Source organism: Seriola aureovittata, chromosome 13, assembly GCF_021018895.1.
Source record: "Seriola aureovittata isolate HTS-2021-v1 ecotype China chromosome 13, ASM2101889v1, whole genome shotgun sequence".
In the NCBI taxonomy this organism is placed as follows: domain Eukaryota; kingdom Metazoa; phylum Chordata; class Actinopteri; order Carangiformes; family Carangidae; genus Seriola; species Seriola aureovittata.
In genome coordinates this window covers 12,507,710-12,796,067 of record NC_079376.1, presented here as the reverse complement: position 1 = coordinate 12,796,067, position 288,358 = coordinate 12,507,710, and the positions used below count along the sequence as shown (strand labels likewise).

Sequence of the window (288,358 nt, the reverse complement as noted above, 5' to 3'; positions counted from 1 at the left end):
CGCATGCATGTGCATGTTTTACTGTCAGCGTGTTTTCTTTCTGATGGATTCATTCGACTGATATTTGATCTTCTGATCAGCGCAGACGCAGGCAGAAGAGGTTATTTCAAATGAACTGATAGCATGGTATCGCACATAGGCACAATTTGCAAGCACATATTGACTGCATATCTGTGTGGAATTCTAGGAAACCGTCCCCGTGTGCAGCGCATGAAAGTCTTGATATTCCACGGAGGTAGAAATGAGCTAAATGATTGTGTATTATTCCGTCCTGATTTGCCTAAAAGCTACCTATATTCCTTCACAAAAACATTTTAAAAAACACATTGATCACTCAGTGTTACCTGCAGTGTAGCCGCTCGACCTTTTCTTTTTTTTTTTTTTTTTTTTTTTTGCGTTATGTCCCCCATGTCTGCTCATATCTCATCCCAGCCCGCTCCAGCCAGCCTTATCTCTTTATATGATGGTTTCATGCTGGACATGAATCACAAGACTGCTTAATGATGAGCATGCAGGGTGGCTGTCCTGCTCATTAGCATGGCTCATTATTGGCTGTGAATGAGGTGCTGGTGTCAGCCCATACAGCCTATGAGTCATCTTAGGGAGGGTCTCATCGCCATGCCTGCCTCACACAGATGCACCAGTAATACCCCCACACCACCCTCCTCCTCCCACCCCACCCTGGCTGCCTCATTCAGTGACTGGTGATCAGAGTGAAGAGGAAAGAGAGAGAGAGAGAGGAGAGAGAGAAGGATGTTGTGTTTTCATTTCATTTTCACTCGAGAGATTACATATGATTAAACAGTGAAAATCCAGAGAGCTGCATTATCACTGTGTGATTCCTAATACCATACGCTTTCCAATACCCTAAAGGCAGATGTTTTAATGCTTATTTGCTGCTTTTTTTTTTTCATGTCAAGGGAGAGGACATTTTATTCCAGAGCGATGGAGTGTTGAATTAAGTGATGGTTTTCATGTACAAACATTGAAAGAGGGTTTCAGGAGAAACAATTCCCTTTGCATTGCTTATCTAAAAGCCCCCCAAAGCAGCTGCTGCTCTCACAAAGGGCCAGTGAAGCGTTAGATCAATACTAACCCTGGCTAGAGGCTATCTGATGCTCAAAATGCATGGATCCATCTCCTCTGCATAGCCCTAAGACAGGTGTGGACTTCTGGAAGTCGCTATCTGATGGCTTCACAATGGGTAAAGAAGAGAGAGAGAGGAAGGTGGGGGTGGGGGGTGGGGGGCTAAAAGCGGGTGATGAGGAAAGGGGGGAGGATGGGGGGTTGTTTTGGTAGCACATAAAAACGCAAATTAACTTTTCACTTCACAGACACATTCTTGAGTATCCTGTGTACTCAGGTTACAATGTTTATTGCCAGTGAAGTGGTGTTTTTCTAGCCCATATAGTGGAGTCACTTAATGGTAATCTGGTGCTATGCATAGAATTTATGTAACAAGTTCCACCAGTGGTATAAGGTAAATCCACCCCTGTCTGTTTCCCTACAGACCTAAAGTCCTTTCTATCCGGGGCTGTGGCTGGAGGTGAAACCTAATATCAGCTCATATATCTGAAGATTTATGGGCTGTGCGTTTGTTGCCAGTTACTGCGGCCCATTTTTGTTGTCTTAACTTGTGAGATGATACTAAAACGAGCTATGTCAGCTGCACCGGGATTCGTTTCACCGGCAGCCTGTCGCTACGGTCTCATTCCTCCAAGATCATGTCTGTCTTCCTCTCCTCCCTCGCTCTCAAGATAAGAGGAGCTTCGACAATGAGGAGGATCTCGCGGCGGGGTTTTGGAGGTGGTTGTTTTACCACAAGTGTTTGGTGCCTCCGAGGCCACTTTATATACGCCTTGTTGTTGCTTTACATTCTCGACTCAATGCAAATGTATCTCCAGGGTGTCGGGTTCTTTGTTGACCTCCTTGATGTGGTCTCTGTCTCTAAAGGTCTGATGCTTAGCGGATACTTAAGAGTGGAGTATCTTGTCGCGAATGTAAACAGCTGATGCTTGAGCACTGTGCTGGAATGTTTGTCACAGGGACGCGCAAACACAATCTGAGGCCAACCGCTGCTGGCACTTGGTGTGTGCTTCTACTTGGAACCACCTTCAACTATTTTAAAAAAAGGAGCAAACATTAGTCGGAAATTCTGTCCATACATCTGGTGCGCTGGATTTTGTAGCTTCGTATTGTTGCACAGGAAGAGAGGAAAATCTTACTCGGGAAAGTTTACTCATGTACTGTATTGAAGTAGAGTTGAGGTACCTGTGCTTTACCTGAGCATATCCTGTTTATGCTACTTCATACTTCTTTTCCACTGCGTTACAGAGGCAAATACACTTTATAATCCACCATATTTACAGTACATTTCAGCTATAGTTACAATCATTTTGCAGACAGTAAGCTAAGTAGCTGAAGTGGCCAAACTTGACCAGCTACATAATTAAAGAGCGGCTTACATGTTGATGCATCAGCAGTAATAATCCGGTAATATAACAATATAACACTCAGCATTCAGCAGAGTCAGTACTTTAATTACATTTTTGATGATAATACTCCTTTATCTTATGTAAAGGATCTGCTTACTGTCTCCACCGCTGATGATATAACCCAAACTCTCCAGCATGCATTAAAGCCCAGAGGGAGACTATAAACTTTCTAGCGTGGCCAGTGTGAGCGACGAGGGTCAGCGTGGGTGTAGGACACGAGTAAATTTTGTAACTGAATACTCAGTTGCAACTATAAGGCAATTATTGCTCTCAGGAATGTGAGATGCGTGAATTCGAATTTCATGAGCTGGCTACATTTAAGTCCATACAGGTGACAAATGTTTGAATTCTGGACAAAAAGCGTGAAGGGGGTTTCCTGTCTCACTTCCTGTCTTTTCCTCCCTCTCTCTCTCTCTCTCTGTCTCCCTTCCAGTCTCTTCTACAGACGCTAACCCCACTAACCGACGGGAATCCACTGTAGCCTGAAGGAGATGACATCATCCTGGAGGAGCTCGGGCTTACACAGCACAGTATGCTCCGCAGTAATCATATTGCCATGTCATTCCCCCATAAGCTCCGGCCATCTAAATCCTTTAATCATATACCAGCGGCATTGAAGCGGTGTTTACTGTAAGGGTCCAGCGTGCCTAGTTTTGTGTTGTACATTGTGCCTTGTGTTAATAAACTTGCGTGGAGGAAGAGCCCTCCAGGCGCTCACAGCCACTGTAATGAGAGTGTGTTTAGTCTGGAGACTGTGTAGGACTAATGCTGATGGATTGTATGGCTGCAGGTCAGGTCTTGCTCTCTCTCACACTGGCGGAGACTATAGACGGAGCAAGGGAAAGTTTGTGTGATTGTGAAACATAACGATGACAATCCAACATAAAGTTATTATTGCCGTGTTAATACAAGCCGGATGAAAACTACACATCATTACCACAAAGAAAACACAAAATGAGGTGTTTACACTCAACTGTTTAGTAGCGGAATAGTTCATCAATATAGTTTAGTCGCCGCAGTGAAACATTAAAGCCAAAACACCATCAGTCTTGGGAGGAATAGATCTGTTGATCACCTAAGCAGTTGGCTTCTAAGAAGTGTGGGACTTTTCCCACTGAAGCCATGCCGCTCTGCTTCCCTGCCGGCCAGCCCAGACTTGCCCCCTCTCGAGATAAGATAGTGTTGACTACAAGCCAGTCTGTGTAGGGACTGGTGAGGGGGCCTCTGGTGTGCTTAGTCACCCTCAGTCGCATCCTGTGCTCTGAAGTTTTACTGGTTTATGATCTTTGCAACACCAGTCGAATAGTGACAGTTCAAAGCAGCATGACAAATTGAGAATCCATGCCCCGTGGACAAATCTCAGGCAGCTTTGTGTTGGGTCCTTAAGGTTTTATAATTAGTAGTTAGGACAGCCGAGAATTAAAGTCAGGGACTATTAGTTTTATTTTTCTCGTTATGGTTATTCCTCACATTCCTTTCTTTGATATTTAAGGATAATTGATGACTGAAAACTGTCTTACAGTAAAGTAATGATTTCACAATGACAGACCAATCAGAACGTCTTATAGCAGTCACACACTCAGCTCTGTGTATGCTCATATTTCCTTTATTGCTGTCCTTTATTTACTGCAGTTTTTAAGTTCCTGAACAACCACAGAAACGCATTTCCAAAGGCAATTTCCTTTAAGAGCGTATATTATATAAACTAATGCAGGAATACTGTCTATCAACCCCTTGCGTATTACCTTTTCAACAAATGAATGAAAGGGATTTAGTCACAAGCTTCAACATGGCTGGACAAAAAAAACAAAAAAAAAACACCATTGTGAAAATCAGCCGCATCAATCAGGCTTTAACCTTGAAAATAAAAACAAGATGAAATGGACCCACGGAGAGACAAACACCTGAAGCAAATCTGAGCATTCACTCTTGTTTGAACAGTGAGCAGATAAGATAGCTCAAAGTTATCAGCGCAAGATGAATTCCCAGAGGAACCCCCAGCAGGGGTTTCATCAATGTAGTGAGAGGGAGAAACTCAATCCCTCAAACCACATATTGTGACAAATAACCACCTACAACTGAGGCGAAATTAGCGGTGCCCTCAGCAGCTATAAATTCAGTCAAAAGAAACCAGCACGTCCAAAAAAAAAAGAAAGATGTAAAAGGGCTGTCATTCCTGCTTGACAATAAAACTCCAAGTAAACACTGTGCAACTTTGTAAACACAATCACAATCATGTGGGCCAGAATGAAAACATACAGTTTTTCTACCGTAGAGTCAGCTGTGGTGATGCTGCACGTCGTTCTGAAATCAGATAGCTGTGTTTTCCACCCTCATTCATCACATTCATTTTGACATAGAGAATGACAAATGGCATTAAAGAATGTATTGTTTTATATGCAGAATTTAACTCATTTAAGTACCAACTAAAGTCTATAGGGAAGGTCATTTCAATATCAACCTTTATACTCCGGCTGGATCAAGAGTAAAGTTTTCTTCAAATACATTTATGTACTGAGTGTATGTCTGGAGAGACCAATGGTGCCAGAGAAAAGGAAGAAAACTTCAATAGAGTGCTGTGACTTCCTTTTTACTTTGCATTACGTATGCACATATAGACTGGTATTTTCCCCTGCATTCCGTCCATATCAGAGCCTCAGTATGTCCTCTCCATATACTGACTCGCTGCCCTTTCCTTCATGTCTCTTAAGGATTTCTTAGACAGGCTTCAAGAAAGATTTTCATAAATGTCCTCTTTTGCAAATCCTCCACATCCCCCTGTATGCGCTGAGAGCTATCACTATCTTAACAGTAAAGGTCATTGGAGGAGACTTAGGGATATGGAAAGGCTAAGCTGTGTGCATGGGAGAGTGTTTTACAACTATCTAGAAATCAATAATAGAAGGTTTGGTAATGAGTGTGTCACATCACAGTCGCCAGCTCAGGTGTGGCAAAGCTTGGCGCCTTCTTCTTTATTGGGTGAACGAGTCAAAGATCTGGCTCGTGGAAGTTCTTGATTATTGTAAAAATATTCAGCCCTTCAAGCCAAGTTTTGCGCGTGTGTGTGTGTGTCTATAGTCACAACCTCTCACCCTTGATTGCATATAGCACCATGATTAGACTCTGATTAGGTTAATATGTGTGTATGATTTTCTATACCGATTATGTTAATGCGTGGAAGTAATTTAGCTCTTTCAAAGAATGAACTGGTCGTTATACCTGAATATGAAATATTAATATAAATCTGATATCGTCAACACAAAATCTCCCCCTTTATTATTCCAGTCTCATGGGGTCTTTTTAAACCCAGTTCTTGTGTCAGTGGAGGAGCTCAGGATTACAAGATGAGAGCTGTAAGACAATTCAGATAATGAACAGGAAAGCAAAGTTTCAAGAAACCATGGAAAGAATGAATTTAGTCATAAAAGTGTGAGCGGATTAGCTCTTCTCTTATTTCCAACATTTCCTCTCTGATACGTCTCTACACTAATCTCATTATAAGTGTCTGTCAAGCATACATGACAATTCATTTTAACAAGGTAGAGTTTCCTGCTCCCTTTAAATTTGCTGCCTTCTTCACAAATGAAAACACATGAGAGGTTCCTCTGGAACAGGCACGGGCTAACAAGGAAAAGAGAATAAGGCTTAGCACTTTTGATCATTTCAAACCAAGACTAACAGACATAGCTTAAATGTGAATGCGTTTTCCTTGGAAATGTGTTTACTGTGACCATTGCAGTGTTTAGTAGTATAATGACCTAAGAGGCTCACAGCTGGTGCCCCGCAAAAGTAGCAATACAAATCTACATTCAATAAATATTCATGCTTCATGTTTATTCCTTTATATGGTTCACTGTAGGACTCTTTATAGTGTATCAGCGCTCTGAATTCTGCTCGGTGACTTGCAGTCGGAAACTAGTTTCTCATTTTCCACTTTAGGGGTTTTCTCATTCCCCTTAAGATCAGTGTAACTAGTGTGATTGTGTTTTCATATCAATATCGAGTAATATTGCAGTTTTACTATGAAAATATTTGGAAAAAAAGGAAAGGACAGCTCATAAAACACTGAGATCTCGATAAACCTGTAGAGGAAGCAACACATAATTAGTGTCTTGTTAATTGGGGAGAACCATTATAGCGTACTTAGTGTGATGCTAGACTAAATTGTTTGCCAACAGAACATAATGATTTTACACTCTGTAATTGTGTTTTGTGTAAGAGCTGCCTCCTTTTTTCTTTTAACAAGAATTGTGAAATATCCTGAGGCGTTATTTTTGAACTACTTTTATATAACAAGCTGATTGCATAAATAAATCATCGGCTTTTTGTCTGCGGCATATACTGTACCATCTCATATCACGTCTGGTGATTTATATAACTTTCAAAGCCACACTATCGAAAGTGGCTATAATAGGCTTCAAACTAACTGTCTAGATATATCTCGACCCCTGTGATCTCTATCTGTCCATCACTGGAGTAATCTGACCATTGCGGATAAATACTGTGAAAGGTCTTAAAGCACTAGGAAGACCAGTACTTTAATCATGGCTAATCCCTGGTAGCTAGACATGTCTTGGGGGGACACGGGACGGACACGTCACCCCAATTAGCAGTAGCTATAGCTTTAAGACCCCTGTCATTAGGAGCCCATAACCTTCCTGTCACTCACCGTAGCTGCCGAAGCTACTACTTAGTGCACTGTTACAATTTGTCACATTTATGTACAAGAGTGTTGTGGATCTGAGCACACGGCAGCGCGCACACGTGCTTACTCGCACCCGCCACTCGCAACTGTACATACACTGATTTCACATTTCGGAAAGCAAATGGCGATACAGGAAGTCGATGCATATATGCAATTTTCTGTGAGGCAAATTGGGCATACGCCATTCTGCTTGCAGGTGTGTAACCTTAATAGGCTGATTTATGTATGACATTCCTCTGAGCATTAATATGAATAGACAGGGAATGTTGCCCAAGCCACAGAGTGCCCACAATGTAATGCCATGTTCAATATACTCCGCAGTTGACATATTAGAATTATACCTGGGAAAGAAACACGCATTTCAGATACCTCTCTTTTGGTTAATGAATGATAGGGGAGCATGTACATGCATTTTGAATGTCCATATAACTATCAGCTCAGTATGCAGATAAGGTCCCTGGTGTTTTAGTGTGAGACAGTCTTTGCAGGCATTTGCTGGTAGACAGTGGTGCATTAACTGTTATCTTGGCGAAAGCACCACCCTTAAGCCTGCAACAATAAGACCAGGGTCAAGGATGAAGTTGAATGACAGCTCAGGATGAATATAATTGCAGAGGAAGCGATAAAGAGGGGTCTTGTACTCACACTAAAAAGCGGAATAATAATTTTTTCACCAGGTTGTCTGCTCCTACATATTTCCATTCTTTTGCTCCATTCTCAAGTGAAGAGGTCAGATATAAAGGAGGACAATGACCAAGCTAGTGAGATTGATGGTGCGGATGAACAGGCCAGCGGAATCTCGGCTAAATCAAAGCCATTCACCGTTAATGAAAATAAGAGAGAGACCGCACTGTAAATCATCTTATGGTCTAATGTATTAGTGATAATGAATTCACGCTGCCACATTTAACCTTAGTTTTGCAATTCATTATATTTGAGATTAACAAGGGAGGGAACTTAAGTGAACTGTCTGCAGGGAATTACAGCTGGGGCCTCATTGTCAATCAAGGATTGTGTTTCGATGTCTTTCATTAGGGCTGGAGGAATTAAATAAGACTTTCTTTTAATGGCGGATGGCTCTCCCATTTAACGCTCTTCTTGCTCTCCCAAGATGGTTAACTCTTCATTACCCAAATTAAAGGCATCCATCTCTGTTGGCTCCTGCCACATTGCCATGACCTCTACCTGTCAAAACTTTCATGTAAGCTCTTGAGTGATGGATGATACCCCCGAACCCCATTGTCAAAATTATCCAGCGACTGTCCAACCCTCTCTGATCCATTCAATCCATCTCCCCAGGCTACGTGCCACCAGCCATGATTTAACAATGAAGCTGAGGCGCTAATTTACTCTCATAGAAATTAGAAACTACCTTTTAATTATATGCCCGGGAGTGTTCTAAGAGTTCACGTGGATCACCCCCAAAGCTTTTAACTTGACTTTGTGGGGGCTGATCATTTATATTCTTCAAACGTGTTATTTCAGGGGTTGTTCAACATACCTAGGACCAGAGGGAATTTGACAAACCATCAGGAATCGGGGAAGAAGGAGTGTTGAAATCAATGTTCACATCTGAAGGTCACAGATGTAGTTGAAGGATATGAAAAGACGGGAAAATTCTTAAATGACCCAGTGAAACAAAAATGTGAAAATATTCCTGAAAATCTGTTTATCAAGTCTGACTGAGTAAGAAATCAGTTAGTTGACTGAATACTCACTAAGAGACTCGATCACTGATTTTGAAAGCCTTAATATATGCAGGTGGAACTCTGATCAATAGATGATATGCACTGTGGGTGTTACTGGTACAGCTCTGGAATTGCATCATGCTCAAGTGTTTACAGAGAGTCTTAGTTGACAAAGGAAGCACAGTTCTCTAAACTTCCTTCCTCTTTTTTCCTCTCTATTTGCATCACCTTCAGACACATGTAAATATTCAAACACATGCCACACGTCATACATAAAACATGATATAAGTGGTCCCATTCTTGTCTGACCTCTTGTCCTCCTGCTTCTCTCCCAGACAGATGTAGATAACGCTGCAGACACACCTCACTTCCTGAGAGGAGAGTTATGGCTTCCTGGGAGAGGCACCGCCGTCCCCTGGAGCCCTGAGGAGTTCGACAGCTACCTATGGAGAGGGCACATCTATGACTTGTAGACCTGCTCTGAGGCTTCTCCTCTCACTTTGAGATCCTCCGTGTACCTGTCAAAGGGTCAAAAGGGTACGCTCGCTGCAGACAACAGGACTGTGTTTGTGTGTCTGGCTGTGCTTGTGTTTGCGCGTGTGTGTGTGTGACCCGCTCCTGTGACAGATGCCAGGCTGTTTATGTGTGAGGTGTGGGAGTGCTGGGCGGGCAGGTGGGCAGACATGCAAGTGTTTGCGGGGTGCATGTGTGAAGAGAAGTGAGTGTGTGCGCGTGGGTGGCTGTGGGTGGTTGCGGTGCGGTAGTATAATACGAGAAACTGCACTTGTCAGAATGTGCAGACATGCGTGTGAACGTATTTGCATACACCGGCATATGTGTGCGCACGTGTCTCTACCTGCACACACTCCATCTAACTGTACCCGGAGTCAAGTGAGAACCTGTTTACCAGGCTTCATAAACACCCCAAAACCCAAAACTGCTGTCACGGAACCAGAGCAGAACAGATGGGGGGGCTGCTGCTCTGGCAGCCGAGCAAACGATGAGCTAATCGTGGCGAAGGAGGTGACCATAGTTGGTTACAGCTTATTCAGGATTATGACTCAATCACTGCGGCTTATGGCACTTAGGTAATTATTTAATCAAAGAGTGGACGTGTCAATAGAAGTCGACAAGAGATTAATTATAAGTCCGGGATGGCTTCAACTCATTGTTTTTACTGGCCCGCTGTCTTGACAGTGGCAGGAGGGAGAGTTGATGGGATCATTGGGAGGGTGAGTGACAGCTCTAGTGGAGCAGGAATAATCAGAGCAGTATAGTTAACACTAACCCCCCCCACCCCCCCTCCGTTTACCACAGATTGAGATCAATACAAGGCTATCCTTGATTAAAATGTTTAATTAGCTGTATTAAGGTGCAACACAAAGCTATGGAGAGGAGAGAATGCATCCTTTCTCCTCTGTGTATGGACCAGTGGGGATATTTAACATCAGCGGGTGTCATGAGCTGACTGTTGCTCCGGATCTAGTGCAGTCCCTCACTTGTAGCTCAGACAATATAAGACAATCTGAAGCTGTACATGCATTTCTGAATGTGGGAAAAGTGTGTGTGAGTTTTTGTGTGTGTGTGTGTGTGTGTGTGTGTGTGTGTGTGTGTGTGCGTGTGCTAAGCCCCTCAGTGACAGCTATAGGAGAAGAAGCAGGCCAGTGCCAGCAAGGAGAAGGTGTACGAGTCTCTCAGCCTATCCTTAGTAACCTGCCATTATTTATAGCAGATTGTAGGAGGATGAAAGGCACTGGAGAATTCTCACTTAGTTATCTGCCAACAGCTTTCTACTAATAACTGTCATTCGTCCTAAACGTGCAGGGTCTTTCATGTCGGCAGGAGTGACCTGATGTGCAGTATCTTCACATCTTAGGAGATTACAGTGGTGATGTATGAAATAGACTGCTCCCAACCCACTACTCAACTTCAGAGACATGACCGGAGGAAATGGCTAATTTAAGCAAAAGAAAAAAGAAAAAAAGTGGTGCCAAAATAAGTCCTACAATTTCTCTCTGTTTGACTTTCTTTGTTGAAATGTCTGAGTTTAAGTCATTAAACGACTGCTAAACAACCTCTACTCTCTGTATTTCTCACTCCTCTTCAGAAAGAGGAATGAGGATCTGCGAGGCTTCGTGCACGCTGATTCTAGGGATTCCCCCTCTGTCTGCTCCATCCAGTCCTGCTGTTTTATTTGGCTGATGGGGAGCAGGATGTGAGATTTACACCACCGCAGAAAAACGAGGGCAAGTCGAGACACAAAGATGGACATGGTGGTTAACTCCCCGATCATGTCACCAGAGAAGAGATAAATGGTGAAAGGAAAACAAGCAAGGGGAAGCTGACTATTTTTCTAAAAGCTGCACGGAAGTTTCTAATTATATCCACTCAGAGACCTGTAACCTCCACTGAGACACTCAGCCGCACACTGACACACATTCACCAGCATCTGCACACACACTCACACACACACACAAACACACACACATACACACACACACACACCATTGCAGAGACCTAACCTTTGCTGGCCTTGCTGTCCCCTCCGAGCAAGAACCAAATTAGACGACGAGAGGAAAATAATGTCCTCCCTCTTTGCTGCTGTTAAAGGCCAGTAATCTCTCATTTACGCTGACATTAAGAAGAAGCAAGTTTCACACTAACATACTCCTGTCATTAGAATTGTAAGAGAGGAGAGAAGAGAAGAGAGGAGAGGAGAGGAGAGGAGAGGAGAGGAAAGGAAAGGAGAAGAGAAGAAGAAGAAGAAGAAGAAGAAGAAGAGGAAAAAGAGAAGGGAAGAGAAGAGAAGAAGAAGAAAAAGAGAAGGGAAGAGAAGAGAAGAAGAAGAAAAAGAGAAGAGAAGAGAAGGTGTGTATTAGAGGTTGATTGAGGGCAGGGCTGTCATGCCTGGTAATATGGAAGCTAAACCACAGAGTCCCCAGCCCCAGGCGGGCAGATGGTAGGGTGGGCAGTGAGGGGCGAGGATCCCCTATCTCTAATTCTCAGCTGCACTTGTAAGATATGCGCTATGTATGAAATGTGTTGGCAAGGATCCATGTCCTTCAACTCCCTATGTAACCCTGACGGCTCCACCCAAGCCAGCTGTGTCTGTGTGAGCTCACTGGGCTCTGACAGCAGGGATCAAAACAACATGTGAACCAGCCGTGACACCGACCACCATCAAAACAAGTGAGCAGCCACGACAAGGCTCCCATGGCTACATCACAAGGGGTGAGGTGTGTTATGAGCGGCGCCGGGCATTCTGTGTATGTGAGTGTGTGTGTGTGTCTGTCTCTATCAAACACAACGATGGCTAATGCATTAGTCAGTCGTTGTGTCACACTGTGATGTTGCAGCACACAATTAGCTCTTTGAGCTACAGTGGAAACCAAACGTGAACCAACATGAACCTCGCAGCTTTGTATCCAGATCAAGGGAAAGCTCAATTCTCCAGCAAACTTTGCAACCTTTTCTTTTCTTTTTTTTTTTGGAAAGTGAGCGCACAGTCTTACAGAAACATACCTCACAAAGACACAGAGAGAATGAGAGAGACAGACAGGGTGAGTAAGCAGGAGACAGTGAGGGGAAGATGAGAGAAAAAAGAGAAAAAAGTTTCAGCAGTGTGTGCATGTATATTGGTTACCTTCCAGTCCATGTGGGCCAAAGACAGGAAATGTGTGCCTTCCTGTTTGATTATATTGGAACAGAAGAAGCTCAAAGATAGACATGGTATGGTAGAAGTATTAGATAGGCCTGCTTATTTTAACTGCTGCACAGGTGTTCTCAATGAAGAAGCCCATTCATGGACCCATTAAATGCTGAGGGTATTAAAAAAAAAAAAAAAAAAAAGGATGAAAGAATAATACAGAAAAAAAATGAGGAAAACATCAAAGCTCCAACAGATGAAGTCTCAGTCAATTCATAAATGCCTCTGGACTCAAGTTGTTCACAGTTGCAAAAAAAAGATCTCCATCCTTTGAAATTCTAAATCAGTCTAATGGAAACGTTAAGGGGGTAGGGGGGTAAATTATTACGACCTGTACGATCAGCGTTAATATATTTACCATATCAAAATCTATTCTTAAGAAACCTCACTCTGCTTTACAGTAGAGTGAGACGACATGTTCTGAAGATACCTGGGATAACAGCTCATCTGTCAAGTGCATAAACACATACACACACACACACACACACACACACACACACACGTTACCTCCGTCACACTTGGACCACTTTCTCTTGGTAGAGAGATATTATCAGCAGTATTTGTGGGTGACTGGAACACATAATCAGTTGTTAAGCTATCTTCTTCTTCCCACAGGAAAGAGCTGTGACAGCTTTAGGCCATCACTGGGGTCACATATGAGAGGCCTGCCGCAGTACCTTTGTGCCTACACACACACACACACACACACACACACACACACACACACACACACACACACACACACACACACACACACACACACACACACACACACTGGTGCTCTGTGCTGCTGCACACAGCAGATGGAGGCCTGAGTGACACATCCTGGCAGAGGAAGGTTACATCATGTAAATAATGTGATACCCTGCCAGACTTTAATGACATCAGATTTTAATTCCACCTCTGTGTTTTATGCCACACACACACATACACACACACACACACACACACACACACACACACACACACACACACACACACACACACTGATCCAACTGTTTACTACTCTGGTTTGCATCTGTAAGCCTCAGCTGGCATTGAAATTATATTTATGGTAATTATGAACTTGATTATGACATTTTAACTTAATGTATTCTTAAGTTCAGAATACTTACTCGCACACCAAGGTATTTTGCAGATATTTTCCACTTGACAGTGCCGCGCTGCTAACCATATGCCGTTGAAAACTGATTATTAGATTTGATTAATGTGTATCATACACAATTACTGAAATATAATTGAACACAGTGGTCGTTTTTGGCACTGCTCCCTGACAGTGGACTTGTGCCGACACGACTGGGGGAGTTAAGAAGGCCAAGCAGCTGCAGAGGCAGACGTGCCTTCTGCTTGAGCCAAAAAGATGTTGTATGTTGAAAGTATATTTCACTGTATTGTTTACTTAGAAGCCCCCAGATGTTGTGAACATGTGGATGTTTTATATGGTAGTTAACAGCAGGTCACGCTTGGACTGCCACTCCCTCAGAAACAATTAATAAACCATAAACAGCCTAATATCCTCTCCGCTGAGCATTAAGTTCATACCGCTTCCACGCAGAGAAGAAAGGCAGTGAAAATCCGCTTTTGGTTCCGTGGGGTGGGTGTGTGTGAGTGGGTGAGTGAGAGTGTGTGTGTGTGTGTGTGTGTGTGTGTGTGTGTGTGTGTGTGTGTGGGGGGGGGGGGTTCCTCTTAACTTTTTACAGCTCCTCTGCCGCAGAGCTGTAGCCGTATAAATAAAAGTGGTTCATTTGACCAGCAGCAGTGGAGACGGCACTGTGACAGTAAACTTATCGTGGCGCTGAACTTCCCTGACCCGGGCTGTTGTTGTTGTTTGCTGCCGTACACCGACACCTAATCCAAAATGTAAGAGTAGTTTGTTTCAAGTGGGGCTTGTTCGAACATGATGCGAGTAAATATAGCTTTTGTCTGCTGGTATCTGGTCTGATTAGTGTGCAATGAAAGGCTCCATTGAGCACAGGAATCTGGTTTATGCAACATGTCCAATTATAAATGTATAAATGGATGACTACGTCTCAGCTTTGAAGGCAGATGGTAAATTCATTACACCAAACAAGCCTAAATGGGAAACATGGAAACGTCTATCTTCTGTTTGTGCTTTCCTGATCTTCTCCAGTGCTTAAGGTTAAACGTATTAAACATTGAACTGGCACAAAAACAACTACTGGACAATTTATGAAGCAAACAAAAAAAGATTATTTGTATCAATACGGTTTCAAACATACAGGCCCGATTGTGGAGGTTGGGTTAAGTCATCACAGCCCCCAGGAGCTAGCATTTCGGAGTTTCATCATCACACATGGCTTATCCCTTACCCAGGATCCTCTAGCAGGGGTGAGGGGTCACCCAGCCATCAGAGGAAGCCATCACTGAGTAGCTGACCCCTCCTCTGGCCCCCACCTTTCATCTGTCTCTCTGATTAGTTCGCCCATGTGAGAGATAGCAACTTAAAATGAAACGCCCCATAGACACCCTCCCGGGAGAATCTCTCAAGCAAGATATATATACACATTCTCGCTGCTCGGCTAGTGAGTGCACTTTCAATTACAAGAGGAGAGGTGGGCCTTTAGATGTTCACTACTCATGGCTCAGAGCTCTGCGAGGTCTGCTGGCTTCCAGAGAGTAAATCCATTCACTTGCCTTCAGCGGCATATCAGGTGTCCTCTGGCTTGTCTCTCATGTGTGATTGGTGTGTACCCACCCAGCAGCCGCAGATGGGGCTCCGCTTGATGTGGTGGCATCCAATATCCATTCAATCTAGACATTATGTAATGGACAGCTAACAGAGGTTCAAACTAAACCCCCCGCAGCTGCTGTGTTTTACCAGCCAGCGCGCGGCCGCTGCGCTTATAGAGGGGGACATTCCTGTGTTGTGTTTGCGTATGATAATTATTTCTACCGCTTAATTTTTTCTCCTGTAATTTATACACGTTCCTGTTCAGGCACCGACTGTCCCTGGTAGTCGGTTTGAAGATGCATATTCTACTTGAAAGATGCCACCACTTGAACATTATGCCCCCCCCCCCCCCCCCCCCCCCCCGCGATCTTGAACTATTGTGGAGAAGTGACAAGGGAATGAAGTGCATCATGAGTGTAAAGGTGCTCTTTAAACAACAGGTGCCTTTGTAAGAGTTGATTTCGAGATCTCCCTCCGCCTGCCACTTAGAGAGGCGTAGGCTGCGTGTTGATGCAGTCATCAGGGGGTGATTTGGCTGATATACGAGGAGACCTATTGCTCATCAGAAAGCCATCCGCCACGCTGATTGAGTCATATGTAGAGCCGCTGGGATAATTTGTCACAGGCCTGCCAGGTCAATGGTCTTTGATTGGAACACGGTATGAACTCGAGGATTTCTACCGCGTTGAGTACTCTCACACCCTCACTCTGTCTCAAGATCTTTCCTCCTGCGCCGCCACACTCTCACTCTCTGTTTAAGCTTTCTGCGTTACACTCCTCCCTTCTTCCTTTTAACAGACTTGAACAAAATCTGTCCATCTCTGCTTTGGTCTCTGCGTTTCTCTTTCTCTCTGCCTCCCTATATTTCCCCGGCCTCTCCCTGGCCTCAGCCTGGGGGCCCACTCTGCTTGTTGAAAGGTAACAGAATCTTCCGGAATGACCCACTGAAATCGCTGGGTTGATTCACTGATGTTTCTGTCAGGGAGAGGCACAAAGTACAGGACTGTATTTCCCCCCACAAAACTGGAGGTGTCCATTACAGTGGAGATCTGTGTAAAAAGGGAGAAAAAAGGGCCTTGAGCCTGACTGGCCTGTTTTAATGTGACAGAGAGAAGAGGAGGTCAGGACATGCACACACACATACACACGCGCACGCACGCACACACACACACACACACACACACACACTCACACACACACACACACACACACACACACACACACACACACACACACACACACACACACACACACACACACACACACACACACACACAAAGCATATACACAAACATATTTTTCCAAGAAGAAGAGGAACCTTGTCTGAGACACCTGTTCATTTTGCTGTTAAGTTTGAAACTTTGAAACATGTGGCTTAGCTGGGGAGCTGTAACTCTGCCAAATGCTTGAATATACAAGTTCAGCTGTGCACTGTAACTTTTAACACTTCACAGTGAAAATCACAGGCTTGGCACTTCTAAGCCGAGTAACTCGGTTCCCCTTCATTACCTTTCTCCAGAAAAAAAAAGAGGAAGGGAAAAAAAAACAGAGGGAATGACAGTGAGGTTTGAAAAGAGGGAGAAAGAAAGGACGTGAACTTGAATAACTTCCTGAAGGAGCATGGCAAAATACCTGCAGTGAGTTTCAAAAACCACAAAATCTTTCATCCGACTGTTTTGGCATCGCCGGGTGGGAGCCTCGGCACTGACCATAACATAGGTATGCCTAATCCTCTTTCATCTACAATATTACACAAAGGGAGTATCTGTCCAAGTGAAGAGGGAGATTCTGCAGACATAAAAGGCTGACGGGGGAGTGTTGCATGTCTGTACCAACATTGTCCTGGTCCTTATTATTCTTTGCACATAGCTGTAAGTCTAAACAAGGCCCGCTTCCTGAGGAGGACTGCTGTGCACTCACTGCACTCACGCTGGCCCTGGTGTTGTTCTGCTCCAGCATGTGTGGTGTGTGTGTCTGTGTGTGTGTGTGTGTGTGTGCGTGCGAGTGTGCGAGGCCGCTGCGCTGTTGAGATGACCCTGCTTTCTTTCTATAGGGGCTTTCACTCTGCAAGAGCTCAGCCCCTGTAAAGAGGGAGCCTGTGCTGGTACCTCTCTTGGCCTCTCTTTCTTGTGCAGGCGTCTCTCCTCTTTCATTCTCTCTCTCTCTCTCTCTCTCTCTCTCTCTCTCTCTCTGCAGCAGCAGCAGCTTGAGTACTTCCAGCTGCCGACACTGAATACTGCCTCCCACACAGGCACACACTCACAACTGACATACACACAGGTACAAACTGGTCCAGTATAGAACACATGTACACACACACACACACACACACACACACACACACGCACACACACACACACACGCACATATACACATACCTCCCTCATTTACTGAAATGCCTGCAGTAGTTTCTCATTGCCTGTGCATTTGTTCCTCTCCCGCCTTTATATGTGCTGCATTTATGGTGTGGGTCTACATGTCTGCACGCACACCAGTCCCTTCTCCCTCATCTACCCTCCTGTGTCCGTGCCCCCAGACATGGGTGGATATGGGTGATGATTTATTGTCCATATCCATAATCGACCCTCCAGTCCCTTCACTGAGGCTGTGTCACAGGCACTCGCAGTGCAGAAGGTAACCGGCCAAGAAACTCTCCTCACTGCTCTTCCCTCACGCCAAAGAACAACTCCGGCAAAGCAAAACAAAACAAACAAGAAAGGAAAAAACACAATGCGAGAGGATGCAGATTCAAATCACTGTCGAACACGACTGCGCCACTGTCTGTACGCGGCCTGGTGGAGACGGAGACACAAGTACAGATCTGCATGCTCACACACACAGGAGAAAGACTACAGTCCATCAGTAGCAGCAGTGTGTCTGTCAGTTCTTTCATCGTGTTATGAAATAAGAGCAGAGCACCAGAGGAACCTGTTGCTGGGCTATAAGACTGAAGTAGCCCAGGGAAAAAATGGTAATGCAAGCAAGAGCGGCGGCAGGGGTCTGCCGGGGTGTAACCATAGCTGCTAAACTTGCATTCAGGCCTTTTCCAGAGCTGGGTTCGGGGTATGCAGACGACCTAGGGGCTGGAGACTTAGGGAGGACTTTAAGCCTCTTTGTCAAGCTCCTCGGAGCTCAGTCGACCGCTGTGAAGAGGCCGAGGCATGCAGCTGTCTAGCAACAAGAACCCCTCATACCACAGATACTGGCCTGTGGTTAAGGAGTGTGTGTGTGTGTGTGTGTGTGTATTTCACATTGTGTGCCTGAACATGTGGGTTTGCATTTGTGAAAGTGGGCCGTTGATGAATATCACACCAGGTGAGACACCCTAGGTACGTGGAGGGCTGAAGAACTATTTCCTGAATAAAACAAAGTCAAAATAAATGTTTTATACTATTTTTATTTAACATTAAAAAAATCCAATAATAATAATCTATTAATGTAAAGTAAGATAACAATTCATGATGAATATTTATTTGCAAAAAAAAAAATCTAATCAATGTTTGAGATCTACAGTGTTTCTAATAGACATCTGATTTACATGAAGTACAATCTATTGCCCCTTTCACACTGGACAAAATAACCCACAAACACCCACTAACATCTGGCTTTTGCCTCCAGTGTGGAAGGCTACAATCGGCATTCATTTCCAGGTCAAATGACTCAGCAGTAGTCAAGGGTATTTATCGTCTCCAGCTTCGATCGGCAGTGATGGAGACATGACACCTAGGTGGACACGCTAATTTTCGCCCCTCTTCCGGCGCAATGCTATGACGCTCGTCGCCCCCGCTGGTAACTTTTGCTACTCTTTGCCACCTCAGCCACAAATTCCAATTCTGTCTCCATTGAAGCAGCGCTCCAACATCATTCAGTCGGCGTTGAGTTTGAAGAGACTGAAGTAAAAGATATTAAAAAGTAACTGCGACACAGTCACTCGCCGCCATGGTGCTTTCTACTGTTTACTAATCCTGTTTTCCGGCACGTTTGTGATGTCAAATGTGACACACCGAAAAAGAAAGAAAAAAAACCATAAAAGAAAACTCGTTTACTGGCAAAAGGAAAGGAGTCAATCACCTTTTTTTTTTCTAGCAGGTTTACCCACATGGAAAAAAACAAAAAAAACAAACCTTCATATACGTGCTAATGAGGCTGGTGACATGTGCCACAGACAGAGCCGCAGACATTGGACAACACGGTAGACCATAAGTGCTGTCTTTCCATGAAAGTATTATCAGTGAAACTAACACCTTCTTTGGAATGCCACAGACCTGCCTGGAGACATGGAGGAGCTAGTTTTATGAAGCCCGTCCCTGCACTGCTCCAAATGAGCCATGGTGAATTCTTCACCGCCAGTCAGTCCCTGGGGAGGCAGTCAAGAAAACCCTATTATATTTGGGGGCAGGCACCGCTCAAACTGACAGCAACTGCTGCGACAGCAAAGCTCGCAGAAAGAGAGAGAGAGAGAGAGAGAGAGAGAGAGAGAGAGAGAGAGAGAGAGAGAGAAAGAGAGGTATGTTCGCTATCTCTACGTGACAACAGAGTAAATTGCACACAAGTTGGTCTCGTTTGCTTTGGATGGTGGAGCTGCACACAGAACAATGCACAGTGGAGTTAAGATTGCACAGAGCGTCTGAATTATGCTAACAGCACAAATTCAGAATTACTAAGTCCTCACTCCTGTCTTGTAAATGCTGCTCTGTTGGTTTCACACAAAACCAAGGTACAACAGTTCTTCGAGGTTCTTAAAAACAGTGACGAGTATAAATTTGAATAGTATATTGTTAAGTGATAAAATGCCTTTATAAAGCTAGATACTTTTTCCTCATGGCTCCTCATTGCATAAGTCTAAAATTTAAGACCATTTATTAATTTCATGGTCCACTTAAAATGGACACACCTGTAATTATAATCCTCAATTGCTAAAATTGTGCACATGGACACATGAAATACCGCTAACCCGCCATGGAATGCTACTGGAGCACGCCAATTACTTTAGAGCGTGTGGTCAGAAAGTCCCTTCTCGGTGAAATATGTATGAAACATTAAAGCGACAGCAAAAAAAAAAAAGTCACATTAACAGAGCGGAAGCATGGGAGGAGGCGAGTGCATGAGTGTTGGTTTCAATCTGAGGGATAACATGGAAAAGGTCAAGTCTGAGTCGGCAGATCACACATAATCACCTCCCACACAATGCTGCTGCCCTATTCGGCGGTAGCCTCCTGATGAGAGGAGGAGATAGATAGACAGAGGGAGAGACAGACAGATAGAAAGCAGAGAGGGAGTGATGGGGGGGGAGAAAGACTGAAATAAGAGGAGGAGGAGGCATTATCATTCCAAGCATCAACCCCATAGCAGATGCGTTGCTTGTCTTGTGCAGTGAACGAGTGGCGTGTGACCCTGTTCACCTCGGGCCTAATGAAAGATTGACTGACTGACTCACCTCAGTATGCCAGCGTGTATGTATGCTCCACCAAATATTATTGGATGCAGGGCCTGGAAATGATCTAGGAGCTTAGAGAGGAAGGGGGGGGGAAAAGGACATAACAGAACATTGTCTGAATGCAGGGCCATACAGTGAACTAATCACAAAGTGAACTGCGGGTCTGTGCTACAGGCGGCGAAATGAAAAGAGATTTGTTTGTGTCTTGTTATGCCAATGCTTTGACATGGAACTGGACACAAGGATTGTGGGAAATCTTTGATCTTATTTCAGATCACAGTCTGTGATTTTGGAAGACTAGCATTTGACACACACACACACACACACACACACACACACACACACACACAGACATATAGAGAGGTACTTCTATGTATTTATAAGAGGACATGGCAAGCAAAAGCACTGTAATCGTTTCTGCAGGCATCGCAGAATCACCGGATACAGAATCTGTAATACACTGTCTCAACCGAAGCTACGGCAGAACATGCATATAAATCTACACATATATGCACCTACAAGTATACGTGCAGCCTCACTCTGCGAATACACAAACGCCCGTCAATATCCAAAGTTCTAGGTCAGTAATTCTCCCCGTGGCAGCGTGGCATCACTTCAAGACCTTACACAGTAAATCAGCCTTTATCCCACCCACTGCCAATGGTCCATTTGTGTACATGCAGCAAGAAATTACACACAGAACGCACACTGGGCAACCTTGGTTTGAGAGTGTAAATCATTTGCACATGCTACACCATGTTCTGAAGAGCCCGTATCTGATCGGCGCTCCTAAAAGTATCACACAATTAATGTTTACGCTGGAGGTCACAGAGCAAGGATAAGCGACTAATCTTGGCTGAATGCAAATCGGCTACATATATAAGCAGCAAGCTGCTGGCATAAAAGCGCCTATTCAGGTGCTTCTGAAAAGAAGATTATAGGGAGAGAGACAAGAAACATAAGAAGAAACACAATTATTAGGTCTAATCACTAGAAGTACCACTTTGTATTATTACTCACACACTGTGTCTGCTATAGCTCTTATTTGCAATAAACATTAAATATTGTGGAATAACTTGAACAGTAATGGAGAATATATTGATCCCTGACATATAAAGATCATATATATTTATCAAATCAATATAAAAGTACAATTGACAGAAAGGCAATATTAGTCTATGGCTGGGGAATTGATCCGCAAACATGCAGCCTCCTTTTTCACCCCCCCATTTTACAGCAAGTACTGAGGAGAAATTAAGCATCTTTGGAGGTGTCAGTCAGCAGAATTACTTCAGAAATTCATGTTTGAAATAATGTTTGCCGACTGAATTAAGTTCTCCAAATCAGACGTGTGAACCTTGAATCATCTTATGTCAAAATTAATAATGAAGTTCTACAGACATCAAGATGGGTGACTCTTTCTGCCACATCCAATTAGTTCTTCAGTGCCGTCTGGGTGCCTTTACAGTGTCAATCAGCAGGCAGTAAACATTGTCTTTCAGCAGCAGTCTACCTCAGGGGGACTGTCTTTAAACAACAAAGTCAGCTCTTTGATACCTCCCCTTCTCACCTTTCAGCACAGCCATCCCCAGACGTAAAAGCGCACCTTCTCATAAAACACAGCCACAAAACACTAATACACCCTCTTTTTAGACTTTATGGCCTCTCCTCACACAATTACCCATGATCACACAATCAGCGTTTGATTTTACGACGCAGACCTGAGCTGTGGGTATGTATATGTGTGAGCGTGTGCATGTTGGGGAGGGCGAGAGGAAAGGGGAGGGAGGGAGGGAGCGAGGGGAGGGTCTGGACAGGGGTCACGCCACAGACATGTGCGAGCAAAAAAAAAAAAAACAGCACATTTATATACAGACAGGCGGGCAGGCTCACGTAGACACAAACACCACCGTGCACAGACGGGGAGCTGAGCAGACGCGGCGTGCGCGCCAACACACACAAACGCGGATCCTCCCCTCCACCCGCTGTCTCTCTGTGGCCTTTCTCTCCTTGCCCTTAGCTGTTTCCCAGATTCCAGATGACGTCCTGACAGGAGGGCTGAGTGACTGGAGGTGAGGCTGTGTGATGACAGACCAGGGCCTTTATCAGTGACCAGCACACTGCCAGCTTGCTGTTTGAAGATTAACTGGCAGATTGAAACCCAAAACTGCTGCCGTTCCTGCTTGACTCCCTGCCTCTTTACATATTTTCTTTCTTTTTTTTTTCCCATTTAACCCCTAGATCGCTGGCTGCAGGAGCTCTCCGGGTTTAATGTAATTGGCCTATTTCCTGCATATGAAGTTCCCGGTTTGTTGTAATTGACTAGGTCTTTTATTGGCTGTGAGACAGGTTAAATGGGAACCAAATGGAGAGGCAACACAGGAAGCTTAGGTCCAGGCTATCTGATACTCATCAAATCAGCCAACCTGGACGCAGAGCAGCAAAGTGCTGAGAATGTGGCCGCAGTGATTAGCAGCTGCATGAGGATTAGTATGTTAGTATGGTTTTGGCGTATGCAAGTCAATGTTGGCTGTGAACGATTTTTAGTCAGTTCCATCATGTGGCATCTGTTTAGTGCACAGAGGAGGATATTTCAAGCTAAAGGCAAAAGTGAATCCTTATCAGCCGGGGATGTCAAGATCAACTTCCTTTTTATTTATTTGATTATGTTGTTTTGTAACTTCCAGCCCTTATAATTTCTCTGCAGCTTTCCTCTCAGCGGAGAGGAGGCATGGAGATAACATTCAGCGTGTTCCATCAAAATATCTCGTGCCACAGTAAATGGCATTCAACAAAGCTGATATTCTGCTCTTTGATGTTTGCCAGAGTAAATGGACTATCGATGCAAAGTATAAACACTCCTCTATGCTAATGTTCCTCTGGGGGTCTTTGATGGCAGCAGTAGTATCTGTGAAGTGTGTTTTGAAAAATTGCATTGGTAAGCCATCCAAACAGCAAGAATTACTCACTCACTGTGCCTTTTCAGCCAGTGAAAAAAAAAAAAAAGAAGAAAAAAAAAAAAGAGAAAAACCAGATTTGGAAAATGGTACTTTGTAGCCGAGGAAATTGGAGCATAAACACGGTGCAGAGTAGGAGACTTGTTACAGACAGCGCAGGCCAGCCAAACCAACACTGTGGCAGGGGTCCAGTTGACTGCCAGGTGACATCATTTGGCATTGTTTCACCACTCCATTTATTTTATTGTGCTCATTGTCCTCCCACATTCACTCAATCAAGTGGGTCTTTTTGTGCTGGTTGTTTAGGTAGTCCAGGTGCACCATGCTCGTGGAGGCTTCCTGTCTCCCCAGAAGTCTTTTCAATGCCTCTCCTGCCGCGGGTATTGTCATATCCCACAGTGCATCTGAAAAGAAGCAGCAGCCCTGCGTAAATGTCAGAGAGGTGACTTGTTTTTAACTCTTAGCAGGCACCGAATGCCTAGTGTGTGTGTGTGTGTGTGTGTGTGTGTGTGTGTGAGTGTGTGTGAATAAACCAGCTGCCTCCTGTGAGCACGTCCTCACTTTACTGTGCTGTGCAGTATTTTAAGTCTGGATTTACAGTGTGGCGCCCCCTGTTGAAATGCTGTTTCCCTTTTACCATTCTGTTGACATTGTGATTTATTTACCTTAAATAATGCACTTTCTTTTCATACAAGATGGGGCAGCTTCATTTTGTGTGTGTGTGTGTGTGTGTGTGTGTGTGTGTGTGTGTGTGTATTCTAAGGCTGTAAAACTGTTTCTTTATGTAACCTACACTCCGGAGAAAGAACAAGTTTGTGTTTTCATTTTCTGATTGGCAAGGAAAAGTTGCAAAAACTAAATCTCCCCGCCCCAGGAACTCCAAATACGATGACAGCCAAATGAATTCTTCATTGTGGCATTAAATTGGCTTAGTTAATTCCACCAGTATTTGCGGAGATTTCACACTTTTTCCAGCCGAGTTTCACACTCTTCCAGTAAAAAGACAATTTATTTTCGATCATAGAGGTGCTACTGTATCACTCACAATGAAGGCTTTATTAAGCGGATGCGTGTTTTAGCAGCACAGCAGGACAATGAGACGAACAAGGCTAATGACTATAGCATGAGCGAGAAGACAAATAGAGGCCGAGCCAAAGAGGAAGCCGCAGAAGTAAAGTCATGTCAGGTTCAATTAGACCATCTGAAGAGCTTAGCAGGCAGAGCTGACAAAGTCCAATTTGTCCAACATATTTCAGCCCACCTTTCCCACATGTGCTCGCCGCTCACAGCTTTCAGCACCATGTTTGGACAAATATTCACACTTTCCCACATAACCCTCTGAGGAAAAGATGTCCTGGACTTTCACTTGGGGGTTCAGTTTATCTCAGAAAGCCATCAGCCAAGTTTTCTCTGCATGTAAGTTAATTCACCCCCCCCCTTCCCCTTCTCTCTCACTCTCTCTCCCCCCACCACCAATTGACAAGGTATTAGTCTGCAGAAAAGGGTGGAGGGGGGGCACTTTTCTGCCTGTTTTCCTGCTGTCTCTCTTATTCGTTCACCCACAGTCTGTCTTTCTGTTGTACACACACATAGGCACACACGGAGCTGTACCCTGTGGTGAATGTCTCACATATGCCATCCAGTTAGCGGGGTATTTTTGTCTGTGTGAGTGGGCAGCAGTGTCACTCAGCAAGCTTTGAGCTCAGTGGAGGGAGAGCTGTGAAAGCCAGTCACTAACAAGCAGAGAGATTCCCTCCCTGCATCCCACAGCCAGATGGCTAATCTCGGCAGAATAAGAAACATACTTTATAATCAGATTTAGAGAAGTGACAAAAAAAGGACACCAACACCATAACAATTCAAATGCCTTGTGGACACAGGAATGAGGTGACAACGACATGAAACGAAGTCGCCTCTTGTCAGGATGGTCTCAATAATTAGACACAATGGAATGGCCTCGGTTAGCTTGCAGTACTCTAGACCGGCCCGGCAAATTGGAATAATTTGTGTTTTCAGGGCTGGTGTGAGGTGAAGTGGATGATGGCTTGGGAAAAAAAAAAAAAAAATCCGGATTTATTTATTTATTATTTATTTTTTCATCCTTCCGGGAATGGGACAGCATCCACGGCGTCATTCCTCCTCCCAAAATAAAAAAAGGAAGATAAAAAAACTAAACACTCTCCTTATGCCTGTCTCTGCCTGTGGCCTGAATGATGACAGGCTTGATTCCTGCTGGCGCTGTGCCAGTGCATTGCCCGAGGATGCCCGCGGGTGTCTGTGGCAGTGTACCCATTAGCTACCTGTGTTGACTGTTCCTCGGAGATACACAGACACTGATGTATGCTTTCCTTCCTTCCCGGAGATCCCTGAGCCACGCACGCACACACACACACACACACACAAACACACACGAACACAGATACACACCTGAAGCCTACCATCTGGCCAAGGCTTGAGGACCATGCTGCCGCGGCCTCCAATGGTCTGACCACTCAGCCCTCTTCCTGTCACTCAGCCTCGTCAACCGAAGCCGTCAGCACAGGTGGCATTCTCTTATTCCCTCTCCACTGGAGAAAGAGCAGCCCGACAGAAATGGATATTATCAAGCTTTGAGCTGTGTGACCAGAAAAACAGAAACCCCTGTGCAATGTAATGCAATATAACATATTACAACATCCCTGCAATAACTAGTCTGCTGAGACTGTTGACTTAACAGTATGGTAATATTTTTAGGTTGTACTTTGGGATGTTTCTGTATTGGAATAAATTACATAAGAAAGCAAACTCACCCCACAGTCCATTATCTCTACAGTTTCCTTAGTTGTCATGGAAATGGAAATGCTCAAAATTTAATTTTCTGACCACTTTCAAGATATAACAGGATGTTTTCCTCAGATAAGTTGGACAAATTTTATTCAACATTATTTATTTGGTAATTTTCACTATAGTACAGTAGGAGTTTTTCACTATAGTGCCATATAGAGTGCTTCCCTTGTTTTCTGTTGCACAAGTGAAATGGTTCTTTTTTTTTCTTTTTTTTTTTGCAGTACGATACAAAAATAAATTTGTTGGTTACTTCATCCTTGTAATTTGTTACAAATGAATAAGGTTATGTGCTGAAAGCAAGCCTTGATTTACCACTTCAACAAACATGCGACGCATTCAGCCAGTTCTGATTTGTGCAACCCATGCAAAGCCTAATTAATGTTATTTACACCCAGTGTAGAATCAGACGCCTGATTTTATGAACACCAGGAATCAAGAACAGCTGTTTGATAGAGAAAAACTAATGATGTCATGCCCAGAATCATCAGCGGGGAGCCCAACACCGTGGGGGCTGTCACTCAACAACAGAATGTCAGCGGCAGCAGGGCCTCTGTTTGGGGAAGGCACCTGTCAATCATCTCTCAGGCAGTGGGGGAGCAGGTGTGCTGACCAATCAGAGAGGGTCCCAGCACAGCAGGCCCAGGACCAGGAAGTGAAGTGCCATCTGGAGTGAAGACGAGCTGCGAGTGGGCAACTGAAACAAAGTGATGACATGCTGGAGGAAAGCTGGTGCAGTGTGCTGCTGGTTATAACAAGGGCATTTGGATTCATGCTGCCTATCACACCAACTCTGTTGTTGATTCTACTAGTCAGATGGTGCTTATTAAAGATGTGCAAAGGCAGCCATTCCTCTCATATGGGAGTGGAAGACGACTGTGCGTGTGTGTGTGTGTGTGTGTGTGCGTGTGTGTGTGTGTGTGTGTGTGTGATAGTAGTATGATTGGTAAAAATACTGTTACCAGCATTAATACAGTGCACAGGACATGGTATCACAATACTCGCAATGATTAGTGTAACAGCCCTTCCATCACACACGCATAGCATATTTATCAGTCAGATATTATTCTTATCCGAGGACCGGTCTATTTCCAGCTGAAGGGTGTCACTTTAACTTTGACAGTTGACAATTTGCCAGCTCATAAGATAAAAAAAAAAGGAAAAAATACGGTGGCGGTGAAAACGGGAAAATTGAAAATTATGACACTGAGTTTGATTTGGTGAAAAGGATGGGGAAAAAAATCCATTAAAACAGGTTCTGCATGGAAAGAGCGCTCTCTTTCTCTCTTTCTTCTTTTATGTAACAATGAACTTTTATTCCTTTGATAAGAGACAGATCTGCTGAGAGATAGGTCAGAGGAAATGGAATTGAATGGAAATCTTTGCGCTACATTTACTGAATCATCAATGTGATTAATAGCAGTTAACACCTCGTAAAAATAGAGCCGCAATTACAGTGGAAAATTAGGGGCCAGCATTACCATCATGCTAATAAGTACTAAATATAATTACATTTATCGCAGTATTGTCACAGAGATTGATAAATTCACGCTCAAGCTTGTTAATCTCTCAATAACATCCAGCACAGAATTTAACAATTATCTTTTTTGTCATCCTGAATAAAAAAAAGGGGGCAAAAGAGAAAGAGGAGGAGAAAGAGGTGAACGATTGTGAGAGTAGATGGAGGGAAAGAGAGGCAGTGTGCAAGAAAGAGAGAGAGAGAGAGCAGATATGCTCCTGTCCATCTCAAGTATTTTTCATCCTATTCCCAGCAGAGAGTATATAACAGATAATTACCAACTCTAAAAACTGTGTCTTTGTGCGCTGCTCTGAAAGGAGAAACTCTCCAGCACTGAAGAGATAAAGCTCAAAACAAAAGCAGCCTGAATTGGACCAGGATTAGCTTTAATGGTGGTAATTACCAGAGGGGATAACAGCCCCGGTCCTCTCTGCCCATCACTGAGGCCCAGAGCAGAGGACAGCAGGAGGGGGCGGGAGAGAAAGACCTGAATCAGGTCCCATCCCTGCCTGTGTGGCTGCATGGTGGCAGCGGTTTAGCACATTCAATTGTAAAACACTTGGACGACCCATCTATGTCTGGCCTCTCCTGTGCTAAAAGCCACTACTGTATCTCACCACCCCAGTAATGGCTGTGCATAAAAAAGGACCGAGCCCTCCACACTGTTGCTTCTTGAATTACAATCTGAGCTGATGGCATGGATAAGAGTGCCCTAAATTATAGCAGCGGGGGCACTGAGGCCTCTCTTTCTCTCTTTCTCTGTCTCTACCTCATCTTAATGGCTGAGTAGCATCAGCAAGCTGCACCGTGTGCACCAATAAAACGTTATTATTTGGGCCATTGACAGTGATGGGGTCTGCTGCCTAAAAACAAGAGAAATTAAAACGCAACACGGGCGCCACCTTACACCCACTGGGGAACACGGGCCCCCAGACATCGGTTGGAACAAAAGAAGGAAACGAGAGGAGCAATGTGCAGGACATTCAGCTGCTCAGTAGGCTATAATTTATATAGTTTTAAATCTCTACTTCCAAACCCTAATTTGAATGTCAGCCCTTCAAGCCCCGGAGCATCACGCACTGAATCTAAATCAAATATACTGTGCCCATGTGCTGTTGCTTTTTCACTCACTGCCACCTCTACTACCTGTGTACAACATTTCCAGCGTCCACATTCTCAAGGTGTGCGTGGCTGTCTGACCTGTGGTGTGTTTGTTTCCTGAAACTCGGATCAATAAAGAACAACCCACCAGACAATCAATCCACAGGGAGGCTGGATCTATAAATATCTCATATGTCCAGCTGAGCCAAACTGTCCTCGCCGTGGACTGCATTAACTGACCTCACAGATCCAGGATGCGTAGAATAAAATGCTCTCCCCATGTTACTCATCTTCCCATTGATCATATAAATGCGTGAATTGTTTCTATATCCGTATGGAATGGATGTGTTTATTGTTTCTTTATCAGTGTCAGAAAGATGAGGAAGAGCAGCCATGAGTCTCCAAGGTTGAAGTAGCGATCTGTTACTAGCACATGCTTAACCTGTAAAAATTCAGGTTAGGTCCTATATGTGACTATAATGAGAAACACCCCGCAGCCAGGTCCATAGTCCCTTTTAATTAGCTCTTTTGAGCTCTAACAGAAAAGCCTTCACATGAGAGAATGAACCTGCCATTCAAAACTCCACCTGTGACAGCCAAGCGCCATTGGAGGCATTTCTTTGGGTTCTATAGCTCTTATCTAGAGGATGAATCAAGAGGCATCATCACATTTCTTGGTCTCTTAAAGCTCCTGGTTGACCCCCCTCTGTTGCCACTCTGTAGGATTTATCTTTTTAATCTATCCACAATGAACCAAGAAAAGTGTCTTCGTGTTCACCTCCAATGTAATATGGCTTATTTGCAGGCACATCTCTGGATTGTAATGAAAGTGGACATTGAAAACATCTACATGAGCAGATTAGTCCCGATGTTTTACTGAATTCCAACAATGTTGCTTATGATTTGATGATACCAAGAGGGGGAACACAAGATAACTCAGCAAAGCTGAGTTACATCAATGCAGTCAGCATCTGAACCATTTGTGCAAACAAATTCTTTGAGGCTGACATCAAACGTCCGACCACATGTCTGCCTGCCCTTGTGAGGAAGTCAGAATGGAAATCCCCCTCCTCCCTCCATCCCTCCTAAGTAAGGTTGTGGTTAGCATCTTTTTTCTCTCCTTATTCTAATCCAAGAGAAACTCTGCAGATGAAAGAGGAGCAATGTTGCTAATGTGTGCAATAGTCACAGCCACATAAACCCACCACAATAAATTAGAGACCACAGGCGTTCATCTTGGCCTCATGTGACCAAACCCCCCAGATACAAACAGACATACGGTCACACAGCCACACATTGTCCTCCAACGCCCTCCAAACCAGAAGCAGCCAGCAGGCAGGCGCCCACGTTCCCCACTCCAGACCTATCTGGCTGTGGAGATAAAACCATACTGTAAACACAACAACATTTGACTCATCGCAGAGACATGACTGGGAAGCTGAATGATGAGGGTAACCTAATAGCTCCGCTGCACAGGAGGAAATTCTCTGAGCGATCTGTAGCTTATGTAATAAAGCCTCAGTTACTTTAGTATTTGAATGAGGTGCGGCCACATCTCTCTGGAGCTTGCGCCGGTGCGGAGTGACTCTGCTCTTCATATGTGGTCTCGCTTTAATGTGATTATGACATGTGTGACATGAAGACATATGATTTGAATAAGTCCAAACTCTTCACACTTTATAATATGTACATCCACCATGTTGACTTTAAACGCATGCATTTCCTGCACACACACACACACACATACACTGACAGACAATTTATGTGCTCTCATTCCCTCTCTCTTTCACACACACACAAACACACATATACATACACATATATACACACAAACGGCACACAATAAAATTCAGATGTCTCCACACTCCATCCTTTGTGAGACCTTATTGTCCTGGTTATTACCCTGGGTATTGTTACAGAGAATTGGTATGCTTATCAAGGCCTGTAGTCTAAAGTTGATACGACACTGGCCTGGCAGCTTCATTAAGATTGATATCCTGCAGCAGCACACCCAGATGAGCTGATCTAGGACATGGGAGGGAGCAGCCGGGCAGAGTTAGAGAGAGAGTTAGAGAAAGACAGAAAGAATGAGAGAGTGGGAAAGAGAAAGAGACTGCAGGTCCACCTCCCAAGTAGCTCAATTGCCATCTATTGAGCCACTTGAGCTCAGGAGAGGGGCCAAGCATGCATACCTCTCTTTTAAGGGGACGCTCCCCCTGTAACCTCACCCTGCCAGTCATAAATTACCTTCCCTGGCTCAGTCCTTTCACAGTAGATGCACAGAAGGCCCCTATAGCCTCTCTATGAGCAATTAAGGCCTCAATAGGATGGTATCAAACCAACCTGACCCCATCCAACCTCTCCTGTCATTGTCACCTCCTAAAAGGTCCTCTCACTTTGTCCCCAGAGTGCCACTGCTCTCAGTGTGCACAGTGCAGGCAAAGTGCATTTTACTGGCCACTGGCCATCCTGAGTTTTATCCTGAGCAATATAAACAAGGTCAAAGGTCAACCAGACTGGAAGTTTTTCTTTTGTGTATTTCTGAGCAATGTTTACAGCTGGTTAAATACAGGCCGGTTCACTCTAAATGTGCTGAACTCTGACTGTGTCGTTTCATTAGCTGTATGACAACACTGCCGTCTCATTTAACGGATTATTTTCATTCCAGTGGATGGCCTCTCTAGCTATCCTATCATCTGGGCCACATTCACTCTGTGTAGCCAACCGGAATGAAACTTCTGCTTTATGAGAAATCCCAAGTGCTAAATTCAGCCTGTATAGGTCAGGGATGATTGCAGTGTGTACATTAACCGAGCACACTGGCGTGTCTAATTTGCTGCGGTGGACAAAACAAAGGCTTTCATTGATATCTCCATATCGAGTCAACCCCAGATTCGGTGGATAGCCCTGGTTTCCACTGGCCAGACCTAATGATTTATTGCACCACTGACTAGCCTGCACACTATCTGATTGGCAAAGCCGGGGTCCATTTAGAGGCATATATTTTTAATCACTGTTTACCATGTCAATAGCAATGCTAATCACTTCAAAAGGTGTGTTAATATTCCTGCGCGGGGTGAGGAGACCTGATAAACAAGAACGAGTCCTAATGTGTTTTTCTCCTTTTTTCTTTTTTAATCTCAATAAAAAACGACATTGAATCAAGGATTACTACAGCTTTCATTTCACCTTTATGAACCATCATTAAAGAGAGGACTCCCAAATGTGAGCCACTGAGTAAACATCTGTTATTGAAAGGCATAATGTCAAACCAAATGTGCACCATTCTCCTCGTCATCACGCTGTATGTCAGATTTAAATAGGTGGAGTGCCTTTCAGGAAGTGATAAGACCAATAAAGTGGGGTTGAAATGAAATTCTTTTCATTAAGATAATCGTCTGTGGACACTCTTTAATGCCAGCAATGACATTGTAATGGTGGGATCCTTTACTGTCAGTGGTATCAGTGCAACATTACGGCCAAAACACTAATTTTATCCCAGTTTTTATCCCAGTGCTTCATTACCCTTGTGTACTTCAGACGCTTGGCGTTTTATGACGTTACATTTCTCCTAGCATCTTGTGGAAAATGGGGTGACGTGACAGCGAGTTTAATGTTCGTGTGGTGAAATGTCAAGCTCTATCAAGCCCACTGGCCAGCGTAGTGCACACAGAGTAGTATTATGGAAGTGGGGCAGTTGCAGCAGGCCCCTCTGATGGCCTATAGAGTGCTCCCTATATGCACACAGAGTCATTGGGCAGATGTGACCTCGCCAGCACACAGAGGCTCTTTGTGTCCGAGGGATTTAGAGTCCCCTGGGCCTCCTGACTCTAAACATTAACAGACCTACTGCAGAAGGAGAGAAAGAGAGACCCTCACTCTACTGACATGCAACATTAACTGGGACCAACTCGCTCTCCATACTTACAATATCAGGAAGGGCCCTATATGTACGAATACACGCAAAGACGCATGTAGTGGGTTGATGCAAATGCAAGGCCACAGCTCAGCTGCACACTAATGAGGTGAAGCAGTGTACTTAGTGAAAATATATCAGTTATTGGACTGAGGACATATATTTATATGGCTCTTCACACTTGTTTACATGCAATAAAGACAAGGTCTCAAAGCACTCAGGACTCCACTACAGGCGCCATCCATTTCATCCATTTTCATTCTGCAGTCTGAGCAGAGGTCAGCGACGCTCGCACACTTCCTCTCATCCTCCATGATGTGACTGTTGTCTTTTCAATGTGTTTGGAAGACACATCCCTTGCAACGCCATTCTAAAAAGAAGCGTTTTAAATAAAAGACCTAATTATCTGTTAAGGATTGATGTTATGAGCCTGACATACATGAACTTATCTGGATTCTTCGTGCTTTCTTTCCTCTCTGTAATAGTGTGATTATTCACCACTGTACTTAAAGCCGCCTTGTGATTCACTGATATTCTCGTCAGTTTTGTTAATAATAATGATACAACATTTGCATAAAGGAAATGAAACAGGTTACATTTGCATATATTAAACATTTATATGTATGCATATAATATGTTTGCTCATTTCAGGAAACTAGGCAAGATAATAGTAAGACTAAGACAGGAAATAGAAGGAGCACAAATCCACAGTAAATATTGGCCTTCGTTATCTGCCATCCCCTCAGACAGGAGGCTGTATCATTTTTCAGCAAAGAGCCCCCTGTTCTTGAGGACTAGGCCAGGCCTTGCTTTATTAAATTATCTCCCTTGCTTCGCAAATACAATTTCCTGCATAAATCACTCAAATGATCCTTCAGACTGTCAGGTCCAAGAGAGTGTTTTTATATCCTATCTGCCTCCGACCAGGTTATGCAAATCCCCACCACTGTGTGTTCGATATCTATTGAGATGCTTCAATTGTCTGCGTTTGGCCTTAAATCCTCAGCTTGTCCCTATATTATTCTCCTGCCCTTGATAAAAGTGACACTAAGCATCAAGCCATCACCAAGTCAGTAATCCATTACCAAAAAAAGAGCATGCCAATTTAACTAAGCCAGAAACACTGACCCTGCAACCTTGACCTTGTAAACATTACAATGGGGGAGGCCACAGTTTGTGCATTGGAGATCTGCTCGGTGGAGCATTGGAAAGGGCTTATTATGGCCCCTAAGCTGGGACTGAATTCAATCACATTGGAAAGGGGCTGAACAGAGAAATCTTTACTCGGGGTCAGCTTGGTTTAAGACCCCAATACAGAAATACATAACCGCACCAGGTCGGCCAGATAGTAGTCTGCATTATCATCCTCCCTACAGCTAGCCAGCCAGCAGTCTAATTCTGAAGGATAAACATCTGTAATGCATTCGCTCAAATGGGAGCCAGCTTAGAGTGACTTCAGCTTGATCCCAGACAGCTGTTTGGGGAGCAGCTATGGCCTGACTGCACAGGGGGTCTCGGTGGATGTCCTGAAAAGGGACCTCCAAAAATCTAAAGGGACAAAGGAATCTCCTGAACAATGTTCTTGCTGATACAATGGTGGCGCACAGGGAGGAAGGGGCAAAGGAGCACTGCCTATTCTGGGGCGTGAATGACCAGCGCATTCCTCTCCAGTCGCCGAGCAGTGAGCGCAGTGACCAAGAGTGACAAGTCTTTACACCGCTTTGTTGACACTCTGTGTGCTTGACCAATACATTCCTTCTGTTCCCTCGCTCGCCCTCCCCTCACTCCCCTTTTCGCTCTTTCTGCTTCCTTCCTCCCTCGCTTCTAATTCTACAACTACACTTCTATTGGTTTATTTTGTTTCTGCATGGGTAACCTTGAGTCCTCTAAGCAGTGTCAATCTAGTTACATATTGCTTATATTCAGAATAAAACATGGCGCAGCGCACGCACATAAATACACGTTGGGGTCAGGTCACTGCGTAGCATTACTGACACACATTTGGAACACATGTTTGTTCTCCATACAAGCCACACATCAGCCCCTTGACTAGTGAAATGGGTGAATATAACATATGGGACAGTATCAAGGGTTCATGTGGAGGACAGGGAATTACAGGCTTCCTTCCTCTCTCACACACCCTCTCTCTCTCTCGCTCGCGCACACACACACACACACACACACACACACACACACACACACACACAGTGGAGGGATCCCTCGACTGCTAAAAAAAAAAAAAAACCCAAATCCCAAAGACAAACAACTTAATGTAAAAGATTAAATTTAAAGTTATGATAAAGTTGCAAATGCACTCGTAAGGAATTCATTTAGGCATCATCGGGGAGATGTGAAGCAGGGGCCATTGAACAGCTGGAAATCCAAGTGAATTCCGCTGTTCCAGTTCATGGCAGCGACAAGTAAAGAAATTAAAGTCATATCCATCTGATGCGTTTGGGTGAGAGGCCTCGGTGTCGTCATCCGCAAACCACTGATTTCAAGACAGAAGAGAGTGACAGTGGGAAAACAAAGCAACACACAGCGCGTGGCTATATGGTGTTTGTTTTGTGTGAATACCTTATACTCCTTAATTGACTGGGTAAGGCCTGTGTTAAGCCCCACAGAGCTTCGGCATCAGCAGATTCACACCTGTGACAGCAGTTGCGAGAATGACGGGGCTCATTAAAAACTTGATTCAGATCTTCAGCAGGAACCCTGTTGAGTCGCTTTAAAGCAGCGCGCTCATCGGAATGATAGGTGGCAAATACAGTAGCAGGGGAAAATTGGACTTGAAAAGGAAAGTCTGTCTCTCCATTTTTTAGAGCCTTCCTCTTAATAACCTGTTTTCCTTTGTAGTCTGAAACAAAATGGCGTCTATAGTTGTACACAGGGGCCTTTGAAGGTGAGCCATGACTGGCATACACGGATGTCTTCTTGTAGGGCCTTAATTTGATGCTTGAGCACTGCTGAAACTCCTTTATATGTTTGTTGCCTCCTTTTAAAAAGAGTAGACTTTCACTTGAGTTAAAGTAAACTGCATCAATTTTTCATGTACCTGTCCTAAAGATAGGCACTGCGCCTTGCTGCTCCAAAACGATGATCCTCGCTGTATTCTGTGAACTGCTTCCTGCAACTGATGTTTGACCTTGTAACTCTGCCTGTCACCGAGGGTAGTGGGCTCCGGAATAGGGTCGAGGTGGCGCTTGGTGGTATGGTGTACAAGCAGTGGAAATGAATTCAGTGCAGCGTATGACTCTCGTGATGAGAAATGTTCTAGTAAATTATGACACAAAGCATAATTCATGTGATAAAAAGAGGGAAATATTGCATAGATAGAGCAGATTATTGGTTTGAAGGCGCATACCTCCAGGCTATGAATATCTGAACTACCTAGTGTAAGAGATAATAAGCACCATCTTAATGGTTTATGAATCTCATTTGATTTATGGTTATTAACCATAGGAGAATTACAGTGGTGCTGTATTGATGGACGGGCGATATTTCAGGTTAGAGCTCGTGTGATTGAAATAGTACAACCTGCCAGCTTACAGACAGACATGGTAGACAGCCATCGTTAGTACACACTGAATTCTACAATAACCTGACCTACAAAACTTCATGCTTTTAGTTCTATTCCTGACAATCTTTCCACTGGTTTAAAAAAAAAAAAAAAAAAAAAAACTTTCCCCAACTAACAAGTAGCTTCAAGCTAATCATCAGTTCTTCGATTTTTTCTTGTTAGTGATGCCATAAGTAGAAGTAAAAGGGGAGGAGGGAGAGGAAAAAAGAGAAGGTTTTATCCAGGGGACCGACACCATTCCCGTCCCGCACACGCCTCCAAGCGAGCACATCCCCTTGTCGATCCCCCTCCCAAAAAAAAAAGAAAAAAAAAAAAAAGCATCAATAAAAGAACTGTGGTGCAGATTGGAGAAGGCATGAGCAGATTTTCAATGGGATTTCAGGAGAAGGCACAAGGGGCAGAAATCTTTTGCTTTTGTCTGCCGTTCAAATGGGTCTGATGAGCCTCAAGCTGGAGGCTCTGCTTGTCAAAGAGGTCCTGATCTCTTGTGAGAATTGATTTCCATCATTTGGGGGGAGCTGTACAGACTGGGGGTATATTCCTGCCTGGGAGAGCAAGATAAGGGCCAAATGAACTGAGACCAACTTACTGTACAAAAAAAAAAAAAAGAAAAGCCTGAAAAAGCCTAAGAGGAGGTTCTAAAGAGTGAAGGGGGGGGGAGACAGAAAGAAAACAAAAATAAAAATATATTAAGCTGTTTTACAGTCCATTCTCAAATGTTAGATTAGTTTTCAAAGAGTAGGAAGCGCTGTCCTGTTGTGACGTTTTCTCTCTGCCAAGCATTTCATCTGATTATGAGTACTTTGCAATCTACGACAGCATGATTGATGCTCCACTTTCATGAGGGGAATTTTAACAGCACCTCTTCAGCGCTCAATGCGCACCCAATTATGCGTCTGAGCTGGTAACCTTGAATTTATGTCACCATGGCAACAAAACCCCCGGTCATGCATTATGGATTATCATTGAAATTCTACACCCCTACCTAACATAATGAGAGCCCAGGACTTAATCAAATCAGCCCATTCTGTGTGACACAAAGTGAAGAAGGAGCTCTCATTGTATTGGGGTTGAGGCTGGGAGAAGCCAGCCAGCCAGCCAGGCAAGCAGGCAGGCAGGCAGGCAGGCGGGTGGCAGACTGGGCTGTGACGGCCCCAGCAGCTGCAGGGCTAGCAGCCTGATAGATGGCTCCCATATACATCAGTGAACATATAGACAGATGGCCCTCAATGCCTGGAATTTCCAACCCAGGAAGCAGCTGTTCAGCCTAACCTCTGCTGTCCGTCTCACCTTGTTGTCATGGAACATTGAGCAGAGAAGGAGAATGTGGATGGTGACATGGTGCGGAGTGTGGTAGCGCACCACGAACCTTCAGCACTGCGACATGGGAAGGGGGCTTGGGTAAAGGCTGAAGCAGGGCTTGCTGAATTTACATTAGGTGGCACTTTCTCAGTCTATCTTCCTCTCACTAGAACTAGACCCCTCCTCCTCATTTTTTTTCTCCAATTTTTGTTTTTGGGGAGGGGTGGGGGCGAGCCTGAGGATCTGGGTGGCGAGTCTTGCTTTCTTACTCATGACCACATAAACAGATGTGAAAGCCTAAATTTTTTTGTTCTCTCTCCCTCTGTCTGTCTATCAGATGGATGACATAATTGTTGTAAATCACTGCACTGGATTAATGCAATCTATTTTTCATCTCCTCCCTGGCTTCTCCCCCCTCACTACTGCAGGCCCAGCCTGAGCTATTACATAAAATATTGACTGCTCTTGTGTATTTCTCTCATTGTATGTAAGCATTTTTATTAGCTAACAGGCGAGCAGGGGGAAACCAGTATTGCTCCCCTCCCCTCCCCCCTCACTCTCTATAAGAACTTTTAATAGCTCAGCAGATTTCTGTTCCTCTCCTCTGTTTCCCTGCATCATCCCTGCAGACTACTGGGAAGCCCTGAAGATTTCAGCATGGGAATACTGGGGCTGGAATACAGGAAATACAAAAATAGGCTCTTCCCAAGCAAATGTTGTAGATTGTAGATGCACAGGTCTATGGGATTTTAAAAGAGTGAGTTTGTTTGTGGAAAATATGGATTTAGTAAAGTCACCAGCTAAATAATAAACAATAAAATTCTAGACATTCAGTTGAGCAAACAACAATTTTTTTTAAACTAAAAACTAAAAATGATACAAATGTATTGTATAATGTAGTAGATGCTTTACTAAGCAAATTTTGCCCAATGCCATTCTTTGAAGGTGTAACTGATCACCAATACTTTTATTGGCGTCCTGAAAAAGCCCTGAAAAAACTTTTAAATGAAGTCCGCCAGCAATTAAAGAAAGAAAACTACCAAGCATAAAAAAAAAAAATCATAAACATATGATTCACATTGACTTTGCAAGGATTTAGTGTTTTGGCCGCAACCTTATGTCTCTGGGAGGAGCATTCTGCTAAATGGCTAATTTGCATAACTTTTCATAGGCTCTCTTCCAAAGCAATCATGACAGTTTTTGGGATGCTCTCTCAATGGAATGTGAGGCTTGGATGTTTATTGAGTCTATAACAACCGCTTTTTGGAAGCAAAACAAAGTCTACTGGAGGCACTCAGGCATATCAAATTTATTCTGAGCACAGCAGTGAAAAGGGACAGTCTATCAGCATCAGAATACTAATATCCCATATTCTGTGGAGAAAAAAAAAAAAGAAACAAAGAAAAAGTATTTTAAAGTAAAAGTTTATGTAAAACAAATGGGAATTCAGTAATTCATCTACACCCCGGGCCCTCTGCAGCTGTCTAATATATCTGCATATTTCCAATAAACATAACAGGGTAATAAATGTTATTTTCTCTGAAGTAAGCGCATCACAAGTGGAGGTGTCATCTAAAATGTATTTGTGATGTGCTTGATGAAGCCTGCTCATCCCTCTGTAATGACACCCCAGCCTCTCTCATGTGTTATGCATCACATCTTGTTACCATCTTCCTCTGAGCATGGCTGTCATCATGTGTCTTCTTAGGCCCCTCCGGAAGCGACGCATCAGCTAAGGGATACATGGCGAAGGGAAAGGGAGGGGAGCGGCATTATTAGAAGCCTCTTCAACTTCTCCAACTCCAGAAGGTGTCATTCTCATCTATATTTGCTGAGGAAGCCCCTCACCCTCTCCACGCCACCCCCCCCCCCCCCGCCCGCCACCCCCCCCCCCCCCCCCCCCCCCTCCCCTTGCCAGACTGATTCATTACAGAGCAGAAAGGAGACAGTGGAATCAGTGGTGGAGTAGGTGTGAGAGCACTTTGCGTGAGTCCATTCTCACAATACATTATTGATGCTGTATTTTTTGTTATTAGAACATCTCTCCTGCATTATACATATCAAGTTCATGGAGAGTATCATTGTTATATTGTTTTACTAAGTATGAGAACATTTTGGCCTCAATCTGAACCTGATGTGGAACATATAGGACGTACTTACTTACTTACTTATTTCAGTTTCTTCTTGAAAGTATGTCAGTGGCATTTCAGTCCACTGCGAATGTGTGCAGAGCCTCCTCCTTCATGATTGTGGCTACACAAAAATGAGACAGAATAGATAGCAATACTAATGTCCACTATAGCGCGTCGTGATTAAAATCACAGTCTAATGCAAAACAGGTCGACCCAGGATGTTCACTCTGGATCACGCAAGGAAAAATAAATAATCACTTATAAATTATGCTTCTTTACTAGTGTGGTGCATGCATAATTGAAAAAAAAAGAAACATTACCATGGACTGAGGGATAAACCCTGTGTTCCTTCATAATGTATAATATGCATTTATGGCAGAAATGCCAAACGACAGCATCCTATTGTTAATTCTCCACAGGCACCTTGTTATGTGTATCAATGCGTGTGCACCATTGTGACATAGAGAAGCATACAACAGAGCATACTGACAAAAGTTACTTTTGCACATCTTATTCATTAATCATCAAGAGGAGGACTGAATCTATATGGAAGGACTGTTACAAACTAATGACTTTGCCTCTCTTTGTAACCTTCCTCTGACAGCTATACTATTGGGTTACAAGGAGAGTCACGCTAGTGCAGTCCCCACTGCCTCATTTGCATAGAATTAATGATGCATGCATATGCAAATGAGCATTTTAAACAATGTTGATTACTGCCTATGTATTCATAGGCCAACAGTCACACATGTCTGACATGCCACTTCTGCATGTAATTTGCACCACAGTAAAGGGCAACTGCTACCGTCTCTCACATAGGCTCATGATGGCTGCAGGCAGCGATGATAACTGCTTAATCTGTGTCTTGACTGATGTTTATTTATTGGTCTGAATCTCTTCTCTGTGATGTGACCATATTTGTGATAATGTCAACAGAGCAGAATTACCAGTGTCGTGCGGGAAAATACGAGATTTGCATTCAAATTCAAGGCTACATGAAGATCGGCGACAGTTGACGTGAAATTCCACATGCGTGCGACATGTGCTCGCCAAGTATAATGTTAGTCCTTTACCAGTGTCATCTGTGTGTAGTCCACTGCACAAACACAACAGAAATGGTCTGACACACACAGACAGACAGACAGACAGACAGACAGACACACACACACACACACACACACGCACGCACGCACGCACGCACGCACGCACGCACGCACGCACGCACGCACACACACACACACACACACACGCACACACACACAATACCCTTTTAAATCGGCAACAGTTTTTTCTCCTTTAAGACAAGATGAGTCAGGATTGTTTTCAGACCCCAGATGTTCACAACCCCCAGAGCGTGTGGATACATCATAGCATGCTCTCATCCAGCTCCTGGCCTGCTGAGGCCCACAGAGGGCTGTGGAAGCCGTGCAGACCAGCCCTCTCATTTGAGTAAGGGCTCTTCAGTTGTAGGGCAACAGCACTGAGCCTCTGCATGTCAGTCCCCACCACCCCCGGGTCTTGCATTTCTAATATCTACATGTCATGCTATGGCTGCTCTATAGCAACAGTCAGGAGAAGAGAGTATCTTTAAAGGGGGTGAGAGATTTGAGATAGTAAGCTTTAACATAAAGTAAATAGTTGAAGAACTGGACAGTTATGACTGAAAATGGGTGATTATTCTGAAACGTAAAGGAGATCCGCAGTAACATTTATTATGAGCAGGAATCTGCTCTTTTGTAGTCTTATTTTCCTTTTACAATCAGGGTCACGACCCCTGCTTTTACAAGGCTCCATTTCAACACGTATTACACTTTACTGTGTCAATATTTACGATCCGGTTGTAACCTATACATTCACATTATATCTTCGCTTTGTCACAATTTGCATTCATAGACTTATACTAAATGGCCTATTTCACTTCTAAATCTTCTTGTGAGGGTGTAACTCTAAAGCCATGAGTATCTTTTATAATGCAGGGGATCACAAGGTGTTGCATGCAACCCATTTGTTATGTGCTGATAAAAAACAGTATTAGAATCAATATACTAATGTATTTTTTCTTCTATTTTTTATTTCATTCCAGTAGCCTGACACAAAATTGTAATGAATGCTCAGGGGATGTTTACCCCATTTAGATTTCATAGAACTTGGTGTCTGCATTGATTAATGTGCGCCTAACCTATGTTTTCATTATGAGAGGAGGAGGTGTGTTAGCCTGTGTGTGTGTATGTGTGTCTGCTTAGAGGCTGGATGGGGGTTATATTTTGGGGTGGTATGATTGAAACCTCCCCCCCCATGCCTCCATGTGGAGGTAATGAACCTGAAGACAAGCAGCGGCTAGCCTGAAATTTCATGCATTGAGAGAGTGTCAGGGCATACATAAGGCTGACTTGGTCATTTGTTATCGTTAATCTTTACATTTATGGCTGCAAATATGTTATTAGGAGGTGTGTCCTGAGTATTTCACTTTGATTGGGCTGCGCTCTATGACATATTGATCAGTCGAGTTGGGGAAGGGGACAGGCAGGAGGCCAAAGTGACCGAGACCTTGACTTTGGACATCTGCAAGACATGACCACGAATGCCTGGCTCATATGCAGGATCCCTGGTAATTTCCTTTTGTAAGGGGAATCAAGGGCACGTAAAGCCCATCACATTTAGGTCGACCACTAGCTGGCTGAGTGAGTAAGTGACAGCATGCGCGGAAACCAAGATGGGGTCCGGCAATGACCAGCAGCCTCCTTTGGATTACATTCCAGGAAATCCTATCCATCTTCATTCAAGCATTTCACTGCTCAGTGAAATGGTATGGTAGGGTGGACCAGATTCAGATTGGTTCCATGCGTTGTGTGTGCCTGTGTGTGTGTGTGTGTGTTTGTGTGTGTGTGTGTGTGCGTGTGTGTGCACGCATATGTCATATACAAGCCAGACTTCCCCACCTATTCTGGGCTGTCCTATTTTGGGTTGCTCTTAACATGCAAGCTCACACCCCTCCACTGGCTGCTGAATTGAGCCCTAATAAGCTGACATGATTCCTGTATTAATCATCCATGGAAATTTTTATAGGTGAGCCGCAATTTACCAGGGCCTCGGGTCAAAGCCAGCAGCCCTCGCTTTATCCTGCATACAGCTCATGTCTGCTGCCATCCACCAACGACAGGCCCTGGGTCTCAATCAATTACAGAGCAGTCTGAAGCTATAACAGCGCTTGCTATTTGCTAGTTCAAGCAGCAAATCCCATGATAAAACCAACAGCAACCCATCACATGCAAAAAAGAAAAATGCGAGAGTTAGTTTATTAATGAATCACGTCTGGCTCACCTATTTATGCGGTGGCATTGCTCACACCGTATCCGTCTTTGTAAGTCAGAAAACAATACGTCATTAGTCATACGAAAATTCAGCGATGGAAAATTTCCAATTCATGAAAAAGGTTTCATATATATACATGCACATATACATTTTGGGGCAATGTTGTGGAACTCAATGATCAGTGTCTGATGAAGGTAACATTTCTCTCTGTCTGCAGTTAGACTAATGTGAGGGGGAAAGCCATTTGGCACACTGCACTGGGTGACATTTGTGGAGATTTACTGATTTGTGTTGAAAGACAATTGCAATAGAATGTGTTTGAATCAGCATTACTCTACAAGGTGATGTCATGCCTGTAGTCACTAAGCTGCGTTCCAGGCTCACATGCAGAATGTGCTTGGTAATTGTGGAATGTGTTTAATCCAAGTCATGAAACGCTTTGTAATGTAGCTACGTCACGGGCATGCGATTTTTTCCCCCACCTCGACAGGAGTTTCTCTAAATTTAGGACTTTATCCCTGTGGTCATCTTGATGATTCATGATTGCTCACACAGTCTGTCCTGCGCTATTTATACCCACTTGCAAGGATTATGATACATTTGGATGAGACGAATGAAAAAAAAAAGAAGATATATAGATATATATATATACAAAAATAGTCACATAATAAACCATAGCACAGTAGAAAGAAATAGGACTGATTCCTGTTCAGATCAGGCAGAAATACAGGCTACAGTGCATGTGATGAGCAGAGTGCTTTCGGGCCACAGTGTTTGCAAGTTGACAGCACACTTAGCCGATTTAAAATGAGGATTAAACTAGGTGTTGACCCAGCCACCAAGGGAATGTAATCCCAGTCACAACTACAAGCCATATTTTATGATAATAACAGTTCATTTTATTAATTTGCTATTAAAATGTGTATACATATATATAAATAAATTATCATGCTAAAATGTCATCAAGATTAATGGTAAAACCAACAGACATTGCATTTATGGAAATTACAATATTACTCTTTGTAAACCGCGGTCCCTGATAATGGATTTTATGCACCTTCATGGCAGAAAGCCATGGCACCTAGAGAATAGAGATCAGGTGGAAATGTTTAGGTCATTATGCATCTGGACTCCCAACCTTCCTCTCTCCTTAGCCCAGCGCCCAGCTCCAGGCTGTAAATTAAAAGGACAAGTTGTGTGCGACGATCACTGTTTATTGCTCTGTTTAAATTCACCCTCCATTCGCAGCAACACATTACAGGGTGTAGCTTTAAAAAAAAAAAAAAAAAAAAAAAAAAAAAGAAGGCATTTAATATAAATGATCTGGCGTTGATTGTGATGGATATACTATGCAGAGACACCTTGCCTTCAAGGGCATCGAGGGATAAGCTATCATTTTCTTCCTCTTACGCATGAAGGGAAGAATGACGGAGGGTCCAATGTCATCACAGTGTCTACAATAACACACCACAACTCACAGAACCACCATACGACCTGATATGGAACAACAGATTGTTTTCACAGCTTACGTGTATTCTTCTGGGTAGTTTGCATGGTTTTAAATGTACAATGAAAGCGCGAGCGATTAGCATTTAAACATGGAGTGAAGCATGTACTGAAATTAAAAATGCCATCTTAAAATGCTCTCCCTGGCTGCTCTCTGAAAAAACAAAAAACAAAAACAAAACAGCCCCACATGTGCAACAGCAAACAACAGGCTCCTCACTCTGTTAGTGAGCGGGTGACCTTCTGTCACACATTTTGCTGAAGCCACCGCAAGTTTTAGTCTCAATAGTGTCTTACCTCCTCTCACCTTTGCTGATTTTTCAATAAAGAGAGCCAAAGTGACCCAGCTTTATAAACCTGTGCTCAGCATAATAAGCTTATGTTACGATTAATGAGATACCCAGGGCATTATTTGTTATCTTATATATCTTATTGATTGCATTGTCTTTCATCTTTGCAGGAGCGTACTCTCTCTCTCTATCTCCCTCTCTGTCTCTGACTCTCTCCACCAACTCTCTTTCCACCCTCTGGCTGTCTGTTTTGCTCGCTCTCTCTCTCTCTCTCTCCCTCAGCCTCGCTCACTCGTTCTCTCCCCTGAGCCCACTGTTCTCAGTTATATAGGAGTTGTTGAAGGTTGAATAGTCATGGCATGCAAAGTGCAAGCTTGTATAACTACGCTTCCATTACCTGCAGCGTGTGTGTGCTAATAAGTCATCTTAAGTCAATGGCCCATATATATCAAGCTTCTTAAGAGTAGCGATCCAGGATCACTGCCCATGCAGGTCCCCTTAACCATCTTATTTATAACAGACTTCAAAGGTTCAACTGATTCTCGATCAGGCCTCCCACTTTGAGATGTCTGGTAAAAACCTGCTGGCTGAATGGGTCACACACACTCACACACATGCGCACCCACACTCGCGCACATGCACACCCTCCGCACACACAGTGCCCTAAGAGTTGACTGACCTCGTCTCTGATCCAGAACATGAGAGTGATGCCTGCAGGAAGCTGGACAGCCACATTTTGTTTGATCACATCCAGCGGTGCGGTTACTGGCAAATTCCAAGCGCTGCTCATTTATTGAAGGAAAGCTACGCTGTTTAATGGAGGCAGAAAGGATTGGAAGTGACACAGCATAAACAGGAACTGTCAAACAATTAAACAGTGTAAACAGCACAGATGAGCCACTGATGAATCTGGCTGTCAGAAGCCATTTAGTGAAGCTAAGCCAAGTCGCCTGAAAGGTAGTTCTATCTCTCTCTCTGTCCTTCTATTTGTGACAGTTGCTCAGACCGACTTAGACAAATGCTTTTAAGTCTTTGTGTGAATGCAATAGCTTGAAATGTTAAGGACTGTGAGTACGACTGAAGCTTAAATGGGTGGGAGAGCCTGGGAATTTGGGAATATGCAAGGTAAGCACTATTACTAAGGCTTTTAACCTTGGCACCATTACACAAAGTGGAGAAGAATGACACTAAATAGAAAAAAAAAAAAAGACTACCCCTAATAGAAAAATTACAGGGAAAAGCCGTGAGCAAGTAAGAGTTCTTGAAGTGAAACTGAGAGAAATAAGAAGCAAGAGAAAACTATTGTTGATAACAGAACAATCCCAATGAAGCAATGAATATTAATGCAGAGATGCGCGGTTTCTTTGTGAGTGCCTGAATCACTGTTGTATGTTTATGATAAATGAGCTCTCCCTCTCTCTGTGTCAGGGTCCCTTGACCGACAAATAGCAGGCTAATGACAATAGCTAAAACATATGGTAATGGCCTTTCACAATGCTCTGCTATCAATGACACCTGGAACCTGCAGGGTTACTATTCATGTGAACTATACAGTCATCTTCATATTTAGTGTCTGCTGTTTATCGTTTAGGGTGATTGAGTATCTGATTAGCATTATGTTTGCTGCTGGATTATTCACCCATTGTGTCTCACTGCAGGAGGACAAGCACTCAAGATTTCAATGCACAAAATCCGGTGTAACGCAATTCAGAAAGTACATTTTGCTTTACAGCACTTACGAAGTTATTAGATAGCATGTCGTAATGACCATGGACTCTATTATATAGAGTTTACAAAACCAACATTTTCATATTGTGTGAAGATGTTATTTAATCACCAAAAAGCCACATGTGCACCTGGGTTTCATCTCTCCTCGTGAGTTATGATCATGTTGTCCATGCAGCATACATCGCAAACCACGGCATTAACTTTCTAATCTTCATTTTAATTCTACTTCAAACATCCAAAGATAGATCCACATTCACACACACACACACACACACACACACACACACACACACACACACACACACACAAACGCATGCAACGTCTCACAAAACTCTCATCTACACCCCATGTCCCAGTAGGCAGTGACCAGAATCCTGAATCCCCTCTTAGCTGTGTGTGAAATGTAGAATAGCTCTCCTCTCCCCTGTGATAATCCAGGCCCGTCCATCCCCACAGCACTGGCCTGTGACAGATACAAAGTATGGGGAGCGGTGCTAATCTCAGAGCCCCTGTAGCCTGGGGGTCAGTGGGGAGCTCCTCTGCCTAAGCAGGGCCATCCTGGGAGGCCAAGGCGGGAGATAGCTAGGCCTCAGCCCTTAGCGCAAAAGCCCTGCCTGTCGGATTAATGCACCTAGAGGGACATGGTGTTTCTGATGGGCCGCAGGCTCACAGGATCACAGGATCACAGGCTCACAACATGCAGGACTCTGTAGTTATTACAGGGGAGAGCTGGAGATGTGTGCTATCATGCTGCTAGCATCCAATCCACCAGCATATTTTGCAGAGAGATAAAGACAAATGAGAAGAGAGAAAACAACACAGCCAGACAGCGAGTCTGAGACATAAAGATAAAATGAGTATGTTATGTTTACATGTTGAACTTGTAAGTGTGAATTAAGCTCCAGGGCAATATGCAGAATAGTAAAGGAGAACTCAAATTGTACATTAGCAGAGAAAAACATGTTCCTGTCCCTTCCCTGAAGGATGCAGCAGTGCACTTACATGATGATGGAGAACTAATTCAATAATTAATGGTGATAACCATCATCAGCAGCCCAAATCGATTCTTATCTTTGCCTGTGTTGAGCAATGCTACATTTTTAATGTTCTTGTCATTTTGATTAAGATCATGTCATTGCCTTTGTCCTCACTTATAATGTGAGTCAGAGAGCTCTAAGAGCTAGTATTTTTTTCATGTGTTTAATTAGGCTTATCCAACATGTAGCATCCTTTACTCAAAGCTAACATACGGACTCTTGCCTTACAGAATGTGTTTTGTGAAATTTGAAAAGAAACGCATATAAATACATTAAATATGTGTGTGAAACTGTAGGGCTGTTGTGGTGAGGGACATAAACCCTACCTCACCTCAGCTGCTTTGGCCTGTGTTTTAAAAATCTGCGCATGACGTTAGCATTAACATCTGTTTACTTACCAGTCTTGCCAAGACAAGAAAAGAGGTTATAATACTGCATCTGCGCAATGCTACTTCTTCAGTGCAGACTGGACACTACAATGACTCAGTATCGGAAAATGACGGGACGGTCTGGCCGGATTTGGGCTAGCCGGATAGCATGCTAACTTAAGTAGAAGGAAATAAGTTATAGAAAAAGAAGCAATACAAAAGGGTTGCTTTATCAGCTCTTGCTTAGTAAAGGATTGAACGTGCAACGTTTCTTCTAGACTGGTAAGTAAACTTCTGTTAATGCTAACGTTGGTTATGTAGCGATAGCAAAAACAAATAGCTCCTTTACAGCAGCAGAACATGATAAAAACTAGCTACTGACTTTGTGCACTTTTAAATGGCAAATTAATATACACATCTAGAACCTCATATGTAACTCTTTTTAAACAGATACATGCGTTTGCTCTATGATAGAGGCTCCAGCCAGTGTATCTGTCTGCTAGCTTCAGTGTCAGAGGTTTATTTAGTCCACACAGCACTGATGGGAAGTGGGTTTCTTGTTGCTCAGACCATTCAAATCACTGATGATTCTAAAAATCAATTAACCATAAGAAGCATTAATCCCATTTTGTTGACCGTTAAGATTAAGTTGCAGGTGAGCATCCTGAAGGTTAGTATGGTATTTACTCAGTTAATTCGTGCTTCAAATCATGCAATCACATTTTGCACCGGTACACATGCACACATTTGCACACTAACACACCTGCACCTGAGCAGGCAACAGAGCAGCATCAGTATCCCGTGGTAGATACACACCAAATGACTGGAACCCTGAGGGCTCAGGCAGCCATGATGAGCAGGGATTAGGAGTGGTGGGTTGTCAGCAGGATGCATTTTTGAGTGTCTGTGTGTATGTCCGTGAGTGTGTAAGTGTGATAGAGAGAGAGAAATCTTGCTGTTTCGGTAACACATGCCTGCTGAATCTTGCAGGTAGCTTTTAAAGGCCTAAAGATGTCCTTGCTCTTGAAATCCTGGAATCTGCTCTGGAATTGATGAGGTATTAGAAAGAGATGCACAGGTAAATCGGATCCAAGTCTCAAATAGTTTGGTAAATGTCAAAGAATGAAGCAATTTCATGTCGCAATCTTGGCAAAAAGTGGAAACCGATATTTCCATTCGCATATGCAGCTTCTAGGATACTCATAGCATTACAACGCTGCTTTCATATCACATCCATATTCAAATATCAATTTCTCTACAACCAACCGAGTTAAATGATAGAATGTCAGCTACACAGAATGCTATTCTGTGTGACAATTGTAACCCTGTTTCATATTCATAAACTCTCCACATGACATTTTCCCACTCTTGTGTGATATCCTGCGTCCACACAGCACTCCTGTTTAGAGTGCCTTCTCATCCAAGCTCTAATTCAAAGCCTAAAATTATGGCTGAGTTAAATGTTCTGTTCCTAATGCACGGAAATAATGCTAAATTACAGATGGCTGGTTTTATTTGTGTGAATAAATTTGTGAGCTTAATGGTTTGTAAAACATGTTTTCTATGCGCAGTTTACAAACAGGGAAGGATGCTAGAATCTGTGTTATTCCATGAAATACAATTATCATTAATTTAAGCAACATACAACAATTTAGTGAAGAACAAAAAAAAAAAACCTCAAGTTTCCCACTGTGAATTGGGGAAATAATTCCATAACAGTTATGACTTGATTTCTGTGCTGATCAAAAACCACTGAAGCATTCTTGTGTGTGTGTGTGTGTTTTTTTGTTTTGTTTTGTTTTGCTAACAATACACACTGTGGCTCACACAAATGAGCTGTAGTGGTGCATATTGTACCAAACCTATAAACAATGACATAGCACCAAATAATGCTATAAATAAATACATGTTGTCCATTTAGGATAATGATAGCAAATGTGTACCATATCTGATCACTCTGTCTGAAAATTATATCTAATCCTAACAGATGGTAAAGCACTGCCCACAATTAGGCAGCACATGGCCAAGATCTGTCCATTTCTGGAAAGTAAAGCTGACATATTTTCCAGTTATCTGCCAGTATCTGACATTAATCTGGCAATAGAAAAAAGCATTTGGCACGGCCTCCGCTGCCCGTTGTGGTGTGTGTTTCCTGCCTGCGTCTTCGGACGATACTCTATCTGGGACCATATCTTTTTAGCTTATGTTGGATTGAAAGTTGATTTTTGATGCGGATGTGAAGACAACCTGTTGTCATAATATTTTCCATCCTCATCTGAAGAACAGCTGCTCACTGACAGAAGAAAAAGTGCTACACTTGCAGGCGTGGAAGTTGTTCTACTTTTTTGTTTGTACTGAGCACATTCATAAGCCCCATATTGGAATTGTCAATTATTTACATAAAGAATGATATGAGAATCATCTGTCAATTCATCAGCATTACAATTTCTGACATGCTAAATGTGCAGTGTTGCTGACCGTGACAGTTCAGAACATGGGGAGGGGAGGGGGGAGGCTGGTGAGCAGACTTGATCAAGATTGAGCATAGCAATAATCAAACACCGTTCGACACAACACCTGCTAACACTGCAGAGATCTCAATTGTTCCCACCACGTGAGAAAGATGGGCACTATCTAATCAACAGTGCAGGGGTAGTGTGGTGTTGCCAAGGGTGTTAGGTTATAGCCCCCCCAACACACTTGTTCTTGACACACCACACAAAACAATCATCTCACGCCACGGAACACGGGAAAATGGGGAGTTTTAGGCAAGGAGCTTTTTATTTTTAGTTAATGATTGAACAAACAATCCTAGCCTCAGAGCTGTGCCCTCTGGTGGGTGGGGCCGCCCTTAGGCCGTGGAGCTGCTCTCTAATAAGCAGCACCTCACCCCACCCAGCCCCCACCCCACAAAAAAGCCCAATATTTGCTCAGCAACTGGAGGAGGAGGCGGAAGAGCCGTTAGGGAGCAGGATATTGGTTGGCTATGACAGCGCACATGAAGACTGAGCAGGATGAGGTGGAGGGGTGGGGGAGAAGTTGGGGGCACACCAAGGGATGGATGGAGTGACAGAGGGGGGGGGGGGCAGAAAGGGGATGGTGTATTGAAGGAGGAGGAGGAAAGGGATGAAGTAGTGGTGAGTGCTGATGGTTGGTAGGGGGCCTTTTCTGCCACATATAGCACTACGAGGAACAGATGGGGCCTGATAAATCCTGAAAGGGAGGCATTACCTGCCCAAGTCACCAAGCAGCCACAATTATCACAGGGCTCTGGGTTCATTGTCAATTAGAGTGGCAGTTAAAGCCAGGCAGCAGCTGTGGCAGATGGCTGGGATCCAGAGAGGCTGGGGGAGCCGGGACAGAGGCCAGCCCCCAGGCTCTCTCCATCTCTCCTCCTACTTTTCTCTCCATCTCTCTGTCTCTCTGTCTCTCTCTCTCTCTCTCTCTCTCTCTCTGTCTCTCTCTCTCTCTCTCTCTATAACACAGCTCGGTCTGCTTTAGAGCAGGATCCACTCTTATTCTGTGTGTGACAGAGAGAGAAAGCGAGGCAGGGTGAGGAGGAAGTGTGCAGTGAGGAACAGAGACACCACTCATTAGAGAGATTGTAAGAAAACAGTGTTGTTTGACATGGGATGTTTTTTTTTTCTTGTGTGCCTGAAGAAAAAAAAGAAATCTCATATCTACAGAACGGCATCTTTTGTGATATAGTCAGCAAATAGCACATTCATTATTTCAGTGGGCAATTAGTATTTTTCCATTTTTGTGGCTATAGCAAATGTCTGGGCTGACATTCCCGGCCACGCTCAGTAATTTATGGAGGTGACATCATGATCAATAGTGAAGAAGCACTGTCCCGCTAGATACAACATTTGAAGGCTATACATGCCGTGTCAACTGGAGGACTAATTCACTACATACAGTCATATGGTAACAGTTGCTATTTTTTGCAAGTGCTGTGGCTTTTCACTGCCAGGATTCCTCACTCACACAGTGTTGGAGAATGCACAAAACCAAAATGTTCCTTAGTGGATTTGATTATGATTTAGAATCCCTTCATGATGGAAAGCGAGAGACTCTCTTTGGGCATGAGTTTAGGCTCTCGCTTCTTTTTTTTTTTTCCTGTCACCCTGTGGTTGTTTCTGTGGTTGTGTGCCAACAGTGGGGGCTGCCATCTTGGTGAAGTATATGGGCGACTGAAGGGCAGTCTTTTGCTGAGTTTGTCCCCGTGATCTTCCAAGCAGTCTCCCCCTGCCTCCCAGCCTGAGCCAAGGCTCACCAGCAGGCTTCACTTTCTGCAAGTACCACCATTCATCACCAGGCAGGGGTGCTGGAGGGAGGGGGGTGGGTGGGTTAGAGGGGGTACGGCAGGGGGCCAGTTACGGGGCAGTGTGTGCCCCTCACCCCTCCTCTTTTCTTCTCCACAGGCTGCTGAGAATATAGGCCTCTGCCACAGACAGCAGCCACACTCCTCTCTTACACCCATTACAATGGAGCTCCAAATTTATTCAGGGGAGGAGAGACCTGCTCCCTTCTATTGCTCCCTTGCTCCTTCACCCTTGTCTCTTGCCCCCTCCTATTCTGCTTTTTTTCTCTCTCTGTCGCCCTCTTCCCTTGACTCTCCTCCCTCATCCCTTTCTCCTCTCCCTCCTCTCCGCCTTTCTGGTCCCTCTCGCCCTTTTCTCCCCACTGGGGCATCATTCCTCCTACTTTGTTCCGCCAGTCCTGGGCCCAGCGTCTGGGCTGTCCTGATAGCAGAGAAGAAGTAGCAGCCTATCCATCTGCCTGCCCCGGGCCTGCCAATGAAGAAAGAGGAGCAGAGGTCCTCATTCATAACAATAGCCATTAACAATGCTAACAGCACTGCTGTTGCTGCTGTGGAGGCTGGGGAGCGAGAGGTTGCAGGGACTGGGACAGGGGGCTGCAAGGGCTGGGACTACAGGGGCCAGACAGTGAAGTGAGAACAGGGGCCTGGGAGGGCCTGTCGCCGGGCAGAGTTGCAGATTGCAGAGATCCGATAGGTTTACGGGACAGACAGCGCTCTAAAGCCTGTTGTTAGGGCGTTAAGCAAGCCCTCAGAGTCTCCCAGGCCTGTAAAGAAATATTGATTTCTCTTTTTTTTTTTTGCCTGTGGTCAGACAGCATGTGAAGTCCTGTCCATGAGAAGCTAGCTGCTCTCTCATATTGCCTTGTGGCTTCACACCCTGTTATTTAGGAGTCTACAGTTGAGCAGCGGTTAGTCCAGATGTTGTGGAGTTTTTTCGGTTGTAAAAATGATGCCTAAATATGTAAAAAAAAAAAAATAATAATAATAATCTTTAAACTACAAGGACACTCCACCAAGGCCATTATCAAACAACATACACCAGACTTCAGAGAAAAAAATTCTAATTCATAGTCAACAATCTGGATCTGCCCCAAAATGTGATGGGTTCCTTCCTGGCTCATGCCCCATCCCTCCACCAGCTTTGGTGCAAATCGGTTGAGTAGTTTTTGCGTACTGCATGTACGGGTGAAAACAACCTCCTTGGCAGAGATAACCAGTCCAAGCACAAGTGAGTTTTTACTTGCTTTTCAGAAAATATTAGACAAGTGGAAACTGCATAGCAACACCATAAAAAAGAGAAGTAAAGCAATTTACTAAGCAGGCACTACATCAGCAAAAATACAGTACAATGTGGGTGAACTTACTGACTCACTGTCAAACAATAGCTGTAACGATGCCCAAGTAGGCCAAATTTACCTCTGGTACTTCCCTGGCTCCCCTCCTGAGTTTTGACACATTTTCACATTTATCAGGAATGCCTATCTGTCTCCAGTAACAACAAAAGGCGCCCCATCTAAAGAACAACACTGCATGGAGCCTCCTGTGAAATGGTTACAGTAGGCCCTCCCTCACCATGCCTCTCATCCCTCCAATCAAACTGTCAAAAAAGCACAGTCCTTTGTATTGAGTGTTTTAATTAGATTTGGATGGATTTCAAATCTGCTCTTGTTTCCTGGAATGATTCTGAGGGAAAGAAGAAACCCTACAACAAGATTAACCACTAATCTATCCTTTAGTTACAGCTACTAAAATCTGTCCCATCTGCCCATCCATTCAAACACACAGGAGCTTTTGTAGATATTAAAATTTGCATATTTTTTGTTTCTTTTTGTATAGACACAGAATTTAATTCCTCGTCTTGAAAATCGATATATATGACTTGGGAGGAACCTACGGTAGATTTATAGCATATTTATGTGTTTTCCCTCAATAACATGTTAGTTTTTCTGAGCCACCACTTGTGTGCAACCGGTGCAGACTGCTGTGGGTGTAACTTAACTTGATTAATTGGCTGTATAACATTCTCCTGGTCCTCCTACATGCAGTATGGTATAGGTATGCACTTGATCCTCTCAATGTGCTTTCATCAATAGAATTGAATTTGTCCACAAGGCAGTGAAACATACTGTACACCATCAATGATTCTGATCAATATGATCCCGTTATGGCAACTTATTCTAGGTGGCACAATCAATACCGTCAACACTGCCGTCTTCCAGACTAATAGTCTTCAGTATCCAGTATGGACTTCAGCAATCTCTTTCCAAGACTCTTAGCAGACAGTGTCTTCAGAGAGTATTCAGACCCCGTCCCTTTTTGCACACTTTAATGTGTTGTAGATTTGATTTTAAATTGATAAAATTGCCTTTTTTTTCCTGCCCATCAATCTACACGGAATAACTCATAATGGCAAAGTGAAAACATGGTTTTATTAATTTATGCAAATTTATAAAAAATCAAAAACTGAAATCTCTTATTTACTACAGTATTCAGACCCCTAATTCAGTACTTTGTAGAAGCCCCTTCGGCAGAAATGACAGCTTTGAGTCTTCTTGGGGAAGTCTCTACAAGCTTTGCACACCTGGATTTGGAAAGTTTATCCCATTTTACCAGGCAGATCGTCTGCGAACTGCCATCTTCAGGTCTCACCACAGATGTTTTAGGGGCTTAAGTCTGGACTTTGGCTGGGTCACTCAAGAACAGTCAGAGACTTGTCTGGAAGCCACTCCAGCTTTGTCTTGGCTGTACGCTTCGGCTCATTGTCTGATCTGATCTTGGTCCCCTCCCTGAGCAAGCTCGGTTACTCATGTGGGCCGGACAGCCAAATACAGGAGCAGTCCTGGTGTTTCCAAACTTTTTTCATTTCAGAATTATTGAAATCTCTGTGCTCCAGGGAACAATCAAAGCTTCGGAAATTGTTACCTATACCTTGATTGGTGCCTCATCACACTTTTATTACAGAAGGTGTACAAAGATTTCAGTTTTTGACTTTTAATAAATTTGCTAAAGAAATCTAAAAACCTGTTTTCACTTTGTCATTATTGGGTATTCAGTGTGGAAATGTTGGTTTCATCCATTTAAAGTTAAATCTACAACGTAATAAACTGTGCAAAAAGTGAAGTGGTCTAACTACTTTCTGAAGTCACTGTATAATACAGGTTTAATATATGAGTGCAAAGGTATGAGCAGCTCCCAGTAAAAGCATGAAGGTTTTTTTTTTTTTTTCCTCACAGTGCCTTTTAACAGTTTTTAGCAGCGAACACAGTAGGTAAACAACTTGATGGTTCATAAGGAAATTGCCTGGAAACCTGACGCACAGTTTGCTGACAAAATTGTCAATGAGTTAATGATCATGGAGAATTGGCAGAGCATTGCAGCTTTTCAATCCATGTCTAATGCTTTCATTTCTACTGGCAGGCGCTGAGCTCTCTCCCCTTGGTGACAACAAAGACCTTGTACCAACACAGAACTGTCTGCGGATCACAGGATGCACCGAGAGTGAAATGAAATCATTTTACTTGCTGTGAGGCACTTGTTTGAATCTGCCTCTAACAACATTTTGGTGGAAGTTTAAGTTTGGGGCTTTGCAAGTGATTCCAGTATGTGATCTCAGTAATATAGAGTATTTATTTTGCTCTGTGACCCCTGTGGTTCTTTTTCTTCATCTTTAATGTGTCTGATAACTGAGGAAACTCTTGATTTTATCTTTTATAGTATAAAGAAGTCATAAATAAAAAAAAATGTCACTGTGGCAAGGTTTGTAATACTTTTGTAATTTTTTTTTTTTGCTGGACAACCCCGTGCTGTTTTCCCAGAGCCCCCTGCGTCGGCACCACTGCTGCCTTTCACATGAATTATAGTATTGGACTTGTTTGCCACGAAGCAAATTAGCTTGTCTTATTAAATCATTATAATAATTACAATTGAGGATATAGAGAGAATAATGCATCCATATCTCTCTGCCAGATTATATGTTCTATGGAGGCTGAGCTAGTTGTTTGTGCTGGTTATCAGAACCGGTCCTGCGGGCTAACTGAGAGAAAAATGTGCTTCCCCTGAGGAGCCGTCTGTGCTGTCTGATTGATTGGCTGATGCTGCGCGGATACCGTCTGTTCTGTTTACTGTCCCTGTTTCATAAAAAGTTGAGGAAAGAAACACTGTCCCAGTATTACTGGACTCTAGACTCTGTGCTGTTTTAAATACGAATCCTGTCGGGCTGGATCTGAAGCATAGAGTGTGACTGTGATGTCTGTGGTTTAATTCTAGTGTGGGGTCTTTCACTCCTCTCTCTCTCTCTCCCTCCCTCCCTCCCTCTCCCTCAACTCATGCATTTTGTTAATCTCTACTGTCAACTCTCTGAAATACTCTCTGGCTGAACCCGTAATGGCGAGAGGGAGATTTTGGAAAAACCAAAAAAAAAAACTTAATTTTAACTCTCTTCCAAAGAACAAAGAACTCCCCTCTCTTCTCCTATAATTTTATCTGTATCTCTCCCCTGACACTCACTTTACACACTGTGTCATTAATACGGATCATCTTGTAAATGTGTATACTATAAATAGATTTTAAGCTTCTTTTTTTTCTACCAATACTCACATGGCCACAAAGGAATCTTGAAATAAATATCAAAGTTTCATTCTGTCTGCACTGAGGCAATATTCATTTGTTTTGTATGGTGTGTAATAGTCTGGTGGCTGGTTTGTTCACGCACTTGACTGCTTATTCAGAGCCCAACCTCCTCAAAGGTAACTTGTGAGATTCATTATTCAAATGCTTAGAAGCAAATTGTTTTCTTATTTGCAGTAGCTAAAGGTGTTTTTTTTCCCCCTAGCTGGACCTGCCAATAGAATCGAATTCAGAGCCCTGAGGTGTACAAGAGCTTGGATTTTCTATCAGAAGCGGAAAAATGTTTTAGAATGGGCTTCAGCCTGAACAACCCCCCACCCCCCCACCCCACGCCAACTAGCTCCTATCAGTGCAGACCCAGGATAATCTACACAGACATTCTGGCTCCAAAAAAAAAAAAAAAAAAAAAGAAAATTTAAAAAAAAAAGAAAGTTGGCAGGAGAAATGTTATTGCTTTTAGATTATTATGGCAGCTGATATTTCTGTAACATCAGAGTCTTTAAGGAAAAATCAATATCTCTCTAAGTCATTCTCGCTTGCCTGCTTCCTTACACACACACACACACACACCCCCCACCCCAATCATGACCCCTTCCTCTTGTGTCAAACCCTTTTCATATAGACAAACTTACAAATGCTAATGAAAGCCACCAACATGTACTCACAAGTACTATACCTATGGATTTTCTTATGGTTACTTAAGGTTCTATAGATGCAGTAATTCAATTGTGTAATGTAGCAAATGATACAAAGCAACCAAAAAGAACAACACACTTCATTTGAATAAACAGGAACAACTTATTTGCATCAATGCACCACATTACATGGATATGTACCAATTTATGCAAGTTGTTTCTGTAAATCCCAATGAACTGGCTTGAAGCCAGCTTTTTAGGTCAGAGGGTGACTTTTTGTTGGTGTCAAAACAGCAAGGCTGACCCTTTCACTCAGCACATGGATCCAGAGGACGTGTGCACAGACATGGTCCAAATTGGTCTTGAATCTCTGCCTGTTTGTCCTTCCACTCTTTGCCCTCTTCTAATGTGTTCATCTTCTCAGCATGCATAATTTAATTTATTGTCACATTTAAAATGAGGAAGACAAAAAAAAGAGAAAACCGGTGACCCTGCTCAAAAAAAAGTGCGATATTCTTCACTGTACAAATGTTGAGACGCAGGAGTTCTGCTTTGTTTTTGTCATTTTTGGCCCTGACCCCCTCAAAAAATGTCTTTGCACATTCCTAGAAACAAGCAAGAAACCTGCCTCAAGTAAAAAAAAAAAAATGTTTACATTATGTGAAAATGAGAATTTGTCTTCTTTTTTTTTTTTTTCCTTGAATCAGCCCCTGTATTGGATTGTGTGCAGCGGCTGACACTACTCAATAACTGTAAGCTCTTGATACATATCATAAAGCATGAACTCTGTCTGCTGATAATGAAGCAGGTGACTGCTGTATGGCTTCAGAATGGTCTCAAATGCACAGTTTAATGACTGTGTGCGTGTGCGTGCATGTGCATGTGTGTGTGTGTGTGTGTGTGTGTGTGTGTGTGTGCCATCCTTGTGTGGCTCTTTCACAAGGCTCCTGTCAGGTCCGTAATTGACAGTCTAAGTGGGGCAGCCGAGAGGCCAGGCCCTGTTAATTTATTTTCTCAGACTCTCCATCCATATTTATGAGCCCCTGCTGTTTTGTCTATCACCACTGATCAAACTTACTGTGTAATTGTACTCGCTAAAGCAAGAGAGCCACGTGTGAGTGGTCACTCGGCCCGCAACATTCACATTAGTCTTATTATTTCATTAATTCATATCCCTAGACCAGGAGGGAGAGATGAAGAGAAGTAGAGAGAGAAAGGGACAGAGGAAGATGCCAGTGGCAACCATGATTAGAGATCAGGAATAAAATAAGCTGCCAGGATCACGTCATTATGCCAGCACCCTCTGATCTGGCTGAAACTAATTGCTGTGGCTCCTGTGGGTGTGGGTCCCATCTCCTTTTAGCCTTAATAGCCATGTCTATCATGGTGTGGCACAAACTCATTCATCATAAACCATCATAAACCATCATTAACACAATGATATACACAATAAACTCCAAGCTGAGGGAAAACAAATTCTAATTTGAACCAATAATAATCAGCGCTATGCATCATCCAGCCATAATGTCAGATCACCTGCTTCGCTTTAAGTCCGGTGACGTGTTGAATTGCACTATATTTACCTCGGCGGGGATAATTCATTGCCTATGAAAACTACGAGCAACACACAAGGCATGTTGGTCGTCCCCCTTTAATGAATTTAATTTGTTTACAAACTAACCTCAAGGAAATATTTGCTGGAGAGACCTTGATGTCTGTGGTGGTAGATGGGGGCATACCTGTATCGTCAGGGGTAATAGTGTAATTATGTGCTATTTTGAACCCACAAACATACATTCATTTCCATTCATAATGACTTGTTATGTTTTCATCAAAGCAACACTGCAGCCTGATGTAAGCATGCATAATGGGGATTACTGTAGGTGGCCTGGTGCCTATACCGGCTCTAGTTTCTCTCACTTTCACAAACGTCGGTTCAGGCGTGGTTCATGCAGACTTGTGCTCACTTCAAGTAAAGTTTAGGATCATAAGATTAAGTAACATTTTTGTTATTGTTTTTGCATTAATTACACTGCTCCGCGGTTGTTCTGAAAGAAATATTTAATAAGTATTATGAATTGGGTTTTTGTATCCAGAGACTCAACAATGCATACTTAAAAGGCAGCACTTAATGCGCACTGGATAAATCATTTAAGTTGCTCATTTACTTGAGCTCAAAAGCTTTAATTTGCATGTTGTTTTCACATTTTCATTCTCACTTTTCAAAATCTCTGATTGAGTGCAGTTGTTAATGGCTGCATTGTGAGTTATAAACTACAAATGAATTCTCTTCAGTCCAAATGAAACTTACTCTGATATGGGCTCCCAGCATGCATTGATGATTATAGAAACCCTCCCCGTGAAATTGTCTTTGTAATTGTCTCACTGCTCATGGTAAGCTAGATACTTCCCTAATAAACCAAACTGAGGAGACATCGAAGGCATTTAGATAACCTTGCAGAGTAAAATTGCTCCCCCAAATGTTTTCACTTCTAAATTTGATCAACTATCCCTATTTCATTTGGTTGTGTTTGCCGGTGTTTGGAGCGTATCAGTTTTATTTTCACTTGATCATTATACTCTGCGTACTCAGAAGGCACACAGAGAGTGTTGTGAAGTAAAATGAAAAGAGGGGGAATGTAAAATGTCTATTTTTCAAAATAACAATAGAATGTTTGGATTCCTTAAATTATAAAGCAATATGGCAAATACTCTTGTATGTAACAACAAACGCAAAGCAGTTTTGTGGTTAGCATCGGACAGTAAAAGTCAACCAGCTCTGTAATTTCCACATCTATAGCAAAACATATTGTGTTTACAGTCTGTTTACCACATGCTCTGCTCCGCTGTGCTCTTCAGGGCATCAGTTCCAGACTCCATTGAAACATCATCTGTCCTATAGTCCTGGGGCCAGTCTCCAATCTCTTTTCTTGTGTCCTCTCCTGGTCACACTCTTTGCACCGTGCCTCCCAGATAACAAGCAAAAACACGCTACGCTACCGTTCGTCTGCTTACATGATTTACTTTTTAATGTTTTTTTTCTTTTTCTTTTTTTTTTTTAAACATAATCAGTTACTTCGAGGAAAAAGACGAGAGAGGGAGATGAAGGGGAGATGTGCGGAAATTAATTACGGAGAGGAAGCAACTTCAGACTGCTGGAATGTGCCCCAGGTGAAAACGTGTCATTGAATTGACTTCTCTGAGGACAGAGGTTGAACCTGCATGCCTTGATTAATCAATGTGCCGTGTTTTCTCCCCTACTTGAACCCAAGGCCAAGCCATATTTCACAGGAACAAATTGAGCGGGGGACTGACACAGGTCTGACCATAAAACCAAAGGTAATTAGGAACCACTGGAAGACGTTCCATAAAAGACAGTGGGTCAGACACATTCAATAAACTCTCTGCAAGCTGCACGGAGACAAACAGAACCACCGGCTGTCTGCACACTAAGCAGGGAGACCACAGGAATATAGCGGTTGAAAGAAAAGACGAGGCAGTTTTCACCAGATCTATTATGAATTCACTGTGTTGCAAGTGTGCAAATTTTGATAAATAATACCCTCAGATCACAGCGGTAATTTGATTTCCTATGAGGTAATCTAAACTAATTGACACGAGAACTGAGCGAGCGGTATACTGACGCTGAAGCTTCCTGGCACAACATTCACAGCGAGATGTTTTCGGCGCGTCAGGATGGAGTGAACGCATCACCTCTTGTCCGGTGTGACGCCTTGTCGGTTTAGTTGAGGCAGCGTTCGTCTTTCATTCAATAACATGCCAGTGCTATGAAGACCTCTCATGTCTCACAGTATGTCTGTCCTTTCTCTCGCTTATTTGGAAACATGAGCGTTTCATCACTGCGGCTGTGCAGATGAGCAACAAGAGAGGGAATAGTGTAGAGTTGCCAGGAAATGAAGCTTTAGTCGAGGCGGAGTAGCAGAGAGAAGCTGAGAGAAAGGAGGCCTATCAGTTAGTCATTTTGCCTAAATGCCTTCGCCGCAGTACACCACTGGTTAGAGGTCCCTTTTTTTTATTATACCACTGTTATGAAATCTGCCAAGGAGCATCTCCGCTGGCTCTGTGCTTAATGTAGCTCGAAAAGGAAATGGTCAGACATTCATTCTTCTGCGCTCTGCTCATTACGGAGAGAGACAGAGGCAGAGAGAGCGAGAGAGAGAGCTACAGTACTTCTTTTCCCTTTTCAGACAAGTATCTTGATGTTGATATGCACAGGGAAAGAGGGAGAGATGGAGAAAGAGAAAGAGAGAGAGAGAGAGAGATAGAGAGAGAGAGAACTGCAGATTGCACTGTAAGCATTCCAGGCCCCTGATGAAAAAACAGGCACTGTTATTAAACCTATATTTAGATGTATAGGAGTACAGGGGCACAGACCCAGTTGCATGGAACTCACTTGCCATATTAATGCCTGTAATTTAATCATTTCCAGATCGTGGAAATTGGGAAGTGTCAACATGAAAGAATAAATAATAATAATAAAAAGGGAGAGAGAGAGAGAGAGAGAGATCACGACAGTATCAGAATATTAAAAATTAGACAGCCTTGGATAAGCATGTCTTCAGCTTCATCAAAACCACAATTGTGACTCAAGTCACTGTACATGCTGTTGTTCATTTCCCTTGCAGTCAGTTCAAAGAGGTTGTAACTCTTCCCTCCAGACATTATACACATTATATACATAATATCCACTGTAGTGGATATTAAAAAAGGATGCCCCTTTTCTACAAAAATGTGTCTGCTGTCATAACAGTAGCAGTTTGCCACGAAAATCAGTCACATTGGAGTTCATGTGGAGGTATGCATGTTAACAAAAAAAAATAAAAAAAATAAAATAAAAAAAATAAAATGGCAATTTCCTAAGCCATGTATTTGGTCAGACTGAGCCAGTTATATCACCAGTCCAGGGTGGCATGGGAAGTCACTGTGGCAGTCAAGCAGACTTTCCAGATGGCAATCACAGCATATGTGGCATGACCTTCTGCAGCATGGGAACACAGGGGCACCGAGTCACTGTGCAAACAGCAGGCAGGGTCCTCAGATGTGTGTGGCCCCCCCCTGGGACACGGCAGCAGAATGAGATGCCCATCACTCTGTGGCTCTGCAGATGCTCCTCACAACTGCCAGGCTTTCAGCTTCATTAGGCCTGGATCAGATACATACAGAGGAGTGCAGCCTGAGGCTATCACTGCAGCCTCCCCGCGATGCAGGCGCACACATGCGCACACACACACACATATATATACATACATACACAGACACAGTCACAGTCACATTTGGAATCATTTCTAAAAGAAGCCAATTTCATCAGTGGAAAGATGTGATGGTGAGGGATTTCTTTTTTTTCAGCTTTGTGTTTTGAATATGTGCAGGGAAGAGGAGATAAAGCCCTTGCGACATGAAGGAGTCGGTGAATGTGTATGAATACAGAAATCTTTTTAATGAACACAGAGAGGAAATTTGTTTCAAGTTGGACCAAATTATGATGGAAACCAGTGATATGGGAATGTCATGCTGGTGTATCTTAGGATAAGCTCCTCAACACCAAGTCTTAGGGAGGCAGGGTTTTTTTTTTTTTTTTTTTCAACAAAATGAGAAACAAGAAGCTTCTGGAAACATTGACAAATAAAGAGATATGACTGGAATCAAGAGGTCTTACTCCGATTCATTATTTTTACTTACTTTTACTTTTACTGTGATGCCAACTTGACTGATAAAGAGCAGCCTTCCCTCTCGGTGAAACAGGAACACTTCCCCGTGAGCAGTTGGACTTTTAGGCATATTCATCACCAGCGGAGACATTCCCCACCATGCAATATGTAATTAGTGTGTAATCCCCTGCCTTTTTAAAATGAGACCAAAAAAATGATGATGCGGAACCGTAATGAGATATTAATTCAGAAACACTGCAGATAGGCATTTATTTCCTTTTTCTCTTCCCCACCTCAATAAAGCGATGCTGTATAAGTTATTACAAAGCTTTAATGTAAATATGGTTATTACAGCAATTTGTACGGGGTACCAGTGTTTCATTTCCCCTTCTGTCTGTCTTTTTCTCATTAAAACCTCAATCCCTGTCCGTCAGCTGCCTGTTTGTTAACTTATTGGTATAAGAGGCATAAAGGACGATAGTACATGAGGGAGCACACAGATACAAATATTGTGCACATTTCTTGCCAAAATTGCACATTCTTATTCGGCCTAGCTCCCTGAATGTTGTCATGTGTATCCAATCTCAAGCATTTGGCTCAATCATGTAAAATATGTCCCAGGTGACAGAAGCAGGTGGTCCACAATTTAATCCCCCCCACCCCACCCCAATCAACCAACGCTGTTCCCCCCTTCTGAGGTTGCGAATGTACGTATGCGTGTGTCCGCTTCAGTGTGTGTGTGTGTGTGTGTGTGTGTGTGTGTGTGTGTGTGTGTGCGCGCGCATCTATCTGGTGCATTTCAGATTGAATATTTGAATTAGGCAGAAATTACCCCAATGAGTTCCCACTTTAGACTGAAGGAGTTTGAGCGGTGACAAATGAAGAATTAGTGCAGAGAATAGAAGAGCATTGTCCAAATGTGATTAATATGAAGAATTGTATTTGAATAATTATATTTGAATATTTGGTCAATCTATCAAAAAAAGCCAGAGACAATTTATCTCAGCTCGAGTTCTTCTCAGGAATTTGTCCTGATAGTCATCACTTTTAATGCGAAACACAATATTTAACCAAATGGCCTCAAGTGCCACATGCATGCTATTACATTATTACATAAACTACACTGTTTCTGACTGGAAAATCCCCCATTATTTTCATCATTCATCAAAATGCCACAAAGTTGCTGCAACAAATATTTAATCAAAATAAGGAGACTGAGCATATTTGAGTATTTCAGTCCCACTACTTCAGCAGACTGCTGATTTCTTTTTTTTTTCCTAGTGAGATTTTCCTTTAAACACACGTCCAAAGTAAAAGGGGGGTTTATGCAAGAAATTTCAAGTTTAGTAATCTTAGACATTCAATAAAAAGTCGCCTTGCCTTCCAGCATTGATTTGGTGTTTGCACGTGCTGAAACATATTTGTCACCAGCACCGTTTCATATCTCACATTAAGAGGGAGTAAGGTGCTCTCCGATTGCATTTTTGGCACTGTGTCAAGATCGTAATTGAGCATGTGTGTTTGTGTGTGTTTGTGTGTGTGCGTGTGTGTGTGTGTGTGTGTTGTGTGTGTGTGTGTGTGTGTGTGTGTGTGTGTGGGTGTGTTTGGGGGTGTGGGGTGGGGTTGAAGGGGCTTAAGAGAGTTGGGTCATCCTGTTGCCTGGTAACAAGCCTCAGATTGACAAAGGAAGAGCAATTTAGGACTACTTTCCCCAGAAATCAATACAACAGGCCTGATGTGATGATGTGAGATTATCCAAGGGAGAAAAGCCAACATATTTAGCAGGGGGTTAGTTCATAACCACAAGAAGAGGGTGTGGAGGAGATTGCATCTGAAACATTGAATATAAAAGGTATAAGGTCCGGGTACCTGGCTTCTGAAATCGTGCTAAAATGAGACTTCTCAAGCCCTTGTCTCCCTCAGGTAATGAGAACTTTAGCAAAGTGAACACTCACGGGAAGGGAAGAATTTGATTTTAGCTTTCTTGTTTAATGCCGTCTGTCAGACTGTCGCTAATGTTGCCCTGGGCGAGGGGATTCAGTGCAAGGCTGTAATATTGGAAAAGATTGGAGAAAAAAAAAAGAAAAAAGAAAGAAATGGAAGTTGAATCAAACTTTAGGACAGCTGCAGACATGTCGACTCTCTCTATGCATAAAACATGTTCACTGCCTCCTGCTGAACCTAGGAGGTTCAAAATCACTGAATTTAGAAAAATGGTACGCTAAAATTACAACTCTAGCTCACTGGATATAATTACACTTTGATACATAGATACAATTTAAGACATATAGATACAATGTTCTCCTCACAACATCTTGGTAAAACATGACAAGCTGCTGTGAGTAAAAATTTCCTCTACATATATTTCACGCATTTTTTTTTTTTAACCCAAATTAGTGAACGACAACGAGGGAGAGTTCATGTGTTTGTCGAGTTGGGGGCGGCAGAACATGCTAACCCTAAACACAACATTGACATATTATCAGCTTACAAAGATGTCGTGGCAAAGTGTCAGCTCTATTTTTGCTTTTTACTAACTACTGAGAGAAGTGTCTCGCCCTTTAGCTGCTAAATGTTGCATTATTTTCACCAGCTAGTCGCTAACGTTGTCTTTAGACATTTTAGCTTATAGCAGCTACATGTAAGGTCGATGAGAGCGGAAAGACGCAAACGAAACTGTAAAGTTGCTAACCATGCTACACTCCATAGAGGAGAGGGGGAATTCGCCTGGCTGGATGATAATTCTCTCTGGGTTCATCACCATAAATGACGCCTTTAAAAATCAAACCCAGGTTTTCTTTATTTGTAAGTAAATTAAATTCATAGGCAGCGGAGGAAACAGGGGGATTTACATGCTGGGGGTTTAGTGGCTGCATCCATCTATAGAGCCAGCAAAGCAGGAAGCCAATCAACACCCTGTTTGATACAGAGGATTTATCAGACAGGGAGTAGAGTGACTCAGAGAAGCTCCTCTCTTTTTGTTGACCACCCTGAAGTTAGCTTCACGCAGGGTTTCACAGACATACAGTGGACGCTGTGCAAACAGCTTGTCCAAAGCCATCCAGGTTAGGTGAACTGGAAACTCTAAATTGCCCGTAGGTGTGAATATGAGTGTGAATTTGTTTGTCTGAGCCCTGTGAGAGACTGGCAACTAGTACATCTCCTCCAGTGCATTCTGGGATAGGCTCGTTGAAGCAGCTGTGACCCTGAACAGAAAAATTCAGTTATTGCTGGATGGATGACTTTCTGCACAGTTTTACTTCAACAGTCATGCACAGCTTTCATGATTTTTCTGCATACATTTAAAACCCTGCGTGGTTAGAAAATCTGCCGATGAAACCAGTGAGTACTACAAACCAATGCTGTAATACATGCAGGAGGTCAGCAGGGGCGAATTTTAGTAAAAAGCAAAGAGCAAGGGCCATACACCACCACAAACATTAAAATGCTATTGTGTGAAAAAGTTATAAAATAATGTGTCAAATTACCTTTATCGATTTACCCTCAAAAGACAAGTATTATTGCTATTTGGCCACTGGCAGGTGGTAGTTTTGAACCGTGACCACACACTGCAGTACATATGTGGAGGACATAGCCTGGAGACTGAGAAGACAGGAATGAAACAGAGACAGCGAGACACACACATACACACTGGCCAGAAAAGGAGAACAGATATGCAGGTAGAAAAAGAGAGAGACACACACACAATGACTAATCTGGAAGACTGGAAGAAGAGATGAAGGATTAAAAAGAGAAACATTCACACAGGCTTCTCTCCCACTATAGTCCAGTGTAACCAGACCCCTGTAAGGCTGGACGCTGGGAGCTCTTGATGGGCAGGAATGTGGATCCTGAGAGCACAGAGAGCAGATTGGTGGGGACCGAGAACGGAGGGGGGGGAAATGTATCGACTCCCGGGCCCAGTGGGAACAGAACGGCAGGACAGGATCACCGTGACCCGTGCTGACACCTCTGTCATCACACGTCCTCCGTCTCAGGCCAGGGAAAAGAGGGGGTAATTGGGAGAAGGAGGGACTGGAGTGAGGAGAAGGAGGGAGGAGAGGGAGAGAGGGGTGGGGGTGAAGGGGGGGAGTTGGTCTCTTCAGTGCTGACAGCAGGCGGCAGAATGTGTCCAGACACCAGAGGAAAAGCATGGTTTGTATGCAGTCTACCTTGCGGGGAAATCTAGGCTGAACCTGAGGAAGAGGGACAGAAGCCTTCGCAGCCAACAAAACACACGCCAACGAAACGCGTTTAGCTACAGTGCGCAGTAATGCAAAATCTAATTTCTTTCAAATTAAAAACCTGACCAGATGTGTTAAAAGCTGACCTTCAAAGACCTTTCTCTACAACATTTTGTCTCTGCAGCGCAAACAAAATGTGAATAATGGGCAAGGTGAGACATCACTTCAAAAGACTGTCACATCAGCTAGTCAGCAGCCGTATTCGGTATCTGCCAGATTCGCAATCAGCTCTCATATCAAGTCCATAATCAATTCATTGATCAGTGCCTGGGATGAAGTCAGGCAGAAAAAAAAGTCACCCTGGAGAAATGAACTCCACGGTCTTTCTGCTTGTCTTCCCTGTACAATGATGAGGCAATCAGCCCTAATAAGCTCTCGCTCTCCCTCTCTCTCCCCCTGTCTGTCTCTCTCCCTCTCTAACATTGCCCGTCATTTACCAATGTCTGCATCATTAGTCTGCCTGGTCCAGCCCTTCTGGACTGATGTCTCTGTGTCAGGACCTGCTGCATTAGACCGCCGCTCAGGTGCCATAATTCACCTCAGTATGGGCAGGGGGTCAATAGAGAGATGAGGCCTGCTGGCCATTAGCTACTCAGAGGAAGACAGTGAGGTTGAGTCAGGGTCAGCGAGGGTCAGCGTTGTTAAGCAGAGTACTGCAGGAGGAAAGGAAGGCGGGAAGCGGTGTTGGTATTAAAAATGAAAGGTATGGAACAAGGAATAAAAGTGTGAATAGCTTCATTATGAGGCTTGAACTGGTCGTCTGGAAGGATGAGAGGGGGTTGAGCTCAGCTGATTTTGATGCAATGAGCTGTGGAGATAGTGAAGTATTGTTACAGGCATTACCAAGCCAGGCTTCAATGTGGCATGGCTTGTTTTAAATTGTAGCACTTTTAATATCTGGATGATCTGTTCAGTATCAATTCTGATGCCATGCAGCCCTGGGTAGACATTAACAAAACTAAGAGTTCACAGTCACAGTAGCAGCTCTGTGAGGCCGCGGTTAGTCATAGCAGAGCTTTGAGCTAAATGCTAAAATGCATTTAGCAAGTATCATGTTTACTGTCATTTGTCAATTAGCAATGAACACAAAATTAATTGGAATGCCAGTACGTTTTGCACTGATGATGACACTAGATATAAATTCAAGGGCGTTTGTTGCTGTTATTTCAGGCTATCAACACCAGGTCCCTATCTAAATGAATGGGGAGAGAGCTATAACTTCACTTTCAATAGTCACCTGGACATCTGATAAAAGCCACTAAAAAAGTTTGGTGACTTTGCCCCAAAATAAGGTTTAAAACGCATGTGCAAAGTTTCACGACACCAACCGTCCTAAACCTCAATTCTGCAAGGGCGGCGGGTCATATGTCATACAACCACCATCTTTGGCATTATGGACTATTCCTTTATAACATCTCTGATATGAACGTCAGTACTAAATTCCAAAATAATCCATCCAAATTCAAAAATGTCAACCTGCTGGCGGCAGTAAAGGATTCATTAACAGTTTCAGACATGACTGAAAACAAACAATAGGAATATATCAAACACTCCTCACAGTCCATAGCTGCAAAGAACACTAGTATGTTCCCTTGAAAACCTTTCAGATAATGTCATCATAACCCTGCTGCGGAGGTTTTCACAAGATAATTTTTTTGCTGCTGATCTCAAGGTGGCGGTTTCACCTAAATAGTTCTGCTAGGTAAAGAGCGGCAATGCGAGGAACGGATTTAGGCGATAACTTTATTTCCGTCAAACAAAACCAGCTGTTTGTAGACCTGCGGTTTGTCGGACTTTGTACGGTATTTCATATGCTGTGTCTCAAATCAGATACTTCTGTGAGTACACTCACATGTAGTAGGCTACACTGTATGTTTAGCGGTGCATTGCGTGAACTTCTGACAGGTGTCCCGGATCAAACACTGCTGTTGTGCACTCACCGGAAATGACGACCGCAACATGTGAGTAGCCCGCCTGCCGGCTGCCATGCTCACTCTGCTTGAAAATGAATGTTTTACTTTCCTGTCTGGGAATTAGTCTGCCATGAGCATCGTAGATGCATGCTCCTTCCTCGGTCGCCGTTTTCACAAGTTTGAAAATATGTTGGTGGTCCCCTCCCCTTCTGTTACGTAGCCATGACGGCGTCATCATTTTACACTCAATGTTTGAACAGTTTTGAGTGCACCATCCAGGTACTTATCATGCACCGCATGTTGCCATACATGCACTCAAAATAGCAAGTATGAGTATGGAAGTACACGAATTGAGACACAATTCACTTGCTGAAACTGGCCAAACTGGCCATATAAGACTCCTCATACACATGTGCCTCATTCATTCAGATAAATACAGTATGCATGCTATTTTAATGCTGCAGTGCTCTGCCTGCTCTGTTTTTTCTACATATGCCTTTTTTTTTAATACAGATGACATCATTCATTAGTTGCTGACTGGAAACTTTATCTATCTTTCTATCTTCATACACAGGATCTTGCAAGTAAAAAAAAAAAAAAGTCCATTGAGGAATCGAGTGACTCAGTCTTGGCTGGCAATTGCTGCGACTCAAATATCTGTTAACAGACTGCTTCCTGGCAGAGTTGCATCAGCTCTGGCACCAGGCAGGCACACAGAGAGAGACATTAGTCAGCACTATTCTCTCTCCGGCTACAGCGCGCTGCATCCGGCGGGGGGTTCACAGATCAGCTGATAACTCATAGTTAGTGTCATTTATTGTAATCTGGGTCACTTATAAAATCATATTGGAGGCAAAGGCAGCCATATTATCTATTGCTGAGTTTGGATCTAGAATCTATGAGCATCTGTTCCCCAGTCTAGAAAGTGGTTTAATAGTGGGGCTGTGTGGGGATGTATGTTCGGTGTGACACCCTTTGTTTTATCGTCTCCAGGGCATGCATGCATGTGCTTGTGTACATTTGTGTTTACAAACTCCGCACACTGAGTGCCAATTCTTGTAACATGACGGCTGCACAGACGCCCCAGCCTTCTGCAGACAGGGCCTCTTCCTTGATAGAGCCCATTGTTGTATGGCAAATTGCTTAATGCCGGCATTGAAGGCGAGGTGACAAGGAGAATGCAAGGAATGAATCCTCTGCTTGTAATCTGAGGCGGGATGTGTCACGCTCTGGAGTGTTATCACCGACACAGCATGGGATGAATTCCGCCATTTTCTCTCCACAGGGCCATGACAGAGCTCTCCTTTCTAGCAGGCCCCAAGGGGGGAGGAAGAAGGAAAGGGAACCCGGGGAAGAGAGCACAAAGAAGGAGCAAATGGATTGACTAGGAGCTGTTGATAAACTTTCAGAATACTTCTCTGTTGGAAATGGCTCAGTGGCCCCATCGTGAAAGAAAGACGAAGAGAAAGAAAGAAGAAAAAAAGAGTGGACTGAAGGAGAGGAATTGAAGGGTTTCCTTTGCTTAATCAGAAGCAGCTGAGTGAAGGGCGACAGTTCGGGAACAAGTGCCGTTTCACTCCTTTGGGCAGTGTTTCAAATTATTTCTTAAATCTATACGGCCACAGCAAAAGCCGGTGCAGAACGCCTGGGCTCAAAGCTTGTGGCTGGCATAAACATGTCTGCGAATTCCTGCACGCACCAGCATTATGTATTTTGCCCACAGTTACACAGGCAGTCATTTTCGCAAGGTTCATTCAAACATTCAGAAACCTGTCAGGACTGTATTTCCTAGAATGAGTCATCAAAAATAGTGCCTTCAATCAAACACAATTTGGTGTTCTGATCCTTTACTAGAACCTGACAGGCCCTAATAACTCAACTTCACAAAGTAATGCTTAAATAATTACTTATCCTAATTATGATGGCTGAGGAGTGTTATGCATCCTTTTTCGATAGCAATTCTCTAATTAGCATATTTTCATTATCTTGGCAAATGAATAATTTAGAGGGTCTGTAATAGACATGAATTATTAGACTATAGTACAGTGATGGATTTAAAGGGGCACTACACTCAATTTGTGTCTCAATCCCTCCCATGGTGACATGAATAATTAGCAGGAAAGCAGCCCTCCTATGAGTCTTCGAGTGTTCGGAAGTTAATATTGCTGTACTGAATGACCAACATCTTGATAAATACAAGCCCCTTCACATTAAACTCATGTGTATGTGTCTTTTTATTCAGCGAAAGATCAAAAGCATGTAGGAAACCTACATACTGTGGATCATAGAGACTGAAAAAAAAAAAACGAGGCCATAGGTCAACTGTGCAGCAGCTTATTATAACCCATCGTTGTGTTTTATTGTTACGTGACATTTAGCAGCCGTAGTACTTAAGACAGGGGCAAAAGGAAGCAATGAGGTGACGTAGTATGAAGAGCCGCAAAGTCCAGGATGAGGTTGGAGTGAATGAATGGGTCAAGAACACTTTCACACAGTCGACAGCGTGGTCGATTCCCATGTGAAACAAGCAGTTTATGTTGTTATTATATGGTGTTATTATTGTAACCATGACAACAAAGATCGTCTAATGTTAAGCAAGTATTTATTTCAACCCAAACTTTTTTTTTTTTTTTTTTTGTGTGTGTCTAAACCTAACCAAACCATGACCGTTCCCATAAGGTTAGTTGCATGTTTATTATTGTAACCATGTCAACCAAGGTCCTGTACACCTACGCCACTACTTCAGGAGGCACTCCTATAGGTCGGATCAGAGGGTGGGAACAAATGACCTATATGGTTGTTCAGGTTGGAGGACTTGTTGGAATCATAATAAGAATTGAATAAATACATATGTGCCTCATACTCCATTTGTTTGCTGTGTATCCTTTAATAAATCTGTTGAAATCTTGTTTATCCTTGTTTTGTCACTTGCAGGTTGAACTGAATAATTCTTAAATGACCTGATCATACTTTTTTTGGAGGCTGTAGAAGACAAACGGGGAGAAATGTTGTAATCTTCCCTTTCTCTCTGTCCCTCCAAGTGTCATTTTAGATCTCTTTCTCGTTTTCTGATTGTCACTTTCACTTTCCAACTCCCACTTTCTCGGCCGTTCCTCCCTGGTCCAGTTCTAAACAGACTCTGTCAGTGTAAGATGAAAATAAAATGATTTATGTTGTCCCCCTCCCCACTTGTTCAAAGTAATGAGATTCCATATTTCAACTCGCTCGACAGATGGATTGGAAATTAAAAGCCTTAGATAAGTAATGCCTTTTTGATGTTGGACTGTGAATAACTCATACAGGCTGATTGATTTCAAAACTCTTGTGACAAAGTGCACATGCTGTACAGGGGACAACATGCCCGTACCACTATATGTCACACATTAGTTAATGTGGAGGGTCCGTATCAGAGAATGCACTTTCCAGGAAGCCTGATTCTCATTCATTGCGGGACATTAGAATAGTCTGGGGTCGATATTTACAGGAGCAATTGTTGCCAAACCAAATGGAGAGGCAATGCATTTATGTAGGAGTAGGCGTTTCATCTTGAAAATGACGGTAGTGCAGCATTCGTTTGAATTCCGCGGTAGGTACTTTATTTCCCATCTTTGAGCCGCATACAGTCGGATGTCAGAGCTGTTGCTGCTGCGGCAGCTTTATACAGCACAAATAAAGCATTAAACACCAGGAACATCTTCCTGATGTCAATATCTGTGAAATATTTGGGAAAATCAACAACTCAATTTTCCCAAAACAGAAACATTCCTCTTTAAGTGCCTTTCTCTCTTTACATCTCCTCTACTGTGATTGGTACAGACTCAGTAAGGGAAATCAATAAGGGATGATGGCTTTAACTCACTTACGGTACTTTAAATTTACCTCAATGGTGTTCATCATGAGAGGAGTAAAAGCCCCTTATCATTTTATGCATTTAGTGTGCAGTATTCATCCGAGCTATGTGAATTATATAATTTAAATTGCATATGACCTTTGCTTCAGAGTAATTCTGCTCTTGTTCTCTGCAGAAGCAAGCGCTCCTACACTTTCATTACATCAGCACCTGCAGTCAATTTGTGAGAACAGACAGCTGTCTATTGCTTTGGAGGAGACAGAGTGAAAATATCGAACCGGCTCATTCCACCAAGAGACAACACCACCAACATAACAGTGATTCATCAAAAAAAGTGCTTGACGAGCAGAGTCCTCACTCCGCTTTCTATTTTTCATCAAACATTCCCGCCGCAAAAAGTAATGCCCAGTATGAAGCGACGCTGCGCAGGTATCTGAATGAGTGGTATTAATGGTAATCCAGCAGCGCGCTGTCACCTGCTGCTGAAAGACAGAATTTTAAAACATATGACCGAGTGATTGATTATGCCAATGTGTTTTCTAGAGGTCATATTGATTGGGGTTGTAAGAGGTAAACTCCTGTTTTTACTATCTGACCAAAGTGACACCCTCCTGACATGGCCCCACACATACCTATGGAATGAAAACTGATAAGAGTATACAAGGAAAAGGGAGTTATAATGGAGTACAATATAAGACACAATATGAGACAATTTATATATTCCTCTCACATGTGAGGTTACAGGTTGGAGGATCACTTCATAGTTATGTATTAAAATTCAGCCACTGATTACTTTATCTTTTCCTCCTTCATTTTCCGATTCAAACGAAATGGGATGCTGAAAACCCAGTTAATGGACATGACTGATGTTAGAGCAGCCAGTCTCATTAGGACCACAGGTGTGTAATGCCAGCACCCTCCCCTGTTGTTCCCCCCCTGATGTTTCCTGGCTTATTTTCTGTTGTGAGGGGAGCATATTAACTGTTAAGAGAGAGAGCTACACATCCTCCGCTGGCAATTAAAAACAATGCCAACCCAAATACACCAACTCTCCCCAAAAAAGAAAAAAAGAAAAGAAAAAATTGGATTGACCAAGTCAACGCGACTGTAAAAGTTCTGTGTGTTTTCCCCCCCAAAATGAGACAGTTGCACAAATAATCCATCTCACAAACAAATACGTACAAATGAATAAATAAAGACGGATTCCAGGAGCTGCCTGCCATGCTTATCTCTTCCTTGTGTCTCTGAGAAACAGTGGGCGCTCTCATTAGGCACAGGGACGACATCTAGTGATTCATTACCCGCTCCATGCAAAACCCTGCTATTAAAACTCTAAAAGCCATTAGAGAAATCCATAATGAACCCCACCAGCAGCAGGTGCACATGGGGGGCTGGCTCTTGGAAATGACACAAACAACACTGCTACATGACAGTTTGGGACTCTGTTGCCCATTAGCATTGCCGCCACTGCCACCAATACCATTTTCGGTGTAGTTTAATACCGGGCGGTTATTCAGTAGGTGTTTGCCGGTTTTCAGACTCCCATCGTTTGACATGTCAGTGAGGCACTGGTCGTTGGCTTGGCATGGAGGTGTTAGTCAAACGTGGTGTGACAGTATTGACTGCGGCCTGTTTACTGAAAGGAGTTTAGAACAGGATCAGCTAAACATACATTATGGTAGATCGATACTGGCTGAAGAACTGAGCAACGAGCTTGATATTAGTCTGGCTTCACTACCAGCCGGAGCTTGGCCACTTAAGATTTCGCTTCCTGCAGCTTTTTCCCATCTCCGCCACAAAGACCAATAACAGCTGGAGGGGAGTTATTCTTCTGCGCTACCACAGATTGATCTGGTGTGAATCTGGTCTGAGGCTAAATAAGCAAACATCTCAAGACCAGCCAGAAAAAAAATGAAAAAAAAAAATGCAGCAAATGCAAAACAGAGAGCAGGAGGCAGAGAGAGAGAGAGAAATGTGTATTTGGTCTCCTGGGTCTTGGCTCCCCATCATTATAACCTTAGTCATACTTCATACTTCCTTCCCTTTTATCTTTGACACACTCCATCTGCTTCTCATCATGTGAAACCCCAATATAAATACAGTACCAGACCTGTGTAGTGCACAGGGCACTTTGTGTTTCAGATACAGCCCCAGTACATGAGGAGATTACATTGCAAATCAAGGGAAACAAGAAAGCCAGTGGTGTTATGGAATCACAACAGATGTGCAGTTGGTTCGAACAATATATGGTATACCCTGAACTGCACATACAAACTGAATGACAGACGTTGAACCACAGGTAACTCCCCAGACTGCAACCCCTTCCATGTCAGAACACAATGGGCGTATTGACCTCCTGGGGGAGCAGGGTTCAAGACCAACTGACCCCTAAATTCCCCATCAAACACAAAAACAAAACAAGTGTGTTCATGCAGGGGTCACAGTTTACGTCGAGCACTGCCCTGCCTTTAGCCCGCTCAACCTGCAAAGGTGTGTGGGTGGATGGAGGACCGATCCATGGGGAGATGGGGGGGAGGCGGGCCTAGAAATGAAGTATGTCCTGGGCGGCTGTGATTGCCCCACCGCAGTGTACCTCATCCCTTCTTCCAGGGTATGCAACCATGAAGTCAATCAGCACGACACCAGGACATCAATCACTTAAACTCCCTTTGGGGTGACCTGCTTGCTCCTGGAAAACATACAGAGTAAAAAAAAGCAAAAAAAAAAAAAAAAAAAAGCAGCATATATTCCAGAAAAGGGCAGCTGGCATGGGCAGGTGTGTTCCGACCAATTTCTATCATAGGCTGTACAATGCAAGTTCTCAAAGCATTGGCTTTATCAGTTTAGTGTACTTTTTTAATGTCATGAGTCCTCACATTGTATTTTTTTCATTAAAATGATTTGGGTGAAAGAGTGACAACGATACATTCTGTCCAGATCCTCATATCTTCCAATTTCAGATTGTGTGAAAGGAGAGAAAACCACTTTTTTTTTTTCCCTACTCGATTATCTTGCATACAGTTTTGCATCCTCCTCCAAACAAATCTCCTGCTCCAAAGGGCCCTGGCCCCATTAATAATTCCTTCTCTAATCTCCCCCTTCCATCTGATCAGGTCTTTTCTTCACAGCCCCTCTCCATTTCTCACCTACCCAGAAACTCCATCAACACCTCCTCCTCTCCCTCTGTGCAGGGTTCGCCGCTTTTGATGTCCTGTTGTTAGCTTAAAATGAGCTTTAACAACTGTATAATCTGAAATAACATTGCCTTAGCCAATTCCTGGAAGGACAGGAAGAAGAGAGGAGAAGACGAAGAAGAAGAAAGAACATGTTCCGAGCTAATGGATGTCCCCTGGATGTGTAATGTAATAATTTTGGTGAAAAGGAGCAGGAGAGTATAGGAGGAAGAGAAGGAGCAAAAAGAAAAAAGAAAAAAAGATGAAATGGAAGAACGAGTAGGGGAATAGATGAATTGAGGGCAGGGTGAGAGGCCGCTATTGAAGGAGTGAGAAAGGAAAGAGGGGAAAGCAGATGGAGCCAGAAAGAGGTTGGGCTGATTTAATCTATTCGCAGGGCCTGTGGTTGCTCCTCTCAGACCACTCTGACAGGCAGAAAGGATTTGGCAGACTGATCAAAATTATAATCTCATACCCTTCTCACATCACATTGGCAGATGGCACGCATGTGTTCGCTCTCCTGAGTTCCTCCTGCCAATGATGCCACTGAATATGTGATAATACTTTATAATCTACTGAAGGAAAGTGCTTGATTTAGCCCGACTTTGAGGCGACGATGCAACTTTATTCCCACTCTCTCACCCCGAATTTCTTACTCGTGCAGCCTTTACCATATGAAAGGGCCAACTTTAAAATATTCTATATCTGAATTGTTGATGTACCCGCGGTTTAAATGTATCTCTGTGAGCTTGCACGCTTAGCTGGAAGTTCCTCTGATGTTTAATTCATAATCATTATGCAACTCAGCACTGGACCAGCCTTTGCTCGACCTCAGTAATCTTTGAGGATTTCATTGTTAGAGATAGCAATCTCCGATACTGCGGAGGAAAAAGGACCGCACTCTAATTCACTCTACCATGACTCATCATTACACTCTAGAGCCTCAGCAAGTAGCTGCACTACCTCCTCACTGTCCTCATCAGGACTAATTCCCATTTCCTTCTTCCCCCTTTACCTAGCATTAAGTAGCCGGCCCTCCTCCCTCTGCCCGTTCAAACCCTTGGTGTTGGATGTCACTAACAGCACTTACTGGTCCTGCAATACAGCGAAGAAGCCTGCAGCTGCCTGGCCGCCAATCCCTGGTGTGGTCAGAGTAGGAGGCCTATTGTGGCCAAGCCATTGATCGAGAAGAGTAATGGATCTGGCTTAGGCTGATAATGCATGATGTAATTGTCAGAGGAGTTTAATTATATGCTTATTACATGAGGCACTGAGTATTCACGCTCCCTCCCCATTTACTGCACACTCTCCGTGAAGGCCATAAGGAAAAAAAAAAGGGGGAAAAAAAAAATCATGCGCGTCATTTAAGAGGAAGATTTAAGGTCTTAAGTGCTGGGTGTGCTGTACACTTTCCATTTAAACCACTGGATGGAGATCTAATTATTACTATTATAATCATGATGATAATAAAACTGGTGAAAACACAGTCTATTTCTGGGTTTGAGATATATACATGTATTCCAGCTCCTCCACTGACATTGAGAGAAGTGTGGAGGGTCCCAGTTAATCTAAAATTTCTATCATGGCACGCAGCCCTTCTATCCCTCCATCCTCTCATCCCTTCAGGCCATGCTGAACCATAATGGTGGCCTCATCGCATGTCTGAGTGCATACGCTACACTGAGCAATGCTTTTCAATTACCTGCGCTGGAGCCGACGAAAATACATAGCACATATTTCTGAGGCAAAATGCTTAGGTCAGACGCACAGAGAAATAAAATATACCTTATGTCATTTAATTTGACAGTTGTCCTTTCCCAGCTATTGGATAGAGGTCGTCACACATACAGCTGTGGTAGCGTAGCTGTGTACAGTGTGTGTGGTATCAATGCAGATGTGCTATTTATGCTGGAGTTTTGAGCTTTGAAGCTGTATGAATCCATACGCAATATCACAGCTGCAGTTTTCATCTCAGCAGATGTAAAAAAGAAAAAAAAAGAACGAATTAAAAAAAAAAACAAAAAAAAAAAAACACACAACATTGCCCTTAACCCCGTCATCAAACCACAGGGTTTAGGTTTGTGTGTCCTCCACATGTAACACATGAAGATTGTAACCTGATCATTAGCAGCAAAAGCCTGAATGTTTACAACTTCCTCACCCTGTCAGTGCATATGGTGGATGACATAGAACACACAGAGGAATTGAATGCAATTAGTTGTTAATAGGTGACACGACTTTTGAGGCTAGTGAGACACTCATGAGGTGCTAACTAGCATGCCAGGCAGTAACAAATTAAAAGTTCAAAAAAAGGACGGATTTTCAGTAGGAAGAGAGAGAGCAGAGAACATTTAGAGACGAACAAAATGAATAAGACATAAACTAACTAACTACAATGTTAATTTTCCACATAGACTCTGAGAAACTGTGCAGCACACTGCATCAACTGGCAAATCCCCACAGGCCATATTTAGAAAAATCCCTCATTGAACAACAGCTTACTCAACTGTTTACGGTCTCATCTGAAATTAACGCTACTGATTCATAATGTGAGACAGAAATGTGTCAGTGCTGCACAAAGTCATGCCCAGCAACGTTCAGGCCAGTTTTTCCTGGGGTTCAGGCCGCTAAATAAATCCCATTAATCATGTTTTTTTTTTTTTTTTTTTTTTTTTTTATGAGGGGAGGGGGGAGGAAGAGGAGGGGAGGTGTTGGAAATCTCCTGGTGTCCGCCCATGTCGGAGGGTGCATTAATGAGCTTCAAGTAGGGAACAGAGGCTGAGGCCGGGTCTGTAATGGTGTCCGCCTGGAATAGATGTCGTTGTGTTTGTGTGAATGCATGTTTGTGTGTTAGTGAGACAGAGAGAGAGAGAAGAAAAGAGAAAGAGTTGGAATACATGGGGTTGTTTGTAAGGTGTGAAACAGGACACTTCTGATCTCTCACATCAGAAATCATAGAGAAGATCACTGGCTCTGACTGCTACAGTCTGCTCTACGCATCCGCCTTCCTACACAACATCCAGCTGGGCTGGCATTGCTGTTTATGAAGTTGGCAGATACCCAGCTATGCTGCTATGCATTTTGTGTTTTTGATATGGAATCACCGGGGCTTTGACAAAAACACACATTTGCCTGATTGCGCACACGAACTTTGGAAAACACAGCTAGAAAACAGTGAGGCATTTGAACCGAAACACAACATCCAGCCGCCTTGTGAACATTATTTTGGAGGTTACACTCTAGCCCTATTTGCAGCATTTAGCAATGAGGTGGAAATGCTCAGATCAAATATGGAACAACAAACACTAGCAGTTATCTTTTTATAATCTCATGTATGGAAATGAGTGTTTGATTTTCTCCTCATGCAAATGAGATTTTCAATTAATTAAAAAAAAAAATCTGGGGCTTGGCAGAGCGTTGCGCGCCTGTCTATTGTGTCCTCCCCACACAGAAATAAATTATGAATACCTAAATAGCATTTCACATTTGAGATAATTATGGTGCTGGGAGAGAGAGAGGGAGAGAAAGAGAGCATCTTTTAACATGCAAATAAAATACACCACTTTGTTTTCTCTTGCAAAGATCAATCATAATTGGGCAGGTACACACAATCACAGGGGTAATTTGATGACCCATTTTATTTTTGGATCACGCACCCCAAATCTCTCTGCTCCTCTCCCATGTGTGCTGCTCTGTGTGTACTCTGCATTCACTGACTTCAGTAAAAGAATAAAAAGTCTGATTATCAAAGGCTCTCCATGCTGACGGCACAGCACACAGACGCATTTCACTGTATTTTCCTGTTCACTACCTCAATAAGACATCCCCAACTTCTTCTTCTTCTTCTTCTTCTTCTTTTGAAAAGAACAAGCATGCCGATTCACAATTCAGGTTCTCCGGCTTCATTTGGAAGTCTATCTATCTGCTTTTCAAATGGCAGAGAAGTAATTGAATGGAGTTGCACTCTGATCTCTAGTCATTCTGAACTCCTTATCACAGTGTCTGAGTTCAAAAGATAAAGGGTTACGCTGTGGAGCAGCTCCTTATGCACCGCTAATGAATGTTCCGACAACGGATTGCTGAATAAGACACCAGACAAGTCATTAACAATGAATAGTGTACACATAGAGAGAACAAATGTACAGTGCATTATATATGTGTATGTATATATCTATATATATAAATATATAGATAGATAAATATATATACGCACATATGCATGAAGATCCACCCACCAATCCACTGACACACACTCACACAAACACACACCATGATTGCCAGGCCAATTAGGCTACAAGGGTTGACATAAACATTACAGAGTCTTGGCTTTTTCCTCCCTCAGGGCTGCTGGGTTATGAGTTTGGCCCGGCCTTATGCAAGTTGCCTCCCTTGCCTTCTTCTTCACACTCCCTGTGGGCTTTGTGAACAGTACAGAGTCTCTGGGGAAAAAAGGCCAAAGCTCTCAAAAAAAAGGAGAAAGGCAGAAGAGGACAGCAGGAGGTCATTCAAAGTCATGTCTGGGAGGGGATTTGAGAGACTAGCACAGCCAAAAGATCACAAAGAGGTGAATGGTTGGAACATACTGTATGTCACCTTGGAGTACAGTCTGTGCCTGTCAACACATGTTTGCACATGCTCGCGCACACGTCTTGTACGTGCATCTCTGTGATTTTAAAAGTGCTAAAAGCAAAAAAAAAATGGTCAGGTGAAAAGATGATGGAACGAGCGCCGAAGTCAGACTCAGCGATGTTTGGATTTACTGTACAGCAGCACAGTCGTTCGCTGACCACTTCAGTGAGTCAAACACTTAAAAGATATGAGCGCACGTGTGTGTATATACAGTGTGCACTGCAAAATGAGAGCGCCGAGATTGATGTGAACACCTTTGAGAGCTGCTGGGTGTGTTTACCAGTGGATTTCCACTGTACCAGGGGCTAATTCTGCGGGCTTCTACACACTCACAAGTATCAATCTTCCCCTGACCCGGCCTAGAGCCGTGTCTTCCCAGAGGAAGTTAGTCTCTCCTTCTTCCTCCCTCTCTTTCCATCTCACTCCCTCTCCTGCCCTCATCCCTTTCTCTCGCAGCCTCCCTTTATTTCCCTTCCTCCTCGGTTTTTTCTCATTTCCTTTTACTCACTCTCCTTTCTCGATCCGCCTCCCGCGTCTCACCCTCCCTCTTCCTCCTCTACCCCCTTCCCTCCATCTCTCTTCCTCTATCTGACCTCATCCCTCCACTAAATCTCTCCCCTGTCAAGTGAAGCACCGGGAACGCGGAAGTTGTGAACTTGTGAGGAGTGAGATCAATAAAGCAAGGACAGGCTGAACGATCTACCCAGAGACAATGCGTTTTGTGCCGAGGATGGGCACCGCGGGCCATAAATCCTGCCATGCCGACCGTCTGCTGGGCAAAGAGCGTTGGTCGTCATCATCATCATCATCATCATCATCATCATCGTCCTCGTCCTCGTCATCCAGAGGGAGCACAGCAGTCGTTGTAAACAGTTACGTCAGCCATCCCATCACCGCCAGTGGAACAGATAAATCCATATTAGCAGGAGTGATGAAAAAGACTTTGATGCATGTTCAGAACTGAGTCGCATCAATGAAATATGAGCGGGCTGTGTCATATATGTCATGACAACATAGTGTAGATGGGTTTTCATATGAGGGAGTTACATACACTGGCTGGGATGAGCTTACCATAAGCTGTTGATGATAAGTGTGATTGGCAACTGAGCAGAGGCGTAATCTGCAACCTCTGAGAACTTGAACGCATCTTTGACCTTTTATATGACTCTCTGTAATGATCCATGTTATTGTAGGTACTGATCTAGTGACAGATGACAGATATGTAAATCAAAACCACAATATACAGACACACGCACACACACACAGGCACATAAACACACAGAGTGCCTTAAGTGTTAGTTAAAAAGAATTCAATGACACTAACAGGAGCAACTTTTTTTTTTTTCTTTCTTTTTGGAGGGGAGTGGGAGTGTGTTTGGGTCTATGTGTGGGTTAAGAGAACCCACACAAAATATTTTATTTATATTCCATACATAAATAGTAGGCTGTTTGGTCCCATCCCAGCGGTCTTCATATTTCCCGGTGACATTATCAGCTGTCTCCATCATGTGCAGAGCGGGAAATAAATTGCATTTTTGCCGGTGGTTCTGTGGCTGCAGACGGCAGGAGGAGCATTATAATATAAAACATGAATAAACAAAATCACTCATGAGCAAATGTGCAGGAGCATGGGGAGGTAATCTCCTTTAGGCATGGTCCTTGAAATTAACTCAAAGAATCTGCACATGAAACGTGTTAAGAAGATTAATCAAATATTTCTCCTCCCCTGCACCCCCCCCCTCCCCCTTTCCCAACTCCTGCTTCCATTCAAAGTTTTTCTTTTTTTTTTCTTTTCCTTCTTCTCTTTTTTTATTCAAACATTATGGTAATAATGTTGTTTACTTATTATTGTGCTTACTTGAGGAAGATTGCTTGGCTACAGGTGAATCGGAGTGAGGCAAAGGATAACGCTATATGTGTGAAATTGTCATATCATCTATTTTCTAATGTGGCTTAGGCTGGGCATGAGTGTGCCAAATGTGAGAGATGTGCATGGCAGAGGAGGCGCTGTATAGTGTGCACAGGGGCAGTGGGCTTGAATAAGCCAGAGAGCAAGTGAACTAGGCAGATAATACTTTTAAACTTTGAAAACTGTAATTGGAAAACTTGGGGAAAAAAAAAAAGAAACGCACAGAAGAGAGGGCAAGCAGTGGGTCAGAGAATATTGGTTGACTTTCACCGGAAACATTCAGGACTACAGTATTAGAAGGTGCCTGTTGATACACAGCAGAGGGAATAAACCTTTTTCCTCTCTGTTTTTCCCGCTTCCAATGCACAGAAAAATACTATATACAGCGGCATCCACACAAGTTTCAAGAGGTAGGATGTAAATGAGATACATATGTGCATATATAATTCTGTAAACCCAAGTGGAAAAATAGTTGGGGCGAAAGTGTTTTGAATCACATTTAAAGCTTTGGAACGACTGCATTGCGCATCCCATCACGTTTTTGCGTCCCGGCGGTGAAATTTGCAACATAAACATCATTTCCTGTATCTTGCACCTCCTCACGGTCGCGCGGCAATTACAGGATACGACGCGAGTTTCGTTCAGGAGGCAACAGCTAAAGAATAAAAAGGATCAGATGCCACTCATACGTCCTTCATCTAAAATGGCTGTCAGACATAAGCGCAGGTAAATCACTCATCTGTCCGTGTAATCATGCAAATTCGTATTATCCCTCATGTCCTGCACACCTCTTGTCACTCATTTATGCATGTTTTCTTCGTACCTCATCGCACACATCATGTTGAACAAACGCTGCTTAAAACATACAATATGTGTGTTTTTTTTTTTGCCACAGCATCTGGGGAATAACAGTCTGTTGGGTCTAAGATCTCGACAACTGGATGGATTGCCATGAAATTTGAAGAAGACGTTCATGAATTCTATTGACTTTGGTGATTCGCCTGACTTTTAATTTAACGCCACCAGCAGGTCAAAATCATTTGTCCAATACTGCAGTTTATGGTACCACTTAAATTTATATCAGATTTTCCATTAGGGTCGGCTGTACTTGCTAAATGCTGTCAATTATGTTTCTGTGGTGTGTAATGAACACTACAGCCTAAGGGGGCCTTTACTTTCAGTCTTATTCCTAAATAAGTGCATATTCTACTATTTTAATATTCTTTGGGGAAACATCCTTGAGGCCTTGCCAGTGTGATTTTATAACTAGATTTTTAATCATTTTAAAAACAAATAAGTGTGCACACATACATAAATGGATCCAACTCCGTTAAAAAATAAAAATATAAAACAGAAAGTAGTATGAAAGTATGAAACACCATCTGTTGAATATTTTCATGAAATTCATACCTGACTGTATAATCGAAGGCTTGACTATATGACAAGCAGAGAAGTACTCAATAACGACTAACTAAACACATTAAAGCTATAAATAAAAGTATGAAAATCCACCTTGAAAGCGCAGACAGTGTGACAAAACAAGCCCCCGTGGCCTTCAGTTTCACACACAATCGAGGCGGAGTGACAGAATTTTGAGAGGCAAAGTCACACTCAGACCTTGGAATACGTTATGCTATGGTTTCAGCAGAGAGTATGGATATTGGTATGGATATAGGGGAGATGGAAGGAGGGGCTGAGTGTGTGAATGTCCCCAGTGAACGGAGCGTGTGCATGGCTGATCAGTCTGTGGCCTGGTCTGGTCCACGATGACTGATGAGATGGCAGTGGACCTTGGAGGTTTGGGTGATAGCCTTTCAGTGTGTGATTCACGGGGAGCGCCCTGTGCACTGACATCCCCTCGCGCTGTGATTGAGTTCACAATCCCGCGCCATTCCTCCCAAGTATATATGGCTTCCAAATAAATAAATGGCAGAATCATGAGATCCCAACTGCAATACAGTATCTGTAACAGTCCGGGATGTATCCACCTACACTGCAGATAAGATTATGTGTAATGGTATTTTTTTTTTTTATTTTACTTTGTCTGCTCGTACTTCTGCATACTTAGAAATGTAGTTGGGCTAGTGAGATGTTTATCAACAATGAAGTAGATCCAGCAGCTAATCGGTAGCTAGATACAAGCTTAGCATTAAGACTGAAAACAGGGGGAAACAGCTAGCCTGGCTCTGTCCAAACCAAACCAAAAAAAATCTGCCAACATCTCTGAAGCTCACTAACTAATATATTATACAAAATCTAATTTGTAATTTTCTAAAATGTAAAAGTAAGTTGTTGCTTTTATTGACCAGAGCTAGGTTAGCTGTTTCCCTCTGATTTCGGCTTTTATGCTAAGCTAAACTCTCCACGCTGTAGCTTCATATTTAATGGGAAGATATGCAACTCGTTTTCTCGTATAATACAAATAAGCATCTTCCCCAAAGATGTGAAACTATACTATTCATCTGTTGCACAAACTCATCTGTTGCACTGGAAATAAAAATGTGGACAATGTTATTGAAAATCGAACTCTTGAAATCACTCAGGTTTTTCGAAAAGCCTATAGACGGACTGATTTCCTCCTCCTTGCCTCACGCGCGCGCACACACACACACTCACACACACCTCTGGCAGAGCATTTGATATCATGTAAAAAGAGGATTTGCACAAATAACTCTATAATCTCCAACAGCCAGTAACAGGGTGACGTAATTGTTGCTGTTAGTGAATAACGAGGCAATATGGAGGTGAGTCATTCCTCGGTGAGAAAGGGGTCTTAGCCAAAGACTTTAAGCAGATAAGCCTGTTTGGGCTAATGAATGGGCAGATTCAGAGATGTCATCTGAGATTTCTCCTCCTCATGTACATGTCAACAGGACGTACTGAGGAAAGACACACAAGTGTCCCCGCATAAAACCATTAGAGTCGATAAAAGGAATTAGAGAATATAGAGTTTTATTATTCATATTATGTTCAATCTTGTTAAGATCCACTGGCAACTTTATTATACTCATATGAGGCACATAAAAAAAAGACAACTGTCTTTGATGTAGACAATAAAGACTTCTGGCTTGTATGACTATCCAGTCGCTGTTGTACTAATATCAAAGCGTCACTATCAGCACAGCAACATTTGTTTTTCACCACTGCACCCTTATTAAGGGTGAAATTAGCTGTGCTCGAAATGAGTGAGAGCTGCATACTGAACTCCTCATAATGCTGGAGCTGCGGACAGAGATAGGGATCAGGGAGAGAGCAGGACGCACCGTCTGTCCAGACCTCAGATGTTTAATGTGAGAGCCGCTCGTCTTATCAGTCCCCTGAAATGGCCCTCTAATTGGGGACATGTTTCTATGAAATGTGTATAAATTGACGGTAATTGCTTTTGTATGCATGGAAATGCTAATTTTCCTCTATAATGGCTATCAAGAGAAACATACAAACTAGTTCAGTGGGTTCCTGTATCATGGATGAGAGAACAATAAATAAATGCAGGCCATGTGCACAGTCCTAATGTAAAGCAAATGCAAATTTAAAACAGAACTAGTATATCTCATCCTTTCGAGTGCTCCTATGGTAATTACTGACTAAAACCTACACAACTGTGGCCTCCCCATCTCATGTTTTGTCTCCAGAGAATAGACTGTGGACATGAAATGCAGCATCAGAACACTTTTCTGAGGCAATGCACCCACTTGAGATGCTGACTGCTTGTGATAACTCCTGGGTTCAACGTCCCATAGGCAGAGCTTTGGAATAATCCATTCTCCATACAGATTTCTCCCACGGAAGCTGCTTTATCCCATTATCACAGGCATTATACAAATGTATACTGCTGTAATCCACACACTTAGAGCCCGATGCTTTTGGAAAAAGCCATGTTGTCAGTGACAAACAGCTTCTGATACAGTACAGCACAAACAGAGTGAGTCTGGTACAAGTCAATACATGTACTGGAGGTAGGCTGTGTTCATAACAATGTTCAAAGTTTGTTTGTTTGGATGTGTGAATGTGCGTGTGCGTGTGCGTGTGTGTGTGTATAAATGAGTGCTCTGAGCAAACTATTTTCTGAGGGAGATGTTGCGTGTAGAAAACTTGGTCTCGGCCGTATGGGGGTGTTTAACATATCCAAGGTCTCCAGCAGAGACATACAGAGACACAAGCGGGTCATGGGGGATGCTGATAGCTCTGTGAACTCAGCAGGTGGTTGAGCGCAAGATGTGATAACTAGATGTTCTCGATGACAACAGTGGTGGAGCTGGTCTGTCCCTAATGTACTGTATTTGCCTAATAACACAGCAAGCAGCAGAGGTCTGGGTGTGATGAGGAAGAACCCCCCCATCACAAGCACAGAGGAAGACATACAGACATTCCCCATATAGCCTCCAGGCCATGTGACCCATGAAGGAGAAAGGATAAAAAAAAATAAAAAAAATCTAAGTGTGAGTGTGTCTGTACATCAAAGAAAGAAAGAAAGAAAGAAAGAAAAAGAAGGATAATCAAACAAATTCTATTTTCCTCAGCTGCTCTTAATTGTTAAAATTGGTGCACAGCTACCAGATAGGCTGTTTGGTCTGCCAGCGTCTCTCACACATTATTGTTGAGGTGAAGCTTGCTAACTGATGGTTGAGATTTATGCTTCATTGGCTTGCGTAGTGCTGGGGGAGACATCATCCACTGGCAGATGTGCACAGCTCACCACTCTCTGCCACCTCTATAATTGACATCTGCATGTAAGAGAATGGCAGCGGCACCAGTCTGGGCCATGTTTCTGGGAAATAAGGCAGAGAATAAGCAGAGCACATCCTGAGAGGTTTGCATCAACTGTCTCTCTAATGCCTGTGAGTGCTCCGGCATTAATGGGACATATTATGCCTCAAATTATGGAATCATATACAGCAGCTGTTGATCCAATTTGGATGTGGTGCTACAGCTAAAACAAGTCCCTCCAGGGGAGAGTGTCTAGTTTTGGGTTTTATGGCAAGATTCGGATCTCTTCAGCTGGCATCTGTGGCGCATTTCATGACTTGATGCCAAAATGGTCCATTATTTCAGAAAGGATAAAGACATGCCTCTGAGGATGGAAGTGCCGAACTAACAACAATACAGTGATCAATAGAACAATGCAATCAGCAGAGGCATCTGAACAAGTCACTACATCCCAGTGATTAAATCCATACAAGTGTATCCTGTTCCTGGTTCAAATCTTGGGCTACTGGATTCATTCAGTCGTAACAAACTGTCACAGAGTTGGCTGATGACATAATATTTCTTTTTCATTTTTGCCATTGCCCTTATTTCTTTAGCAGTAAATGATATTTTCCCATCTTTTTAGCCCTCTGTTTTCATATATATAAAGATGCCAAAGTCCTCACAGAAACACATAATCATAAAACTGGTCATTCCTCCTTTAAAAGCAACAGCAAAAAAAAATAATGCTTTTTTTTCATATCTTGAAATATTACATATACACTGGACAATATTAACTTCTACCTTCAACTGGGATTAAGTACAGCCACCGTAACTAATCAGATTTCTACGACGGCGAGAATTCATCGAGATTTACTGTGGGCTCCCCTCCATTTGGGGTTAATGAGTGTCTTCCACAGCCTCCTCATAGCTATTTCATACCTCGGGGATTTGAATAATTCCCATTGATAGTTTGAAAATCTCAAATGAGACAGGATTAATCAAAAGCAGAGAAAGTAAAGCCGATGAGGGTGAAGCGGCGCATGAGGATGAGGATATCCAAATCAGGAGGAAGGTGACTAGTTATACACAGTGGGCAACATATTCTCATTATTTTAATAGCTGGTGGGGGTCTGTGACTAAAACAGTGTAAGTAGATTCACACAAGAGTATAATGATATTTAGATCTGGGAATGTGCTTCCCCACTTTAATCAAAGGACGTTTCTACATACTATAGCTGTCATTTTTAATAAAAAGTGAAGATAGCCCATGGTATCGCACCTTTTCTTCCCCTTATGGTCTAGTAAGGTTCAAATATGGGCTAGTCATTATCGCGGTACTTAATTGGTTCTGTGTTTCTAATTTTTAGAGCCAGAGGAAAAAGGGAGAATCAGTATGTTGAAGAGCTTCCGGCCTGATCGACAACTTGTAAAGACGAGCGGCAGCAAACAAAAACATGTCAGAGGCAATGGAATAATATATTTAAAAATGTGTGAGTGAAATAACAAGAAGTGGAATCTGCAAGCGTTTTGATTGCACGTCGTGCTTAGAGAGGTTTATGGCTTTCAGACTGTGCAGAATTACCATTGTCTATCTCCCCACATCCATTCATTCATCTTAAGACAAGTCAATTTCATTATTCACAGCAGGTTTATTGAAAAGCATGTGGAACTCGAGCACTCGCAGGGTGCTAGCTCTGTGTGGTATGGGCATTGGTATTTGAGTTCCCTGGGATAAATCATTTATGTCAATTCAGTTACTGATGAGGCATGAATACATATGGCGAATTCTGTTCAGATGTGATTTATTTTAATTGTCACACTGGGACCTGCTATTACACTGCTGCAGAATGGGTCACTGCATTAGAAAATTAAAGCAGAGGCTCTCATTTGAAATCTATTTGTAAATTCTGGCCTGTGGGATAAAGATGTGCTGAGCGCATATAAATGCCCTCCCAGAGTGGCTTGAACTTCTGGCGCAGAGTCACCTGGGTGCGTCATTCCCTCCCTCCCAGGTGCACCCGCCTCTGTGCTCAGTCTTAGGGAACTCAAATTAAGCTGCAGCAGAGGCACATGTCTTACATGAATGAGCATACATGTGTGTGCGTGTGTGTGTGTGTGTGTGTGTGTGTATGTGGGGTCTGGGGTGCGGTGTGGGGTGTGAGGTCAGCAAGTGTGTGGCATGCCGAAGGCGACTTATGTTCTGGATTTCATGGGCTCCATTTCCATGGATCATTTAATACTTCCCCTTATCCACTTTTGGGGATATATCAGTGGAAGTTGCGGCTAGCAGTTGCAGTTGGATGTGGGCCTTATACAACTTGGGGAGTTATGCAATTAAAGTAACAAAACTACTGTTTAATTATATTATTCATGATGGTTACTTTGTGATGTGACAGCGCTGTTACAGCTAATGTCAAGAACAGTTACCATCTAAACTGCTCCCTGTTTGTTAGTGTTAGCTGACAGGTACTCAGTGTAGAGTAAAAATTGATGTCCAACCCTCCAACTGTGTATTTTGAGACTGTTCCCGAAAGGCGTGCTCCCTGGTGATGTCATATCTGCTGGCAGACAGGCCGGGACCCCCCGAAACGCAGCATGACAGGTTAAAGAGCATGGTATAGTTTATAAAGCTGCTCTTTCACATGGCCTTTTGTCTTTTGTTGTCATCAGTGTCTTTCTTTGCTTTGATGTTTCATACAGTTTTGGGACCGCAGTGTTCCAGACCAAAGATGTGCTCACTGTGCTTGCTTTAAGGGAGAAACAGAGGTCATGGTTTTGTTCAGGCTGTCTGAAAAATATGACCTGTCTCCTTACAGCCAACTTTTTTTTCCCCCCTCGACTTTTCTCGCATCTTTTGGCAGCATCACTGCAGGAAATCATGACGTAAGAGTTAAATCAAATCTGAATTCAACCCAGATGGGCAATAATGTCCTGAGAGTCCTTTCAAGTTGTCTAAGAGTGATTTATTTAGTGATATTGCATTACGATCACAGATCAAGCCACGTTTGCTTATGACAAAGTGAAAAGACTCCATTTAGCAGAGATATTTGACATTCAAACATATAAGATATACATATACAGATACTAAGCAGTTGGTCAGTGTGACACAAATGAAGTTGTAAATTTTCAGTTTTTTAAACTGCACGCTGCTGTGAGCAAAGTGCTTGAACAGATTATAAAAACATTGTTTCCTCATTTCAGTAAAATCAAGCATTTCACTGTACTGAAAAAGAAAGGTATTGATTCATAAGAATCCTTCTTTCCACAATCCCATCACACATCCCGTCCTGTAAGCAAAGTATCAATCCTTCAGATGCAGCACAGTTAGTTAAACACTAAACTGACCACTGTTTTTTTCTCCATCATAATTTCTCAATATCTTCAGGCCCAAACACACTGACACACCTACAGCTCGTACTGCAGTAACGTTTTTAACATTCATGAAAACAATAACCGGCTTTATTCTGAAGAGTGTTTTATGTGCATAGCGAAAGATTGATCATTTCCATCGCAGCACCTGCACAGAGGAAAAGTATAGTTTCCTTTTTACCGCGAGTCTTTGAATATCATTTTTAATAGACCTATGTATTCTTTCTCCTCTAAAGCAGAAATCACTTGCTTCCAAATAGGCTTTTTTTTTTTTTTTCCGATAATGATCAATCACGAGTGGAGTGGGTAGTGGGTCTGAAATAATGAGTTCCCATTTCCCTTTCATTCTACCTTTGCCTTCCACTAGTAAAGTCAAGTTTAAGTAGAGAGAGAGAGGATGATAGATTAGTTGAGAGGGTTTCTGACAAGAGAAGGAGCAGGAGAGAAAGAGAAAAAGAAACCAAGGAACAGCAGCTGTTCCATCAAACTTGGATAAAAGTGCTGCGTAATGTGCCCCCCTTTTGAAATGTTGTCGTACCTCTAGATCCCCCATCGACATCTCTGCAAGGAAAGGAGGAAGTACAAATGAGATCATGACAATTGGAAAAATTCCCTGGAATGTCATTCAAATCTAAAAATAAAAAAGCGAGGCAAATCAATTATCCAGTTTGTGGCCTACAAAACAAGACTGTATGAAGGCACATGGAGCCCAAGAAATGCGGCGCTGGAGTGAGCGGTTCAGGGCTTCTGAGGGAGAGCAGGAATGATGGGCGTGTGAATATGTGTAAATCTTTCAATTGACATTTCATCATGTGTGCTTTGTCCCCACATAAACTCATAAATCAGTCAAGAGAATGTCATAATTTACATATACAAACATATGTTCTGATGCTTGGGTTGCTTGATGTCAAACACTGTATCTTCCAATCAAACCTCTCCAATCAGTGCGGAGTGGGGGGGGGGGGGGGCAGTCTGTGGAGAGGACCTTTCTAAATTACGCAAGAGTCATTTTCTTCAGTTCATATTTTGTAGAACTGAGTATGTTGTGTTCAGAATAACTGAGCTGAAAAGGGAAAAAGAGGTCTCCCTTTTTTTTATTTACCGACTGTTGACATTTTGGGAAATATGATTTTTAGCTTTCAGGAGGAGAGTTACGTCTCTCCACTCAGTTTAAAGGCTACATCCAGCACCAAACTGTCGCTGTTACACCTCAGTTGTGTTGCAGATTAATCAAATGAGATACAGTGAGTTAATTAGTGAGATTTAGAGGTGTTGGTAAGTGGATTTTGTTACTGTTGTACAGAGTAAGTCTAGCCATTTGCCCGTTTCCAGTCCTTGTGCTACAAGCTATGCTAACCGGCAGCTGGCTTTAGTTTCATGTTTAACGTACAGACATGAGTGTATTTCCCAAAATGTCCAACTATTGCTTTAAAAGTGAGGGGAAGGGGCTTACGGACTTTGGCGCAATGGGTGAGATGTAACAATGCTGTAAATGTGTGCATAACTTATGAGCTTTCACACGGCTGACAATCTTACTGATTTTTTTTTTTTTTTTTGGGGGGGGGGGGCTACAATGCAAAATTTATGATTCTTCAAAAAATAATGTCCTGAAGCAAAACCCACATTTCTAATAGTGACATCTGCTTTGACACCACTGACGCCTATCACCACTGTCCAACAGCTTTGGACAGTTGATGGCATCGACAATACTGCACAGTTGGCTTTTTCTCTCATGCTGTTGTTCTCATACTTTTTCTTGCAAACTTTCAGAAGCCGAAAAAAGCACACAATTTTTTATTAATCATTAACACAATGGCAGGAGAAGTAACTAGTCTTTGTTTGAGAACCAACTGCTCTAGTGTCACAGTCAGCGGCTGCGTATGTGAATCTGTGACAGTTTTCTTTGAGAGTTACAATCACAGCCCTAGAAGCTCTTATTCCATAATATTTGTTCATGGTGAATTTACAGCCTCACATTTTGTTTTGAACATCGTCTCCAAATGGAAAAAAAAAAAAGAAACCCCATCACCATGCTTCTTATGAAACCAGCACTGGAAATTCATACCTCTGCCTTCTTTTTAGTGGAATGAAAAACATTACTCCAATACCCATGTCTTGGCCTGAAAATAAGGTTTGAATCATGTGAATGAATGGGTTTGGATTTTCTATGCTACAGTAGCTCCCGCTTCTTTTCCACATTTCAAATTCTGTGATTGGTTCTCAGACAGTGCATAACACAGATGTGATATCTAGGTCACGGATGTCCCAGTATGGACGCCATGTTGCCTGCATGATAATCAGTAATCCACTTTGCTCTGGCTCTGGCCTGGCCACTGACCCCTGCTGACCTCTTTGGAATTGATTTTGCGCTTGAACCCAACTGCAGGCCCAAATTAAGCCAGGATATCAGCGGAAAGTGATGGACAGGGAGAAAGAGAGGAGCAGGGGAGAAAACAAAAGAGACGAGAGCGAACAGAGGAGCATTTTGGGTCTGCTGAAAGAAGGTATTTAACCATGGGAAAGATAGATGGTTACAATGACTTACTTTGATAGAACATCTGTAGGAAAGCAGGACAAAATGACGAGGGCCTTGTGAAAAGCTGTAATTTAATAGCCTAATTTCCTGCCCAGCCCGGCAGAAATATCTGTCTGACACTGACAGCTGATGAAAATGCACCAGGATTTGATTTTCTCCCAAGTGGAGGACAAGTTCAGACCTATCTCTCTCTCTGTAAACTCCTGCAGGCAATCATCTTATGTGTGCATGTGTGTAAGAGTACGACCGAAATTCTGGCTGTGGCTGCTTCCTCCTCAGGGCTAATGACAAATTTAGTGATAATCGTCATGTTTTAATTGATGTTTCCGCACCACTGACTCAAACCACCGGTGGATTACATCAGGGGGATCAGAGATATGAGTAGTTTTGTATCTGCATGGGCCACAGTTTCCCTTTATTGCACTCGTCCGCATCTGATGTGTCCAACGCTCAAGGCTTTAATGCACGGCGCAGGCAGCCCGCCTCTGGGACGGCACAACCTGCTCACAGTCGCTGCATGAGGTAGATGGTACATGCTGTCCCATCTCCACGTCGCCGCTGTTGGACTATAGCAGTGCTATACGTAGAGCAAGCTGCTTGATTGCCCGGCGGCCCCCCAGCGCGCTGCGCTATGGAGAGGACTAATGTATTTATAACCCCTCTCATATGTGCACTGGGAACAAATTAGAGACAAATGAGGCAGGATTCCTCCTCTCACCCTGGAAAGCCGTGAAATTAGGGCAGCATCATTTACAACTAGCACCAGATCACAGCAGCAAACTAATGTAACTTTAAATATGCTTCTGGAAGTCTCTATACAGTACATTGCGTAGTACTTTACCGTCCAAGTGTTGCTCTATTACAGTCTGAATGCTTTGTACATGTTTTCTCAAGTGGGAGCTTAACTTGAGAGGCATTCTTTGTTTCCTTGTTTTTCTTTCTGTTATGCAGGCACTGCTTTGATGATCAAGTCATCGACTACACATGAATATTACAGTTGCACAAGGCAAGAGTTTCATGTTTAATGCGAGCATCTTGCCAGCCTTATCAACAAACTGGGGCTGTGATAGAAAAAAGAAAGGGGGCTTAAGTGACCATGAGACCATGTCTGAATTGTTTTACCCTAAACATCCAGTGGTGCACCGTCGGGAGAAGCAAACCAGGTGAATGTTTGGCATATTGGCACATTTTGCAATGGCAACTATAAACCCCCTTAAACCTCTTAAACCACTGCAGCTGCCCCAAAACCCTCCAAAGTTGGGCCTCTGATGATGTGTGCTTTGGCTAGCGTCTACAATGGCCTGTATGTGAGGCATTCACGGAACATCGGTAAATTGTGCAGTCTAAAATAGCCTGCATGTGAGGCATTCGTGGAACATTGATGGATTGTACATTCTTACATAGCCTGCATGTGAGCTGTAAATTGTGCAGTCTAACATAGTCAGCATGTGAGGCGTTTAGGGGACATCTAGTCTGCATGTAGGGGTGGGGTCATTGATGGGCTTCTTTGCCTTGGGCCCCCCCAGAATCTAGGATCAGAAGTGCCAGAAACTGTACTCCATTAATGTACCAAGGAAGAGGTTAGAGTTCCTACGTTTTATGAATTTAATGCTGTTACCAGCAGCCTCTGCTAGCTAACTAATTTGGCTGTACACAGACAAAAAAAAAAAAAAAAAAAAAAGAACTCCAGCATTCAAATCTGTACAAATAAAGCTTGGTGATTTTTCCACTCACCTCTTCCTGTCTTGTTTGTGTCCAATATTTCTGCCTCCTAACACTGGCTTGCATCAGCTCCACTTTCTCATAGAGACTTTCATCAGTCTTTCTGAAACACTGAAACACTGTTCAATCAATGTTGTTGTTGTTGTTAGCATTCAGCGACAACATAACACGTTTCAATTGTTGTTGGTGTTAAAAGAGTTCAAAGCTGTAGTTGTATTCTCCTTTGAAAGCGATGTTATGCCCTTACTTAAATGACAATGTTGGTTTGGTATAACAGATATGTATCCATGTTATTTAGACCAAAGCTGCCAGATCGAGATACTCAGGCTACTCCGCAGGTACATTTTTCACTAATATAGTGGCTTTTGTGATAAATCTTTTGTCAGCGGCTGTATTAAAGAAGCCTCTTCAAAGTGACAGAGAATGTCACATTTTCAATAGTTCACTTCCAGACACACAGTGTCTGCTCAGCAACAAACAACAAACTCTCTATATATGTAAATCAGATCAATAGGATATCCATACAGACGGCCTGCAGCTGTGTGTTGCCATCAAGCAGCTCACCTAATGTAATAAGGAACATCAATAGTTGATTTTCAAACCTAGTGGTGCAGAGAAAGAAAACGAGGATGATGAGATTAGCGCAGCTTGGCTCCAACGTCGAGCCCCATTTTATAAACAGTCACAATTAACACACACTGTCATTATACAGGGGACAATGAGATGAGTTGGGGAGAACAGATTAATAACTTCACTGCGTGAGTCAAATTCTGCTGCACTACAAAGACATACTCATATTTGTTTCTCAGAGTCAACACTGACATTTGGACGTTTGGATATGATAATTAATCATGATAAGCTGAAAGGCTCACATGCACAGACAGAAGGTGGTGTGCAGCATCTTACACATCTATTGTATGTTGCTCTTCAGACAGGTGTAATAATGCAGTTTGACAATCACCCGCACTATGTGACAACACAAAATTAGCAGGTGCGCTCTCCGGCAAAAAACGCCTCCATTAATGGTGCATCCTGGGCTGTGTTCCCTGAGGTGGATTAAGTCGGGTCTTAACTAATTATGTTTTTACTGGGAGGAGACAGATTTTTTCATCGAACACAAGTTTCAGTAGTGAAAAAAAATGACACAATAAGCTGTATTCGGAATAATGTATTATTGCATCCTTTATGGGTTTTTTTTGTTTGTTTTTATGTTATATATTATTTGTAATTGTTCTCGGTTGTTATTTCTTTTTCAACAAGCCATTATGTTGTTTCAACCCCTAATCCAAATCTAACCAGCTACATGAAACTACCAAGGCACCAAGTTCTTTTCTCTTACTTTTAATAAACTAACATAAAGTGAAATAACTACTTTGTGTAAAAAGTTTAGTTTTCTAAAACTCTGAAGTTCATCCTGAGAAGTGGCTTTGTCTAAACACTGTATTCTCCCTATTCACTATGTGAGCTACAGTATCTTATTTTTAGTGGCTATACGTGAACCTGTCTATGTGTCAAATAATAACAAAAGGCTCCCACATTTAACACGTGTAATTACGCTACCGCTTACTTTCATAATCATGTTTCACTTCCACTCCTTGCCTCTGCTCTCCCACACTTTCAGACAAGGCAGGAAGAGTAGGAGAGTGTATACTCATAATCCTCACTTCCTGCACAGCCAGAGGCGCTGTTTGGAGCTTTTTACTAGAGAAGGGTGTCTGAAAGAGATGAAGCTCTCAGGCAGTCGCTCGCTCTCTCTGGGCTGCGTTGGATTAGTCAGTGTATGGTGAATCAGCCGTTTGTCACTGACACAGTAACAGCCTACCAGTGGCTTTTATAGGCACCAGGTGAACCAATAAAAAAAAAAAAAATTCAGCTCTGGTATCCTCAGGCCAACAGAATGGCAATTCATCTACAAACAGCAAGTGCATGAAAAAAGCTCTGTTAAACATCCCACCAGAGGGGTATTTCAGGTTTTTTGTGGGCTTATTTATTTCATAAATCCTCCATTTCCCAACACTCCCACTCCAGCCAATTATATACATTAAAAGTCGCACATAAGAGGAAAACATCCATTTTTTCATGATAGAGGGGACAGAGAATAAACTTCATTCAAAAGTAAGCGTGTTTACAGGGCTGAGAGTCAGTGGCCTTGCAGGTTATAGACACATTGTCTGCTCTAATTGTGTTTGGTAATGTGTTTTTGAAGCGCTGTTATTGCTATTCATGGTATTCAAGCAGGAGCAAATGGCTCTTCCTGCCCATGGACACATAATTGAGGAGCCTGAGGAAGATTACCGCGGTGAAGAAATAAAACGGCGCTGGAAAGAAAAAGACAGTTTTGGTAAGAGGATGAAGCAACAGCCAGAAAAATCAGGGAGGAGAAAGCGGGGAAGCGAGAGACAAAATATGTTTGGAGAGTGTTCAACCACATGTCTCCAATTCATAATTAACTTTTTAGAACCTTCACAAAGCTACGGGTGTGGGGCTCATGCCAGCAGAGCTATTCCTTTTCACTGGCAGATGTGACTCTGCGGTGTTTTATTATGTTTATTTACATGTTTTCTCGGTGCCAACCGTGAATACATGAGGTAGTGTGAGGAAACACGTGTTGCCAGAGGGCCAAAAAAGCACACACTTTGTCTGCAGGAGAAATGCAGCAGACATTAGACATGAGATCTCTGTATGACTGGATGGATGGTAAATGGGTTGCAGCTCTCTTGGACAGGAAAATCAAGTGGTTTATTTTTTCCAATATCTGTATTTTTCTTGATTATTTTTTTTTTCCTCTCGCGCTAAAAAAGCATAACGTTATTAAGCTATTTTCATTTTTAATCGCTACTGCCTTCAGCTAAGTTAGGTACGTGGCTAATAAAACACTAATTGTGCAAATTAGATGTTGCGGATCTCTCACTGAGTCAGGCAATCATCACCCACTACTGTATATGGTTAGTAACTCGTTGTCAGGGACTGCTGGGTAATGATGTTGACTCATTGCGGGTGTGTGCTTGCTTCTCTTTGAGGAGAAAGTGGAGAGTCGCACACACCAACAGAAGCAAACGGTGGCTCTGAGACACTCTCAGCTTTGGTATCAACGTTATATCTTATTTTTCGCCACAAAAGAAGAAAAGGGAGAAATTAAATCTTTCAAAGCCAGCCATGTCTCTCCTGTCCTAAAGGCCTTCTGTTCTAATAATCATTGACCAGTGGATGTCGAGGCGGGCACATGGCCCTCGTTAATCCTTTCCCTTTCTTTGCAATAAATTATGCATCAGAAAAAGCTTTTTCCACCTCAATGGATGTGTCCCTTAATCCCTGGCTCCTAAAACCTGTTTAATCTGAACTAAGTCATTAAAACAGTAAAGGGATATCACAAAGGACTTTCAAGCCAATTGGCTTAACGGTAACGTGATTAGATCATTGATCTCTCAGCAAAGCCTTGGGCTTCCAGGTGCGAAATGACTATTTAATGAAATCAGAGAAATCTCGTTACTAGAAAATTACTGATCAAAGTTAAGACCAGGTGACTGGGGTGGCATTGGTATCCATGTATCTGGGCAAAGGTATTTATTCTCCAGATCCCCTCTTGACATTAGCCAGAATGTATGGTGCTGGAATGAGAGATCGTGTTCTTAATCCCTAACCAGCCACTATCCATACCTCTATGCATCTTCAGCAGGGTTTGCTGCTTTAAGCTTTGATAGTGATCACAGCAGAACAACACTTTTTTTCCCCCCCAGATGCACAAAAAGGAAGTGGTCTAATATCATTACAGCCTGATTAATGCAAGCGCCATGTTAAAGACCCCTTTCAATTGCGTTTATCGTCCTGTAGTCTACTGATTCAGGATCACACCTCTGACTTTATCAGCTTGATGGTGGTTAATGCCCAAAAATACTCCTCACTGGCCTTGTAGGTATCAGTCACGAATGAGCTCTGAAAATCTGTTTAACATGCGAGATGACGAGGTACTACAGGATACCATCCCAAATATATCCGTACCATTGAAATAACACCTGACATCCCTGAGAGGATTATGATTGTCCTCTTCTGTTGCTAGAAATAAATAATTATATCGCAGAAGACCTCTTTTCTAATTAATGAGAAGAGATGAAATATCACTTAATTTCAAATTTAATTACAAGCCATAATATTTCCTTCATTGGACCGCCTGCTAACGCTGCGCAGTTTCCTGCTACTGATGAATGCGCTGTGTATTAAAAACATGAACATTTACAGTTCCCTGGACCGCACATGAAATTTCCCATGATAGGGACATTCTGTAGAAGGTGAGATATACCGGGAGACACACACACACACACACACACACACACACACACACACACACACACACACATATATATATATGTATATACGAACCGCAGTCAAGATATACAAAGAACGGACAACCATCAGGGCTACACAAGATAAAAAGGTTAATAAACACTTGGTAATGAAAATTAATGAAACAAATCATACACAGGCCCTGACACACTTTTCCCTCTTTAATTGCAATGGCTGAGACGCAGTCATTTTAATTACCTCTATTGCAGCATTGATGTCCTTCAGTGTCAAGCTCCAAAGTTCTCCCTGTGCACATCAGTACAGATGAGCATTTAAGGCCATTATCATAACCATGAAAAAGGTATTGACTTCTACCCTCAGATGAGTTTTGCTTATGCAATAGGAATTGCCATTAATTGGGGTAATGAGGCTTGCATACTGACTTTCACCACCACTTTTGGTCTCAATCATATAGTGATGATTTTGCATAAAGGGGATTGGCTAAAGTCCCGGCTGAGGTCATTAGTAATGTATGTTTGTCATTTGGTTTCCACTTTAAATGAAGAACACTTTAAACAGCTTCCCAGGTTCTTTAGAAGAAACCTTTTGAAAAAAAAGTTTATACGACACATCAGCAAATATTTATGAGGCTTGATGATCGTCACTTCTCAAAAATGCTCTTTTACCAACATGTAAATGCTTTACTTTATTAAACTGCAGAAACTGGCTTATGCACCTTATTCAGCAAGGTTACAAAACGCCAGTCGGTGATCAATATAACTGACAAATGTGCTTTAAAATGAATTAGCGGCCGCACACACACACACACACACATCGAAAACAGATTAATTTGGTCCAAGTTGGAATTCCACAAAGGCTGAAACTAAATTGTTTACCAACGACTGTCTGCAGTCATCTCTAGGGAGTGAGTGAAAATGCACAAATTGCAATTTGCTGATTTAGCGCTTTGCTGCAAAAATAATAATAAAAAATAAATAAATAAATAAATAAAAACAGGAGGCCCGCTGCTGGCTACATTTTGATGATGGATTTGAATAATGCAAATATGATAAATTAGCCAACACGTAGCATTTCACTAATTAATTATAATTAATCATGTTGAAGTTTTCAGAGGTGTAGTCAGTGTTAATGTTGTCTGTTTGATGTATTGCCCATATGAAGCCCAGTGTGTGGATCAACCCTTGTCTCTGGGCAGAAGCTTAGACTGTTCTCCAGAACTGTGTGTGTGTGTATGCAAATGTGTGTGTGTGTGTGTGTGTGTGTGTGTGTGTTTCATTGAATGTGTCCTCCTCATTCTACTCCACAGATGGGTTTTCATTTTAATTGACAGTTACTCGGATCCATTCATCAAGATGACAAGCTTGGGGAGGGGGACCGTTGAGGTGCACCCAGAATGTAGTCAGTGAGGTATAGAGGTGGAAGTGTTTCATTTGTGTGTTGTGTTTGTCCGTACGTCTTTCTCAACTTTTTTTTCTGATGGGCTCCTGATAGGTCAATCTTTGCATCAAACTCCAGTATTGTGTGTTTGTTGGAGTGTGTGTGTGTCTGTGTGTGTTTGTTGTTTGTGAGCGCAGGGTGCATAGCCTGCCGATCCATTGATCTCAAGCTTTCTCTGTGAAGTCTGGCCTTTGTCTGCCAGATCTACCTCTCCTGCCGTCTTTCTTTTCGCTGTCATTCCCTGACACATGGCTCTGACACATCCTGAGCGTTGCACCGGTGGGAAAATAACACATATCTCTGACCTCTTGAACTCTTTCTTCTCCGAAAGCCCTAGAGAAAGAATGCTTTAGCTGCCCACGCCTCTTTAAATGTCTACCAAGGGACACTGCTATTGAGACAAGGGGGGTAGAGAGACATTTCAAGACAGGTATAGATCTTCAGCTGGTGTCAGGTATGGGTATCGAGCAAAACAGCCAAGGAATTATAGCACGCTCACTTCATGTATTGTGCATGGGCTGCAGAGAGCCTAGAGTAATAGACAGTGTTGTCAGCAGTTCTCTGCATGGCTTTTCCTATGAGCTCTGTTCAGTGTTAAATCACAGACTGTATACAAAGCTGGTCAATTCTTTTCCGGCCCGCTGCATTCTGTGTTTACTGTATCATGCGTAAGATCCCAAAACAAATTATGACATGCGGAAACACCTTTATTATGTGTGACCAAGAGATTGAGTTAAATGGAAATGCTTAGTTAACATAAATACCCACAGATGATGGGCTGTCACATGTCATATCAGACCCTCATGAGGCCCGCTCAGTATTCTGCTCACACAGCACGCGACAAATAGCCATAAACACCCCGCATCGGGCGATCTGTAAGCTGAAAGGGGGTTTGTGTGTGTGTGTGTGTGTGTGTGTGTGTGTGTGGGGGGGGGGGGGGGGGGGGGGCGGTTTCTGAATGGTCACATAATGTTGTCTTTGGATCGGGCCAAGGAAGCGATGTCACAGATCATTCATGGAGCCGGTGTTGTATACATTAAAGGAGGGAGGGGAGGGGATTGGTGGAGGCCTCTCCACAGCAACAGAGGACAGCCTATGGAAAATGCCCCAGCCACCTAGCCAAGACGGTGATGTCATCAGAGTGGAACACGCATTTCCACACGCTGTCTGTTGTTGCTGCATGTGTGTGTGTTTCTGGTGGGAGTAAAATGAACACACACACACACCTCCTACATGCTGCATCACCTTCAGGCCGTCCTCAGCTGTACCACAGGGATGTTACCTCTTGAATGATTCTCTCATGTTTATTGAATGAACTGCACAACAAGCTCATGTTCATGGGTGATTTATCTTGCGCAGGTGTGATAATGTCAATATATTGATTAATCAAGCCGTGATTGAGGACCATATGCTCTCCTGATGATTAATATTGATAATATGTGCCACCCTGCACTTGACAATACAGATTTAATCACACACATCCATGTTACAAAATGCAAGGTTGAGTGTGTGTGTTTAAGAATGTCTTGCCATGTGTAACTGGTGACCTGAGGGATTACATCTCCCCCCTAAAGCTCCCGCTCACATTGTGTACTGGCAATAGTGTATTGTATCACTGTGGGCAGCATCTTAAAGAACTTTGAAAATGTATGCAGCTCGCTCTTATTCCTTGCTTTCTAATCCTTTTTGGGCTCACAATGGCGCTTTACTCAACAATAGTAAAAGCAGTGAAAGGGGACAACTGCAAGCGTGGCCGCAGCATCTGAGCACCAAGAGAGAGTGAGAGTGTGTGTGTGTGTGTGTGTGTGTGTATGTGTGTGTGTGTGTACACATGTGCACATGTGTTGTGTGTGTCCATATGTGTGTGCATACACAGCATTAAGCACAGTGTGGACATGCCAGTCACAGTTTGCATGAGGTCATTATGCTGCCCCCTTTGCACGTAACAGAAAAGTATGTAAGTTGTACTCGTCAGAGTACTGGCAACGTGTTAATCTAGTTAGAGGGAGTGTTTGAATGGCAGCATGCGTGACGGGTTTGTGTTTAACAATGTATCTCTTTAAGTCTCTGGTCCCTGTGTTGTTACAGCTGCTGAAACTTGGCATGGGACGGGGGAACAAAAGGGAAAAGTAGGCATCAGTGCATGGGCAACTAGGGTGTGAAAGAAGAAGAAAGAAAGAAAAAAAAAAAAACCTTTGGTTATCCACAAGCTGTCAGTCTGCATTTTTAAATTTAGCCACTTAACAGAGCATCTGAAGGTCTAAAGCACCAGCTTATCAGGATAGAAAGGCCAAAATGTTGAACAAAACAAATTTATTCACATTACGTTTGACTTAATAAGGTATTATTGTGGCACTTTCAAGTGGAAAACTTGCTCAGGCTGTAAATCTGACACCAATTTAATGCAGGATCAGTCCCTCATTAGTAAGAGCAAGTCATATTAAGGTATGTGAGCAGATTCTTTTACAGCTTCCAGCAGCCGTGACAGTTTTTTTTTTTTTTTGTTTTTTTTTCTTTGTTGTTGTTTTTGTTTTTTTTTCCCCGTCAGCACTTGGCCCCGGACAGAGACTGGTGGCAGAGCTGATTTGTTGCGCTGCATTACACTGACAGATCGATTGATTGTTGACAAACAGCTCAACTCAATGCCAGCGCTGCCGTGGTCATCTCCCCAATCCGCTCGCCGGGCTGTTCGCTGTTGTGTGGTGATTTGCTGGAAGCTTTCCTGGATGACAAACCATGCTTCATCCCTCACTTTCATTGCGCCATAAAAGGGTCCTCTGTGGTGCTGGATGCTGCTGTTTACTGGTTCGTCTTTGTCATCATTACGGTGTCAGAGACAGGATAACCAGAACGGGAGAAGGGGTGTGAGGAGGACAGTCAGAGGGTGGAGACCATGTAACGGGAGCTGGGGCAGGAGTCACCTATAGGTCCACTAGAATCAGATCATGTGTCCATTCATCTTCATATGTCTGAATCCCAAATGGCAACTGAGCACTTGGTGACCCAGAGGGGAAGGACACAGGCCAGTGCACAGACTAACATACATCTGATAAGGCTAAATCTTCATTGAGAAGCAGCCAGGAGGATAGAATCTGTTTTCGTTACACTACAAAGTGAATCTATCCAATAAATTAAACTGTTGTGTCTGGATTTGTGTTTGCAGTTAAACTGGGAGTAATTCAGAAAGATATAAAATTTTTTTTTTTAAATGAATAACCTCTGTAACTTACAAAGAGTCTTTGATCTAGAAAATGATTTATATGCTCTGTGATCACACGGCAAACACCATGGGGTGTTTTTGCTTCTGTTTCCAAGTGTCTGTGTACATGTATGCCTATCTGTTTGTTTGTGTACGTGTGTGTGTGCATGTATTTAAAGACTTTTTCTCTGCTCCGCACCTGAAATAGAGGCTTCACCTTCGGATGAACCTGAGCCTGCTCCGTTTTTTTTTTTTTTGGGTTGTGTTTGGGCTGCGTCTGTCACACATTTTCCCTGACTGTGGGAGAGGATCCTTTAGGTCCTGCAGCAGTCTGCTCTGCTACTGGGATAACAAGGGGGCTCTGATCTCATCATGCCACGGCTCACTTTGCCGGGAAGGAGCAGGATGATGTAATGCTGTTCGCGCTGCACCAGCACGCACTTATCAGATGTGCTGTGGGAGAGAGAGGCTGAGGAGCCAACACAATAACAACACCTCCATCATGATTTTATGAGGCATCATCATGTTTAGCATAAACACGACTACGGTAACACTCATCATCATCCTCTGTGTATATAATAAATACATACACAGTATTCCTCTCTCTAGAAGTTCACAAGTTTTTGTAGTATCCCTTCACTTCTTTTCTATTTGCTTGACAAATCAGAGAGATGTGCTACAGCCATGTGGTACAACTACAAAAGCAGAGACATCCATTGCATGCGTAGCCATCTAAAGTTAAGAATGATGTGCTGGACAGTTAAATGGCAAATCACATATTCCATCCAGTTCACCCTCTACTGAAATATGTGAGTGACCAAATTAATTGATTGCTTTTTTTTTTTTTTTCTTTTACAGCGACTTACAAAAAGGAGCCCATCCATTTACATTACCTTCATCTTTCTCCTTCCCACAGTACAAGACAGTCACCTCCAGAGAATCATACGACTCCAGTCTTGTATAATGCTGGGGTGAGAATATTATACTGTGGATTTTATGCTAGGTAATTAAAGAGATCACTGTTTTATGTCCTAGGCAGGGATGGACCTTCCCTGATTCACAACCCTACACACTAAAGTGGAATAGCCTTGTTCCTACTCTTGACTCCTCTGGTTTAATTGCCCTTTGTGTCCGGCTTATTTCTTTTCTAACTGCCCTAATATATGATACATGGAGCGCAGGATTCTTCTTTGAGATATTAAAGGGCTATTGACGCACTGAGGAAAAACACTGCACCTGTCAAAGTGCGATGATGAGTGGGGCTGCATCACCTGCCTCTGCCCTCTTACCTCACCTCCTTTTTAACATGGTCTTTGGCATAGCATAGCAGCATGACTGAACTTAAGAGCCCCCAGCCACGGCCCAGCCCTCCTCCTGTCCAGCCCTCCTTTCCTGTACAAGCGCCTCTGAGGTGAAGCATGTGTCAGGGGCCTGAGATGAAGCCAGAGAGCGGGAGATGAGTCAGATGAACACTTGTCAGGTGATGTCATCTCCAGTGAGCGCTGATGACCGGCCCCAGCTGTTTGGGTGCACTGAGGCACTACTCTGCAGCACCTGTCTGAAGGCGTTTCAGCTCACACAACTGCGGAACAGAACAGGCCCGCTACTCACAGGGCTTTCATAACTCCCTGGTGATGAGGCCAACAGAGGTCAAACAGGACAGACGGCAGATCTCCAACAAAGCGTGGTTCCACAGCTACTGCCAGAGTGGCTGAGAACAACTTCTGAGGTGGAAAATATCATTGTTTCTTCTTCTTCAGTGTTGATTGTTTGTTTGTTAGTATGACACAGGGATGATCGAATGTGTCGCAGGCTCTTAGTAATACAGCCGTGAGTATTTCTGATGACATCATTTCTGACACACACACACACACACACACACACACACACACTTATTGGTCATCCGCATTATGCAAAGATGCAGTCACACAGTGTAACATCCACCTCATGTGGTCCCTCAAGAAAAAAAAAAGAAAAAAAGACTTGTGCTGACAAATCAAAGTCGTCAAAGTTGAATCTTATGCATAGTTATTTTGTAATAAAGCTCCGGGAGGGGAATGGAAATGCAGAGACATGCTGTGGGAAAAAAAAAAAAAAAATTATTTCCAAACACTGTCTAAAGATGGAATCAGCTGGATTCAACCACACACTTGCATACACAAGCAACCGACCACACACACACACACACACACACACACACACACACACACACACACACACACACACACACACACACACACACACACACACACACACACTTCAGCACAATACACTACAATAATGCAGCAGATCCTCTCTCATAGTAAATCAAGAACTGTTTCACTGTAATAGCTGTACTTTGTAATAGCCATCGCAGTGGAATAACTCTGATTTAATCTAGCCAGCAATCAATATCTTTTGACTGCTATGATTGATGAGTATTAAGTAGGACTATTAACCGAGAGAGAGAAAAAAAAGTGTCCAAGTCTGAATTCCACTGCCTGTCGCTCAGTCAAAACCTTAATGTGAAAGGGAATAATTTGTCAGCTAATTCACAAATAGGTTTAGAGAACTGTGGACGTATTTTCTTAATGAATATGTGAATTACTTGTGCATTGATTTCTATTGTGTGGGAAAATGGGAAATGTATAAAGAAGTGTCTGCACAGGCGCCTGCAGACAAACTTCATTGACGTTTCACTTGGAGATGACGAGAAATATTGCATATGCTGAAACCAGCAGATTGTGTATTTAAAGCCTCTGGTGAATCAAGGTCATGGCAGTGACCCTTTTAGTAGTAGCCTGTCATACATTTAGCAGAGCAGGGGATCATTTCAAACTGTCCTCCATCACATTATGACAGATCTTAATTGACTACCGATACAGCTTTGCTGAGTTGACGGAAAAAAATCTGATTTTAATCTAATCACTGCAATATACCTGATTGGCTCCTAGCAACACTCTGGCATATTAAAACATTTGCATTGCAGAGATGGGTCAGAGAGCTTGGGGAAAACTAAATCCTACACACTGTATATCAGGTTCCCAAATGGATTCATGATGGCTTTTATATCACATTATAGACACTGAGTAAAATGTGTCTTCATGTTCACATTTAATGTATGCTAATCTAAAGGATTTCCTTATTCAACAGTATTCCTATAGTTAGCCTATACCACTTTAGGGTTTGTTGAAAGTATGCCCCTGCTGCTGGAAAACCATCTTTCAAACACTTTATAATGCAAACATTTAGAGAATGAGACAAGTCTGAAAGTTTAAAGCACTGAACTTCAGTTACCCTCTCTCTCTCTGTGTGCTTTCCTACAGCACTCTCTACAATGTGCCTCTTTTTCCTTTTTCTTTTTCAACAATTTTCAGTCAGTCAGTCTTCCCAGGTTTATCACTGAACCACATCATTAAGAAGTGCCCCATGGATCCCTGTCTAAACTGCACGTCGACTAGCTGCCGCCAGCTCCCAGGATAAAAAGCCCAAGGCTGAGCGGGCTGACATTCCCCTGCACAAAGGTAAATGATGGCACAGAGGATGGTGGTCCAGAGTCCCCTCAGTGGTCTTGAGGGTGGAGGGGGTGGAGGGGGGAAGACAGAGAAGGAGAATGATGATAGATTGCCTGGAGAGTGGGCTGAGCGGATGGATCAGGCCTCTCGTACCCAAAGAGCACCATCTGCTGTCAGTTCGGGTGACTCATTCAACTGCGCTGACATGTGCATGTAAAGGAGCACGCTGAGAACACATCAGACTGCCGTCAGGTGCACCGATGATGGGCTGAATATGAAAGAGAGAAACAGAGAGTGGGGGCGGGGGGTGTGGAGGGAAAGCACTGTGGAAAGAGACAGGTGGGGTCCTGAATGCATCTCTTTTGTCTTCACAGGAAAATTTTTGCATTAATCCAAACAAACAACTCAGATTTTTATATAAATATATATATATATATATATATATATATATAATATACATATTTATTTAATTTATTGAATCATTATCTGATCATGTTTTTGCTGCATGCTACTTAAAGTTAATTTGTTTTACCAGAGCAATTTCAAAGACAAATGCAAATGATAGCGCTGTGAAAAAATATAGTTGACAGAGCTGACATTCTAGTAAATGAAAGCAAAATAAAGCTGTTATAATACGCTGTAACATTAATATCCACCATGAGTTTTCAGTCTGAGCTTTTAACATTATCCCTAGTGTAAAAGAATACTCTGTACACATCCTTCCCTAGCAGTGTGCTCTTGCCTTATACTAGCAATATTTCATCTGTAGAACCCCATGTGTACTACTAGAGTGAAATATCAGGATAGCTAAGGGGCGAGAAGCCAGTCTAGTGCCGGTATCAAATGACCATGTCTGGCCCTCTTAAAACAATGAGCTGTTTATGGTCAATTTTAACAAGCTAAAGTACTTCTGACTGCTGCCTTCTCCTGAAAACCCATACTGCCTGAAGCTTTGCAGAGGGAAGAATACCACAAGATGGCCTAGCGTCATTGGAAAGGCCCACCGGCACATAAAGTGCATAATGCTGCCTGTTGGACGTCTCTTTTTAAATATATGGGAATGTGTATCGAGTGACACTAAAGCACCAATCTTCAGATTTTTTCATATCCCTCCCTTAGTCCACACAAGCAGTGCCTTCATAAAAAAGTGAATTCCCCTGAAGGGGCCACAATTACATATTTCTGGGATGAGGTGGAGGGTCAGGATCAAAGTCAGGGTCTTGTCATCTCCAATTTCATTTCAGAGGTCCAGAGGAACCTAATTGTCAATAAGGAGCAGCTGTATTGACACCTGTGACACTGCGCTGGTTTGCCTCGGACTCTCAGCCTCTCACTCTGCCCGCTGGAGAGAGTCACGAGCTCGACTGTCTCCGGGAGTGACGGGGTATGCCAATACTAAAAAGGTCGCAATTTATGAAAGGCCATGACATCAAAGCGCTGATCAATGGCTTCTATAGGCCTCAAATACGGCGGTGAGATTGATTCTATAGGTGATATTGTTACTGGAGATCTGCAGACGTGCTGCAAGTGTCAAGAGGGGACACATGCTCAAGTTCAAAACAGGCTATTCTATAGGATTTACGTCAGTCAGACTAGGTGGTTGGACAATGATGGGAGACCCCACTGACCCCACAGGGTGATGCACGCTTGTCAGTGTGAGACAGGTTTAAAGTGCAGACTACAGGGGGAATATTATATTATGGTGAATAGCCGCCGTGCCGGACAGCAGCAATCAAACAGCCTCTCTCGGCTAAGACCATTTTATTATGGACAATGACGACGGTGTAAGGCTGCATGAGATGGGATGGATGGGTGTATGGGATTCTGATGAGATGATCCAGACAGGTCTACCCAAGGGGAGGTGGAGTACATTAGTGTACATCAATGCAAGAGGAGGAGACCCTCACACACTGTGTTGTGCACATAGAGAAGCTCTTCTGAGCTTGAGGGTGACTAAGAAGCCTGGAATCGCTTCCAGCCACAAAAAAAAACAAATATCACTTTCATAATATATTGAGAATATAAATAGTATCAAAAAATAAGTAGGTGTTTGTCTTATGCATTATGGATATTTTCAGAGCTTGACCTGGATTAGAAATGCAAAAAATAAAAATCACTCACAGATTTATTGCCTTTTTTTTTTCTTCTTTGAATTATACGGATTCTTGTCATGGCCAAAACAAAAGACCACACACACTGATGCAGGCAGACATTGCTGCACATGTCAGTGTATGATGCACAAGTGTGTGCGCACGCACAGATACACACATGCAGGTGCAAACACACATGCCACGCACTGCACACAACCACTACTACCTCCCCCTTTTTTTGATCTGGAGATGTAGTTAGACCAATGTCACTGCCTTTACAGAAACAAGTGAGAGAAACAGTGACAGAAACACTAAAATAATGTCTGGAATGGACAGGAAGACTCCAGGGCATCATGAATAAGTAATAATACTCCAAAAGCAAGCGTTCCTTTGTATAGTGTTGTATTTGTCGATGCTGGCAGAAGCACAAGGGTGTGGGTGCGGGGCCGGCTAGTGAGCAAATAAATAAATAAATAAATAAGTAGCATGTTGAAAAAGTGCAAGCTGTCGTTAAGTCTATGTGACATACAAGCAGTGTCCGGTGAGTTGCATTACCAACAGCACTGCACATTTTGGGTCTGTTATTCTTGGTTTCAGGACTCACTTTTTTTCCCCGACTGTTTCCTCAGATTTGCTTTATTGTTTGACAGCATTAGGTGCATAAATTAAAAGAGTGGAGCCTTGTTACATTTAAAAGAAAAAAAAATGAAACAATACATTTGATTACTTTGACAGCTACTGCTCTCGGCCATCAGCAAGATAGGAAATCTTTCATTTTTGATAAATTACAGTGTGGTTATAAATAAATAAACAAGACTGATGATGTGGAATAAATCCAATTTACCATGCAGAAGATAATCAATACATTAACCTGGAATCCCATGCTAAAGCACCTTTAGTCGACTGTACAGTATGTGCTTGTTGACTTTAATTGCAACAGTGTTGGATGCAGAAGCCGTGGGCAGACAATTGATAGTAGCCATTAGCAAATGATTAGGTGGACAGAGATGAACTCTCCCACATTGATTTGTCTGGCTTACATTTCCGACTTTTGCAAGAGAATAAATAAATTCACCTGCAAATCTATAATGCATGACTATATTCATAATTTCCACTGGAGAGTCTACTTGGCTCCCTGCTTTCCACCGTGTACACAGAGAAGCTGGCAGCTGGTTGAAGTCAGGAGTCCACTGTGTCTGTTTTGTGCCAAATCGTAACTGTTTATTCAGCCAAACACCGCATTATAAAATGTATTGCTGTGACTGTGAAGGTTTATAATGAGACTGAGATTGTGAAGTGAAACCGCAGGCTTCCCTTCATACTGCCTTCTAGACATGGTGAAGCCACCAACATATCAAAGGCGTTCTTTATCATTTCCAATTATTGAGAAATATTGTCATTTGAGCCATCTGAACCACCAAGTCTAATTTGTTTACTTCAAGTGCCTTGGAAGCCTGTTTAATATTTGAAATGAGATCCATTCCCTGTGGGTTGTCTATTGCCCTGAAAACAAATGACAGATTGCACAGGAGAAGTCCTAACTTTTCAACAATAACAGACACATAGTGCTCTTTTCTTCCCATTGAGATGCAGCGTGCTGCCAAGTACTTTACCTCACCATCTCAACATGGCCGCTTTCCCTCAAACCCAGCATTTGTTTTAACCACATGAGGTCTCAATCAAAACAGAACTGGTCTGCTGAAAAGTTCAACGTTGGATGTTGAAGGTGACTGAATAACGCTTGTGTGTTCCCCTTCAAATTCCCAACATTATACTCACCAGTGATCTGTGCTCAGGTTGTTTGTCCATGTTCTAGGGCACATGGGTAGGCAGTAATCAAATAGAGGGGAACTGAGCGTATGGTGTCCTCAAACCTAATTTGGCTGCTCGCAGCTCTGACCCCCCTGACCTTTGACATTCCAGCCTGACTGGCGAGGGGACCGAATCATTTATTTACTTTGTCAAGACATAAACCAGACAAGGGGATTTTAGCCTCACGGCAAGAATCTTTGGAACTCAAAACACAAATAAAAGCCAGATTAAAATGTAAACAGCTAAGGCCATCCAATAGATGACCCTGCAATAACAGCCCAGTCCCTCCGAGTAATAATCAGCATTGATTCCCAAGAAACAGCTTCACCTATTAAACCAGTCATTTTGTTGATTTCCATTGAGTTTGATCAATTAGATCAATTATTTAGACAATAAGTTGCGGTGGCAGCAAATGTTCATCAATAAGAATTGTTCAACTGCAGAGGAGGCCGAGCCAGTGGAGGCTAATATACATATCAATACATGAGCCATTTCTCTCGCATGTTCACAAAGAGTCTGTTGTGTTCAACAAATGGCATTAATCGAGGATTATTCTGGGGTCAAAGGTGAGAAGGAGAGGACAGAACCTGAGAGAGCACTTATGACAAAACCTAATGACAAAAAAGCAGCAGGCAACTCTCTCTCTCTCTCTCTCCCCCTCTCTCTCTCCCCCTCTCTCTCTCTCCCTCCCTCCCTCCTCGTGTCTCCCTCTTTATAGCTTCTTTGCCTTTCCTAGTTTTTAACCATGTCTCTAGAGGATTATGCAACGGTGGCTTGCCACATATCTTTTTCCAAGCCTATACTTGCGTAGCTCCACTTACCCTTTACACAAACTCTCAAGGCACACCCAACATTAAAAACTAGTTTTTGGAGTTAACAGTGCCACTGTACAAGCAATTCATCTCCAGCCTTCTTGTTCTCCTGCTGAGCTCTCACTGCTTCTTCAACAGTCGTCGAGCAACATACCCACATGTGCTGCTCAACTGCTGCTCGGCTGGATTTCCCCTCCTCTCCCTCCAGCCCTCTCCTAAAATAGACCCATCGCTGGGCCTCCAAACGCTTGGCTGTTTCCTTCCTCCCATCTTGTCCACGCCTGTTAGAGGGTTACAGCTGCTCTCTTGCTGACCACAGTTTCCATTGCTCATCACTGTTTAACTCCCAGACCCCTTCTGGAGTCCATTACCAAGGCTAACTTCCCCAGATTTATCACCGCTATGACCTGCAACAGCCAAAACAACAGCAGTGTGAACGCACTGAACGCTGAATGGCCTGTTTGACTCAGTATAGGCTCAATGAAAGCCCACTGCTGCACAGAAATTAGGCCTTTGTTTATTAAAAGGATATTTCAAGGATACCGTCTGTGCAATCTGTCAGTGTCTAGACGGCGTCGTCTGTGTACCATGCAGACTTTTTGAGAAAGAATAAGTGCAACATTGAGGAGCTGCAGCGAAGATGTCTTTGATTCAGACTGTGCTCCAAGTGAGTGGATGATGGGATCACTGCCATTTATTTCTTTTAACTTCATCCATGGTTATTTCCATCTACATTTAAGAGCCACGCTGTTTGAAACTGACACCAATCACAAATGGAAAGGAAATGTGTTCCCAGCGTAACCCCAAACACACCCCATTTCAGTTTGAAGAGAGCTCTGCGTTTGGCAGTCACATCTCTGTAAGGCTATTGAAATGATAGGAATTCAAACCATATTGCCACATCGCAAAGGGCTCATCAGCACTTTTTAGTGTCTTGTGTTGGATCCAGCTTTAGTATTCACAGCACAAAAACAAATCTATCCTCTATAAGTAATGCATACTGGATGAGGTGCTGCTGATGGTCAATAGATTTGCCACCCCGACCTACGCCACTGTCTCTGTTTGTTTCCATTACAAAGCAATTCTTATCATGCATAATGCATTTCTAAATTCACTCTGTCATTAATTCATCAAAAAGTGAAAGAGAGAGGGATGGTGAGAGGAAGGCAAAAGGGAGAGAGGGAGAGAGAGACAGAGAGAGAGAAGCAGGAACAAATTCATGCTGCTAGATTATGCATCCCTGAAAAAGCTTATGGGAGAGACAATGAGTCTTGAGATGTAGCGCTACAGTATTTTTGTTTCACATGATAGGCTTATTAATCACAGTAATGAATCATGAGACAGTTTGCAGAACAGTGGAATCGGCGGTAAACAAATGCAGATGATAAGCTGCGGATAAGGCCCGCTCAGACTACATGCAAGGAGGGGAGACAGAGAGGAGAAGAAGGAAGAAAACAATGCTGGAGGAACTGAGGTGACTTCATGTCACACAGTGAAAATCCAGCCTTTCAATTTATGTCTTTGTTTGCTCCGTCTTCACCGCTTTGTTTGCTTGTTTGTTGTTGCTTCTTTTTTTTTTTTGTTCACTTATTTATTTGATGACTTGCTTTATAATATGGTAAAAAGCTAGTTGTGCATCTAAGTAATTACACTGTAATTGATGAGCTAATAGACATGTAAATTATGCAGCAGTGTGTCGGCAGCAGAGTAGAAAGAGTGGAGTCTGTTGTATAATTACAAACTCCAGCTGCCATGCTCCTGTACAGGAGTCATAAATTAAGCACACAAAATTTGAATAGCTGCGATTGGAGCAATTTTGCACTGTACCTTATGGTGATGATATTCCACGTGGTTCCTACACACTGCTCACCTTTACAAGGTGCAGGGCCATGTGAGCCAGCGTCGTTTGGTTGATAAAGCATGAGGTTGTCACAGGTTAGGAGTTCAATTCCCAGTGGGGTAACAAAAAAAAAGAAAAGCACTCACATTGCTGTAACTTCCTCTGGGTAAAGCCATCTGCAAACAGCATGTAGGCCTATTTTACTGCTCTACCCACTGCACAAGCACAGTGTTTACGTCTCTTCTTTAAACAGTACTTGAGCACAAATGATGCCTGTACCTGAGCTGCATCTCTGTGGTGTTTTAAACACCACTGGCTTTTAATGATCTGCTTGTCATATCTTACCCTTAGATCTTTCTCATTCACCTTTGCAACATAATCCAGGACCAGCCTGAGACATGTTTTAAGAGGCCACAAAATTATTGAAGCAGTTCGTCTTGTTTCTGTACACAACCCAGCCCCCAACCCTACTTGTTTTTTTCCCCTTTTTACATTGAGATGTACATTTACAACCTCGCTCCCTGAAGAAGGACCGGGCGGCACCGTTTGTATTTACAATTTTAAAAGCCTAGACCTCTTGATGGCACTGACAGGAGAGTCATGATTATAACCCTGGCATCAGAGGAGTCATCGGTACAGGGTGACGGCTTGTAGAGCTCTCACGCTATCTGTTACTCGCACTGTCCCAGTCCTCCTCTGTGCTCCTGTACGTAATTACAGTGGTTAATCTTCTGCTTCTCCCCTGTCTCCTGCCCACTCTCTGCCTTCCTTATTAGCCCTCCCTTGCCCACCTGAGATTTTTGTCTTCTTCCTCTCCAATTTTTCCTCTCGTAGTAGCAGAGTAGTCCAATCAGAGTTGCCATTGTTTATTGTGATAAGTTGGGATAATGAACAAATGACCTGCCACCTGGAGCACTTAGAGCCTGGTGTTAAACTCGGGTTATAAAAACCTCTTCCAGCTCTATTGATTTACTGGCAACATTTGATTGTACCCACGGGGCAGGGGGCCTGCAAGGCTGCACAGAGCTCTTACTGTTTTACAGTCCTTATTACACCAAACAAATAAATCTCCTGACCATTAATTCACTGCCTGTGCCCTCACTCTCCAGACTGATAGGCCAAAAATCAGAGCAGATTCATGCTGCTTGGCCGGCCCAGGCAGATAACTTGGTAGTTAGAGGAAATGTTTCTTTTGCATGTGTCCCGTTCTATATTGGATTAGCAGACCGCAGACAACTTTTAGAGTTCTCGGAAGATTTTATGATCGCTCAGGACAAATACATGAGGAAGTGATTTGAGTTGGGCTATCCTGTTTTTTTGCTTACAGCGGCCATTATTTCAATATCCTGTGAGGCTCTTTTACGATGCCCCCATGGTGCTTTTTTGGCTGCTTCTCCCCTGCATAGGCTAGAGAACAGGGACATGGCACCTCACAGTTAACCAAGAGTCAACCGCAGGGAGAGTCAGACTAGTCTGACTTTTACAACGGAAGGCAATTGTAAACACTCAGGGGGCCCGACAAATGGAACTGAGAAGAGCGTTGCGCTGGTCCCAGACCAAAGGCTAAATCAGCGATACACTCAGCCCAGATGGTAATTTGAGAATGAGGCAATCCGCTTGTAAAACATTAATAAAAAGGCCTGTCCAATGAAATCCGCACCACCAATTAATGATTTTAACCTCAGTGTTTGTTGGAATAAGCTGGTTGATGAGGATCTTGCCTCATCCGCTATGAAAATGAAAAAAGATGTCGACTGTAATGCTGCTGTAAAACGGGTGATGTTAATTATTTATGGGGATAGACACGTTTGTGCACCTTCAAACTTTTTCGCCCTCTCTCCCTCACGCCTACACACACGGGTTATATACCCCAACACAACCCCTCTAGACCTCAACATTACAGTGTACAGTACTGTGCCAGAATGATGAATAAATTGCCTGCAACACTAGAAGATGAAAGACTCACTGATTAGTTTTTGCCAACATGTTTACCATAGTTTGAATCACTACCATACCCGCTGATTGTAGACTTATGTAACGTAGGTTCAAATGCACTTTCCATCCTGCCCACTGGTTTCCGTGTGGAAACTGACGTATAATTGTCAGCATATGTGAAACATACGCACGTTCTGTAGCTTCACTCACATAACACACACACACACACACACACACACACACACACACACACACACACACACACACTCGTGGAGAATCCTCAGAGTGATGTCACCTTCAAACGAAACGGCAAAAAGCTGCCAAAACCGCGCTAAACTCAGTGATTGGCTCAGATTAAACAGCCTGGTTAGCACACACAAGCACAATTGAATAAACATACTCACACACACACAAATACACATGCATGCATCTACCCCAACATGTACACAGTGTGAATTTCTAGGAGGCAGTCCTATGCTCAGAAGTCGTCTCTCGGTTCTGATGTCTTCATCATCCAACAGGGACTGTGCTGCAGGAGAAAGATGCCTGCTTATCATGCAGGACTCACCAGCCACAGCATGAAGGTGGCTTTGAACACTTAAGCTCTACAGGATATACATAGGCTTCAGTACCTGGAAGGTATAGGAGATGTTGGCTCACAGATACCTCTGACTCCAACGGAAGGATAAATCCTTTTCCCTTGTGGCCAAACATGGCATGTAAATATTCATGCACATACGCGAGTGTAGTTATGATCAGTCAGCTTTCAATGCAAACATTTAGAGACAGCATAATCCATCCAAACCTCTCAGAAACTCAGACCAGATCAAAAGTAGGTCTCCTCCTGCACTACACACCACCTGGGATTGCTGCCATTATGATGTGCTTAGTCAGGGCACTCTAGTCATTGGATAAAAGACAAGACCACCAGACAGCTAACCAGCTAATCTGCCGAATACTCTGTTAATCTGACAGGCCACGTTGAATAATGAATATGTACATTATCACAGAGGGAGGTATCACAGGGGACGCAACGGATCACTTTCCATGTGGTAGGTGGACATGACATGTCTGTTATCAGTGTGATTTCTAATGAGTTAATTCGCAGGTGAGGGTACATTTAGCGGGCCTCATGTGTGTAATTATGACGAAGGTGAAGCTATCTTGATCAAGAATTTACAGTACTTTTGAAATTAACCAGCAATAAGGCTTGCAATTACAGTAGGCCGGCAAGTATGGGCCTCATACATTTCATTTATAAAAAAAATACAAATATAAAAAAGCTAACCTCTAATCAACGTCTATGCTTGTGTATGTGCATATGTTTTGACCATTAATGCAGCTCTGAATCTGCCAATGGTCTAATCACCAGTCTAGAATATTATGACCCATGAATGATGAATGAAAGCACGCAGGCTGCCATGACAAAAGACCTCGTCTTGTCAGCTGTAACAGCAGTAAAGGACTTTCCACTCAAATGGATGGTTGTCTCAGTGATTGACATCAGCTCTTTCGAAGGCAGTGATTTGAATCAAATACACCCTATTGTTTATTTATTGATCACTGGGGATGTTTTCCCAAGCTCGGTTTGAAAACGTCCCATATACAATGTGACATTTTACAGTCGCATTTTCGACTGACAGCCTTTTGTAAAGTTCACACTGAACACCGAACAACAAGGTGTCTACATCCAGGGCCTATTTTCATACATTTCTTTTTATCCCGTGCCCCTTCCCCCCTTATTGGCCCCCCATTTCATTCCATTTCCTTCTGGGAGTAGGGCCCGGCTTTACCTTTCAACTACGACACGCTACCTGTCACAGCACAGAACACACACACACGCACACATCCCTGAGCGTGGTGCAAGAGGCATGTGACATCTGTTCTCTCTCCGGTGGGCTCCTCATGTCCTCGACCTCATCCACATCGTTTCTGAGCACCTGGGAGGGAGATGGGGGGGGGGGGGGGGGGGGGGGGGGCTGTATGACAAGGGTACATAGTAGAGAAAAAGGGGATGAAAGGGGGATTGCATGTGTGTTTATGTGTGTGTGTGTGTGTTTTTGCTAGGTGGAGGTAGGTGGGGTTATAAAGAGGGAGCAGTCAACCACAACATCAGTCAGGACTGCCACCACCCTTCCTCCACCATCACTAACTTTCCCCTCCATGACCTTGACCTGAGTTTGGTGCTTTTTGACAGCATAGGTCCTTGTTGACAGCAGCTGTGCCTACACACTGTGCCAGATGCACAGAATGTAGGCTACAGTGAGGTTGAACAAAAAATCAAAAGGACGGAGTGACATAATGTGCTATACTGCACATGCACCCTGAAGAATACGAGTGCAATTCAGTGACCTCAATGCTTGAGATGGCCTGATACTGTATGTAGTAAAATGGATAGCTTTGCAGACCTGTGCAAGCTAGCGGTTTGAGAATTAGGGGCATGAAAAGTCAAGCTAGAAACATCAGAGCAGGGAGAGTAAATGCACACTCCCAAATAACTACTATGGTAGTGCCCTTGAGCAACATAGCTGCTTGAGTCATACTGCTCAGCAGCAACAGTAACCATTACGGCTCGCCACTGAAGCCAGTGCAGAATTGCTTTAAGATGCAGTTCCAGTAATGGCTGGTAGATGCTGGCAACTTCGAGAAAACTCTAGAAATATAAAGTAAAGTACATTAGGATTTAAAAGTTAGAGTCTCAAAAACTATTTTATGTTGCTCCAATGTGAGTTGAGGACATTTGTGGAAGTTACTGCTCCAAACCCGTGGAGCACCAAGACAATTGTGGGTGTTATTCACTCACTCAACATTTTTTTTTTTTTAGGCACAATGGATCAGCTTCTGACTATAATATACAAGTTTGTATGTCAAATAAATCAGTACAAAGTAAATCAGGGTCTGCAGCCACGCAGTTGTTCGGTGCAACAGAGCTAAATGCTAATGTCAACAACAATGCCATAAGTTGAGGGATGAAAAACCAAAACAATGAGCTGACAGATGCTATAAAACTGAGCAGAGCTGAGAGGAACTGCAGAGCTGGTGATAATTCCCTGCGAGTCTGTCACTGAGGCCCCCCCCCTTCACTACACATAGTCATTTGATCTATTGTTATTATAGAAATATTGATTATAGCTGCTTTAACAAAATGAAGCTATATTTAATTCTTGCACAAGCCAGTGTATTTTAATCTAGTCTAATGTATTCTCCTCTATTCCACAGTCATATGTCATACTTCCATGGTGTGAGAAGTGTAGCTGCCTGAAGCCGAGCCTGTGTCTGTTTAACACATTGACTCAGCAGGGTCATGGGTTCGTTGGCTCAGGCTCAGCTCCCTAACAGCCTTTTCAAATCATTAAGTAATGAAGTGGGTGCCATTCAAATATAAATGCATCCACAAGCCAGGATCCTTTCATGTTTCAAACCATAAATACTCTTGGATTTTCCTCAGAGCTAATATACCTATCAAAGCCATTTCCAACATCTGTTATCCCCCCTAAAAAACTGTGCAAAACACTGGGCCAATAGCTGTAGCCGTGCATCAAAGTGTTTTATAATGCATGGGATACAAGGCAGTTATGCTTACTTTTTCTTAATTTGTTAATTGATTATTGCCTAATCTGTCAACGATCCTGGCTCAGAACCCTTGGGACTGAACGCACTGTTGTTGTGTTTGAAGTAACTAAAACCACACAAACACAAGCACACATGCACATGGAGACACACAAACACACAACGCGATAAGCAAACCCGCAGATGTAAGTCTCTTGATACTTCCTGATTATTGTGTGTGCAGCCACCACTGACCTTGGCACACATATCCATAGCAAGCTCCTTCCCTCTCCATCCATCTCTCTCTCTCTCAGGAGTGGCCCCTGGCCTGCAGCTTATTGGGGGGCCTGGGGCCAGCTTCGCATCTCAGACAGGCCCTAATCTGGGAGGCAAATGATAAGGCTGAGGTTTACAGGAGGGGCTTTGCACACTCACGAAAATTTGCATTTAAAGGCCCTCAAGTAATCTTTAGGCTTATTTAAATCTCAGCAAGACACTAGCAGGAGAGATGGAGGGGGGAAATTCTGCACATCCACCTCAGTGCTTCTTTCCCATGGTAGACCAAATCCCCACCATAAATGAGCGAAGATGTGGATTGCTTTGCCGTTCTCACAGGCGCCTGTGTCTGTATTATCAATGGCATTTAATTGACTGAGAATTATTTTTCTTGATGCATCCAAATAAAACCACCACATGAGACAGAAAGCTTCAACCAAAGGCCATATTTGCCAGAAAAATACAGAGCTATTGACATACAGTTGGCTGTGCAATAATGGTTTGCAGAGGTTTTTGCTTATTTGTTTGTCTGGTTGTTTTACATTAGTGGGTTTCACTGTACTTCTTCATGCTCTCTGTGTTCATATGACTATAATAAATATGAAAGAAAAACATTTGCATGTGTTTTAAGCCCACAAAGTATTGCTGCCGTATGACCACCTAAGCAAGACATTATTGTCATGCAGGTTCTCTCAGTTTTTCTTATTATTTTAAAGGCTCCCTCAAACTTAGTATTGCTCCTCTGTTGTGTTTATTCTCTATATTTTCTATCACCAGTCAGAATTATTCATTCGATGAAAAGCCAGAAATGGAAAGCACAATAATGAAAACACCAAACAGTCGCTGGCGCACCGCTAGAATATATTCTGTCCCAGTTTTTGTTTAAGTGTGTGCATATTTACCAGCTGCTGCAGCTATAGAGGGTACTGTATTGCTGTCAGCATATTCACTAGTTTACCGGCATCACGTCCTGCAGTATGTATACCATAACAGCACAATGCTTCTGCTCAGCCAATTCGCGTCAGCGTCAGGGGGCTTATTTTCAGTGTGGGACTGACTGTATGGAGCATCCTACACATCCAGAAGGGATTTGAAAGATTAATCCTCACCTTTCCAACTGAATGTATGTAATTTGGTTTGACAAACACCAGCCCTACAGGGACGTTTTCTTCATTAATACTTGACAATGTGCCTTGCGTCTCAGGCCTTAGGAGATGTAGTGGTGTGACGGACGAGAGCATTAAAGTGACCCAGATTCAATCTTTTTTTCTTTACTTGCAAGCTTTTAACACTGAGTATAGCACCTGTGATACAAAATTCAGTCAAGAGAGCAACAAAGAAGGGTGTTAACAGCCTTTACAACAGGCCACACATGTGAGAGGAGATCTGATGAGCCTCTCAGACTAAATATGCACTAAAATATTTAAGAGGGCTGAGAAGTGTTCAGAAGTTGCTTCTGAAGACCTTAAAACTCTGTGGGACAACCTCCTGCACAATAGTTGATGTATGTCACAATGTTTTAGGCACATATTTACAGCACATCATGAACACCTGGACACTAGCACTCCTGGCCTGAAGCGTGCCGTGTACAGTTAACTTGACCAGCCATAATGTAGCAATATAATATAAAGTAGCAAGCAGCAGTGAGAATCCACAAATCAGCCACAACTGAGGGAGCTAAGCCCTCCTCAAACCCACCTGGTCGCTGGTGACACAGCATAGCAACACAGCATAGCAACACAGCATAGCAACAAAGCTAGCAACACAGCTCATTAACATATTGCTCAAACGGCTTGACCGTTGTCACCGTTGACACGCGTCACGCTGTGAGCTCGGATTGATTCTCCACAACTCCACAACTTTTCAGTTCATTTTTGAGTAACCATGAGTACAAGCCTATAATTAATTCGGATTTATCAGCATCCTCAACCAGCAAGATGACATCCCTACCTTTGGAGCGTCTTGAAGTCCGTAGTCTGTCTACTCCTCGATTATTTATATTCCTTTAGTCCATAAAGATCCACAGATCAAAAGCTTTAAAAGGTTTTGCATAAAAGTATTCCAAGTTGTGAATATTTTCATGTGAAGTCCAAGGTAAATTGTCGGCAGGCCAACTTCTTCTTCTTCTTCTGATGTTTATTTAAGGGTTGGCAAACAGCTTTTTGGTGCATTACCGCCACCTTGTGTCTCGTATATTTAAGCAATATCACTGCACTGAATATCAGTCTGGCTGTGATTCGGTCATAGCACAGCATAGCCTAAATATATACAGTATATAAGCAGTATATATTTATATACATATATATATATATAAGATATATAATGAAATTATATACAAACACACATACATACATACATATATATATATATATATAGCATATTTCCTAAAATGTCAAGCTATTGTTTGAGTTTGTCATTAAAAGATAGCTAATCAAATCGTAGTCTGTAAAGTAACTTCTTCTTAGTTTTAGGTGTGTTTCCTCCATCGCAGGGAAACATAAATAGAGGCACATGAAAACTGTAAAAACACACACAATATGTATTTCAAACCAATAATGAGACTGACAATATTAAAGCACATGGAAGGGCTAAACCTGATATCATATTTAATATTCTGCCTGATTTTCTCTTTTGCATAACCCTCTTCACAGCCTGAAGACAGGTCAAATCAAGCTCATGCATATAAAAGCCATTGCCCTGGGCAAAGATTTAACCAGCCCGGATGAGTCTCAAGGCTCAGTGTACAAAAAACACACTTGCTGCCATTCCAGCTCTGGGAAATACGATGAGATGTGAGAAAAGAGATCTGGACAGAAGCCCCCCTCCTCCTCCTCCAACTCCGAAACTAACCGTTAGCTTGGCTTCCCAGTCACACTATGGAGACCCTGCTCACTCTTCCATGCCACAGCCACTTCCTGCTGGCTCTAAACAATGCAGACTCCATTTGGGCCGCCGTAATGGCTGACTGCTTGACATAACCCTTGTCAGTGAGAACTGAGATAGGTGACACTTGACAGATGTGTAATTGCTGGAAGAGCTCACTGACAGGTGGATGAGCTTAAAGACACCTGATATGCTCCTGAGGCTGTTGACGCAGGGGATTACACCTTTAAGCAGCACCGGGTTCCCTGGGTGTTTTTTCTTCTTTTTTTTTTCTCTGTGTATTTCCAGAAAGAAAATAAAAACTGTTTTGGTAATCTATTCAAAGTGAAATTGGTTTGATTTGTTTGAGCCAAGATATGAGCCAAGCGTGACAGCGAGAAAGGTTAAGTCTCCTGCAATAACCCTCATTTAATACATCCAGATGTATACTCTCTGTGAGGTAATGTATGGTTTTGAAATCATCTTAGGGGGCTTGTAAAGTCTGCACTGAGGCATGATAGCTTTCCCTCTCAGGTCAGCCCAGGTGAGGTGGTTTCGGAGAGCCAGAGATAACACTCCACCCCTATAAAAGACAGGAAGTGAGATAAACATTCACTCCTTGATTAGGAGCTGGGGTGTGGGCTGCCATGTGGGAGGCGGTGCAGTCATAGGGGTGAAACAGTAAGATGTGGATGGGGGCGTGTGTATGTGTGTGTATGTGTGTGTGTGTGTGTGTGTGTGTGTGTGTGTGTGTGTGTGTGTGGGGAGGGCTGTGTTTTATGTGTGGGACTGTAATGCAAATCAATGATCTCCTTCAGTGCAGAGCAGAACAGCACAATGCCTGCACACCTGTCCATCATTCAACATCTCCTGTTCCACCTCTTGAAGATGGGTGGAAAAAAAAAATCGCTTTAGCTCACAGTCAAGGGGTTGAAAGCAGGGGAGGGGAGCGAAGGAGGTGTGCTTATAGGCCCAGACATTCACTTTTCTTTTTCCTTTCCGACAAGACCATGTTATTAGAACTGCAGTTACTAAATTGGGAGGAGGGAGACCGATGCTTTTGGTTGTGACCTCAATTGCACTGGCACACTATCTCAACCAAAGTCTCATTTCACCGAGAAAGACAGTGGAAGAGAAAAGAGAAATTGACAATATCTTTTGTACCATCATGCATAGACAGCGTATAGAGATTTAGTGATGATATGGGGGGCGGGGGGGGGGGGCTCTAGCTGCATCCCAGAAGCTCAGCTCAGTTCACTGGGGGTATTTTCACTTATAATTGGGGTAGCTTTCATCTTGCCTGCCAAAAGGCGTAGCAGTGAAGAAGAGCACCAAGAGGGAGCTATCACTTCCCCTATTTCCTGGCCCCAGACAAAGGCACCCAGGCAGGCTGCCTGCTGAAGATGATGTATTTCTGATCAAAGAGCCTGGAGTTGTCAGCAGCCCGGGCTAGCGCAGCAACCTGATTGCTCCTGGATAGATTTGTCCCTTTGATCAGAGCAGACTCTGACTGCAGGCACTGTTTATGCAAAGAAAAGACGGCAGAGCGAAATCTACCCAGTGTTATGTGGAAACAGGCGTTGGGCTTGGGGAAGGACTTTTGCTTCAGGATATGTTGGCTCACACAATAATACAGGATGATATCTGTTATAATTACTGCTAATGAGATAACATTGCAAGAAGCCTTTTCTGCAACTTGTTGCTGTGATGCTTTTGCGCTCACAGCTAAATTTCTTACTTGTATATTACTCTTGATGAGCTGATAAAATCCAGTCTAATTACAACCACATTCATCAGATAGAAGAGTGAGATAATGTAATGTACTTGAACAACTGGTATTTTTACAAAATGATCCGTTAGTTACACTGTGCAAACATCTTACCCATAATGCAAATAACCACCGGCTATGAATTTATGTGGACTTGAAAAGGCACATAATTTTGTCATAATATATTGATGTAAATTCTCATTCACGATTAGTTCTATAACCGCGCTACAGAGAAATAATAATGCCATCATTCTGCAGGATTGAACCTACAAATCCCAGTGTGACCTCAGCCATGTTTTTCTGACGAGAACAGCCTTCTTGTTCGGGGCTACATGTGTTCAAACACTAAAACGTCAAACACACTTGACTTTAAAACACTCGAGTACGGGTTATCGTGGGGCATGAGACGCGACATGAAACGTCAGGAGAAGGCTGCAAGACTTGGGATGTCCGAAGGGGTCTTCCCAGTTCACTGCATACTCGACTGGCAGATTTTATTTTTTTTTTTAATGCAACAGACATGCGTGGACTCAGTGTCAGACAGGCTTTACTGGAATAAATTAAATGGAAATTCATTGTTAGAACTGTGAATACAGAATTGTTTACATCCTATAAATCAATCTTGACAACATCTACATAAATACATATTTAATTACCACTGTCAAAATATTTCTAGAAAGTAAAAAAAGAACAGTCAACATAAATATTTTCTTGTTTTTCTCCTCCTCATTCTGCGTATTGGATAAGTTCAGGTCATAGCTTTGAGGGACATCAGCCTTTTCTGTTTTTTTTTTTGTCTTGTCTGTCATGTTAAACATTAAAAAGGTACGGCTCAGCACGCCTCCTGCTGAGAGACGTCAAAGTCAAGGTTAATTTATGGATGCAAAATACTTCATCTTGAGTTTTACATTTCTTTTTTTTATATATTTATGTTGTTCTGTTGGTGACAGGTGCTATTTAAAGAGGTTTCAGGCACATACATACACTCGGTTTAAGTCGGTGGAGAGAGGGCTGAGTGGTTATGTAAGCTGTGATTAACATCTGACGGCTGCATTTGGGTCAAACAGTGATGGGTAATTCAGGTCATTTCTGACAGCTGATGAAAACAGAAATCATCATGGCGGGCGGTGGGTGTAATTATGTATTTATGAGTGGAAGAGGACCTTGGGGGTAGCAAGCAGGAGAGATGAGCACATACAGAGAAGTGCCTGAGTGCTGCCTTGCTACTGTAATGACAGCTCATTTCCCTGTGTGGATGTTTTTCTCAGCTCGGCACCAAGCTTTTGTTAGTCCCACCAGCTTACTGTACCTGCCAGCCAAGCCTTTTATGGACAATACAGGAGGGTTAAGTGTTGTATTATTAAGGGATGAATGCTCTGCAGAGACCCTGGCTAAGGAAAAGGAAAGCGTGTAGGTCTTACCCAAAGGGCCCTCCATGGCAGCTTGTTTGTGCTGAGAAAAACACTGCTGGGGTTTAGGCAGATTTAAAGATGCATTGGATGTTGAATTATATGGAGTATGCATACGTACATACATCAACCTCCTGCACTATATGGACCTGCTGCAGTATGTTATTGTTATGTATGCATCATGCTTGGCAAAACATATGAATTTATATTTAGTAATCTTTGGTAAATGTTGTATTTTGGTACATAAAATTTCTATATACTGTATATCTTAGTATCTTTAACTTCTGTTTACTACTCCAATATACAGGTCATGGACCCCAGAGAGAACAGACAGTGAACTGAAAGAGGGAGGATGGATAATGTTGAATGCAAATAACCCTGGAGTTAAATCAAAGCCATCTTCAAATCAAACCCCCAGCAGCGCTCGCTCCTTTCTCTGTCAATCCACGGTGACATTTGTGATATGGGCTACACTTTCAATCTATGGCTGCCTACTCCATTGGCCATGTAAAGTTTAATGAGCACCTTTTGTGGAGTGATATGAATAATGTATACATTACGGAGCTTTAAAGTGCCTATGGTGCATCTGTCTCCAGGATGGACGGAAGCCATGGGAAGGACCGGTGAAAATTAAAAAGCCTCAGGGTAAAGAGGGAGAGAGATAGAAAAAGCGAAAAGTTGAAGGCAGCCACATTAATTTGACTGCATCAATGTGCCACTTCCAATGCAGAATAGAAGTCATCAGAACAAGCACGAGAGCTCGCCAGCCCCACCCCCACTCTACACAATCTTTCTCTTGTCTGTTGCTCATCAGAGTCAACCTGCTCCTCACATCAGGAACTGAACACGCGGTGACATGGAGGGGAGGGAGAACGTTCTCTTGGAAATTCTGGAGAGCACAGCAGGTGATGGGAGCAAAACACAAGTCAGTATAAAGCAGACATCCCTGTTCCTACACTCCTGCAGATAGCATTGATCTGTGATGTAAAAGGAGATGGAGATGCACTGTACTCCGAATGACAGGCTGTACCACTGTAAAGGAAACGCGTTTAAAAAGACTCAAACAGTTCACTTTAAACACAAAACATAAGACGAGCAGAGGAAAGTACGAGCTTCAAAGTCTACCGTAACTGAGGCAAGAAAATAAATTATTTGAAAAAGAAAATCACAGCCAGTGTTTCAGGAGTTGTCTCATATAGAGGAAAATGGAAAATAAAGAGAAGGTTAATTGTTACATGCACTTAATGTTAATTTTTTTTCCCCCCCAGAACAGGCTCTGAAAACCTCAGTGAGAGAGAAGTACCCAGGCCTTTAACCTCTGAGAGCATTACAGCAATAGCTCTTCCTCTCCACCTCTCTCCATCCAGACCGCTCCGTCACAAACCCCTCAGCCAAGACCTCGCTGACAAAATTAGAAATCTCATTGCTTGTTGGCTCCCCCCAACCCCCCACCCCCCTACCCTTACCCCCACCCTCATTCAAAAGATTGGTGGGCCTCTATCTTCTTAGAGATCTGCTCCCTGTTGAATAAGCAATGGAGCGTTCCCACTTCACTTGTCCACGCCAGGCTGGCCTGAGCGACCCTTCCCCTCCCTTACCCTTTCTCCCCCTACCCCGAACCGTCAACCCCCCCACCACCACCGTCACCCCCTCCCCCAAACCCCTGTTTCCATCTCCACAGATTGACCCTCCCTCCCACCCACCCCCCCTGCGCCCTCAGCCCTCGCTCTCAGCCGACACGGACACACAAAAGAAGGCTCCGGCTTAGTGGCCTTGTGATGGATGCATTTTCATAGGCCAATCTCTGTTATCTTGGAGAAACAGGTCTCAGCCTCCATTCTCTCAGGGCTTTACAGTTTTCTCTCTGCCACTCACCCCGCCCACCCCTTCCTTCGTGTTTTTCTTTTTTTTTTTTCCTCACCTCCTCCCTCCATCCCTCTGTCCTCCTCCACCATTTTCCGAAGGTCACTCATTAATACTCCTGAGCATTGATGCTGACCCTCTGACCCTGAGCTTGAAAGCCTGGCTCTCCCATATTGAGCATCCCAAGACCTTGTCCCAGTATTCTCACCCAGGCCTGAGTGCAGAGGCCTGGACACCCCCAAGGTCAAGGACTGGCTGACATCGGGGCCCCAAAACAATAGGAGGCCCTTCCTCTCTGCATCCCCATGGACGCCCCCTGGGTTGTCCTTCTTTAGATTGATTGGCTATGCAGCAACATTTCCAAGTCAATCAATTTCATTCATTTAATGCAGATGCGCCATACTTGAGAATTTATCCATGGATTTCAATTTCTCCTAGAAAACAGAAAATCTTCCACGTAATGGTTTTGTCAATCTCAATTCAGACGCAGACAAGTATTGTCTTTTCTGTAGCTCTGAAATTAACTAAATAAATGCTGCGGTTCATTATCTTTAGATTTACACTTAAAGAAAATTGGACGCCGCTCAGTTCCCCAGACTCTTGAATGAATTTACCTCATTTCTGTTTCAGTGTTATCTGTTTATTTATTGGTAAATGACTGAGAGTAAGGAAGGTGCAAATAGTGTGAAAAGCTTGTGACAGACGACCTCACTTTAAAATCAGGTTTATTTACAGATTAGTAATACATTCACTTACAGTGTGCAACAATGAAATAACAATCAAAAGGCAAAACTTCTTGGCTTCAATCTCTGGATATAGCAACCTTGATTCACCCCCAAATAGGAATTGTGGTGTTAAAAATCCCCCTACAATAAGCTCCTTCATTTTCTGCTTACTCTGCAGTTTGCAGCTTCCTCATTTCCCAGCCGTGGAGTTTCACTGGGCCTTGATGTATCGTATATCTCTCTGTTTTTCCTGCGTGGCTCTTTTTGGGCTCGAGGTCAGGGGGTGAAATAAAGCAGACCCCATTTTGAAGCTGACAGGGTCTCCAAAGCCTGAACCCGAGGGCAGTCCCCCCAGCCCCGGCCTGACAGAGGCCGCGTCCGACAAAGGTGCAGTTTGTTACAAGCTTCTGAGGAAAAAAAAAGAAACACAACAGGGAGGGTTATTTGGTGTTCCTTTGACCCCTTAAGCCCTCTGAGATGAAAAGGCTTTCAATTTTTACCAGACGAGGAAGACCACTTCAGCACATAACACCAGTATGGGCATCAAAGCTCAGCAGAAATTTTAATCAGAGACAAATTACTGTATATTGTGTGGTATACCGTGCGCCATCGCTGCGGTCTGTGGGGGCAAAGGGGCAAAAATAGTGCAGTTTTACACGGACGAGAAATGGTGTAGTATCCTCGCAGGCAGTGAGTGAAGTGAAGCTCACATGGCTTCTGCTTTTTTTTTTTTTTTTTGAAATCATGAAAATTCACTGTAAGATATTATGTCAGAGTAGTTAACAGTGAAAGGTAGGGGAGGTAAAAGCCTGATGGGCTTGCATTTATCTGCCATCTTAAATCATGCAAGCTGAAGGCAAATATCAATACCACAATGCTGCTTAAAACAGCATTCTGCCTAATAAAAACATATCTATCATTTACAACACAAGGGTAGGAGAAAAAGCCTGTGAGTGTACCGTGCCTTATGCCATTTACTAAACATTTTATCAAATTTTACAAAGCCTGCTTAATATTTAAAGCCTCGGTCATGCAGCCTAATGGTTCAGGGCAGGAATAAGCTATTCAGGGGTCAATTGTTTTATTAAGATTAATGAGGGGGAGCAAGAGGGTACGTCATATCTGTACTGCTTTCCCTCTTTCTATGAGCACCAGTGAGGCATATTAAAAGGAGTGAGTAAGGTTTGCCACTTAGCTTATCTACGTAAGTGGCTTATGGATGTATTTGTCTAGGACACTCAAGGTACATTTTTTCATCAATTCATTTTTCATCAACTGATGAACTTACTTCCCCCACAGAATATATCAAGGAATGCTTCAATTCTTTAGTACAGTGCATGAACGTTCAAGCATGTTAGATTAGCATAGAGTAAAAGAAAAGAGTCATATTCTGCAGTGTCTGATAGCATTATATACTGTAACTCCATGTGTGCAAGTGCTGGAGATCAGTAAGATATGCACCATATGTTTAAATTTAATTGATGTCTTTCTCCTCCTTAGAATTAAAAATGAAGAACAAGCCTTTTTGTCTCCACTTGAAGTCCTGACCGTTTAAGGTATATCATCCATACCTGCTAACAAACATCATTTGTTCAAGGTGTGCATCTATTTGTCCCCTGAATCAGATAAGAGAAAACCATGAAAAATACAATTGCAAGAAATAAAGCTCTGAATAGAGGTTTCTGATGCTCAACGGCCATCTTTAATCTATCCAGCGGATCCAAACTGCCATGACTCTGATGGACTGGTGCATGTTTTGAAAAAGAGTGTCCAATGTGATGCATGAGAAAGAGGAGCAGATGGAAGTAGAGAGTGGGCGGTGACAACTGAGAGCTAGTAGGCGTTCATCTCCTCAGACATTTACACTCCATCAGCCATAACCCCCAAACCACGCTGATGTCACTGTTGTAATTGCTTTGACACTTCGAAGCTGGCACTAATCCTGTTTGGACAGTGACTTAAACTGTATGGAAATAGGGGACACATTGGTCATGTCCACCGGTACAGCTGTCCCTACAGGCCAGGACAACATCTGTTTGTGCGGCGTGCGACTGTGGTGTAAATGAGAGGCCAGAACTTATTATAGCACAAGTTCTTTTAAACAAACCTATTCAAGAGGACTCATGTGGTGAAAATCCTCTTTAAATGTTACATGATTCAAATCCCTGCTTAAGCCCACAAGAAGAAAGTGATATAAAAAAAAGAAAGAAAAAAGGAACGTTTTTAATGTGTGGTGTCTCATTTTGCTCAGTGATCTAATGTGATGTGACGCTGAAAATGTTTTTGGTTGAGGCGGAACGACAGGAATTGTCGTGAGAACAGTTTTAATGTGTCTGCTAGAGACATGTAGAGATTATACTGAGGTTGCAGTAAAATGGAGGGTTCACATAGCTGCTATGGAAGCATTCACGTGATGATCCATAGCTGTCAAGTACGTACAGAGGTGTAATTCAGGATCTTTCAAGCCGAAGCAATTACCAAAAATAGACGAAAAGAGGAAATTTGATTCGCGCTGTGTTTGAGCTACCTATGGGTTTGGATCATAGGCTTGCAAGACAAAGATGTCACATGACAGCAGGTCCAGAGGGGTCGTTTCATTTCCACTGGACTGTGTTTTTCCTCTAGGCAGAGCATAATGTGAACAATGTTTTAGAGGGCCATCTTCAACCACCATCTTCACAACATGCGAACCTTTCATGTGTCTGTCCTTTCTCCTCGCCTCAGCCTTTCCAGCACGCCTGCATGCACCCTGACACGTTGACAAGCCGGGAGCGAGTCAATGTTGTGGTTGACCTGGGAGGCCGGGCCAGAGAGGTTTGGTTCGCAAAGTGAGCGGTAGACAACAAGGTGCAGTGAACTAAAATGCCCCAAAGCCAACCTTTAGCCTCGGACGACATCTGCAAGCCGTTGGGGTTGGGAAGCAGAAATGGTGCGGGTAGACATGGAAACTCGACCCTTTGGCTTGTCCGGACCACAACAATGGTGCTTAACAGGCCAGTTCACGTTAGACCCGGCAATTTTATGTCCGAAGGATGCACAGCAACTATGGTATGGTTAAGGTTGGGGAAAGATCGTGCTTGTACGGATACGGTAAGTGTTGGGGAAACCAAAAGACGTGAGGTTAAGGTTAGGGAAAGATCATGGTATAGTTTAATGATAAGGCAGGTCTGTGACAGGATGCAAACTCCAGTGTCTGCATGACACCCTCCCTAGTGTCCACACTCTTACTTTCTGCCTCACTACTTTCTGGCTCATTACTTCCTGTACTGGCACTCAACAATGGCCCTGAACATAAATCATAAGGTGTGGTATCTTCCAGTGTGGACATGATTCCTGGGGTAAGTGGATTGAGTAGAGGCCACATATGCATTTAAAATATAAGGATTATCCAGTAACAATTGCTTTGTATTCATAGCATCTATATATGAATGACTGAGTGTGTGTCAGTGTTAAAGGACTAGAATAAAGGACTTGAATACATTAAACCATTTGAAAGGTTGTCCTTTATACTGGAAGGCTGCTGGAGAGATTTTACTGTCATTGCAGATGTCGGTCTTGAATGTCACCTGTACTTACAAAAGCAAACCTCTTTCAAATAAAGATTCAGATTCAAATGTATTATCTCAAGACCTTGTATAACTATCACAGGGTCAGTGCAAAAAGTAAGAAAGAAAATATTTTTTTTCATTAAGCATCAAGTGAGATATCTGGCTGTGAGACTTTGACCTCCACTCCAATACAGTTACGGTGAATGGAAGTTACTTTATTATGCTCAGACCGTTGAAAGATGTATGAAAAATTCAGCTGCGAGGAAAACAACATTCAAAAACTTTTAAGAGACATAAAACAGATCAAGCCAAACATTATCCCGTGTTCATATTTGTATTCTAAGACTAAGCACAGTCCAAGATTATAATACCAGTCCGGACGGCTGTTTGCTACAGATGTTTGGCTTTTGAAACACAAGTGAGTAAAACAATAAATTCATCCATGGCTTGGGATAATATGTAAATGATCAATATTTCTAATTGCAGAGAGGAATGATTGCCATGATTATGTTGACTCTCTAATGAGTCCACCTGTTGGCATCATGCAGAAAACAATTTTCCACTTGAAGAAACATAGCGTATGTAAACTCTCATGAAATGTAAAACCAATGGAAGGTCTGCCGTGCTCTGGCAGCTGCAGCCCTGCAATTATGCAGTATCCGGAGATAACTGGAATACCAATCTGACAAAAACAGCGCCTTTCCTCCAAAGAAACTGGGTGCTTTTTTTTTTTTTTTTTTTAGTACTGAAAAAGAGAAGTTACACAGCACATCAGTGGAACCTAGAGCATCCACTTCCATCACCATGAATTTTTTGAAATTTGAAACTCGAGCTTAAAAGTGAGACATCCAAACTGGAGTAACTGATGTTGCATTTATTAGATATGTTTGGAGGACTGTTGGGAATATAAAAATCTGTGAAGTTTGATACATGGTTTTACAGAGTCTGTGGAGCATCAATTCCAGGAAAACAAAATATACAGTATTATATGCCTACTGTAACCCCACTGCTCACTTCAAAGGCTTGTCCTGAAATTTAGGAGGACAGCTATTGATCCAATCCCTAAATGAATCAGGAATTGATAACTGGACACTTCAGAATGCACTTTTATGTCTTCTCACTTTGAAGCTCTCCACCACCATCTTTCCAGGGGATGTTATTCTACGCAAGCGCCTACTCTTTAATGTTTGAAACCCACACTCCTCCATGGTTTCAGCAGCATTTCGCTAGGCCTTGTCTACCTTCACTCTCATGAGGCATATATTGGGAATCCTTGTTTCGATTGTAAATGTAAATTAGTGTTGGGCATGACAAAGGGCACCTTTCTTTCATTTCAGATGAGGTTGAACAGGTTCCAGGGCAGGATCGGGTCAGGTGAAAGGAGAACCCTGGCCTCTCTCCGTCTCTTCCCTTTATTGTCCCGCACTCCCTGCCAAACCATCATTCTCAATATCCCACTGGGGCCTCTCTAACCCTCAACATCTGTCCCACTTTACCACTCTGATGGTAGAGAGCTGGCTAGTATGACGGGCACACTGCAGCACTGTGCAGGGTTTGGAAACTGCTTCCAGACATCTCAAAGTGCTGTCATCTGTAATTTTGGGCATTTACTCGTTCAATTTATTTGTCTGCAATTTACTCCAACTAATCACAGGTGTGTTTGCACTATCTCTGTGAGAATATTTATATAGATAAAACACACACATGAAACTGGAGGCAACATTGTTTAGAAGTGAAATATTTTTAATTACAAACGCTATTTTCAAGCCATCTTGTCCTGGAAAAGCGTTTACTCTGACAGTCGTTGTGAAGCACTGTTTTCTGTCTTACAATGACAAACTTTTTACAGCTGCTGAGAGAAGAAAAAAAAAACTGCAGGTCAACTTAAATAGCCTTAGCGCTTTGCACCAGTGAGTAAATAAACCATAAGGAGGCATTAAGGGAAACACCCACAGTAGACGTGCAACACTGTGGTGCCATGTAAGAGATCATAAACTCATGTGAGACAAAAACAGGATGCTATATATTTTGTGAAGGAGTTTGGGGCAGCAACAACATTATAATTGTATGCCAGTTTTCCCTTAGGGAGAAAATACCTTTCCCCCTATGTGGCAGTGATAAAGTGTAGGTTTCTCCTGTCTAGCAAGAAAGGTATATCTGCCCTCTAACTAGACAAGGGGGAGCAGAATATAGAGAGAGACACGCAGATGTATAAACACTATGAGACAGTCAGAAAAAGAGAAAGTGAGGGAGAAAGAGAGGGAATCTAAAGCGCTGTCTCTACAGTTAGTGGGTCTGGGGTGATTGCATGAGGGACAGGAGGTAGCTTCATTTACATTGTAGCTGCAGAATAAAAAGCAGCTTTGGCTTGTCAATTTTCTGACTAGCGTCATGAACCGGGAGATGCCCATGGCTGCTCGTTCTACTTCAACGCAGTTCAATACCTGCCATCCTTACCCTTCTCGTAGTCAAAGAGAGGAGTACACAGACACACGCACACGCGGGGTCCCTCTGGTGTGTTTGTGTTTCTGTTTGTGAGCATTTGTTCCGAATCAGGCACCTGGCATCTTTTGGGAGAGCAGGCTTCACCAATGAGGCCCCCCCGGACTGTCATATGTCTGGATGCAGACCAATACCCATCACGGCAAACTGATCAAAAGCAAAGGAAAGTAGGAACCTTGAACTTCACAGTCCAATATGCATCCCTGTTGCTTATTATATTCACACACACATGCACACGCACACAGCAACTCGCAGCATGTAACCATATGAATATCCCTCTGCTGATCAAATATTCCAGAAAGCAATTTTTTCTCTCCCACTTTCTCTCTCTCTCTCTCTCTCTCTTGTTTTCAGTTAGAATTGAAATTCACTGCAGGTTAAATTGGACCCTCTCTCTAGACTGCTGTAACACCCCATAGAAGGTATAATCAAAGTAATTACAACAACACACAGGTGTTCCACGCCGCACGCCACTGAACACAGCGCATGTCAATGACAGTGGATGGAGTAAACATCACTGAAAAAAAAAAAAAAAAAACGAAACTAATTCAAATCAAGTGTCATTACGGCTACTTTATCGACAGACAGTAAGTGCACAAACAAATGGCATTTTTTGTCATCTGGTGCTTAACGTGGACATTTTATGCTCCGTCTGTTCACGTTGCTTTCCTTCCACTTTTCAATTATGATAATCTAAATCTGGTAGAGTGAATAATACAAGAAAGACATGATTTTTTTAAGCTCCATGGCGGAGAAACGAGAGGGAGGGTGAGTACAGTATATGAACAGGATCAGCAACGCAATGCTGTGTCAGATGAAAATCTTTAACTAATACAGTTATAACAAAACTGCCAAAAAAAAGAAAAACTGCTAAAAAATGTATATATTTTACTTTTGACTGTTTTATTTGTATCAGATTAAAGCACAGATGTGAAGAGGCACACAATCACATTAAAAGCTCCCCATCTGCATCCTTCAAATCTCGTCTCAGCAAGAAAGAGAATGAAAAAAGGGAAAGAGAGAAGGTAAAGGGGGGTCAAAGAAGAGAGCGAGAGAGAGAGAGAGAAAGAGAGAAGAGAGAAGGTGCAATTACCAAGAGCGTAGTCTGAGGGATCAACTTCACTTCAAAGAGGCCAGGCCCCGCGTCCCATGCTCCACACAGCCCCAAGTACCAGTGTTGTGAGAGTAGGTAAACATGAGCAGATCACAAGACTGTTAATAGCAGCCAGATCTGAAGAGGTCTCCACCTTGTGCCTTCCTGCCTGCCTCTTAGATTCTCAGACAAGCCCTTGCCTGGAAGGAACAGACTCACCCTGCACACTCAGCTATTTAGTGTGTGCGCATGTATGTGTGTGAGTGTATGTGTGAGTGTGTGTGTGTGTGCATATGAGCTCATGAGCATTATCCCAACTGCTTTTTTTTTCCTTTTTTTTCATAGTGACTGAACAGCACACAACTTGCTGCTGGAACCTTTTAAATCCTCACATGCATGCAAAAGCAACAGCTGCCATGCAAACCCTTGAAATATGTTATAGGTAAATGTGCTATATATTTCTGTATCGAGCGGGTAATACTGCAAAATGTATTAGTTTTTTGAAGCAGAAGTTTCAGATGCAGCCGTCTCCGGAGCACACCACATCTATCTGTTTGTGCACTGCTGCTAAATTATTACAGTTCACTTTGAGACTTACTGCCAAGAATTATCTTGTTCCAGTATGCAGCCGACTCAGTGAGTGGATTTTCATTCATCTTTTTTTTTTTAACAAAAAAAAAAACTCTGTCTGCGCCCTCCCTCCCTGAAACACTCTGTACCAATCCAGAGCGATGTCTACTGTATGTGAAGTGCATTTAACACCCACTAATCTGTCATCGCTGGATAAATACGATAAGAATAGCAGCGATTCCCCAGGAGTTATCACAGGCCTGACGGCTAAACAGGATTAAACGCTTGGCATTATGCAATGCAAAGAGTGAATAGTGATATTTTTTTAAGCATAGGACAGCGCTGACCCCCTGTATGGAAACACAGTGTACACTAACATTCACGACCACTGTCATTTTCCTCATTTCCCTGTGCAACTGTGATGGCAAGGTGGCATAATCCATAGGCTATTTTCAGTCACATGACCAGGGTTCAAACCCCCATGTCAGGACGCATTCACCCTGATGAAGTGTCATTGAACAAGACAGTGGGTCCCTACCAGCTCCGGGTGAGGTGGTGGTGGTGGTGGGGGGTTTTGCTGTATCTGACCCCGCACTCTGACCTCCCCCAGAGGGGCGAAGGAAAAAGAGTCTTTCCCTTGGGGGATCAATAAAGAATCACATTAACATACATGATGTATATCAAAGTAAATCTGGGACCAGCATGTGCTCTGCGTTGCTAATTCTCAGTCTCAGTGCAGTGTTGGTGGCTGTGGATTTGAATGCACTGACAGCACTGCTTTTTTTTTTTTTTTTTTTTTTTTCAAAAACCAATATTTCAAGGAAATCAGCTGGAAAGGCTGACATCTGTTGGCTTGGATCTGCAACTGCAGCTGAGTGGGTCTCTGGCGAAGCAGCAGGGAGACAGACAGACGTGGTCTTCCTGCACTGAGGTATGAAACAGTTCAGAACTGGTGCCCTAGAAGAACAGAGCAGAAAACACTTAAAGAGACACAAGGGGCAAAACTCCCGAGTCACGAACCGAGATGAAAAGATGCCTCCAGGCTAACCTCACAGCTGAAGCGGAATCACCCTGAGTGCTTTTAGTGTGCCTTTCTCCTCAGATGTCATTTGTTAAGAGAGTAAACCCCTTCATGCTTGTGTGAAACTTAATTCCCTGGTCTGTCCTTGAGCAGTAAACTCTCACCCTCACCAAAAAAAAAAAAAAAACACAGTCCTCTTCTCCTCCTACCACACCAGATGTTCCTTTTCGTCTGTGATTTATCGCGCAGTTAAGATAAGGGTAAACAAATAGTCATCACAGTTATAAGTGCAAACACTGCTTTTCCGTCGGGCTTATCGCAGGTCACAGCATACAAAGTTAGCCGACGCTGTAGAGACAGGAGGGGAGAGTGGAGCAGGGAGAGAGAGAGAGAGAGAGAGAGAGAGAGAGAGAGAGAAAATGACAAAATTGCAGCTTTTTCTCTGAGTTGCTTCAACATAAACATACTAAAAGTCCTCCTGCACACACACACACACACACACACACACACACACACACACACACACACACATATAACCCTGAGCCCTGACCTGTAGGAATGTGTGCTGGCCAGCCTCTTAGCTCCTCCAACACAGAAACCTCATTGTGATAAAGCCCAGTCAATGTTTGCTGACACACGTTATCTCCCGTCCCCTTCTCTCCCTGGGCCTCTGGTCGGATCGAGCTGCCACAGCTCTTTACAACGATTTAGGGAGCCATTTGTTTTTCAAGGAGCTGTTTACACAATGGCCACCTACCACACAGGGGAGGCAGGCAAAGGGACAGGAGAGGGAGTCATTTGAAATATAAATCACAACCGTGACATTTTTTTTTTTTTTTTTTTTTATCGGCAACAGCTCTACCTTTTTGTTTTCGACTTCCCGATTGTTTTGCATTTCTTTATCGTGGGATAGGGCTGATAAGAACAAACAAGCTGTGGTTTTGTCAGCAGCTGCCAATGTATGTAACTACGAGAAAAGAGAGAAAAGAAACACTTATCTTGTGTGTGTATGTGTGCTTGTGTGCATGTGTGTGCATGTTGAAGAGGGGAGGTGATAAAAGAGAATATTCCTCAAGGAGGATCAATAGTTGTTATTCAGACCTGCATGGGTCTCTCCATAGGAAGCACTGACACTGTCCTAAGAGTCTGCCGGCTGTATTGATTTTAATTTATTTTTAACTTAGTGATGGATATGGGACATGTCATGAGAGAGAGGCATTGGTCAAATAATTACCAACATCTATTCATTAATTGGAAGGCAAAAGAGATAGAACACTCAATATTCATTAAGGCCTGCAAAGACTTTGCAAATGTGCTGTCTGACACAAGGATGTCAGAGAAATATGTCGATCACCTAATCACACAATGCAAATTTGTCCCTGTGCACCAAAGTGGACACAACACACTAAGATCTCTAACCTGTAAATACTTACTAACTTTATACTCTGTTTCTTTGCAGTGAAGAAAATATATTAACATTAAACATATTATTAATGGCATCATCAATCCTTATTTTATTCCTTTGTCTCTACTGTTGTTGATGCAGAACTAAAGACTTAAAAAAAAATGAAACTGAATATTGATATCAAACATACATTGAAAACATTAAAATGTTACATGATTCAACATCCACTGTGAAAATCTGTCACCATTAAACAATACCATGCCCACACTGCAGCAATATTAAAAACTTTTTCTTCTTTTTTCTTGTGGAGGAACATGGTCAAATATTGACACACGTCTTTTGCGTAGCGAAGCAGTTTGGTCAATAGGTATCAAAAGCAGCAACTGGCAGAGTAAAGGATGTTTAACTGCACACAAGAGGGGTTGTTTTCTGAAAAGCTTATGAATTGTTTCTTTAGTTGGTTCTGTTAACACTGAATGAGAGAAGTAAATCTAATTAACTGAGCGTATGAAAAGTGATCAGATGACAATGTTTTGTATAACAACCCTGGAAGTTTCTCTCTCTCTGTCTCTCTCTCTCTCCACAAGAATATGAATCAGAGTATTCAGCAGATGGAAGGTGCGGCTGTTGTTGCTGTAACCGAATCAGCAGTCTTGTCATACATATGCTGCATAAATATATTATCAAAACCCTTGTAACCTGCAATAATTCGCTTGATTGGCTCAGCGAGTACCGAGCTCCTTTGGTGTGCATCAAGTCAAACTGACCAAAGTGGCCTATGGGTTCTTGCAGACAGGTACCCGTGGTTATTGAGCACAATCACAACACTAATTATCCTGCATGCAAGCTACTGCAGGGCTTTGCCCTTTGAGAGAAGCAATCAAACAGCTGACGAAAGGCTGAATAAACACACTGCACTGACTGTTGCTGGGTGTGTGTGTGTGTGTGTGTGTGTGTGTGTGTGTGTGTGTGTGTGTGTATAAACTTCGGTAAAGCTCACATTATTTGTTGGATGCCTTTTAGCTGGGAACACAACGGAACCTTGTGAGTAAAACAGTGTAACGTCCTTCTTCCACGGTTAGTAAAGTTTTTCTTCCGTTCATGTTTGCTTTGGGATTTAGATGAGAGAAAAGAAAAGCAAAGAAAAGAGGCCGTGCATCTGTGTGGAAAACCAAATCAATGACCTCCATAAGCTGTTATCTCGTCTTGTGTTGCATCATATGCAATGTTACAGCCTCCTTTTCCCACCCCAAGCTAGACCAAGGTCATGGTTAAGTTATGATTACAGTATGATGCACTCGGTGAAGACACGCAATAAAGAGGTCTCTGCTGAACCATAAAACTGTCAAAATACATCACAAAAGTGTCAGATGCGCAACGCACAACAACAAAAAAAGGCTCACTCTCTCTGCCACTCTCCTCTCTAAGCAATCATCACTTGCTCATCTTGACACAGGCTGAATATTGCATTAAATGAATATGTGTTGGAGGACAGAAAAACGACATTGATTTTAAAATCCCTTGCTTCTGCCATGAACAGTAATGATCAATTATTTTGCCTCCGACTGGTGTTTCTTGGAAGTCTCTCTCTCCCCCTCGCAGCAATACAGTATGATGCCTATACTCACTATACTAAGCCACCAAAGAGAATCCATTGATTTAATCCATGGCTGTTCAACTGCACCTCTTCTTTATCTGAGAATTAATGCTGCAATCATCTACCAAACTGAGGAAAGTCAGGTCCTTTCTGGAGACCGAGGATAACAACTGACTTTCAGTGTAGCGTACATACTGTATGTACAGGCAGAGCTATTGCGCTAAGAAAATAAGCCCACACTGTGAAGTAAATGTATGTCTAATGTCTACCAGGCCTCAGTGGTTGTCACAAAGAGTGAGAATAAGGCAGACAGAAAGTGGAAGGAAAATGTAAGAGAACATGATGTAATGTGATCTTCTGAAGTAATAAGATGTTTCTTGCTGCTATTTATTAAATGCTACCACAAAAGGTCTCTTTCGCTACTTTGAATTCTAACATAGCTCACAGCAAATGTGCCATTAGTCTCCACTGGCACCTGCCATGCTCTCATTTCAAGGTGATTAAGATACTTATCAAATTTATTTTGCTGGAAAAACATCAGTAAGAGGAATGTGATTTTATTTTTTTTTTCCAGAGGCCCCTACAGAGACCGAATTTTGACACATTTCCACACTCAGTTTGAAAGCACCATTTGAAGATGATGGTAAATCACACTACACCACAGGGGCCATGAAGCAAACTGCACTTTGGTCCAATTTTTAAGCCTGGCTACAGCCCCCACCCCCCCGCCCCACACCTCAGTCCACTAGCCCAATGGAGGGAGGCAGCCTAAATGCACCATCAGCATTGAGGTTTGGCTGAGCTGCTACAAGAGTATTATGTTCCAAATTCTCTCCCGCTGGAGTGAGGAGAGGCTCGCCCATCTCTTCTTCTTCTTTTTTTTAACCCATTCCCAAATCAAAAAAAAACAAAAACCAAAATGGGCTTCTTTTTGTATCCTCCATCCATCCTGTTCTCGTCTTCCCTTTTTCCATCTCCGCAATTCAACGTTTAAACAATCAGGTGGCCGAGAAGTAGCGTCTGAAATTTGGGGGGCCTTAGATAAAGGCCTTCTTACAGCGGTCTGGAGAGAGATGGAAAAAAAAAAAAAAAAAAACACAGAAAGAGTGAGAAAGGGGGGCTGAGAGGAAGAGAATTGGAGAGAGAGAGAGAGAGAGGGGAAAAAAGAGAGAGCTGCTGGGGCAGGTGCAAGCCGTCCGCATACAAGGTGGCGATTAGGGGAAAGTGGCCCTGTGTGAGGCAAGAGGAACATCTGTGCCTATTACCGCAGCACACAAAAGACTGGGAGGGGGGTTGCGGGGGGAAAGACCACGGTCTCCAACATGAGCAGGGCCTCACCAGACACCACAGGCTGAATTGCATGGCCCAATTTGAGGCTTTCAGCAGTGCTCGTCATTAGCATTTGAAAAAGCGAGGCAGGAGCTCGCTCGGTGAGTTACTCATGGGTTGGAGCAAGAGAGTGACTTAAGAGCTTGGAGGAGGTGGAACCCCTCCCCTACCACCCCACCCACCCCCATAGCCCCTTGCCTTAACCACCTTTCAGGCAGAGGTCTGCTGAATGGAACATGTTGTGGAGTCATAGCTACATTATTGCTTCTTAAGATTACTGATGATTATACAAGGGTTCGGGGGGAAAAAGAAAGAACTGAACGCAGTATGGTAGAGAAACCATTTCCGTTGATATAACTGGCGCTCTTATTTTCAAGAAATTACATTCTCTGAGAAAATGCTATATTCAGCGATGCTTTTGGAACTCACAAGATGCTATCATATGCTTTTCCAAGTGGTTGTCACAAGTGCACACTCTCAGCATCTCGCCACAACCGAACTTGCTCCGCGAGAGGGAAAGAACGCAAAGCCCGTGATGCATGCATCCGTACGCATCGTTGCGTACCATATCTCAGCATGGCAAATGAATGTTCAATTTGACTCAAACATTTTGAATAACTGCATTTCAAAGTGTGTCAACCTGGTTCAAAAACACAGCTAATGGATGGCAAAAGCATGAAAAAATAAAACACTCATTCTGGTGAGCAGTGCATCAAACTTGTATACTGGATTGCACTCTTTTCCAGAATTGAGAACACTTGGGAAGGAGATGTATTACTTATTTAAATGCCAAAAGGCATATATCTGTTTGTTTAAATATTCCAATTTATTCCAAGACAGTAAGTGCCCTGCTGGAGTGAATTATGGATGATAAATCAAGATGCTGAGTTATTAGTTATGACACCATAAGGCTCTGTCTTAGTCAATATGTCTCTCTTTGACATTGGTATCATTTAATGGCAATGTGTTAAACTGGCAAGCAGACGAGCAATCCTGATTTAAGGAACACAACTTTACACCTAATTTACAGGCAACACAATCCATAGTGCAATATGATGAGGAAAAACAGGAATCACAAACTTGACATCAGCGTGCTGAGAACCCAGTGGAACAAACGTCTGCTGTCAGCTTTTTTTTTTTTTTTTTTCAACTGATTTAACGGATTGATTTCAGACCAAGGCAAAAGAGAAAAATTCATTATGGTACGACTTACCATTAACTACGACCACTGCGATTTCATTAGCCACGAGGAAGGTCATATCAGAAGCAGCTCGGTGTGTGAGGCTGCAGCAGAGACATACAGGTGGACTTCAGGCTTCTCTCGCACCAAGAAAGTTCTTTTTGAAAAATGACCTTCCTTTTTGCCACAAGGCCGGTGCCCAGTAACTCTCTCTGTGGGACTCATCTGTGAGAGCAAACATGATGCCTCTTACAGCCCAGAGCTAGACAGTCTCTACTGGAGGAAGAAGAGAGAGAGAGAAAAAAAAAAAAAAGCATTCGGTATTTTTAACTGTTAAAATCTTTAACTGTTAATTAAATTAATTTAGCCTTAGGTTTCAAATTAAGCACCTAAACATTAATTTGTGTTCTAGGTCATTGTGCACATACTGTGTGCTTTTAATTGACTATTTATAACACTTCATTTAATTTTCAGACCTGAGATTGATGGCTGGGAGGCCAACATATTACCTGATGAACTAAAGCAATTTTGCTTTACATGGAAACTCTCCGGGATAATGTAATAATCCTATAGGTCGATGTTATGACCACCAGTTTTAAATATTTGAGAGAAATCTTGTTGTCCATCATTTTGGCATGGAGGATGGCTCGTAGTACTACAATACCCATGAGCCCATAGTCAGAGATTCAAGTCGTGGCGTGTACCGTATCATGCAGACAGCTGGGAATCTGTCGTCACGTTTGATTGGAACGATATTGCGAGAGGGGAAAAAAACAGCTGTATTAGCATATTAGCATAACTCAATGGAGACACACTATTCTGTTTCGTTGACTTTTCTAAAAAAAAAAAAAGACTTCTATTTTGTGCAAAACTGCAATGGAAACCCAACTCAAGGTTTTCTATACTCAAGTTTAGACTTTTTTTTTTTTTTATAAAGGAACCAGATATTTTCTAATTCAGTTGTTAATCTTTTAAACTGATGATTGAACTGGACGCGTTTCATGTCAATCCAAGCTGTAGAAGTTCTCCAACTGTTGGTCACGTACACTTACAATGTCTACGGGACTTTGACTTGTGGAACACAGAGGCGCCCAAAATAACTTTGCTTCTCTTATCATGCAGTGGCGGCTGCTGGTCTTATAAGGAGGGGAAGCTCATTTTCGGCCTACATCATAAAATGTGTCTGTTTATTTATTATTTTTATTATTATTTATTTATGTAAATTCGCAGAGTGACAGAAGAGAGTCGCCAAACACAACGCTAGTCGTTTTTAACAAAGACTAAGTCGCTGAGGAACGTCTCCAGATCAACTCCGAACAACGGAATGAAAAACTTGAAAAATGCTCCGGTGGATGCTTATACTTCAAGATCGCTGATACGCTTATTTCGCTGTCAATCAAAAAGGGACTCAGCCTCAGACAGATCATCCAGTCATCATGCAGAAGCTGAGCGTCCGGGCCAGCCCACTGTCCCATAGACCCCCAGAGACGCTGAGCGTCCGATGGGCGGGACAAAGCCCAGCATTTATCCAATGACCGTCTAGTTTTCGCTGCAGTGGAACAACCCACTCTATGCTTCCCCATTGAAGTCAGTAGACGCTCGGCGTCTACACTGTGTAAAGCACTGTAGCGCTGCAGGGATGAATGAGAAGGAAGTCGTGTCGGGACCTGTGATAAGTAGCTGATTCTGAACAAAAGATGAACGTGTTCTAGCGCATATTTAGTCAATGAAATGTACACACAACAGTACATATTTGACCACTTATTTGACCACTTTGTTGACATTTTAGGGGAAGCTGAGCTTCCCTTGCAGTCTTAGAGCAATCGCCACTGTTATCATGGTAGTGCTGTGCGTATAGTTGTTATGCATGTAAATCACAAACCGGTGCTAATATGCAGAAGCTGTAAAAATTCAGAATACTGCATGATTACCCCCAATTGTAACATTTTAAGTCATTTCACCATCACAAATTGATTCCAGATGGGAACACAATAGGTCACAGTCATTGGGAAATCAGCAGGAAGGCCTGACCCTTTTTCTTTTACGTAAGTATATTCTCTTGATCTTGAGCTAGATGTGTAAAGACATAACAATACATTATGCATGTTGGTGAAGTAATTTGGTCCTATCTGATGAAATTCTGCATTAGTGAACATTAAAGCAGGTAGGTTCAAAGGCAGGTATTCTAACAACTATGACCACGCACGCTGAAACAGAGAGATCAACGAGGAGGCACGAGCTCCCTGGTACTTCGCAAGGCATTACATTTTGCGGTTCTAATCACCAGACTGTTTGTGTTGTTTGACCACGAGGTGACAATGGTGAGACATTAAAGCAGGTTTTGAAGTGAATATTAAAAGCCCTCCATCTCGTCATTTGAGGAACTGCTTTCAAAGGGTTTCAGGATTTCAGGGCATATAAATGTTTGATATGCTGCTGGAGTGATGGATGTGGCCACATTCTGCTTGAGAAGCACGCTCTCTGAAGGTCATCAGATCTAATTGTCAGATGGACCAAGTCTTGATTGCTGCAACAAATCCCCAAAGTTCATAGGAAGGCTGATATAAGGAGTGCGTTGTCAGCACATTTTCATGTTTACTGAAAATAAAGTAAGAGAGGAGGGCATTTAGGTCAAGCACTGTGAAAGGAGCCGATAGAATACAAACATGCCACCATTTAAAATACACACCGTGTCTACTGTATGTGTATGCACCAGTGTGTCTGCACTTGAAGAGGGATAATAGTTATTTGCATCCTTGCAAACAGTGATCAATGCATGCTGGCAGTGCTCTAACCTCTCTATCAGTGCAGCAAAGCAGCCACTGGCTCAATTCTTCCCCAACATATGATGTAAATGCTCTGTGGTGCACATTTAATGTGATGTCATTGTACTATTGACATCCAGGAGCGGACCGGCGGGCTGAGGCTGATTTGTTTAATATCTAGTTGAGAGAATTCTATTGACTTTCCTTTTTTCCTCATCTGCTCACAAGATGAAAACATATCTTCCTACCCAGAAGCTCTGACCTAATATGCCTTTCTAATGTTTTTCAGAAGGACATGCTTTATTGCGTATGTGTGTGTATGTGTGTGTGTGTGTGTGTGTGTGTGTGTGTGTGTTTAGCTCCATTCAGGACTTATATCGATATAAGCCAGGCTTAATCCTTTCACTCTGATGGCTTCAATGACAGCGGCACACCATCAGATAAGAGGTCATTGAACTGCAGCAGCCACCTCTTCATTCAGAATAAATGGGGTGCACCAAGAGTGCACCTTACTATGTGCCACATTGCTCTGGTCATAATGAAAATGTAATGCATTTTGGGTTCCAGCTGCCATCACTACGGCACCAGACAGAACTGATACCTCTGATATTACTCTTATAACTTACCCAATTTTTTCCTAGAAATGATGCACATACTAAAGAGAAATTTCAACATTTGGTATGTATGAACTTACTCTCCAGGTGTCTTTTTTTTTTTTTTTTTTTTTTTAAATTCAATTCGACCTATTTGTGAGCTTCTTCAATCTTTGCTTCATCATGAGTGCACATCTGTATTGCACTGGTTTGCTTTGTTTTTGTTTTTTGTTTTTTTTGTGTGTGTTTCTGTGTGAGTACATCATGTTTGTTCAGATTTTCAGGCTGAAATTGAAAAAACTTGGTGCACCCCTTAAATATTCCAAATGTCCGTCAACCTTGCAGCCAAAATAAGGCAGGCATCCATCAAAGCCCACGTTAGACTAATGCTCGTCCCTGTATCTTGGCACAGCATGACCATATAGAAGCGTAGATGTTTTCCTTTAGCTTGGCTTACCAGTCAGGTTGAAAGGAGTGAGTAGGGTGGGAGAGATTTCTTTCTAAAAAAAAAAAAAACAACAAAAAAAAACATCTAATATCCATGCCAGTGTTGTGTTGTGTGTTTTTTTTTTTTTGCTCTGTCTGTCTCCAATCCCACTGAGGGACATGAAAACCAAAGACCACAGACAACCTTGATTGAGGCACAGCTGAAACATGCTAATGCCCTGATTTTGTTTTCATTGGGAGGGCTCCCTGGCTGTGGCATATCATTTGATTTTTGCATGCATCGAATCGCGCCATGTGAACTGTCACAACATGTGTTTCTGTCTGCTGACGCCTCAACGAGCACCTCTCTTTGAGCAATCATCTGGGGACTGCGCTGGATGTTGTTTTTGGCAGAAATCCCATCATGCGTTCATGCCCATTTCCTTTGGTCCGAGCAGTGGCCCTGCATGTCATCGTAAACTAGACTGAAAATAGAATGTGCACATACGGAGGGGCCTGAGCCATGCACAAACAGGAAGATTTGATGATCCTCACAAGCTTTAAAGTGCTACAGCAATTTGCAGTAAACTAATTATAATCCAATTTTCTAATCTCTCACTCGTTCTCATTGCTATTTTCTACCTCTCTCTACAGTTCTCTGCAGTCTTGATAGTTTAAGACCTGGCCCATTAAAACAACCGGCGCTTTTAATGACAGCATGTTAACGCAGCACAAAAAGAACATTCTCCTTTGCCTTTTCTTCATTTAAATTCAATTATCACCGAGAACAGTTAGACGGCAAGGGAATAATAATAATGAGGGGTGTGCACAGGATGAAGGTGTGCAATGGCCGCATGGTGACATCTTTTGTTCTGCTTTTCGGATTGGCAAGATAATGGCGAGGGCTGCCGCGAGGGGGGCCAGGAAAAGTGGAGCTCACCACACAGGTTATCTTTCATGCTGTACAGGATAATCACGGAGTGGTGAAAGCTGGGGAGCAGCAGAGACATATCTTCTTGGAGATCAAGGTCAAAACAACTCAAAGGAAGGTGGAAATTCAGTTTCAAAAACACTCACAGCTGCCTGAAACATATTGATCTAGCTCCTCTTCCCTCTACCTCCAAAGTAATTTCTCTGATAGACTCTGGTAGAAATACATTATTTTCTTGTCATAGGCACCACAATGGATCACTGTTAAGAATATACAGCACTTATAGAGAGAGGAGGGAGGGTGTGCGTGTGTGTGCGTGTGTGTGTGTGTGTGTGTGTGTGTGTGTGTGTGTGTGGGGGGGGGTTGCTAAGAGCATGGCACGCTATATTTGAAATAACAATTTTCAGACCGCTTGCCATCAGTCCTATAACACTTTCCCATTCCACAGGCTGAAATTTCCATCAATCACAAACACATGACTACAAATTAAGAGCATCAAGAACTGGACATCTGAGAACACCAATAAGCTAAGTGAGCTCCAAAAAATGACAATTCGTCAAGTGTAGAATTGCTATAATCAGGGTTTATGGTATAGATAAATGTTATGTGTCCAGTCCGGACTCCAGCTTGCCTTTAAAAATGCATAGATGCATTATACACGCAATCACTCCGCAGAAACTTTACACAGACAGATCAATAACAGCGCCTGAGCACTGAGACCTCTGAGGCATTGCAGTAAGCTCAGCCACTTATGTATCTGAGCCAAGTGGCCTTTGCAACAAAGGAATAGCAGCTCCCTCTTCTGCCTTTGATTGATGCCCTTGAAAGTTGGCACATATTCCCACCAAAGAGCGTCTAACTATCCGATTGAAGTGCTTGATGTTAAGCAAAACTGTTATCCTTAATTCACAAAGAGTGAGGGATCAAAGTATATGATGAGACTGGCTTTAGAGAATAGATTATTTTTTTGCATTTGATTTTTATTTCCTTCAAACTCATTTTCAATGCTTAGCAGGCAGTGATGGACAGTCACCGTGTTCATGAGGTTCCACGTCACAATATTATGCCAGATTTAGATATCATCAGTAAGGAATTCACCTGTTTTGACTCCTTCTACTCGTTTATTGTTCCTCTGTGTGTTTTAGTCATCTCCAGCCGACTGACTGCTGGATGTTGCTCAGACATTGTCACTCCGCAAAGTCCTCCACCTCTCCTCCTTTGTTCTGAGCACAAATCCTTCTTTTATTATCCAGGCAGCAGCAGAAGGTCCTGACCCCACTTCCCTATTGCAGTTTCCTCCACGTTTGATGCCCCCCTCCCCTTCTTGGATTATTGTAATACTCTATGCACTTGCTTTGATGTAATAACTATGTGCAACTTAGTAGTCGGTGTGGAATTTGATGGGGCGATAACCTGACAGATGAGAGAGAGCAACAGACAGCTTGTGTCGAATGTATCCATGTTTGGGATTTGTTAGACTAGCATCTATTTTTTGTAGGGATTTTGTGGCTTTTTGTTCTCTTCTTTCTTTTTATTCTTGTTAAATGGTTTAGAAAAATATTTCACAGTTGTCCTTGATGTTTTTGGACAAAGGACAAAGGTAACTGTACTTTTCACATTGAGTCGAGTGTTGCAAATACCACAAATGAGCCACTGCCGCAATTAATAACCTTGAATATATTGAGTTAGAGGCAACTTAGAAGTGAACAATACAAATAAACATTACAGCCTTGTCCACTGTCATGTGTTTAAAGGTATGGATTTAATCATTCAATCAATTTGTCAAAGTCAAATTCAAGAGTAGGTGCTGGCACCAGTTTATATACAGTACCTCTTATTATCTTCTCCCAGTTTAATTTATTGACTGAGGACTTAATTGATTTACTGACACTATTCTCAAAGTCACCTCATCTGAAATGTTCCAGACGATCAACACCACTGCCGTGCATGTGCAGCTTATCCAGCTAATTAACCGATGTTAATCAGATGAAGATGAATCTAATCATCTATTTATGAGATAATCCTCTGACAAAAATATGATGTTGATATCAAGCAAAACACAACAAAACATGAGCTCTGATGACTCTCTTGTCTTGTAATACAGGCGCGCGATATCATGGTGTAACCAGCTCTCGTATTCACACCCCGGTGTGTCTGATCGTCGACACGGATACGGTGAAGCCACATATTATTCTCCTCAAGGTTTTTTTCAATAGTGTGGAAAAAAATAAATAAATTGCTTATGGCCAAAACCCTGACTTCAAACAGCACAGCTGACAACAAAGTCAATAAATGGGTCATATCAGACAATCCCGGGAGCCGACAAGGCCAGGCTATTCTGAGATCAGAACCCCGAACCAAACGCAAGGCATTCTAGGTGACTGAGTTCATGTTAATGAAACTCACCTGTGCTGGGATCTGACAGGGCAGTTCTGCTGAGATTTGGACACATCAATCATTAAGAAGAAGAATGTGGCTTGATGTTGGCTTCACAGTGACCTGCAGGAGATGGTAACAGAAGCATGCACTCTTTTGAGTCTTTCTCCCTGGCTTCACAAACACACACATACATACACCTCAGCTACACACACACACACACATGCACACACATCGACATACAGTTTTCTTCGGTAGAATAATTGCGTGCCACCCCTGGCTGTCAAGCTATGTCAGTGTCTCGTTAGCGCTGGTATTGGCTCCGTCGTAGCTGGTAGCATCAGGAAAGGTCAGAGTGGCAGCGTCTGCACTGTCACACTGAGCGCAGGCTGGACAGACACAGCAGATTCTGCCCTGTCTGTCTGGCCAGGCCTGATCCTGGGAGGCTGAGCTTTCTTTTTTTTTTTTTCTTTTTTTTTACACAAACACCTCAGAGAGGAGTGGATCTGTTTGTCAGCTGTAAACGAAATATAACAAGACTGTCATTTTTAATAGGACAATTGTATGGGCTCAAGTAAGATTTTCAGCTTGTGTAATGGTGCTCAGAAATAATGTCAAAGCCTGTGGTAGTAAATCACCCACTGTAAGCCTGTGAAAGAAAAATGCATAAGAAGTTCAAGTTGTCACAACTGTTAATTGTGACGGTGTCTCTATGGATTTTATGAACCACTACAAAAGCAGCGCTAAACTTTTGTAAATGTGCATGACACAGATGGTGTGGGGACGTCTCAGAATCTTTGCGAAACCTCACCATTCACTTTTTTTACAGCTACAAATCTTCAACACATTCATAAACTTGAATTTCTCATGTGAGTTTTTTTCACAAAAGATGATACACAACCACAAAGGCTTTGACATTATAGATGAACAACATTTACATGACTCTTATTTGAGCCAATACATTGTTGTATTACAGTACTTGTCAGTGTGAATATGTGACATGTGATGTTAATTAAACTGCTAATCTGCTCAGTTTGAAAGTGTCCCTCACACACACACACACACGCACACACACACACACGCACACGCACACACACATGCACCCGCGGTGTTGCCATATTGTCTGCAGCAGCTCATACTGCATGGTTCAGACTGTCATGCTCCCATTGTCTTGTTTCTCTCTTTTACAGATGTGAGTTTGACTCGCATAAGCAGCCCTGAATGTGTTTGGGTTTTTCAAACAGCGGTGATAACAGCATTCAGACCGGGGAGGAGAGGGATGCAGGCTGACAGGTCGAGAGACACAAACAGGAAACCTCGCCGATGCCAAGTCTGCCAAAGCCGCTCTGATACCTGTCCAAACTCTGATGGGACTGAGACAAAAAAGCTAGACCCAATTCATTTCACTCTGTTGCTCGCCTTTCATTTTTGTGACTGGCGCCAGCGTGCTTATCAACTGCAGAACTATTAGGCACATCAAATCAATGTGTTCATTGCTCTCTCTTGCCTCCACTGCTCTCCTCTCTTTTTTTTTCACAACCCATCCCTCCCTCTCTCTCTCTCTCTCTCTCTCTCTCTCTCTCTTGCCCTTCCTCTCACTCCCTCTCTCTTTCCTGCCAGACAGGTCAGATATTAGAAACCTGTATTATCAGGTCTTCCCAGGATGCTGGTGGAAAAGTTGATTTGCAACGCCTGATTGAATCTACTTATCCTTCATCCCTTTCCAACCCCCAGCCGCAGCTGCCCCAGCAGACAGGAGCCCAATGGCCTATCTACAGTGAGGTGCCAAGGAATAAAAATATCTATCTACAGAAACAGGGGAGGGAAGGTGGGAGAAAGGAGACAGAGAGAGGGGAAGGAAGAGAGGGACAGTGTCGGCCGACATGTCACAGCTTTGGACAGCTTGGGGGACAGACAGGGGAGGGGGTTTAAATATACTCCTTGCCTCTTCCCATCCCATCGTCAACCCCAGCCCCATCCCCTTTGCAAACCTTTATCTACCAGCATTATACATCCATTTATCAGTCAGCAAACAAAACATGTCCAGCCCCCGCCTCCCCTGAATCCCACCAGCTAGAGCCACACACACATCCACAGTACAGAGCAAGCCTTTCACACAAAAAGTTAAATTAGTCAAACCCCTGAAAGGAAGCGAGCAGAGCAAAGGTCACAGAGGACATTCATTAAATGACTGTAACTTGTGCTAATTGAAGCCAATTCGCGATAAAGGAAAACAGAGAAAGGAAATATTTATCTGTTGACGGGGCTGCCACGGCTGAGTGGCTGTCAGTAGCACAAAGAGAGAGCCATTACGGCTTTATCTTTGTAAATAGGGGGGTGGGGGGTGGGTGGGTGAGTCTTGGCTGCAGACGGAGGGATGAAGGGCTGGCGGAGGAGTCGGGGAGCAGAGAGAGGGAAAAGGGAGGAAGTGGGTGAGGTGACTGATGAGGAGAGTGCGGAGCTGTGGCTGGCGGAGAAAAAAGGAGGAAGAATACGCAGAGTGGCAGGAGAGGGGGAATAGGTCCAGAAATGCCGCCTTCATCAGGAGGAGATGGCAGGGTGTGCGTGTGTGTGTGTGTGGATGTGTGTGTGTGTGTGTGTGTGTGTGTGTGCGGGTTGCTCAATTTGTGAATGCAATTACTGTAGACCTCCCAAGTCTGACCACTGAATCGAATCAACACTGCGGTGGCAACTCGAGTGCCTAATTTCATTCTGTATGCCCTTCAGTCACGAGACAAAACGAACAATTAGAGTAATGACTATGGCAGGTGTCCTCGCATAAAGAGGTGTCACCAAAAAACTTCTTTGCAAGTGCGATGGCTATGACAAGCGAAGCACTGAGCTGCAGACAAACGACTGGCTCAGAGAGCTGAGTTCTGCTGCAGCGACTCAGCCACAGATCTAAGAGGACAGCTGTCAATGGAGACGCAGATGTCTCTGGGCCAGAAATCTGTGGTTTGGACAGGGCTTAGTGAAGTTTCGTCCTTTGACTTTAATCTCAGACACAGTTGCTCCCTTTAACAAATTCTCCCAGAGCAAAGCTCTTTGAGTTGTTGGCACGGGTGCACCTGCAATTAAAGCCCCCAAAACAAACTCCATTACCGCCAGCGTGTCTTTGGGTTTTCCCGCAGACGCTTTCTGACATCTGAGCCAAATGATGTTTGACTTTTGTGCCGTGGAAACTTTTAATGGAGTTCATTCTGCAATCAACCTGGCCGGGGGAGCCAAGTGAACTCTGACTTTGTCGTATTGATCTCCCCCAATTTGTTTACTGGCTGAGGTCACCAGAATCCCTTCTGCAGCCCGTAAAGGGGTCAATAATGTCAATACAGTAAATTAGGTAATTCTGCTGTAAAACATCCCAGGATGGTCAATTTCCATTTTAGTAAACTTTATATGCGTGACACACAATTACGTCCACACGTCAACATGTCAAGTTGTCACACATTTCCGCCGGACAGAGAGAGATTGAAATCTGGAGCAGGCGGCAGGATGTATATCTAAAGGGGCGGATCTATGAGTAAACAAATCACCTTTTGTCAAGTCCAATGATAAATCACTACTCTATAGAAGATGGAGGATTAGTGGCATTTAACCCTTTACTACCTTGTCTCTAAAGAGATATGGGTCAATAGGACACTATATATATGGTGTTGCTGTGCAGATACAGTGGATATTTCTGCTCTTTGGTAAAATCAGCTTAATTGTTTCAAATGACTTGATTTAATCAATCATTCTTTTCACCCCTGTGTTATATTGACACTGGTTTTAATCCCTCATTGTTAGGGGTCTCACAGATATTTTGTGTTTTTTTTTTATACTGTATTTATGCTTTTATACTTTCTACAAAAAATTATTCACAGACAAAGAAATGTGTCACATTCATAGTGACATTACCTATGAGCAGTATGGGGTCAATTAGAAACCAAAGAGGTGTAACTATCTTATGAATGAACTGTTATAAAGTATTTAACCAGAAAGTGAGACTAATATTTCACTTTCTGTTCTGGACTTCTGAAAGATTTCATGAGTTCATTTTAATGAGCAATTCCCATAAAATTAGGATTTCTACGACCCTAAACAATAAGTTTGGGTAGGACTTTATAAATTAAATTTTCATTCAGATTTTTTTCTTTTTTCTTTTCTTTTTTATATATATTATTATTAGGATTATTTGTTATTGCTGATTTTGCATTTTTCTGACAGTTGGGATAGACAAGACAGAAGACGGGGAGATAAAGAGGTATGACATTCAACAAAGCATGTTGCGCTTACATGATGTGTTTCTTAAAGAGGTACTCAAAATTTAGTGATGCACTTCCATTAAAACTAGGGGAACATGTGATTGACAGTTTAATAAAGAACAGCCAAAATCGAAGCAGCTGTGGCCAAGATGTCCTGATTATTAGTTTCTCGTGTCATATCTTCTACGTCCATAATTAAACTCAAAGGCATCTTTCATTAGCCTCCTAAACGCTCAATGTTTTCAAACTCCACTCCTCCAGTTTGTAATGCAGCCTTATTGTATAATATTTAAAGTCTCAACTTTACATTTAGAATTGGTGGAGTGCCCCTTTAACCACAAGAGCGGCCAGTGCCCCTAATCAAAGAGAATGTATAACTCATATGTTGGTTGAGACTCTGTAACTTACAGCGCTGAGAACTGATAGCCTGTATATTTCATACTGTAGGCTACTGTAACAATACACTATGAGCGCATACAGTCAACCATCAACACTGCATGTACCGGCAATCAGCCATCACTTATTTCTTTTTTCAAGGCTCCAAATCTTCCTTTTTACTGCTAGAAGAAGAGGGATGATCGAACCATCAATCCTGGGCTCTGGGGTCATTTTCAATACATAATTTGTGTTTAACAGCCATTTATGTAGTGAGAAATAAACAGAAGCATCAGTGGCAAATACTGGCAAACACACACTCCAGGGAACACATAATGTAGACACCACATAACTAACAAAGGAAGTGTAATAAAAAAAATGAAAACAAGCCAAAGAGAAATATTACTTTAAGTGCTACATGTGAATTTACATGAAACTTGCAGCAAGTAATAATGATAATACAGAAGCACACATTACCTCTGTTCACTTTTTTTGAAATATAAGACCACTTGTCTAGAGATAAGACTTTCTGTAGGTGAGTGAATCATGGCACCATTCCTGTGATACAGAGACTAGATGGCTCCGTATTACATCTGTGCTATTTCTCTGCCTCTCTGTGAGATAGCTCTACAATTCAGGGACTGTGAGATAAAAAAAAAACAAATGTAGAAAAAGTGCCACAATAGTCTGAAAGCACTGTCCATTTAGTTCTGCTCAGGGTGGACACAAAAGCTTGAGCCAGCAGTGAATATTGGAAAAGCTAAGAGCAGGGCTTGTATAATCATTGGGAACGGTCGGGGGGGCGAACAGAAGCATCAAGCTCCTGTAAAGCACTCCAGACAGACACACATCACACCAGGCCTTCTGAGATGGGAGTCCTGGGTAGGGCCTATTGCTTGATACCACAGGGGAAATAAACTGCCTAAAATAGGCATGAGGGCAGGAAATGGATTTTATTGGAGAACTAATCAAGGGGGCCGTTTTAGTGGGGCACAATTTAGATTTTGATTGGATTCCTACTGACATCGGGGTTATCAATGCGTCTCATACTGGGAGGTGTAATTTGATCTTTGATGTCCACACAGTGTTCTTGATGTATGTCCTGCTGCATGGGCAATGACTGCTGTGCATGTGTTTGTTGCAGCAGCATACATGTGTGTTTGTGTGTGTGTGTGTGTGTGTGTGTGTGTGTGTGTGTGTGTGTGTGTGTGTGGGTGTGTTTGTGTGTGTGTGTGTGTGTGTGTGGGTGGGTGGATGCCAGTTTGTATGGAGTTTGTCTGTGGGTGGATTTCAAGCAGGGCGGTGCAGATTACTGTGGTTATTGTGACTCAGGCCACTGTCTGAAGTGCCCCTCAAGACCAGTGTGAGTAAATAGTAATAACATTTCTAATTATTATTAAAAGTATTGAAAGAGAACCCAGCGAGCATCAGGCTCCAAAAAATAAAAAAATAAAGTAGGTGAGTGTGTCAGGAAGCCACAAGCGAAGTGCAATTACTTCCTAAACTTTAAATGTAACTTTAAAATGTATCCAAAGTAGAGAGTTAACCATAATGTGACTGATACTGTAAAGTTACCTGGAGCAGGTACGAAAGATTACTGATTAGCCGGCTAACTTAACTCAGGCTTTCACAAAGCTTGTAAACTTTTACACTGTTTAATTACCACGGTGACCTATATGCAACTCAGCTACTCTGTTTTGGACCTCTGAATTAAACAACCATTGTCCATGGCGTCTCTAGTGACACATAAGGTGATTTTCAATGCACCTGTGCACATTTTCAATTACACACACAGAAAGGAAAAATCTAAAAACAACCCTCTGGAAAAATTAATTTATGCCTCTACTGCATGATGTGGATAATGGTATAAGAAAAAGTCAAGTATTAGCAGACTCAGGATGACATGTTTACAGATCAGAAGAATCCCTTTGCTTTCCGTGACAATTATATCAGAAAAATCTGAAATATTTGCACCTATTTATCCACTTTATCTTTAAAACAGAACAAAAACACTCTGACTTTAAAACAGAACAAAAACAGCAGGAAGCTACTTGATCTAGGTATCAATAATGAATCACATTAATTGTTGCATACATACATAAACTATGTGTCGCGTACTAATTAGGATTTAATCATTTCAGTCTTCACTGGTTCACTGTAGCCTATTTGCACCATCTCTCGATGCTGATTGTAAATAAACAGCATGAGCATTTTAGCCTTTTATGAAAAAAAAAACACATTGAAAATGTTTTCCTAATAAATTATACAAGAGACATTTGAGTCAAGAAGTATTTCTTGAAGGCTTTTTTTTCATGCAGTTACAGTATCTGTCAATTTCTTCCTCGCTGTTCTGCATTTCTTTTATTTATTCATTATAACAGTTTGTTCCTCAACAGAAATACTGTATGTCAAGCATATCAACAAAAAAGTGACAATACAGTTACTAATAATGGCATTATCGCCTAGAAAATGGCAGCTATAGATGCAGGTATTTTACTGGACCATTTCAGAACTAAATGGAGAGTGAATATTAAACTTATATTTTTAGCTGCTTCAATGGGATGCTCATGTTGCTCTGTTTGGCCTGGATGTGCAGCTGGACAGTTGTTGTGTGCTCACACCTTAGTCCTCTTTCTCCCCTCTAGTGGTCATAAATTACCAAAGGCTGCTTTAAAAGAGTTGTTCTTGCTGCAGCAGTAGTGCTGATCCATTCTCATAATGCATCAATATTTAGCAACAAGTCAATGAGCCATTGCTTCATCAAACTGTGTCCCTAAAACTTTGTTTTGGACTTTATATGCCCTCTAGTGGTCAAAAATCACCCAATGCAGCTTTAAAACTTCCTTTTTAGTCAACCATGTAGCTAGAATAATTCCTGCTACATCAGTAGTGCTGGTTCAGCCTTATCATGGATCAATATTACAGCCAAAAACGAGACCAGCTTGGCAGTTACAGACAATAATTAAGAACAGAATAAGCAATGAACTGGCAGTTAGCAAACAATGTAAATGCACATCTGTGAACAGTGTGTACTGAATTTACTTTTATTTGAATACTGGCTTCTACCATTCACTTGTCTGTTCTGCCCAAACCATCAGGTGTCATGAAAAGAGTTTTTATTGAATTCGACATCTGGCGTGCTGACTAGCAATATCTGAACCCAATTTAGCTTGTAATAATGTTGGCAAGCAAACAACATTCAGTTAAGGTTCGGCCCAGAGGTGCACTTGACTGCACTGTTAGTGGACTGGTCTGTTAAAACGGGTGTGCTAAAATCTAGTCTGCGGCATATCTCTATAATATCAATGGAGCGCAATCGCTAAGGTCGAAGGAATCGCTGGAATACTTCTAAATGATAATACACTGCATATTTAGAGACCTCTCCCGTTTTGCAATTTCCTTTACTGTTGCTATTTTTCTTATAAGTTTTGACATTGAAAAGTACTTATAATATCCTGTTATGCTGAGATGAAGAGCAGAGGCCTTTTTTAACATGCAACACTCTAATCCCATTTAAGTTGCAGCCAACACAGACCAGTGCCAAAATATCATCAAAACCAGACGGCTTTGATGCCCTGGCCAAGGCTTTAAAGACAGAGGAATGTGGTAGTGGGGGCTAGTGCCAGGTGTATACCAGAGTGTAATTAGGCCTGAATCGAATTATAAAGCAGCACATAAAATATAATGTCACTTATTAGCAACATATTTTAAGTGTGTTAGTTTTACAAAGATTGGAGGCTCTCAAGGAATGATACAGAGAAACCACATCAACTAACACAAATAAAGTACAAAGGGTCAAACGGCTCGTCTGAACATAAAAAGCACTTGAGCAATCCACATGAGCAACAAAACACGTGTTCCAAGAAAGGTGTCAACAATTCAGACCAAGCTCTACTGGATAATGACGAGGAGATTTCAAAAGGAGGAGACCGGCGAAACAGGCATCAAGTCTTCAAAAGCACAGACTGACCCAAACTGCTTTTCATGGCTTGACAAGCCCATTCAGTGTCCACACATTTCAATGCAACTTTTTTCATGTGTGGGGTATTTGTGAGATTAAAAGCACTTCAACGCAACATGCGATGTTTGCATGTGAATGGAAGCCATACAGGGAATGTCACATCACTTATCTTTTGTACGAAACTGTGGTGTTCTCCTTGTCAGCCGCAAATAAGCCCATTGTATCCTGCTGATAAAAGGCAATCAAACAAAGTATATAATCGTGAAGTCAAGCATTAATTGCCTGTATAAGTACCGCCTAATGTTGAAATAATTAAGAATGTCTCTTACTGGGAACTGGCAATGCAATTATCACCTTGATGACTGTGCCATACAAAGACATTCAGAGGAGGGAGACAGAAAACGAGAGAAGCAAATAACTAAAATGATGGGGATAATACAATTAGAACATGGCTGAGAGGGGAAGGAAACAAAGGGGAGACAGCCTCAAGGCTTTTTCCAACAGGGTTGCCATGTCTACACACTTCATTTGCATCCTTATAATGTTGCACAATTATACTAGATAAGCAAAGCTGTGCAGAAAGTTTGCGCAGCCCTTACATAACCATTCTAGTATTTACAGTGTCTTTACTATCTCCAAAGAAATCTGCTGCTTGACTCGTGTGTTCCGCTTCCTGTCTCCTGCCACCTCGCCAATTCAAAGTTAACTCCACTAAACATGCAGAGTGAGCAGGTGTCGAGCAATGCCTCACTTCATCACATCATTCTGATTCACTACATATCAATGGCAGCCAATGTGCCCTAAGCCGTTACGTCTTAGCCATTGCAGTAGGTGCCATTTTTAACTACACATACAGCTTATTACAGGTTGTAATGCAGTCTGTGATATATACAATAGTGGACAAAGCCATCATCTATAGGAAAAGGGGCGAATGTTCAATTCCTCATTTTGCATTATTAAAGGTGCAGATCAAATGAAATATTCAACAGATGATATGCTGCTTTAATATTCATAGAAATGAACTTTATATTAGAGAACACATTTTTATGGGAAGTAGACTGGAGGCCACTGATTAAATTTCATTGTTTGATCACTATGCAGGGACATTATGGGGTATTCCAAGGACCAGCCAGTGGCCCTCTTTAGCAAACATTTAGGGGCAGTCTCTAAGGCCGTGCCACTTTGGCAGGGCACATCACAAGTTTACAATACTTAGATGTTTCAGAAATGGAAAACGCCGGCTTTTTAATGGGGCGCCGGAAACGTTTTTGCATGAATAAAAAAGGGGAGGTGTGTGGGAAATACGTAAGTCATAGCATGTCTCAAAAAGCAGGCATACATATTCATGTATTTACTGGCACAGATATCACCTAAGGCAATCATGATTCAGTAAATATGAATAAATCAGATAGGTCCCTGTAGTGCAGTTTCTGTACTTTTATATGCTACGGTGGCTCTTGCGTTGTTTTGTTTTATTTTGTTTTGTTTACATAAGAGTATTAAAGAGTTAATTAAGTTTAAACTAAAAACAAACACAAGCTCCATTACAGAACTATCAGGAGAGACCCTTCAGATACTGATCTAATTTAGACTTGGATGAGATGTAGACTGGCTGCTATATGAGTAACGATCATTTATCCCTCTCCATGTCTTGCTTGAACAAACACACACACTCACACACTTACCCTCTGGTCAGAGAGATCAAGAGAGGGGGATCGGGGTCCCTGCTGCGACTCTTAACAAGATGGCATTCTCTAAGGTCACAGAGTTCGTGTCTACTTTTAAGGGACGTGAAACTCTACTCATGGTTTTCTAACAGTTATGTAATTGGATTAGGCCTCAAAGAGAGGCACCTTTTTCATCCTGAGCTTTTGTCCATTCGCCACAGCGCTGAATGGAGCTTAGAGGGCTCCAGACACTGAGGAGGACAGGCGATGGATTAGGTGAGGTATCCTGACCAATTAAGACGAGGCCAGGTGTCGCACTGATAGCGGGAAAATTGAGACCTCGACTGACATGTGTCTAATTCCCCACTCACTGCCCTGCAACTACTCATTTGCCTGTCCACCACACACTGCTTTCCTCTTTCCCCTCCCCTTATTTCTCTTCCTCTCCTCCTGTGCGAAGGTAACCCGAGCTGCCTTCCCTTGACCCTTCTCTTCCGTGGAGAGCTAATCAGACCCACCTGGAGCTCCCCAGCGCTCTGTTAGCTGCTGGCTCAGCTAGCAACAGCTGATCCGCGAGGGAATCCCTGGGGCAAGCGCTGCGGGCCTGGCACCCAACACACACTGACACAGGATCAGCCGGGGAGATTTTCCAACTGATGGTTCATTAAACCTCGAGCAGAATCACCACACAGCCACGATAGGGAGTGAGAGTGCGCAGGTGTGTACATATGCACCTGGAAAAATAATCTCTACTTAACTGGGTTCATTTTCCTCAGTTTCCCTCATATGATTTTAGGACACTGCTTTATGTTAAGCATGTTTTGGTACATATACTTTGTACATATACATTTAGGTTATTCATTTTTATGTACAAACATGTAAAATAAATTATATACTGAATAATAGGAGAGGAAACAATTTAGCTGCTTTTGATACAACCCTAATTTTTCCCCACATTTTCTGTGTATTTTGTATTCAATATTTTTATATTAAGACAAAACCCACCATACTCTGCAGTTCCCCTCAGCTTCATGTAGCATTTTTCGCTTCTTTCAGCTCACTGTTTGGGTTTGTCCGTCCAGAAACTTTTTCATTCACTTTCACATTCATTTTCATTCAGTCTCTCCTCTCTAGCAGCTGTCTCAGTAAAGATTTGATAAAGGAATTGTATGCTACCTGCCCACCAGCAAACAAGTCCATTTTTATTTATAAATCACAACAAAAGTTATCTCAAGGCACACACAAACAGCAAATATACAAAGTTAGCGAATAGCTAGTGAACTTACCGAAGCATTTAGCAGAACTGAACTTAATAGAGAGTGAATACTGGACTTTTATTGGACATACATTTGCCATGGTGACCAGTAATACAACTCCACATGAATGATAACATTTCTCCATAACTGGTGGATGTGCACATAGGCACCTGCTTGCTACCAAGTTTGCCATGTCAATTTAAAAAGTGATAACATGGTGTATTGTGTGTTCAGTATCCAGTGTTTACAGCTTGTTTCCAGAGCCGCCAAGTGACCACAAAAATCAGTTATTGCGGTTTTAAATCTTTCATACTGTATCTGTGCAATTTTTGATATAGAATAATAACATTCGGTGAAGCATGTGCCAGAATGTCCTGAATATGACATTAGCAAAAAACACAATCCTAGATATGGTCTCCATAGGACAAACAGTAAAAATCACTCACACCTTATTGTTTCATTATAAATATGATAAACTGTTCAGAGGTGTAAATAAATCAAATAGAATGATTCACATATAGTTTATATATGTGCTTCTGCTTTACACAGTTTTTGTTACTCCACTGCTTTTACAAAGGCAAAGGCACCAACTCACTAACATCATAGTCAAATGACTGTCACATGCAAACAACCTCATATTCCATAATACATGTAACACTGATTCCCTTAACTATTTATCAAAAAAGCAATAATAACACCAGCTTTTTTTCATATTATTTGGAGCATTAAATTATTCTAATATAGCCGAAGGCCAACTGAAATGGAAGCGTGAACATGCAGATCCAGTCCATTATGCATTGTTAAACATTGATCTATGGTTTAATATTTGCTTCCCAACAGCAATGACAATGTGTTATTACCTTGACAGAGGACCATAATGTGCATTGACATGCCGGTGATTATTTAAATAAGCTGCGACAATAAATACGGTTCCACATGATCTGGAATATGAGCCTCGCAGAGAAAATGTGCAGACAGAGGAGTAAAAATTTAAGTTTGGAGCTGAGGCTGTCAAGGGTCGAATATAACAAATATAAGTGAGGTGTAATCAGAAAACCAACGCATTGTTGCTCCAGAACAAAGCTTGAGTATAATATGACAGGAAGTGACTGATATGATGATTTAAGATCTTAACATGTTACAGCAAGCAAAAATTTGATTATCTTTGTTGTCAACATGGAAATAACTAGCCCTATATGCCTAAGGCCTAAGGAGTTGTTGAAACCAGTAAGACTGCTCATACATTGTTTAATCCCCACAGCTGTCCTGCAGTGCCTCTGTTTCTTTCTCTGTGTGCAGAAGTTTCTTGTAAATAGTTACAGAAAAATACTAAATCAACATCAGATTGTTGCTGGAAGTTTCAAAAGTGGCTTGTTTCACTGTAGTGTGTCTTGGAGCAGTTGGCATCCACATCCACAAGGGACGCGCACATTTCAGTTCAACTAAGGATGCAAAATTATTCTTTTGACAGAGACACAATAAGTAGCAAAGCGTCAGCTAAAATCAACATAAAAGCCTCTTGCCAAACACCAACTGTTATGAAAGGCAGCGGAGAGCGAGCATACTGGCATCCACAGCAATTAGAGGAGAAGGGTTAGCGAGGACTCCGCCTGTCCCAGACTCGCACGCCCGCTCCCACACCTGTTTCTGCTCCTGGTCCAAACCAAAGGCAGAGAGAGAGCGAGAGCGAGAGAGAGAGAGAGAGAGAGAGAGAGAGAGAGAGAAAAAGAGAGAGTGAGAACGGTTACTTTGTCGCGGTGCCATCTTAGCCCAGCATCGTCTAATGAGATTAGATGGTTCACTAATGAGCTCTACAGTGAGGAGAGTCAACTGTGAAGTGAAGGTCAGAAATTTCATCGCTCAAATGTGCTGTTGGACTTCAGGAGTCATTAACTAATAACAAACAAATGATTTAAAGGAACCAGCTACGGTATTTTTGTTGGTCCCTTGAGACTTTCTTTTTCCTCTCTCTGTTTTAATGAGCATTTTAAGTAAAAGAAAAAGTCTGAGTAGTTCCACTTCATGAATGGATTTGACTTGTGAAGACGTGTCCGGTTTAATTTCACACATTTAGTGGTTTTCCATAGCTGCAGATGCACAAAACAATCCAGGTGAAGTTAAATGGTGTTTGAAAATTAACAATGCACAAGTAATTCATATAAGTTCTGCAAATTCAGATCAAATCATAAATGTAGGCACACTGTATTCATTATTTGAAAGAGTACTCAATCTGCTGAGAAAGACTGCGAACTCTTCCAATAACTTTTTTTTTTTTCCATGTGCACTTTCTACCAGATGCCCCGGTGGTGAGGTAAGCATCAGGGCAGCAAAAGAGCATTTTCGCTGGCACCTTTAATAATGTGCTAACATAAAGTCATACATGTTTAACCAGGTAACAGAGGGCTGTAAAATAATGATCCATATTGGCTTTTAAGACAAGGTATTAATCTCCGGCATCCTTTTGCCCCTTTTCTCTGGCATTTCATTCAGCGAGGGTTAAAACAGATTGACCTCCCTTCAAATAAAATTAATTGTTTTTTAGTATTATATGCCACAGAGAAAAGCTGCAATGCTGGTGAAATGTTTACCCATATGTCAGCATTTCCTGTTATTGGCACACAACTGGATGTTTGCATTTTCTTATTCCGGAAGGATTTCTTATTACAAGTAATACCCTGTTAATCAGTGATAAAATGAATTTCATTTTAGCATTATCAGGAAGATGTAATCAACGTGCAATTTGCTTAAGTGCACAAAACTATCATTTTTGTTAGCACTGCATATTTGCTGAAGAAATATTGCATGCCAGAGTGTATTAACGCACGGAGGAGGCCATGCATCTTCGCATCAGACCTGAGAGATCCTTGTCACCACTATCTCCTGTAATCTTTTTAATACTGTTTATGTCCGTCCAAATTGAACATGTGGTATGGAATGACTAATGTCAGTCTCATAATTTAGTCATAACACTATAGGGGCCATCTATGGATGTTCAGTCCATGAGTGCACTGCATGAATAGTGATCCATTCACCCCTCACCTTTAAAAGCCCTGATGGAAAGCCCCATACAGATGCAACTGCTCCGTCAGGCCCAAACCATCCTTCAGATAAAACAATAAAGATCCTATGTGAACACCTATGTGTGTGTGTGTGTGTGTGTGTGTGTGTGTGTGTGTGTGTGTGTGTGTGTGTATGTGTATGTGTGTATGTTCAGAGCCAGTTCCTGTGTGAAGATGATCTCACTGACCCACGTGCTGAAGGAGAAAGAAAAAGAGAGCGCTCGAGGTGATGACTTCTCCACTCACTTAGGGAACTTTGACTTATGAGGTGCACTGCATTTAGCCAAGCTAATGCAAGTGACGGCTGTGCCATTAACCTCGGAAAGAGAGGCAGGCCTAGGCAGTATGATGCATTCAGATTGGCAGAGGACAATATTTCACCATGACAGGCATTACCAATGAATAATTAAGTGTTTAATATAATGATCTTGAGAGAGAAAGTGAGATAGAGAGAGAGAGAAAAGAAAGAAAGAGAGAGACAGAGACAGAGAGAGGAGAAAATGGTAATTCCACAATTCATTGCCCTTAAAACCTATCTGGCATTATTACCCAGCAGCATTGCATGGGGGAGAGGGCTTTTGTTGAAACAAATAGGTTTTTGATGGCTCCGCCAGAGTAGTAACGGTTATTAGGTTTGAGAACTCTTTCATGATGGAAGTGGTATCCTGCCGAGCGGAGATCATGAAATTTTAAGTGGGGAATTTACAGCAGAAAGCCTGTGGGACAGTGAGGCCGTCTGGGCCATGCCTCGGGACACATGTGTTTTGGTGAAGCATAATGCTGGTCTAATGTCACTGCAAATAAATAGTTAACAAGCTAGAGATAGTTGTGCTTGTTAGACCTGCAGCCTGACTCACAAAACTATCTTCTTTCTGTGGAGTTGGGGTTTAGAAATGAAGTGACAAGTCAGTTGGGAGAGATGAAACATATCTACACTTTACACTAAGGCCAAATCTTACTCTAACAAAACCATGTCAAGTAGCAGAGCCTGCGGTAGAAGTTGTGCAATCAAATGCCAACAATAGAAAGCCAAAAAAAAAACATGCTTATATGACTGGCAACATGTCAATACAGCGCAGATATTGTGCTCATTTGTACAAAAAGAAAAGCTATGAAAGTTATGTAGTTTTACTAAAAGTATGAGAGTATGAGATCAGAGACCATGAACCTTCAATCATGTTTTCATGAAGAAATACATAACTTCAAAGCTCAGCCTGAACAATACTGGATTTTTGAGTCCGTTATTGATATTATATATGGACTAATATTTGCTTTCTAACATAACAAAAAATCCCTCAAATTTGGCCATCAAAAGAAGCTATTTGTAAGTTTTGCTATTGCTACGTAGCCAATGTTAGCATTAACAGCCATTTACTTACCAGACTTTCCAAGAGCTGCAGCCATAAAGACAAGAGGGTATAAAATGCCCTCTGAGCAGTGCTACCTCTTCAGGGCAGACCGGATGCCACAGCGACTCGCTATCGGAAAGTGACAACACAGGCTGCTCCGACCAGAGCTAGCATGCAAACTTCCGTAGAAGAAAAGAAGTGATAGAAAAAGAAGCAAAAAAAAAGAGTTAACACTAGCGTTTCTATTCCTCGCTGGAGACAATGCTTGGCAAATAAAGGAATGAAATTTGATGCTGAACTCCAAATGTTTCCTCCAGACAGGAAAGTAAACAGCTGTTAATGCCGATGTTGGCTATGTAGCGTTAGCAAAACTTACAATTAGGTCCTCTAAAGAATTTTGACTGAGACATGGACTGAGCAGCACATTTAACAGCTTTACCCTATTCAGAAAACTGAATACTGTCTTCTCATGGATGCATATGCTGAAAACTGTGGCCACTATATCAAAACCGACTCACATCCCTGTCCTGTTGATGGTGGCTTGCTTTACAGTTGAAAAATAAATACCTGGCAGCACTCTCCAAGAGACAAGCTATGTAATAGTGACACTTCTGCTACATAACCTAAAAAATATTTTTATTTTTAAATTTGTAAACTGCAATTTCTTGTTATTTATTGGTCACTGTACACACCGATATTAATATCAGTGCCAAGCTAAAATCAGATATATAATACATACATTTTATGTTGTCATCACATGAACAACTGTTGGATAGTCCTATTACTTTCTACATACAGTATCCCCTTGGCTTTTAAAAAAAAAAAAAAACTTTACTTACAGTTGTAGCTGGGACACAAAAATATACATACACACTAATGAGCCATTGCATTTCTAGTACGGACTTGGTTTGCAACATGCACCCATTGACTTCACCATTTTTCCTCTGCCTCTAATGAAAACAGATAATACTGAGTGGCCAACTTCTCAATCAATGCTGTCCTCTAAAAGTGAGCCAATGACTGCATTCACACATTAGCATGATTCAAAATCCACCCACGCCTTCCAAACACAGTCTTACATGTCTCAAAATGCCCAACAGAGAGCTAATTTCACTCCTCACACTGGTGACCTTTGGCATCATATATATGTAGTGCTTGTTGCCTGTATGACAGATTCCCATGCATATTCATACCTACATATGGCCCGTCAGAATGAAGCCTGTCTACTTGCTGGAGACTCTGTAGAGCACATGAGGCAGTTCATTACTAGGTGTTCTCAACTGGGTCCATTCGAACCCCAAGGATTTGCCAGTGTGCGTGTGTGTGCGTGTGTGTTTGTGGGTGCGTGTGTGTGTGTAGGGCTGATGGTGATGGGATCATTTTTGGTTGTATTGCATGTGTGTGGGAGGGGGACGTATCCATGTGTGTTTTGTTGTGCAGGATGGTGTTGAAAAAGGGGGGATAAGTGTGTGTGTCTGTGGTGGAAGTGATGGCGGCAGTGGGAAGCATGCGTGTAAATGGTGGGGGTGGTACATGTCTGCGTTTGTGCATGTGCTCGTGTCTTTGAGTGGTGTGTGGGAGTGTGTTTGTGTGTGTTGTGGCACACGCTCACAGGCTTCTCTTGTTTGTGAGGTGAGAAGAGAGAAAAGTGGAGTCCCTCAGCATGCCTCCACCTCCTCTTGCTCCATCTGCCCATTTCACTCAGTTCTCCATAAATTAAAAACGCTCTACATCTGCTTTGGGGTACATTGTTAGTTGTGTGCATTCAGTGGTTCCTCTGTTTATGAAAAATTAAACACTTTTCTGCATTTGATTATTCCCCCACTCCCGAAAGCCCCTCTGCAGCAAACAAAACAGAGGCCCGTGCTTCACCCCAACATGCTGAGAAGAAGACCGGGGCTTCCACCTACGGGAGTAAGGAACATCTCAAGTAAAGTGAAAAAAAGAAGAAGTAATTAACATCTGTTCATGGTAATAGTAAGCACATGTGTGAAGCCTGGAATCTGCTTTCACAGCAGTAATATACCACAGCAAAAAACAGTTTCATAAACAGTGGCAACAAAATCAAGTGGGCTACATGTATTGATATCTTTTACTAAGCTGTAAGCAAAAGAATGTTCACAATAAGTCAATACAGAAAGAATAGAGGGGTCTGCAAACCAGCATCCACTATTAAAATGAAAGAACTTGCACCACTTTTTCACTTCAGCTGTCAATTACACAGTCCCCATGTGCTGCAAAATTCCCAAATGTGCACTTGTTTCCTCCCCTAAATGGATTCACTGACGAAAGGAATGGCCTGATAAAATATGCTTTCCAGTAAGTCAGAGCATCTGTATGCAGGAAGATGTGTAGCAGCAGATGAATAGACATTTTAAGGGACAGTGTAGCTAATTGGGACAAAAGGGCCCGCAGAATGCCCCCTTGGAGCAGCCAGCCTTGAGTGGAATAATGAGTGTAATCAGAGGTTGTGGTCACAATGTTGCCCTATACAGAACACCCAGGCCACTGGGGAGGACCTGTGTTTGTCTTTGACATTAACATGCAGGGCTCCAGGGCAGTCATATTTGGCCATGGTTTGGTAACTGTGAGCCTTGTAGCAGAACAGGTGTTGCAGGCCGACGAGGCCATCAATCTCTCACTGGCCTGTCTCTGTAGGATTCAGGGTTAATTATCGTCAAATAAGCCATTAAGGAGAAGGATGGAAGCACAGAGGATGAGGGGATGCTAACCTTGGCAAGAGGGGGACAGCTGGGTGGCGGAGGTAGGTTAAGTTGGCTTTGATTGTGTTGCTAAGGTACTGACTCTAACTTGGTCATGTTTGTGTAAAAATCAAATTTCTGGAAGGACTACCTTTTGTAAAATTGCCAAAAAACCAAGTACCATTTTTAAAGGAAAGAACAGAGGAATAATTTTCATCTCCCATGATACAGTATTATTGGACAGGGTGTATGCAGTGGCTGTCCCAGCTGTTAAGTGAGTTTACTCATAAACATTTATGTGTAAACTCCTTCTTAAGTTCTTAGCAACTACAAGGTAGTTTAAAGCTAGTTGTTTACTAAATTTAGCCAGTAGTCAAAAAAGTCAATCAGCTACATAAACAGGTAGTCACTGTAGCATCACATCACACTTCCAAAAATGAGCTTTAGGAAGCAAAACTATATATCAAACTTCAAATCCTTTGTAAATGTATGTATGACTTTTAATTATGTATACATAGAGAAATATGTGTTTCAGAGATCATTCAGAGGTTCAGTGATTATGCTAATCTCACCAGACCATAACGCTAGTCATTAGCATAATATTTTGTAATGTAAGGCATAGGCTGTGTTATTTTTCTGAAATGTAATTTAAAATATGACCAGTTTATATCATTAAATCACAGCATTTCAATCAAATTTCAGGTCAGAAATGTCGAACATATTCCACATTACATCTTTAATATTAGCAAGCTAACATTAGTTTTGTCAGTTACTTCAGTTAGCTACAAAACTGTTACACGTGACAGTTACTGGGTCTAAGTTTACAGCTAATCTTTATGTAAGAAGTAGTTTGTGTGGTGCAACTGGTTTCAATCTAGTGATGCATAAATCTGCACTTAATAAACATATGAATTATGGCTAAGTTTGAACTTATAATGAGCTGGCGCAACTGGTTCCGGGCAGCCTGCAGTACAGATGCTTTTTTGTCCAAGAGTATAATGATAAACTGCAAAATAATTTGACCGCTATGTTCAGGTTATCAAGAGGGAACACATGTTCAGGTAAAAAGTAATGACTGGAAGCATCAAAGGTGAGAGTCTATGTTAGAATTATATAGATTCATACCTATGTAAAACACCCTCATAAAGTGCACCATTTTATTGCAGTACACCTTTAGTCTTAACGGTATCCATCTCATTGTGCATTACTTCATAATGCATAAATGGAAAATGCCATTAGGGTTTCTTTTCATGCTCTTAACATATTAATTGGCATTACAGCGAATGTCGGATCATACAGTAAATTGTATCCGGTGAAGTCAGTGACACCTGACCTATTGAAAATTTTACAGTGTGCTTATACCTTCATTTATCTACTCAATGTGCCCATGAATATTTAAGGCTGACAATTAAACCCCAGCTGACCTGCAAGATGGAGCCAGACCAGCGCTGTCAAAGTGAGGCAGCATAAATGCGCCCACGCAATCACACTCATCACAAACCCAAAAATGCAAAACCCCCCACGCACACATGTACACAGATCGCACATAGGCACACAAGCCCTGTCACAATGTCACACGGTCACAGTGACACGGCTTGTGTATGACAGGCACGTCACCTATGTGTCATGTTTATGGGGGCATCAACAGACGTGGTTTGTGTTTTGTGTATGTAAATGTTTGGGTAGGGTCAAAGTTAATGCATGTCAGTATCCTGCTTCACCTTGGTTTGGTGATGCAAAGCAGAGCGTGTATGGGGGTGGCAACACTAACACAGAATAGTGAACACTTTAATAGTATGTTGCATAAAAACATCACCATACTGTGTGTTACAGCTAAATTGGTTTGCAGTAATAAGCGAAACATTTGTACATTTGTTATGCTATGAAAAATAGGTATGCAAGTATAAATGCTTTAAAAAAATGCTATAATCAGTCACTTTAGGTTCCTTCAGCTCTGGAGAACAATTTAGCATCTTTTAGCTCATTGTTTGGGTTTTCCATCCAGCAGCTTTATTGTCTTGGTTCATTTTAACTGCTCTCCTCAGTGTTATTTTTGGCACAACAGCCAGTTGTTTTTAGTGAACTCTTAAGTGAACTAAAAACCAACTGTACACTACCTCCCAGCTCCTTACAGCAGACAAAAAATAGCTTCTAGCTGGTGACATACATAGACATACAACATAGTGGAGCATTTAGCAGCTAAAGAGCCAGATATTTCTAACAGGAGTTGGTGGAGACCAACAACAGAGCTAAAAGGAGAGGGAATATTCGCCAGATGGCCAGAAACACGACCTCATGTGAATAGTAATGCTCTATATCTGCTGGTAAGCAACTGTTTGAGTATTACATGTCCGCCATATCAACTTAAACAGTGATAATATACCATCATTGTGTTTGTGCTGCTCACAAGTTTCCAAAGAAAAATCGGTTATTGCAGGATTAAAAATTAAACATCAAATTGTGAAATCTTTGATGACATAATATTGACTCTCACAATCGACTGGAAAAACTGCTTGTAAAACATCCATCAACCACAAGAGCAGTGTAGCGAAAACTGAAACTGACACATCCCAACACTAATAATGTATGGGGTTCAACGAATGTCTTTCTGATGTCAAACTCTCTGACCTACAGTCTAGACTATATTTAATGTGATCCCACACTAACAGCATGCCGTATTCCGTGACAGATATCCATATATACAGCCTAAATGTAATAACCATCACATTATGCTAGACTGATCAGACTGATTTAAGATGTCTCTTTGGGAAGTACTCACGTGGCTGTCACCTTATTTTCATCTCCAACCTTGTATTAATGCATTTGTCCCCTGAATATGGGTTATACAGTGGTCCTGGTTTTTAATGATGTAAATAATGCAGTAATTCCATTGAAATTAAGCAGTCTTATACAGATGTAGGCTTCCTTACTTCCATATCCAGTATGAGCCACAGTGTCTATAGGTCAGATTACTTTTTCATATGGTATAAAATATAAATGAACCAAAGCTTTTTCTACCTCCCTAATCACTTTCTAATATTTTTATCACAGTGGCCATCAGGAAGGAGGGGGAATGACTTCCCATTATAATCATATTGTACATATACCCTCAGGTTAGACCTTCCATTCTGCATACCAGAAGAAAAAGGCATGGAAAGAGAGCCTTGATATACCGAAAGTGTTAAATATATATGTAAAACGCGTTCCATCTATTCATGCTTCAGCAGTGCATTATGTCAAATGGTAACCCATCAATCAAAAAACTCATTTACGACAAGCCAGATGAAACTTGCTCAAACTTTTTCTAGTCTGTCAACAAGACCCTTTTCAAACTTTCATGGATACACTGATTCTACCCAGACATGAAGTCCATTACCTTAAAGCATCCCCAGCATCCATGATGCTGCAATTTAGCAGAAAAACATTTTCTCTAAATTGTCGTGCGCGTCGCTATACCCATTCTTGATTCTTTTCAGGCCTAAATCCAAGTTTCCATTTATGAAAATGTCTGGTTAGGGATCTATCATTATGGCAATCACTCCCTCACTGTTGTATCATTTCTTCTCAAACGCACATCTCTTCTGCAGGCCCATACACTGTCCCTGGACCAGTATTTCTACATACACTATTATTTTGCACAAACAGTGATCTCCGCAGGCAATCTGCATCTAGCTGTGGTGCGTGTTTGAAATCAGACACCTGTCGTGCGACTGGAGTTTTTTTTTTTGTCATTTTTCTTTTCTACAAAAGCTACCAAGCAGCTGGGCATATCAAAGCAGCAAAGTGAAAGTATCTCCTTGTGGAGTAAGAGAAAGTTGTGTTGTAAAATAGGAAAGGTATTATGGTTGTCAGGCACTGGGGACTAATATAACACTCCTCCTTTTTGCCTCCATCATCACTGACATCTAGGATAGTAATCATACCTTAAAAGGAGTCACTGTGATGACAGCTTTTTGGATTTATTATTTTCACTAAATAATTAAAAAGGAATATGCATCTCTCAATGACAAAAAAAGCAGATTTACAGCTTTTCTGACAACCAAAGCTTCTTGAATAGACACGCATTGTTGTATACATACATACATATATCTATATATCTATCTATATATAGATATATAGATAGATATGTATTTCTATATATATTTTTTACATGTTTTTCGTGCAACCAAATGAAGTCACGGATTGTGGCAACTGATAATATCTCAGCATCTACCTAACAATTTTTCTGTCTTTATCTTTCTCTTTTTAAAGGCAGCTAAAAGCAGCAGCGTGACAGTGGGGTTTGAGTTACCGGCAGTTTGGATTGGTCCGTTGTCTAAATATGTCCCCAGAGTATTGTTTCAAATGTGTGATTCCAGGTCCTGTGGGAAATAACAGCAGTTGTGAATACCATATTGACGATGTTCTTTGCTCCCGTGTTTTCACTGACAGATCGGGATCCGCCGTAAAGCACAAGGAAGGAATGATGTCGTAGGGTCACAGAATTGAATCTATGGAAACTGCAAACATGGATCATGTGAAGACCATGTGAAGAAAAACTGCTTTATGCCTTAAACAGTAGGAAAAGACCAGAAAAGCCTTGTGTGACTCGACCGACTTCACCAAAGTGTAATGTGAATTTTTTGTTCATTTAGTGTATATTGCTGTAGACAGTCTACTGGTAGGACTTTTTTTCTGCTGCATTTACACTGACTATATTACATATATAGTACCATTAATTCTAGTTGAGTGTCTTATGCAAATTCAATACGCTCTCATCTCTACAACTTCATTAATCTGCAGGTGCATCCATCCTGGCCTACTTCTTGATCAGGCTCTAGCTCAATACTCTTCATTAACTGAACCTTTTTCCAGGGAATATTCAATCTTAACATGAGCCAGGTCAAGCAGGACCACACAGCCGGGAATTGTGATTCTAATCGTGTAGAGGAGGACAACATACACCCATACTTGTTTAATTGGCTCATATAGCCATGTTGAGCAGGTGCTGATAACATCCCACATGCGCTGTTTTTCATATGTGCGTGGCTCCTCCACCATCGCCCCCCTCGTGCCCAAGAGAAGCAACGAGGGCAAGTAAATGGAGAGTCTGTTTGAGATATCCTCTGAGTAATTTCACCCTTGTATGTTTGAGGCTTTTTAGGGGTTTCATTTGGAGAACCCTCACCCCCTCCCCTCCCCACTCCACGCATACACTATTATATAAAAAACATTATTAATATTCACCAGAAATTACTAAGGAGAGCAGGAGAGAGCATTGCCATATCCAGATGGATGCCCCTTAAATCTGTCTTCAATTAGTCTCCACTAACTTACATCTTCCAGTTGAATTCTGATTAGCTGATCTGGCAATTTACTCAGCCTGGCTGGAGAGCACTTGGTCCCCCTCCTGAGTGCAACCTAGCTGCTTTTGAGTATTGTGAACCTTTGATCAGTGCCCTCTTATTACCTATAAAAGCCAATACTATTAAATTTGCATTGCCTCATCTCCTTGTCCGCAGTACTTTCTCCCTCTTCTATATCAAAGATCATAGGCTCATGTAATGAAAAAAAAAAAATCCACTGATCTATAAAAGTAAAGCCAAGGACAATAACTTTTAGTTAATATATCTCACATCTCTCCAGTGTGACGATGAACCTGTGGCCTGTCTTCTTCCTCTGTAGCTAGCTACTTCCCTCTTGTGGACAACCAGGACACCGAGATCCCTGAGACACTTACTGAGGTCAACATGTTCACTTTCCTCCTTCTTGCACTTTTTTTTTTTTTTAAAGCACGGGAAGGAGATTAGAAATGTGTATAACACAACAACAACTCTACTGACATTCATCGTCAGGGTCGGCTTCACGCTCCCCCACCTCTTCTCCCCTGTCTCTGTAGAAAGTGGATCACCAGGGGACCTAAACCCTGCCCATTAACATATAGAGTCTTTATTTAAATCCCATTCACTTTTCCATCCATTTAGAAGACTAATGCCAGCAGGTTACAGCGATGGCATTGCGTGAGGCCCTGATTGAGCTTCAATTTGATCATTTTATCTGACTGTGAGGTAAACAGTATCATGATGGATAAGATCTCATTACAATAGGAAAGTGAGAGTTTAATTTCCTGTACATGTTCCATCTTTATTAATGTCAGAGGCAGCAGGTCGTCAATTGCATTACAGGCCGTGGTACTCGGGCTAGGCATCCTGCTTGACACAAACGAGGCCAGCGAGCCAGCTGAAGGGATTACATTTGGCACAATCCTCGAGCCAATTTCGATCCGGTTTTGGCATTAATGCTGCATCTCACAGTGTAAAATTCTTTACAACTTCTACTATAAAAATAGACTCCAAAACATTAAGTGTTTTGCCGTTTAATTCATCTACATTGTTGTCGTCTCAATAAGTCTCCTCCGGAAGTCTTGAAAGAGTGGCAAGAGCCCAGCTGGTGTAGAAACAGCAGACTTGTCTGTCAAGAAGGAAACTACAGAGGAAGACAGTGACTATCACACCCTGACACTATCCGTCCAGTGAAAGAAAGAATAGGGGAAAAAAAAAAAAAACAAACTTCAATAATAAACCTGTCAACACTCCAATCTGAATACCCAGGAGCCACGACTGTCTCAACTCTCCTCCCCTGGCGATAGTCATCATCACAGACACTCTCCTGAGAGACAGCATCTCATCTATCAGTCAGTCACACACACACAGAGACGCACACAAACACACACACGCACACACACACTCCTCATGACATCATCTCTATTTGTCCCATTATACCCTTAACACAGTCTAAAATACCTCCGCTGCTCCAGGAAGGGAAATGTGGAAGGTTGAGGTGTGTGTGTGTGTGTGTGTGCGCACAAGTGTGTGCGCACAAGTGTGTGCGCACAAGTGTGTGGCGTCAGTGGCTTCATTACTAGCGCGAGCTATTGCCTATGCCTGTCGCTAAGACTCTGAGACAGCCTTGTTTGTTTGTTTCCCCGCTCTAATCCTCAGTTAAGGTTTGACGTGCGGAGCAGAGCCTTAGCTGTGTTACCCACAGGCCTCTGGGAGCTGGTGCGCCATGGCATGTACCAGGAAAAGAGAGAGAGAGAGGCACAGGAGACCTACACCCCCTGCACCTGATCATTACCATGCTAAATTTATATTGATTGCTGTAGCTTAAGAGCTAAATGTGAGTTATTCCCCTGACGCGGCCCCTGAGTAGGATCTGTGGTGGTGGGCTGCTGGTAATCCAGAGAAACCACAACATGTGCACTGTGTTTGGCCACAGATATGGCAGTGCACATTATACAGTACCAGGGAGCCTTTATGTATATAAACCTGATCGCCCCTTCCAGCAGTGATTTTTAATGATGAGTTGCACTGCTCTTGGATTTCACATGACATCCAACCTTTTCGTGCAGACACTTACACGGGGAAGGGGTGGCCGTATAGGAGCGGACAGTGGGTGGGTAGCTATGGTCCTTCAAGACATTCCCAGCTTTTTTCTGCCCTTGCTCTGCTGGAGAAAAGTTGTGTGTTTGTGGTGTCTCTTCCTCCTGCAGGCAGCTTTCATCACACATATGCATATGTGCTTGCCCTTGACATTATCATCAGCAGATTTGTGCTAGAGGCCCAGAGGTAAGGTTGAAATACTGCTGAGGCTTCTGAGAGAGCGGTCCGCTTTAGAGAGTGTCCGAGGGCTAAATACGCACCCAGAGACGGAGGCAGAGGAAGAGGAACGGCTCAGTAACTGAACCTAGCAGAGCACCCCTCAGGGGACAGCAGTAATTAAACAGTGATTAAATTAAGGGGCAATGCGGGCAAAACGCTCACTGATTGACACTCTGCTGGCTCCTCTCTCTCTCTCCCTTTCGCTCTCTGTCTCTCTATCTCGCTCGCTCGCTCTCTCTGCGGGTTCAGCTCTGTCGTGGAGCATTGCTTTCTATTGACCTCCAATTACTCACCCACTCTGAATTCTTCAAGGTCCAATTTTCAAAAACTATTTTCTTAACTGTGTTAAGAGCATGGATCACTGCACACTTGTTTCTGAGAAGGCTGAGCTGCAGGGCTGGAAGGCAGAAGTTGAGTAAAGGGGGCAAAAAAAACACTTAAATGCATAGTGTCTTTGTTCCTCCAATACTATCAATGTTTACTTCAGATAAACTCACAAACTACAATCGCTCTAGCGTTGCACCCAGAGTACTATCAGTCTTTACCACAGATAGACTCACAAAAGTACAATCTCAAGAAGCTGCCGGTGATTTAAAAAGCGTACTCGTGCGGAATCCAAAGTCTCCCCCTTTTTGAGCCTGTAGTCAGGCAGCTTTAGAAGTGCCTTATCAAATACTCTCCTGGGGTGGGGTGGGGTGGGGTGGAGGGATACTATAAATTACCTTTGGCGACTCCTTAAACCCAAAGCAAATAGACAGACAGAAGAGCTGAGCAACAGCAATAAAACCAGCTTTAACAAAACAATCTGAGAAACCGAGACACTGAAATTGCCTGCCACCGAATCTAAAATTCCCCACACGTTCCTGGCTTACCCTGCTTGCCACAATGCCCCAGGTCCTCAGCCCCCTCGTATAGATTTTTATAAACAAGGTCTTGTGCTTATGAAAATACATACTGAGGGTCCTTCAACAATCTGTTAAGTCTTCTGATAATGAAGAAAGTCCTCTTAGTGTGTAATACAAATTCAAATAGCTGTATAGAAATGGATTATGGGGCAGACAAAGAACAGGGGCCCACTTTAGAGGATGAGTTCAAGATGACAGGTATTGATTAAGTGTTCAATGAGAGCACGCCTATGAAAGGCCAGCCACCACACAGCTCATGAAAGAATCATATAGCTCATACACAAGGCACTCAGTAAACATGCAGGCGTGGAGTGTAGGCGTGAGCACATTCAAACTTGTCATATCTCTGAACAAATAGTTGACAACCTGCTTCGTTTTCTGTGGTTAAAAGTCATTAAAAAATAATATCAAACTTTTCTTATGTGTTCTTAATGCCTGTTAGTACCTATACATCTGGTTAAGCATTGAAGGAAGCAGACATCAACAAGAGCAAGAGGATGAGAGTACCTTTGTGGATGTGGTTTTGCCCAGAAAGACTGAAATGATTCCTTATGCCGGGATCCATTATTCTTTGGTTTGAACAGCGCAGTTTGACACCACACATTCCTTTACTCTCGGGGACTGGTATTGGAGGGAAAAGAGGAAGGATGTTCTCAAAGATAACATGTGAATTTAATTTCTTGGTGAAACAGCGGAACTGGGAGACTTAGCCCTCTCGAGCATAAATTGTGCAGCCGATTTGCAGTTGTCAGAGTTTGTGATGATGCCGTGCGAAGACAGCCATAATCGCAACAGCACTGCCAGCCCTGACCCACCTCATCATCCTTGACATTTAGCACGGTGCTGTTTCTCTCTCTCTCTCTCTCTTCCCTTCCTCATGGTAAACAAATGTTTTAACCCCAATTTGTATCAGTGTAACCGGCAGACATGCAGCGACACGAAGTGTGGAAAACTTCTGAAAAAAGTTGGCGGAAGAGACGGAGATAATACAAGGAGGGAGGGGGAGAAAATAGCAAGTAAATCGAGAGAAAGGCATGAGGGGTATATGAAGAGAGATAAAGACAGGGGAAATAAAAACAGAGAATAAGAGGGAGAGAGCAGACCAGCGGGGAGGGCGATCTGGCCAGACTACCACCTAACAGGGGGTATCTGAGACTAATCTCTGAGGAAAGCTGTCAGGCCCCTGCAGACAATGTTCTGATGGAAAAGAGGCAATAAATGCTTCTTAAAGCTATCATAAATATGCAGCTTCTCGCGTAACAGTCGCTGCTCAGACCCGGGTCGGACCTCATTATCCTTCGTCTGTACTAGCAGGTTTGCATGCCAAGTTACAGGCAAGATCACTAAAAAAAAAAAAAAAAAACCCTTAACGTAAGCCTCAGTGGGATATGTGGCTTACTTCCGGGACTAGAAAACTGCTAATCAAACCAGAGGGTTTTTTCTTTTTTTTTCCTTTTTAAAAATCATACAGTGAGCGGTGCTGGAGCGGAAAAAAAAAAATCTATACTTCACTTGTGAGGTTTGGTTAAATTTCAAATGCACTCAGACAGTAATTGTTAGAGTGGAAACCCAAACATTAAGTATGTATGGTTTCTATTTTTTCCATTATGTGTGGAACTATGTGTGGCTCAAAGGTGAATCATATGAATAATCAAACAGTATGGAAACATCTCCAGTTAAATCAAATATATCAGAAAGGAGGATTTTACAGACCCATCACCCAAATGTTTTCAATATACAATTTGAGATCCATGAATAGAACTGACAAAAGACACATTTGACTTGATTAGCTCTTGACATTTCCCTCCATGAATGAAGGCAGGAGTAGATAAGGCAATCACAGCACTGACATAGTGTAAATATATAAATATGCTCATTTATCCTGGTCTCCAGATAAAGACATAAGGGCACATAAACGCTTGAATGGACAACGTCTCTCAGCAGCCAGCAGGTCCATGCCTGCTTCCCTTGCCTGTCTGTCTGTAGAGGCTGACAGTACAGCAGCGTGCCCTTCATTATCACCGGGTAATGCTCATCACAACGGCCGTGGCTTTTCTCCATAAAAACCCCCAAGTCTCACTCACAATGAGAAATAGGGGAGATAAGGTGCAGGAGACCATTTCTCTTGACATTCACGACGGCAAACTCATCAGTCATGCTGTCAAAGGCACTGGTCTTGGCTAGTTTGGGATTTATGAGAAATAATGATGGGTTGAAAATAGCCGGTAAGGGCTTTGCTTTTACCTTTGGTTTGGGAGTGTTGTGTATTGAGGCACGTTCTGCATAAAACCCAATTTCTTTTGTCAGTGACCCTTGCACTGATTTCACATCCAATCTCGCCATGTCTGGGTGGTTTGGTTGAGCCTGTTTGAGTTGGCGCTGACATTTCTGCCTCACGTGATAAAAGAGTGCGGCAGTAATAACTTTATTCAAAAGAGCGTACCATCACCATGAGCATTAAGAATGGGCGCCACTCCCTTTGATTCCCAGAGTATTATTCAAGTGAGGGTCAAGGCTTCTGCGCTGTTAATCACACTTTAATTCATTTTAAGAATACTAAATCTGACTGAAGAACATTAACATGGACCTGTCCTCTCCCAAACCGTATCTGAAAATGGGACAACAAAACAGTAATAGCATGTGTCAAACACTCACATTTTCTCTTCAAACTAGTGACAGCCGGTGACAGATGCTCCCAGTGCAATTCTCTTTGTAAACATTCTGGGACGCACCATCATTCATGTAGGAGCACTTATTGTGATGTACCACAAGGTCTATAAACTTAATGTAAATTATTAATTCCAAAGTCATTTGAAAGTGGATTTCAATATTGTTGCAAGGGCATCATGGTTGAGTCATACCACCGCGCAACTATAGATTATAGTCAGGGGGACTTTTAATGGGATCCCTATGGGACCATACCGCGAGGATGTCCTCAAGCACCAAATTATTAGTCAATTTCAGATTATCAAGTTTATTAATTACTAGTCTTAATATATCTTATGAGAGTGCCAGGAGATATAGCCTAACTACCTAAAAGCTGCAAATGAAATGCTCGGCATACATTTATATTAAACATATTAATGAAATGCAAGATTGGCTGGGTGTGTAGCTCGCCTTTTACCTGAAAGTTCATGAACCAAAACGAAGGCACACCTGCTAAAATTGTTCAAAGTGCAACATTGCTTATAACCAAAGTGTTGAGTTTGGGGCAATTTCGATTCAAGTGTGTGAATGAGACCTCTTGAAGCTTGAGGGTACTTGGATCTGTGTGGAAATTAAGCCATGAGATTGTAGCTGAGGGGACGGCAGATTGACAGCGACATTAGCCCCTCAGCACCTCTGCTGTATCACAGTATGGCTCTGTAAAGTAGACGGACAGGAATAGCAAATTAAATCGTCTTAATAGTAGCAAGGGATGTACAGTCAGGTTGGTTTGAACTGCGGGACGGTACAAGTGCAGAATATCAAGGGTGGTGTTTTTAGTGGAATAAAATGAAGTGGCTTTGAAGTGTTTTGGTTAATGGGCCTACTCAAACCAACTTCATACAGAAGGCACTGTCATATTTATACCAATTTGAAATGAGCTCCTTCACAATGCCTCCTGCCCTATTCTTGAAACAAGTTTATAGGTCATGCTCAATTTTTTTCTGTTGATTTGGATAAATGTATTAAATTCATTACATTACGAACCTAAACAGACAGCGAAGAGTTACCCAGTGGCAACGGAGTGAGAAAACACTCGTAGCTCCTGCTTTGAGAGCCCTCTGAGCAGGTGGCTTTTGTTGTGGCTTTGTTGATGGTTTTTTCACTTGCTGTTTTTCCCCTTTCCAGGTTCAGTGACATCACATTGCTTTGCCACAAAGTCTAACCTTAATGTAGACAAAGCCAAGTCGGCAAGTCTTTGCACAAGCAACATGCATGCATGCACACACTTTTAACAGTAGGAGGTACACAGAGGGAGCAAGGCGTTTTTCAATGCATTTAGATGAGACCTTTAACAAAGGTCCCTAATGTAGATATCAATGAACCAAGGGACTGGGCTATCGGAGCGAAATTGGCTGACGGAGGGATGTCACCCCTGTGCATGAAAAATGATGGATCCCATTTGTAAACTTCTCTTCTACCGTCCTGCCCCTCCTCTCCTCCTCTACCCTCTGCTCACGGACACATGCACATACCACCCCCACCCCCACCCCCCCCTCATCACCTTCTCCGCCATTGGTTATTAAACAAGGAAGCAAACCTATGACTTTTCTGGCAAATAACAAGTGGTCTGGTAAAATTGGCACTTTACTGGTCATTTCATCTGACTGTCAGAGAGCCCACAGAGGACCTGTGAGATTTCCTGTGATGACAGGATAGATTAACATCATGGACTTTGTTTTTCATCTTCCTTTCATTTTCCATACTGCTCTCCAAGGACGTCAACAAAATGAAACCAATATCTATGAACCCACAAACAAACAACCAGAGCTTTCCAAATATTAGATCTTGTATGTTGGATTGGACAATCTACTGTTTCTTTCCACTCACTCCATGGTTGGGCTTGATTTGAAAGGCAAAGGCAACACCTAAATCTACCTAATTCACTGAAGATGAGGAGACTGCCAACATGTGCTTGTTGTACCCTGAAATAAAATAGATTGATATCTCAAATATAAAACTTCTCACTTTTCCAAAGTGTGTGGCTGAGATCTAAATGCATACATCAAACCAAACGATATACAACACAGGCCATGCATAATACAACAATTTACAGAGCTTGCAGAAATCATGCCAAGCATATAAAGCATGATAAGCAACATAATATGCATACTGAGCATTTCTAAGGAAACAATGATATATTGCTAATCATCCTAGAATGAATTACTGCATTTTTAAAAAGCGGTGTGTTGAGTCAAAGGTGTAGAGGTTAATATAGGCAAACAGGCATCTCCGCAGGAAAATGAATACTTCCCAGTGGAATGTGATGGCCAGCCTAAATGCTGACATTGTGGTTTCAGTGATGGAGTGACTTTGGGAAGGCTTGTGGTCTGCCAGTGTTCAAAGCTGTGCCTTGAGGGTAAGAGGTAAATTTGCTAAGTTAATCACATAATGAGGCCAATTAAACATGGGAGAACCCAGGTGAAATGGGAGCTGCCACAGAGCCTCCAACAAATGAGACTCTGTAGCTCGGCTGATTCCCTCTCCGGACAAGAGCTGGACGACCCAGGTTCAGCTCCAGTAATCCTCTACTAAGTATTCACTTCCACATTTATATGGTGTATCTTATTAATGTATGTACAGTATACTGGATTAAGTGTCTGTATTGGGTGAATTAACTTTAGCGGGAATGTGTACATTAACATACAGAGTAGACTGGATCAAGGCTGCAAGAGACGATTATTTTCATTATCCATTAATGTGTGTGTGTGTGTGTGTGTGTGTGTGTGTGTGTGTGTGTGTGTGTGTGTGTGGATTTTTCAAGTAATGATCACTCATTTAGTCTATAAAATGTCAAAACTGTGAATAATGACCACTGTGATTTCCAAGAGTCCAAGGTGATTTCTTCAAGTTGCTCCTTGTCCAACCAACAGTCAAAAAAGACAAAAGATATTCAAATTATATTGTATAAAACAGAAATTCTCATTTCGAGAGGTAAAAAAAAAACAAGCATTTTTGCATGATAAATGACTTAAAGCCTCTGGAAACCTTTGTTCGAATGTTCGAACACTTTTGCTTATATCACAGAAGAGATTTCTGTATTTGCATTTTTGTGTGTGCTCTTAAAAGTGGGCAGGACCTGGTTGGGAAAAAGAGATTTACATCCGTCCACCAATCAGCATCACTGTGTCTGAATCAAAACCAGACTCCTATTGTTTGCTTATGTTTCCAACTGGCAGTCAGTCTGATCAAACCACACCCACATACTCCTGATAAAGATAATGAGATGAGTTCTTGACTGTTGGATAACACATAAGGATGTTTCTCCAAAAGTTTAACTTTGATTGTTGCTTATTTAGTCATACATACTATTTGTAATGTCATTAAGGACAATTTAAGATTCTTAAATTTTTTTTTTTTGTGTTTGTTTGTTTGTTTGTTAAATCATTTTTGTCATCCAAAAAACTTTCAGAAATAGTCTGAATTCATGCTGACAATATTCAGAAGGAGTGTTGCTGGAACCTTGAATGACACCAGACCTGCTTCACCCAAATTACTGCTGAAATTTATCAAATATTCCCTGACATTTCACCTCTCCAATCACAAACAAGCATTTGGGTGCCTGAGCCCGCAGTGGGTCCCCCTTGATTATAACTGCTGGGGTGCGTTGTTGACCGGAGTACCTGAGTGTTTGAGTGCTCTTGGAGGATCTACAGGAGGATAAATCACTCCAGCAGCAATTAGACCTCCCTGAGTGCTTCCTACATACCTGTAATTCCACAGGCACAGCATGCCTGAGGTCTAATATTGTGAGGGTTATACACTGAACAAGATGAATGACAGTAAAACAGTACATTCATGTGCCAACCTCTTACACATAAGAGTGCTAAGAGCTCAATAATCTTGGAGTATCGTCCTCTTCTAAATCATTTCAAGTTCACGTACAGTTTTAAGGGTTGGAGTATTATGTCTCTTTGCTTCACAATACGGAAATTCCTTCATTGTAACTGTTCATCGACTGAGCGCTGAGGCCTGTGTGTGTGTGTGTGTGTGTGTGTGTGGGTTCAATGTGAATGCAGAAGAGAACTAGCCAATCCTGGTTGCAAGCTGCAGGGTTACCATAAATGAAAAGCTGCATCACTGTCACGGACACAACACAAAGCAATAAGGAACTGCAGAGAGAGCAGTGCATTAAAACATGAATACATGGGGAGATATATTGACTCTAATGAAAGAATATTTCATCACCATCAAGGGTTTATAAAAGGCCCCACCACTCTGCCCACCAGGATCCATTAATCTGGCTGTAGAGGATTTGCGTAGGGAAAAATGGACAAGGGAAATTAAGGCAGGCACATTTTTACCAGATCATGTTGCGATGATTTGTTAATAAAATGCAAAGCGACAGGCTAGATGTGAGACAGCGACTAAAGCGCAGCCATGATTTAGACTTAATCCGTCATTATCCCGCCTTTGAAGTGACCTCACTGTGCATGTTCCCACTGTGACCCAGAAGCACACTCACAGCTTCTTCATTAGCCAGGATGAAACAGAGCCACAGCACATGTGACTTTGATGTCCTGTCCTGTCCACACAGACCCGCAGACATACAGATACATACACACACGCACACACATACACACACACACACACACACAAACATACAGGACACCTACATCCATACACACTCACACATCACAGATATCCTTATCAGACTAAACTGAGGCATGGAAAAACATTATGGTTTTTAATCAATTATGGCTCTCACCTTTGGGGCAGCACATTCATTACATATGATAGGAGCAGCTAGGGACAATATTCCAATTGCGTGCTGAGATTGAAATGAAAGAAATTGTATGGTTAGAGGGTAGACAAAGACTGCAATTTCACACAGCTGAACATCCCTGGCTGGATTTACATATGTGCCCACAAAAGGCCCATACTGCATGTGATTTCACTGATGTAATTTATGTGTACCCAATGATTTATCATCCTTAGATCACTGTGTAAAAATCAAGCACAGATCTCCTAAAGAGGCCTTCACATGCTGCCAGTAAATGATAGCTGTTATAAAAGTTTATCATGACAATGAAATGGAATGAATCAATCAAAAAGGCACAGGTTGCCATCATGCAAAACGGTGCCCAATCAGAGGTGGTTATTAGGTAGGAGGTCAAAAAGATTGAATACATGCAGCATTTGCATGCAGCAACAACGACAATACTCATACACTGAGTGAAAAAGGCAAGTGTTATTAAACCACAAGCTTCAGACAGTTAGTATCACTGTTCAAAGAAGCATCCCAGATGTGCTGATAATTAATTTTGATGCACACATCAAAAGATGCCATCAATAGTAACAAAATGGTGCCCATACACAGCTGTCCAGTGAGCTAAACAGCAGACTAAACAACAACAGAGACCAGCTGTTGAACTTACTTTAACATACTGAAATGTGAAACTATACATACAACTCAAAGAGAAACAGTTATGGAACTACTGTAGGTAGGCAGTAAGTAATACTAGTCTGTACATTCAGGGGGGGCACAGGTCAAAGTTTAAAAGATTCCTTCAACAGCTACCAAAGTGTGAAAACCAGGTGGGAACCCGGGGCAAGTTTCATGATAGCTGAATCTAGGAATTATGACTATACACTGCAAAACAAGAGGGAAAACTGACAGATAATGTACAAGGTCAACAGTAAATATAACCATTTAACTTCCATTTCCCTGTAACACCTTTTATTTAACTCAGAATAAAAACAAATTTATTTACCACTGATTGATGGCCACAGGAACCCGAATACCTGACAGTGATATTTGCTGAAAAGGATTTTTTTTTTTTTTTTTTTTTTTTTTTTTTTTAGACAAAACTGGAGGAATTTGAAATTGGACAAGCCTTGGTTGGTTTGTTACAGTTCATTCAGTCAAAAACTCCACTCCACAGACTTGAGAGGATCAAACCCCTGAACTTGAACTTGGCAATTGCAAACACAGCATTAGGATGCTGTTCTCTGGGCTGAAATATCTCACTTGGGGAGGGGGGGTATAGATTATTATGTTGAACTAAGTATGTCACCTTGGAAAAAATAGATAAAAAATATCTCGATGTAGCACACTATATAGTATATTAATGTATATTTAAGCTTTCCTATAACAAAACATGTGATCCTTAAAGAAAGACCCCATCTGTGTATCTGGCACACAGCCCGCTACAGTCTACTCTCTTACACAAAAAGGGATGTGAGCGTCCATGCGGTTAGCTGCACAACCCACGTTTGCTGCATGGTGTAGAAGTAGAGTCCTTTCCCCAGGCAATGGCCCGTCAGGCCAGACAAGCAGGCCGGGTGTTAAAGTGTGAGCTGGGTACACAGAGTAACAACAGGGCCATCTGCCCTGGGAACGCACACATCCATCTTACTAAGGACAACCAGTCTGGGAACAGATAAAGGAAAACAACAGGGGGAGAGAGAAAGCGAGGGAGAGAGGAAGTACGAGAGGGACAGAAAAGGAAGCAGTAGGGAAGAAACAGAGGAAAAATAGACATGGAAAAGCAAATGTGTACATGCTTTTGTGTGTGTGTGTGTGTGTGTGTGTGTGTGTGTGTGTGTGTGTGTGTGTGTGTGTGTGTGTGTGTGTGTAATGTTAGTGGTGGAGGGGAGCTGCAAAGGAGCAAATGAGTGAAGACAAGTTTAACAAAAAAATATCTAGATGGTTTGAGCTGAACAAATGACACAAGCACAGAATGCAGGTTTTTCTGTCATATTGCTGTGATCATTTACAGACTTAGAAAAGCCTGAAGTGGATATCACCTGTGGCACAGAATGATAACAGGTAGTCAGAGAAAGGCTGAACTGTTGTAAATGAATGAGCCAGCTTTACTTTTAAAGCTTAAATTTAAAATCTACTACAGATAAAAGCACAATGTAATTTCTTCAGTGCAACGCTAGGAACCACCTGAAAATAACATAGCTGAATTATGCAGTGTTTTTAATTTAATATTCATAATCCATTCGTGTATCTGCAAAACAGAATATTATTCTCTTTTATTTTATTACACATGACATCAGGAAGGTCAGTTGAGAGGACAGCAGTAAGTCTCGGCTCCCACCGTCATCCCTGCTTCATAACCATCTGGATATGACTCTAAACAGTGCAGTCAGCAATCTGGGTGCAGTGATATCATCTAGCATTCTCCATTTGTTTTTATTTTTAGACCATTTCCTCATCACTGTATAATCAGTATATATGGTGCCACTGATATGGCACTCTTTCCCTCTCCCTGTCTCTCACACTCACTCTCTCTCTCTCCCCCCTCTCTGACTCCACATTACCTTATCACACTGAGAGCTTTTAGCTGTGCTTCCAGCCATTAGCTTCAGACAGTGGGTAGCTACCAGGCTGGAACGGAGAGAGAGGGAAAGTGGCCTCCTGGTGGCTCTGGATGATGTCAGTGGCGAAAAGGTCTTTTTATAACACCACCTGTCCATCTTGTCTGTGAGGAGGCTTGACGCAAGTCTCAAGGCACAAGGCAGCATCTGCATGAAATGACTTTCGACAATTTTCATTTCACTTACACAAGATACAGAAGTTCATAGACACTTTTGTCCAATTGAGCCTGCTATAAAACTTCCATTACAACCACAATGTGCCCTTGACCACGGGGCTTGAAACTGAAACTGCACAACAGCACAAAACCTGTTCGATAGCTTGTGATACAAGATTGTTGTGGGACAGCTCCCACATTGTACACGATTTTTACTAGAATGCTGTAAAGACGTGTTTATTGTTAATTATAAATAGTGGCTAACTGTTATTTTGTCCAATCCATCATTTACAATCACTGCAATTACATCACAGCAAGTGATCAGATTTAGTTTGTGCCCATTATTTCCAGACAACTTTGTGTGAACCGTAACCAACACAGACCTTTAACACTTTAGCTTGAAGCCTCCATTCAGAGCAGAATAGCTGATTTAACATCACATTGAGAACAACTGTTCAGCTGCTTGCTGAAGCATTGGAGCTGGTCAGAGTGCCCGCCATGTGAGACGACTGACATGTTATTGACAGATGGCCAGGCTCCTGCCCTCCACAGGAGACTTCTAAACCAAACAACCACTGGATACACCGAGGTGATCCTCACATCAATATCAATCAATTATTCACATATTTGTGCTGGCTCGCGAAAAGCAGCTTGACTGCATTTCATAAGTGCTAGACCGACATGCATTTTGTAGGAGGGGAATGGAGGGAGTCCAGCTATTACCCATGTGTTTGATCCTACTGTTGTGGTGAACTAACTTTCGCACCGTCACAGTGGGACACAGAACTGCGATTAAGTGGGTCAATGATTCTTATTGTCTGCATTACAGCCATTAGCTTTTATGGAAGAATACATCATGTGCACCAGTTCTGTATTTGAAGTTACACGCAGAGATGCCTGTTTTATTCATTTTCAAATTTCTTTCGACACAAAACCGAGGTCAAGCCTTAAACTTTTCCGCATACTAAGTGCACTTGAACTGAATACACAACTAGGGAGGAATATTTTTGTGTGGGCGCCTCAGTTATAGTACATGCTGAAGAGGAAGAAGTGGCAGTAGCAATAGTACTGTTGTTATGCAAGCAGCTGTGTTTAGTGGCTTTGGCAGTACTTGAGGGAGATCTAGTTTATTATTCCTTGTTTAGTCAGCCTCTCTGGACTTTTTCCTTGAAGTGCGTCATATGAAGTACAAAGCAAAGCAATACTACACTGCGTTTAATAAGAGGTTTGCTTTAGTACATATCATCACACACTCTCTGTTTCCCTCCATCATGCTACACAGAGATATTAAAGCTGTGCCCCGAGGTCAGCGGCAGCAGCCCTCATTCTACCCATCACTATGCCCTTGTGTTGTTCATAGCCACCGCTGTGAGAGGCAATGATTCTTTTTTTTTTGATCCACTCCAATATCATTAAGTTATTAGTTGATTTCAGTGGATTTAATCAGCATAGTAATTCCTCTCCATGGGAAGATAAGTCTCTCTCAAGAGCAGTTACGCCGTCCACTATGCCTGCTGATTAGACACAAGCCCCCAAAATAATTCATCAGAAAACTGCAAAAAATAATTTATCAAAAGTGCTTCTCACAAAATCCGCTCAGGACCTTTGCTTCTTAATAATTAAACTCTGCAATTAGGCATCTTACCATGCGCTCAGTGTGAGGCTCCATGTAATATTCATAACCATACATAATTATGCAATATATTCACTGAAATAAGAGGCTATATATTCACGGTGGGGCTGTCAAGAGGCAAGACATTTTTATTTGGTTTATAACACTGTTTCATCTTATACATGAGCAGCTGGCTTCTGGAGACAGAAGTGAACGAGGACGTCTGGTCCTTAGCAGTCTGACACTGTGTTCTATGGCTTTGGCTGTTAAAGGAAAAAGAAAGAAAGAAAGAAAGAGAAAGGGGGGGCAGGAGAGAGAGTGAGCACTGAATGGTGATGCTCTCACAATGGGAGCCACTAATATCAAAGTCTATCTGCTGGACACAACAAAGAGATACCTTAGTGGTATCATACATTGACCATAGTCAACACAAGATGCAGAAAGAAAGAAGAGGCATTAAATTAAATGGAGCTGAGATGGGGTGCTGTCTCGGGATGCATTGTATGATAAATTATACATAATGCTCATCCCAGCATGGTAAAGAACTATAGAAAAAACAGTCCTGAAGCCCTTGATGGTGCCTGAAGCAAATAAGCAACAGCAGCGGTCTACAGTGGACACACTGTGGACAAGGTTGGCTTTCATCTCAAGATGCAGTTCAAAGCTACAGGCTACGCGCAGAACAAACTGGCAATCAAAGCTAATGTGTAACTGGGCAGTGGTGCACTTCAGAGAGCCTGTCGTCTCGAGTGCAGCTGAGATCACACGCAGACGCTTCTCTCACATCACAATGACTGATTTTTCAACACGGTCTTTGGAACTTATTATTTTTCACCATGTAAATGTAAAAAAAAAAAAAGAAAAAAAAAGAAGAGACTTATTGCTGTTGGGAGCTGCTGCCTTTTGAAGGCCTTTCATGACATGTATATGATGAATGAGAAGAAAAGTATACATTTCCCTCCAACTAAAGGCTCAAATTCTCCCTCAGCGAAGCCATCCCCAAGGATACCATTTGCTCTTTGCCTGAATAAAAACTTTACAAGGATGGGTGAATGAAGCAGAGGAATAATAAAATAAAATGTACTCTAGTGGACTAACATCCAAAGAGCACTTAATGTCATACATATCATGAAAGTGGAGCTCTTTGTAAAGGATTTCATAAGCATTTAATATCCATACCAAGCATCTGTAATGTTCACAAGTTCTTATAATGTGTTACAATAACATGGAACAAGCTGTATCGTCATATGGTTGATGAGCGGTGCTATGTATGGAGCTTCACTACATTTTATGTAATTGCGATCAATCAATGAGATACTTTATTATATCATTTGTATATTACATACCTTTTGAATGAATGCCATGCAGATCAGAACAAGGGATGTTAATGTTTCATCTTTCCTGGAAAAATTTGAGAATAAAAAATACATTGGTTATATATAAATATTCCAGAGTCAAACCATAATGTCAAGACTTCTTACACTTAATAATAAACAAAACTAGTGTGTTTTTCTGTCCCTTACATATACTGTGCTGCAAAACAATGACCTTTCAGAATATGACAGAATTTTACTGTCGGTATAATACAGATGTGATTAACATAAATAAGAGTTAAAGTCAAATAGGCGTAAAGGTCGTCACTCAGGACTGGTCTCGGGCCCGCAAGGTGATTTACAACAACTTAATTTGACTGTGTAGAGTAATTTATCTGTGACAGAGCAAGCCATGCAACTCTCTGCATGTCGTGCGCACATACAGGCGACAATATGCCATGACTGCACACATCTCACATCTACCCAATCAGTCAAGATGCTTTACAACTTCTGTCAGAGGCCCTAACAGTTCTCATAAATAACAAGGCCATTGTACATGGTGCCAATAACTTTTGAAGGAGAATCAAGCCAAACTGAACCCAGTACTATCTCCTATTTTTATACATGGAAGTCAAGATGGAATACCCCTGGTAAAGTATGTGAAGTAGGCAGGGGAGAGTAAGTACTTTGATGGTAAATCTGCTTTTTAGAAAAATCCCTGATATTTTCACTCAGATGAAAAATTCCTTTCCAGTATAAAAACTGGCACAGATTATTGACATTTTGATGCAAAGCGAGTGGCAAGCAGGTTTGATTCTGTTAGAGATCACTTGAATTTCCTTTCACATCCCACTTCCTGCCTCTATGGCTCTGAGTCTCCAGTCATGCTTTGCAGATCTGTGTCATCTGCAGATCCGCTGTGACAGTGAAGGAATATGAGGTATGAATGATGCAGAACCATTCATAAACACCAACAACAATATAATGTGATAGGGACAGAAAAATGAGTACGTCGGTCTGGAGCCGGCAAGCAAAAATGTGCTGTGATTTATTTCAAATGCCCCCCGCAGTGCCCATTGACATTCTGCAGGGAAATCATAGCCAGTATTACAGTGTACAAGGCTGCATCTCGACCTCTAGTACTATCAATATCGGGATAATTGAAAGAGAATACATGTATACACGTAAAAATCATACGCACGTGTATGAGAGGAACATTTGATGAGAACTGCAGTCTGCTTGATAACTGCACATATGTGCATGCATATGGATGCGTATTTGTGTGTTTTTATGATAGCATGGATGGCACGTGCATGAGTTAGGGAGCCTGCTGTTAGCGCAGGATGCAGTGATTTTCCTGGTGTCGCACTGACAGAGCGAACCTCAGATTGAAGGGCAGACAGTGATAACCACCTGCAGAGATTCACATCCTGTTCCATTAGTCACCTTTGGAATTTTCACAAGGGACTATAGAGGATACGGGGAAACCACTGAATGGGCCTCACAAGCAAAGCCTGTGTTTTTTAAGCAATTAGAATGAAATTGCCTGAACCAAGTGAAAGGCACATTCCCCAAACAAAGGAGAATGTCAAGTTTACATCATTGCCTTGGTTTGTGTTTTAACACTATGTTATCTTCTTTTCCCCAATAATCAAATGTGTATAGCACTTATTTTGTATTTTTTCAGATGTGTTCTGTTCTAGATCAATCAAATAAAAGCCAGACCATGCAACTACTTAGAATACAAATTCATGGATAAAAACCATGGCTGTCATGGTAACAAGGTACATATCCTTCTCATTCTGTCTGAGTGGTTCCAAATTACAAATGACATGGGAAATATAAAGACTGGTGAATAATCCCAGGCTCTCAGCATGGCACACCTTAATGTGCAGGTGCCTTTAATACTAGAATAAGTCATCTGAGATTGGGGAGGCAAAAAAACCCAACTAAAGCAGATGGTCTCCATAAAGCATGGCGTAAAGCTCTCCCAGATGTTGAGAGGTGGTTGCGGATCTAGTGACATGCAATGTGAGGGTGGAACTGGTAATGCAGAGTGTATTAGTGGTCTCTTTATGGGTGCATTAGGTGCTGTGGAGGGTAATGTGGGGGCTGCCGCTGCTGCTGCCTATGAGCTACTACCAGGCTTTATGCTTTGATGAACCTACCCTTGAAAAACCAGGACATCCGTGCCTGTATTCTGCAGAGCCTGGAAGACACCTCCTTCTCTTTAGCCTCCTGGAAAACATAAATCAGTTTCTCATATCATCATCTAGTCATATTCAATGCATATGAAGCTCTAATCAGTAAATCTGTCAGCTTTCTCCCCTTTTAGTGATATATCAGATTCATAATACTCTCCCACATAAGCAGTAAATCTCTGACGAAGCCTATGTTTCTTAAAACTCAAAGACAGAGTTGCATGAAGCGGAGAACTTGACTTGAAAACAGACACAGAGAGTGGAGTAACAGTTCAGTTTAGTTCAGTTTTGTCTCTGTACTGAAAGCTTCAGTGCATTCTAAAGTGTCATCTCTCTCCTTACCACTAAACAGCGGCCCAGACAGGAAGCCAGAATAAATTTCCCCAGTTCATTGTCCCCGCTGAGGACTTGCAGAACATCTCAGTCTGATTAATGGCTGTACACTGTCTAATGAACAGTAATTGAATGGTATAATGCAGCAGGTCCTTAAAAGCCCAAAGGAATCGTCTTCCTCTGCCTAGCTCACTGGAAAAGCAAGGCGGTGACATTGTCTACAGTTGATTATAGTTGACCTTGCATGGGGCGAATAAGGCCTTTGAAATGGCTAACCTAAGCTTCGGGGAATAGGAGCACGGAAAACCAGCTGAAAGACAAATGAAATGGACTTGGATTGGAAAAGGAAAGGAATGGATCAATGCAGTGGTCAATAATGATTCGATTTTTTATCACAAAATTCTTAAGAAGAGGAAGACGATTGATCAAACATCCCTAGCTGTATTGGCATTTCTAACAATATTAATTAAGAAAAAATGCTTAGCTGACTGGTTGATAAATCAGCCAATATTGTTAAATCAAAACAAATGATAGTTGTAAACACGATACCACGCCAGCGAGTGCAAATCTACCCTTGTCCACATTTCCTCAACGTGTATGACATCCACAACATAGACCGAGTCCCCCCTCATGAAATCAATCAGCTCCTTAACAGAGTGCACTCTAAAGGAAAACCCAACCTTCAGAAAGCCCAACAAAAGTCAGTCAAGTGATTATAAGAAAAGCTTTGATAAATGTGCATCTGACTCGAGCTCGCCATCCTTCGCTCTCTTCCACTGAGATAGCCTGACTTCACTCCCAGCGGACATCTCCACTTGGCAGAGATGCTGAATCTCGTTATTCTTTATTTGGCCTGGACCACACAGGTCAATATCGCACGCACACCACTGCCTCGCCCGTGTACTGTCTGTAAATGTATTCACTATTTAAATTCAATGCAATAAATCATTTAAAGCTTCGGCTGAAAATGTAATCATGTAATTGAATTTGGTCATCAATATCTACTATATACATGCACATATACGGGAGTACACGGGGCATTTCACAAGCACATATGAGCACCGTAGTGGGAGGAAATCTGTCCGAACTCAGCTCAAAGTATGAGTCATAGCAGTGCAGTTATCCCTCATTATTATTCACAGCCCTCTAAATGATGAGGTTGCTGACAGCGAGACAGCGACAGTCTGTTTGGCCTCAAAGGGAAAAGAGGAGAGTATGCATGAATGATGGTTAGACTTTAAGTGAGGTAAGTCTCACCTGCAGCATCATTATTTCTAGTCTGACAACGACTTTTATAAATATAATGTAATCCTTGATAAAACATGGGTGAAGATAAAACAGAATTGCTGCAAAGAACGGTTTTGGTAAGGTAAGAGGTGCTCTGTTTAAAAAAAAAGGTCCCTTTATGATGTCCACTATAACTTTCTACATTTTCTAGCTTAAATGATGTTCTTAGCACTGACAGTTTTGACAACTGTACTGTAAACTTTACTTTATTAGAATCAAGATGTGTTCTTGCATGTTTTCAACTGGAGAGCTTGCAACAGAAATCCTCCCTTCTCCTTACGTCAGTCTTTCTTAGCTGAACAATCAAAAACTGCTTGACAAGATAATTATTGCAAAAAGTAGCTGAGTCTGTATAGGGATTATTATTATTATTATTATTTTCCATTATCTAATGGTCATTCCCTGCAATCCATAGCCAATCTGAATCAGCAACATTCGTGTATGACTAAAAGCGATAAGTAATGAATTAAACTATTGATGAGGTCTTTAGCCGGGGTCATAACTGGCCCCCAGAAGTCAATAATTATCCCGATAAGAATATCTTTATTGCAAAAGTGCACACGGCAGCAAAATCATCACCACACCAAAACATCCCCCTATGGTGTAATTGCCACTGCTTGAAATTATAGTTTTCATTAAAACAAAATGTTCAAGGTTATTGATTGCTTAAATAAGACTCAATATCTTCTCATTTCAAAGCTGAATGAAATTGCTTGGAATAGTAATATAACCCAACTACAGTGTGCATTCATCACGGTTACACTGCTTCATATTGCTGTCCCTTGGGGATTATTAGAGCAAAATAAGTGTATTTAAATGAGTGTAATTTCTAGGAACCAAAGATCCATGCAAAAACATCTGTATGCACAGCTCAGCCGTACTTCATCACTGTGAACGTACACAACAACCATAGGAAAAGACAGACATCAAATACAACCACATACTGTTATGGAGCTAAACTCTAATAACCAACACAAACTTCTGTGTATTTTTTTATGCTTGAGGCTGTGATACATACAGTATCTTTGGCTGCAGCTGAGCTTTCAAAACTCATACTATATAAAGTTGTACCTGGGGCTCAGGTGTCTTTAATCCTGTGTCTTCAGTGCCAGTATTGTGCCCTGTGACTTCTACTGACTCTCCTTGCCCTGAAGAAGGGTTGCACTGGTAAATACACAGAACACAAATAAACAGACAGAACCATGGAGACAGAAAAACATGTTATACACACATAAGATTAAAGTATAGTTGCTGGAAGCAGGTCTATGTGATGCTCTTGCAATTATGGAAATGGTGATTACCATAATTGCTGGTTAGAGCACTTTTATGTGACCTAATCCAAAAGCAAATGAAAAAATTGGACGTAATAATAAAGTAAAAATGAACTAAACGTGAAATGCTAACTACATAAAACTTATAATAAGGGTACTTACATCCTTCCTGGAACCTTGAGACAAAGACCTCTGCAGACACAAGACGTCTGAATCATGGAGGGGGGCCTTGCAGGGACTCGCAGAACAACTCCTGTCTTCATACTCCTCTTCAACTGTCTTGGCCTCAACCTGCAGGAAGGGAAAAAAATAAGATCCCCCTTGGCTTACACTGTACTGTACTGCTGTATTGATTTTGCTAAATATTTATATATTTATGTAACTTGTTCTATTGAGCATTCATTAGCCTTATACTGAGCCGAACATGATACTGCACTGTGCTAGAAGTATATTCTTAATTCTGTTTGAAGCTGAAAAACACACAGAAAGGTAAAGCTTAATGGGAGGAAAATAGAGAGAGGATGGTTAATTGTAAGCCATGTATTTTACAGCAAAACAGCTACAGCAGCTGTAAACAGCTTTATATTTGGCTTCAATGACAGCAAGTTGTAAAATTATCAGAACTGATGAGTTCAGTTGGTAGCATAGGCTACTGTTAATTTAACTGGAGTCAACACATGGGCCTGTGTTTATCTTTGGTGATGTTGATGATAGCGTTTTTGGACTGGATTCAATTCTTACTTCCTGTCAGATAAACAGAAGCTGTTCAAAGATCGCATGCTAAAGACCTCATCAGGCTGCAGTACTGTATTGGGTTGTGTTTTACCTGATCAATTGGCAGGTCCACTTTCACCTGGCGGTCCTCCTGCACCTCTGCTGCTCCTGCCATCTCACTTCTTTTGTTTTGCGCACTGAACACGCTGCCCTCTGAGAAAAGTGATTAATCACAATTACCTCATCTGCTGGCAGTCGCCGTCTCATTCTTCTGCACTCTCATTCTCTCTCTCCCTCTCTATCCCTCCATCCCTCACTGCCCTCCTGTCCTCTCCCTTTTCCTCTACTGTTCAACTTCACAAGAGATCAATGTTGCTGTCAAGCCATTTATTTATTTAGAATGGTCCCGCAGACGAAAGGGCCACAGAAAGCCACAGCTGCCATGCCACAAATATGGCCAGCCAGCGTGAACTTTCAGTCCAGGGTTAGTCCCTGACAGTGACAGGTTGCTCTTGATGCATGTGGGGAATAGCTTATATGGCAACGTTACAGTGTTTCTGTCCTTGTAAACAAACTCCTTTTTGTGTGCAGCTGCTGGATCTGATACCGAGTGGAATGTGAATAATGAAAAACACTATAGAGCTTGAATCTACTTCAATAGCCTCAAGTAATTTCATTTAAATAGTAAATAACAAAGCATGGTAGATTAATCAGTGATAAAATGAGCAATGTATAGAAAAATAGATTTGGTTCATATGTTTAGCTCAAAGAGGAAATTACACAGCTGCAGAACATGTAGACTTTATTTTTCTGTTTCTGTTTTCCAGTCAGGCATTACTTTTGGATCTCCTTCTAGACTAACTTTTGTTAGAAAAAGGCAAGATGATGAAATAAATCAGCTGCCATAGGCTCTGATCCTGTACCTGCTGATGGTTGTGAACACTACTTGTCTTTTGAAGGGTTCTAAGAGTCGATTTAGTTGCAGGGAAAACTCATGACTTTTATCTTTTTAACTGCTGGGCCTTTGGTGATGACTTTTATGAGAGGAAACCATACTATAGGCATGATCAGGTGTCCAAAACATGGCCAAAAAACTTCACTCTGGCCTAGCTACCGACAACAGCATTATATTGACATGAGCCCCAACAGGAGAAAGACATTATTTTTCTAGCACTATGAAAGTAGGCAGGTTTCAAACGATGGCAGTTATCCAATTTATTCTACCACATAATATCATGTTATTTGTGGCCCAGGATGAGTCTTTCAAGTTGAGTCACTGTGTTACCGAGCACAGATGGTAAAACAAACAGCCATGAAACAGTGCCTACTGAATAACTAAATAGAAGAAGACAGTTACTCTCTATTAATGATACACAGAGTATCAGCCCAACTGCTGAAATGTTCAAACCCATCAATCTAAAGGAGTATTTTGTCACTTTTATGATCTTCTGTCAGCATTATTTGGTATTAATAACATATTACCATTTTGAGTACCACATCAGGAGAAAATTAGAGCATTTTGTTTTCCCCCCACATAGTTAGCAGGGATTTCTGGATTCATATTCAACAAAATGGCCTGATTGAATTCATCTATGATTTAAGCCCCCTTGACGGTGTTTGAAGTCTTGTTCTGTTTAATATTCACAGAAAAGAGTCATGTTTCTTTCAAAGAGCAGGGAGCTGTGTTCTGTTTGGACTTTAAAGAACAGGTTGAGAATTCAAAGAAAGCTCCTCCACCTGCCAAACGGTGGATTTTCTCTCTGTTTGCAAAACACACACCAGACTCCTATCTCCACATTCACACACAGAGGAACAAGTAATGGTGCACACTCCTACATGTGCACAAATGCGGTGCCCAAACACATGCATATACATATAGGGTTGTCTTCAAAAGCCAACAGGTTTTGACATGTTGTCACAGAAAGAGAGGATGGGCTGGAGGGAAAAAAAAAAACACACTATGAGGACAGAGGGGCAGAAGAGAGAGACAGAGAGAGAGACAGAGATATGTCTATAGAATTACTTTGCCTACCCCCTGTCGAGAAGAGTACTGGGTTTCTGGACAGCTGCCTCTGTTGTTTGGTTCTCTCTGGCTTGGCTGTGTGTTTCTTCATCTGGCCTCTGGCTGTGTGCTCAAGGTCCTTTCTAAAGCCTGTGTGAGCAAACTACATGGAGAGACAAAAGAGAGGAGAATACAGGCGCACAGATTAAGGCATATTTTCTCAGACTTCTCTGTGATTCATCATCGACTTTTTGCTGTTGTTCTGTAAAGAGGAAGAAGAAAAAAAAGACAAAACACAACAGGGTGAAACTTGTTTCTGTTCTCTTTTCAACGCCTTTTTACATTTTCCATTGACCTCAATTTTTCATGAGTTGATATGCTTTGTAGCTCCCCCGTGACTCCTACTGTATTGAATTCATCTGGTTCCAATACATCCCGTGCACAACCTATCAATCACTAGGGAGTGTGGCAAACTAATCATTTATTGATGAAATGGGGCAGCCATGAATTTCTAACTGCATTTGTCTTATTTATCAAGCCAGATCAAACAATGAAAATCCAAACAAGCTTAAAGGGAAAGGGAGGGAGTCGTAGGGAATAACTTATTCTTCAGCAGTAGACAGCAGAAGGTTATTGATGGAGAGGGGATGGAAAAAAAAACAGGCTTGGGAACAGGGTTGCATTGTGGGAGAGTGAAGGAGCAAGAGAGGAAAAGAGAGAAAAAAGAGAGAGAGCAGTGGGGAGAGTTCAGAGTGATGTTCAGACAGCAGGGTACACATCTGAATTAATGCTTCCACAAAAGGCAATTTTCTCCTCACGGGCTCCTCATCCCCTCTGTAGGTAGCAAGGTGAGGTATGTCTCCCTTACAGAGAATGAGAGACACAGACACAGAGAGCAGGAGAGAGCAGACTTAATGTTTCTTTTCAGCTACAGTGCTCTTTACTGCAGCTGCCTGGCTGGATCCCTGGGCTGGCTCGGGGGATAATGTAGTGATCTCAGGCTTCCACCAGAATACACTTCTGGCAATGGTGTTTGCAAGCTCACTAACATGGAGTCTGGGGAATAACCGCGTTGTTTCTTCACTTGTTTGCTTTCTTTAATGCAGAGGCAAAGTCTGTTGATATTCTTTTGAATTTCTACAGCCGTTGGTGGGCCGAGGGAGAGAAATAAAACAACAAAAGAAGAGTGAAGTTTGCCTAGTATATTCAGTGATGGGGAGTTGAAACAGAGTTCACATTCTAGTGCTGTAGTGTCCACAACCACACAAGATCAAAGACAGAAGAGCAGTGGCACTGTCGCAGTGGTAAGCTGTTAATTCAGTTTCATAACCTCAATTCATCTGTGAGTGATGTGAAACAACTTCATGCTGAAGTTCAGAATCAACATAAATCTGGGCAGTCAAAAACTGAACAGCTTGTTTTCCACATTTACAGGCTGGTGGTGAGATGCAAATACATGCTTATTTAAATCAACAAAGTTAAATCAAGACCGTCTCACTCTGGGAGGAGAAAGCAGAGGACGAGGGGTGCTGCAGAGCCAGGAGAGTACAGTACAAGAAGCAGCACAACTGGAAACACAGCAATGGAAAAGCTGAGGTCATCTCCCCTCTCATTCTGCATTACATATCTACAGTACCGTGTCCTGTGGGAGCAGACAACTGTGTGTATCAGGAGGCCCCAGAGAGAGAGAGACAGGGAGAGAAAGAGAGTGCTAGAGTCAGTGTGAGAGGGGCTCAGGGGGACCGAGCAGCAAGTAATCTGTAGCCCTCTCAAGTGGCAGAGAACAGGAGTCAACAAGAGGACACTGTGATATGATAGCCAGGGGAAAACAGGGGTCCCAACCAATTGGACCGACCAGCCTCCAGCCATACTGGCTGTGGTATCAGTAGGAGCCACTCCCAAGGCCAGGTCTTCAGTTGAGCAGACATGCTGGCAGCAGCGAGGGGGTATAGTTTTCCACGGGGCATTGCTACTTCCCCTAACCAATGAGATCATCCAAGAAAAGCAGAGAAATGGGGAACAGCAGCAAGTCATTGCTGATGTCAGAGAGTGCTGCTCTTGAAGGTTTAGTCAGACTTTCTGGGCTATTTTCACAGGATGCTTCGTGTAAAGAACAATTGCACTCATTATGATTACTGTACTTTGCTTTGATGCACACCATTATTCTTTCTCTTTGTCTCTTTGCATTCCTCTCTCCCCTATTAATCTTCTCTTTCTGCTATGTCTACCCCAAAACGTTCTACCTCATCATGTCTGTGAACACCTAACTCAGCATATATGCTTGCCTCCGATGGGAACATGGTATGCTGGAGAGTTTCAAAATTACACTCTGCAGAGCCGTCAGTTTAGACTTCAGTAGTTGCTCCAGACCAGCTGTCCCATTCAGCAGTGCAGAAACGCTCTGCCGCCGGTGCAGACAGGACAGGACACGACAGACACCATTACTGTACAGTGAGGTGGCAAGAGCAAGGTTACATTTTACACAGCCTCACTGGGCATGTTTAAATTATCTTTTTACAGGCATTTCTAACCAGACTGCTGTTGTTTTGTGAGGTCAAACTGAAATTAATGGCAGACATGACCCTATAAATGTATGTATAATAAGTAAGCTAAACAACTGACAGATCAAGACAGAGTGGGCAATATTTGTCACATGTATCTTTCCCCTCTGAAAGGTCCTTATTAACTGGTCAGATCATGTTTACAAATTCATGAGGGATGAGACGAAGAGGCAAGGGGAGTAAAATGCGGCAGCATCATGTCTTGTGAATGACTAATACTACAATGAGCTGGTGGATGCAAAATGCACCCATAGCTCTGTCTCTGTCTCCACCTCATGGTACTGTGTGAAATGGCAAATGCTATGGTCTTCTTGTTTCACATTTTCTTACCTAATGTGTTCGGACTGAACCTTAGCTAAGCAAAGTTTGATAACAGTGTGGTTTTCCAGCTTTAGTTTTATGCCTGGATATGTTTAATGGGCTCAAGAAATTCTACAAATAAGCCATGGCAGTTAAACTGATTCAAATAAATTACTAATAAATATTCATGTTTTTTCTAAATGTAATATAAGTCAAACACATATACAGCTAGAGATAAGGTTATGGTTATTTTTCTCCATCTGTAAAAATTGGCATCTGCCACAGCATTGTCATCTTTCATGGTTAGAAAAATCAGATGTCAGACACATCTCTCACAGGGGGCCCCATCTCTACCTCAACCTGCTGAGTGGGCATATTCTCATCTTCACTGTGTGATCTGGTGTTCATCTCGGGCCCACAGCAGCGCAATCCTCACATGGATTCAAAGCATTTCACTGTCTACTTAATCACAATACAAATTGTCCCGGTTCTGGTTTGAATAAGAGATTTTTTTTTGTTTTCAGTCAGTGAAGTCCCCCTGGTGCATATGATCTGTCTATGAAGCTCACTGCACTTGATCAAGTGGGCCAGCCTGTCTCTGTGGGGATTACCCATCAAAGTGGAAAGCAACGGTAACTCAATGCCTCCTGCAGACAGTGATTGATGATAGCACTGTTTCATAACGAATTACACCCCCACAACAAGTCTCACATGTGGGAAATGTTAATTGAAATGCTGTGTGTGCAAAGATACGCTTTTCCACTGTGATACTACCAAGGTGTTACAACAATAAACTAGGGCGAAATTAGGAAAAAATGTAACAGTTTGGCATGCTGCAAGAACATGAACAACCAGATGGCAAACTGCACCCAATTCTAAAGCAGCTGTACTCACCGCATCCTTTGCATGTCTTGTCTTTCTAATAGGAGGCAGGATGTCTTGGCTGCAGGGAAGACAAAGGGAAACCAAACCTGACAAACAAATTTTCTCTTTCCTTTTTACATCAATACCAGGAACCCAGTGCTTATTTGATTTGGGTAAATCAAAACTTATGTCACTGACTAAAAGTCATAGGTCTCATACTTTTCGACTGTGTTGTTCTCCAAGATTAAATCCCTATGGACCCACTGGTCATATGGGAGAGCTTTAAACTTTTCTGCACCAACTGCAACATAGTGCTGGTTCTTCTCCAGTTCAGTGGAACCGCAGACAGGATCTCCCTCTAATGTGCAAAGCCTGGGAAGTCAAGTAAAGAAATAGCACAAATTTGAGCAATGTATTGTGGCTGTTTCATCTAAATTTATAAATATATAAGCACGTTTTCAAATATCCATCAAAGCAGATATTGCCTAACAAGCACTTTTGGATGAATTCCAGTGAGCACACCACAACCTAATATGGCCCCAATCACTAATTAATTCGAAAAGTCGTTCCACTCTGCTAAATGCATTTAAACTGACGGGAAAACCTCCACTAATCTTGCTTCTTTCATCTGTGTTAGAGAAGCTGACTCTTTGGAATCATGTACACCATTTTTTTCAAAAACTACATTTATTTGAAAACATAATGAAGGACAGTATATTACAGTATATTTGGAAAAAAGACGTACAAACCTTAAAATATGTATATTTAAAGTCAGGGTCTATCTTTCTAATGCAGAGGAAGTACAGGTAATATCTTTGCTTGCCAATCATTGGGACATGACTAACTTAATACAATGTACTTATGTCAGACATTACCTGTACACAGCACCTGTACGAAGATGCACTTTATCTGTCACCATGGCTAAAACATTTTCCCAGTTTCTGAGAGTGTACTTTGGGATCCGTATTCGAGTTGGAGGCACCAAAACATCTCCGTTGGTAAAGACACTGTGAAACACAACAATATATAGGACACAGAAAAAACAATGGTTTCTGTCATTGCATGGCACAACAGAGAACATTACCCTTTTAAATTGTGGATAACTTTATATCCAGCTTTAAATCATCACTCACTTTATTGTGCAAGACTCATCAGTAGTTCTCCTCCAGCGAGCAGAAGCTACTATTCTGCTGTGAACAACAGGCCGGATCTGGAAATTTTATAAATAAGGAATAAGGCATTTTTAAGTGTTTGGCTCAAACTCTGACTTTTGTGTTATCGTCTCTGTTTGGTCCCAATTACCTCTTTCTAAAAAACACCCTAATCACACATAATGATACAGCACCTGAAAATAAATGTTAAACTTAATTTAATTATTTTCAATATAAATGATCAAACACAAAAAGCAGTCTTACCTGTTCTTTCTTCTTATTCTCTGGTTTCTTGGTTGTTATCTCACAATAGCTGGAGGACATTAAAAAATCATGTAAATGACTCAAACCAAGGCTTCAGTTGCTAACATATACAGTTACTGATGGTCTAAAAAGATAGACAAAACCATCCCTAGACTAAATAATGCAAGTTCAAATAAAAAACTTACCTGTAAGAAACTGTTTTTACAGCTGAAGGTTGACTAAATAGTGATTTAGAATTTATGCTAATTGGACAACGAATATTGGTCGAGAAGACAGCACAGTAAATCGAAATGCATACTTTATTTAAGATATGTATGTGTAAGTTTAGGACATTAAACGCCTTATGCACTTAGGTTCATGGAATGTAGACGGGTTGTATGAACTACTTAGGTTCCAAAACTGTCAAAAGAAGCAAACATTACAGAAACTTCGAGGTGAAAGCACCTCCCAAATTGGAGCTCGTCTTCGGTTTTAGTGACCTGACCTCCATGCTTACACCCACACCACACACATGCTTACATACATACCCAGGCACACCTTACAGCACGATACCTACTCCAGCTTTTTGAACTGCTCATTTCCGGCTGCAACGTATACACTCCCGTGATTCAAGTCGTCCAAACGCTTAACTTTGTGGCCCTGTGCAGGTGTGTACAGCCTCCTCACGGCGCCAAACGGAGCTTCAATACCTCTGGTCAAAGAGGTCAAAAAACTCTCAAAGGTTGACACCTGCCGCGGATTCACAACTATTTTCCTTCCGGGGAAGAAAGCGTCTCCGTTCCTGTAGACAGTTATTGTTTTTGTTGCTGGCAAATCACTTCTCCCTGACATACTTAGCTAGCTAACACGAAGCAGTTTTTAAAAAAAACAAAGAATAATGGCGCTTGGTGTCAATAGTAAATGTGTCAGTGGCAGGTGTGTTGAGTCTCCGGAGACGTAACTGGAGATAGAATCTGATAACGGAATCCAATTCTTCCACATGAGAGGTGCACTATCCAGAAACCTATCCTCCGTGTTGTTTGCTAGCTTCTTGCTTTGGTGCGTAGCCAAAGCTTACTTGGTGTTTGATTCCAAAACGTAAGTGTTTCCAAGGCAACCAGCCTCCAGAAAAACAATATTTATTTATCATTAGTAGTAACGTTAACATCAGCAGCTTAAAGATGACCACAAATGTAGGCCCATATCAGATATAGGCAATATTAAGTTGAGATCTGTTATGTAAACGGCTCATTCAAAATAATACTGTATAGTGACTGACGTACCTATGTTAAAATTTCCCATTTCCTTGGTATCTTTGTGATTTTTTTTTTCTTTGCTTTCTTTCTTATAACAGGATTTTGGGAGGACTTTGTCAGTGGCCTACAGTCCATTTTTCTGTATCTTCTGGGCTACTGGATTTGCATTTAATGAAGCAGATTCATCAGTCCTACATGATCTGCATTTTGAAGAATGACTTAAGCCTCATGTGCTGGAACATGGGGTGAGTTTTGCATTGCAACATAAACAAGCCGAAGGCCTATTGTAAAGTTGCAATCATTCATTTTGACCATTTGGGAACATAAAGACTTAATCACTCTTTGCATTCATCACAAACTAGCATGCCTTTCCAAATAGTTTTTTTAACAAGTTAAATTTGAGTTATATCTTATGAGCACAAGTTAAAACATTACTACTGCAAGACAAATTTGATGTTTCCATGGTAGATATAGAAGTGGCTAGAACATCCAATGCAGTGTTTTTTTCCCCTTATTTTCATGCACTGTCGCCATATCTCCCATTCACAGACCTTTTCTTCAGCACAGATTATCTGCCAGTCCACTGTTAGACAGAGCTGTCCAAATTGTTTACCACAAAGGTAACCAGAGATTGCACCAACAATGGCACCTAATTGGTTTAGGCCAGACAAGTCCTGGTCAATTAAATGCATAATTCATCTCAGCATTAATTATTCATTTCTTAAGGGACCGGTGCTGTGCTTTATTAGGAGAACTGCATCATGCATATTCAAATTCTTCTTCTTAGTGGTGCAATATTATCTCAGCTGGGATGCCCATCCCAAAAAACAATAACAGCAGGGGCTGTAAGACAACTTCTATTAATCACACAACTAAACCATTGAGGATTTTCAAAGAAGAAAATGTCATACTAACCCACAGTGTGTAATGTCTTGTTTTTGTCATTCACCAAACATTACACTGTCAAACAATTAACAAGTGTAATTAATTTATTATTATTGTCAACCCTCTTGTGTTTAGATGATACATTATTTTTTAATTATAGTCATGTCACAGAAAAACTGCCCGTGTTAATTTATCTTAGTACACCAATCAAGACTGCAGTGTGTTAAGTCCCCACCATCAGATTCAATTCACTGCCTAAGATAGATTTCAACATTTTTTCTTAGCAATATTAATATAGAAAAATCTCCAACAATTGAGTCCAAATAAATATCCCATTTAAAGCATCACAGTTAAATCTGATGTGTAGATTAAAATCTATATGTGCTGTTTCTTTTAGTGATATTCCTCCAGCGCATCTGACATGCAATGTGTGGTTTCCCAAAGAGATGACTCCTGTGTCTTGTCAAGTGGAGGATCAGGGAGCTGCAGTGGGAGAGTTTCCGTTGACACTCTTAAAGGTCAGTCCCACCCATTTTTAAAAAATCTAATTTTTTACAGTCTGTAATCACTGCTTCCCACCGTTGGTAAGACAGAAATTGTGAACATGCACTATTTAAAGCGAGAAACTGGAATGTGGATGTTTTAAGATGTGAGGTCACTCGAGTTATTGCATCCAAAGGATGTTTGCATACTACAGAGGGTGGTCTTATCTGTTGACAGAGGGTTAGGGTTTGGGAATACAGTATAAACATGTTTTCAGGGTTTAACATTTACACAGTATAACTTGGTTAAGCAGAAATAACATCACATACACAGTATTTTTTCAATACCACATAACAGTTTTAAGAACTCCACTCCACCAGAGGTCCAAGCTCAACATTCACTTTTATATCATGGTTTTTTATCCTAGATAGCAACAGTTTGTGTAGATACCTTTTTAAAAAGCACAATAGGCCTTTTCACAGAAGAAATTTTACCATGTCACATGTCACATGTCACCATGGAGCAGCCAAAACTACAAAACATACATCCCATTTGAAGAGACCATTACAGTGCAGTTCAGTTTTTATGCACTGGGTGGAGGCTGTGTTACACTAGCTCAGGATTCGGTTCAAAGCACAGTTCCACCCATAAGTTTAGTCAGCTCAGTGGCAGAAAATAATTATTAGACACCGTCTCTTTTTTAAATTACTAGTGAATGTTTATTGTACAACAACCTCCACATAATTTATTATATGAATACGAATATGAACATAAAATGCATGGTATATTCAATGTCTCTGATTAAAAGCACTCAACTGGAACCAAAATCGTTCTTTTAATTTCATATTTCCCACAAAATCTACAGCCCCTCTGCATTTGCTCATTTGCCTTGTTTGTTGATGGCACTGTAGCAAATATTGCTCAGTGGATACTTTGCATAACAAAAACTCAGTATATTACCTTGCATACTGTCAGGAACATTAATGAGTCACAGAGTATGAGATTAAGGGTGCACTTAAAATGAGTAAGGTTCTAACACAAAGAACAAACTTGTTGGTTGTTGTGTGAATTAAGAAAATAAATAGCTTGTAATGCTTGTAAGGGAAGAAAAGAAAATATGAGTTTGCACAACTTAGATGTCATTTTTTCCTCATATTTACAGATAGAAGGTATCGCACAAACACAGTGAACGCGTCTAACTTTTGTTCCATTATATTTATCAAATCTTTTAGCAGCTGTTCGCTAAGGACTCCACTCAGATACTGTCCTTGTCAAATTCACAGACAAAATACATGGTAGGGTGGCACGCCACATCAGTCCACTCCCCAGAGGCCACCATCTCAACACAGTCCTCATCATCATAGGCGTTGTTTGGCTCTCCTTTCCTCCATTTGCTGAAAGTGGTCATTGGAGAGCGATCCACGTAGGTGAAAACACCCTCCCGGTCCAGGTCATGAATGCCAATGTAGACTCTGCTCAGGCCTGTTTCGGTAATGTACCCCGCAATGGCAGTGTTGGCTCCCTCATCCTTGGGCATGGCCAGGTGCCCTCCCCTCATCTGACAGTAGACCTCAGCGTCGGAGTAGCGTTTCTCCTCCTTCACCAACAGATAGACTTTACTGTCTGTCTCTTTTATGCCAGCAACAGCTGCAGGGGAGGGCAGTGCTGAAAAATGAGCACTTGTATTTCTATAAATTTCACATTGACATGCCCAGCATTTGCAGTACTTTGAGGAGAAGAAGTGAAGCAATAGCAAGGATACAGGAAGTCAAACAAGAAGAACGCAAGTGCTTCTTTTTTTTTTCTTTCTTTTTTTTTTAAAGAATGCAAAGATCATACCATTTTTAATGAACTTCAGTTCTGAGGAAAGTTGGGCCACGAGAATGTCCATTTCTCCAATCATCTTTCTCATCGGTGTGCACTCACACGGGATACCTGATAAGGCAAAAATATGGAGGATTACGACATCATCGACACAATTCATTCTAAAATTTCACCAAATATTCGTGTTTAAACCTTAAACAGTCTGTTTGACAAACTAAATAAGATGATAAAATATCTCACCTGGCTCTCCATCAAGGCCCCTTGGACCTGGATCCCCACTGTCTCCTTTTACCCCTGAGATATAAAATGTAATTATTCATAAAACACAAAATATACTATACTTAATTCTCAAACAACTGAACTATATTTGTACATTCTATATTAACCTTTCATTCCACTTGGGCCCACTTTTCCATAACGTCCCATAATTCCTTTCTGTCCTTTAAGCCCAGGTTGCCCTGAAAAAAAGTAATTGTGACAGAAATATTTAAAAAGAAAAACATGCATTTCTTTTGCACCTTAAAAGACCACAAATTAAAGTTAATGAAAAAATAACTGAAATTCTCAAACGACAATTTACTTCCACTATGGTAGGTTAATTAAAACGATGAGTCTGTGTAATCTCCTATAAAAGCATGAGAACACCCTCCACTCCTCATTAAGGTCTTCAGTAAACACTTGTCCGCAGCAGTGGATTGTGCAGATCATTTCTCCTCCAACCTCTCACCCACATGTAAACACTTGGCCATCTCTGGATGGCCTGTTAGTGATGTAACAGCACATTATCAGCCTGAGCAATGTGATCTTTACCCTAGTTCTTTTTTTTTCAGCTTATTGCATATTGTTAAAAACAAAACAAAAAAAAAATTATACGCATAAGCATGTGTGTATGGTAAATGTTTTCGCATCTTCCCTTCATTGTGAGTGCAAAAACTATACCAATCTCTCCAGGAGGGCCAACTCTTCCCGGTCTCCCTGGTGCTCCTTTTTGTCCTTTCTCTCCTGGTTCTCCTTTTGCAGAAAAAGATCGAAAAAAAATAATCATAAAATATGGAAATAGATTCTATTTTTGTTCAGTTTGTTGTGTGTGTGTTTGTGTGTTTGTGTGTGTGTGTGTGTGTGTGTGTGTGTGTGTGTGTGTGTGTGTGTGTGTGTGTGTGTGTGTGTGTGTGTGTGTGTGTGTGTGGCATGCCTTTGAGTCCAGGGACAAGGATCTGAACAGTGCAGGGCTCCTCTGCCAAGTCCTGCCCATAAGATGTCTGTATTGTTAAAAAACTCAACATCACAGACATTAGTACCATTGGTAGTAACAGCTTCCCTCCTCTCATTCTTCTACATGGGTTGGTTAGTAGGCTCTACTGGAGAGACGAGGGAGATTAAGAAAATATGAATGATTAAGAGTCATTCACAACCAAGAATTTCACCGCTGATGTAGTGGAATCCGGAGTAAACATTTGTTTCAGAAGCGAAGCAGTAATGCAACCTAAACCCATAACATATTAGCATACACCTGTTGTCCATTACTTTCAGCATTTATTTTGTAAATACCCCCCAAAAAATGTATTAACATTCACCACACATATGAAGCCACAGAGAGTAGCTTAATAATGAGGAAAAACATTGCTTTAAACTAATTCATACTCATCTACTAGATCAATTAATGGTAGAAACAGCTGTTCACAAAGCACATGGAAGTCGCACCCAGAGTCATATTTGCCAAGACCAAAGACATATTCCGCTTCATTTAGATAATCTTTGTAATATCAATAACTCTTGAGTGAAAATGATAGTTAGAAAGGAGTAAACAGTATACTGAATTTAAGAATATGGATGGCCTACCTGTAGATGAACTTTCCAGACAGAGGGGAAAAGAACTGCCAGCTTGCAAAGACTTGCAGGAGCTTTGAACGATGGTGGTACTACAGAAACATTTCATATCCTTGCACAGGCACCACAGAATGTGTGTGATAGGACATTCGTAAACAGTTCACAGATAAAGTCCAAAGCAGCTGGGGCTCCACAGATAATTGGCTGGGAAAGTGGTCAAGTGATTGACAGTGGAGGGGCCGGATGAATCCACTGACTTAACTTCTCTGTCAGATGTTTAGAAAAGCAAAAGAAACTTATCAGGTATTTTAAGTTTCAGTTTGTATGGGTTGCCTGAACTTTCTCCACTTTTTCATAAAACTATATCTTATCTTGGGCTTGTGTGGCAATGGATAATGCACTACACTGTATTAATGATATGAGTTCTGGTCCTAATGTATTCTTATGGTTTGTGTGATTAAAAACAGCTTTTTTTTCTGTGTGCACCCTAATGCACTATATTTTGTTCAGTGCCACACAGCATATCTGCCATCTTATGTAATTTCTTTTTAATTAAAAATGAATGTAGCCTGAATGGATACACACACATAAAGAAGATTATAATGGTACAAAAGATCTAAACATACTCACGAAAGCACTGATTTTTGCTTTGCAGAGCTTTACAGTGGAAAATGAGAAGTTGTTGCCCAGGCCTCTACAAAAAACTCAAAGGATTTATTCAGGGAGTCAATTTAACATCATGGTTAGTTCTCAATGAGTTGCACTTTGGTGGGTGCTTCAAAGTTTTTGTAATACCATGCCCAAGACTCATTCCATGTCAAGAAATTAGAAATTATGATTTTATATGAATATAAATATATAATAATATATTGGGCTTTTGTCACTGTCATTTCTCTGATGATCAATTCTCCGGTGCATCCCTTCCCTGCTCTTTACTCTTTACTGCCTCCCTGATTCATAATTGGTTTGGGATTTGGCCGTAGACATGCAGATCTGTTTCTCCCCAATATGGCCACTTGGTGGAGCCATTGTCCATGCAAGTACAGTATAGGATTTAAAAACACAAGCGGTCTGTATCAATTTTTTTTATCCCATTTTATTTGCAATTTATCAGTCAGTAGTACACTGATCCATATATCATGTTATCAAAATAACAAGAAAGACGATATGCTTTAAAAAGAATTCAGTCCCAGTAGCCTATTTGGTAAATAAATAATGCTGCAGTGGTTGTCTGTCTTAGTCTTTACCAGAGTGAAAAATATATGATCAAATTAACAAAATAATGAGATGCACAATTCGTTGTTGTATTGTAGTTGCTGTTAGACTAGGAAAATAAAATGTGTCTGTTACTGACATGTCGCTTATCTTTGTTTTGCATTATTTAGGAAGTCATGCAATTACTAACTTGGACTTAAACTTGTGAACAAAAAATGTCATGTTAATGTTTACATGCTGTCATCTAGTGTCTGTAATGAGATATGGTCCAATAGAGGAGTATCAGATGTCCTAATTAGATTTACAAACCCAGTGGCTGCTCTCAGTGCTGGATTGGGTGTCTCCTTCAAAAATCCCCCCAAAAGTTTTAGATTACCTGCCTTTCAAATATTCATGACTCAAGGCAGCATTTGCAGCCAGTGAAGCATTATGGTGTGGACTGAATTTACTCCATAACTCCAGTTTTACGACGATTAAGCAAAAAGTAATCGACATAAATTGTAAAATAAAAAACCCCTATATTCACACTTTTTTTTAATGATAACAATTTATTGATTTATACTGAATCCTGGAAAGGTGCCAGCAAATGTACCAGCGACTTGTTGCTTTACATATAATTTCTGCTGCTATATTTCCCCAGATTTTACTCTAAGCATGTTTTTTTTTTTTTTAATGGATGTTAGATCAACATTATCTTTTTTAATGTTGCTGTGAGGAAAGAATTTGGAAATATGTCTGGATTATAAAATATGTAGATAACCGAAATATAGGCTACCACTGTCCTGATGCTTATTTTTCCTCTGCACTACAGAAAATCTGCTTGACACAGGATCTTACGAGCAGCACTTTAACGGACCGTCAGTAAATGTACAGTCAGGGTGACGTCACCTGTGCTCACCGTAGCGCGAGCGCAGCCTGTCATCCAGACACCCTGCTGCCGCTCTGTCCGGTCCTGTCCTGTCCTGCTCCGGGGTGAAAGAAAGACCAAGAAAGCTGGACTACAGCGACAGCCACACATCCGCATGAGGGACTTAAAATCTGTCACTGTCTCCTCGCACGTACATTTTGCTGTCTGACGGATACGAGTTGTAAGTGTCCCCTCTTTTGTCCAACTTTTACACTTTTCAGCGAACAGCTAGGGTCAGCAACAGCTTCGCGTACTTCGTATTGTCTTTACAGTACCTGACAATTATGGAATGAGTGCATTACTTTAGTTTTCTCTGTATACTAACCAGCAATAATCTTATTTGTTGAATAATTAGCCTTACCCGCATTTGGTGGTGTTTGTTTGCTGTCAGACTCTTCCAGTAGCTACTCCTTATGGCTTATTTATAAGGGGCTTAGTACCGTTAGTCCCTTGTACAGAGGGTGGATATTTGTAAAAATTGAAATAATTATGAGATTATGTTGAACTGACTCTAAAAGCTTCAGGGAGAGTAACTAGTATATCACAGAAGTATGACTGTTTTGTTCTATAGTAATTAAGTTTAACTGTGCTATGTCTGAAGTGTCCTTATACAAGACTATTAACATGGTTTAATTTGTTTTATTTCACATTTTTCACATTATTTCCCTTGTTTTCATTCAACTGCCTTGTATCTTTTGTATGCCTACATTTACCATCTCTAACATGCTGCCACTGCTTAGCAAAGTCTTCCTACCCTCTTTGAAACTATAAATCTGACTGAATTTTAAAGGTGCACCACTGAAAGTGTGACCTGTGTGTACATCTGTCTTGATCCCGTTGCCCTGTAGTCAATGATTTCAATGTCCCTTTTGCCTGGTAGAGAACAGGAAACAAGAGGCAGGAAGCTAGAGGCGTGTTTTTGTGTCCTGCTATGCCTCAGAGCCCCAGTGTCCGTTCTTGTGTGTGTGTGTGTGTGTGTGTGTGTGTGTGTGTGTGTGTGTGTATGTTTATGTTTCCTCCTCTTCTGCACTGTAGTTTTCTTTGTGTTTCATGCAGAATGTGACACTTTTCTGATATGCATTGTCCTGCTAACTGATCACTGACTTTTATTTGCTAGGCTTAGCTCTCACTTGAATCGTCTCACCTCTCTGTCTGGATTAGGGTCAAATAGTAAGAGGATTTAAAGCTGCAGAGTCAAAGTTACTCATGAGGTACTGGTCTCAGTTGAGCAATGAGTGATGCCATCAATTTGTGGTGTAGACTTTTAGGTACAAGGTCATCTCCCTAAGTGATATCCCAGATTGTTTGGAGGTTAGCTTTGAAAAAATGCATGTGGATCCCTTTGCTCTTGGTTCAGTGAGCACTGCTGTATATGATGAGGACAGATCTGTTGTGTATGGAGCCATGTCTGCAGCAGACTGGCACAGATGGGATGCTCTTGATATATGTTAAACAAGCATTAATTTTGTGTTAAGTGTATTCTGATTATTTCTGTTATTATAGCCAGATGTGTGCAGTCATGTAGGCTTGTGTTGTTCATGTGGATTTGAGCTTAGCGTATTTCCTGTGTGGACATAGTGTAACTATACTACAAGTAGGAAATTGTGAGAAAACTGTGTAATTATCAGTCGCCAGTCAAAGGCAGTCTTGAGGATCCCACTAGCCTTGATCTTATGCTTGAAGGTTGAAGATAAAGGACTGGGAAAGTCTTCTTATCCTCCCTCTTTCTGGTGCATTTATTTATTTTTTAACTCTGCTTACATGTTATGTTTGAATGTGTTTTGAATACGAGAGTGTGCTATGTAAATTCAACATTAATTGCCCTGCAGTTGTAATGTTTGACCATCAAATGAGTACAACTGCAATTTACAACTAGGAATGTGTACAAAGTCGTCTAGGTCTCTGAAAGTTACAGACAGAACCTTTTCACTTGTTACAGCCAACCTTAATCTGTGTTGTTGTCTCCAGCAATAGTGCATTGCACCCTATCAGTGTGAAGACAATTCTTTGGCTCTGCTTTTTACAACCAACAGAGAGGTTCAAGGATCTTCTAGTACAAATTTTGCTGTTATAAAACTAAAAGATTTCATGTACAACCGTCTATGAAATGTGCTTCTCAATCAACTGTTTGTGTTCTTTTTGCTGTAGTTTTGGCCTTGACGGTGGGTTGGTGCTTTGATGTGAGGTATCTTCCTCTTGCTCCGCTGTTGGCCTACATAGGGCAAAGGCATCTAGTGTAAACAGGGTATTATTGCTCTAATAATAGATGAGCCATATAATAATAAAGTGAGATAACAACACTCCATTTTTCTCCGGCTGTGGAAGCAGTTTTAACATTCAGCCTGTATTCTCATTTCATAATTATTCCATTAAAGATGTTTCATTTAGATGCAAACCAGGTTTTCATCCGTTTACACGAATATAAATAAGTTGTGATAAATTCTTAGCCTATATTTTGTATATTTGTTTTTTGTATTTTTGTATATGTTTTTCATTAACACAGAATCAAATCATCCCTTTCTTGTTGAAAATTGTAACATACCTATATTATCCTGCACAGAAATAAAGAATTTGTTTATTGGCCGTACAGTAGCTTTCCAACTATTCTAACTTGTGTTTTTATTTTTAATGGGTTTTCCATCTGAGCCTTGTGTTACAAAACCCCTCAAGTGAGTGACAGATGGGAAATTGTAGTTGTGCAGAGAGAAGTCCACAGTGAGCACTTGCCAGATGTAGGTGTATTGACCAGACCTGACATGAGCTTTATAATGTAGCAGTAAAAGTCCAACTGATATTCCTTATTACTGTAACAATCTTTTGTTCAGGAACAAGTAAATGGTTGACTCATTATACTAAGAATATATCATGCAGCACAAACAAATAAAATATTCAAAAAGCTCCTTCCATCTATTGATTTAGTGCTTGTCACCCGGGATGTGGAAGTGATAAGAGTGCCATGAATACTATTGAACATAAAATGATGAACAATGCAAGATCATTGTTATCTTTGATTATCTTATCTTGTTATCTAGATTCCAAAGAAAGTAAACAGTCATGGTCACTACAGGTTACCATCTCCAGTCCAACACTGTGCTGCTTTGATGTACCTGTTGGATGTACTTTGAGTGCTCGTTGAAGGCTGCATCAGCAGTTTCTAGCGACTATCCTGTCGGACATTTGACCTCAATCCCTGAAGCTAATTGGATTCTTGAGCAAAACGTCAGCACTTTTGCTTTGAAGAACTCTGGTTGTAGGATTAACTGTCAAGAACCGTTAATGAGACACACATGAAGACCCGGCTTTCATATTTGGCTGATGATGTTTTGAGATTGTCAACACAAGATTCAGGCAGAATATTGCAACAAACTGCTGTTGTCAAGTGCAGAATCAAGTCTTGCAGTTTTGTTACATGGCTGAGCTGTGAGTTTTAGCAAAAACAGCAATTCTTAAAATACCCAACCTGCAGTACGTTTTGCCTCAGACATTTAAATTATGCCAACAACTAAATTGAACAGATTTACCTACTTTCCTTCTAGTGAGTGAAGTTGTCTATGTTTGCTGTGACTTAAAATAACGACACTCAGCTCTACACTTTAAAAATGGGCTGTCTGTGTATAAGTGCATAAGTCAGTATGCAGAAACTACTTTACTAATCCCCATAATTGTACTTACTTAACCAAACAGTGACCAGTATGGGCACAAAGTAGATTCATATTTTGGTAGCATAGCCTCTGGTTTTGCTGCTTTAGCTCAGACACTTCAGAGTTCAAATACAGACTGACAGACCTGAGAGGCTCAGGTCTGTCAGTCTGGGCAGTTTATGTGAGGTCACTTGAGGTAGCATTGTCCTCACTCGGGATTGCATCCCTCAGGAGAAGCCTTCAGTCATGTTCCAGTGGGAAATCCTCCCTTAAAAGATCAGTAGGAGGAATAACAGGTTAATGGAAAGCAAAACAGACAGGTCCCAATCACATCATGCAAATAACTGAAAAAAGCCTTTGTAGATCAATTTGATCATGAATTTTATTCTCATCTTTGGCTTTGTGGGATTTCACTTAAGGTTCTATAAGTCATATCTAGCTGCTTTGATATTAGTCTCCTTGTCAAGTAAAAGATTAAGTTCATAGCTAAATATTATTGTTTTAAAACATGTTTTAATGACTTATCGGGTTCAGCAAAGACTGTGAATGGAAAGACTTTGAAATTACAATTTGAAGGGATACAGGAAATTGCTGCCATGCAAATAAGAAGTAGGTGGTCAACAGAAAAAAACAAAGAATGTCAACAAAAACAGTGACACTGAAAAAATTATCTTCTCAGTCTTTAAATTAGCAATTCTGATTTCATTTTTCTTTTTCACCTACGTAGCTGTGAAGAAAAAGTGAAATACATATTGTGTAGCCACACAAGCCTTGGGGAACAGGCAATAGAAGCAACTCTAAAGCAAATTCAGTTTGTTTGAAACTTCAGTAAAAAATGCAAAACTGTGCACTGTACTTTGCATAATTATTTTAAGCCACATATGTGCTTTCCTTTACGTATGTTGCCTCTTTTCCATTTTCTGTCTCCTTCCTGCTCCTGGTTGTGTAGCCGTGCTGACTGGAGGTAAGCCATGGAGGATGGGAAGCCAGTATGGGCGCCCCACCCCACCGACGGGTTCCAGCTAGGCATGATCGTTGACATAGGAGCCAACACGCTCACCATAGAGCCACTGAACCAGAAGGGCAAGGTGGGTCATCACATACAAACGCACAGGCACATACACACACGCCAGCTTTCCATTTACAGGCAGCTGAGAAATGGGTGAGGGGCTGAGGTAATAGTAGTGTTGGTGCTTGTTTTCCTTTTACGTGGCTCTGCAAGTTGATGTGAGAATTGCACATAAACTGCTTGTTGTTTGCCTTAATCCCAAGAGGGTCATCACCACATATAGAAATGCATTTATTCAAAAGTTCATGAAAAAATTTCAAAACCATGTGTATGAAATGAAAACTTATATTTTCTGTAATTTCATTGCTGTCTGTTGTAAGTGTGATCTCAGTTAGAAAGGCGTTAGCACAACAATATGTAAAATGTGAGAAACATGAGAGACCACATGTACAGTGGCATGAATAAATAAAGAGAGCAGCAGCAGGTGTGCTGATAGTGTTGCCTGGAGGGAGAGCGGCTCATTAGGAGGTAAAGGCCACCTGTTACACCTGAGCCGTCACGTGTCCCCAGCAAGCAGGCCTCTGATGTTTACAACGGACATGCACTGTAGCATTTGCCTCTGCATTTGTTATGTTTGAAGTGTTCTCATCACAGCTAGTGCAAAGACCTTTCTGACATCCGACATTTTGGCTTGTTAGAGTAGCCAAAGCACAGGTGCATCTGATAGCATTTCATTCGAGTGTCCCATAAGTCATGACGGTGTGACATTGAGCCTGCATGCACAATACCAGGGCCCTGAAACTGAAGCAGCTAAATGCAATTCAGCCATAATTTAACAACAAAGTTTATTATTTACACCTCTGCTTTTCCCTCGTCTGTCATGTCGATATGTTGCATGCTCAACACCAGGGCCTTGGTACTGGTACAGCTAAATGGAATATATTCATCTTTTTGTATTCATGTCATGAGTTATATCTGTGTTTGAACAAAACTAAGTTTTATAGCTTATACAAATGCAGTCAGAAAACCTCATGTTTGCATTGGGGTGCAGTCTCACCTTTTTTGAGAATTATTTTTAAATTTTTCTGAAGGTTTAAAACCGATACTCTATTTCATTCAAATGTCAAGAAAAACCAAAACACCTGTGGAATCAGAGATGAATTGCACACAAGGTATTATCTAACCCCACTGACAGATAACTGCATAATATTAAGACTCTGTGCTCCACTGAATGACTCACAAATAAGATGAATATTACACTCAGCTTGATAAGATTTTTACTAGTTTCAAGTGAACCTCACTTGGAAAAGCTTTGAATGATTATTATCAGTTTATGCCCTATTGCAAGGCAGAAACTCTGTTTCATTCACTGAGGGAATGAAAGGCCCATTGAGCGTGTTTTTTACTGCGGTGTTGAACTCATTAGTGCCTCAGTTCTGTGCATGGCCCTCAGCCTGGCTGCCTCTTCTTCTTTGTCAATTTTATTGGTTAGACATTTCTCACATGGTTGCTATTGTGGACGGGCATATCCACATTGAGCCAAGGTACTGTAGCAGACACACAAAGCAGATTCTGTTTATGCTAACAAGCTGTTGGTGGTAATAAACCATGCATCGTAGCTCAGACTGGGTCAGAATTACACACACACACACACACACACACACACACACACACACACACACACACACACACTCCAGCAGTGGTATTGATATAGGGAGTGCAATGAATATGTAAATGGAAGAAAATAGTGTTTATCACATTGATATATGCTGCAGGGAATAACCAGACAAAGTCACTGTTCTGCTTTAATCAAGTCATTCATGACTGATTGTTTAAATGTTGGGGTTTGGTCGTTTTTAATAACACAACTTGATTGGTTCCCACAAGATCAGTACAAAGCACCAGCATCATCTCTCCTGCACCGCACACACACCACACTCACTCACTCGCTCAGGTGTTCAGATCCTGTTGCTCTCCCACCAAATTATTCATTATCCTGCCATGTCTCCCCTTGTTTCTCGCACAGCCGGCTTGTTCCATTGAGTTTATTTCCATTAACTCAGACTCTTAAACAATAGAGCAAGAATATCAGTAAGTAATTTAGCCTGGGAACATGTCGCACCAAACATCATTACTGTGATCTTTAAGCATGATGAATGATTCATGTTTATGCATGCTTGCTTAGCTTTTTATGATGTTTAATATGTCTCTCTTTTATAGGATGCTGGGAAAATTAGTTATGTGTCATAAGCTTTTCAAATGACAATAAATAAACAATAAATAATCTTGTATTTAAAGTTGGCAGGGTTTCGTAGAGACAGTGCGACTTGAACCATGTCTGTTTCAACATCAAAACTGTTTATGTTACAGACCTTTCTTGCTCCAATGAGCCAAGTCTTCCCGGCAGAGGATGATGTCAACAAACACGTAGATGACAATTGTAAGTTACTGCTCAGACGCTCAGTTGCTTGTTAAGTCATTTTTTTACAATTTCATAATTTCATTTCACCCGTTTGTTTTCTTCCTGTTTTCAGGTTCCCTTATGTACTTGAACGAAGCCACACTCCTGAACAATGTTAGAGTGCGGTACAGTAAAGACCACATTTATGTACGTTCTCTTCTTCTCCTATTCTTGTCTCCATTAGTGCTAGTATAAATCAATTATATTTGTGCCCTTACACTGGCTCAAAACCATTACTATCCAGTTGCATCATAAGGAAATACAGTAACAAGTTAGAGGACAGAAGGAGACAGGATCTGTATCCTTGTTTCCCTAGGGGGGAAAGTAGCAGGTGGTAAAGAGGGGAGGGAAGTTAGCACAGGGTCACAAAGTCAGACCGGCAAACCCAATCCTGATCCCAGTTACTCACTTAGGAAATGAGGGACAGCTGGTAGATGAGAAGAGAAAGACAGGGAAACAAGTTAAGGTGTATCTCAGGAGCCTTCACTGGGCTCATTTTCACCTCTGTAGTTGCTCATTGTTCAATAATTTATTTGTATTTTTTGCTATTTATTTACTCTCTAAATGCAGAGACCTTAACCATTCCTGTATATGTATATAAATAAATATTTATACATATCTCTTACAGACTTATGTGGCCAATATCTTGATAGCTGTGAATCCTTACTATGACATCCCCAAACTGTACGGCCCTGATGCCATCAAGTCGTACCAGGGGAAATCACTTGGCACTCTGCCGCCTCACGTTTATGCTATAGGTGAGACAACTGTTAAGACAACTCAACAGCTACACTTTGAAAAATTACATCATTGTATTATGCGTTATTTGATCATTGATTTACACTGATTATGCAGGAAAGTTAAGTTATCAGTGATATTTTTCCTTTTCAGCCGACAAAGCCTACAGGGACATGAAGGTTCTGAAGATCAGCCAGTCCATCATAGTTTCTGGTGAATCCGGTGCTGGAAAGACTGAAAACACCAAGTTTGTTCTCAGGTGTGAACTCAGCATGAATTATGCTGCATCCTTCCCCTTCTTCCCTTCACCCTCATCCTCGGTCCTCTCCTTTCTGGTTGTGTGTTCCACCTCATTGAGAGCCACTGATAGTGCCTTGCAAATCTCCCACAAAAAACAACAATGAACAATACAACATTAACCTGGATGCAATTTGCTATGAAACAAGCAGAAACGATGACACCTCCACATTTATCGTCTTTTTTTTACAAATGATTTCCTTTCTGGGGGAGAAATTAAAATAAGGCAGGGAGTACTCCATAATGGGAAGATATTGTAGTAAACTTTCTTAGTGTGAGTGTCTTTTTGTTTTCTTCACACTGGTTTTATTTCATCCCCATCCTATAGATATCTGACCACAACATATGGAAGTGGTCAAGATATTGACGAGAGAATTGTAGAAGGTAATATATTAACTAACTAATAACTCACGTATGTATGTTGTGTTTTGGGGTAGTGTGATCCTGATAGTATTTTTTTTTTGTATTTTGAACCTCAGCAAATCCCCTACTTGAGGCTTTTGGAAATGCAAAAACAGTCCGGAATAATAACAGTAGTCGCTTTGGGAAGTTTGTGGAAATCCACTTCAATGACAAGGTAATGGATGATCACTGATGCTCTAGGTGGATTTATTATGTGCTGTGTGTGGACCATGGACTTTAGAATCTGCTTTTGAAGCTTATTTTTCTTTTGTTTTCCCAGAACGCAGTCGTGGGTGGATTTGTCTCCCATTACTTGTTAGAGAAATCGAGGATTTGCATGCAGAGTAACGACGAGAGGAACTACCACATCTTCTACAGGCTGTGTGCTGGGGCATCTGAGGACATCAAGAAGAAGCTGCACCTAGACTCTCCAGACAGTTTCAGGGTCAGTCAGCTTAAATGGACCCTAGAGTCAGGAGTGTTAATGTTTCTCAGAATAAGAACATATATAATACCGTACTGTGAGCCAGCATAAAATTAATATTGTTTCAATTGTGCCATACCAAAGTGAAATGAAACTTAGGGGTTATGGTCTTGTCTTTGAAAGAGAGTCTAAATCAGCATTTTGAAAGCTGTTTTTTAATGTAATTTAACTTTTTTTCTTTGTATTTTTTATTAGGCATGGGTGGGTAGTTACTTTACAAGACCACTAGATGTCGCTTGAGGTTATTTTTAGTGACATCTTGACACAAATTGAAACTCCCTTCAGTAACAAAATATTTTGCAATTGAATTCTGTCCTGTTCAAATGTAATTATCAGTTCAGCGGGGGCAAAGTCAGAGAGCATAAAGGTGTTTATCCCAGCCATTATTTTCTTCTACGTGCACTACAAAACAGAACAACAAGCAGTTCAAGCTGTTCCTTCAGATGTTTATCATAGTGTCATTATATCAGGTCCCTGAGGTGACACCCACATCAACAGAGGCAATTACTTCATGCAATTCACCTCTAGTCAGCTGTGGAGCAATATTGGAAGACAGCAGAGTAAATCTTTTAGATGTTGAAAATCAATACAAATATCCCCAGTATGCATTTATACTGTGCCTGAATTTAATTTATCAAAAACCTAATTATGTTTAAGTGTTTTCTAAGATGATTTTTCTCTCTTGCAGTATCTGAACCGAGGATGCACCAGATACTTTGCCAGTAAGGACTCTGATAAACAAATCATGCAGAATCGCAAGAGTCCTGAGGTAAAGTCACGTCCTGTTCCGGTTTAATCACTTCAACCCAATGAAAGATTATTGTTGACATAATTTTTTTCGGGGGTTAGATTTGACTTTAGTAGTATTACTGTACTAAGTATTTAATGCCAAGAAACAAGGACAGAAAATGTCTTGCAATGTCACACAATTAAATTCTTTCCTGCACAATAAATCATGTAGATATACAGTATTGTTTTGAGTACGTAGTGGACAGAAAGCAAATCCCAGACCATATTTAAGAAAACGTGCTGCAAAGGTGATAATTTATATGCAGAAACTGATCAATCACAATATTTAATGCCAAGAAATTAGTTCAGGTCTGTGCATTTGATGAATTATGTACAACATGAAACAGAACCAGTGCCTCGTTGAGTTGCGCTGCAAAGCCTGTAGGAGATGTGTAATTAATATCATGAAACAATTAGAAGAATAAGTATGACAGGTTGCTCTCTCAGGGACTAATTATACATGTTGATTTCACTTCTTGTTTTCTAAGATAGAATAATATCTTTTTTTGTGCTAATCAAAGTTTCAGGTGAAATAGTGGTAAACAAAGGAGGTGCTTTCAGTTCTTCGTTAATGGATTTACCCATAATGGGTTTATTTAGCTGAGTACATTAAAAAGAAGTGCAATGATTCAATCATATTTTACCTTAAAGGCCAAACATAACCTCTCTTCTTTGATTTCTTGTACTGTAATTAACTCTTACTTACTGCTTTAGCACTGAAATATTGTAATCCTACTGATGTTGTTTCTAGAAGCTCAGAGGCAGTTATGTGCTATTGGTTTAGCTGTGCTCTGATGTCATCTTTCAAAACAACATGTAATTTAAAATATTGGAAAATATTTGAAATTATAATTGTAAGGAGCTTTATTTTAAAACGTCAGTTACTTAAAGTGCTTTTCTAATAGATATCAATGATAAATGAAATATGAAGGGGTCTTTATTTGTGCTTACAAAATCTGTAACAGTGCCTTGTACCTTTGTGAATGGAAGCCCTGTAAGCTATGTGGTTGTAAATACACTGTGTTATTCACATGTTGCTAATCACGTCATTATGCATCTGTCTATCCCACCACGTGTCTCTGTTACTGTATATAGGACAATAAGGTGATGTTCCTTTTCTTATCAGGGTTTTGTGCTCCCTACTCTTTATCCTGTATTCTTCCTAAAGTATACACTGAGACGTTCAGGTTTTACATGCTGCTGTTTGTGTAGTGCATGCTTCCTCTTTGTCTGCTTGTGTCTGCCTGGTTTGGGTGGGATTGGGGCTGTGTGGTTCTATGATAGAAAATAAGGATAAAGATGTTTGCATACTCACCTTTTTCTCAGTCATACTGTACAACGCAGGGCTGCACAATTATTGTATATTTCCCATAGTCACAATCAATGTTTGTTTAAGATTGACATTTTATTTTGCAGGCTTGCTGTCTTTTGTTCCCATCAGTACAATAACTGAATGGTCTCTTTATATTACAGTATAATCAGGGGTATACATTTACTCATAATTGTGCAGCCTTTGTTAAGATTAATCTACAATCTTGAAGTGGTCTGGTCCAGCGACGTTTTTACTCTGCATGCCTGTGCTTTCTGCTTTCATCACTCCTGAGATGTTGCACAATTTTAGATTGGTTCTGTCTTTCCTTTAAAAGCATAAATACATTAGTTGTCAAGACATTTGGGCCAGGGCACTGTGGCGGAGCAGCCTTGGTTTATAGGATGGTGTGTTTGCTGTGTGCTGCTGGTGGAGGCTCTTTTAACATGTTACTGTAAAATAGTTTGTTGATCTCTAACATGTGGTTTTTATAGTTAAGTGTGGCCTGGTGGTTCACCCCCAATTCAGTTTAGAATCAGATTTACCTTTAGTTTACATAGAATACAGATTGATATTCATGGACTTAATCTCTTTTGAGTAAATCATGAACTCTTACACATTGCCTGTTTCTCCGCTGTTTCCAACTTTCAATTTCTTTTGCAGCATCAAAAGGTCGGTGCTCTGAAGGACCCTCTTCTTGACGACCAGGGCGACTTCAACAGGATGTGTGTGGCCATGAAGAAGATTGGTCTGGATGACACTGAGAAGCTGGACCTGTTCAGAGTGGTTGCTGGTGTTCTGCATCTGGGCAACATTGACTTTGAAGAAACAGGGAGCTCCTCGGGTGAGGCAGATGGTGTATTGATGTATTTCTTGAGAACTTGCATCATAGTGCTATTTTTCAGTGCACTTTTTGTCTCTTTAGCCACAGGATTCATATTCATCATACAGACAAACAAGGTCATCTATCTTTTTTTTTTTTTCCACCTATTCTGCTGCCACAAATTGTGAGCACTTAAATTTCTACAGTTGTGTTATTAAATCAGTGTACATTTTTGAAGACTAGACCTATGTCCTCGGTTGTCACTACAATTCCATCTCAAGTGATGATAAATAAGACCTCTGTTACCCTGGCAACAATTATCTCTCCCTCTCCTTCCTTTTTCATTCTTTTTCTGTCTGTCAGTCAGTCTGTCTGTCTGTCTGTCTGTCTGTCTGTCTACGCATTAGACCTCTGAGTGTGGAAGGTGCCACTACTTACCACTTCTTTACTTGCTCACTTTGTAAATAAAAGGTATATGCAACTTGTGCAATAGTGTGATGTGGTTACAAAGATGTTAATTTAATCATGGTTTTTAAAGTATAGATTCACTATTCTTTAATATGTCAAATCAGCACAAAGCTGGTTGGAGATGAAATAAAATGTGTTCGTAATGATTTCCCAAAAAACCCAGCAGAAGAAAAATACAAACAATGGCATATATAAAAGAAGAGAAAATGTAAAAAAAAAAAAAAAAAAAGCTATAGGTGGTGATTTTTAATGGTAGTTTGTCTTATTGTATGTTTCAGGTGGTTGTGTCCTAAAAAATCAGTCAGGCGAGACTCTGGAGTACTGCGCTGATCTGCTTGGGCTGGACCAGGACGATCTGCGTGTCAGCCTCACCACAAGGGTCATGCTCACTACAGCAGGGGGCGCCAAAGGAACAGTTATCAAGTAAGAACTGTGGTATTCGGCTTTTAAGATCTGAGACCCTTGCAACTTCTTTTGGCAATGTTTTTATGGGGAAAAATGATCTAGATTTTCTTTGAATTTTTTCCAGAAGCCAATCCCATTGTTCTCTGACAAATAAATCTATCAACTGAACTGAGTGAAGGCAGTGAGTCCACGATGGATCTAAGAATAGCTAATAATCCTTAGACAGAGATTAACCAACTGTAATTTAATCGGCACAGGCAGTGGATAGGCAGTTGTTGCTGTACTAAGCTGTACTAGTCTGCAAAGTATTAAGATGTCGTTATTGTACAAAATGGTGAGATTAAATCCTGACACTGAACTAAGCCTTTTATTTTATCGTCTTAGTATAAGAGAGTATATGATAGATCAGCTTATTTTATACAACAAAGTGCTCCGTGAGAATGTGTCTCAAACACTGCTGCTCATCTTCATTGTCTAAGTGACACAGTAAAAAAAAATGTTTGCTTAGGTAACCTGTACTTCTGCATGAGTGCTTGGTGTTCTTGCAGGTCAAAAAGAACATTCTCTGAGGAGAATATGGTGCAGTACTGCCACTGCTACTGTGTAGTTTGGTGACGATGTGGTGTTTGAGTGATGGGGCCAGGTTTGGTAGATTAATATTTCAAGAGGGCCAGATGCTGGCCTGGCCTGGAAGTGTTTTCTCCACATAAATAATGCAGCCCGTATCTGAGGAGGCAGGCGAGCATGGCAGCAGTACAGTAAAGACCTGGTGTCTGGGGAGCAGGTGGAGCTAAGGGGTCCTGGCTTTGTCATTAAGCCCCAGACAGATCCACCCTACCCCTGGGAGGTTGAGGGTAACAGAGGGGTCGGTGGACATGATGGTATCAGGGATGACTGAGTCTCTAACTAGTGTGCATATGAAACATTGTAACTGATAACAATGCCTGTCAGTGAGATTAATTATAAGGATTTCATGTGTTTTCTAAGACTTCCTCCATTTAAGTCATGGCATAGTGAAACAGAGAAAATCTAGCCTGTTCTCATGAGAGAAGACTTGGTGGGTGGAATATCAAAAGAAAGACAGTGGGTAAAGCAAAAAAAAACAGACCTTTCTATTTTAAATTCACATTCTTCCCTGGTGGGACAGCTGAGGTGAACTCTGGGCCACTATGGAACTGAACTTTGTCCATACAGTCAACCCCTCTAAATAATTTAAAATAAATGGTGTTCAAGTGTCAGTAGACAGCGCAGTAGAGTTCAAGGTTCATATTTTAGTTTTAATACCTTCTCTTTGGCTTAGAAACCCTTATTTTAAACGATCACGTAGCTTGACATTAAGATCAGACGGGGGGGACACTGTGCAGCAAAATGTGTCACATTAATATAGCTAAGCTTTTGCTCCCACACAAAAATTGGGTTTTTAAAATAAAAATAAAATAGAGTTACTTAATAGGAGCCTTGCATGTCCCAGTTTCGGACTGTCCCTCACTGCCCCACTTTGTGTGTCCCTCCAGGGTGCCTCTAAAGGTGGAACAAGCAAACAATGCCCGCGATGCCCTGGCCAAGGCAGTGTACAGCCGCCTCTTCGATCATGTGGTCAAACGAGTAAACCAGTGTTTCCCCTTCCAGACTTCCTCCAACTTCATCGGGGTGCTGGACATCGCTGGGTTTGGTAATAAAATGCAGATAGTCTTCTACAAAATGTGGAAGTTTCAGTTAAACTTAACACGTGTAGATTTAGGCCATCATCATTAATGACATAATGGACAAACTGAAAATCTGCAGCTTTCCAGACGCACTGTGTTTTGTTGCTGTCTTGATGGCAATTTTTTTTCCATTGGTTTGTTTATTCAGTCTAAAGAGACACTTGTCTGTACAACATGTTTCCTAATAGAAGTACCCTAATGCATACACACTCATCATTACCAGGGCTTCTGCTTGAGAATTAATTTCCTTCGCTGCCATAATTAATACAGGCTTTACAAAAATTTTTCATTTTCGAATTAATTGAAATATATGTTTTTTTCTGCTTCCTCTGTTTATTCCTCTTCTTAGAGTATTTTGAGCACAACAGCTTTGAGCAGTTCTGTATCAATTACTGCAACGAGAAGCTGCAGCAGTTCTTCAACGAGCGTATTCTAAAAGAGGTGGGTGAGCAGCGTGTGGATTAAGGTGATTCGGTGTGGTTTACTTCTGTTATCCTGGGAAACCTGCCATGTCATGTCACTCACAAGCCAAACTTACTTACTCTCTCACAAGCCAGGAGGCAGTGGCTGGCACACTAAGCTCCTCTGTCTTTCTCTCCCTGTATATTTTTCCTACATCTCTCATGTGTGCTCTCTCATTAGAATGCTAATTTCTCAAGGGACATGATGAGGCTTGTTTCTCTCCTGTGATCTCTTAGCGTTATTCTCTACCAAGGTTTCCAATTAATGCGCCGCAATTCTGGTTTAAGCCTCCGTCTCATTATCTGAATCGTGTGTTGTGGGTTTGATGTTTTGTGTTTGTTTTTTGAGGTGGGTGATGTTCTGAAGCCGCTGAGAAAAATCTAAACAAAAAATTTCATATCAGATTGTTTTCTAAATGATATTTTATAGTGTTGATTTTTGGCTTTTTCTGGACATGTCTGTACAGGAGCAAGAACTGTATCAAAGGGAAGGGCTGGGAGTGAATGAGGTGCATTATGTTGACAATCAGGACTGCATAGGTAAGTTCCCATGTGACATCTTTCTTCCCACATCCCTGTTGACCCTCAAACTGTGTGCAAACATTTTGTTTTTCATCACTTCCTTGTGTGGACACTCACTTTTCAAAAGTTCATGATTTTCCTGAGCTTCAAAATAAAATGCAATGCAGCACTTTGAACTTATCTCCTTCTAAAGGTGATAAGATGGCTGACTTGAGCTGGTTTCAAATGATCAAAATCAAAGGTATATGTGTGTAGGTGTCTGTGTATTGATATCTTCATGTAGCTTGTACCTTGGGAGATCTTTGGAAGTGGATAGAGGTCCATCAAGTGACACTCGGGGACATCATTAAGATGAAGTGTTGCCTTTGAGAGCCTGTGCTGCAACACAAAAAATGTACTGACAGAGATGTGGCTCTCTGTAGAACCCACACACCACAAATGTACTGAGGTTGGTTCAAGTGTAACATCAGCTCACCCACGTGGCGTCAGAGCAGCGAAAATACAACTGTCGGGGGACAAAAATACCGACTTCTCATTATCGCAGAAGCTGGCATATCCATGGGTCTGAGGGGAGCAAGCGTAATGAGTATTTGTGGGTTTTATGGCTTCTTTTGTGATACGTGAAGCTGGAGAAATGATATCCCCTTGTCTTTGTTGTCTCTGTCCTCGAATAAATCCTCAAATCAATGGGATGAAGTAGTCAGTCTATCAAGGTGAAGCAGTTTGATTTGTATTTCAAAGGCTGTGATTATTCAGGTGCGAGGTTAACTGACAGCCGTGAATAACATTTACGACTTGCAAATGACCGTTTGGGTTGGCCATTAATTCACTCATCAGTCTTCAGGATTTATGCACAGGTGCTTGTTCATGCAAATTTTTCTGAGGTCCTTGGCTATTAGATTATATTCCAAACACAGCATGCCACATGAATAATTCAGATATGTGGCTAAATGAGCATCCTGATGAGTATGTTTTGTGTTTGGAATATTCACATCCAGAAACAGTAAAAAGTGGAAATTTCCAATAAATTTAATTTTCAGAACCCGAATGTTAAGTGATTTTGTAACTTCTGTATCATAATGGCTGTCGGGCCACCTCACACCTTCCTTTGGTACTTTATTACAGATTCTTGAGTTTTGTTTTCGTCCTGAAAAGTGTTTGTAAGCATTAAATGACACGTATGGATTGTAAATGTTAAGAAGAAGTTCTCAACATGACAGTATCCTACATATCTCAACATACATTCTAGAGCTGTACATCAACACAAATCTTAATACCATGGTTGATTGATAAACATTTGTTGTTTCCAGACCTCGTTGAAGCAAAGCTGGTGGGAGTCCTGGACATTTTGGATGAAGAGAACCGGCTTCCTCAGCCCAGCGACCAACACTTTGCACTGGCTGTTCACAGCAAACATAAAGACCACTTCAGACTGACGGTCAGACCTCTTAGCTGTGCTCCCTCCCTTTCTCCCCTTTCTCTGTGTTTCTATTCCCTGCCTTCTTTTGTCTTTCCCTTCACCCAAGTATTGTGCTATTATTCTCTTCCTTTGTGTATTAAGCTCTTTTGTGACACCAGGGAGCAGTGTAACTGCACAGTGGTTCTGCCGTTGTGGTAATTTTCACTCTGCCTGTTTGTTACAGCAGTTTTATGAATAACCCACAGTCCCACTCCCTCCCTCTGTCTCTGTCTTTGTCGCTTTTGTTTGCCGCTGCCTGTATCTCTGCAAGCATGAAATCCTTTTAGAAATGTAGCCTTGACACCAGTTCAAGCTTAAGATTAGAGGTGGCTGGCTGCAACCACACTCTACTGCAGGGAGAGTTATGACTCAAATAAATACTGTTCTATACACTAAATAAGTTGAAAGACATTAATCTTAATCTAAAGTGCTTGACTATGCCGCAAGCTAACATTTCTGCAATTCAGTTTTCACACTTTAAGGATAATTTATTATGGTTTTCTTCGCTAATGAAGCCAATGGAGCTTCAAAATGCTGGTTGCTATATTTTATTTTTCATTTTAAGAATAATGTTGGTGTCCACTATAATATTTGAGACAGATAAGATGAATGTGGCATTTATAAAAATATATCTGGACTGTGTGCAGTTGTTTTTTCCTTGCATATTCATGCAAGTAAATATATTGAATAAGTATAAATTGACCTGTAAAGAGGGAGAATATGCCTTTTTTGGCTGCATTTCGCTGCACTTCATTGATCTGAATGTTTCATTCTCAAAACCAGCCCTCCTCATTCAACAGTGGTGTGGATAAATAAGATTCGTCTGTAGAGATGGTGATGGATAGGATCAGAGTAAAATCAATATATATGTGTTTTAGCGCTGTCATTAAATATGATTTGCTTTCCTTCTCTCCCTTTTAGGTTCCCCGGAAGTCAAAGTTAACCATTCACAGGAATCTCCGAGATGATGAGGGCTTTATCATCCGGCACTTTGCTGGAGCTGTCTGCTATGAAACGGTCCGTCTTGACACAAATCCTATTATATAGGGCTATTTAGGCTGAGTGGTATTCACAAAATCCAGTACCACTGTAGAATATTTTTCCAAATACGTCTGTTTATAATGGGTCTTACATAGATACAAGTTACATAAGACAGTGGAGTTACTAGCAGTTTAAGCCAATTAAAATTTAAGCAAGCAAATCACATGATAAACACATTTTATGCATCTAAATAATTATTATTTTCATTCGTTGATAGAGTGATTTCTGATGTTTGGAATTTTTGCTTAAGAAATACCTTAAATGATTAACTAGTTATCAGAATAGCTGCTGATGATCTTCTGTCAGTCAGATAACTGATTCATCGACATATGGATTTAGTTGTAACACATTTGTTGTCCTGGTACAAATGTCACAACCGTACATCTTATACTGGGAAAAGTTGCTTGTGTGATGTCTGTTGTTCGCTGCAGGTATTGAAGCATTCTTTATTTGTGTTTACATGATGTACATCTGTATAAAAGTCTCCTATTACATAAATGCATGCATTTGCATGTGTTCACAGACTCGGTTTGTGGAGAAGAATAACGATGCCCTCCATATGTCCCTGGAGAGCTTAGTGTGTGAATCAAAAGACAAATTTGTTCGAGAGCTGTTTGAGAACTCCAACACCACCAAGGACTCCAAACAGAAGGCAGGCAAACTCAGCTTCATCAGCGTTGGCAACAAGTTCAAGGTCAGTGTGGCTATTAAAGTTTGTCACTTTTGATTGTTAAGACGAAGTCCCTGAAAGTGAGCAAAACCTGCTCATTTTTAGTGTATCATCACTTTTTAATTTCACTATAATGAATAATGAACAGAATAGAAGGATAAAAGTGTGCTCTTTCACACTGATGGATCCACTGACTCTTAACACTTCTATGTGTGATTTTGAATTTAATGTATTTTATTGCCAAAGATCTGTAAATTATAATTATAAAGACTTTATTTTATGTTTATTTTTTCAGAATTTTATCTTACTGGACTAGTTTGAGACTTACAGTCTGTTGCTCAAACAATTGAGTCATGAAAAACTGGGGAAAAGGGAATTTGTTTTCAAGGAATTGAAAATGCGAAAAGACAGTGATGAAGTTGTGCAATGTGAAAAACTGCTGTGAATTAGTCAACAATGCTGTATTATCTGTCTTAGCTTCTTTTCTAACTCTAGTCTCCAGACCTGTTCTGTAAATTCTCTCCTTTCCACTCCTCTTCCCAACCTTCTTTCTACTCCTAATTCAGGGTTTCCCTCTTAGGTTTCCTCCAGTCTCCCTTCTCTTTCCTCTGAGAAAACTTTTCTTCATGGATAAAGCTGGATAAAGTCAGCTTGAGGTAGAATAGAGAGGAATTAGAAAAAAAAATAAGAGAGAGCCTGCATGTCTCATTCTTTCTTTCTCACAAAAGTGTTTAGAGTGAGTCAGAAGTACTCAACCTTCAACAGCATTCTCCAACAACAATCAAAACACAGACTTATTTATGTGTTTTATTTTATCTAGCCCTTACATTTATGTGTTGCAGCATCTTTTTCAACAGATTTGAGGTTTCATTATTACAAATGTAGCTTCCTTGCTTTCATTGCTAATGCACCAGGCATGGACTTAATAATGCACCAATAGCCAGTGGGACTAGATGTGTTCATTTAAAGATGTTCTTTAAAATTTTCTCAAAGTTGCATTTGGTTTATAGTTCATTAATAAGTCATAAATCCATGTACAGTGTGTCCTATAAGCATGTTAAGTTTTCCTTCCTGTGTTGGCTACCTGCATCAAACATTTTAAAACAAATTATCATCAAACACTTCTTTTTGTCTGCTTGTACCCACAGACCCAACTGAACCTGCTGCTGGAGAAGCTGCGCAGCACTGTGAGTAAAATTTAAGTCATTGTGTATGTTTTGCTTTCCTGCTTTGAATCAATAGCAAATAAATCACCCTTTAACAATGAAAAGTGTGTGCTGGAATGTGTTAACACATTACAATACTATATTTTTATTCAGATTCCAATTATAAAGGCGGCAGACACAGAATGAGAAGTATTGTGCCGAGACAGATCAATTTTCCCTGATAAATTTTTGTGTGCAGGGCTCCAGTTTCATCCGCTGTGTGAAACCCAACCTGAAGATGGTCAGCCACCAGTTTGAAGGAGCTCTGATTCTCTCACAGCTTCAGTGCTCAGGTAGGTTCTGAAAACAGTATGCATGATAACATGTACTGCATAACTTTTAAAAAGTTGTCAAATTCACAATTTACGGTCTTTCAGATGAGTGAATCTAAGAATACCTTCACCCAATAAAGTTCTACTGTCAGTAGTGCAATTTAAGTAGGTTGATTCCACGTGCTTTAGATGGACAACAACACTGAAACACATTTTGCTATACTATATTTATAATATATGAATATCATATACCTAAGATCCTAAACGAAAAAATATATTTTGAATACAGTGTGATGTGTTAATATGAGATCTGGAAATGAATGTTGTACCTGGTTCAAAAAGGAAAGCCTCCAGTCTTTAAGGAATGCAGGATATGTGCATTTACATTTCCTCCCACTGGTCCCCACCAAGGTTAAATTATGTTAAACTATAGTGACTAGAAAAGCCTTGGAAGGCATTTGACTTGATTTATTATACTATATGTATTGCATTTTGTCCATGTTTGGCATACTGCACTGTACACTGTCATGACTTTTGAAGTTCGTCACAATAAGTTATTTTGAAATTTTTTGTAAATGGTGAACCCACACTTGGGCCACTGATTATAATACCTATATTGGAGTCCGTCATTTCATGTTGCTTTAAATAAAAATGCTAAATTAAAACAGAATAGTGAATGCTGTATGTAAAATCATCATAATGTTCCCGTCAGTGACTGTAGTAGTAGTCGCACTGCACATTTAGCAGTGGACTGTAATTCCCCAGGCAATCCTGTTTCTCTTTGGTAACCCTTTATACGTCAAAACCATTCTTTCTTTCTTTGTGTGTTTGTTTTGATTAGGCATGGTGTCAGTGTTGGACTTGATGCAGGGAGGGTTCCCCTCCCGAGCCCCCTTCCATGAACTCTACAACATGTATAAACAGTACATGCCGGATAAACTTACACGACTGAATCCACGACTCTTCTGCAAGGTGGGATTACATAGATTAAATTCATTGGAGAAATACAAAGTGTGCAGTTGGGTTTAAATAACAAGCTAATGTGTTTAAAATATAGCCTAATTAGTTGTGTAATTTGTTCAAAGCAAAAAAAAAAAAAAAAGCCAATAGCCACATTGACTGACCCATCTGGGAAATGCTTAAGTAACATAAAAAGTTTAGTGCCCTAAATTCTTCACATATACAATCTTTCTATGTCACTGAATGTGTATTTGTTCCTCTGTAGGCATTGTTCAAAGCTCTGGGACTTAATGACAATGACTTTAAGTTTGGACTGACCAAAGTGTTCTTCCGTCCTGGAAAGGTACAGTTAAGTCAACAAAATTAATTACACCTTGATTTTTGCAGGTCATATGTACAATATCTGCTGCAGCGCTTGAGAACATAAATATCCCCTGATTAAGATGGATTGTTGCTTCAATTGCGTGTGTATGTGTGTGTGTGTGTGTGTGTGTGTGTGTGTGTGTGTGTGTGTGTATGTGTGTGGGTGTGTTTGCATCAGTTTGCTGAGTTTGACCAGATCATGAAGTCTGATCCAGACCACCTCGCTGAGCTGCTGGAGAAAGTCAACAAGTGGTTGGTGTGCAGCTGCTGGAAGAAAGTCCAGTGGTGCGCCCTGTCCGTCATCAAACGTATGTTAAATTGTTAGATTGTCTTTTTGTTTCCTCATTCCTCTAATGGGCATTATTTGTCAAACCTGGGTGAATTTTAATTGAGATCATTTACCACACGTGGTCTGGACATGGTCCAGAGTTGGTCTGAAAAAAAAATGAAATCCTTATCAAATGTTGCTTTGCTATGGGTTATGTCTGTTTCAGGTGGCAACCCTACCTTTAAGCCATAATTTCACTTCCATTTTATAAATCATAGTGCTTCAGTTATAGTACTTGATGCTTTTTTTCTATCTGTCATCATGATGCTATATGCCACATGGCCTGAATCACATCCTTTTTAAAAGAGAGGTGGCACTAGTGATAAAACCATTTATGAAAAAAGTCCCACATTAGAAAATCACCCACACCTCACAGATTGCTTCTTAGCAACTGTATCGACTGTAGAAAGACAATAATACACAAAAACTTGCATCAGCACAACAGATCTTTGTTAGTTAAACTACTTCACTTTCCAGGGGATGACTATAGGATCTTTTGCCATTTCCTCACAGTTTATTATGCAGCTCTGATAGCTATACTGAATCATATTTCACACTTTTGCATTCATTCATATTGAAAGCGGCAGCCTCTAGCAAAATGGAATAGTACTTTAAAAGCAGTTGCTTGAACCATTACACTCTGTGCCAAGTTATTGATTTCCACCATTTAACAAAGTGCAGGCTGGTTTCTGCTTATTTGTGTAAAAGCATAGAGTGAAATTGCATTACAGTTATAGCAGAATATTGCCTCTGCTTGACCACACATTTCTTGCATAACCTGAGACCTGAGGAAATGTATGTTCCTGGTCATTTATTTCGTTCCACACTTCACCTTATTATTGCAATTCCATTTGCGCATGTGTGTTTATGTGTGTGTGAGTGAGACAGAGAGTGTGTGTGTAAAGTGTATAGACAATATTCTGCACAACTTGTTTTTGTGCATGCCTGATCAGTCAGTACCCATTGTAGCAGTTTGTAATAATGTATATTATAATCTTTCAGGTTGCTTATTCTCATGGCTTTACAATATTTATCTTTCAAAATAAAGTTTTTACTATTGAATTTTATATTTGAATTGAAGTGAGCATTTGACATGGTATTCGCAGAGCAGGATTCTCGTACCCTTAAGAACAAGTATGCAAATTACATAAGAATCGAGAATGCAATCATTTCAAGTTGTGCTCGTGTGTGTGTCCATTATAAATAAATGTCTTTTCTTTCCTCATCTTCAACAGTTAGGAACAAGATGAGTTACAGAGCTTTGGCCTGTATTAAGATTCAGAAGAGTGTCCGCATGTGGTTGTGTAAGAAAAAGCATAAACCACGGTGAGTCTCCCCTTGCTCCTTTAAACCAACCGACACACACACACACACACACACACACACACACACACACACACACACACTCAAACACACATGCATCATTTTTACCATCTTTCTGTTTGTCTGTGCCCTTTGCTCTCTTATTTTTTTCTTTTACCTTGTACTCTGTGTGTGCTTTTTATTTTAACGGATTCACGCTTGGTGGGTTTTGATGGCTATCCCACATTGTGCATTTAGGAGTTCAAATCAATCCAGAAAGTCATCTGTGGAGAAATGATGTCTCACTGTACTGCTTTGGGAAACACCCCGTCTTGCTGTATTGGATTGCATTTGGAAACGTGGCTCTTGTGAAAGCGGCCATCCAGATGATGGGTTTTCAGATACATGTGGAATTTTTTTATACATTTCTAAAAGGAAGAAACTGATTGATCTATTTTTTGTTTATAACTAAGACTGGTAGGAAGGTACCTAAAGGTATCCCTGAAATGCATAAAACGTTTACAAGGGCCAAAGGGGTTTTTTAAATGAATCCACAGCACGATGCAATGTATTTCCAAGTGAAACTGAATATGTGTGCAGAATTTAGTTACAAAAGAAGCTTTAATTGCTCATATTTATCTTTCAAAATAAAGCATGGCTTGGTGAATACGTTGCCAGAAATATGTTGCCATACAGAGCTGTAGAGGAGGAGTTGTAGAGGACTGTTGGCCTACACGCAAACCCACACCCAGTGAATAATAAGACAACCATGCATCCATGGAAATATCAGGTTTTGTCAACTGACATTCAGACACACCTCTGACCCTTGATATTGTTCTGCTAGCTACTACAACATAAGCTGTTGGCCAAGCCATTTTTACAGTACATGGTGGGCAGGGTTAGCTTGTCATCCAAAATCACATTTGATTGGAATTATTTATGTTTCTGAATAATGTATGTTTTCGATATAAATCATCAAAAATATTTTTATCTTTTACAGGCAAAGAAAGCATCAAAGTGACATCAATAAGAGGGATTTAGATGTAAAAATGCTCAAAAAAGATTTTTGGACATATATTTGGCATTCAGTAACACACAACTCAACAGTCAACACAATTTCTATTTGGAAATGTGAAAAATGGAAAAATGTGTATTTTATTTCACTTTAATTAACTAATGCCTCAGTTGCGCTTAATCTAACTTATTTTAATTAGTGTCCATTTGAATTAAACTCTTCACATGCTCCAAGTAGTTAATGACATGTTCATATCTAAGTCTGTGTTTTTCTCTTCTCTCATAGCATCGATGGTATGGTAAAGGTTCGAAACCTGAAGAAACGCATGGAGCGGTTCAATGAGGTGGTAAACGTGCTGAAGGAGGGCAAACAGGAGATGGCCAAGCAGGTCCAAGAGTTGGCCGCCTCCATAGACGCTCTGTTAGCCAAGATAAAGGTGAGTCATTGATAGGTGTTCGAGCAGGCCTGACTGTGTTCACATCTTTCATAATACCCAAGGATTATTGCTCTGCTGATTTTTAAGCTGCTCATGTCAACAGTTTTTCAAGTGCTTTGGGCAAGATACAATCTGAGCAATAGGGCGTACATGAAACATTTTGCTTTTGTTTATGCAGGGAAGACTTTTCAGAGCACATACCTGGCCTTAAGCATGGCTGCTTCAGATTTGTGTGCTCCCCTGCATTCACACCTGTAGCTCCCTGACACAAAGAGTCTTCTCCTATTGTACATTATACCTTTTCTTAAGTGTCCTTTTCTCATTTCTTTCCCTCAGAATCAATATTTTCAATCACCTCAGATTAAAAACAAGAGCTATGTGAAGAAGACACCCTCTCCTCTCCAATAATTTAATTTACTGCGGCTCTTTTGCTAAATTCTCAAACTTGGTTAGTGAAATCCCAGCTCTCCCTGTGCAATAAGCACCATCCTTATTGGACCTTCAAGGTACATCAAAACATCACAAACACATCCACAAGCTATCCAGACAATAGTGTTGATTACCCTGATATTTTGTATTGTGTAGTCAGCTGCATGCAATCAACAGGTATGATTGGAGTGCTCATAGGTTCCTCGAGGTATCCTGATTGACACTGATGGCACCAGTGACTCCTGACCCTTTCTATCCCCTCTGTCGCAATCACCATCTCCACCTCCCCTGCGTTCCTCTGTTAGCCTATTAGCAGCTCCACTGTGGACACGCATGGCGCCGTGAGTGCTTAGAAATCGCTCATGGCATGGCATCTCTGAGTGAATAATACATGAGATGCCACTGGCTGTCATTCAGGCCTCTTTACATTGGGGACAAGACCTTGTCATCTTCCCCTGTGCAACTCTTAGAGACTCAGTGTAATGAAGCTTCACAATACAGTGACCTCTTCTAACCCCGCTGATTGTCTGACAAGTATAGTTGGGAATTGAGCATTGTGGCTGCAGTTTGCAAGTGACAGGCTCAGTGTCAGTCAGTGTCGTCCTTTCTTTCGCCACATGGGAAAGTTGTGCCGTGGTTACAGTGGAGGGTGTGCCAAGTCAGGGCGACTGCACTCGGTGTCACCTCCTGAAATTTTCCCTGAAAAAATGTAATTCAAACAAACTCAGAAGAGCTTGTTAAGCATCCTGTGGGAGTTTCAGCAGATAAATACTTTGTAGTAATAAAGCAACCCGTGGCTTTGAACTCCACTGAGGTTTGAGGCTGATAACTGAATCAACAGTTTGATGAAGAAATGAAAAGTAGGTCCTTATTTTGTAACCATGATTTTATTTGTGCCGTTCTGATCCTTCTTTTGACACCTAGGCCACAGTGATGACCTGGAAAGAGATTGACACAGAGTACCAGGGGCTGGTGAAACGCTCAGAGCAGCTGCTCTCTTCCATGCAAAAGAAGAAGCAAGAGGAGGAAGAGAGTGAGAGGCTGAAGCACATCGAGGAGGAGATGGAGAAAGAGAGGAAGAGGAGGGAGAAGGAAGAGCAAAAGCGCAAACAGGAGGAAGCGGACAGAAGGATGTAAGTGATGGCAAGGGGAAGATAATTAGGAGGTGTTTTAGTAAATGTAATGCTAGATTGTTTGAGACTATAAGATGTATAAGATTCTTTTTCTTTTCTACAAATATTTTAGGAAAGCAGAGATGGAGCTGAAGAGGAAGCAGGAAGAAGAGGATAGAAAAAAGAGAGAGGAAGAAGAGAAAGTTACACAGGTGTGGAGCGCCTTCAATGTGATTTTTCATTGGTGTACCATTGTACTTTTGGTTGCAATCCTTGGGACAGAAGTATGGGAAGATGAACCAGCACATGTTTTTAGACCCAAGACTTGCAGTCTCTTCTAAGCGTTATGTGCACCCCACAGTGAGGTAACTTGCCTAACCCTAACCCCAACCCTACTCCCCTGCAGGGACTCAACACTCAACCCCTGCCATTATAATCATTTAAGAAAGATGGTTTCCTAGACCTAATCCTAGACTGAGCAAGACCTTCATTGGGTCAGTTTCCACAATAAAATGTGTAGTATTGTTTCTGGTAAACTGAACCATGTCACTGAATTCTAATGGTTTCTCCCTGTTTCAAGAAAATAAAATACATAAGAAATAAATACATAAAATAAACATTTAATAAGTTTACCACAGAAACATGTTTTACAGAAAGAGAGATTAGGATTGAAAAACATGTCAGCAGAGTTCAATCAATTAATGAAATATGTATTTCAATATGTTTTTAGAATGTGTGAGTGTGTACATAATGGCAATAGAGCTAAAAACAACCAGTCAATTGATGGAATAGTAAATAAACAGAAAATGAATTTGCAACTATTTTGATAATCGATGAATAGTTTGGATTAATTTTGGAGTAAAAATTACAAAAATTCATTGGTTCCAGCTTCTTCTGGTGTTCTCTGAATGTCTTTATGATTTTGGACAAAACTTTCAATGAGCACCTTCACTGCCTTCTGACCTTTTTGTAGATCAATGGTTTAATTGATTAATCAAGAAAAATAATATTAACTGACAATGAAAATAAATTATAGTCATTAGTTGCAACCAAAATGACAACAACCAAAGCAAATGGAGTGGGGCGTTCAAGGAATCTCCAACATCAGAGACTTCAGAATAAGCATTGCGTTTAGGAGCTACAGTACAGGACATATTCACCTCTCAAGTGACATGATTATAATGGATTACAACTAAACTGTAACTGAAACAATATGGACTGTGAGTTGTTGTTTAAGACAGTCTCTGCTTGCAGCAGCATAACAACTTAACTCAAAGGAAATTTCATGTCTCTTGAAACTGATTTTCATACATCATCATACTGAGCTTACAAATGAATCCCATGGCTTCCAAGGATGAAGTATAAAGTAGGCGTGTTTTGTAGTTAATAGACGGAAAAAATATCACCAACCACCAGTACAGTTCTCGTGTTTCCTCTCTGACTGATCTCCACTCCGAGTGAAACATTCATTTATTCTTTGGTCTCCCATGGAAACAGCGGGGTCATGACATTGGTCAGACTCCCAGAGGGCTTTCCGCAGGGTCTTGATTGATGATTCCTCTTCCTGCCGAGTTTCCCCTCACTGAACTACTTCATCCCTCCATACGCTATCCTGTGTTGCATTATCGTGCCTTTTATTCTCATCTACACTGTGTCGCCTTAATCCCTCTCCAACTGTTATACATGCTGTCCTTTTTTCTTTTTAGCTGTGTGATTGTTGACACCAGGCTGTCATAAGCCATGTTACTCAGGAGACTCTTTGTAAAGTTTGTTTATCCCCAGCTGTAAGGCTCAAAGCTGCAGCAGTAAACTTTCCAAAGGTGTCTGCTGTGACTTCAGTGGCATTTTACTCTGTGTTCTCTGCTATTTTCTGCTGTGTCAGAAAAGGTTATTCTAGCACTGTATTTTCACCTCTCGAAACTTTGTATCATGGTGTCTTTCAACCTAACCTTATTTATGGTATACCATCTAGTCTTTGAGCCTATGCTATCAATTGTAGGCTTCCCATGTGTTATCCTTATCGTTTTCAGGAGTATAATGACTACTGCTGGAACATTTTTTATGCCTTTTTTTCCAGGATCCACTTGTGAGTGAATCAATGCATCTCACAGGCCTTGCACTGCAAACAATGAATATGATTTGACTTATTTAGGAAATGTGGTCAAAGAGAGAGAGAGTGCTGGGGATCAATCAGGGATTTAGGGTAAAATGTTGGCATCAGAGTTTTTAAAAATTGCAGAACATTCATATTGAAACAATCAGAGTTATTAGTTTTGGTTTCTAATGCTGCACTCTGGTCATGTATCACAGCTGCTGGTTGGACCGTTCTACAGTATGAATAATATACTCTTAACTGGAAAGGTCTTCATATTTAAAGCTCCTCAAATAAAAGGATCCATTGTAGACTTCATTAGTGGCCTACTATAAGGAGATAGATGGATATACAGACTATAGATAGAAACATATATTAATTGATTCATTCATTTTTATATATATATTCCCTCTAGATGCCCATTGCCCAGGTGCTAGCGTTATTAACAGATGTTTCTGTTCTATAAAGTGTAAAATAAAAACCTGTCGTTTGAATCTGGGTTAAACCTATCAAAAATGTTCCTACTGATTGTTGTTGTTGTGTCTAGACAAAGACTAAGTCTTTATCAGCAGCCATACAACCTGGATAAATATGCCTAATCAGGCTCGGGCAGCAGAGCAGAGCTCTAATTGTTATGAAGGGTCTAGCACATGACAGCATTGGTATTAAGACAGGATCTAGATTTTTGTAGATTTCCTGAAGTCACATTAAGCACGGAAGTGTTGTGGTGTGTGTGTTTGTGTGTGTTTACAGGCGGAGCTGGAATTCCAGCTGGCTCTGGAGCGTGAGGAGCAGGTCCAGCGTGCCACTATAGTGGAGCAGGAGAGAAGAGACAGGGAGTTAGCCATGAGAATCGCCCAGAGTGAGGCGGAGCTGATCACTGAGGAGGGGCAGATGGATGCTAGCCTGCGCAGGTAATGTATATGTGAACACAATGCTCACCTTTGCATGATACATACTGCCCTTGTGCACAGTGAACAAGCAGTGTTAAACTCAGCATGCGTGTGTGTGTGTGTAACTGCGTTTCTCCTGTTGTCTCCTGCTGTGTTTTCTCCCAGAGATGAGACTTTTTCAGATCTTCCTATCTCCTCATCCTCAGCCAGAGCTGTGTAAGATATCAGTACAGCTTTCTGTGACCGCCCATATCCATGCGTACCTAACACCAACAGTAATCACTCCCTCCCTCACTGTCTGTCTTAATCTCTATCATAGTCCTAAATCTCTCAGCTGCTTAATATAGATGCAAGATTATACCAGCAATGCAAAGCCAACAGAAACAAATCTTCGACTTTAAGAAATCAGCAGTCAAATTTAGATGAATGGTAGGTGTTATTTTACATTTGCATGAATCATGAGATGTGCCATTTAGAGGATAATTATGTGTGATCATTGGATGCTTAAAAATCAGCACAGCAAATCATAAATGAGAGTTGGATCAGAAAGTGCAGTATGTGATCTTTTTATATTTCTGATCTTAATTGGCTCTGCACGAGTCTGCAGTGTTGAAAGCTTGTCTGTGTCCTTTGCAGCACTAGTGAACAGCACAAGCTCATGAGCGTGAAGATGTATGTGATTCCCTTTTTTCATACGTTCATTGTTTACGGATTTTTACATATGCATAACTTTAAGTCTGAGTAAAATTTAAATGGATGAGTTATACTAAAATTCACCCCCTGTACAGTTTTCATGAAGGGGAAAATTACCTTTAGATACCAAAATCATTTTTTGTACCAGGCTGTTAACATGTTTAATTCTGCTATAAAGTTGGGCATTTTATCATGAGACTCTTTGGGAATAGACTTGCTTCTGGAGCCATCCTCAAGAGGCTTTTTGAGGAAAGTTTTTTGGCATTTCCATGTTGGCTCCATTTTTCAGCCCTGCAGGTATCCGCATGAGTTTAATGTACCATACTCAGTAGCTGTGTTCAAAATCACTCCTTATTCACTCATTCGCTACTCCCTATATAATAGAGATTCTGTCGTTTACTCCACTCTGAGCAGGCATTAACTAATCATTGCCAGTTTGCATCATCACTGGCACACAACAATAATTTTTGCACCTATAGATATATACAGTAGATAGTGCTATATGTAGTGAATAGGAAGTGATTTTAGACACAAGTTTGTGCCTGACGATTCTCATCCAAATACACTATATAGTATAGTATACAGTATATAAACTACCTTAATCTTCATTTGAACTCGGATACATTCTCATAATCTGTGGCACTGAAACAACTCAGCTCTGTATTGAAGCCAAAAGAAGTTCTCTCAAAGCCTGTGTGGTCCTCATCTGCGGGTCCACTGAGCACAGAATTACATTTGATCAAATAGCTTGTAATCTTGTCAGTGTTGGCTCAGGAATCCAGGGGCCACTTTGCATGTGTCTCCTGCTACCCCTGTGAGTCAGCTGACCCCTGGCAACCAAAAAGAGATCTGTGGCAAAAGAGCAGCTCCAAAGCCACGTGTGTTGCATGTGCGCCCCACAGAGCTTAAGCACATGGAAGCATGCATGCACTGGAAGTAGACACACTGGCTGTCATTGCTGGAATAGTAGCCAAGACCCCGGGCTCCCTCCACCTTCTTCTTCCCTCCAACTATCTATTTCCTGTTCACTTACTGCCAAAAGCCATCACTACACTTCCACTTCTTTTTTTCCTGCCTGCAGCAGAAGTAAAGCCTCAGCCCTGGTTTGTCACCGTCACACACTGGCACATGTCTCAGCCAGAATCAGTTTCCTCTCTCTAGTCAGTATGAATAATAAATGGCAATGGTAATCTGGCTAATGTTTCGTAGATCAGTAATCCTCTACAGTGAGACATTAGCAGCTATGCCGACTGTAAATAGAGGAGGTAAGTCCTTTGTATGATTGAATTAGCAGCTTCAGCTCAGCAGGGAAGCTGGAGACATGAGCCCAGACCTGCCACAGCAGCCGTTTAAGTAGCTGAAAAACTGTGACATCAGTTTGATTTATATATTAATGTGCTTACTCCTTGTTTTTCAGTAATCTTACATTCCGTTAACATAAGCCCAGAAAAAACACCCAAAGTGCCAGCAGGTGTAAGCTGGCATCTGGCAAATTGTAACATTGGAATGAAGGAGTAGGCTGTTAGGATATGGACAAACTCTGCTCCTCAGTTTCCCTGCTGATTGGCCTCTAATGTGAATTTAATCGGCTGAGACAATGAGGAAGGTTTGAAAGAAATGCGGACTCTGTTTCACCTTGTCACAATCTGTCACACTGTACCTATCTGCACGCTCACCTTTTCTTTTCTTTTTCTTTTTTTTTCTCCCTCTCACCCATGTTCATCTGTTCCGTACTGTAGGGGTCCTCAGGTACAGGCAACCAAAGCTGCTGCTGGTGTGAAAAAGTATGACCTCAGCAAGTGGAAGTATGCTGAGCTGCGAGATGTCATCAACACTTCCTGTGGTGAGAAATCCCAAACACACCCAAGTTCAGTATGATGCTGACGTTATCAACAAAACAAACAGTGTGTGACATCTGTTTCAGATGTCACACACTGCTGCTGGTTCAGCAGCACTGAACCAGCTGCTACAAACATATCAAGGTGGTAGAGCTCTTAGTGACATGCATGACACATCTTCCTTTGCCCTCCTTCATTCCAAAAATGTTCAGCACACACATTAAATAATTCAGTAGCAGCTAATGTTTTAGCGCTTTTGTTCCCAAAAAATGTGCGGCACCATCTCCGTACACGCAAGTTTTTCATCTGCATCTTGCCTGAAAAAATCAAAAGACCAATGTGAGGACGTTCCCACAGCTGCTACGGCTCATCAGCGTGCGTTTTAGGGATGGAGAAGGGGAAATTATCACCATTATGGGGGATGGCAGACTTCTGCTCTCCCTAGTCATTCCCAGCCAACCCTCTCCTCAGTCAGCATGAAAAGCAGATGCCTTTCTGCTGGCTCCCTCGCCGACGCCTTTAAAATTGCACTGTATACAGTACTCTGATCAGTGTTAGGGACTTTGATATCCCCTGTGGGATTTCAAGGACATCTGGCTAATTTTTTTGAACCCATTTGCTTTGGTGATGCTGGTGGTGATACGAAAAGCTGAAGTCTGACTGGATATAGTCTTATGTGCTCTAAAGTATTGTATGTTGTGAGCGTTTTCTTTATATTTCATTATAGGGAAGAAAATACACACTGTAAGCCCCCAAATCTCCTTCTTACACTGTGTTATATTGTTAATTGTATTTTTATATTTTAATTAATTGAAATTAAAAGCGTCATACAACTTTTATCCAATATACCACGCTTTATTCCCTGAATGTTCTCAGCTAGTTTGTCTTCATGTGGGTTGTGTTTTAGGTTCTTTCTGGTTTCTTTATACACACACCACCAATTAGTCATGTGACTTCCAAATAACCAAGTATTGTAAACAGTATTCCATGTCCATTTCTGACAGAAAACAATATGTCCTCATAAAAGAGCAAATATATACAAAAAAATATAATAAAGATGTCAGTGAATATACAGCAGTACTGCCAGCTTTTAAAAATATCTTTATAAAGGAGTAGTGTGCCGTTTTGGGAAATACACTTATTTATTATATAGTAATTTACTTTCTTACCAGGAATTTATCAAGAAGATTGATACCACTCTTATGTACATTAAATAAGTCAATGTAATTACAGCAAGCAACCAGTTAGCTTAGCTTAGCTAGCATAAATACTGTAAGCAAAATCCACCTTCCAGCACAATTAGTTTAATCCATCAATGAGCAAGCATGTGGTTAGGAGACAGGAAGGGTTTAATTAAAGATGCAGTCCAGCAGTATGGGAAATTTAGGATCCAGTGTATTTTTTGAGTTTTAGCCATACCGGGCACTAAAAGTCAGGTCAGGAGATCTCGTCCTCTAATACTTCAGTTTTGACAACTCTTTTGTCTCTTGTAAACACTCCCAACTTTATAGAAATTGAACACTTAGTCATTGAACTACTCCTCTAATTTTTTTAAGAGATGCGATTACAATTGCTCTCGATGCAAATTTCTTCATTTCAAGTTCTTGATATCATATTTTACTTGTTCAGAATTAGACTTTGTGTTGAAAAACAAATGATAAATGTAAAGAAAATATCTTGACACCAGTCTACATAGGACGAACGTGCTTAGTCATACTTGTGTGTTTCACATCTCTCTTAGTATTTCACCCTGTTGCCATCAGTTTTTGCTTGTTGTCTCACCGGTGTCATGTTGTGTGGACAGACATTGAGCTGCTGGCGGCCTGCAGAGAGGAGTTCCACCGTCGTCTGAAAGTGTATCACGCATGGAAGTCCAAGAATAAGAAACGCAATGATGACGGAAGTGATCAGAGGGCTCCTAAATCTGTCACTGACTATGGTTAGTATAAAAGTGCTCCCAGTATTTCTTGTTGCTCTAAATTAATCTCATTGTATTGCTTCACCTCTGGATATGAGCACAAATCTGTATACTCTCATATTCAGCATATAAACGTGCTGCACATTTACAGATGCACGCCTCACCCGAGCCACATTAGGTTACAGGTGACAGATGTTTATTTTCTCCACTTTCACCTCTCGCTTTCAATGGCAGGAATAAGTGACTTGCACAAATAGCCTGCCTGCGTTTTCTAACCTTCAATTAGCCGATGAAACGCAACGGCCTAAAAATGCAGCCGCCTTCTGTTTGGCTCTGTCAGAAATATTTGTTCTAATTAGCAAGTAACTGCCAGCCATGCCATGTCAGGTTGTATGACAGCTCGCTGCTCTGCTCGATTCGTTCTCAGCTCAACCAAGCATGGTTTGTGCTGCACTCACACACATGCACAAATGTTGTTTAGCTGCTCAAAAGCTTGCTGGTGCTCTGCGTTTCCCTTCTATTTCATCTTTAAAAACATATATTAAGTTTGATGGAGAATGGGAACATTAGATTCACTGTTGCTTCTACTTTTACTATATTTACTTGCCTTTCTCCTTTGATATGATAGCTCCTGAAAGCCGTACTGGCTGCGCTTTGTTTGCCTTATATTTGGATCCTGTTCTTGGCCTCTGCTGATACAGCAGGGGTTTTATCGGGGCCATTTCATAAGAGGCTAAAAGCTGCTTTACCTGGCTTTTCCATGTGGTATTTACTTGGGCATTTCCTGGGTCCTTTTTGATCTTGTATGTTTTGAAAGTTTTAGACTTTGTTTTCTGCACAGCTCAGTGTGTTTTCGCTGTTATTAAAATACATAAAAACATGAGTTTCATTTATTTGAAACCAAATGACAGATGTTTTATTGTGAATACTCCTTCCTGTAAAGCTACTCTGGAGATCTCCAATTTCAGATCGAATTCTTCAATGTATTTGACACACACTGTCTCTCTGTCCCTCTGCAGCTGAACAGAACCCAGCTCCTCCGATGACGGCCCAGCATCAGGAAGTGGCCATGAACCGCCAGCAGCGATATTTCCGCATTCCTTTCATCAGGCCCGCTGACCAGTACAAGGACCCCCAGAATAAAAAGAAGGGCTGGTGGTACGCCCACTTTGATGGGCCCTGGATAGCCAGACAGATGGAGCTTCACCCAGACAAACGGCCCATTGTGTTGGTCGCAGGTGAGTCAGCAGCTTTTGCTTTTGGTCTAATTCTAGCAACATCATCTCTAGAAAATCAGATTATTTTTGCTTTATTTCAGGGTTGCAGAGAAGCCTTATTTTCACTGTAAAATCTTCTGCCGGTAAACCTCTGTCCTCATTCCTCCACCACTCAGGCAAAGACGACATGGAGATGTGTGAGCTGAGTCTGGAGGAGACGGGCCTGACCAGGAAGAGGGGGGCAGAGATCCTGCCCAGGCAGTTTGAAGAAATCTGGGAACGCTGTGATGGAATTCAGTACCTCAAGAAAGCCATTGAGAACAAGCAGGCCCGCCCCACATACGCTACCGCCATGCTCCAGAGTCTCCTCAAATGAACCAGAGCGCACAAGATAAGCACACAACCACCAGCTTAGTCCAGAAACATGACACTAATACACACAGTCAAACACAAACAGGGCAGGGCAGCACAGTGTACCTGGGATGAAAAGAAGTTTCCACAGAGGAAGATGCTGAATCATCTTCCTTTTAACTACCTGTATGTTGTTAAGTTTCACTTTTTATATCTTTATTTTGCAGTGGAACACCTTATTGGTGTAGGGTTAGCATTTGTGTTCAGTCTTCTTCTCAGTCTATGCTTGAATGCAATATCCCACTGTGAGGCCTTAAAATGCAATATCACTGCACAACACCAATAAGTCTTAATTGGTGCATAGCCTGTCTACAGTAACTGTCAACCTGAAACCTTAATGGTCTGCAATAAAAAACTTGACTTTTAGAGAAAATGTGTAGAGACATTTAATGGTGTCTTCTCTTTCAAGTAATACATGATAGTCGTATGAATATTAAGACCATAATTAGCATTCAGTGTCTATAAATACATCTGATTTGATTAGAAAGAATTGAATTTTTCACACACATGCAGTTTTTCTTTCTGTACTTAAATGTGACAATCATGGATAGAAGGTCATACAACTAAGAGAGAGAAAAAACGTTATATTTATAAAACTTATATAATCTTATACTTTATTTTATAATGAGTAAAATATAAAGGATTCAAATATTATTTCATCCTCTATGTACTACAAATGTGACTACATCAAATGGAACAAAATTCATGTGGCTAATTCTTGAATCTTTTTTTATCGTGTAGTTGAAGAATGTATTTTTCTTCCAGAATAACCTTTTAAAAAATATTTATTCATTGGAAGAAGTGCTTATACCACCTTAGAAGTCTTGTCTTTTTATCCATCCATCATTTTCTCAGCTCACACTCACACCTTTGTTGACTGCTGAAATCCTTGAAAAGTGACACTCTTTTGTATTGTTGTTTATTTGATATTCAAGAAGGGAAGTGTAGAAGTTTGTTTGCAGTTTTGTGGCTTTGGGGTTGTTTTACAGACAATAATGTAATTTGCGTGTGTGCTTGTGTTACGTGTGTTTGTTCAAGTAATATTTTATGAAGCTGATTATTTGACTCCTCTGTTGGTCGGGTCGTGAACATTCCAGTCATCTCATTGGACAATCAAACACTACATTTGTTTAGACTCACAACTATTTAGTGAAAAGATACAGTCAACTGTAACTAATGATTCATATGTTCCCTTTTTGATTGTCTGTTGTACTTTGGCCTTTGCACTGGACTAATTTAGAAAATAAATGATTGCCCCCATGTTTTTTTCTTGCCAAGTTACTGTCGATAATTCACATAAGCACATGAGATAAGTTAGTAACATAGCTGTAAGTGGCCAGTGCTCTGTAAATGGATCCGACATCCTAATGCTAATAGCAGCTAACGAGATTAGTGTGTAGATTAATTAAACAACAAAGCCTAATGTACTGCTGGTGTCGTCACTGAGCTGAGGCTTGCTCCAGTTAAGTCAACTGGATAAAAACAGACTTAAGGGCCCCTTCAGTGTATATTTTAAGTCACAGATATTTTTGGTAACCAACACTAATAAACAGTAAGTGGACATGTCCTTAACCCACATATATGGTTGATGTCAGCTTCAGTCTCACCAGTAAATATTTTTAATTTTTCACACCTCGCTCAAATAGACATGCCCAACAAGCTTTGAGTTTTCAAAAAACAAATGAAACATCAACATTTTTAATGCAAAAAATATTTTATTTTTTGCTTTTAAATGTAAAATGTGTAAAAAATCCCAAAGACAAATGATTAGTGGTAAAACTTGTTTTGAACAGGACAAACTGACGGACATACAGTACAGCAGCCAGTATTTCTATACACAATATGTCATGACCAAAGTCAACAGCTTATACATTCATTCTCTTTTTGGGACACAATGTTAAAGAATAGCATTAAAACAAACAACGTTGTACAGTCTAAAGTTAAGATACCACCATGTGTATCAGTTTGTAAATAATAAATACCTCATTGTGAGGAAAGAACAACCTTTGCCAAGGGTATACAGGAAATGTTCCTACCATTCAATATTTAAAATAAATATTAAGTTCCACTTTTAAACAACCTAAGTCCACCTTAACATCCATAGCTCTCTGTCTAACAAGACACTTTCATCACTATGAACAAATAATCTCAACCACTGGTCTACTGTACTTGCATCTGTGCATGCATCCCATATACAGTTTTAACAGCAACTTCAGTCCTCTACTCCTCATGTTCGGCTCTGTGTGGCCATGTTGGCTTCTCCTCAGGTGTCATCAAAGAACTGTTACTTCAAAACATTCGTTATCTGATGCCCTTAAGAGACAACATGTTCTGTATTCATTTGGCAGTCGCCACGTCTACAGGAGAGAGAGGGGACAGTGATTCATCTTTTAAGGAGCCATTTTCCAAAAAGGGCAACAACAGAATACCCTTGTAAGTATCTACAAGTTACTGTCATTGTATAAATCAATCAAGAGGAAGTAGTTTTTATTACTCTAAGTACACTGCAGAGGCATTGATCAACACAAGTCGTGCACTGGTCTTATTTGGAAATCATTTGAAGGTTAGAATTTCATACTTTTTTCTATAATTTATTTTGCATTATAATATAGTAGTTCTTTACATGCACAAAACTCAACAATGATTTGGTTTGTGAGCGAAAAAAAAAATCAGCAAGGGAAGCATGCAAGGAGGTTTTACCTTTGTATGCATCATAGAGCTGTAAAATATTTGATGTGAAGGTTACTAACCACACTGTCTTAGAGCATAAGATAAAATCCTGTTTATGGACCACATTCAGTATCTAAAGTGTGAACAGGATATCACTTCAAAAGTATTGTATTTCTTACAAAACCTTAGTTTTACATAGCACATTTCCTCAATGAGTTCACTATAGCACTCAAAATACCTATGCTTCCTTCAAGGTTACACTTTTAGGTTAGACTTTCAATGCATGACATCAAGGTTCAGTCTCCGGCACTCACCTCATTGTGCGGTATGCAGTGATGAAAGTCCACCATCTCTGAGACTAACTTTTCTGATCTTGTTGTGTAGAGTTGTCTGGGGATCTACGGAGACAGACAGTAGACAGGCTCAGTGTTCGCTGTGTGCTTCATTAATATATTATAGCTCCAGAAACACCTCAAGTAGAAAAATCAGATGCAATGCAAATGAAAGCAAGCAGTATACTCTACTACATGAGACTATACCTACAACTACTTCTGCGCAGTCTGTTGTTTGACTTGGCACAAAGAATCGTCAGTGTTGTGGGTGCTGTGTACCTTAAACTGTCTAAACTGTGTTTGATTCTGCGGATCAAAGCTGCTGAGGAACTACTGAAGGTACACGGGGACCCTGATCCACATTTATTTACCATTAAAGCCACAGTGAACAGTTTCAAAGACACTTCCTCAACAGACACTTTGTCAACTTTGATGGTGAATTTCAAATTCTGAACACAAAAAACAAAGATAATTGTGATAAGAGCAATTTGAACTTTTCTGATAATTTGCAGATTTTGTTAGAGCGTATTAGTTTATATTAGTTGACAGTTTTTGGTTAGTTATTTAGTAGGTTTAGTCATTTGTGCTGCACAGCACAGTATACCTCAATACTCAGATGTATATTTTCAATTGAGGCAAAATGTTCTTGCTCAGACTGTTGGGATTGGGAAGAAGCCGAACTTGAAGAACATGGCAATGTGGACACCTGAGTTAAGACACCATCATCATTCTCAAATACTGGGTTCACCCTCAAAGTATTCTCAAAGGCATAGGGAGCAAGGGTGTGCCTACAATGTAAAGGAGATGAGGCGGTGAATGAAAATGCTTTTAAAACAAAAAGGAAACATCCTTTGAATGACAGAAACACTTAAAAACGTGTGCAAAAAAATGGCTCATACTTACACCAAAGTTACAGCTTTTCTGGTCTTTATACATTTCTTGTTAATGAAAATCAAAATGCCAATGATGGCACAAACAAAGCAGAGACTTCCCACAAGGCAGGTTATAATTAGCGGAGGGTCTACCGGCATCGACACCAGCTCATTGCAGTGCTCTCCATGGTAGTGCCAGTATTTACCTACAGGGCATCTGAAAGAGATGAGGAAATATATATAGGTTAGAGCAATGCATCCTATATACTGTAAACCAAAATAAAATGAGTTTCACTTTGTCTGCTGTTTGCACATATTTCATAAGAAATGCTGAAGTATCTTAAATAAATACCTCAATAAATATGTCAATGGTGTAGCCATAAATAGACCCAGTGAAAAATAAATAACTATATAGTATAGTATATATAATAATAACTTTTCTAATGAAATAACTGAATGACCTCCGCATTAGGTCTTGCCCTAACATCCTGTTTCATTCATTCTCTGTGCTGCTTAAGACCACCAATTTCAACTGTAAACCGGGAATGAAATTAAAAACACACTGAAGCAGCATATGAGAGTCCACTTTGATGAGTTAGTTTCAGATATGTCATTAATCAGTACATTAGCTAGACTAGCTCGCTGATCTCACTGTTTTCTTCTTTTTGGTACATTTGAGAAAAGTCTGACAACTAAGATTTAAGCATTGGCTGCTAAACAGGAACAATAATAGAAAGGAACTATTAGATGCACATTATCTTCTCCACAGCATCAATACAGTATTTGCTTCATCTTGAACTTCTGGGTGAGATAACATAGCTCAAGTATGCACGTTTCTCAGCAAATCTTGGATGTACCAAAAAAAAGGATTTGAAAAAGTGCCTGCTTGCGCTCGCATCTGCATTACAACACAATAAAGAAAGAGATGAGATGTTGTCATGTTGTTTGTGTTCTCTTTCATTTGTCAGCTGCTGTGTACCTGCAGGTGGCTCCATGCCCAGGGATTATTTCGCACAGGCCTCCGTTGAGACAATAGTTTGGCTGCAAAGTGCAGGTGCTCTGACACGGCAGGCCGTTCTCGGTGCTGTAGCCTGGATCACACAGACACTCTGCCTCCTCGGTCCAACTGTTTACCACGCAGCGTGAAAACTCATTGCAGGCCAGGAACTTACAGGGGTCTGCTTGGTCAGCTGAAACCAACAGAGAGGAGAGAGGAAAGGGAAGAGAAGAAGCAGATGAGAAGAGAGAGGTAGAAGAAATACACCAGAGAGGTGATAGCTCATTAACATTAATGCACGTCTCTCTCGGTCTACAGATTCAGAGGGGAAATAAAAGGCCATTTTGATTGATGTGAATGTAGGTATCTGTTTTCAGTAAGGTCCACTAAATGAGGTCACAAACAGTCATGAACTCGTCCAAGCAAAAAGATTTATACAGCACCTCACCCACACTGCAAGAGACAGCAGAGTGAGGAGGCATGTTGTGTCTGATCTTGTAGCATGAATGAGCATAAGAACAGATTATGTTTTTTTTTTCTGGATGAGGTGTCCACATCCTGTCATCACATCTTCCAGGATTGCCATATTTCATTCACACAAAATGAGCAAGGACATTTCACCTGGTTCCACTTCCAAGGAGCGACTGTCAATCTCGATGTCAAGCCGTTTAGATGCTGCATTACAGAAGTCTTCGAGCACACAGTGCACAGCTTCTGTGACATTATATGGTACAGGCTTGTCCAGTTTCATCCTGCTGTTTACCACGACACTGCCGTTCCTGAAGTTTAGAATTTCCAGCTGCTTAAATCCAGTCAAATTGGACTGAAGATATGGCAGAAGCTGTGGGGAATGAGAGGGAGAGCAAATTAATTTCTTAGGGAAATTAAACAAGTCCTGTTTCACCAATTTACTCAACTACTCCTTTTCAAGTTTTTCTAGATGTTCTGAAGTATCTCATTTAAAAAGCATAGTTTTCTGTGCAGTTAGTAATCAGTGAGAAAAAGGTCTTGACTTGCAGCAGGAACGTGGAATATAGTGTTCCTGGGAACCAAGATTGATTTCATTTTATGGGATGAAAGATGAGTCATTCTTGATCCTAGGAGGACTAAGATTTTAAGACTCTTGGATATTTAAAGTAGGTGAATGAAATTATGTCCGATTCATGTCCTTGTCAAGAGTCGGTGAAGATCTGTGTCCTCCTCCTCAGAAGACCAGGGGAGCAAGGATCACATTGACAGGACTGAGTTTGTCATAGTACAGCTTATTTTAAATTATTCAGGTCACATTTTAAAGTGTGAATGCTATGAATAGTTCACAATTAAATTTTGATGCAAGCATGAAATTTCTGCCATTACTGTGTTGACTGTGTAATTAGATCCAGAACAATATTAGGGTTAGGTTTATAAACATTAGTATAAGAACACAGAATGTGTTAATTCTAGTCACGGAAGAGTCAGAGAACACATGATGAAGAGATCAGACACTTGCAAAGACTTGCAAGACAACAAAGCTATCTCAAGTCAAAGACATCTATAATATATGCTGTTTGGTGGAGGCTTTATCTCAATATATATGCAATATTGCTATGTCAAGTGTCTCTGCATAACCCCACCAACACTGCCCTACGAAGTCAAAACAGTAATGATATAGTTGCTCAAAAATAAGTGCACATTAGAATCTTTGACATTTTCACATCTGTTTTCCCATAGAAAAATTATTATACCAAAGAAATTTGCAAGTTTGGGGGGCTGGGGGGGGGTAAAGGTAAAAACCGAACTGCAGTGATAATCTGGCTATAGACTAGCTGATCAGATAACATTAGCTAATGCCAATTTACCCCCTATTTCCTTCCCGTTTCCTGTAATTCAAAAATCAGTTTTGATACGTTAACATCTTAGTAATTGAGTTTGCTTTACCACATATATAAGGCAAGAGCAAAATCTAATCATTATGGAGGACAAAAGTTCACCAGATAAGCTAGTCTGGCTAAAAGTTAACTAGCCTAGCTTAGCAGAGTAGCATTTACTGCCCCTGGAATTAGCATGGTTTGAGCTAACTCCACCTTTTAATCACAATAATGTAATGTATCTAAAGACTGAGATAAAGATAAAGACTCCTAATAACCATATTAATCAAATTAAGGTTTTCCAATTTATATAGGCTATATGTTTAGCTGAGAAACTTCAAACCCTATTTTCTCAACATTGCTCTTTGTGTGGTTACTGCTCTCTGTCACAGCATCACCAACACCTACAAAAACATCTGTTTCGTAAAAACACATCTAACCACTCACATAACTCACTTAGAACATTGTTGCATTTAAAAATTTTCCCTCAGACTCAGACTTGCAGCTCGGATAATTGAGGAGCCAATCTATTAGGTCTATGGACTTGGACTGATGACAGTGGTGATATTTAGACGGGGAGGAAGTCAACCAGCTCAAGTAATGGACCTGCATCAATGTTCATCGATCTGAACCACTCTCCTCCCAACCAATTCATGTTCACTCCAGACGAGGCAAACATCAAACCACTGCAGTGTGAGAGGGGGAGATTACGATGCTTTAGCTGGCCTGGCTGTCGAGCGGGAGATAAGAGGCCTTAAAGAGCTCTGCTCTGATCGGGTTACTTATCACTGGCAGACACTTTACTGAGGGGTAGGTCCCTATAGCTAATAGTCTCTGAAAGAAGAGTACGAGATTGTCCAACATCCAGAACAAATGGGCAACAGGGTGCTGTACAACTGGACACACAGCTAGCTGTTTGGTCATCCATTTGTCTCAATGCAGAATGTCATTTTATACATGTACACTGTAGATTAGATACCAATCTGTGGCTCTATTGCCTTCCACACAAGGTCAAAGCCGAGTCCTTTCACAACAAACCTCAGTACAGTCTGTACTATCGACTAAGGAACCGTAAACATTCTGTTCCTTTGCCGCCTATATACACTAGACTTTTGTAAAGAAATACATTCAGCATAGAACAAATACAGCCATAACTTCATACTTTGACACAATCACATTTGCCTCTCAGAGGTTACACTTGTATCTACTGGTTCTTGTTTTGGAAAACCCAGCGAAACATCCCTTCTCCGATGCCAAAAAATTAAAAAAGTCACAAGGAATATTACACTGCCATGAAAATGTTTCTGATTTACTGGAGCAAATAAAGTCATTCCAACCTCCATGTCCAAATTTATTGGTTGCTTCACAAACCAGTAGGTACAGGAGTAATGGTGGAGTGTGGCAGAGGAGAACAGGAAGGCTGAAAGCTACAGTATCATAAAGTGTCCAATATCCAGAGAAACATTACATGTTTCATTATGTCCATTTAAATGGGCTGCGTAATGTATATTTGGCATCTCTTACTCATAGTTCCTGCTATTTTTTAGTGGTTTATAAACCATCTAGGACCAGTTTGAAATATTTGTTTCAAAAAGTGTCCCATCTCTACTAAATAGCCCATTTAAAGGAAGATATCTTAATGGGAAACTGACTAAAGACAATATATGGTAAAATACTTACCAGTTCAATCAGCTGACCACATTAGTTTTGCCAGGAACTTAAATAGATTGATTAATGAGGAGAACTGCAGAAACCACGGTTTGGGCAACCATTAAAGATTGGAGATGGAGTGTTATTTGTTATTGCTTTGTATTATCGTATGTCATAAATATCTGTGTATGCTATGTAATTTCTGTCTGTGCATCCCTACCTCTTTATATCTCCTGCGCCAGTGAACACAAAGATTTTGTCTATATCTGGTATAAAGAAATTGTCTAATAATTAATTATGAACCATTCTGTTCAAGAATACAAAATTAAAACAGATCCAATTCATGGCACGAATCATCAAACCTACATCTTTTCACATTCTTGTCTAATACTATAATAAATACGTGAACATCTTCTGAGAGAGTATTAAGATATAATACATTATTAGCCATTTATCTTAACCCTGAAGGCTTATCACTAAGAAAACTGTAAGCCCACCTTCCCTAGTAGCTCACATTCCCTCTGCTCCTTGGCATTGCAGCAAACAGACAATACAATTTTTATCTATGAACCTCCTCAATTTAAGGCTCAGGCATTCACATAACACAGAGTGGAGGGCACCTCTTAACAAGCCTAAAAATGCATCCTCTCTAACCTCGGGGTAAACCTTGAGACTAAATAAACATGTCAAGAGATGCTTCTTTGTTTGATGTAAGCTAATAGGTGCAGGTTTAAAGAGAATATGTACATTGCATTTACACATAACTGTTCTAAAACAAAATGACCTAAACCAATCAGTGATCTATTTTGTTTAATTGCCTTAGTTGCCTGTAGCAGTACATAAATACAGTATGTTTATAATACCAGGTAACCCACACGTTAACACTGCTGCAACACGCATACAGATGTCCGCACAAACCTGACTGATGTCGCACTAAGCAGATTGGAACCATTAATAGCACAATGTGTGTGGTGCTGGAACTGACCAGAATTACTTAAAGCTTCTTACCATCAGTCACAAACCAATGACTAAGGCAGACCCATGTCCCATGATTCAGACTACCCAGGGCTAGTTTGCTGTCTACCACGTGTAAAGCAATACAGTTCTAGGAAGATAAAATGCATAAACCTGCATTAATTAATGCACTCATTCACTGAAAGTTTATCTTTAAGGCTTACAACATGCACAAACACACTGGTCAGATCTGTAACACACACATATGGGCAACATGTAGCCTGCAAAAATAAATTCTGGATTTTGTCGGTGAGAAACTAACTGGCCTAACTTGACTTCACTTTTCCCCTACATACTTCATTTCTCATTTTCAAAGAGAAAACTGTAAGAAGCATACACTGTACACATATACACACAGATTTAGCCAAAACAACAGACAGACAGATAATAATCAGTGCAAGTTATATAATTATACAAAGCAGCTTTGACACGCAGAAACTCTTTAGTATATCACACCAGAGAGCTTGTCTGTACAAAGAAATGACAAGTTGTTTTGCTCAAAATGTTAATCTTTAAAAAGGAATAATTCAATGTTTTTGGGAATCCGCTTATTAGTTAAATGAGAAAACTGACACACCTCTTATATCCTTTAGCTAAATATGAGGCTGCTAGCAAGTGACTAGTTAGCCTAGCTGGGTAAAGAGACTGGAAACAAGGAGAAACAGCTATATATTGTTTAATTCATACAAAACCAAAGTTAACTTTTGGGTAGAGCGAGGATAGTTGTGTTTTACCCTGTTTTCAGTCCTTATGCTAAACTGAGCTAACTGACTGCTGGCCACCTAAACAGGCACATATATAGTACACACCCACAGCACACACTGCTGGTTGATAGCTATCATACAGGCAACGTTTGTGTGTGGTACATACTGTCTGGGGTGAATAAATACATTCTGCAAAAACAATCCAGCTGTCAAATTTGTGCATAATGCAAGCCAAAGATTCACATAACTTTCTGTTTGAACACACCATAACCAGAATAAAAAGATTTTACACAATGCTGAACTATTCATTTAGATGGTTTTAAATGTTTAGTTTTGTTGGTTCTATTAATACATTTCACTCAGAACTCACAGAAGTCTCTTTTGTGTTAATATTCAACAACAAAAATCCCTTGCAGACAAATCTTACAAAATGACACTCTTAGAAATCAATCAAACAGAATCTAAACAGTGCCTGAAAAAAGCCAAAACTTTAGCACAATTCAAAGAGTTAAGGCAAAACACACAAAAACAATCTTAACAATATTGGAACCCAATTCACAGACAAAACCACAAAAAGCAACGGCATGAAGCAAACATAATATCTAAAGCGAAGCCGAAAACTAAAGCTGAGTATTTTAGAAAGGTTAGAAATGTTAGGTGCTTTCAGATTGTTTGATACTGCATTTCAGAAAGGTTAGTTAAGAAATAGAAAGGTCACGCTCTCTCTGAGGCATTGGAGATGTAGTTCCAATATGGAAAAAAAAAATACCGGTATGGAGGCTAAAGTCGTCTGTCTCCTAAGCCCAGATTTACTGGAAGCTCCAGGGTTTGGCGAGTTTCTGGACCCAGAGTGCTGTGTCTAAGTGAAACAGAATAATTTGACCAGTTTTTTCGTTATACTGTTGACACAATGGCTCCTCTGATATTAAAACATTTGCAGAATTGATCAAGAATTTGGCGATTGGTTAAAGCCTTGTCACACTTTACAACACTTACACACGTAAAAATATAAATTTGTCATAATTTACTGTTACTGTCAGAATTAACAAACAGCTGTGAGGATAAGGCACATCCTCATTTGTGCAGGACAGCAATATTTAGATTAAGCACCAACTGGGGGCTACTCTAAAATGTCCTTGCATTTGCTAAAATATCACGTAAAACGTAAATATAGAACAAATGTACTTTTATCACATATTTCAGCTTGGGCTACAAAAGCAAGTATGAGAATGAAACATGGAGAAGCATGATATCCAGCACAAAAGCATGTGTACCTACCAGCTCGAGAAAGGTATTCTCCAGTGATTTATACTCCGGGGAGCTCTTGTTGAACAGGTCATCAGAAAACATCATGTTAGTGACCCTCAAGCTAAAGAAAACCACTAACTCTTTGCTCTTGTCCACTGCGGCCATCAGAGGGGTGCTGGCTTGTCTCATGGCTGGTGCAGCTGTGGATTCGTACGGGCGTTCATCAGACTCTGAAGGGAATCCACTACCGCTCTCTTCCTCCAGAGGCTCGGTAACCTCTGCCTCCGTCCCGTTCTGACTTGGTCCTACCTCCTCTTGAATGTTGGAGTTCTCAGCAGTAAGGTCCGTTGAGACCAAGGTAATTCCGCTGTGCCCTCCAGGAGACTCATCTCTGTCTTCAGGGGCTTCGCCGCTCTCTACAGGAGATGGCAAAGGCTGCACATCTGTTTCTGGTTCAATGCCTTGGACTGTATCCTCATGAGGTGATGGTGTGGAGACTGGGACTGAAGCTTCTGTGAGAGTTATCTGCATAACTGTAGGATCTGTTGACTCCGGTACATCAAGGTTAACCTCACCAGGTTTATCACTCCTCACTTCCTCAGGTTGGGAATCTGAAGTTGCCAGGGGAATGTCCTCGTTCTGTGGCTCTGGATGTTCTTCATTGACCCCATCAGCTGGATCAGGTTCTTGTAAAATAAAACATATCATGAAAGAGGTTTTATAAGCAGAGGGAGTTACTTTGTGTATGAAACAAATACACCGGTACACTAACTGTTATGTACAGGTATGACTGCAACTTAGACACTACACTCATGCATCATGTTCTACTGCAATTTTATGGCTTAGGTTTAGGTTTCTCACATAGACTCTGTACAGTGTTGTTGCTGTTGTTGACCTAATTCACCTCTGCTGCCATTATTCTATGACTTCATGTTAAAAACACATTACAGTTACCGGTTTTCTTTCCATGAGCTAGATGGGAGGATCGATGCTACTTTCATGTCGGTTCATCAAGTATGGAGTTAGAGACAGGAAGCAATTAGCCTAGCTTAACAAACAAACTGGGAACAGGGAATGATTCCCGGTTTCCTCGTCCCAAAGTCTATGGGATTTTTTAAATGGATTTTTGGTTAGATGACACAGGCTCAAGGCATTTTCACTATTTATTCTTTGACATAAAATACGTCAGTAAATACCCTTAATAAACGTCTTAATAAAGGTGGTCACTAACAAGTGGCTAAATAAGACTACAGAGATTAAACATCACCGCGATGAACACAAAACATTGCCAGTTTTCGAACTATTACTAACTTCCTTTCACTTTGTGAAAAATATTTTTTTCCACCACCCAGTAAGTGTGGATCATTTGTAATCAAATAAAAAGCTATGGCAAGAAATAAATAAACAAATAAATGGCAATATAGTTCAGTTTAAGGTAAATTAGTAACCTTATCCTTACCTTATCCCTCCCACCTCTTTCCCATCATCAGCAGAATCAAAACTCAGAAACCAGACAATGAGTGTAAAGCTGGAAAACTTTACACCATAATCTAATTTTTGGTTGATCGATAAAGATTCTTTGAATTGCCTCTCCTGATTGAACTTCAAGATCCTGCTTAAAGACAAGATTTCACCTGAAGTAGCCTTATCGTCTGTCACCTGTTCTTCAGGTTCAACCTCACCTCCGTCATCTTGTTCGGTTGGTGTAATTTCCTTCAACTCCGGCTCTGCCTCCTTCTCTTCCTGCTGTGTGGCTGCTTCCAGTATTGTGTCTGGAGTTATAATATCATCTGCCCCTTCAGCAGAATCTTCTGTGGACTCTTCTTCTACTGCTGCCATCAAAGGAGTCTCATCAGAGACGGCAGAAGTGGCTTCTTGGAGGATGGTTGGGATAAAAGGCACAAAGGTGTGTGTTTCTGGTTTGATTGTAGAAGCTTCCAGAGAGTTTTCTATCACTGCCACTGTGGGGAAGAAACTTTGAATGGGAGTTCTGTCCTCTTTTGAATCCTTTGTGGTGTCTTCCTCAGATACTACGCTATCAACAGGGTTCAGGCCGAGCTCAGCAACTGGATAAATTGTGGTTACTGAAATGGAAAAGTTAAAACATTTATACAGCTTTAAAATCCTACTCTGAACACTACCCTATTATTTTATATTGTTAGATACGAGTATGATAATATTCTTACCAGCCTCAAAGCTGAGTGTCTGTATGTCCAGCGGTAGTGACGGCTCCTGTTTTAAGGCCTTTGTAATAATGTATTTCAGTTTAGGAGCATTTACATCCTCGCCTGTCTCCGTCTCAGGCTCCTCAAGACCCTCAGGATCATCACTGAGCTCTGTTTCTCCATTAAAGACCACGGCGTAGCGCACAGACACATCCTCCGAGCTGATTAACACAACAAATCATGTCAGAATCCCTCAAAGCAGACAGACTTCACTGGCAATAGATGTCTACTAAGGCAGAAATGTATGAGTCATTTCCCATAACAGAATATTTTGGGAAATGTCAGAGTTTCTCTAGAGCAATAAAACACCTCAGTAAAAGCCACTACAGGGGAAAAATATGAAAATTTTATGTTCTGGGTCTTATTTACTTGTGTTGTTTTGTCAAAATTAATCATAAATACATAACAAAATCATAGCGCCAAATCTTTAATAAAAAACTTAATGAAACTCACCGAAATCCCAGAATACGAATCTCTTTGAATCCTGGAACTTTTTCAAACACAAGAAGCATCTATACAAAGAAAAAAAAAGAGAGAGAGAAATGGGTATGAAAGAAACATGCCTATGCATGCAATACTGGGCTTTTGTCATGTCTATCTCTATATTTGGTGATTTTATGAGCTGAAGGAGTAATGTTCCCTTAAAGGATTTCAAAAGCATTCTGCACATTTGGTCAACTTAAAAATCTTCTAAAAACCAATTACACTAAAAGAAAAAAAGAAATGCATTGTTACAAAAATTGAGGTCCATAATTCAAACAGGAAAATAAAGCAAAAGGGGCAAAGCATGCGGGCAAGTCTTACAAGGAAAGCAATTGATCATAAGAAGCCAAAGGCCAAAACACAATAAAGGAAGCATGGATAATAAACCTATGAGAGGAAGGCTTGGGATTTGATGAGGGGATTAAGAACAGGTGTGCATGTGGGCAAAACTGCAGGGTTGGGGAGGAATTGCAAATGTTCCTAAAACTATATGTTTTATTAAAAATAAAGATTATTTCTGCTCGCAAGTTATTTAATTTGGTTACCTTAGATACGAAGTACGGCTTGCTGGGAAATCCTAACTGGACCAAGGAGCATGCTCCCTGTGATTTCTGATAAATTGCGTGAGTGGACGTCAATTTTTTCCCCCTCAACGTTTGAGCAAGAAGCAAATGTTCTTCAGCAAACAGACGCAGAAGTTAAGTCGCATAATGTTTAGCAGGTCCAAACAAAAAAAAAGCGCTTAGAAGAGGAAGGACAAAAGAGAAGAGGATTGGTGTACAGCTAAAATGACGAAATTAGATGAGTCTTTTTTTTTTTAAACTCATCATGCTTCAACTTAAGTTAATGCTAGCAATGTTGACGTGCAGCCGGAAGCTAACGTTAGCTGCAATGGCTAAACTCGCAATAGAAAACAGCAGAGACCTGGGATTTGGACTTGAGCAGTGTTGTTGATGACTTAGTTTAGCGACGGCGGATGAACTTCTAATGGGTGAGTACTGGTTTCTCTTTTTATGGAGTGGGACTAGGGATTTAGATCTATTGCAGTCTGCACCTGTCATATGTTAGAAAAAATACGCAGCTACTGTGGTCTGTGTGTATGATAACATTTGGCTGCTGTGTCGTTGATGATGAAGGATGAATTCTGGAAAGGCAACTGCTTGTGTGATCAGGTGTCTTTCATGTTTGATAGTTGGAGAAAGGCTGTGGTGGTTTGAGTCCAGGGCAGGCTGGTAGAGTAGAGTTGATCAATTTGACAGGAAGGCTGCTGTTGCCCAATATGCTGATCAAAGGCTAGTTTGCAGGATGAGAGTTGCCTGATGAGTATCTCCATGGTGACATAGCCTTTGTCTGCAGTGGCTGTGTGTGTCCTTGCATGTGAGCTTGTGTTTGCACTGGGGCCAATCACGATTATGTTATGCTACAGATTGGTAGTAGCCATATCAGGCACATGCAGATGCAACTACTCTTGTTTCTTAATCTGACATCAGCAAAAGCAGCTGCTGTTGCATAGGACAAGCATTTCAATTGTGTTGTGCAAGTTTGATGCAGAGTTTCAGGAATGAACATAATCAACATTTGTGCATAGTTTGAATTTCTGTGTATTTCTGCTATGTACACTTATGGCCTCTCTGACAGCCTGCACTAACTAACTGAAGGCCAAAAAAACATTTCTCTCAATTGAAATGATATGCCAGTAGCTTTTCACTGTCAGAAGTCATTCTTAAGAGCTGTGGTCAGAGTCTCAGTCGATGCCTTCTTACTCTGAGATTATCTACATGATTAGATCTTACTATTCCAGGCTTGTGGTCATTTAGAAGTCTTATCTTAAGTCCTGTGGTTGCAACTTTAAAGCTGTTAAATCAATCAGGGTAGGTTTTACACCTGAGAATATATTTTATCATAAAAACTTTTAGCCACATTGAACTCACTGTAAGACAACTTGCATAATGAAAGTGAAAGAATGGGTTTTGTTTTGAAAGGGAAAAATAAGGTGAGAGAAATGTAGAACAAGCAAAGGCAAAGAGGTAATAAGTGGCCAATCAGCTGTTGTGTGAAATGAAGTTTAATAGAAGACACATCAGCTCAGAGAAGCATTAACATTAACATACTGTGGCACCGTAAAATCAACACTTGACTCTCACCTTATTTGTGAGCTCTCGTGTGATGTCGTTGTAATGTGGAGCCTCAGGATCACGGAGGAGCTCGCTGTATGTCGGGTCCACGATGGTGACGCTGAACTCAACAATGTACTCCTCATAGTTCTCTTTTATCATGTTGGGATTGTCTTTGGTCTGGAAAACAGAAACATTGCAGTAACGATAATGATATGTTGTGGTCCAGGTAGTAGAGTTTTAGCACATAGGAATGTGATTCTGAAAAAGGAGGTCAAAGGTGTGGACTATCTCACCACATCGGCCTCAGTTGGAAGCAGAATCAGAGGGGGTGTCCAGGTGCCTGTGATAAAAACACCAACTCACCAGTTAATTTATGAGGCTATTATATAAATTTATTGACAACAGTTAAGTTCAAAAAGTAGTGCAATTGCTTTAATTGAATAACATTGATGCATTCATGTCCAACTCACAGTCCCTTCCTGGCTCTGGGGTTCTAGTGACAAATCTGGAAAAGAAAAACAACATGGTGGAGGTGTTAATAGCTTCTCTCATGCTTCCATTGCCTCAGAAAATGAAAATACCGATAATAATTTTATATTCCTAAAGAAATGACTGTAAACACAAACGGGAAACTCACAATTAACGCAAATAGTAAGAGGGAAGTTTACACCTACCCTTCATTCTCAGTCTGCTCGGCCACTATCTGGAAATAAGAAACAGGATATCGGCTTTCACAGATTTACACTGGAGATTAACAAGAAAACAGACCTGCAGTAAAAAAAATATTGTTATAAATGTGTTTGTGCTGCACTCACTCTGGCCACCATATCCAGATGCTCCTGAGAGCTGCTAAAGTTTTGAGCCAGGTCGTCCATGCAGAGGTTTTCATGCTGACAGGTGTAAACCCACGCTCGGTACTCCTCTGAATTTGGGACCCTGTCCAAGAAGATCCGAAACGCTTCCCAGATGGCTTCCTGACAAACTGAACATAAATCACAGAACTTTTTGGATGTCTTGTTGACTTTTGTGAGAAAATATCAGATGAAATACATCACACTAACAAATAAGTATTAATATATAGAACGAGGATGGCTAGACAATGGCAACAAGGACAAAAACGACGGAAAATAGAGCATAGAAAAAAATAAATAATTGATCATAAAGACTGTTGTTGGTATTGATCTTGGCACCTCTGCCTGTGGGGAGTTTACTACAATTTAGAAATGTATAAGCTTTTAATTTCCTGCAGAGAAACCTTTCAGTGCAGCTTTAGTATGAATGTACTGCACAAATAAGTCCACACTGCCACAATGTTGTAATATATAACAAAATGTATGTATATAATGTGATATAACTGGGACAGCACAAAACGGTAGTAAGGCCTGGCTCAGTAAATGTCAAAATGTATGTTAAAGAAACATTGACTGTTTATGGCATTCTAGTGAATATTCAAGTCATGAGCACAGAGACCCCCTCAAGCTACAGTATGTTTTGTCTGCCTATGTGGTGGAAACAAGCTCCACATTGTCCAATATCTTGATGCCTGTGGGAAATTTATTCTCTGACAAACTAATTTCTGGAGCAAATCCATTACGTCCAATACACCAAATTAATCAGCCTCATTTTAAGATCATACGCCACAGCAGCTGTCATGGAACAATTTGCATTACCAACCAATTGTAACAGTCAAGGTGTCAATCTTAGCCTCTTAAAATCATCCACAATCCATCCGTCTTGATCAAAAGATATTTGCACATAACTTCATTATATATAAGTGTTTCTCTGTGTGGCTTCCTAAACTCGGCAGTGAACAGCTTTGGTGCATCATCCAGTGGCATCACGACAATGTCACCAGGCTCAACACAAAGAAAACAAATGCTAAAAATCTTCATACAATTTAGAGAATCATATATATTTGTGAGGACTGAAATATATTTTCTTTTCCTTTCAAATTAAAACATGAAAAACATCCAAGCAGCAGCTTTTTGTTCAACTGCCAAGACGTCTCTGTCAGATTAAGTGATTTACTCTCATTGACAGATTCCATGTTTTAGAAAAGGGGATATTGATTGCATTGCAAGATGTTCAGTCATGATTATGCATAAAGTTTAAAAAGTTCATTCACAGTATACCTTCACATCAAAGAGTAACAGTGCATCTCCTTTTTACCTCTGAGCTTGTAATAGGCGCGATGGCTGCCGATGACAGCTTTCATCGTCTCCTGGGGACACACTTTGACCCCTGTGGTGAACACCGCTGACCTCTTTGTCCGATGTCCGTCCTGCTCTGCTCTGACATTTGTAGTGTGTCTGATTGGTCTAGAAGCTTCCAGAAAGTGTCTGTATTTCACATCCCTGAGTCCAGAGAAACCGTGGTCATGAAGGTCTGCAAGAGCATTCAATGAAGTTAGAAGTTTAGGAAGAATTATTATAATGTGGCCTATTTTAATGTTTTTTTTTTTTTTTTTATACAGTATTCAGAAAATGAAATTTGACTAAACATGAAACATCTGAGCACTGTGGGAAGTAGCTGAAATTTTGTGGACTATCATGTAAGTGTGAGATTTCTCGCTCATTAGTACAGAGCGTTTGTGTGGACGACTGTTATAATTAACAGCTGATGGGTGATAATACAAAACCAAAACTGCACTCTTTGTAGTAACTGCACTGTAGTAAGTGACATAATGCACTTAAATTAAGATAAATGGTGGGGTTTGTTTCTTTGGCAGTTGCAATATAAACAGCTTCACAATTTCAATGAATATTTCAAACACAAAAATCTTGGATGTTGCCAAAGCAAAATTCTGTTTATGTAACCTAAAATTAAGTTTTCAAACATAGCAAGTGTCAAAGTGCATCTTTGTAAGCCTTACAGTGTGTATCCAGGAATCACATGCTTATAACCAGCTCACTCAGGAGTATTTGATGTGACAGATACTTAATCCAACAAGTTACATCATTGCATCTGTCTAGCCCTCTTACTGTAAATTAACTGCTGCTCTCCTTGTCATTGCTTTATAAAAAGCACCTGGCTTTGCAGTGAAAAGTGTATTTGCATGGAAGGTGACTGTCCCTATTCTGGGACCATATAACACAAAGAAATCCTCTGTGTATCCTGTTAAGTTGCAATGAGTTATTTGAGCTTTCAGTTCACTGTAGTGTAAAAACGTCTGGGCCTGAAGCTTGAATGTGCTGGTTTTCAACTTGGAAGTCATTTTGAATGCAGGGAAAGTGCACAGATGTGTAAAGAAAGTGAACGAGTGACACTCTCTTCTCCCTAAGGAACAGTTGCTGAGACGCCCTTGGGCGACTCAACTTGACCTTGCCTCACTGAAGCTGCTCAGTGACCAGCAGTGTAAGGATGAGTTTGTACTGGGCAACGTCCTTGTGCGAATGTGCAGAAATGCACGCTTGTGGATTACAGATGAAAATGGATGTGCGTGCACAAGCAAACCTTAAAGAGATTAAAATAAGAGGTGGTAGAGGTGATAACCCAGCTTTTTTTTTTAGCTGTTACTGAAAACTAATGCTGTGATATGGGTACGTTCGAGCAATAACACACACACACACGCCTGTTTCCAAAAATTATTTCACTGCACACATGATGAGAACTGCCCCAATTTTCGGATCCCCTTAGTAAAGAAAACAAGCTCAGTCACCCTGCTGAGGTATTACAGGAAGATAATTCTGCACCATTACACAAGCCGGTGTGCCAGTCAACTCTCTAACACAGTCACCCCATTGAGTAAAGCTATTTTAGAAGAAAGGCACTCATTGTGATGCCAGGTGGCAAACCTCAGAGGGCTTCTTAAGACAATAAGCCAGGATTTATGAGCCCCAAAACACAGACTGGAGGTCCAATAAGAAACTGTGCCTCCTCTGGATTAGGGAACAGAATGAAGGTTATGAAAAAATAAAAAGCAAGTGATTGTAAATAATATAATCACTGTTGTATTGGCATCAGACACGGAACGTTTAGCTGGAGCCATCTTTTACATAAATCCTTAGCTGTGCTACCTGATCTTCAGCATGTAGCAGCAACACTGTGTGGACCAAAAACTGAACCACAAGTGACCACATAACACAGCAACAGTCCAGAGGTCGTCAAGTGAGAGGATGCTGCCAGCTTTAAGTATGTGTATTAGTATCTGCAGTGGGTGGACATAATATCACAAACACCTGTAGAAACAAGCGCAATGCAACACAAGGACGTGCAAACAAAGCCTGCAACATATTATACAAAATTGCATTTGGCTTTAAAACATTACTGAAATTTCACTATTGAATTTACTTGGCATAGAAGTTAAATTGAAAATGATCTTTGTTTTTATTTATGTTCTGATTACACAGATGACGATAAGATAGTAATGATCAATTAATTGGTTGAATGGCCGGAAGAAGGCCGGATCTCGCAAATATGATGATTTGTTTTCTCTTGTTTTTGTTCTTTACTCTGTCTTAGTAGGGGCTTTGCACTGTTGATCAAATAAAACAAGCAATTTGAAAAAGTTGCCTTGGCCTCTGCTAGTTAGTTAATTTTATATTAGACAATAATAATCATTGTACAAGGGTTTTAATGATATGATTTAACACTGATTCGTTCTCTCTGAGCTTGTGTGTTTGTCTTGTTTAAAATGTGATGTTACAGGTAATTGTACAGTTAGTGTTGGAATGGAAACACCATGTAGCTCTGGCGCACTGTTTTCATATCGCAATTGCAAATTATGATGATTTCTGTTGTCACAGGGTTACATTTCTATGTTAACCTCATGTAGAATTTGCATTGTAATATTCTTTTCTGTTTAGACATGTTTATTCAACCCAACAACAATATGTACTAGTAGTACGAGTAGCCTTTAATAAGGAATTAGAGCTTGTTCAAAACACAGGCATTCATTGATGTTTTGCTCGAGGAAAAAAAAAGAAGAAAAAAACTGTGTTAATCTCTGTATTACGCATAAATAACAACCTCTACAATGAACAATATTGTTTTCCTCGGATCCAAATTTGGCCTAACACCAAGAACATGCAAAGAATGTTTGGCTATTGATGTTGTAGCCTGTAGCATTTTGGGCAAGTATGCCCCCTGTTTAGTGTCTGCCAGGCAGACCCATTCACCAACAAACCTTCCTTTTCCAAACCTTCCAGCAGGTCAGACGGTGGCCTGACATTTAGCCAAGTCATGTGTGTTTTCACTAAAAATCACGCCACCAACACAACATTTGAATGGGTTTTGGGGAAGCTTGAAGACTGACTTGCACATGCTCAGACACGGGGGCCTGAGTGAGAGGAGGGAGTGTTAGAGCAGGCCTTAATGCCCAGAGCAGCCACAGAAAGGCCTCACAGCAGAATTACAAGCCAGAAAAGATTAGCGTCCTGCGACACTGCAAACAGAATGGCTTTTGTTTCCTTCAGGATAATGAGCTCACCCGGGCACATCACGCTGAACAAGACAACCAGTGCGGACGCAAATGTTATCACTGGTGAAACGATGCTATCTTTCTCAGTGAACATCTATTATATGTCACCGCCTGTTAAATTCACAGTGAATATTCATGACCTTAAAAGTGGCTCGTTGGCTGCTTGACATTTTCTAAAAATCAATGTTTGAGAATGAGCTAGCATTTTGTAGTCTGCAGAGTTATTTCAACTGCAAAGTCACAGACACACACACACACACACACACACACACACACACTTCTAACTGGAAACCCAGTTGTCCTTGAAGTGACTCATCAGCTCTTTAAGTCTCCTGTCATGCAGTAGAGCCTCACTGATAGAAACCTGGAGGTAGATCTTTACATCAAAAGATTTCTCATCAACTTAAACTGAAAGGAATGTAGACAGTGTCCTTTTTTCTTACTTTCAATTCTTCATGATCCATTTGTGTAAAAGAGGCGTGCAGAGATACATTATTGGCTTACTATTTTATTGACAGAAAAATGCTGTCTCAGAGTTAGATTGTTGTAATACTGAAATCTGCTGTGTTCTGCATGTACAATAGAAAAGCAATAACTAGAATCCCAGCCTGGATTCTTACCTTTGATTTGACTTGCTTGGAGGGTAAACAGACACAAAGTGAAGAATAGTCCTGACTTCAAAAGCATGATGGGCTTATTTATGTGGTTTTCAAGCCCGAAGTTGTCATTTGTAAAGAGACTCTTGCACACAACAATAAGATCCAGAACCTCTTTATCTCAAGTCCATTAGCAGAGTGCACCAGAGGAGGGAGTCCAGTCCACTCCTGTCTGTGCTCCAGCTCAGTTCCTCAGCAGCAGCTAGTTCCTGGATGCTGTTGGATCCCTGTAGACAACAGCGGTGGCTGCATGGATGGATGAGCAGAGGGAAGCAAGGGAGGGAGGAGAGGTAGAGGAAGGAGAGACAGGGAACGGATGGAATTTTGGCTCAGGAGTTTCCTTGTATGTTGTCAGTGTGACAACAGTGATGAGGTTAAAAAAGCAGGCTCCGCTTTGAGTCTAATCTCTTTACCTTCTTCTTGCTGCTTGTAATCCCTGCGGGGCCACGTGGCCACCCGGCCTCATCCTGTTAGCCACCTTCTGGACCCTCATCTGTCAGCTGAACAAACCTGGGGATCTGCCAACCAGCGCAGACCAGATAACTACTCTCCTCAGTCGCCCCAAGTTTATCACTGACGGCCAGACTCTTTGTGAGTTCCTGTCTGCCTCTACGTGTCACTGTCCGGCTGCCTAACTCTTCCTCTTATTTCTCTCGGTTAAGACTCCTTCTTCCTGGGTGCCCTGGTGGTTTTGGGTGTCAATTGAGGTCAGGATTGCAGTTTTGTTCTGTACAGTACACCCAGCTACCAGTCAAACAATGGGCCCCTTTCTTACTCTAGCTTCACAGCTATGTTCAGCCTTTAAGGCCTCTCTTTTGATTGTAAAGAGCAGTGTCCACTTTTAACCCTGCCCTTTCCTTTCGTCTGTATGTTGGCTGCTGCAGAGGCACCTGTTTGATCTACCTCCTCTGTTATTTGTGAGATGAGGGACAAATGGACCCAACAGTACTTCCTGAAGTGTTGCAGTAATTCCAGTTGCACTGTGAATAAGCCTCTTCTTCTCTGGTCGCATCCAAAATTATTTTGACTTGATAGGCACTGCTTCACAGAAAGAGGAAAAAAAACAGGATCAGGATTGTCTCCACCAATGATTCTACTCCTCTACACGTCCTCTCTTCTCTCTGCAGGTTTGGGTGTTGAGGGTGACGACTGTGTAGAAAGAAGTGGAGACAGCGGAGGCTTGTGTGGCCTTTCATATTATGGTGTATAAAGGTGGGAAGGCTCCATGTTGTTAGTCTCCACCCTCGCCTCTTCCTGTGAGGAGGATTAGCTGCCCTTGTTGGTTGTTAACAATTTGCTGCAGTAAATAAGCCTACTCAAGAGCAACATAATCCATCCTGGCAGTAATCTGAACCTTGAACTAATGATTGTTGTTGCAACTTTATAGTGACACATTTTGAAGCGGCATTAATTAGTGTTTTGCCCACTAGGGTGCACAAGTTGTCCTGGCTAACATGTTGGAAGACAATTTCCTACGTATTTCATTGAGTCACTAACTTTGGTTGTGTGCCGTTTGGTGCTGAGCAGTAGAGTACAGTGGGGTTTTTTTTTTTTTGTTGAAAACAGCTGCCTGCTTCAGATGGGAACAATGCGAATGGGAGTGAATAAAAACAGTACAGTTGTGTGCTATAAAAACAAATAATGAGCTGAAACACACTTAAAAAAAGGTTGGTAGAGCCCAGGGCAACTGCAGAGTCAGATCATAATTATCTTTGGGTTCATCACTGCAGAGCATCTTTCACATCACACATATTAGTGCAGCTCTAACCCTTGATTATCAAAAATTAACTGAAATGCAAAGAGAGAGGTTGCTCAGTACTCTTTTCTGCTTTTCAAGCCTTTGCTGTGTGTTCATTTCTCTTTATATTGAAGAATTATTCTGCGAACTAACGGAGTAAATTCGCACAATTGCACTAAACAGCTTCCCTTATTTTTCACTGTGTTCCTGTTGACCTGTTTTGGAAACTCATTTGATACATTTTACAGTTAATTTCATCTTATAAAACAATCTCATTTAAGTTGTGTTACATTTAAGTTGAAGCTACATTACACCCACACTGCGACTTTGTGAGGACTGCTTTTACATTTGTTGACTTTTTTACATACAAGACTTCGTAACCAAAAGGTAAATTAAATTTAAGATTAACATGAAACTATACATGTATCAACAGAGTTTAGACTGATAGTCTTTTGTACACTTTACATATGTTATATAATCAAACCTGACCATTCCAGTTTATGACCCTGACCCAAATCCATCGGGATTACGGTCAGGGTCCGAGATCAGGTAGCGGTCAAGCTTAAGTTAAAGATTTTAAAATTAACTCTGAGGATTAGGAGAAAATTTGACATTGAGCCCCAAGTGTTACTATTAAGTTAAAGTCTGAAATTAGTTGACACTAATGCAAATTCATTGTTGAATTTTAGCATCATTTATGCATAAAAGCAGCCTAATTTTGTAGCTGACTACAAAATGTACATTAATAATGTATTTTTAGTTTCACTGCATATTTATGACTCACTTTGATATTTTTCCCAAGATAAACAAATCCTTGTCAGTCTCAACCAGGATTTTATTCAGACAAGTTTGACCTTCTCCCAGTGGCTGATGACTTGAATCATTGTCCAATTACAGAGGTCAGTTTAAATTATGCAACAGAGGGAAAGTGGTACTTGCCATCTGTCAGAAAGGGTTATTTCATTAGGGACAGAGCCAGGGTGTCTCTGGCTGGCAGAGTGTGCCACAGTAAAAGACACCTCTGCTGTTAACATCCATTACCTGCAGCTCTTACAGTAAGATATGTATGTGTGCATGTGCATGCATTGTTTTATGTAATGTTTTAATCCAGAACATGTTTACATAAATAATTGGCCATTTTGATACTAAATTCAGATCATGCAACATTTGCATTTTCATTGTGTCTGAATGTCAGTGACCATCACTATTAAAGTGTCCCAGAAGTAGAACCACATATTTTTCAGCTGCTCTTCGAAGACGCAACACAGTAGGCTAACAACATTTTAATACATACGCATATAAAAACTTCTCATGCCAAAGAGATAGATAGAAAGTATACATTTTGATGATTACCATCTTGGTAATTCAGTTTGCCATAACCAAATAAGGCAGTAGTTAAATCCAAGCACAATGACTCTTGTGGAATTCATACAATTTAGTTTGATTAAGCTATGTCACATATTTATTTGTATCAAATTAGAGATTCATTTATTATTGATTCCCTTTAAGCATTCATTATAGACAGGCAGGCACTAGCAAAATAGAGCTACATTTAATCATTATGAACTGATATCAGAATTTTGTTTTTTTCCATTTTTTTATTATTATTATTATTATTATTATTATTATTATTATTATTGGCCAAGGGCACTATCTGCATATTTTAGGTCTTGGTTCTTAACCATTCTAAACAGATATAAAAATAAAGTCATTACATCTTTTGTATCTGTTACACAGTTTACACTGTCAGAAAACTTAAAAAAAAATATCTGTTTCACTGCTTCTGTAGTTACTTCTTCTCTGCCTTTTGTAGAGCAGCGAGGCACGAGATACAACATACAAAAACCTGTGTGATTCATTTCCCGTGAGGTCCCTGCTTTTAACCTTCCCTTGGAGAGCAGAGAAAGACGAGGGCCTGTGGGCTAACAGTCTAATATTAGTCATGTTTGTCGTAACACTCCTCTTTGGGAAAATCCACTCTGGGCTGATTATCAGTGTGATCCACTCCACTAGACCTGCAGCAGTGAAAGTACCATTGCCAGTGTGGAGTCTAAATGCTTGTGCCAACATCAACTCTGTGACCTGGCACTGAAGTTCATACGTGAGGATGTTCTTAGTCGTCCATAATCTGTGAAGAAGATGTGCTCATAAGTGTAGTAGCCTTTAGAATGTGTAAAGCCCTTGAACCTGTTAACACTCATTTAGACACATTTAAACAGCTGTGTGGAGAGTGACTGTTAAAGGTCAGTCCTGGCAGCATGTATTCATGGATAACCGTCAGGATGGTCAGTATGTGCACTGGCAGTAACATATCTGAGGCTGTTGTTGTTGTTGTTTTGTTTCGGCTGCTCCCATGAGGGGTCGCCACAGCAGATCACCATCCACATATTTGATTTGGCATATGGTTTAGACCAGATGCCCTTCGTTATGCAACCAGGGTTTCAGGGGAGCCAGGGATTGAGCCACCAAACCAGGAATCAGACGCCAATGTGCACAAACCAAAATACATATATATAAAAAAAACATCAAAAACAATAAAGGGGGTGTACACCCCTTCACATATTAAAATATTACCTGTCAAATCTGTACAAACATCATGTGTTTCCCATTCATGATGTTGTGCTCCAGTGATGTGTCCCAATTAGCAAAACCACCAACAGAGGGCAGCATATTTAACTGTCCCCTCAGGAGGCAAAATAACAACAGTTTGAAGTCAGTGAGAAGGAAAAGTATGTTCAGCCTCTGCAGATACACAAATAATTCAGTCATAGATATGATACATGTTTTTTCCCAAGTTACATTTTCCTATTACTCATGTCAATTATGGCTGTAGAATTTATGAATTCTCAGTGGATGGATTATGTGAAGTTAGTAAAAGAAAATCAGACCAGAATCTAAAGGAATTTATTTCAGTATTTCATTCTCACTATACAGTAGATATCTTATGGAGTTCATAGCGTTAAGGTGATTGATGATGCACATACATGCATACATACAGGGAGTGTGTGAAACATGAAATGTTTTTTCCTTTCCTTTCAGAAAGGTAACGGAGAGCTCAGGATGTTGTGATTACATAAATGCATCACTTCTGATGGTCTAATGATGGTCACAGACGATGGTCACGGACCATTATTCAAGACATTACCATCATAGCATTTAAAACATAAAAAGGTTAGTATGCAGAATCTGATGATGATGATAGCATGACTATGGAAAAAAAACATGCTGACAAGATTGGGATTGTGATGGATTGCAACTTTTGAAGTCTATAATAGCTGATTCTTATGATATACATAAATTGATGGAAACTATGATGGAAATGTTCTTTTGAATATGTAAAACAAACCATGCTTTGATTTGGAAAATGATCAACAGTAAGATTTAATCTGTAGTAAAAAGGCTAAACCCTGCAGGAGCGCTGGTATGAGCCTTAAAAGTCCTATCTGGTTTAGTAAATAACAACTTCTGAAATGCTCACTACAAATGTCAAGTAATGACTTTGGATAGCTGTTGTCTGAGTGCATATTATAAGCACTATATACAGTCAGTGATAAGTATGAGAGTCCTGCAATTTTCTACTCTCCCTAACAGCTGAATGTGTGCACCACACAATCAAACTTACTGACCTGAAATCAACATCTGAAAGATGTAAAACAATATACAGGTTGAACCAGTTTCAGAGACACAGATTACTATAAACCTCCCTTTGGTGCATTACAATGAACTAAAATAGTGTTGAATAGTTTTGCTTATTTAAAACACACAAAAATCACATGCTAGTGAACTGATGCTTTGCCAAGCTGTTTAGAAATTTTCCGTCCGCATGATAATCCTAAACTTCTTAAAGCAAACCACGGTTTATTACAATTTTGGGCTTTATTTTTGTAGGTCAGGTCCTATTGGTTTAGGAAGTGAGATTGTAACTAAGGCCCTAAAAATAAAACAACAAAACATGAATCACAAGCAATCACACAATCATTGTAAATAAGCCAAGAAAATAAAGGCGAATAGTAACATTTTAACCAAACTGTTGTGCGCATCAATCACAGACCAAAGGACAGTAAAACTTAGTAATTAACTGTATCAGACTGGCCAAACGCTGTTTTTATTTTTCTGTCAGTCTGTTTGGATTTTTCTTAACACAAATTTCATGAAATTTTTACATAACATACTGTATGACCAGCTGACACTTAACTTCAAGATATTTGTCATTAAGATGAAAAATGTACCACATTACTGTTACAAAGCCTGGTTTTAAAAAAAAAAAAAAAAAAAAAAAAAACAACAGAGAAGACCAAACACCGGAGATGTTGAGATAACGGCTCATATGATCATGTTGCAGAAGGACAAATCATACACACACACACACACACACACACACACACACACACACACACACACACACACACACACACACACTGATTTCAAACACAGATTAGATTAAAATATTGAAGGAAGCTGCAGTTCTGAAAAGACAACGATGACATTAAGACACACACCCGGGGCCTCTCCTGGACATGCAATGGTTGAGTCATCTGCATTGAATGTGATGAAATATTGGATTGAGATGGCTTTAAGATGAGTATATAAAGGACTTCTTAAAGCTCTTAAAGTTGAAATAGGCTCTTGGCTCTCGGAGGGATTCTAGATCATGTTCTCTATAGTTGACAGGTGGAAGTCTAGAGATTAATCACTTATGGCTTTGTTCTACGAAAGAGGTGCCAGTGTAGATGCCCAGGAGGCTTTTCCCCAGCTGTCCGAGCTGAAGAGGAGTTAAAAGGCTGCGTTCCCATGCTGGAAGGAGGAAGATGGAACCTTGACACCTGGTATCCAGTGAAATGGAGCCTGTTTATCATGTTCCCGGTGGGCAGACTTCATTTTACCTGGTAGGAACAGAGTAAAGCAGCAGGAAAGGCAGTGATTGAGGACAGGAGAGAGGGAGGCATGGTGAGACGGATGACATAAAGAAATTCAAGGAAAAATGGGGAATGGATGAGGGGAAGACACGTGAGAGGAAGAGAGGTCGAGGAGATAAAGAGCAAGGCATGATGGAGGGGAGACAGAGTGAGAGGCAGACACTGGGGGGAGGAGAAGATGGAAAAATAGTGGGATGAAACCTGGAGAAACAGCGCTGTATGGCAGGGGAACAAAGAGGGGAAAAGAATGAGAAGCTGAGAAGGAGGTCAGGTCAATTGACAGCCCATCAGGGCTGCATTTCTGTCCCAGCATTTTAATCCACACCTGCTTACAGCCCACGGAAGCATGACAGAGGCAGCACAAAAACCGTGACTGAATCCAGTGCAAAATATAAACCCGTCATAACCGCATCGTTTGCAGACCAACACATGTTACTGAGGGGTTGCAACGATTTCAGACAGAGTTGATTACAGCATAGTTAAGCATGAAAACATATGGAAAAAAATCAAACAAATTTAGAGACTGATGTGATGCTCTCACATTTTTACGCCAGCCAGAGCAGACAATACAGGAGCGAGTGATTGCTCAAAGGTTATCTTTGCTCTCCTTCGTGTGTGCATTTGCTCATTTCTGTGCATTTTTTTGTGAGTTTACTTTGAGATTAAGTGGATCAGACATTTTTAATCATGTCAGCTTGGCTTTACTCAGAGTAGAGCTCTTGCTTTGTCTGGAGATGCTAAGCTTTCTCCCTGCATTTGAATTCTGAACAGTGAAATGGCCGAGATGGTTTTCCTGATTTATGGAAATTTTTGAGATAGGTAAGAAAACATGAGTACCTGGCAGGATGTCAAATTAAAGGTGCCCTACATTTTAACCTCTCACAGAGCATTTACACTGCATCACAGCAAACTGATTATCCACAGAGAGATTCGAGCTTTGTGACAAGAAGAGATTTTTTTTTCTTTTCTTTTTTTTTTTAATTAACTTTAGACTTAATTGACCTTTTCATCTTTGGTCATGTGCAGTTTCAGTTGTCAGAGCTGTTTCTTTACTGGTCAGTCTATGACCATTCAATCAGGGCTCACGTAGAGAGCAACTTCAAACTGTTAAGGCATATGCAACATTGCTTCCACTCCAGTTTAAATCCTTTTTTCACTGGCCTACATGTTCCTCCTTCTTTAATAATGACAAATCAATTACCTTCTTGCCAGTCACAGTCAGAAAATGTGTTTGGCCAGTGCAATCTCTGACCCCACCCCCATGGGTCACTGGGCAGAAATGAGTTTTCTCAGTATGATGGCTGGCCTCGCACTAATCAAGGATCGCATGCATCTCCAAATTGAGACACACAGTTAAGGATGGTTTGGCATCTGGTGGGGATGAACTTGTAGAGGTAGATGACCTGGATAAGCAGCTGCACATGGATGGATGATGGGGCTGATGGTAAATGGAACACATTTCATTCATCCAAACCCTCCGATGACACCAATATCATGATTTTCTTGCTATTGCGATGGAAAAGAAGAACCTTGGTAGTAATTCTGTTTGGGTGTGTGTTGGGAGGGGGTTGTGCAGTCTCCGGTCCAGCCACAGTCACCGCTGTTTGAACTCCAGATTTAATGGTGCTGTGAGTCCATGCAGCTGCACTATGCCTCAGTAGAGGCAATGTTTTCCATATGATCTCACAATGATGGATGTAATTCATGCTTCATTTAATGATTTCTCACGATAGTTTATGGCATTACTGGAGGAAAACAGTTAAACCAATTTCTGTATTTTGATTCATGGCTAAAGAAATGGACTGCACCAGTCACGAAACTGTCAAAATTACAATTTCCCATCGCTACCACTGCTACGACATAAACATAGGATGTTTTTCATTACAATTTAATTTTATGTTATTTGTTATTTTTTCATTATACTTTAGTATTTATAAGTGACTTTTAATGGAAGGACCTCTGTTGACTCGCAATGGTGAATACCAAACCTGTGTTAAACTGCCTGACATGAGCAGGAAGCTTGTCTTAAAGTGAGGTGGGGGGCTGTAGGTTGGGGTGTGTGAGGAGAAAGTGGCTTATTAGAGTGACAAGAAGCTTGGGGGTTTGTAGTCGAGGAAGAAAGGCTGAATTAGGTTGTGTCATCCAAATTTCATGCTAATAGCTTCAGTGACATTTTGTGGTGTTATTGCTTGTGAAAATGGGAAATTACAAACATGCTTGTCAAGTTTCCATCCCAATGCACCTTCTCATGCTTAATATCAAAAGGTTAATAAACAATATGTAAATTATCCCCTAGGTGAGGAAAAACCCTCATTTATATTCTTCAAGGATCTTGATGAAACAGAAATCCATCTGTGTGTGACGTTTTATCCTCTATTATATAGCTTTATTATTGCACAAATTATACGTGTGATAAAATATGCCCAACGGTGCATCCAAAGACAAAAATGTATACGTTTGAGACATAGTGCTGGAGGAAGAGGAGAGATACACGGGGAAATAAAATTACCTCTTGTCTTGAACTGCCATCTTCTCTGTTGTAGTGGTCTCTGCACTCTGCCTTTAAACACAGACTGAATAAAGTGCAGTGCTTGACCTCTGTGCAGGGGAATCTCACGTTCAGCACAAATGTCAGCCAAGAACAGGACACCCACTCCCACCAGCTCCTTATTAGACAACAGTTTAGTTTACTCTCTTCAAACTTTTAACTTTGTGTGCCCCAAAAGTCACAAGTAGTGGCAGGGTTTGTGAAAGGTATTAAATGAAGCTCAGTAAACAGCTGATGTACAGGAAGTATGGATGTTAAGGAATTAATTTCTCCCTAAAAGGAAGATTTAAGTATTATTAAACCTGGGCTGAACCTGCTGTTTTTGACAGCAACTCGCAGCTACCAGCTCACAGCAGTTCATTTGATTAGCCTGCTGCCCTGGAAGTCAGTCCCCATGCAGTTAGATAGCTACCCAAACCCAGAGCACTCATTTTTAGTGTTTACGACTGCTCAGACTCAGAGGTGAGCATTTGAAATTATTAATGTAAAGTGGGAGCTTATTTGGAAAACATCAGGAGGCTTGCACTGCTCACCCTGAGTTAGCATGATCATTAGCCAGTATAGACACAGTTATTAGTATAAGATCCAGCATTTGAAAGCATTTTTTCATTTAGTGTACCTCTAAGCGTAGACATGAAAGTGGTGTCAATTTTCTTATCTATTCTCTGAAAGAAAACCAATAAGCATATTTCCCAAAATGCCGAATTATTCTATTAAATATCTTTATTCACAGTACTCAGTAATGTATGAATTTTGAAAGTAAACACTTCTATTTATCCATCACTGGTAAAGCAAAGCCCCAGGAATGCACATACAGTAGCATGGCTTCTAAATAAATTTCAGTTGGCGTGTTCAGTACTTTGTGGAATGACACAAAGTTAATGCCAATATCTGGTCAAAATTTCATGCAAATTGCTGCATTGTAAATGTTGAATACTTATTTCACACTTTGTCTCTTGATATATGCCATCAAAAATAGTTCTTTGTTACCGCTGTCAAATAGGGTACTGCATGATACTGCATAATAAAATTAAACCACACCTCACTTCTGCCAAGTGAAAATATCGTATTTCCAAAATGTAATTTTTTTACGAAATGATGTAAGAAACTAAGTTGAGCAGATTTTTAATGTGGTTTAACAAATTCAAGTGATCCAGTTTTCACCCCTCAGAGGTCTGTTTAATCTGTCAATTCGAAGACACACACAGTACGAAGACACTAATGCAGGTAAACAGCGGACATGCTTGTCTCTCACCTAATTTGGTGAACATTGCTTGTAAGGACAGAGTGCATGTTAAAGCTTCAGTAGTGACAATACCACAAGGGAAAACGTCAGTTGATTGGTTTTATATCTCAAATCAACCAAATACAGTGTGTCTTTTCATCTGGACTACATATATTTGACAATCAGTACACTGTAGGTGTGCTGGAGGAGAAACTAATGCAAAGTGCTGTGAGCCTTTAGACTAACCCACTTTGAAACTGCTTGTGGCAATAGATCTGCTGTCAAGCATGGAGAGAACACGCTTGACTGACGGCTGTGATTTCTCACACACACACATGCACGCACACACACGCTGAAGTAAAACCTTACATACACAGAGCTGAGATGTGTTTAGTGGTTGTGGATTGGTCCAACTTTGTCTGCACTGTCTAATTTTAGCTCTATATCCATAAAGCAATGATGAAAATACAACACAGGCGTATAGTTCTGCAAATAAGTATAAGTAATTTTTATTTGATGTATCTCACCACAGTATGGGCTGTGGCTGTTGGGGGGTCGACAGGCTATTCCTGAGAGAGCTAATAACTGTAATTCAGTGGTCAACATTTGAAGAACACATAGTATGTAAAACTATATGCACCTTACTCCTAGTCTTTCATACCATTTATGTCCGTGTGTTGTAGATTACAGGATATCTTACAAAATGTTCATTACTGGCGTCAGAATGAGGATTGCTGGAAGCCAATAACAGAATCCACCTCTAATTGTTATTCACCCTCAATCTCTTTACCTTCCCATGTTTCCTAATAGATAGCTTGCTGACTCGTTTTCCTTCCTGTCAAGGTCAATTGTTATCGCCTTGTTGTAGTAATTTATTAATAGCAGATGGGCTGTTGTGCCTCTGTTTTTTAAGTGATGAATGCCACGAGCCTTCCTCAACCAGAAAGGGTGAAACAATAAAGCTGCTGACCAATACTACATTCAGCAAAAGAATATTTTATAGGTTCATTATCCATGTGTTCAGGCTCACTAGCTGCTACATCAGATATGTCCTTGACTCCAGAGCGGTCCGGTGGCAGAGCAGTAATGCAGCACCTTCAGCTAATAGAAAGAAAAAAAAGTGGTTGTATAATTAATGTATTTGCTTGTACGATGCAATCATCGCGTGTCAACAGCAAGAGAATGTTTACTTCCCTGCAGCTGGAGGCGAGTCATGCAATACTTCTTTGGCAACACAAAATCATAAACTGTGTTTGTTAAACATCAACAATCTTCATTTATTAAGATTTATTCAGAGGGACCGTGTGACATCAACAGTGCGAGCCCTTGTGCTACATAGTCCTGTCCTGATACACATTCAAGCTCCCAAATTTTAAAGGGAAACTCCACCAATTTTACACAATAAATTACCTCACCTCACTTGAGTCAGCGTCGGCTGTGGCTGATGCTACAAGTTTGAAATTGAAAACAAATCTGTGTGGAGTTAGAAAGAAAGTGATTTTATCAGACCTCTATAGCCCACTCCTCATTTCTGCTAAAGGCTAGCAGCTCAAGGCTACAGTAGCTGCTACTGGACTAGCATAGTACACCCCAATATCCAACCGCACTGTCAGTGGTGGAGGTACATTGTTAGTGATGTAGGCACCATGTTCTGACAAGGAAGAAGAAAGTGTGTTGGGGGGGGGGACAAAATCTCTGGTTCTGCTGCATTGATTTTGATTTTTTTTGTTTAAACTGTCCGTTACAAGAGTGCAAAGCTAAATTGCTCTTTTAATGTAACGTTTCTACCAGCAAAATCTTTGTCAGGGAAACATCCATGTGAACAAAACACAAGCAAACAGACAAAAAATGGCAGCTCCACCTACATTTAGGAGATACAAGGTTTCAGCTGTCATGCCCAAAAGATTCAGGGGGGCTTGCTAATTTTGGTGTGCAAAAAATCTTTCTCTTTGTGATGTTTTTGTCCCGCTCATGGAAATGCACTCAATCCACCGTCTTTGCATGAAAAAATATTAACTTCTTGGATGAGCAAGACCACAGTTATAAACTGGCTCATCTCATAATTTGAAGAGTTTTTTTGTGTATTTATATTGTTTAATGTTTTACTCTTATTATTTGGTGTTGAGTTAAAAAGAAAGTGTTTTTTATATGAGTCTTTCCAAAGACCTTTTTTAAAGGCTAAACTGCTCTTTTGGCTGATAATGAAACACCAAACTCTTGTTGACATACTTTGTAGGGGACGGTCTGCAAGGAGTTTGAGCCTCTTTGTCCCACAGGGGTTTAATGGAAACACCACAATAATGTGAAAGTTTTAGTTTATGTATATGTTATATATCATAAGATGCACAAGCTGTCACCTTTGTCAATCTTTCAACCTACTGTAACTGCCATAGAAAATCCTGATGCTGTGCTTTGAGCGTCTGTCTGCTCAGGTGCACTGATCTTTCATGCATGATGAGTCAAATGAACAGCCATAGATGGAAAGCCAAAGGGTGAGTGTGTTCATATGTGCATTTACAATATTGTGTGTGTGAAGTAGCTACATTAGAAAAGCATCACCCACTGTCACTCACACGACTTATTGAACTGTGGCAGCCGTTGACCACACCACACGTGTCTTGCTCTGCCTGCAGGAAGGCAGCAGAGAGAGTGAAAGGGCAGGAAGATGGTGGAGAGATCAAACCTTTAGTGAGAATCTCGACCACAAATGAATCTCCTCCTGTCGTGGGGGGAGAAAAGTCAAGAGGAGCTGAAATGACGCACATTCTTCTGAACCTGATCAGTATTGTTTAATGCTCTGCCACGTCTGCAAGAGCCTCAAGAGATTGTTAGATTTCATTTTCGCATCATCATGATGTTCTGAGGCCATTACTCTAATCTCTTATTAGATTTCATGGTAAGACTCTTTTTTTTTGTTTTTTTAAAAAAAAAAAAAAAAGGAGAAAAAAAAAGTGATAAAACTGCAAATCATCTGTCAGATTATCTGTGCCGCTTTCAACATCCAAACAAGAATGAAAAAAGTGCAACTGACTCATTTTGTCATGGATGATCTGGACTTTAACTTATAGAATACTCATAGAACAGTAGTGCCAAACAAATACTTGAAAGCCTTTATTGCACAGCGTCTCTGAATGCGAACAGATACATTCCTAGAACAACATACCTTTATTTCACATAATGCTGGCAAATAATCAGAATTAATTCTGTGCCTCTGAAGGCCAGACTCGATCACTCAAAGCAGCAAATTAGTCTCTATAGACATGAGGTGGCAAACCATTTCACACATGAACATAACATACTGTAGATAGAGATTTAATGTAGCAGCAAACAGACCCACACGCACAGTAAAACAGGGGGATGTTTGTTCAGTAAAATTGAACTTATCATCAGTGTTCAGCTCTGCTGGGTAAATATCAGCTACAGTTTCTTTGTTTGACGCTGATATTGTACGAATCTTTTCTCAGTGCCTGGTACAACAAGCAGACTTCTGACTGCTTTTTTTTTTCGGCTGCATGAGTGTGCCTTTTCTAAATAAATAAGATAACCATACAGGGCAGCAGCAAGCAGTCTATCACCATAATCAAAATACATGTTATTATTTCTCAGAATACATAGACATTTTGTAGATCTATGAGTTTTGAAAATAAAACTACATTATTTGTACACAGAACGAAAAATGGATCCTGGGTCATTTAGCCATTTTTTATATATATATTTTCTGCTTACTTACATTAATCCGTCAGTCGTGGCATAATATACTGTACCATCCAAATAGGAATCCATAGAGAATAATAACAACCGAGTACTGAATGTTCTCTGGCACAACATAGCACATACGCTGGTTAAAAGGAGCTTATATGACATGTTCAAGTGGTTCTGTGATTTCACCATAAAGTGAAAGAGTGATGGGTGGGTCATTTCCACCCATCACTCTGCAAAAATGACTGTTCTCACAAGTAAGCAAGCTTCATCTTCAATATTGTTTTCCATTGCTTTAAAATTCTTAATTTTAGGTCTTGGAAATTGGTTTTATTCAATGAAAATTATGTGAACTGTAATTATTTAACTCTTTAACTTTTTTTTTGTTTTAAAATCTCCACTGTGGGGAAAAAGCATGACTGAAAATGTATGGTTGTTTCACTGCATGCACAACTTATTGTATAGAATGGCTCATTATGAGTCTCAAAATGTTATTTATAGCATTCTTAGTAGTCGATATTCTCAGACATGTATGTTTAGAGCTTTATATCCAAAAATAAATCAATCTGATTGGAAATTGGAGGAACAGTTGATCATGACCCGCAGCATCTGAAGCGCACAAGTTTATGGAAAGCTTTCTTGAAGTCCTCGTTTGACATGGTGTATATAATCGGATTGATGAGGGAGTTCAGGTATCCCAGCCAGGTGAAAAAGTCAAATAACTCAGGGTTAAAACATGTGTCACATATGGCCACCACCAGTGTGTAAATGAAAAACGGCAGCCAGCAAACGATGTAAGCGCCGAGGATTATCCCCAAAGTCTTTGTTGCTTTTCTCTCTCTGGCTGCTGAAATCCGCTTTTTCTCTAAAAGCGCGTCCGACACCGTCACTTTCACCTGGTTCTCGCTTGTTGAAGACGCGGTGTCGCTGGACGGAGTGTCGTGTCTCCCGCACTGCAGAGAGGTCGTGGACGCCACGGAACCGGGGGAGTTGGTGACCAGGTGCGCAGAGGTGAGTCTCTTCCCCACCTTCTTGGGGGACTGCTTCAGGATCCGTTTCCGAGCCTCGACGTAAATCCGTCCGTAGAGGACAATGAGCAGCAAGGTGGGGATGTAAAAAGCCCCAAAGGTAGAGTAGATGGTGTAGAAAATATGATCCGTGTTGACGCTGCAGCTGGTCAGCTCCTCCGCCTTCACCTGCCTCCAGAAGAGAGGAGGCAGGGAGATGGAGATGGCGATGACCCAGGCCGTGGCCACCATCCCGGCTGCACGTCCCGGCGTGCGCTTTTTGGAGTACTCCACCGCGTCCGTGATGGCCCAGTACCTATCCAAAGCAATTACGCACAGGTGGAGGATGGATGCGGTGCAACACGTAATGTCCGACGAGAGCCAGATGTCACACACTACTTGCCCCAGCGTCCAGGTGTGGATGACCGTGTACAGAACGCAGATGGGCATCACCAGGATAGACACCAGGAGGTCGGTAATGGCCAGAGAAGCGATCAGAAAGTTGGCAGGAGTTTGCAGTTTCTTCGACTGGGAGATTGTTGCAATGACAAATGCGTTAGATAAAGTGGTGGCCAGTGTGATAACAGAGAGAATCACCGCCAGGCTGATCTTATAGGCGAGAGACTCCGCGCTCTCATCCACAGTGGATGAAGCTGTAATAAAACTGTCATTTGTGGTGTTCACCAGCTGACTTGCCTCGACTTGACCGGAGCGCTCCATAACTTTTAGTCACTTCTTGTCGTATTTTATGTCACCCTCTGAATTGTCTGGCATTTAAGATGCCCCTTCTCTTGGTCAGCGCCGCCTTATCCGTGCCCTCTGGTCAGATTAAATGGCACACTCAGTCTGAAAATAACAATGGATTCATTTCTTCCTCATTTTCTCCTGCTACATCTGGTTTTAAGACGCAAATACCAAAATGTGGAAGCGTATATCCATTCCCAGCAGGAATTGAAACTTTTCCGTTTTTTAGCCATTAAAGAAAACTTCCTAACTGTACCTGCACACTACAAATAACACAGAAAAGATTGTGTGAATGAAGAGGAGTGCGTCCTGATGTCCCAACATCTAGGAAGATGCCACAGATAATCCGCATGTAGGGCACAAATTCTCCAGAGCTGTGTCTCCTCGGGCCCCCTGTGGCTGAATGTTAAACCAGCTCAAAGTCTCGGTTTTATACAGACACTGACATCAAACGAGCACCACTAATCACAGCCTTGTTTTTTTTTTTTTTTTTTTTCCTTTCTCTCGATGAAGGGTAGGCTATCTGCTGGGTCATAGTGCCCAGTGCTTCCGTTTGTCACACACCAGGCACCATTGGGTTATGGTTTGAAATTAGAAAAATTGATTTTTGTTACCACACAGGTGCCACTTTCTAATAAGTCACCCTCTATGATATATTTATGATATGGCTTTACTGATGTACTAATGATTCACAGGTCGTTTCTAAACCATTAGAAACGACATTAGAAGAACTCTGGCTGTTGACCTGAAGGCCATTGCATCTTGTACAGTTAATGTAAAGTCATAAGATAAAGAGTCAATAGGTTTACTAAAGGTACTAGGGTAAGTCCGGAAATTATAGAATGAGCAAGTAAAAAAAAAAAAAAAAAAACATAACCCTTTTCCTATGCAAGAATACAGTTAGCCAATTAAACACTTAAATAATACTTTGGCAGATGCTAATTACATCTGGGGTGAAATAGCCAATAGCGGCTATTTACACCAGGATGTACAGCATGGTCGTGATAAGCACCCAAGTGTCCATAACTGGCATTTTTAAATAACCCTAACCCTAAATTAACAGCACCTGGGCTAATCTAGCATTAGCTGAACTAGCTGCGCTAGTGTGTGCACATTGGCCCATTTGAATTAGAATTACACAAACAGCAAGAAAACAGCGTTGTTGAAAGGGTATATTTTGTGTTTAATGTATCCTACTTTTTACATTTGTACCCCACTTTGAGTCCTTCAGCTGTTGAGGCACAACAATGCACCCAACATATTGTTTATGATTCTTATGGAGCTGAGGGGCAGGGATGAAGGGGTCGCGTGTAAATAGCCAAATAGGTGCTGTGTGACTATTCTCACCCAGCTGCAAATTGACCCTCCATAATACTTTATAGCCGACTGGCTTGATGCAGTCAGCTTTGCGATGGTGTTAGTTCCACACTGATATTCTTGTTCTACCATTAGAATAAAATGAGCAACAAGGGGATTGAAACATTTTAATTGAAAATAATCACCTCAGGGAAAAGTAAAACCTCTGAATGAATTTATAATGGTAACATCTGTTGATACAGATTCCTTGATGAATTAATGCAACCATGATAACAGGCAGTTGATAGCCTATTGTATTTTGAAGGGCAATAAGTCTGAACCATAACCATGCACTTTTAAATATTAATGATCAGTTGAAACATTATTTTTACAGGAGGTCAGAGGTCAAACTTCTGAATTATGAGATAAAAAAAAAGACACATCAAGTGTGATGCCAAAGGAACATAAATGCCAGCAACAACCTGGCAACACAAATTTGTTCTTATTATTGGTTTATAACTGATCGAAGGACTTTGTAAATGATTGATAAAACCATTAGCTACAACTTTCAAATCCTCTATAATGGGTGCCCCACACCTAACATCATAGCATCATTTTAAATAGAGATGACACAATGATGTTTTGACATTTCATGGGTGGAAGATTTCGGATGAGGAGTTCACAGGCACTGAATCCTGCCACTCTTGTCACTTCTAGTGTGTGAAAACGTCCGTCAGTGACATTGACATTGAGTCGCTGCCAGTTACACATGAGGCTGTGAACCTCACTCTCACTCTCATTCAGTGCATGATGTGTCTTCTCAAGGTCACTCATTGCCTTCACTGAGGCTCCAGTGGGCCAGTCATCTCTTCAAGACCCTGATGATTTCTGTGGAATGATTTTCTTTTTTAGTCTGGTCAGGAAATATATAAATTATGCAATCAGTCTCTCAATCCCTTCCATATACACACACACACACACACAAACACACACCAGGGCAATCTTTTTCCATCTCAAGCGGCTGCAGCAATCATATAGCCCCTTCTACTTTTATTAATTTCCTCATCAGAAACTTTTAATTGGAATTGACTTGTCACTTGCATTGCGCTCAGTATTCGTCAGAGTCACACTTGCCTGTCTACAGCTGTTTTCTTCTCTTTCTCTTCTATTAACGGAGACGGAACAGCATTTGATCAAGTTTGCAAAAGTAAATGATGCAGATTGATAAAATTTCTTGTGAGTGGGAGACACTAGATATTTGCAGACTTTATATCAAGTCTTTTTGATGTTTCTGGTGGTGCTGAATAATAAACACCGTCATACATCGTGTCTTTCATTGCATCTTATTTTGGATGGCCATAGCCATATGAGTCACATGTGATCATATGGATCTGTTTGTTGGTCAGCAGGCTGTCCTTAGGTCAGTAGGTCATCATGCTCTTAAGGTCTTCCAGGCCACATGTTCAGATCACATGTGGCTCGCTGACAGGACAAAGCAAAAAGCCCAGGGCCCACGAATGAGATTGCAGCTAGTTCAAAAAAACAACTTCTGTGACTCATAATTTTGATCTCATGATGATAATGTATGAAACTGCTTTGAACCCACTTTTATTTACCGATTGTGATCACTGACTCAACAGTCAACACAAAGGCCGTAGAAACACATGAGTTGAAAATATTTGCACTTTAACAGAAAATGACTGAAATTAGCAGTACAATAACATTGCAAGTAAATCCTCATGTTCACAACAAGTAGGATCTAAGACAGAGTCTTGTTGCATGTGTAGTTGAGAATCAGGATTATGCTGCTTTCTCCTTTACCCAAAGACCAAACTAGTTAATTTCAGTCTTTACTTCCTCCTTGCTGGCAATGCCAAAGGAAAGTCAGGCCACG

The 288,358-nt window shown here is 41.5% G+C and overlaps 5 protein-coding genes and 1 long non-coding RNA gene across 19 annotated transcripts in view; 2 read left to right on the top strand and 4 right to left on the bottom strand.

Annotated features, from left to right (window-relative positions):
* LOC130180298 (uncharacterized) overlaps window positions 1–11,627 on the top strand; it is a 13,091-nt gene extending 1,464 nt beyond the window's left edge. Inside the window, exons 2-4 of the long non-coding RNA XR_008829386.1 lie at window positions 2,929–3,025; window positions 9,224–9,425; window positions 10,713–11,627. This is a non-coding gene — a long non-coding RNA (uncharacterized LOC130180298). The remainder of the gene's footprint in view (window positions 1–2,928; window positions 3,026–9,223; window positions 9,426–10,712) is intronic.
* A 117,311-nt stretch (window positions 11,628–128,938) lies between these two features.
* LOC130179711 (doublecortin domain-containing protein 2) lies at window positions 128,939–204,634 on the bottom strand. Of its 7 annotated transcripts, none has more exons than XR_008829315.1 (14): window positions 204,069–204,634; window positions 203,513–203,561; window positions 203,231–203,307; window positions 202,973–203,104; window positions 202,317–202,469; window positions 202,128–202,176; window positions 198,403–198,535; window positions 196,483–196,583; window positions 195,819–195,947; window positions 195,457–195,549; window positions 192,733–192,802; window positions 190,598–190,652; window positions 150,322–150,414; window positions 128,939–129,362 (listed from the first exon to the last, which is right to left on the bottom strand). XR_008829315.1 is itself a non-coding variant. In XM_056392691.1 (13 exons), the coding sequence occupies exons 1-12, from the start codon at window positions 204,341–204,343 to the stop codon at window positions 190,636–190,638; spliced, it is 1,278 nt and encodes a 425-aa protein (XP_056248666.1). In that variant the 5' UTR covers window positions 204,344–204,634; the 3' UTR covers window positions 128,939–129,362; window positions 190,598–190,635. The 7 variants fall into 7 exon arrangements, 4 of the variants coding, with proteins under 4 accessions (XP_056248666.1, XP_056248667.1, XP_056248665.1 ...); XR_008829316.1 differs by lacking the exon at window positions 128,939–129,362 and adding an exon at window positions 137,201–137,625; XM_056392691.1 differs by lacking the exon at window positions 150,322–150,414.
* A 1,088-nt stretch (window positions 204,635–205,722) lies between these two features.
* On the bottom strand, window positions 205,723–209,937 carry colec11 (collectin sub-family member 11). 3 transcript variants are annotated; one of them, XM_056393665.1, is made up of 7 exons: window positions 209,779–209,937; window positions 209,132–209,297; window positions 208,879–208,950; window positions 208,326–208,397; window positions 208,180–208,233; window positions 207,955–208,050; window positions 205,723–207,780 (listed from the first exon to the last, which is right to left on the bottom strand). In XM_056393665.1, exons 2-7 carry the CDS (start codon window positions 209,265–209,267, stop codon window positions 207,371–207,373), a joined length of 840 nt encoding a protein of 279 aa, XP_056249640.1. In that variant the 5' UTR covers window positions 209,268–209,297; window positions 209,779–209,937; the 3' UTR covers window positions 205,723–207,370. The 3 variants fall into 3 exon arrangements, with proteins under 3 accessions (XP_056249640.1, XP_056249643.1, XP_056249641.1); XM_056393668.1 differs by having other exon boundaries at window positions 205,723–207,762; XM_056393666.1 differs by having other exon boundaries at window positions 209,132–209,294; window positions 209,779–209,919.
* Window positions 209,938–211,879: 1,942 nt separating this feature from the next.
* Window positions 211,880–248,317, top strand: myo6b (myosin VIb). Of its 2 annotated transcripts, XM_056393663.1 has the most exons (33): window positions 211,880–212,069; window positions 216,479–216,617; window positions 218,909–218,978; window positions 219,073–219,146; window positions 219,628–219,757; window positions 219,891–219,996; window positions 220,363–220,418; window positions 220,514–220,611; window positions 220,717–220,881; window positions 221,609–221,689; window positions 223,682–223,862; window positions 224,588–224,732; window positions 226,229–226,386; window positions 226,770–226,861; window positions 227,349–227,421; window positions 228,714–228,841; window positions 229,784–229,879; window positions 230,427–230,597; window positions 231,722–231,760; window positions 231,978–232,071; window positions 232,892–233,022; window positions 233,276–233,353; window positions 233,552–233,681; window positions 234,937–235,027; window positions 236,304–236,454; window positions 237,808–238,016; window positions 238,129–238,207; window positions 240,841–241,001; window positions 241,146–241,196; window positions 243,413–243,516; window positions 245,316–245,450; window positions 246,449–246,667; window positions 246,823–248,317. In XM_056393663.1, exons 2-33 carry the CDS (start codon window positions 216,501–216,503, stop codon window positions 247,020–247,022), a joined length of 3,813 nt encoding a protein of 1,270 aa, XP_056249638.1. In that variant the 5' UTR covers window positions 211,880–212,069; window positions 216,479–216,500; the 3' UTR covers window positions 247,023–248,317. The 2 variants fall into 2 exon arrangements, with proteins under 2 accessions (XP_056249638.1, XP_056249639.1); XM_056393664.1 differs by lacking the exon at window positions 241,146–241,196 and having other exon boundaries at window positions 211,882–212,069.
* Window positions 248,318–248,636: 319 nt separating this feature from the next.
* On the bottom strand, window positions 248,637–269,958 carry impg1b (interphotoreceptor matrix proteoglycan 1b). 5 transcript variants are annotated; one of them, XM_056392742.1, is made up of 19 exons: window positions 269,256–269,958; window positions 265,386–265,601; window positions 264,032–264,198; window positions 263,891–263,919; window positions 263,687–263,721; window positions 263,510–263,556; window positions 263,244–263,393; window positions 261,070–261,128; window positions 260,578–260,777; window positions 260,074–260,475; window positions 258,422–259,077; window positions 257,913–258,002; window positions 252,550–252,769; window positions 251,911–252,121; window positions 250,963–251,148; window positions 250,664–250,847; window positions 250,042–250,125; window positions 249,758–249,776; window positions 248,638–249,414 (listed from the first exon to the last, which is right to left on the bottom strand). In XM_056392742.1, the coding sequence occupies exons 1-19, from the start codon at window positions 269,320–269,322 to the stop codon at window positions 249,395–249,397; spliced, it is 3,042 nt and encodes a 1,013-aa protein (XP_056248717.1). In that variant the 5' UTR covers window positions 269,323–269,958; the 3' UTR covers window positions 248,638–249,394. The 5 variants fall into 5 exon arrangements, 4 of the variants coding, with proteins under 4 accessions (XP_056248719.1, XP_056248717.1, XP_056248716.1 ...); XM_056392741.1 differs by lacking the exon at window positions 249,758–249,776; XR_008829318.1 differs by lacking the exon at window positions 250,664–250,847 and having other exon boundaries at window positions 249,380–249,414.
* Window positions 269,959–282,816: 12,858 nt separating this feature from the next.
* Window positions 282,817–285,609, bottom strand: htr1b (5-hydroxytryptamine (serotonin) receptor 1B). The gene has a single exon (XM_056393625.1). The coding sequence runs from the start codon at window positions 285,142–285,144 to the stop codon at window positions 284,011–284,013; it is 1,134 nt and encodes a 377-aa protein (XP_056249600.1). The 5' UTR covers window positions 285,145–285,609; the 3' UTR covers window positions 282,817–284,010.
* Between the last annotated feature and the right edge of the window lie 2,749 nt (window positions 285,610–288,358).

Bases quoted from the DNA above. Each gene is read 5' to 3' on its own strand.
- LOC130179711 (XM_056392691.1), bottom strand. From the start codon at position 204,343: ATGTCAGGGAGAAGTGATTTGCCAGCAACAAAAACAATAACTGTCTAC. The intron at 203,308-203,512 runs GTAAGACTGCTT...TAAAATTTCCAG, and splicing joins AGAATAAGAAGAAAGAACAG to ATCCGGCCTGTTGTTCACAG. The intron at 198,536-202,127 runs GTGAGTACAGCT...CTCTCCATGTAG, and splicing joins CAAGACATGCAAAGGATGCG to TTTGCTCACACAGGCTTTAG.
- colec11 (XM_056393665.1), bottom strand. From the start codon at position 209,267: ATGAGAGGAGGGAAGCTGTTACTACCAATGGTACTAATGTCTGTGATG. The intron at 208,398-208,878 runs GTATAGTTTTTG...ACTTTTTTTCAG, and splicing joins TGGCCCTCCTGGAGAGATTG to GGCAACCTGGGCTTAAAGGA. The intron at 208,051-208,179 runs GTGAGATATTTT...TTGCCTTATCAG, and splicing joins GGGCCTTGATGGAGAGCCAG to GTATCCCGTGTGAGTGCACA.
- myo6b (XM_056393663.1), top strand. From the start codon at position 216,501: ATGGAGGATGGGAAGCCAGTATGGGCGCCCCACCCCACCGACGGGTTC. The intron at 236,455-237,807 runs GTGAGTCATTGA...TTTGACACCTAG, and splicing joins CTCTGTTAGCCAAGATAAAG to GCCACAGTGATGACCTGGAA. The intron at 238,017-238,128 runs GTAAGTGATGGC...CAAATATTTTAG, and splicing joins GAGGAAGCGGACAGAAGGAT to GAAAGCAGAGATGGAGCTGA.
- impg1b (XM_056392741.1), bottom strand. From the start codon at position 269,322: ATGCTTTTGAAGTCAGGACTATTCTTCACTTTGTGTCTGTTTACCCTC. The intron at 251,149-251,910 runs GTACACAGCAGC...CATCTCTTTCAG, and splicing joins GGGCATGGAGCCACCTGCAG to ATGCCCTGTAGGTAAATACT. The intron at 250,126-250,663 runs GTATACTGTGCT...CTGTCTCCGTAG, and splicing joins ATATACATCTGAGTATTGAG to ATCCCCAGACAACTCTACAC.
- htr1b (XM_056393625.1), bottom strand. From the start codon at position 285,144: ATGGAGCGCTCCGGTCAAGTCGAGGCAAGTCAGCTGGTGAACACCACA.